This window comes from Mobula birostris, chromosome 24 (genome assembly GCF_030028105.1).
Source record: "Mobula birostris isolate sMobBir1 chromosome 24, sMobBir1.hap1, whole genome shotgun sequence".
Lineage (NCBI taxonomy): Eukaryota > Metazoa > Chordata > Chondrichthyes > Myliobatiformes > Myliobatidae > Mobula > Mobula birostris.
Window position 1 is genome coordinate 40,314,099 of NC_092393.1, and position 288,358 is coordinate 40,602,456.

Consider the following 288,358-nt stretch of genomic DNA (forward strand, 5'->3'; position numbering starts at 1 on the left):
GCAGGAGTTACAAGCTTCAGTGACCGAGATAGGAGAGACTGCACATACAATAACTGTTGCCCAGGTGCTTCACCAGTCCAGCTTTATGGGAGAATGGCAAAGAGAAAGCCACTGTTGGGAAATAAATCTCACATGACATCTCAGCTAGAGTTTGCCAGAAGGCAAGTGGGAGACTCTGAAGTCAGCTGGAAGAAGGTTCTGTGGTCTGATGAAACCAACATTGAGCTTTTGGCCATCAGACTAAACACTACACATCGTCAAACACACACCATCCCTACCATGAAGCATGGTGGTGGCTGCATCATGTTGTGGGGATGCTTCACTGCAGCAGGCCCTGGAAGGCTTGTGAAGGTAGAGGGTAAAATGAATGCAGCAAATTACAGGGAATCCCTGGAGGAAAACCTGATGCAGTCTGCAAGAGAACTGCATCTTGGGAGAAATTTGTTTTCCAGCAAGACAATGACCCCCAAGAATGCAGCCAAAGCTACATAGAACTGGCTTAGAAACAGCAAAGTCAATGTTCTGGAGTGGCCAAGTCAGAGTCCAGACCTCAATCCAATTGAGAATTTGTGGCTGAACTTGAAAAGGGCTGTTCACTCATGATCCCCATGCAATCTGACAGCTTGAGCAGTTTTGTAAAGAAAAATGGGAAAAAATTGCAGTGTCCAGATATGCAAAGCTGATAGAGACCTATCCACACAGACTCAAGGCTGTAATTGCTGCCAAAGATGCATGCATTAAATACTGACTTGGAGCAGGTGAATACTTATGTAATCAATTATTTTGTGTTTTTGTGTGTAATTAATTTAGATCACTTTGTCGAGATCCATTTTTACTTTGACAGGAAAGTGTATTTTTCTGTTGATCAGTGTCCAAAAAACCAAATTAAATCCACTGTGATTCAATGTTGTAAAACAAAACATGAAATCTTCCAAGGGGGGGCGAATACCTTTTGTAGGCACTGTACTTCTTTGAGTCTGCACTAAGTATGGGCTGCAATCCTCTGCAATTGATTGCTTCTGCAAATAGGTGCCAGGTGATTGACCAACAGCTATAAAAATGGGCTGCCTTAATTGGCAGACAGAGCTGCAGGTTTCTCTAACATCAGCAAAGTGCCCTCCTGCATTTTGCAGTCATGTGATTCCTGAATTTCCTGCTTCTTTCCTGAGATTAGTTTCCTGAAGTGGTTCTTCCACAGCCAGAGCTGATGTCCTTTTTGCTTTGCCCATTAGTTTTACACCTGCTCTTTATCATTCATTGTGAATGTGAATTAAAAAAAATAACAAATTTAATTAGCTCCTTTTGTATTTTAATTGATTCCCATTGCATTACTGTATATGAATTTTGTTGCACTCAGTGATTGTTCTGGTTTCCTGGTTGTAAATTCTCTGAGAAACAAGGAGAATTTCTATCAGTCAGAGTTGAATGGTTGAACTACATAGCTCCTGGACTAACCTTGAACAGGACAGGTATTTTGTCTTCGTTTCAGTAAATAGCTTGTCATCTGTATATCAACGAGTTTATTCAATACCCATTGCAGTAAAGCAAGAGATGACGTGTGCATATTCAGATATGGGCTTAATTAAATGTGTTTCTCTTTAAAATGATAAATGGGAATTGACAAACGGGAACTTTGTCAATTGATGCATGTGTTAAATTTAAATTTTACAAAAGTAATGAGAACTCACAATAAATCCATATCTTTCTACATTTTGTTCTCTGTGACAGGCCCTCTGTGCAAAAATAAACACACCAGGAAGGTAATATGTGTTAATTATCTCGCTGGGTTTTGCCCTGAAGGAACTGAATGCAAATTTTCACAGTAGGTATTACACAGTTGTACTGAATAGTGTTCTGTTTGATTTGTTGAAACATCAAATTGTATGATTGTCTTTACTACAAATGGTGCGGAGTACAGGAGTTAGGAAGTTTGAGATTAGGCGGCGCTTTGTTAGACTTTTCTCTGGAGTATCTGTGCAATGTTCATCTTTGTCCAAGATATTCTTGCCTTTGAATCAGTGATAGATCCCCTATATTTATTTCTGCATAGAGAAAAGAGTGAATAAAATTGACCTAAATTCACCAGATAAAATCTGGTACTTTTGAGACATACAGGATTATTAAGAGACCTAATAGATTGATAAATAAGAAGCAGTTTCCTCTAGTTGGAGAATCTAGAACCATATAAAATAATTTCTGTATAACAGTTCAGCCATTTTGGACTGAGATGAAGAACAAATTCTCTGGAGAGGGTTGTAAATTTTGTAATTTCTAGATAGCTGAAGTGTGCTTGAAGGTGATAGGGATGGGTATTTGGGCATTAGGGAATCAAGAAATTACTTACTGCCTGCAATGCCACTGGTTATTAAAGCAGCAATGAAGGTCTTTCATCACTGGTGATGTTCAGGGCTTCCTTCATCATGCCAGTAACTTCCTTTTGGTTTTCACTTCTGACAGTCATACAAGTCCCAAGCTGAGACTCAGGAATATCATCGAAATCAGCTGAAGGATTCATTGCTGTTTCCACAACTATTTTCTTTTACCAGTCAGGGTTGTTCGCCCTGAGCTGAACCCCGGATCCTGGAGGACCGGTGGACCACTCTTAGTCTGGCTTCTACCCTTTGACCTGGTTGGCATGGGTGACCCTACCAAGACTCAAAGCATAAAGCCTTGCCTCCAGCCAGCATAGCTCTCCAGGTCATTGAGGCACGTAAGCCTCCGAACCAAGGCAAGGTGTGGTCCTCTTGGAGGGAATCGAGCAATGCTGAGGAGAAAAGCTGGATGAAGCACAGGATCAACCACGACCTTATTGTAAAGTAAAAGTAAATTCAGTATCAACATATGTATACTGTATGTCAAAATATACTACATTGAGATTCATTTTCTTGCAGGCATTCACAGTGGAACAATGGAATACAACAGAATCAGTGAAACACTACACACAAAGACTGACAAACAACCAACATGCAAAAGACAAACAGTGCAAATACAAAAAAAAAAGTAATAAATAAATAATACTGAGAATATGAGTTACTGAGTACTTAAAAGTGAGCCCGTAGGTCGCACAATTATTTCGGAGTTGAATTGAGTGTGATTATCCACACTGGATCAGGAGCCATATGGTTGAAGGATAATAACTGTTCCTGGACCTGGTGTTGTGAAACCTAATGCTCCTGTACCTCTTGCCTGTGGAAACAGTGAGAAGAGAGCATAGCCTGGATGATGAGGGTCCTTGATGATGGATTACTGCTTTCTTGTGGAAGTGCTCCCTGCAGATGTGCTCAGAGAAGGTGTAGGCTTCAGTGGATGTATAATCCATGTTTACTTCTGTTTCTTCTGCCATCTGCTGGAAAATTAGATTATGAAGACACGTAGTCCCCTTTTATTGTCATTTAGTAATGCATGCATTAAGAAATGATACATTATTTCCTCCGGTGTGATATCACAAAACACAGGACAAACCAAGACTGAAAAAACTGACAAAACCACATAATTATACATATAGCTACAAACAGTGTAACAATACCATAACTTGATGAAGAAAGTCCGTGAGCACAGTAAAGTTCAAAGTTTTTCAAATGTCCCACATCTCACGCAGACGGGAGAAGGAAAAAAAACTCTCACTGCCACGCCGACCACAATCTGACTCTGAGTCATCCAAAAACTTCGAGCTCTGATCAGCTCTCTGACACCGGGTACTGAGCAGCATCTCTGCTGAACAATTCGACCTCCTTCTCGGTTGCCAAAAGCAGGCAAGACCGGGGATATTGAGGCCTACCTTCCAAAAGATTCCCGACCACACAGTAACAACAGCAGTGGACGGGCATTTCAGAAATTTCTCCAGATGTTCCTCTGTGCTTTCACGTCCATTCTCCATCAAATCAGAATTGTCCACGGCCCCTATTTAACAAATACGATATCATTTTTCACCGGAGAGCTGGCGGCACGCTGCTATCTTCTCCTCCCGTCATCTAATATTAAGGTCAAATATTTCAGATTATATGAGACAATGTAGGAAAGCTGTTGAATTTCAGGTAACATTAATTAAAAATTCTAAGAATGTAATAGAGACATCTTCTAAGTTCATGAGCAACACTCACAGATGCTCAAAGTTAATCACTGCTTCCACTTCATTAGTCAAGATACCACTTCAGGACAGCAGTGATGAACACGCGTTTCTTTGCTGGAAATGCTGTTCTTCAATTGATATGTCAAACTATAATACTATCTTGTTCATGTCAGGTTCCATGATATTTTAAATCAGGGAGCCCTCCCTCTTAGTGTTGTTTAAAATGAGAGCACAGGAGATTATTTGGCCTATTGTGTCCATGCCAACTGAGTAAGAGCAAACCTGTCTCATCCCACTGTAGAATTCTTGATCTGTTGATAGCAACACAGCACATCCTCCAACTTATGGTTCCTGCCATTCAGGCAAGGAGCTTCTGGGCAACAAAAAGTCCTGCTCAAACTTCTATTAATCGTTTCACTATTTAACTTTCAATCTAAAGCCATAAAAGGAAAGTGCTGCTTTATATCCACTCTATTGAAACTGGTATCTTTCTTCACCTCACCCTATTTTCAAAAATCAATCTATTTCCAAAAATAATTTGCAAAAGTAACTTTCTTCATTACTAAAAATTCCTTTAATTTGATTCATCTTGGGTAACTCTCTGCTTCCTCTGGTGTAGTCACATTCTCTCTGCTTTGTGATAATCATAACCATATCTATTCCTATAATTGAGACCAAATCAATGCTTTAAACTGTTTTAACATCACATTGCAATACAGCTGCAGTATTCTATACTCTGGTCATTAAAGGAGCCTATCCTGTGCCACAATAACCATCCGCCAGTTCAGCTATTTTAAGCCGTCTGTGGACTTATACTTAAATATATAAATGACTTCCATCCTGTAACTGAATTGGTTTCCAATCAAATTCAAACAAGAGAAAATCTGCAGATGTTGGAAATCCAAGTAAAACACACACAATGCTGGAGGAACTCAGCAGGTCAGGCAGGATCTATGGAAAAGTGTAAACAGTCGATGTTTCGGGCCGAGACCCTTCATTACGACATCATCAAAGTATTGCTTTTCTGAGCAGCCTGTTAATTGAGCATTGGCAAAAGTCCTGCTAATGTCCATGGAGATGCCATCAAATATCCTAGACTTCTGTTTGGGCACACAATGCACACCAGTTGGCACTGCTACCCAACCACTCAGGCAATGTTGGTGAAATCCTGATCCTAGGAGTCTGAGTGGAGTTTGCACGTTCTACCTGCAACTCTGTCTTTCCACCAGCCGCTCCAGTTCTGTCTCAAACCCCAAAAATATGCCAGTTGTTAAGTGACTGGTGTAAAAGACCCATTGGTATAGGTAAATCACCAAAAATAATCACGAGAGTTGATAGATCCGAGAGAAAGCAAGATACAGAGCTGCAGGAAATTAAGAAGGTGGTGATAGGATTGTTCATTTGGGAACAGGCATGGATCAGATGGACTAAATGGCCTCCTTTTGTGTTAAAAGAAAAAAATATTAATTGGATATGATCTTTCTAAATTGACTGTCTTTGTTTAATCTGTATTGCTCTAAACAATTAATAATATTGCTTAGAACTTTCTCCAATAGATTGACTGGTCTTTAATTACTTGATCTGATCCTTTCTCACTTCAAACAATTAAAATGTAGCCTTCAGGCATCGCAATTGCAGCCAGAAACAATCAGGAAATGTAGGTTGGGCTTCAGCTGTTTGATCATTTACTTCTCTTTCCAGCCTGCTGTACATTTGCTCTGTCATTTACCTATTTTCAAAGATATTAAATGCCTTATATATTCACAATGTTCTTTAATTCTCTTTGAGACCAGTCTTCCTGACCATCAGCTCTACTTTGTAAAAGCTTGTGAAGGTATGAATATAAAACCATAAGTACATTTGCTTCCATGCCCCATTTATTTTGTGATAATTTATTCACCTTACTGTCTTTAAATATTCATAGTCTTTGTCTTGTCCCATTTTAATGCTATTTTTTGCTTTTCACTTTAATCCCTGTGATTTTATCCCTGAAACTTACTGCAAAACTGAGATTTTTATATTCTTTGTTAACTACTTTTCTGCTCTCTTATACTTTGTATAGTCTTTGATATCATGATAATCCTGGATTCTGAAGTCCTGCCCCTGGAGCTATGCACGCAATGCTGGATGAACTCAGCAGGTCAGGCAGCATCCATGGAAGTGAATCAACAGTCGACGTTTCGGGCTGAGACTCTTCATCAGGATTGGGGAGAAAAGCAGGAAGATGAAAAAGTAAAGCTTGGGGGGGGGGAAGGGAAGGAGCACAAACTAGAAGGTGATAGGCAAAGCCGGGTAGATGGGGGAGGGGTGAAGGAGGAAGCTGGGAAGTAATAGGAGGAAAAGGCAACGGGCTAGAGAAGGAATCTGAAAGGAGAGAAGAGTGGACCATAGGAGAAAGGGAAAGTGAAGGGGCACAAGGTGGAGGTGATAGGCAGGTGAGAGAGTCAGAGTGGGGAAATAAAGAAGAGGGAAGGCAGAGAGGGGAAAAATATCAGAAGCTGGAGAAATCGATATTCATGTCATCAGGTTGGAGACTACCTTGACGTAATATAAGGTGTTGCTCCTCCAACATGAGAGTGGACTCATCATGGCTGAAGAGGTGGCCACAGACCGACATGTTGGAATGGGGATTGGAAATGGTTGGTCAACGGGAAGTCGTGCTTTTTGCAGATGGAGCTAAGATGCTCAACAAAGTAGTCCCTCAATCTACGTCAGATCTCACTGATATAGAGGAGGCCACATCAGGAGCCCTGGACACAGTAGACAACCCCAACAGATTTGCAGGTGAAATGTTGCCTCACTTGGAAGGACTTTTTGAGGCCTGAATAGAGGTGAGAGAGGAGGTGAATGGGCAAGCGTAGCACTTCTTGCACTTGCAGGGATAAGTGCCAGGAGGGAGATAAGTGAGGAGGGAAGAATGGACAAAGGAGTTGTGTAGGGAGTGACCTCTGCAGAAAGCAGAGAATGGGGGGAGAGGTAGAGATGTGGTTGGGTCCCATTGGATATGGCAGAAGTGCAGGGAATGATGTGTTGGACATGGAGACTCATGGGTGATAGGTGAGGACGAGTGGAACTATTTTCCTGTTAAGGTGGTGGAAAGAGTGAACGTGGATGTCCAGGGAATGGAGGACATCCCTGGATCTACCTTGTTTGGCCAAATTTGCTCTAGACCCTTATCATTTACTTCTGATTTCCTCCCCCACCCCCATCACTCCAGCAATGATTTACCTTCAAGAAGATGTTTGAAGTTCTGTCTCTACCCTTCAATAAACCATGTTAGCACTAACGCTATCATACTCGCAAGTGCACACTTGCACATCACACTAGATTCTTTAACCACTGCTAAATTCCTTTGCCATCTGCTTTCTGGTGAACACTCTGCATTCTTTCCAGTGCTATCATGTCTTTCCTATTATATGACAACCTATTATATTATAATATATATTATATGAATATAGAGTACACAATGCTCCCAGCTGAGGTCTGATCAATCTCTTATAAGTTTGAAATATAACCTCCCTTTAATTAGGGCACTAAATATTGCCCCAATTAATGAAGGCCAGTATCCCTTAATCTTACTTAGCCACCTTAACTTCCTGTGTTGCTCCCTTCAGAGATCTCCGGACTTGTACACCTAGGTTCCTCTGTTTGTTGATTCTCCCTTGGACCTTACCATTCAAGATGAGCCCTAGCCTCAATAGTACTCCCAAAATGAATTGCTCACATTTATCACAATCAAGCTATCTGCCATTTCTCAATCCATTTCACCAGTTCATCCATGTCACACTGCAGCCTATAACTACCCTCCCTACTGTCAACAACTCTACCAGTCAACTGATCATGCCACCAATATCCACAAGAAAATCATTCACACATATTAGGAATACAGGGGTCCCAGCGATGATCCCAACAGGCATCCAATCATGAAACCAACCCTCTATCATCGCCCTCTTATTGCAAATCGAATTTGCCAACTTAGACCAGAACCCATCAGCCCCAGGCTTTTGGACTAGTTTCCACGCGGGACCTTGTCAAAGGTCTTACTGAGCCTTTGCAACATCCAAAGCAGCAGAAACACTGCAGAGCTCTCTAAGTATTAATACCCTTTGACACTTACCTGGCATTACAGCTCTGAGCTGCTTATTGCATCCAGACAAGAGTCTCAAGCTCACCAGTATTCAGAGCACAGGTCCTGTTGGAGCACAAGATGCCTTTGGGGAAATCCTCCACTGGTTGTGTTCAACTGTCGTCTACTCCCCCTACCTGGCCATATAGCTCTTGTTTGCTAACCAAAAAGCTCTCGGGGTCATGGACACATGCTCAGCAATCCGGAGCTCGAGCTCCTCCAGGATATGAGCAGCATCTTGGAGTTCCCACAAGATCAATGGGAGTAAGGTGCCCTGCAATGCCTCCATTTAATATAGAGAAATAATTGAGACTTGGAGGCATAAAGAAGAAAGCACACATTAACAACTTGCCAATAGGCTCCTTGCTTTGTGCAATCATTGCTTTATGCAGTTTATGTTGTCCTTTCTTCCTGATTCCCACAGTGCCTACCACTGGCTTTCCTGAGCCAGAAAGCTTGGTTCATTTATCTCATCTGTTCACTGCAGAATCCTGCTGTAAACAAATTTGTGCCTGTTAATTGCCCATAGGAATGATCGCACTTCAAAAGTAATCAAGATATGTGTTGTTTTTAAGTGTGATGCAAGTTCTCCCTTCGCACACCATCTGCAGAGGGACTTTCCAGCTCTAATAACCATTGGAATGTATAGCGTTCTTCCCTTTGCTGGAGCGTAGCACTTGGACTAAACGCTATTACAGCGCTCGCGACCCGGGTTCAATTCCGCTGCTGTCTGTAAGGAGTACATATGTTCTCCCCGTGACCGCGAGGGTTTTCTCTGGATGCCCCAGTTTCCGTCCACGTTCCAAAGACGTACGGGTTGGTAGATTAATTAGTCATGTGAGTGTAATGGGCGGTGCACGCTCGTGCTCTATGCTATAAAAGAAAGTAAATAACTGAACACATGTTTATTCTTTCAACTGCTGAAAACAGTATGAAATCCAAAGCAGACAAATAAACTTTTCAGTTTGCCAAATGTAAAAGGTGCATGGGAGAAAATGCTTTCATGTAATAATGGCCACTTTCTTTTCTAGCCCAAACAATGAATTTACTGAATGGAACATGGAATCAAAGGTAGCTATCAAAAAATTTCAGTAATATCAGTTGGAGTTCCAATGGATTGCTTATTGTTGATACTCTAATCAGGTTTAATGTCTGAGTATTAATTTGTTATTACACTCAAACTCAGACAATCAACCTAGCAATGAAATATCTTTATAATTCAGAATTTTTAGCAAATATGAACTAGTCATGTTATTTTGGGAATCTTAATGGTGAAGTCCCAGTGACTAAATGCTCCTAATTGTAAACAGTACATAAAACTGAGAATGTATAGAGAGTAGATATATTAGCTGTTAAACTTGCACAATGGCATTTATTCTGTGCAAAAGTCAAGGACAAGAGCCAGCAGTTTCTTCAACCCTCGCAGACTTTCAGAGCATTTATCACTGTTTCTAATGTGCTTTATAATTAGGTCCCACTAGTTTTTAAATTTATTTTTCTATCTTAATTTGAAAACTTTAAATTCGCTTTCTAGTTTCAATCTAGTACAAATGTACCAATCCAATTATCTCAAGGACAGATCTCGCAACATAATTCAACTCTGTTAAATTACACCACAGTCATCCCAACTGAGAAATGCATTCTGTCTGTCGTACTGAATTTAAAATAAAAGATGGTAAAAGAGAATTGACAACAACCCTCAAATATCAATTGGAAACATGATGAGGAAGAATTTTATCTTTGTTTACTATTATTAAATTCATGTGAGCACAAGTCATAGGAGCAGAATTAGGCCATTTTGCCCATTGAGTCTGCTCTCATTGCTCTCAACCCCATGCTCTTGCCTTTTCCCCGCAACATTTTACGCTTTTACTAAACAAGAACCTATAAGCTTCCACTTTCAATTTTCACCAATGACTTGGCCTCCACAGCCATCTGTGGCAATGGAATCCACAGATTCACCACCCTCTGTTCTTTTTTTTAAAAAAAAAAGTCCCCTCCTTTCTGTTCTAAAGGGACATCCTTGTATTCTGAGGTTGTGAACTCTGGTCCTGGATTCTTCCCCCCCCCCCCCCCCACTACAGGAAACATCTATTACACTCTCTCTAGGCCTTTCAATATTCGATAGATTTCAATGAGATCCCTTTCATTATTCGAGACTGATGAGTTCATTAACCCTTCTATTCTCAGGATCATTTTCGTGAACCTCCTCAGGACGCTCTCCATTCAGTTCCTGTTCTACTCTGCTCCCTTCCATTCCACAACCAGCTCTCAAGTTCAGTACAACTGCCATTAAATACTTTTTCACATTCAATGCTACTATCCAATGCTGATTAATTTCCTCCACATGTTCAGAAAGGAATTGAGAAATGGGCAGAGGGATGAGGGGAAAATAACCAATCAAATTCAATACATCAGTGAAGTAATAATGTACAGACAACATATATGCAAATTTAGATGCTACAAAATTAAAGTACTGCTGTCAATAGAGATCCAAAATCAAACAGAAAATTCTGGAAACACATCAGCTCAGGCTGCATCTGGGGGAGAAAGAAACAGGAGTTAATGTCTTGAAATATTAACTTTTTTTTCAAATGTTGTCCCAACTTTTGAATGTTTCCGGGAATTGTTTTTAATTACAGTTTTATAAATGATTAATAACAAAAGCAGTGTCCGGTGTGAGGAAATCTGTGCTAGAGGTTGGAGAGAAACTACTTTTGAGAGAGAGCAAGTCTATTGGAGAAAATGCATTGAGTAAGGAGAGGCTTTGATTGTGATTTGAGACTGGAGCTTTGCAAGAAAGCTAACGATATTTTTTTTTAATCTTTCTCTCCGTCCTGACTGACAGGTGTGCTTATTGTGAGGATAGCTATTGAATCAGCCATGTGGATGAGATGGAGGACTCTTGCTCTTCTGTCCAAGGTTTAGTTCAGTTCAGTTCAGTTCATTTCAGCAGAGGGAATAAACAAGGATCTGAACTTTCCGCACATGCACTGTTTAGGACAGACTATTCGTCCTGTGCATTTAATAATGAATCCCTGTGTCTGAGAATCCCAATAGTAGACAGTTGCAGGAGGTAAAAGTTCTGGGGCAAGGAAGAGAGGAGAACAAAGCTTTCAAGTACAGTTCATTCCATGCTGTCTTGCTGCAGGAGCTGGCCTTTGAGAATAAGTTTTCATCGTTATGTGCCCGCCACTCTCTCCTACAATTTAAAGTGGTCCATAGAGCCCATATGACCAAGGATAAGTTGTCTTGTTTTTATTTAGATACATCTCCGTATTGTGATAAATGTAATAATGGAGAAGCCCTACTCATTCATATGTTTTGGACATTTCCAAGTCTTGGAAAATATTGGAAAGAAGTATTTCAAACTTTCTCTGTACTTTTCAAAGTAAACTTTAAGCCTAATCCTTCGACCGCTTTATTTGCTATTGTTGGAGGAAAGGATATTATTTTGGAGCCATCTGACTTGCACATTTTGGCTTTTATTTCTCTTATGGCCAGAAGGACGCTCTTGCTTAAATGGAAAGATGCGGCCCCTCCCATTTACACCCGATGGTTACGCGATGTGATGTCATGTTTAAATTTAGAGAAGATTCGATGTTCAATCTCTGAATCTAGTCAAGACTTCCAAACATTGTGGGGACCTTTTCTGAATTATTTTCAAAACCTTTGATTTATTGTTAAAGCACAGATGATGACTAATTTTTTTTCCTTTTTTTCCTTTACTAATCAGCTTCGGTCTTGGTAGTGGGTTAGATTTTTTCTGTTGGAATTCTTTGAAGAAAAAGACAAGTAGGATAGACGAAGGAGAATTGTTGGATGTTGTGAATTGGATTTTCAGAAGACCTTTGACAAGGTGCCAATCATGAAGCTGTTCATAAGAGACCATGGTATTACAGGAAAGATACTAGCATGGGTAGAGCATTGGCTGATTGGCAGGAGGCAAAGAGTGGGAATCGAGGGAGCTTTTCTGATTGTCTGGCACTGACCTAGTAGTGTTCCACAGGGGTCTTGTGTTATATGTCAATGATGTGGATGATGGATTTGATGGGTTTGTGGCCAAGTTTGCAAACGATACAAAGATAGGTGGAGGGATGTAGTTTTGAGGAAGTGGAGAGGCTACAGAAGGACTTAGATTAGGAAAAAGGGAAAAGAAGTGGCAGATGGAATATAGTATCAGGAAGTGTATGCTCATGCACTTTGATAGAGAAATAAAAGTGTAGACTATTTTCAAAATGGAGAGAAAATTAAAAAATCTGAGGTGCAAAAGGACTTGGGAGTACTCGTGCAGGATTCACTAAAAGTTAATTTGCAGGTTGAGACTGGTGAGGAAGGCAAATGGGATGTTAACATTCATTTCAGGAGGATATCAAAGCCATGATGTAATGTTGAGACTTTGTAAAGCAATGGTGAGGTCCGACTTGGAGTATTGAGTAGTTATGGGCCTTTGGGCCTGGAAAGATAGTGCTGACATTGGAGAGGGTGCAAAAGATGTTCATGGAAATTATTCTGGGATTGAAAGGCTTGTCACATGAGGAGCATATGGCTCTGGGCCTGTATTCACTTGAATTCAGAAGAATGAGGGGTGACCTCATTGAAACCTATCGATTGAAAGGCCTTGATAGAGTGGATGTGGAGAGGCTGTTTCCTCCTCTGGTGGGGGAGTCTAAAACCAGAGGGGACGGCCTCAGAATAGAGGGACATACTTTCAGAATGAAGATGAGGAAGAATTTTTTTAGCCAGAGAATGCGACTTCTTCCCACAGGTGGCTATGGAGGCCAATCATTACGTACATTTAAGGCAGAGATTCTCGATAAGTCAGAGCATGAAGGGATACAGGGAGAAGGCGAGAGGTTGGAGCTGAGAGGGAAAATAATCATCCGTGATGAAATGGTGGGGAAGACTCAATGTGCCAAATTGCCTAATTCTGCTCCTATATCTTATAGTTTTATAATCTATGGGAATCATTAGAAAAGTGCACCAGTAATTCATGTTGTATTGTGAATCCTGCTGCAGGGTCTAAATCTGAGTTTGAAATATGGCTTCTAACAATTTAAATAAAATGGAAATGATGTTTGTTAATTGCACCAATTTAGACAGAAGTTGCTCTCTTGCAGGAAACGAATATGCTCTATCAGTATCCTTCAGTCAGTAACCGAAAGACAAAACTCTACCAAGGCTACAAAGCTCTTGACAAGGTCATGTGCTTCAAGGTATATCTCATTATTTGATATGTAGGGTATGCACTCCCATTGACTGGATTCTGGCTGTTTGAAATTGGTATTGCTATTCATTTTACCCCTTGCTGGTACCTGCTCTTTGCTGGTGGAATTACCGACTGATCTGCTCCATTCAGAGATTCCCAAAGTTAAATACAAACTCTTGATGCATCTGCAATTCTACCTGTCTGAGGATCTGGGAAAATACTCAAAATGCTCTCAAGTAGCACTTGTCTTCTACCTTTATTCTAACTAACCATTCTTAATTACATGACTTTTGGGACATGCTGGTACTACAAGAGATTAATTACTGAGAGGAAAACAAAAGTTTTCTCATTTATTTTAAAATATGGTATATTTGAGTTCTTATTGCAATTTAGAAGTGAATATAATTCATTAATATTAGATTTAAAGACTGGTGCTAAGATAATCATAGAAAATAGTGCTGCTCAATTCAAAACATGCTTCCTCATTTCTCATATATTCTATTCCTTTAGTGCAGGGAGAAAGGCCACTATGCAAATAAATGCAGCAACCAAAATCAAGACAACAGACACTTGACACGTTAACCAGAGCAACTGTGAATAGAAATGAAACCCAACACTCACAGGAATAGAACTTCCTTCTTTAACCAATATTATAAAAGTTCAAAAAAAATTATCTACTGTGCTTGCATTGTTTGCATCTTTGAGCAAAAATAGATTAAAAGTATATTCAAAATAATTGCACTTGATCATTGTTTCCATGCAATTCCCTACCACAATTTTTATTTGCTACTACATGATAATCAAAGGAGTCATTTTTCATATATGAACTATGGCAAAGTTGCCAAGCCATGCAAAGAAATAGACACGAGCACATAGCATCTTGCTGATGCTGGTTGAATCAAAGGTGGTGGAAAAAATCAGCATATAGGATGGAGAAAGTCTGGTTGAGTGGTGCTATGGTAACAACCTCTCTCTCTACATCAGCAAAACAAAAGAACTGATTATTGGTTACAGGAGAAGAAAAGCTGGAGCTCCATCAGCCAGTCCTCACCGTGGTAACTGATGTGGAGAGGGTCAGTAGTTTTAAATTCATGGGTATAAACATATCAGAGGAGCTGTCAAGGGACCAGTACACAAGTAAGCAGAATGGCACTCTTACATTCATAGAACTTTGTGAACAAAAACTTTGGCAAACTTCTGTTTCTTTAAAAACAACAACAACATAGTGGGGAGTATGCTAACAGGTTGCATCATGGCCTGGTGTGGAGACATCAATGCCCAAAAATGGAAAAGTCAACAGACAGTAATGGATACAGCCAGACCTTCACAGGCAAAGCCCTCCCCACCATTGAGTACATTTCCATAGCACTGCCACAAGAAAGCAGCATCCATCATCAAAGCCCCCCACCATCCAGGTTAAGCCCTTTTCTCACTACTACCCTTGGGCGGGAGGTGCAGAAAGCTTGGATCCAACATCACCAGGTTCATGAACAGCTATTGCCCTACAACCATCCGGCTCCTGAGATGGTGTGGATAACTTCATTTGCTACTACTCTAAACCAGCGGTCCCCAACCACTGGGCCGCAAAGCATGTGCTACTGGGTCGCGAGGAAACGATATGATTTGGCGATATGAGTCAGCTGCACCTTTCCTCATTCCCTGTCACGCCCACTGTTGAGCTTGAACTCACGCGACGTCATTACCCACGCGTCATCCATGTCAGCGCGGGAAGAAGATCAACTCCTCGAGCTTGCAAATGACAGCGGGCTGAAAAGTATGTTTGACATAACATCTCTGATGGCATTCTGGATCAAAGTCAAGGATAAATATCCTGAGATAGCCACGAAAGCACTGAAAACGTTGCTTCTATTTCCAACGTATCTCTGCAATGAATGCAACGAAAACTAAATCGCGGAATAGACTGGACATAAGGAACCCCCTTCGAGTATCACTGTCTCCCATCACCGCTCGATAGGACCACCTTGTTGCAGGAAAACAAGTATTCAGCCCAGGGCTCCCACTGATTCAGCGATATCGGTGTGTTGCAATGATTTTATATGTTCATTCGGGGAAAATATGCACTGTGTGTTTAATATCCAAACTTTACTTAAAATGTTATGTTATTGACTTATAAGTGACTTATATAACCATATAACAATTACAGCACGGAAGCAGGCCCTCTCTGCCCTTCTAGTCTGTGCCGAACCCTATGCTCACCTAGTCCCACCGACCTGCACTCAGCCCATAACCCTCCATTCCTTTCCTGTCCATACACCTATCCAATTTTTCTTTAAATGATAATATCAAACCTGCCTCTACCACTTCTACTGGAAGTTCATTCAACACTTACTTCAAGCTCCCCTGGTAATTGACTTATCACTATATTCATGTGAGGAAAATATGCGCTGTGTGTTTAACATTAAATTCGTTAGATAAACCCTTTTAGCAACGAAATTGAGTATATTAGCTATATTCCGGTTGTGTTTAACAACCCACTCCTCTCCCACCCCCCCCCACAGAATCGCCAAAAACGATTTGTAGAAAAAAATCAGCGCACAGCACACACGCATGCGCACACAGGTGCCCGCGCAAGGCTTCATGGTCATTGTAGTCTTTCTCTGGGTAAACATAATGTATTTGACTGCTCCTCTTGTCCATTGGCAACCTTACAACGCACCCCCCCCCCCACCCCCGCTGGTCGGCCAGTCTGCAAGAATATTGTCAATAATAAACCGGTCCGCAGTATAAAAAAGGTTGGGGACCCTTGCGCTAAATTGATTCGACAACATGCAGACAGTTTTGGTCACTCTCTCCAACTCATATTCTCAATATTATTTTTATTTGCATTCTGCCATCTTTTGCATGTAGGTTCTCAGTCTTTGTTTGTGTGGATTTTCATAAAATTCTGTTGTTTCTATTTTCCTATGAATGCCTTCAAGAAAATGAATTTTAAAGTAGTATATGGTAAGATATACTTTTATTTCGAACATTATAATATAGTCAGACATGTGCATGGGATAAACCTGGAAACTACCAAGCTTATTATGAAATGCATTTTGAATCCAAAGTGTTTTGCAAAACCCTTGTAACAAAGAAAACAAAATCAGCTGAGAAATGTATCAACTGTAAATATTATAATTTGAAATATTAATTTGCACAATCTTTTGTAAAAATAACATGATTTGTGATATTTTACTTTTTTAAACCAATTCTTTCCTTCAGAACTTTATTTTCTTGACAATGCTTGTTTTTTCTTTAATTGTCAGATGTTCCAAATGGACATTTAAAAATTATCAGATCTGGAAAGATGTTAACAAAAGCCTGAAATAACCTTTTGAAATGTGTTAAAGATTTATAATAGCCCTTCACAATTTACTTAAACAACTCACATGATGGGGCAGTCAGGTGAACTCTTTTCTCCTTCTAGACAGTTGATTCCAGTGAATACACAGTAAACACGGAGTACGGTAAAATGTGATTGTAGTGCCATAATAGGAAGCCTTCGATTTCATGCATCTGCGGAATTTCTCGTGTTTATAATAAATAACGCTCGCTCCGAATTCAATTATAGCCAAGGTTTCAAATGTGGCAGTGTGGAAAATAGAACAAAGAAAGCTTTTCAGCTGGCAGATCAAAAGCTGATCTGAACCTGAAGTAGTTAAGAAAATGAAATGGCTTTTAGAGGCAGATAAATTAAGAGTTGCCACCACCAGTTGATCAATAATTGATGGTGATCGGTCTCAGAAGGCAGTTGAAATCATCCATCATATTAATCAGATGTCATTGTCATGTGCAGTCTCAGAAGGCATTTGCAGCCTATGGCCTGGTCAAACGCAATTTATAACATGTGTTCTCTTCACTATGCTCTGCCAATAACTTTTTAAATGGGACTACTGCATTTATTTCTAGACCAATGGTCTAATGATGAATCTGGCTTTGCTCCACGATCTTTGTGTTCATAGTTACCAAAGTTCTGTTTCTGAGAAACAAGGTGCATCGTAGGCTTAGCATATTGGGGGATTTCGGCCTGTCAGAAACCTTAGAGCAATATAAATTTAAGAAAAAATCAAATACACTTAATTAACCAAGAGGATTTTGAATGAAATCAGAAAATGCTAGAAAAACCTATTGGGTCAGCAACTGTGGAAAACATACAGAGTTGATGTAAATTCAGACAGGGACTTGAAACATTAACTCAGCATCTTTAGAAAGGGAAACTGTCTGGCCTGCTGAGTGTTCAGCACACTATGTTTTCAGTTGAGTCTTTCAGCATCTACTATTTTGATTTTTGTGAAGAATATTTGCTTCTTAGGCCAGGGGGGCCACATGAATTTGCCAGCTTGGCTAAACACAGCAGCTGCTACTTGTAAGATCAAACAGTGCAAGTTAAACTTCCAACTGTATCCTTTGTTTAGCTTCTGGTCATAAATGGGAGCCAGTCTTCAGTTCTTAAAATGTAAATGGAAAGCAGTAATCAATTTAAAGTTAAAACAAAGCACTGTCTATAGAGCAATTTTGCAAACAAGCTTGGTATATAGCAGAGGCATCGACTGTAGAAAGTAGGATGTTGATTACTGCACCTGGTTTATTGTTGCTCAAGAGGTGCAGTATAAGACAATGGGTTATTTAATTTGGCATGTTTCAAAATGAACAATGCTGGCTCAGTTGCTTAATTTAAAGCATCTTATGGACCAGATGGAAACAAACTTTAAGCATATTAATAACTGATCTATTAATATTGGACAGTTTATGTACTCAAGGAAAATAGCTTCATAGCATTGATTGTGGATAGCTAGGATGTCTCTAAAACCTTCTAGACCCTTTGTGTATAAAGGGTATCTGAGGAAATGTCATTTACACATGAAGTCACCTAAGTGGCAAAGAAGCTGTATAGATGTAGAGAGCAGTTCAGGTTTATTAAAAATGGGGTAAGGTACATCAAGAAGCATGAAAGAAACACGGGATGAACTAGAATCCATTTCTCTAGCTTCAATTTCTGCAAAAGACTATTTGTCGGTATGTCTTTAGTTTATAGGAATTGTACCTGTATTTTGGAAACCCTTTGTTTTAGAAATGGTTTGTAATTTAGAAATGTTTAAGATAGAAATCCTCTGAGTTTTAAGAATGGTGTTTCTATTTAAATATGCATCTCTGAAAGTAAAGAACAGTGTTTTAAACTACTTTGTTAGCTGGAAGTATCTTGTCCTTGGTAGAAAGGGGGTGACCTACCAGTCAAATAATAGGTATTGGCAGCTAAACTCGCTGTGAAGAATAAACCAGGAAGTAAGCTCTTCTTTCAAGATTGGGTTGTTACAGTATCGTCTCCCTTAGTGATAGCACTCATAGTTATTTCTGTCCAATAGGGCTTAGGGTCTTCATCTGAGTTTAGAACTTTGAAATCAGCAAACGTGATGTCACCACATTTTCATCTGAATCAGTACCTCCATTTTCGTGACAACTGGCACCAACAATTCAGTGTACTGTAATTTAAGTCTGATTAAATGTCTTAAGATTTTATAAGACACTGATAAAGATCCTCAGCCAAGTCCATGATAAATTTGCACATGCAGTGCCAGGTTATATTTTGATAGTATTTTTCTACGTCCAATTTCAATTACGTACCCAATATTATACCAAAACAGTGTCAAAAGGCTGATTTTCTAATGTCTGGAAATAAAAGACAACTCAAGCGTAATGTTATAGCAGCAAAAATCACAAAAGAAATGCAAATCCATCAGCAAACAGTCTAATGACTTCACTTTAACTTAATCATCTAGTGTGCATTTGATAAAAGCACAGATAATTTTCACCAGTATGTTTCATAACTAAATCATCTCCAAAGTGCTTCAGAAACAATTTTAAACCTTTTTACTGTTATGCAAATTTCCTATTCTCTGCAAAATGTTGATTTTTTTTTCCCAGCCGAAGTATAGGAAAGTGATGAGTTGTTGAAACCTAAAAAGCTTAGAAGATTGCCTGCTGCCATTTCTCTAGTTGACACTTGTATTCAACTTCACATTTATTTTTAAGTAATATTTTAAAAGGCTTTTGGTTGCAGGACAGAGAAATATATTTTCAAATTGCTTTATATGTACAACCAAAATTGCAATCTATGATGAAACTTTGATAAAATGTAACACTTACAATTAAAACATTTTATTCCAGTTTCAATTTTATCCATCGAAAATTGGTTTCATTCTGAAACAATACAACACTTATATTTTTCTGTCCACTCTACCTAGAGAGAGGAACATTAATGAAAATCCATTGGAAAATATGTTGGATTTTCTTTTTGAAGTAATTCCTCTTGTTTCTGACTTCCCAGTCAGAAACAGAAATTTGATTGTCTGAGTTCTCAGAGGTCTTTTCTCCAGTGTTCATGATCTGAAAACAAATTTTATTAAACTGGTTAAACACTAGTAGCTTTTAACAAGAACTTCCTTACCAGATTGTTTATGTATTCTTCTTTCGCTTTTCAAACAAACGATGGTTTGCAAATATTCACCCATGTCATGTTTTAAAAATTCTCTCAGCCCTTGAATTGTTCAGGAATGTAATTAGCATAAGAAAGTTGGGTATTCAAATTACAATAGTATGGGTTAATAGTACAAAATGTTACAAATTCTGACAATGTGTAACAATACTCACTGACAGAGTCATAATTCCAGATGTAGCTGTATGTTGTATATCCCACAAGTAAGGCGATCACACTTCTGGCTCTATGCTTTAGATGCATTTATTGAAATATTTACTGTAACCTGCAAGAATTAAGTTTAAATAAAATTCTCCTCTCAATTCTTGATATTTGCATCAGGTGCTTTTCGTTTGTCCCATCAATGACCTTTTAAATATGAAAGTAGAACATTTCTAATTTTGCAGTTCTCGTCATCAGTCGTTGACCTGGGCTCAATGCCAGAAATTTAACCAACCTGACCTAAATTAGAATATTATGGATTCAAGTGCTATTCCAGAAATTGAAGGATTTCTTTTGAGGTTTTATAAATGAAATATTAAACCAAGGTCCCATCTCCCTTTTTGTGTGGACCAAGAAATCCCTTCATACAATTATGGATCAGGGAGATCCGATCTGTAATCTTTCAAACATTTATTCCTCAAACACGTTAAATCAGATTATCCAATCCCAGTTTTGAGAGTTTCCTTTGAACTATCTGGCCACTGTTTTTAATTGTGGTTATAATTCAATTGATAAGTTGGCTGTAAACTATCTTGAAATCCACTTGTCTCTAAAATTTCAACATTTATTCATTCATGAGCATTTTAATACAAGATTTCAAGATCTCAACAAATCCACCAGCAGGATTATTTTGTTGGGGCTGAGAAAATCAAACCTAACATATTATAAGTTATTTAATCCACAAAGCTGTTTATCTATGTTTCTATTTCCTCACTCTAACATCAATAACAGCTATTGATGTTCTGCAGAAATTATCTTTTATGTGATGCCACACACTCGTTTTAATGCTGTTCTTTGAACTTTTTCACAAAATGTTCCTTCTGTGGCTTCATTCTGGTTAATATTATATGCTTTGTTTACCATGGAAGCCATAGTCTCTTGTCCTGTCCGCCAGAGAAAGCAGGATCTCCCAGTGGCCACGCATTTTAATTCCACATCCCATTCCCATTCTGCTATGTCTATCCACGGCCTCCTCTACTGTAAAGATGAAGCCACACTCAGGTTGGAGGAACAACACCTTATATTCTGTCTGGGTAGCCTCCAACCTGATGGTATGAACATTGACTTCTCTAACTTCTGCTAATGCCCCACCTCCCCCTTGTACCCCATCCGTTGTTTATTTATATACACACATTCTTTCTCTCTCTCTCTCTCTGTCCTTTCTCTCCCTCTGTCCCTCTGACTATACCCCTTGCCCATCCTCTGGGTTTTCCCCCCTCCCCCTTTTCCTTCTTCCTGGGCCTCCTGTCCCATGATCCTCTGGTATCCCTTTTGTCAATCACCTGTCCAGCTCTTGGCTCCATCCCTCCCCCTCCTGTCTTCTCCTATCATTTTGGATCTCCCCCTCCCCCACCCACTTTCAAATCTCTTACTAGCTCTTCCTTCAGTTAGTCCTGACGAAGGGTCTCGGCCTGAATCGTCGACTGTACCTCTTCCTAGAGATGCTGCCTGGCCTGCTGCATTTACCAGCAACTTTGATGTGCGTCTCTTGTCTTATGGACTTCAGTAAATTTGCTCTGACAGTAGTAGATGACTGAGGTACCATGAGATGCTTCTGCAAGTCCCACAGAGCTGGTTGCTTTACAACTGACTTCAGTTGAGGAGGAGATTTTTTTTCTGCACTTTCAAATTCACTTTGTGAACAATCCTCAATATTCTTTTGTACTTTGTTTACAAAGTTACTGTTTGTGATTCTATTAACACTTCTCTTTTTTTCTTGTCATTGCATTTTTGCCTTCTACTTTGTCTTGTTCTTGTTTGAAAGAATTATCAATTGACTCTATATTTTTACAGCTTTGATTTACACCTCTTTTGGCCAACCAGCTTGCTGCTGATATTTTTCTCATTGGCTCCCCCTTGTTCAGTTCTTCTGGATTTAATTGTGTTACGTCCTTACCTTTAATCCAAACAGAATGTTCATGAGCACATGATTCATTCCCCACATTTAAATTATTTGATTGTTTTGTTCATCCTTTTTGCTTTCTGCATTAATGCTTTTGGTTTAAACTTTTTCGTGTTAGACAGAGCTGCAGTTTCCACTAATTCTGGCTATTGAATTTCAATTAGTATTTCCGATTTTTAAAAATTTGATTTTTTTTTATTCATGCTTCTGATAAATTTACAATGAGGAAGATGAGTTTTTAACCACTGAAAGTGCTCACCACAAAGTGGACACTCTTGCATTCCTGGAAATGCATTCTCCATTTTTAGACTGAAGAGAGAAATAAGTCTTAAAGTTGTTATGTGCATGAAAGGATCTAAATAAAGAAATTGCTTTAATTTTGTTTCAATATTGTTGATCTCAGTGTCTGCCTCTTTACCTGCCGTTTTCATTAACATAGTTAGATAGATACTTAACTGATCCCAGTGGAAATTACTGTGTCACAGTGGCGGTACAAGTGCACAGATATACAAACATTAGCAGAGAAATAAGAAGGAATAACAAATTAGTGACCTCAAACAGTCTAACAGGAGAGGGTTATCACTTTCCGGGGCTATATGTTGACCCAGTAATGGCCAAGGGTAAGAATGACCTTTGAGCACACCCATTGGAGCAGCACTGTAGTCTTAGTCTATTCCTAATAGTGCTCCTCTGTTCAGCCAAGGTGGCATAGAGGGTAAGAAACATTGTCCAGTATTGCCAGGATTTTCCATGGGTTCCTTTGTTCAACCACAACCTTCACTGTGTCCAGTTTGTCTCCAAAAATAGAGCCAGCCTTTCTAATCAGTTTATGGAGCCTGTTGGCATCACCCGTGTTGGTGCCATTGCCCCAGTACACCACTGCATTGAAGATTGTACTGGTGACAACAGACTGGTAGAACATGTGGAGGACAGGCCTGTATACTCTGGCCCTTCTTGTAAACAGACTTCGTGTTGGTGCTCCACTCAAGTCTGTCATCCACGTGCACCCCCAGGTATTTGTAGGTCCTCACCACATCCACATGCTCGCTATCAATATTAACAGGAAGCAGTGCAGGTTTAGTCCATCACCGTCTCTTTCCTCTTACTGATGTTGAGCTGCAGATGAATCAGCTTGCACCATTTGACAAAGTCCTCCACCAAGGCCCTGCATTCTTCCTCCTGTCCTCCTTTTATACACCCAACTATTGCCGAATCACCAGAATTTCTGCAGATGACGTGTCTCAGTGTTGTATCTAAAGCCTGAGGTATACAGGGCGAACAGGACCTTCTTCAAAGTTCAGACCTTCTATTATTTCTTCATCACAATGTGCTAGTTTTTGGATCAGCACTATTATCCAGTAGCACTCATATCTACAGCAATGAAGTAATTTGAGGGGTTGGTCAGGGCTAGAATTAACTCCTGACTCAGCAGGAACCTGGACCCACTGCAATTTGCCTCATGCCACAATAAGTGGACAACAGACTTGATTTCATTGGCTCTTCATGCCGCCTTCAATCACCTAGACAAAACAAAAACCTACGTCAGGATGCTGTTTATGAGTATGGCTCAGCGCTTAATACAATCATTCCTATAGTTCTGATCAAAAAGCACCAGAACCTGGGCCTCTGTACCTCCCTCTGCAACTGGAACCTCAAATTCCTAACCAGAAGACCACAATCTGTGCAGATCTGAAATAACATCTCCACCTTGCTGACAATCAACTCTGGCACACCTCAGGGATGTGTGCTTAGGCCACTGCTCTACTCTCTCTACACCCATCACTCTGTGGCTAGACACAGCTCAAATGCCATCCATAAATTTGCTGAAGATATAACCATTGTTGGCAGAGTTTCAGGTGGTGACAAGAGGGCGTACAGGAGCAAAATATATCAGCTAGTTGAGTGGTGTCACAGCAATAACCTTGCACTCAACGTCAGTAAGACCAAAGAACAGATTGTGAACCTGATGCACCTTCAATTACTCCAAAAGGCTGGAAGTAGGGTAAAGACTGAAAGGCTTTTATTCGCAGTAAAACGTAACCTCCATGCTGAGTGTCTGCCCTTGGACTGAGGAGGAGGAGCAATAGAGAAATCGCCTTTATTCAGGGATCTGTGGGAGGAGCCACAGGGGCAGTCAGCAGAGGGGTGTGTCCAGACAGGTAACCCAGTTACAACATATATATATGGTTTACCACAGAACCAGAAAGGAAAAGATGAGAGAACACACACCACTTCTCAGTGAGGGATCAGAAGTGAAAAGAGACAGCAATTTCATGTTCCTGGGTGTCAATATCTCTGAGGATCTGCGCTAGACCAACATATTGGTGCATCTATAAAAAAGACATCACAGCAGCTATATTTCAATAGGAGTTTGGTGAGGTTTAGCATGTCACCATAAACACTCTTAAATTTCTACATTTGTGCCATGGAGAGCATTCTGACTGGCTGCATCACTGTCTGGTATGGGTGGGGGTGGGGCTACTGTACAGGATTGAATTAAGCTGCAGACTGTTGTAAATTTAGTCAGCCCCATCACAGGCACTAGCCAGGACACCTTCAAGGAGCAATGCCTCAAAAAGGTGCCGTCCATCAGAAGCAATTATAAAGCCTTTTACACAGACTGGTCTCTAAACAGCTCCATTCAGTCATTTCTTCTCTTACAGGTGGTATTTGCTAGTCCAGTTTTTGTCTTAAAACAATGTTCTGTGTATTAGAATTACCTTGATATTTTTTCTCAGAATGTAATTTCCTTTCTGCTTTCAAATGCTATATAAAATGGAACAATATTTTAACAATACAGAAGTCTCAAATAATCTAAAGCAATTATTTTCAGTTACATCAGCCAGGCTCATCTGGTAGTCACTTGGTTCAACATCCCCAGCTGGAAGGTTTAATCTCACTTTCGATTCCAAAGACTCGTGGAGTTATGGAATTCGTTGCCACATACAGCCGTGGAGGCCCGGTCACTGAGGGTGTTTAAGGAGGAGATTGATAGGTATCTAATTAGTCAGGGTATCAAGGGATATGGGGAAAAATCCGGAAATTGGAACTAGATGGAGAATAGTTTAGCTCATGGTGGAGTGGCGGAGCAGACTCGATGGGCCGAAGGGCCTACTTCTGCTCCTTTGTCTTGTGATCTTGTGAATAGAATGCAGAAGTCTAGGTGAACATTCCAGAGCTCTATCAGGGAAAAGCATCATCCTTGAGGAACCACCCTTCAAGCGAGACTTTCAAACGAGTTCCAGATTTGTTCTGATCCCCAAAGAGCACCATTAAGGAAAATGTTAGTGTCTTGTCCAATCCTTGAGATCACTGAGAAGAAAAAAAAAATTATTGGTCACTACACCCAGTGAACACTTTATTAGGTACAATATATCTGCTTGATAATGCAATTATCTAATCAGCCAGTGATGTGGCAGCAACTCATTGCATAAAAGCATGCAGACATGGTCAAGAGATTCAGTTGTTGCTCAGGCCAGACATTAGAATGGTGGAAGAAACGTGATTTTGACTGTGGAATGATGGTTGGTACCATACAGGTGGTTTGAGTAGCTCAAAATTAGCTGATCTTCTCGGATTTTCATGCACAACGAGAGTTTACAGAGAATGATGCAAAAAAACAAAAATAAAAATCCAGTGAACGGCGGTTCTGTGGGTGCAGTTGCCAAGAGAGGTCAGCAGAGAATGGCCAGACTAGCTCAAGCTCACAGGAAGATGTAGTTAACTTAAATGACCACGTGTTACAACAGCGGTGTGCAGAAGAGCATCTCTGAATGTGTCACACATTGAACCTTGAAGTGGACGGCCTACAGCAGCAGAAGACCACAAATATACCCTCAATGGCCACTTTATTAGGTATAGGTGGTACCAAGATAGATTGCAGCTAATAAATGAAGAACAAAGTCAGAGGATTGGAAAGATTTGGCTCTTTTGTGTTATTGAGTCATTTAGATATTTGCTAAAAAGCTGCTGGAATAAGGAAGCTAACCCTACAAATTAAACAATCGCTGTAGAAAAAGGATTAAATTAAGTGGAGCAAAGATAGAAAGATTACCAAATACATTTCTCTCGGCCAAATTTAATACTGAAGAGTGTGGCATTATGTTTTATAAGGAAGACTGAAATAAAAGAATGAAAACTTGGGAGCACAGCTCTGAAAGGAGGTAAAAGATGTATTTCAAGGCGTATGTGAATGTTTGATTTAAGGTGTCATGCCAAGTTGACAAAGTGCATAAAAATGTATTTTGGATCTGGGCAAGAGTACACAAGCTGGATACAAATGCTTGATTAATAATCAATTATTTTGTTAATTTGGTTTAAGCTGATTCTAGGTGTCTCATATCTGTGGTAATCATAAAATTCTAAAATAGCAGCACACTAGTGTAGTGGTTAGCATAATGCTTTACAGTGCCAGCGATTGAAAGATCAAGGTTCAATTCCTGCCACTATCTCCCCATTCTCCCCATTACCGTGTGGGTTTCTTCCAGGTTCTCTGGTTCCTTCCACATTCCAAAAGACATACTGGTTAGGTTTTTGTAAGTTGTGGGCATGCTATGTTGCCACTCAGAAGCTTGGTAACATTTGTGGGCTGCACAATATAATCCAACACATAATCCATTTATTTTAGAAATAATTCAAAACCAAATACACACTGCCTGGCCCCTTACATATTCCCAACATTTTGTGCATCATTCTAGAGCGAATACAGGTTTCCAAATCAAGAAACTGGGTGGAGACCATAATCAAATGAAAACGTGGCAAATACTTGGCAGATAAGGCAGCCTCTGAGGAGAGATTAAAGAAGTTTCATTTCAATGATCATCGGGTTCTGCTTCTTTCCGCAGATGCCCCACCAGCAGTTTTTATTTCCAACGTCTGCCCTATTTTTTGCTTTTGACTTAACAAAGTATTCCTGTATGGTGGAAGAACCCACTTTGCCAGGGCAACTATCGTCTAAAATTTACAAACATCTACTATTTAGAGTTAATTCCACTAGGTGATAGGCATCTCCTCTCTTTTCAGTCGCGCGGTGGCGCTTGAAAGCTTATTTTCAGTTTCACTTTTAACAACCACTGCAACTGTGCACTTTAATTTAAATATAAAATGTTTTTTTATTATGTTGCAATGAGCTATTCTGCTTGAGTTGCGGCGCCTGCAGCCCATCCAGCTGTTAAAACCTTAGAGGTAACAGCAGTATCTTTGTCGAAGGCGGAGCAGGTCTAGCCAGCCTAGATGTACATTGCTCCCAATCCCGTTTTGTGGAATGGCTCTTGGAGTAAATGAGTCAGTGAAGAGGCGAGTGGAGGAACAGAGTGATACCTGCCCCCCCCCCCCGCAGGAATGCTACCCAGCTGAGGGATGCGCGTGCGCAGTGGCGGGACGGCGATCACGTCACTATTATCGCGTCTGAAGCGCGGCCCCGCCTCTCAGCTGCGCGCCTCCGCCGCCCCGCCCCCTCAGGCCCGAGGGCAGCGCAGACGCAGCGAGCAGCAGCCGGGGTTAGATGTTATCAGACGGCAGGTGAGTACCGGCTCCGTCTCCGTCTCTCCGCAGACCCTGCCCGTAGTGGGCTGCGTGACCAGCTGGGCTGTGCAGCCGGGGGAATGGGCTGTCAGGGCCGAGCCCGATTTGGGGGCATGTCACTCGGCTGAGGAGGTGGAGGAGAAGGGTTGTCCGAGGTCCCGGGGCCTTGCTGTGCCTTGGGGAAGCGATCTGCTGGGGTATTGACGGATAGATGAGCTCGAGGCAGAACGGGGCTCCTCGGATCTGGGGAAGCTCCCGTTAGAAAGCGACAGGCTGCTGTGTGCGAGTGGCAGTCGCTGTGTCGAGGCCCAGTAGCGTAGGCGGCGGTAGAGCTTGTGTGGAAATACATGTCTTCAGGCGTTTCACTGAAGGATCTGCGCTGGTCTATGACCAGAGCTCGCCTGCTGGGCCATGTGGGATTTTGGAGTGGGTTGGTCTGGAATAAGGGAATAGAGTCACCTTTCAGGCACAGTCTGATTGTTCAGGGTTTTGTTGTCCCAAATAAGGTGGCAGCTCTTGAATTTTGGTTTGATTAACCTGCATGGGTACAGTTACTTCGACTGTTTGCTTTGGGTTGGTAGAAGTGACTCTTCAGTTGAGCTTTTAAATCGTGTAATTTTTAAATGAGCAGGTTCACAGCCACATTGCCAAGGATTTCCCCCTGCATTTACAGTATATTATCAGTAGTTCATTGTTTTTTTGTTGTTGGCTGAATAAACGACTTTATCCGGTGGTTTCCCTTTAAATAAATGCAAAGTGATCGAATGTGCAAATTAGCTAAATTAAAGCCATGAAGAAGGAAAATCCTGTATCAACACTTTTTCAACATTTTCATAGTTCATTGGCATATCCGTGATATCTTGGTGGTACATAATATTCAGTTTTCTTTTTAATCTTCTGAGTAATTTGTTACCTTGGTGCTTTGCAGTTTCTCCCATGCAGTAAGGGTTGAGTAATTTCCCACTGATGGTAAACTTGAGCAACTGTTAATCTTGGCAATGTGAACTGGTGTATTTGGTATTCTGATGTTTAATCTGGATTGACAGCAGTTTGTACATACCAAGCTCCTGCATAACCGTTTTCTGGAAACCAGTTAAACTGTTCAGGTGCTGCTGAGTAGGGATAAACGTTGGGCATAGCTTCCTTAGTTTTCAAAGTACTCCCATGGGATATTTAGCCACCTTTGAAAAAACAAGCTAAGTCTTGCTTTGACATCTCATCCAAAAAAGGCATCTCTAAAAGAGGCACAGCCCTGACACAGAACTTGAATGTAACCATATCTATTTGTGCTCAAGAGACTGCAATAGCATTTAACACTCAACCTTCTGTTCATTTTTACCAACTAACTTGAAACAACTGCTCTAAATTTAGCATGTGCGTTGAAATTTATAATGCCAAGATTATCTTTGTTTAACCACCTTAGCTTTTTTGCATTATGATTGGCATTAGGCTCAGTCAGAGCAAATATATTATCAGTTGGTGAGCTCCATTTTTACATTTTAAATACAAACTTGTCATACCTATCACTAAACAGTTTTCCAACAAGATCTGCCTTTATATTTCTTAAGTTTGCTATATTATCTCGTAAGTATTGAGCACTGATGGTTGAGTAATTCTTCACTAGAAAGCCACTCTCTTCTCCCCCCCCCCCCCACCGGACTAAGTTACCAAACCACAAATATTTGGTGAATTGGTTTATTATTGTCTCATGTACTGGGATACAGTACATAATGTCTTGCACACCATTCAAACATCAGTTCAATACAATAGTGCATTGAGGTTGTGCGATTTTTTGAAAAGTGCAAAATGGTAATTCTTAGTGACATGAATCTAGATTTAGGAGTAGAATGATTATGTTAAAAGTAATGAATAAGTTTTCTGAGAGTATCTCGCAGAGGCACTGCTCTCTGCCAACTTGCTATTCCTTTATTTTGCTTCAAGAAGTTCAAAGTAAATTTATTGTCAGAGTACATATTTATCACCATATACAATCCTGAGATTTATTTTCTTGCAAGCATGCTCAATAAATCCAATAACCATAATAGAATCAATGAAAGACAACCAATGTACAAAAAAGGATATTAATATTATTAAGGAAATAAGCAATAAATATCAACAACATGAGATGAAGAGTTCTTGAAAGTAAATCTTTAGGTTGTGGGAACAGTTCAGTGATGGGGCAAGTGAAGCTAAGTGAAATAATCTCCTCTGGTTTCAGAGCCTGGTGGTTGAGGGATAATAACTGTTCCTGAACTTAGTGGTGTGAGCCCTGAGACTCCTGTACCTTCTTCCTGATGGCAGCAGTGAGAAGAGAGCATGACCCGGGTGGTGGGACTTCCTGATGTTGGATGCTGCTTTCCTGCGATAGCGCTCTGTGTGGATGTGGTCAGTGGTGGGGAGGGCTTTACCTGTGATGGAGGTCTTGCAGTCCCTTGTTGCTTGTTAAGGAAACAAGTAAAGAGTCATGTTAAAAAGTATACATTTTCCTTAATGGCTGTACCAATTAAATTGTCACGTCGTGGCAGGAAAATGTGTTCTAATGTATTAAAAGTACTAAATCTCTGAATTAGTCCTCTTATTCGGTAGGATAAGTGGGTGGCATAGAGATAATGAACTCATTCTCGGAACTGGCTGCCTTTCAATCTGAAGTGAGAATCCAAAAGCAGTAGATGCTGAAAGTCTGAAATAAAAGAAAATGCTGGAACTATTCTGCAGGTCAGGCAGCACATGCAAAGAGGGAGGACTAGCATTTCAAGTCCAAGACCCTTCATATTTTTGAAAGCTTTGCTATACAGCATAGGCCATTAAGCAAACATTGTGCCATGGTACATCTCAGATGATTCTCTAAAAGGCAATTTTGCTATAATGTACGAGTGTTATCATCTCCACACATCCAGGGTAAAATACATTGGCAGTCAAACCTCCATTGTATAGCTTTAAGGGAACAATCAGCTTCTAAATGACTAGTGATGGGGTCTAATTGATCTGTGGCAGATGTAGAGCACAGTTCAACTTTGATGTTGTACCAGACAGAAAAATGTGGGGCTGTCAGATGCAACTGGAAAGGTCACTGATCTAGAGATTATTGTAGGATAAGTTATTGAGTGGAAAATGCACATTCAGTGATACATTTTGAGATGCATTTACGTCTATTGATGTGAGAATTTGTAAACATTGTGTGACCATACATCACAAGGCCTTCCCACTTTGTCTTCCTTACAGAACTCATACCTTCTGTATTAAGCAACATATAAATAGACTCTTCAGCCCTTTGATCCTGTTGTCATCCAGTTATATTATGACCAATCTATATCTTTCTCCTAATTGTAGAACTAGTTCCATAACCTTTCATTTATTTGTTTACCATGCAAAATAAGTATAAAATTTCCTTAATGGCTTTTGCCAATTAAATTGCCGTGTCATGGGGAGCCTCAACAGTATTTTTGTACAGTGGGCTTTGAGGTGGAGTGTAGAGGGCATCATCATTCATCAGAATCAAGTTTATATCAGTGGCATATGCCATGACATTTGTTGTTATGCGGCACCACTGCACTGCAATACATAATAAAAACTGAATTACAGGAAATATATATGTTACAGAAGTAGTGGAAAAAAAAAGTAGTGAGCAAGTGTTCATGGGTTCAATGTCCATTTAGAAATCTGATAGTAGAGGGGAAGAAGCTGCTGCTGAATTGTTGAGCATGTGCCTTCAGGCTCCTGTACCACCTTCCTGATGGTAACAATGAGAAGGAATGCCTTGGGTGGTGGGAGGCCTTGATGATGGATGGTCTTTTTGAGGCATTTCTTCTTGAAGATGTCTTGGATACTACGGAGGTCCATGATGGAGCCAACTGAGATCATAATTTTCTGCATCTTGCAAAATTTCGTTAATATTGCTGTGAAGAAAAGCTGCCTATCACCACCCTATGTGATCCAACTGTAGCTTTATCACTGCACATTTAATTTCATATATGCGAAAAATCCTGCTCAAGAGAATGTGATTTTGGGATCTGACAGTAAGACGCGATCATAGCTATTATTCAGTTTTGACAATAGGACAAAGAAGATAGTTAATAAAAACTGTAAAATAAAAATCATTGCCATGATCGAGCTTGTAATTTACCATCCTTATTCAGCGATTTTACTTGGATATAGTGGTTTTGCTAGTATCTAATTCCAACACTGAAGACACCTCTGATTAAATTAGTGGTATAACAGTGTTGAAGTTGGATGTGATAAGAGCATTGCAAAAGTGCATGCTGAATTAGAGTTTGGGCTGCTGTGTTTCGTTAACACCATTTTCAAAATACAATATAGTCTCAGAAGTTCCATCAACTTACTGCGCTTGGAATGGGCAGAATTGATTGACTGCATTTGATGAAAACATTAATTGAGAGCATTATTCTAATTATATCAGAAAATTTAAGTGTAGATTCTAACTGCGCTTGGAAAAACAGAAGAAAATGGTCATTTTAAATATGTTAGCTAACCAGAGTCAACTTTACAAATGCTGTACTTTCCAGATAGCTAAGCAACATACTCACTTGTTCCACTGAGAAAAATTGTTAAGTCATTAGATCAATTATGGTTAAAACATTCTGGAGATGCAAAATAACAGTAGACTGACTTCCATTTTTTTTTGCCACTTAGGAATTTTCTAAAATGCTTTACAGAAGAAGTACAGCAGTTGTCTACCTAGGGGTCACTGTTTTTAAAAAAAAGATATGACCTAATTTAGATAGATGCGGCGATGAGGTGACTTTTTGAACACTTCAGAGGGTAGTGGAAGTCAAGCCCTTGAATATTTTTGAGGCATGGTTAATAGGTTCTTGATTAGCAAGGCAAGAAGAGGGGGTGAAAAATCTCAAAGATTAGACAGGTTGAAATGACAAGCAAATGAGCTATGATATAAATTAGATAGCAAAGCAAGTTCAAAGAGCAGACTGTCTTGACTCCTAATTTGTATGCTCATAATAGATTGGATCCTGTTAGCTATGACCCATGCCTCATGTTTATCTTTTCAGGAAGTCTCTTGCATTTATTTTCTGTGCCAGCATGATCTTTAGCATCCTGCCAGCTTTGCTGTTGCTGAAGCTGCTTCTCGAGGCAGAGCACTGCAGGGGCAGCAGGCTGGAGGTGGTGGAAACACGGGCTCCAGCCATGGATCCAGCTGTCAAAATGCCTTTCCAAATGTCTCAAAAGATTGTAAGCATTTAAACAGTATAAATGAATATATTAAAACCACAATGAATTTAAAAAGAAAACTACTGATAATGAAAAGTCAGCAATTCCATTCGAGTGAATGTTGCGCTTCAGCTCTTCAATTTACTGAACATTCCCGGACAAGATGGCAAGTCCAGCAACAGGCAGCTGCATCTCGGCTCCAGTGCATTCCATGTTTTTGTTTGGAGTGCAGAAGAATAAGTGACCATAATGTATTGTGTTCATTGCAACTTGCTGTTTTTTTTTCCCCCCACAAGGTCACTGGCTAGCGGTCAGCAAAATCTGATCTGCTGTACAAAATGTAACGTTGACTTTGCACACAGTGAAATTAATACATTTTGATGGTGGTGTCAGTGGCCGCAATACTGGTTAAAAACAATCTCTTCTGCATTTAATAGTGGAAGCTTATAAACACTAGATAGGTCTCAACTTTAACATCTGAAAGCAGCAGTGTAGCATTTTTTCACCTGCCAGGGTGCGAGTCAGAATTATGTGCTCAAACCTCTAGAGAGTGAGAATACTACTGACTCTAGACATTTGAGTGATTGTGCTGATAAAGTCTAACCAGAGCTTAGTCAAATGGCTAGAGAAGGGCAACAGAACAAATTCCTCCATATTAACTGAATGGCATCCAATTAAGGTATGTTTCACCAGAAAGTACATTATTGAGCCACACTGGATAAGGATTATAGATTTCACAATGAATTAGATGAGTTTTCCTAAGAGGTCAATAACTTAATGACCACAGTGGCTGATGCTTTTATTTCAAATTGCGTAGTTAATTGAATAAATTCCCTAATTGCTGTCAAATGTTTCACCAACAGCAACCATATTGCCATCAATTTTTTAAATTGTAAAGTCTCATTGTAGCATTATAGCAAGTCAAAAATACTAATATATACTAGTATGTAAGGGAAAAAGAGTAACTAGAGGGAGAAAAGAGCCCCTCAAATACCAAAAGAGACATCTTTGTGTGGAACCAAAGGGAGATGGGCAAGTCTTTAATGACTATTTCTCCTCTGTTTTTACTGTGGAGAAAGACAAGAACTTTGGAACTAGGGAGTTTAAGTGTGGAAGTCTCAGGATAAACTGTTTTACGATAAAGGAGGTGCTAGATGTTGTAAAAAGAAAGAAGGTAAACAAGTCTCCAGGTCCTGACCACGTATCTCCAAGAACTCTGGGAGCCTAGAGAAGAAATTACAGGAGCCCTGGCTTAAATATCTATAGCATTAGCCATGGGTGAGATGCTGGTAAACTGGAGGGTGCCTTTATTGAAGATCATCAGCAAAGAAAGGCTTGGGAAGTCTACAATTTGTGGTAGGTAAATTACTGGAGCGGATTTTGAGGATAAGGTGTGCATACATCTGGAAAGGCAGGTGTTAATTAGGAGTAGTCAGCATGACTTTGTGCATAGATCTTGTGTTACAGACCTGATTGAGTTTTCTTCGTAATGTGACCGAGAAAGTTTGATGAGGATAGGATGGTCGATGTGTTTTTTTTATGGACTTTGATAAGGTTCTGGAGGTTTAGATTGCATGGAATCCAGGGAAAGCTGCTAATTGGACACACAGTGAAAATTGAGGCAAACAAGTCTCTCCCTCCCCACCCACCCCCATCCTAACCAATTTTATCAGGAATTGAGAGTGCATCACCATTTGTTATGGAAATTGCAAGGCATCTGACTCAAGACCCTGGAAAAGATTGCGAGGTCTGCTAAGAGGATCGTTGGGGTCTCTCTTACACCCATCCGAGAGATTTATCAGGAGAGTTACATACGTAGGGACTTTAGCATTGTCAAGGATCTGTCTCGTCCATCCCGCAGTCTCTTTGAAGCCCTACCATCAGGCAGAGGTACTTGATCTTCAGATATTTCTAGGTCATCCCTACTTAAAGCTTTACAACTTTAATTATTTATTTTTTTTTTTTTACCTTTTTTAGCCTCAAAGTGAGTGACCTTTGCCTAAATTGAAGTTCATTTCAACAATTTTGCCTATTCATTTAATATGTAAATATCTTTTTAATCCTTCCAACTACATAGCTCACAATGCTATTGTATCTTTGTCATTGATAAACTTTGATACATGCCTTTCTACACCATTATCAAAGTTATTTGCAAATGTGTTGAATTGTTGCTCCTACAATAACTTTTATTCTCCATATCTTTGTGGGATTTGTCTAGTAGCCATTTGGATACTGAAAATGAGTGACATTGAATGAGAGAAGTATAATGTATGAATTTTTTAAGAAATTGAATATTCCAAAATTATCATCTAATGAATGTTCAAAACTAGATGTACCTATTACTGTACAGGAAATAAAGAATGCTATTTTTTCAATGAATTCAGGTAAAGCACCTGGTCCAGATGGATTTACAGTAGAATTTTTAAAATTTTTCTCAACTACACTAACTCCTTGGCTATGTAGCTGTTTTTAGGGACGCAGTTTCAATAGGTAAATTACCACAATCTTTCTGTCGAGCTTCTATTTCCCTAATTCTTAAAAAAGTTAAGGATCCTACTGAATGTGCATCTTAAAGGCCTATATCTCTGCTGAATGTTGATTCTAAGATTTTTTCTAAAATATTGGCAACGAGATTGGAGAATGTATTACCCCAAATTATTTCTGCTGATCAAACTGGATTTATTAAAAATCGTTACTCTTTTTTTAATATTAGGAGATTAATGAATATCGTTTATACGCCTTCACCCAAAATTCCAGAATGTGTCATTTCATTGGATGCTGAAAAAGCTTTTGATAGAGTTGAATGGGTATATTTATTTAATACCCTTGAGAAATTTAATTTTAGTCCGATATTCATTTCCTGGATTAAACTGATATATTTTACCCCTTTGGCCTCGGTATTTACTAACAACCAAAGATCCCCTTTCTTTCATTTATTCCGTGGTACTAGGCAGGGTTGCCCTCTTAGTCCATTACTATTTGATATTGCTTTGGAACCGCTAGCTATTGCCATTCGTGACTCCCCTAATATATTTGGTATTACTCGTGGAAATGAGACTCGTAAATTATCACTATATGCAGATGATCTACTATTATATATTTCTAACCCAGGAAAATCTATTCTGGCAGTATTAACTCTGCTTGCTCAGTTTAGTAGCTTTTCTGGTTATAAACTGAACCTAAGTAAGAGTGAACTCTTTCCATTAAATATGCAGGTTCCTATTTATAGAAATTCTCCATTTAGATTGATTACTGATTATTTTACTTATTTGGGAGTTAAAATTACTAAGAGACATAAGGATCTATTCAATTTCAACCTTTTACCATTAATTAATCAGGTTAAACAACTGATTACTAAATGGTCCCCTTTGTCTCTATCATTGATTGGCCGTATTAATGCTTTTAAAATGATTATTTTACCCAAATTTTTATATTTATTTCAAGCGATACCGATTTTTATTCCTCAATCTTTTTTTGATATTATTGACTCTAAAATTTCTTCCTATATATGGCAAAATAGAAATCCCAGATTAAGTAAAAAATACTTACAGAAATCTAAGAAAGAAAGTGGTTTGGCATTGCCTGTCATAAGATTTTACTACTGGGCAATTAATATCCGATACTTAATATTTTGGACACAAGATTGGAATATAACTCCAAGCCCACATTGGGTAAACCTTGAAGGCCATTCTGTACAAGGGTTTTCTCTAGCTTCCATTTTAGGAACTTCATTGCCTTTTGCACTATCTAAGTTGAATAAACAAATTTTCAACCCTATAGTTAAACATACATTGTGAATATGGTTTCAATTTCGTAAATTTTTTGGCCTGAATGAATTTATGTTATCAAGTCCTATTATATCTAATTTTTTTTTCCCAACCTTCGGTAATGGACCAAGCCTTTTTGATATGGAAAACGAAAGGCATAATATGTTTTCGCGATTTATTTTTGGATAACTGCTTTATGGCTTTTGAGCAGCTATCTGAGAAATTTGATTTGCCTAGATCCCATTTTTTAGATACTTACAAATAAGGAATTTTTTAAATATTATGTTGCCTACCTTTCTGACTTACAATCCTTCTGGCACTCTTGATAAAATTTTTGGCTTTAATCCTTTGCAAAAGGGATTAATAGCAATAATTTATGATATAATTATGAAATTACAGCCAGATATATCTGACAAAATTAAAAATGAATGGGAAAGGGAACTTCAACTTTCCCTACCTACAGAGAAATGGGATAAAATTTTTCAATTAGTTACTACTTCTATATGTGCTAAACATACTTTAATACAATTTAAAGTAGTACACAGAGATATGTCCAAAGATAAACTAGCTCGTTTTTATTCCCATATAAACCCTACTTGTGATAAATGTCACTCTGAAGTGGCTTCTTTAACTCATATGTTTTGGTCCTGTCCAATTTTGGAAAAATATTGGAAAGACATTTTTGATATTATTTCAACAGTTCTATGCTTTGATTTAAAACCCCATCCTATTACGGCAATCTTTGGATTGCCAGTGGTAGAACATAGATCTTTGTCTTCTTCAGCCTGTCGAATGATAGCTTTTGTTACTTTAATGGTGAGAAGATCTATTTTGTTGAACTGGAAGGAAACTAATCCTCCAACTACATTCCAATGGTTTTCTCGAACCATATTAAGTTTAAGTTTAGAAAAAATTAGAAGTGATATTTTTGACCCTTTGGTTAAATTTGAAGAAACTTGGAAACCTCTTATGCAACATTTTCATATGATGTAATCTGACCTTTCCGAATCTTTTTTCTAAACTTAAATTATATGATGAGAGGAGCGGAGTTAACGACATTATTGAACATGCCCGATATAAGCTGTTGGTCTAGCCCTGTTTTGTTTTTTCTTTCTTTTCTTTTTTTCTTTTGGGGTTTTTTTTTGTTTTTTTTTCATTTTATTTCTTTTTTAATGTTTAATCTCATAATGAGTTTGGAAGTCTTTTATATCTATGTTACTTAAAATTCATTTTATATATGTTGATGAATATTTTTCCAATCTCTTTGTACCAACTTTGTTATTGAGTGTGTAATTTTGAAAAATTAATAAAAAGATTTAAAAGAATGAGATGTGGCTATGTCCTAAGTCTTGTTGGTTGAATTCAAAGTAAGATGGGGAGGTATAGAGGGAAGCAGTTGTTGTTATGTCATACTGCAATTCCCCTTACTGCTTCTCCAAAATAATCCGAGCAGATACCTGGCACAAGATTGAATGACTAGGATCCGAGGGTTTCCTCGGATTGTGGTTTTGTGTGACACTGCACTGAATTTTCATACATAGATAACTTCTATTCAAAGTTCTGGATTAGTTGTCTATCATTCAAGTACCTCTCTGGAAGATTTTGCTCCTGGTATAACTTCCTCTTTTTTTCTCTCTCCACGCAATCTTGTCCTTCCATATTTCAGGAAGCGAAGACGGAGCTGTAAAGATGAGGAAAGCCAGCCTGTCCCACCACCAAAACGTCTTAGCAACAATAATTTGTTGCAGGATCTACCAAGAGACAGCTGGGATTGCGAGGTTAGATATTAACTGCAAGTTGTTGTATTATGTAACCATAGAACAATGCTTTTCATCAACTGATGTACCAACAACCAGGTTAACATATTCTGGTATGAATTATCACCATTTGGGAAAAGGAGGAGGAGAGCAAAAATATAGAGATCCTCACCAGAAATGTGGATTTTACATCCTCTGCAGAGATTTACTTTCTAAATTTAAGTCAGTTTCTCATTTATTCTTTTACTTTTGTTTTATAAATATAGAGATGGCTTTATTAAGATCTGAAGGTCGCTAGTTCGAGCCTTAGCTCTGGCAGCGTGTTTGTGTCCTTGAGCAAGGCACTTAACCACAAATTGCTCGATTGTGTGAGGAGTGGCGCCCCACACAGATTTCCAATCTGCGCCTTGTAAGGCATGAAAATGCCCGACGCAGGCCTCTCATGGTCTGAGTCGACGTTCCCTTCCCTTCATTAACCTTCCTCAAAAATATTCTTTGGTGTGACACATCTTGTATGTCTTGTTTATTTTGACAAAAGTGTAGGTAAGAAGTATTAATTACAATAATAATGAGCTCAGGAGTTGTCTTAGATTAAGGAAAAAGTGGTGGCATTGGGAGGTGGAATGGATACCTTTATTTAAATTTCTCGTACAATAATTGTGAGAAAACAGTGACATAAGTTCCGAGTGGTGCTGTATATAACTGCCATTAGCTCTGAATTTGAGCAGGTGTGAAGTAAGACTGTGTCATAGTCCCAGTGCTCAATCCTCCCTAATGTGATGCTGTACCTTGCTTCCAAAATGCTTCTCAATGGAGTGTTACTAAACTACAGGACAAATGAAGAAACTCTTCAATGTATGGTACCTCCGAACTATGGGAATTGACAGTATCCCTTATGGTGCTGACACAGAAATTGAGTCAAGAGGTAGAAGGGTTGGGATTTCTGAGTGTGCAATAATGTACGGTTGCAAGAAAATGTTTGTAAACCCTTTACAATTACCTGTTTTTCTGCATTAAGTACTCACAAAATGTGGTCTGATCTTCATCTGAGTCATAATAATAGACAAACACAATCTGCCTAAGCTAATAACACACAAATAATTGTACTTTTCATGTCTTTATTGAACACATTGTTTAGTCATTCACTGTCCAGGCTGGAAAAAGTATGTAAACCCTTGTATTTAAGAATTGGTAGAATCTCCTTTAGCACCAAATGTTCCCTGTACCTGCTGATTAGACGTGCACAATGGCAAGGAGGAATTTTAGACCATTCCTCCATTCAAAACTTCCAGTTAGTCAATATTTCTGGGATACCTTGCATGAACAGCCCTCTTCAGATCATGCCACAACATCTCAATTGGGGTAAGGTCTGGACTCTGACTTGGCCATTCCATGACACAAATTTTCTTCTTTTTAACCCAATCTGTTGTTGATTTGCTCTTGTGTTTTGGATCATTGTCTTGTATCATCCAACTTCTTTTAAGCTTCAGGTGACTGACTGCTACCCTGACGTTCTCATGTAAGGTGTCTTGATACAGTTTTTAGTTAATTGTTCCCTCAGCGATGCAAGTTGTCTATTGTTCCTGAGGCAGCAAAGCAGTCCCAAACCACAATGCTCCTTTCACCATGCTTCACAGTTGGGTTGAGGTTTTGGTGTTGGTGTGCAGTGCCTATTTTCCTCCAAACTTAGCAGTGTGCATTTCTGCCAAAAAGTTAAACTTTTGTCTCATCTGTGTGCAGAACATTGTCACAGAAGTTTTACCAGACGTCACCTTTAGTACAAGATACCCATTAACTACAATACACTGATTTTCCTAATTTGTTTAACACATTGCTTTTTCCAATGTCATTTCACTTATTAGGATTCATTTAGTTAAATGTTTAACTGGTGAGATTAATATTTTTTGATTCTGATAATTGTTTATCCAACTTGGAATGAGCATTCAATTTCTTAATGTTGAACCATTTCTTGGGCCTGAATATACGCACTGTACTGTTAAGTTTGTATTTATGCAGCAATATGAAATGTTACAAATGTTGACTGATTGTATTTCTTCAAATACATGTAGCTTTTTAAAAATATGAAAGCTTGATGCAGATGTTAAACAGAAGGAAAAGTACTTTCTATAAATTAACTATAAACATAGTTTAGAGTTGTTACAACACAGCAGGTGATTCGGCCCCTTGACTGCTGCCTCTTCATAGACCAAAACTCAGTACCATTCCCTTAGTCCTCCTCCTGGAAAATGACTTTTAATCATGATTCTCTGCTTTCTATTTCTTTGCCTTTCTTTTCCAGGTCATTGCTGACTCTTCAATTTAGCCAGCATTTTTGTGTGCAAATTTAGTAAAAGTGAAGAAAATCTGAGTTGGGCCGGCTGGTGGTGCAATGACATCAGCGCCGGACCCGGGAGCGGAGGTTCCCGGGTTCGAAACCAGTCAGGTCTACTCCCGAGTATGCTTTCCATCCTTGCTGGGTTGAGCGTCGAGATTGTAACTCGACCTTGTAAAATAAAGGGGAAAATAAACTGCAAAAATGTCTGTGTGGGGAGTGGCAAGCCACGCAGTCTCTCCCTCTTGCTTCGCGCCTTGTAAAAGCCATGAAAAGACATCATCACGGATGCACGCACACACAAAAAAAGGAAAATCTGAGTAAACAGCATCCAAAAGGCATGTTTTAGAAAGACCAAGCTAATTATCCTTTAAATTCACACATCTTCAAGAGTCTGCTCATTTCTTTTCCGATTATTGTTTCTACAAACTTCCCCGCAATTAAAGTTAAACTTACCAACCTGTGGTTACTAGGTCTGTCCTTAACAGCACAATTTGAATAAAGTGTTACATTTGTATTCAGTTGTTTTGATAAGCAGAGATATGAATGAGAAATTGTAAAAAAAAAGTTAAAAGTTCCTCTGTGTATGCTATACCTTACAGTTGTAGCATTTGTTCTTACCAGTTAACTCAGTCTCTTTTGCTCTCTACAGTCCTCAAGCAGTGATAGCAGCAGTATTGTCAGCAGTCCTGACAGACTGAATGGACACTTACCGGCTGAAGCCAACTTGAACTGGACCAAGCCAGGCAACAGCTCAACTATGCTTCAATTTTCTGATTCCATTGAACAGTCTGCACAAGGTCCATACTTGCAAATCAATCAGATCCTGAAAGAGGCACACTTCTATAGCTTGCATCAGCGTGGACATCAAACGTGACCAGACTGGGACTGTGTGCCTTCAATGAAGGACGGGGACTGTAAATGTAACTTTTTTTGCAGTGGATGTTTGTATTTAGATGATTGAAATTGCACAATCTTTTTCCTTTTTGCTCCATTTGGTTTAAAATAATACCATCTCTTCACTCTTCAAATGCCGTTGGACATAAGTAATATCAAATTTGTGGGGACTATAACAGCACAACTGTAGCCTTGATTGCTTAATTTACCCCTGTGGCACAAATCTGACTCAGTAAATCTATTCTCTGAAGAATTAGTCAACAATTGAGCAAAGTCTTCCCAATAATATTGCAAAAATTTGTTGGAGTTGTTTTATAATGAGAAATAATGTGATGGTGTTTATATTTCGTACACAGTAAGTTCAACTTGGTCAAAGAAATGGTTTTGTATTTCCATTGTATTTAAAAAAAATATTAATCTGCTTTACAGCCAAATTGAAGGTGTTAAAAACAAATGTATATTTCCACTAGGATTGGAATGTTACTTTACAAGCAGATCTTTGAGAGACCATAAAGTGCATATAGTACATTTTTTAGTTTCCTGTTTAGGCTTGTACATGAGATTTGATCTGGGATCCTATGTAACAAAAAAAAATCAAAATGGGTTCTTTTAATCCATGGTTATATTATTCTTTCATTGAGATTGTATTTGGAAAGCACCCTAAACTGCATTAAAGCAGAACAAGTACCCTTGGTTACAGTTATAAGCCATTCCCAGAGAAGTGTATTTTAGCTTTAACATGCAAATGAAATTGATGGCTGTGAGAAAATTGAGAAATTAGTCTGCTGGTCTGGAGGTTTGAGGTTTGATTCCCTAGTTTTTGTTACTATTTGATCTTGGTTGCAAAGAGTCGAAGGCCTTTTTTTAACTGATTATCCATAGCAGATGTGTTCATGTAGCAAAGAATTGTGTGGTCAAAAACTGCTGACAGTTGGGTGGTATAAGAGAGGCAACCTATCAAGAGTCACAACTTGAGGGCAATAGGAAAATAAAATTAAATAGTTATCTTAAGTTATTTAACTGTTGTTTGAATAAAAGCATTTCTCAAGTATTAGTCAATGACACACTTAATGACATTCCTGTTTTTATATGAAAGCCTCAGGGTGTACCAGCCTGAATCTTAATTTAGAATGGAACTGCAAATTTGATTTTCGTCAGGGATTTTTTTTAATTCGTTGTAGAACTGAAACTTTATTTGTAAGACTAAAATTACCAAATTTATCCTTCAGAAAAAAACTGCAAAATTATTGTAACCATTTTTGCTCAATAAAATTTAATAAGATCATTTGAAATACAATCAAGAATACAGTGATGTGGAAGTCCAGAGTACGTGAATGTTAGTTTTGACACTAACTTGCCATGAGATCTGGTGTTGATGCACAGCACTCCGTGCAGTTTTTATTTATTATTTGCATCCTTTTTAACTTGCCACTGTATTAAAGATCAGGTTCAGCCTGGAACAATTCAGAATATTATAACATTAAGATTCTGGACAGCTTGCTCTTTAAAATGTTTTAAATAACTTTTACTTGTCAGTAAATTCATCAGTTTGTTCTTAAGTGTTCATGGGCTCTACAGTTTAATTGCACTCATATTTTTCAATAAATCACTGATCAATTTGAATTGGGAACAAGTGACTACATTTTAAAGTGAGAACATTTTAAATGAGTACATATGTTGATGTTAAGTAAGAAATTAGTCTTCTGGATGATAAAAAAAAATACTATATTGATACCAACTTTAGTTTGTTTAAGTTAGAATTTCTTATGGCAGAACTTGAGAGTATTACAGTTGATTTTCTTTATCATCTGGGGAAGTACTACAACAGGCATCTCATTGAGATCTACAATCACAGCAAATAATTTAAAGGATGAAATGCATCCTTTCTGAAGGATTTATTTGCACTTTGCCCAGGATAAAATGCAAATAATAATTTAAAGTATGTCGGTTTGGTCTCTGCTTGCAGTTACTCTACAATCATTTCACTGTGGCATTGAGATGATGCACATTAGGGAGGCAGCAAGTAAAAAAGATAATATGGACAAGGTTTTAAAATAAAGAGCCAGTACACTTTTTAAAAATGTTATTTTTTTCTTCATCAAGCAGCATGTTCAAAGTGGTAGATGTTACATTGCTAGTTAGGTCATCAATAAATCTCATTAGAGCAATATGTGGAGGGCCACAATGGAAAGGAAACAGAACACTGTACCTCAAATATGGTGTTTGCAACTTTTGACACCAGTTCCTGGTGAATAATAAAATACTTTACTGATCTAACTTGGCTTGCATTCAGTAACCATTTCAGGACTTAATTTTAACCAGTAAGTGTAATTTGAGGGTCTTTGTTTATCCTCATACATGCAACATACAAGTAAGTGGATTTGCACAGATTAGAGCTGTTTTAAATTTTAAAATAGGTATTTTGGACATTTAAGCTGTAACAAAATTCATGACTATTCAAGATCTCATATTGGCAAAGCCTATTGTAGAAACTTCATTTTTTAAGAGAAATCCATTTCTTGCTTTCAACAATTTTGAAATAAAATTTATTTTACTTAAATTTTTGATGCCTTGGTCTTTGATTTCAGAGTTATTGAAAGCACTGCCAGTTTCTTGATATTGGCCTTTCTTTAATATGTTTACCTTTGAAATTGCCTTTGTTCAATACATTGTGGAAACTTAGTTCCAGCTGATAGCAAATTGTGATGCTTTATTTTAGTCTAATAGCTCATTTGATTCTTCATATTTTAAGTGGTCTTATGGTAGTATTTGCATTTGATCTGAAATACATTCAGATTTGGGACATTGAGAAAGGTGAAGAATTTTAGCTATATTGATCTTCAATGTGATATTACTGAGAAATGGCTAATTAATTCATGTTATGAACTAAAGGTGTGGTTCTGGCTCAAAAGAAGAAAGAAAACCAAATTGGTGAATGTTGTGATGCCTTATGCTCTCTGATAGTTGGCCAAAGAACCGAGTAATGGATTTGGTAGCTGAGATGTCTGATAAGATTGAATTCCAGGTGTAAATTGGGTATGAATATTATATAAATGTTACTGAAGACATTTTGTAAATTAATTTGTGTTGTAATTTAGGTGTTCTCACCTATAAATTTGGATATACATCTCTGTGAATATAGGTTTTAAAACAGTGCTTTTTGTTTTGCTGTTGTATTCTATGGTTGTAAGGAAAGAAAGTGATATTCACTGTTCACCTAAAAATAACTTCTGCTGATACACTATTTTTTGTGTCCCACTAGGGTTCCATGGTATTTACATTTGGAAGAATAGTCACTAACTGAGGATCTACAATCTCCCACAAAAAATGTAGTAATACCAAGCTATCTAAGTGAAGTTGCGGGAATAATATAATGGATAGAACAGCAGGGACAGACATCCACACACTTAGCGGTACCATTATCAGGTCTATAGTGTATATATTAGAAAGCAGGCAGATTTAAATGTCTTGAGCAAAATCAGTTACCTCTGCTTCTGCAGCCACTCCCTCAGTACTATAGAGTCAATGGTTAACTTGGCTTTTTGTACTTGCATTTGTAAAGTGCAACTTTAACTCAACCTCACTTTGTTGAACATGAGTATAGGCTAATAAATGAGCCACAGCTGACATACAAGACAGATATTGAACAGCATGGAGGCAATATAGACCGCCAGTTTAGAAATCTTACTGATGCTGTAAGAAGTTCTCTGGTGCCGTTGGATTTAAGGTCTATTTATAGATCATAGATTTCTCCACAATTTTTATAAGATTAAAATAACTCATTCTTCCCCATGAGCTGTTCAAATAACATGCAGTGAAAAGTGAGACAAAATCTTCATGATACTAGCATTCTTTCTATTCTTAAGGAAAAGCAGAACAAAATGATCCCAATGTAGAAATGTACAGTGGATTCTGGTTAACTGGGCACAACAGGAGCGGTGCATTTTGGCCCAATTAAGCAGCTTCCCTAATTAGCCCAAGTTTCATGGAAATAGTTAAAAGTGTATTTAAAAAAGACAAACTACTGTTTAGCTGAGTAACAAATAGATCAAGTATAGAACAAATTAAAGCACTAACAATGCTTCCATGGTACTATAAAATTGTTAACCTTATAAAGAATTGTGGAGAAATCTATGATCTAGATAATAGATTGTCCTTAATACTATGCTTTTGATGATTGCATCCTCCAAACCTTCATTTTTCATTTGAACATTCAAGATTATTTGCGATACCCTCAAATTCTTTATGGTTCCTAACTTGAAGTGAAATCATTTCATTTTCACTCCTGGCCATGTCTGGTATCTCCAAGCCTGAATGCTTGAAACTGCAGTGAGCCAAACAATTCCAAATTGGCTTGCTGCTTATTTTACATCAACTATGTGACAAAAAATCACTGCTTTTTGAACACAAACACACACAGCTGATATTGTTTAAAAACTCACAAAATGCTGGAGGAACTTAGTAGGTCAGGCAGCATCTATGGAATTGAATAGATGGTCAACATTTCCAGCTGAAACCCTGCTTCAGGACCTGAAATATCGACTGACTGTTCATTTCCTGACCTGAATTCCTCCAGTATTTTGTGTGTGTTGCTTTGGATTTCAAGCATCTGCAGACTTCCTCATGTTTACGATTTGCTATTTAAAAACTGTTCATTCTAAGCATGGTGCAGTGTTTAATAGCCAAAAGTGCAGACAACTCACACTAGTTAGAAACTTCTCCAACAGTCCCCTGTCCCAAATAAATGAAGAGAACACTGCCTATTTTCCTGATTTTTTTTTGTTCTTTAAGAGTTGCCCCAAATAAGCAGCTACCCCAATTAACTGATGGCCCAGTTAACTAGAATCTACTATATTTTAAAATCCTAAGCAGATTGCTTTGAAAATGAAATGCAAAAAATACTAAAGAGAAATGTTTGGGAGGAGCTAACAGAGGAGTTGGTAGAGGCAGGTAACAGTTCTATTAGCAATAGATGACAACTTTATCATGTAGGTCCTAGATGTTCTTAAGTTGAAATCACACGTGATGGCAAATTAGTACCATCACTTCAGATAATTCACTCTCAGGAAGACTGGGCCATATGACTGGAGTCCCAAGAACTTGATAGATTACATGGGAACTTCCAAGGTTTACAGTCGTTTAAATGGCTGAACATTGCTCGTCTCAATTGAAATTGCTGGCAAAATCCACAGGTCTTGGCTACAAAGGCAATTGCTCTAGTTTTCGAGCCTTATTATTTTTGATTCCCGTGGCTGATGTTTCCCCACTCCAGTAAGAAAAAATATATCATGCAGGAATCTCTGCATAATAACATTTCCTTTTTACTAACTGGATAATGGCAGAGTTGGCAGAATAATTGTGCAAAACTGGTAGTGATCAGTACAGGTAATTGATACTTGCAGAAAAAAATGGGGAAAGAATAGCAAAGCAAATCAATCATATATTAGAATTTTTTTAAAATTTATATTGCTTAAGAACCTGTCTTCAGACATCTTCCTCATTCTTAATTCCACTGTATCCTTGGATTACACTGCACATGAAAATTTACAGATTTGATACACATGACAAAATTAAATGTCTACTTGTTGCTATTTATCACCAATAAATATTGTATCAGCTTTTGAAAACACACGGGTGTGTTTGTCTCAGATAAAATGTCAGCAAAGGAACTAAGCAAATTTAAGAACAGATGAAATCTAAAAGTTATTTTTCAGGATGTAGTCCTTTAAGAATATTTAGTTTTATTTTTGATTGTGACATACCTAGTGTAATCTACAGCTGCCATAAAGCAGGAAGTTAGGCTACCACAACTTGCAATACATCAAAACACACATATTTCAGCTGCACTCCCAATACAAAGAATCCATTCCTTCTCAAACTGAATAGGCAGACAGCTGTCAGAAACCATCTTCAAAATTGTAAACCATTTCATTCCATACTTGGCCATAACAGTTGGCAGCCCAACTAGATAAAAGAAATCTGCTCTTGTGCTTTTTTATATCTTTTATTTATCATATTCTTTTGGAGCATGCTTTTATTGTGATATGAAGCTACATAAATAATAAATATTTTTCAGTTTCATTTATATGGAGTCCAAGTATGCTGCAAAAGAATGTATGATGTGCAATTAAATGTTTTCACAAACAAATTTAATGTTAAAACAGCCACATTCAATAGTCACACTTAAATGTTCCATTGTAGTATTTTGAAGGCACAAAATTAATCACTTGGCTTCAAATCTGTCTCAATTTGAGCTACAAATGGTGACCTCAAATTTTCAGCTTGATGATATTCATAGCTCTGTGTCACCCAAGTGTACAAATACTGCATTCTGAAACCAAGGCTTCGATAAACAGGTAAGGCAAAGTTCTGTGTGTCTGAGCAGGAATAGAAATTAAGTATCTTGTGAGGGAAAGTGCAATATTAGTTTCACCTTAATTTATGGCCAAGTTGACACAAGAACTCATCCACTGCATGAAGGTGTATTAAGAAATGAGAATGCAGATGGTTGGTTAGATTCAGAGTCGGTCTGTCCAAGATTACTGCACACAAGCTTCACCTCTGTCTTACTGCACATTTTATTCTGTTCTGTTACACTCTGCATTTCACTTGAAAATCCTTGGTTGACACAGGCCTTCAGACATGGGCGAGGTGCTTCATGTGCCACAAGAACCATATCAGTAAACAGAGAGGGTCTATTGTCTGTCGTGTCCTCAGAGATTGTGCTCTGGCTCTCAGTTAGTCTGGTTTGCTGTTCATTATGGAAATTATGCTTGCCTGTTGGTGGCAGCGTACTGAGGTTTACAGGTGGGTTTCTATTCTCAGCACCCACTACAAAGGATGTATTTTGAGTCACGTTTGTATTTTGAGCTTTGCATTCTGATGGTGGAAATAATGAGTCTTTGTTTTCCTGCGTCTCTGCTCCTTGTGAAGATGAAGGTAAGCACAATAATGATACCTGTGTTTTCTCTGATGGGAAAATCTTTTCTGAGTCAATATGAAACTGAAGTGGCAGAACCATCATCTTCTCTTTCATCCCTGAGGTGAGTCCCATTAAAGGGGTTACAGTTACACGACAGTGTTTGCCACTGGAAACAGCTTGAGAGATTTCTGATGATGAAACCTGTGTTATTGATTTATTTCCATTCAAAGCCTGAAACTGCCTCAGTATCTTTAAAAGAAATGAAGAAAATGTTAATGTTTTCTGAATCCTCTAAAGCTTAGAGGTCTTCATTCCTGCAAGTAATGGACACATTAATAATATGAGAACATTTCCTGCCCACTTCCAACTTAACTTTCCTCCTCTGATTAACTTTTTTTGGCTGGAAAAGTTTCTATGGCAATGCTTTCTCAAAGTTAACCATTTGTAGCTGATTGTACACTCCTTGGATTAGTATTATGATGGCTACAGTAGAATTTGCGCCCAGTCCTGACCCGCATAGGGAGTGCAGAGTAGGCAGCATGGCAACACAGAAGCTAGAGCCAGCAAAACTTTGGTCCAATCTGTCCCATGTTCACATCGTTCTGGGTCTCAGAACCATTGTGGACAGAATTTGCCTGGGCTCTCCCAACAATGTTCCTATCAATTAATCCAGAAGTACCCTTCAGCAGGTTGGATCACATCAACAGTGAACTGGCTGTTACAAAAATACAGAACCACCATTAACTAACATCTTTGTTAAACAGTTTCTGTGGAATATTCTGGCAATCTTCCAGTGGTTATGCTGGAAATCCATGGAACCACAGGAGAGTTTTGTAGCTTTCCAACCAAGTGACTATCTCAGTTAAACCCAAACATCCAAAAGTGTGACTAGTAGAAGTCCCTGGATTATGCTTTGGAGCAAGAATCATATCCAAAACATTCTGAGACCAGAAGCTGTTCTAGTTTATGAGATCACATATTTTATATTGTAAGTTCATCAGACAGGAAGATGAATTGTGAAATGCTCTTTCACAACCACGCAAATTATTCTCATGGTGCCTTCCTCACTTTTCTATGCTCTGGCCATTCTCCTTTGACCTTTCTCATTAACAATGTGTTTATACCCACAGAACTGCTGCTCACTAGATGCTTTTGTTTTTCACACCATTCTCTGTAAACTCTAGAGACTGTTGTGCATAAAATTCCCAGGAGATCAGCAGTTTCTGAGATACCCATCTGGCACCACAATCATTCCATGGTCAACATCGCTTGGATCACATTTCTTCCCCATTCTGATATTTGGTCTGAATGATAACCGAACTTCTTTGACCATGTCTGCATGCTTTTATGCATTGAGTTGCTGCCACATGATTGGCTGATTAGATAATTGCATTAACAAGATGTACAGGTGTACCTAATAATGTTGGCAGTGAGTGTATGTCCAGAAAGAGCCTAAGTTTTTTCTGTGTTCTATTGAAAGCTCTTCTGTGCAGTACCAAGAACCTTTACCCTTGGTACAATTTTATTTGAAAAGGGAAAATTCTGCATGCATACTTCAATCACGGTCAAGGAAGAACATATATTAAGTGTATGCAAATCAGGCAATCAGTAATCTGGTTCCACTGCTGGTTTGGACATAATTTTTGCCAGCCTAATTTCAAATTTCCCCCGTCGCCACTGTTTTGCTAGTGCCATTAGTAGAAATAGCTGTTGACACGGTCACTAAAAGAAGCAAGTCATTCCTCTGTTATTCTGCATTTATTTTTATAACCTGTGCTTATCTAGCCACAGTCATGTCTTCATTGAATAAAGGAAGTGCTTCTCGTGGTGTAAAGTGTAAACACCATACGTTATCTATACAAGGTGGAAGTTCTGAAAAAACTCGACAGTGGTGTGTCTGTGGAAAGCATATGCAACTTGTATAACATTGGCTCTATCACAGTTTGTGATACAAAGAAACAAGAAGAAAATTTGCTCCAGTTTTTTTGCTGACAGTGAATCTAAAAAAAATGTGTGCATAAGGAAAACAATGAAAGATGGAAGATGTTCACAACTACATAAAGTGGTTTAAACTCCACATTAGTGAAGATGTAGAACTGTCAGGAGAGATAGTGAAGGAACAAGTGAAATTAGTTGATTAAGGATTAGGACTGGAATATGAGTGTGATTACAGGGAAGAGTGGCTTCAGTGTTTCAAGCAGCGACATGGCATAAAATTTCATCCAGAGCTTTCAAAGGTATTAAGTAGTTTCCAGTAAATAATGTGCCAGCAAAAAAGGATGGATTACAACTGACATTACATTGGAATGGTTCGAACATTATTCTGTTTCAGAAGAGAGAGCCTATTGTGACACTGGACAAAAATTGTAAGAAAATGCTGATTTTAAAAAAACTGCTCTGCGCATCCAAAATAAGAATCCTTGGTACTACTTACAGGGTACTTTAAAGGTAGAGTGAGGAGATCATCAAGTGGTTAGAGGTGTTTGTTTATTTAATCATAACCTAACCATCTGTGATTCGGCAAAATCATTAATCCATCATAGGTCCCAATCATTTTGGATTTGTGGGGTCAACCTGTATTAAGTCTCCAAACCGCATCAGGCAGGCCAGAGGTAATTCTGAAATACAGTCACTAATGTATGTGTAAGTAAATATGAAAGCAATCGAGTACACTACAGTCCCAAGCAATAAAAATTATAAATAATCTGGAGGATTGTTTCAGGTTGTGGTGGTGGAAGGAAGAATTTTAGCCATACGATTTCCTTGTTCTTACCGAAATTCTGCTACATTCACCTGAACAAGATCCTACCTCATTTTAGGGCACTATTCCATTGTGTTCTAAAGTGTGGGACTGTAATAATCAGCTAACAAGATTTATATCTTCATATGTCAAAGTATAATTTATAAAAATATTATAAATTCCAATTGACTGGGATGATATAGTTTAAGGTAAAATGACCAAACAACAGGTCAATAAGGAGAATAATTAAAAGAAAATAAAATTGAATAACAATATACAGTACAATTTTTAAGAGTGAAATATTAACATTGAATAACTACAGCATTGACTCTTAGGCTAGAACATGAACATTAGACTTGAATTACTCAAACTGTTATTAAAATTAAAGGCATATGGAGAACATTTTAAAATATTATAAATGCTCAAAAGTTTTAGGGAAATATTTTCTTAACCACAGTAAATGGCTGATACTGACAGAAAACTTACCTTTGTGGCTCGATTGGTCACAGGTCCTGGTTCACCTTCACTCAACTGTTGCAAGCATTTGTGGGTGATTGCAAATATTTGGTCAGTTGATAACAGATCAGAGCACATCAGGGTGGTAAGAATGCTCATTGATCGCTTCAGCAAACAGAATTAGCAGAAAAATTATATTAAAAGAGGGCAAGCAATGTCTCCAAACACACATTAAGAACTTAACAAGTACAGAAGTATAACTTGCTTGCAGTTGTTTTTAAACAGATGTGATTTAAAGAATCCAAGCTGTCTGTGGAGGTCTAGTTCTAGGACTATCAATTGCTGAGAAAGAACTTCAACATCCAAGGCAGCATCTCGTGAATTATTGGATGCAGTGGTTCTATATGATAAATACTCACTCAGAGAATCGCACTGGATGTCAAATTCCAGGCTTCGTGCACAAGATGGTGGTTTATTATTATTAGTCTAATGTATGTATTAGCAAGTTTTGAAAAAGAAAGACCTACATTCGCATTGCACCTTATCTATATGAACTGTGATATTTCTGAGACTTTCAAGGATAAAGTACAAAGAAACTTCTGTTAACAGAAAATAAAGTTCAAAATTTCACAGAAAATACCATGTTGACAATATCAGAGGGGTCCTTCAGTTTCTCGTTGAGAAGCTCTACAACCGCTTCACAGTTGAGTAATGCACACCTGAGGGTGGTCAGAAAAATACAGCGAGTTATTACAAAATGATTTTTGCAAAACAAAGTAATTTCCTAGAACAAAGTTTAAAATAGTTAAGTTGTTAAAATGGTTAATGCTGAAATACATTTTCTATATGAAATATCTTTGGTGATGTCCTTTTCTTTCTCTTAAATTAGACTAAGCTTTTTTCTGCTAGTCTTTTACCTTTTCTAGGAGAAACGGATTCATGATGAGCATGGGCTGCTTTAGGACGCAGTGCTTCCCAGCTGGTCTTTTATGATACCAATTTCTTATCTTATAAAGATTAGCTTTATCGTCACATGTACATCGAAACATATAGTCAAATCGAATCAGTGAGAACTGTGCTGGGCAGCCCCCAGGTGTTGCCACGTTTCCGATGCAAACGTAGCATACCCACAATTCATTAACCCTAAATCACACATCTTTCGAATGTGGGAGGAAACCCTTGCAGTCATGGGGAGAACGTTCAAACTCCTTACACCTTAAAGACAGTAGCAGGAATCGAACCCCAGTCTTGCAGATGGCATGCTACGCTACCATGCCGCCCACAAACAATGAGTTTGTTTGTTTGTGATTTCTGTCCATAAGCAGCCATTCATCAAGGTATAACTGATTTGATTTACTTCTCTGAAGCAGCTGGGCACTTAGGCCTCAGTGATTTGGATTCTCTAATTACCTGATGAAATGGTTTTGAAAATACCATTGGTTTTCAATATTGCGAAGGAAAGGAATGTTCCTAAAACATAAATCTAAGATCAGAAACCTGAACCCAGAAATAATGCTTCTGTTTGAATTTTAGAAGCCATTACTAAGGGCTACACTACCAAGAGACCAAAGACATTAACCCCGAGTTCCCCATCTCACAAAGCTACATGATCTACCCACATTTTCAACTTTTAGTTCAGATTTGCAATTTTGCTTGTAGATTGGCAGGAGACTAAAATCTGCATTCAATTCATAGGCAGAGAGAATTCAGCTTTGGCCCACTGAGTCTAACCTAATTTACACCAGCTTACATAATTCCACACTAATCCTATTCTATTCTTCCCACATTCCCATCAGTTCCCCACAGATTCCACCATTCATCAACACACTAGGAACGATTTCCAGCAACCAATTAACCCACCACTCCGCATGTCTCTAAGATGTGGTAAGAAACCGAAGCAGCTGATGGAAATGAACGCACTCACAGGAAACTGTGCAAGCTTCACCCACACAGCACCAGAAGCCAGATTCGAAGCCAGATTCAAAGCCAGGTCACTCAGACCATGAGGCCACTGTACCGTTCTTTTATTTAAAAAAAAGACCATTCTCAGAACTGAAGACAAACCTTAAACACTGTAAATTAATTGCCAAGAATTTCCTTATGATAACTGATTATAAACTTTCAATCAGAATTTAAACTATGAGAACCCCAAATTTATTAACAGGTCAGGATACCTAGATTTTAATCTTAAATGTATCAGGTTTCTACCATGAGTCCATTAAAGTGTACGTTAAATATGTAAAAATTTACTGATGGTTACTTAACCCATACTCATACATGTGACTTGTTTAAGTGGCTCATTAACTGAAACATACTCACTCTTTGATAAAATGCTGCATTTCATCCCTGGTCAGGAACACATTAGACCCTTGGGTCAGGTTGTTCACCAAACTTATTTCTTGCATGCAGTCATTCAAGTTGACTGATTCAACTCTAACAAACAAGAATCAGAGAGATTCATAAGACAGCTTAAACCTTCAAAAAAAATTCCAAATATAAATTAAATTTTGGCTTGTCTGTGAAATTTGCTAAGCTATATTAGGTCAAAATGTTTGTTGTCCTCCACTGCTATTAAGTAAATAGATAACAAAAGATGTATTCATTATATTATATTAGCCACTTTAAAAGAAAGAAGCTTGGAGAATAACAGAACTTGTTAGAAAAGCTATCTGCAGAATGTGATGATAGACTTGGAAAACTTCAGCATTGTCCATCACAGAGATCTTGGTGGGATATGGTGCCTCAGAAAGCTCTCTAGAAGCAGTGATTGCCTCCTGACCGGAGGTCATTATTCACCGTCACATTGTTCTCTGGAAGCAGGGATGCCTCCTTACCAGAGGTCACTAATTCACTGTCACATTATTAACAACATATCTCGTAACAGTGTGTCGCCATGAGGATCTCAATGAACAAGCATCCCTGCAGTAACTACTGGAGGAAGGATAATGTGGACTCAAACTGTGAGCGTGTTCTGGCTCCTACCCATTCTCCATCTGCCAGAATCCCTTTAAAAGGCAAGAAAAGCAATGAACTATTGCATACGTACTCCTATTTTGAGAAGGACCATTCCCTTGATGAACATTCTGTGCAGTATTGATAATGCCCAGTGTTTGATTTGTGGTTCTGGCATTTTTTCAGTCCTGAAGAAGGGTGTCAGCCCAAAACGTTGATGATCTATTCATTTCCACAGATGCTGCCTGACCTGCTGAGTTCCTCCAGCATTTTGTGTGTGTGCTGTGTGTGATTTATAGTGTCTGCAAATGTGGGGGATATGTCAGATGAGAGGGGATCACAACTAAAGTGACTGGCCCCATATTATGATTGGTACAGTTTCATCTGGAAATTACTACTGATTTGATTTCCAGAGGTAAAATTGAAACTGAATCTTTTTTCCCCATACTGTGCTTTGCAATTGTTTGGCAACTGCACTCCATCTGTCACCTGGGGGTCAACTGACTTTGCATGTTCTCATAGTTTACTTTTCTGCCTAACTTGAGTATACTTCAGCTGCTCCATTCACCCCAGTGATAACTGTGAGCTGAAGCCACACAGAAAAGAAAAACACAAATCCAGTTCGCTGTACGCAATCCTCCATGCAACAAGTCTTTTTCACCAGTTGTTTATGTTCCCAGACTTCCAACTGTTAACTTTTCTATTGTTTTCAAGTACGTTTGTTGATGCTCTGTGATCAGCGATAAGGCCCACATTTGTGCTTATATTAACTCCAACAAAGGCTGGCATTAAATTGTCATGTACCTTTCCATCAAGTCCCCACTCTCTCTGCTGCCTCCTGACTGGCTGTCTGTAGCTGCTTTGCCACTGCTGCCATCTGAAATATAATTAGTCTGTGACGAATTCTGGGAACTGTGCCCACTGTCACTTTCTTCCCAGCCTCCGCCTGGTTGACCAGGTTGACGACGAGACACTATAAAGGAATAGAAGTAATAATAATGGGACAAAATATAACTGTAGGACAAACATGGTAATCCCTCGATATTTGAGTGGCTAATACAAGGGGGCATAACTCTTAAAGGAAAATAGAGGGGGGGGGGATGTCAGAGGTACTTTTCTAACCACAGAGAGTGATAAGTGTGTGGAACATGCTATCAAGGGTGGTGGTAGAGGCTGATACTTTAGGAACATTTAAGGGAACCTCAGAAAGGCACATGAATGAAAGAACAATGGAGGGCTATGTGGGAGGGCAGGGTCATAGTGATCTTGAAGTAGGTTAACAGATTGGCACAACTTTGTGCATTGAAGGGCCTGTACTGTGTTGTAATGTTCACGTTCTTTTAGATTTCAAAAGTAAATCTCTGCTGTTGTATTTGTATAAAGATTACATTTTAAAGACAAGCTAAAGGCCAAGACAGGTTAATCTAAGTCATTGAGGGAGAAAGATGTTTTTAAAAATATAGTTCATTTCAGGTTAAGCATGTCAATCAGCTTGAAGCATACGGAAGAAATGAGAAGGGAGGATAAATTAAAGCTTCATTTGTCCATCAGTACACTGTTCAAGTGTGAGTTGATGTACAAATCGTTAGAGTAATTTTTGGGTTTAGGTCATTTACATTTAGCAAATGGCTTTGGCCACCAGGCTTCTGTTCCTTGACAATGTATTGTGGATTTAGTTTGTCACAATGCATTTTGTAAAAGCTGTGAATCCCAGTCCAGAGACGACACTGGTGTCTGTGGGATGGATGTGAACCAGAAGGTGTGAAGTTTGCATGTAGTTTCAAAGACAGCATTATCTATACCTTGTAAATATGGAATTGTCCTTTATGTTTAGCATATAAAATACCAAATAAATGTATTGTGGATTCAGTTTGGAACAATGGATTCCTAAAAGCCCAGTCCAGACGCTGCTGGCACCTGTGGGATGGATGCGAATCAGAAGGTGTGAAGTCTGTATGTAGCTTCAAAGGAAAGCATTGTCTATATTTGTAAATATGGAATTGTCCTTTGTATTTAGCAAATAAATATCGAGCCCCACATTGGGCCAGCAGACCTTTCCAACGAAAGCGTCTTGGTATGATGCCTACTGTACCTTGTTTTGTTGAATAAAGAAGCTGCTTTGTATTTACGAGTAACTCTGTCCAGTGATTTCATTCGTGCAACAACAAAATGAAAATTGTCTAGTGCCTGAAGATTAACTTACATTTTGCACTCTGTGCACTAACAGGATTTTTAGGTTTGATTTCTTTTGCTTCAGAGGAGTTTGACAGCACTGGTTGGTAGCCCTCGCCATTGCAACTGTTTCCATAGTTTCTGGGGCTTTCTTGAGGAAGTACAACGTTCACTACTGCTTCTGCTGCTTTCTGTATTTTATTAAGAATAGCATCGCTGGTAGAACCTAACAAAAACAACAACAATTTTAACTGCTGATTGTAAGAGCCAGACTAATGACAAGCATATGTAATTTGAAGCTACATGTTGAGGTGACACAGAATTGATAAGTCAACACATAGGAATGTAAGGAAAAAACATTTTAAACCATTCATGGGTCACTGCAGGTAAAGTCAGTTACTACCCATCGTGAAATGGGTGGAGCCACATTCATAATGATACAACTCATGTGATGAAGGTAGTCTCAAGCTACAATGGGAAGGAGTTCCACAATCCAGTAAAGAAGAAAGAAATCCAGTATAACTTCAGACCAGGAAAATTAATGACATGGAGGACGGTCTTTGATTTCTAGGCAATAGAGATCACAACTTTGGGAAGTGCCGTTCAAGAATTATTATAATTAACTGCAGGTCTTTTTGCAAATCATGCTGTATCGATGGTTGTGTTTGGAAATAAATATTTAAGATGATGGATAGAAAATTCAATTAAGCAACCTTCTGTGTCCTCAATGGTGTTGGGCTTTTTCTTAAATGTACAATGAACTACGCTTGTTCAGGCAAATGGAAAGAATTCTATTGGACTCCTGACTTGCACCTCAGAACAACAGGTACACAACCTTTGACCTGCTCTTGTAGCCATACAAATACTCTGGCTATATCAGTAAAGATCCTAATCAATAGTGACACCCAGGATGTTGATGATGGGAAATGTGTTGATTTTAACGCTGTTGAACTTTAGGTGAAGATGGTTAAACCCTTTTGTTGGCAGTCTTTGCCTGGCAGATGGTGTTCATTTTACATCCCACTCATTGGATCAAATTTCAATGTTCTCTGAATGTTGATGTACATAATGTTGTTTTCCTTTGTAAAATTAGTTTTTTTACGCTCCAAAGACAAGTCTACTCCAAGAACATTGCACCCTGCAGGGCTATTCCATCAGTGATAGCATCAGTGATTCCATCCTTCGTCAGGACTAACTGAAGGAAGAGTGAGTAAGGGATCCCTTACTCACTCTTCCTTCAGTTAGTCCTGACGAAGGGTCTTGGCCTGAAACGTCGACTGCACCTCTTCCTACAGATGCTGCCTGGCCTGCTGCGTTCACCAGCAACTTTGATGTGTGTTGCTTAAACTGCCTCTCTACTTGTTTATGCGACCAAAGCCTGAGTGCTCTGGATGCAGCAAAGGTTGAGGCCCTGGGCACAGCTGCTGAAGACTTGTGCTCCTGAACTAGTTGTACCTCTAGTTTAACTTATTGCAACACATAATAGTACCTGTGGGAAAATAAAGTCATAGAATACCTCTCAATAGAACAGAGATTAGGAGGAATTTCTTTAGCTAGTGGATAGTGAATCTATGGCACTGCACTGGGGAACAGCTGCATCAATGACTTTAGACCGAGATAACTGATCTCAGATTAACCTTGTTATAATGAATGTTTTCATGCCACTTTCAATCACATGTTGTTTAGAAGTTAAGAACAATCATACTCACCTCAGCCAGGGAATTTAACTCTTTTTTGCAAATATTACTTTTTGACCATTAGGCATATTGTAAGTGTAGAATTAGGCCATTTGGCCTTTCAAGTCTGCTCCACCATTCCATCATGGCTGATTTATTATCCCTCTCAACTCCATTCTTCTGCCTTCTCTCTGTAAGCTTTGATGCCCTAACTAATCAACCTCACTTTAAATATACCCAATGACTTGGCCACCATAGCTGTTTGTGGCAATGAATTCCACAGATTCACCAGCTTCTAGCCAAAGAAATTCCTCCTAATCTCTGTTCTAAAGGGAGGTATTCTACAGCAATTTATTTTCCACAGATACTAGTACTGTATGTGCTGCAATAAATTAAACTAGAGGTATAACTAGTTCAGGAACGCAAGTCTTCAGTACCTCTGCCCAGATTTTGTCAGGGCCTCAAGCCATAGTAATGAAGTCACCCCACACGTCATCAAATCATTGAGATTATCCACAAGAATAGGGTATTCAAATGATAATGATGGGGCGGAGTTTTAAAATGCCCAAAATAAATCTCAAAACACATAGGTGGAGGCTTTTTAAAATAACCAAACGTCAAAAATCAAATAAATGTCTGTGCTCAATAGCACAATCTGAGGAACAGTAATAAAATGTGGCGAAAGGAAGCCCTTTCCGGTCAATGCCTAACAATATGAACAAAGGTAAAGAAAGAAAGCTTCACGCTAAAGCAGTGAATGGATAGTTCATTACAGGGGTATATTCTACATTTCGTCAGGCAGTTTCAAGGAGAGAAGAGGCTGTGAATTAAGTGATAATTCAGAATACATACTACAGATGCTGAAAATCTGAAATGCAATAGAAAATGATGGAAATACTCAGAAGGTAAAGTAGTCTCTGCCAGCTCCATCTGGCTAATGGTGGGGCACTAGCCTCCCTACCATCAAGGACATCTTCAAATGATGGTGTCTCAAGAAGGCAATAAGAACCCTCACCATTCAGGACATGCCCTCTTCTCATTATTACAATCAGGGAGGAGGTACAGGAGCCTGCAAACACACAGCGTTTGAGGAACAATTTAATCCTCTCCTCCAGCAGATTTCTGAACTGCACATGAACCAATGAACCACACTATTTTGCACCATTAATTTATTTTTATTTTTCTTATTGTAACCTACTGTAAAGTTTTTTTTTGTATTGCACTGCACTGCTACCTCAAAATAACAAATTTCACAACATTTGGCAGTGGCAATAAACCTGATTCTGAATCTGAGGATTCGTTAATGATTATAAACAGTTAAAGGTCATCAATCTGAAATATCAACTCTACTTCACTCTCCAAAAGTGTGCCTGAATTCTTGAGTACTTATATCATGTCGAATTAAAACAATAAGCACTCTACCAATTTCAGAACTCACCTGAAGACATTTTCCTTGGTGTGCACCCAAAGCCTTGCATTATGGACCCGGATGAAGGGCTTGATCCCATTCCTATAAAAGTAGTAACTTTTTTTCCCAAATTAGTTCTAATAACCTTTACTTTTCATTATATTTATCAACGTATACTTATCTGCAGAACTGAACCAAAATTTGATCTCACAGTCTCTTGTGCTTAGTTTTAACATACATAGATCATTTACTTGGAATGCATCAGTCAACAACTGAACATTTTATTTATCTAATCACTGCGATCAACTAAACCTCAACAAACATTTTGGAAATTAAAAGAAATTGGTATGGAAACACCAATGCCCTTGAATGTAAATCCTACAAAAGTAGTGGAGATAGCCCAATCCCTTCTGGGTAAAACTCTCCCCACCATTGAGCACAGCTACACAAAATGCTGTCATAGGAAAGCAGCATCCATGATCAGAAACCCACCACCCAGGACATGCTCTCTTCTCACTGCTGCCATCAGGAATAAGGTACCAGAACCTCAGCACTCACACCATCAGGTTCATGAACAGTTATTGCCCCTCAACCATCAGGCTCTTCAACCAAAGGGGATAACTTCACTCCTTTTCACTTGCCCCATCATTGAAAAGTTCCACAAACTATGGACTCACTTTCAAGAACTCTTTATCTCATGTTCTCAATATTTATTGCTTATTTATTTATTTTTTATTATTATGTATTTCTTTTTGTATTTGCATTTTCTTGTTTTTTGCACACTGGATGAACACCCATTGATTCTGTTATGGTTATCATTCTAATATGGATTTATTAAGTATGTCCACAAGAAAATGGATGTCAGGGTTGTATATGGTGACATATATGTACTTTGGTAATAAATTTACTTTGAACTTCAATCATTGAATAAATGGTGTTCTTTCTTCAAAGAAGTTAGACAGTCCCAGTTGTTAACTTAACCAAGGGCTTTTCTCTTTGGAGCGAAGGAGAATGACAGGTGACTTGATAAAGATATTCAAAATGATAAGAGGCATACTGTAGATTGAGTGGATAGCCAGAGACCTTATACCCCCAATGCAGAAATGGCTAATAGGGAGGTCATAATTTTAAGGTATTTGGAGGACAATATAATGGAAATATCAGAGATATATATTTTTTAAACACAGAGTGTGATGAGTGCTTAGATCGTACTGCAATGGGTGGTGGTAGAGGCAAGTACATTAAGGGCATTTAAGAAACTCTTAGACTGAAATGTATGATCAAAAAATGCAGGGCTATGTAGGAGTGAAGGTTTAGATTGATCTTAGAGTACATTAAAATGTCAGTACAACATCATGGGCCAAAGGGCCTGAATTTAATAAATTTTCAGCTAAAGATCTCTTTGTGTTGCATATAAGGAGGTGCCTATCTCTTTCAAATTGACCTGGACCAGCTCTTTTCTGTCCAGGATTAATACTCTCATTTTATTTAATTATATTAACCTGATATTTTACATAGTTGCAGGCAATAATGTATTATCTATCGAACTGAAACCACTCTTACTAAACTCTATTCAACAGATGAAGGTATTTTCTTTCAATGTGTCTATAGAATACATTAAACCTATCAAATGTAACGTTCAGTGTTCTATGTTCAACTGATGCTATTCCTTTTACAAAACAACATTTAGAAGCAACACAAGTAATACATATAGCAAGCAGACATATATAATAAGCAACACATATAACAAGCAGACTGCACTACAAATAGAATCTGGTTCAATAAGTTCTTATGATTTTAATTCAATGGCAATTTAACATTTTTAATTAATTGCAGTGATATTGTGACTAATACATTTAAATCTTCAGCACAGTTAAATAATATCAACCTGGTTAACTAAAGTAGTTGCCCCAAAATCCAATAAACCAAATCATTATGAATAGATTTTGTTTTAAATATCTACAAAGTCACAGACAAGGGACTCAGAAAAATGGCAAAATATTATTATAGTCAGAATTTGAAAGTAAATCACAAAATTAATTGGTGCATTTCAAACCTTACCAGTTTATAAACAATAATCCTTACCTATCTGTGGACCCAGTCGGGAAGGGGATGAAATGTAAGATGACTGATATGGCAAAGCATCAGAGAATAACAAATTTGCTAATTCCTGCCAAAAGAAAAGACAACAGTAATCACTGGCCCAACAGATTCCATGACCTCAAAATATAAATTACAACATCTACAGAACTAATATTCCATAATTTCAAACATTATTAATTTGAAAGCCAACATAGGACTCAAAATACACTGATTTAACCAAGCTTTAGGAATGTAAATACCTCTGCAGTTTTTCGTACTCTTTGGTATAAAGCATTTCCATGAAGTAAATCTGGTGGCCCACTGAAAACTGGCAAAAGAGAACAACCCATTTACTAATTAGAAACTACAGGACTGTTAGAAGCATGACTTTGATTCCAAGAATGAGTACAGTCTTACAAATGACATGTCAGAGTTTTGTTTTTCAATAAAATTATCATTCAAATACACATTCCTTTTCTGTTTCAACTCATATCTGACTTTAAAAATTAGACGCAGCAACTAGTATGGTGTTCACTAAAGACTGACTTATACTTGTGCGTCAACTCGACACCGTAGAGCCCTACACAGAGCCTATGCGGATCCCTACGCCGTGGCCTGACGCACACCTCTCCCAAAATGTAACTGCGCATCGCAGCAACGCAGACTGCAACAACTGTGATTGGTCTGCTTGGTAGCATCGCATTTCCTCCTATGCTGCAATAGCTTCCCATTGGCCAACTGAAGGGCAGGGAAGGAACTCTGGCTGCAATGCTTTCCATAAAGCTTTACAAACCTCCGAAATTATGGAGGACACATTTCGCTTTTACAAAAAAAAGACGCTCGCTTTAAACTTGTTTACCCCGAGAAAGACTACCATGACCATGAAGCCTTGTGCGGGCAGGTGTGTGCGCATGAGTGACGTGCGCGAATTGCAGAGCGACGCAGACACACCAATTCACAAGCATAAATGCTCACAATGCATGTGGGTTATGGCGTCGAATTGACGCACAAGTATAAATCAGCCTTTAGAGTAACTGTAGACACAATGAACAAGCCAGGTAAGAGAATTGAAATTGTGGTGCAAGACTTAATATAATAGCTGAAAAAGTATTTCATTGCCAAAATACTGAAATCTTTGTCAAACAAACTCAGCAGGCCATTCTGAGACTATGAAGGCTAAATTCTGCAGCCCCTTTAAATGAGTTTGGGTTTAATTCACGGCTGTTGCTTCTAATGCAGGCTGTATGCCAACACTGGGCAGTCTGCTAACTACAATGACTGCAGTGCGCAGTTAGTATGAAGCACCCTGTTGAATTGTTGCATTCCGATGTGGGAGGAGGCGGGGGTAGAGAGATGATGTGCAAATCTGGCACCATTTAAAGCTAGTCTCCAGTACCAAAACCCAGCCTGTGCCTGTTAGAGAGGCTCCATTGTGGTTGCAGCAGATGACAGAATTCAGGGAAGATGTTCTTACTGAAACTGCAGACATCTGACAAACTCTTCCTTCCGAGCATTGAGAGTAGTTATGGCATACTCCAGATAACTCTTCGCCTCTCTCCGGCTCCCCACTTTCCCTGCACATGCTCTGCTATCCCGCCATGAAATACTTAGTGCATTCACTCCTGGGAGCAGCTGCTTTGTGCATCAGGCTTGACGGGAGAAAGCATGAGTCATTCTCAGCATGACTCCTTAGACCTGAGCAACTTTAGAAAGTGATGTACACACGTAGCATAGGCAATAGAAATCAGTCAGCAATTCGAAAGCAGGTGATGATTCCCCTGAATAGTATTAGAGGTTATGGGGCAGTGAAGATCTTTTTGAACTGAATACACTTTCAGCCATGCATGAATAACACAGGGCTTTAGCTGGAGTGTTCAGCTCCACATTGCCAACCCTGGCATCAAATCAATGCTGTACACTGTGAAGGACATCACAATCCATCACGATATTTCCAGCAGGCATTAGCTGCAGATGCACATGTCCCACAGAACTGAAATATTCAGTTAGATCTATAAATCAACAGCCAATTTCTTGCAATTCCTCTTGCCCTCTGGAAATAGACTTTAACATCACTATTTTCCAATTACGTTCCCAGCCTTTTTGAGAACTATTCAAGATCATTGCCTCAGTTAATCCCTTGTGAGAAATTTGGTAAAAATCCTGCATAAAATGGAGTTAATAGAAATAGGCCTCTAGTTATCAATATTCCATAGTACGAGCGGTTTGACAGGTAGTTAACTACTGTTAAATGTTATTTATCACTTTACCACAGAATAAAACTGTACAGGCAGTCCCCAGGTTACTGACATCCGACTTATGGACAACTTGTACTTACGAACAGACTGCCATAAAGCCTATTATATTAAAAATTTCAGTTAAATACAATGGTTCGTAATAACGAACGCACGCACTACTTGGTGACGCTCATGAAAACATTGCGTGGCTTCAGCGGTTCGTCGGCTCGAGGAAGGAGAACGCCGTCCACCACGGATCACGTTGCCATTAACACTGTGTTGAGTGTGTAACTTTGTACTTGGCTTAAATTTTTCTCTTATTTACCCTTGTAACCATGCCTCAAAGCGTAAATCCAATGCACGTGCTGGTGATGCAAAGGAAAACAATCACGATTGAAAATAAAGTGGAAATAATAAAGCGATCGGAAAGAGGTGAAACATCATCGGACATGGGAAAAGCGTTAGGCTACTGTCGGTCAACAATTGGCACAATTTTAAAGGATAAAGTGATGATAGCATTTGAGGAAGAAGACTGGGATCTAAAAACTCCAGAACTGAAAAAGTTTTTGATGAAAGAGTTAGCTGAAGCCTTTCCCCTCATTGAAGCAGGGATGGCAAAGTAAGAGGAGCAAGATCCTAATACAGAGAGGTTCACCAATGTTTACCGTTCAGTTACCAACGGCCTCAGCTGCTACAAGGCCATTTATGACGAGAAAAAGAAAAGCTCTGCATAGGAAGGTAAAATACATATTATATACTAAGACAAACATTTGACTAACTGACGCTAACATTATAACATTATAGTCGTCACATTATAAACCTCAAGACTACCCAGTCTTGTGTCATTCTCATCATTACTAGAATTTTAATCAACAGCACACAGATTAGTGCTGTTTTGAAACTGCAGCGTGACTTTTTATCTCTTTCTCTTCCCTGTGCAGTCCATTTATTTTTGTCTGTCCAACATGCTCTTTGAAGGCGAGGAGATGGCGGCGCGATGCAGCTCGCAGCGGCCACTCCGGTGGTGATGTCTGTTATTTGTCAAGTAAGGTGCTGTGCACAATCCTGATTTGATGGAGACGGACGTGAGAGCATGGAGGAACATCTGGTGAAACTTCTGGAATGCCTGCTTCACTGCCGCTGTTACTGTGTGGTCCAGAATCTCCGGAGGAGAAGGCCCCGAGTCCTTGGCTTTGCTTGTTGCTCGGCGGCCAGGGTGGAGTCAAAGCGCTTGGCAGAGGATGGTGCTCGAAGAGGCTGTGTCAGAGGGGCTGGTCGGAGGCTCGAAGTTTTCCGATAGACTCAGAGTCCGCTGCGGTCGGGTGCTTCCAATGGTGCTGCATCGGCGAGTTGGCAGTGCTTGGAGGTTCATGACAGGGAGAGTTTCTCCCTTCTGCCGCTTGCATGGGAGGATGAGTCTATCCGGACTTTGAGACTTTTTTTTTTACCGTGCCCATAGTCTGTTCTTTATCAAATTATGGTATTGCTTTGCATTGTTGTAACTATATGTTATAATTATGTGGTTTTGTCAGTTTTAGTCTTGGTTTGTCCTGTGTTTTTTTGTGATATCATTCTGGAGGAATGTCGCATCATTTATTAATGCATGCATTTCTAAATAACAATAAACAAAAACTGAACTGAACTAAATAAGAACCATATATACCTGTTCCGACTTACCTACAAATTCAACTTAAAGACAGATTTAGGAACGGATCTCGTTCGTAACCCGGGGACTGCCTGTACTAAAATCTCAATACCCATACCTGATCTCACTAAGTTTTAAACAATCCTGGCCAGCAGCTTATCCATTTAAAAAACCATCAAGAACTTCTACAACCTCAGCCACACAAACTAACAACTAATAAGTTCACACTATTCATTCTCAACATACATGAACCAAACTTTCTACACTTGCCAAGTTGTTACCGAACACAAATTATAAATTTCTTCTAAAATACGGACTAATAATGGTCAGACTAAATTAACTGGGATGCTCATTAAATGCTTCATTAATGCTCTTTTGTCTTAATTAAGCAACTGCATTTCTAAGTATTCGCTTTTACATTTAGCAAAACATTTTCTTGTCCACAAGTTGGAAAACTCTCTTCTCTTTAACTTCACACCTTTTTTTGAAAGGGTGTTATTGCTCTTCAAATCAATAAGCTGGAAATTTTTGACAGGGGTACAATACAGCATGATCAGCCTTTTAATTTTTTCTTAATATTGATACCTCTTGAAGCTGTGTGATGGACACTATTATAACCCACATTTCCCCTCCTCACTCTATCACGGGGCATTAGACACTGGCCAGAAGCACCTAGATTTGCCATACCAAAACTCAACTCTTTGTTATCTACACTTTTATTCTTGTCACTGTTTGTAGCCGTTTCATTCTTTTCAATATTCCCACCCAATGTCTTTCTCTTCTAGCACTGAAAACCTGCTCATAACCATCACACATGCAGATTTCTCAGATGTTTCTCTTGGATGCCAGTCATAAGATTAATATTCTTTCTTTGTTCATAGCTGAAATTCAAATTAATAACTTGTCTGTGTCCACTTCGGTATAAATAAATGAGGGTGTAGCTTTTTTTTAACCTATAGAACATCATTGGACTATTCAATAAGTTTTGAGTTAAAGATCTCTTTGTGTTGCATACAAGAAGGTGCCTATCCCTTTCAAATTGACCTAGACAGCTCTTTCCTGTCCACCATTAATACTCTCAATCTATTCAATTATATTGACCTGATATTTTACATAGGGGCAGGCAATAATGTATTATCTATCGATCTTATTACACTGCTTATACTAAACTCTATTCAACACATGAAGGTATTTCCTTACAAAGTGTTTATAGAATACATTAAACGCCATCAACTCATCAGTGCACTGTTCACAATATAACCCCCTGATAGAATACACAATCTTCATTTTTTTTAACAACACTAAGCAATGTCATTAGCCTTAAGACTCCAGAATGCTATTCCTTGTTGACCTTTTACAACTTAATATAGACCTGTAAAATTAATATCTAAAACTTCAGAATCTAAAATTTTTATATTGTTAATTAAAATATCAAAACTATCATTAGACTGGGATACTTTAAAAAAAAATTAAAATATCAAGATTAGTACCAAAGCATGTGACCATCACATTTAAATCCTCACCACACTTAATACCCTCAATACACACTAAGATGGAGGTACCAGAGGGAGCAAAAGATATATAAATAACATGCATCATCCTCAAAAGTAAACTCAAGCACCAACTGGGTTGAAAAGAGCCTGTCCACATCAGATGCATTTACCTCATGAAGTTCCTGTCGAGACCTCAGCAGGGAAACTGTTTCTCCCCAGGACCAACCACATCTACATCCGGATGCCCCATTTGGTCAACCTCAGCATCATTATTTTTAACCTACATACCCCATTCAGTGGATGAAGCTGCTGCTTGTATGCGCTTGCCAACTTGCTGATCGTCTTTTTTGTTTATTTTGTACCATTTGAACATTACACCTAGCTGAGGCTAAGATTGCTCAATACTTTCTTTCCTCTATAATCTGTCTTCATCACAGCTTCAACAATAATACACAAACATTTGAAGCATCAGTCTGGGCATGTTTAAGCTGTCAATTTAGCAGTTGACTTAGCCTCTCTTCCAAAAGAGCGGAGGGAGCAATTTAAAGAAACTTGTAAGACAGATACTAGCATATGACAATGAAACATGTATCATAAACCTGTGTTATTATCTACATTTCTTTTTTTAAGTTAGCTGTATTTACTCTGCCGATATTTGAAGCATAGCATTGATTGCCTATTCTTCTGCCTGCATTTTAATAATGATAAGTCTAACTATTTTATAGGTGGCAGGCACAATCTCTTCTCAAAGTTTATTCTTAACAATCCAAATGTTTGTAACTTTTTAAAATTCCTTCCACAACCTCCTTTTGCGCTATGATTCTCTTATTGCCACTTTTCAAATGGTCACAACCAAATATGGTCCTACTGCTGCTGAAGCACTTAAGTAAAGACAATATAAATGTGTTCAAATCTGCTTTCTATCTGTATTTTTCCACAACACTTTGGGCTCCTTGTTTAATCAGGAAATAGAGTTCTTTTGTTTTGTAATGAACAATCAGCGCAAGTGTAATTATGACCTCGTTTTCAAGTCATTGCCATAAAATGAACATGGGTACAAAAATCTTTCAGGCTTATACAAACACATGAAAACGTCAATCATCTTTAGAACCTCTGTGGTCCTAAGAAAGCCCTGGAGGTAGCCCTGGGATATTCTCTCTCAGAAATAGGTTAAGTTGATTTGACTGCTGAAATGTGATTAGCGCAATGTTTCATTTTTGGCAAAGTTACAGATGTTTTGAGTAGAAAGAGAAAAACATTTCTTAAGTCCATTTTCTTCCTCTAATAATTTCAATTAGCTTAATAATCAATAAAAGGCATTTTCTAATGTCTGAACAGGAAAGTCTGAATGTAGTTGGCTCATATTCACTGGATTTTAGTAAAGTGAGATGGGACCTCAATGAGGCTTACAGGATTCTAAGAGAAATTAAAGGATAGATGCCATGAGGCCGTTTGTTCAGGATACAGGATCTAAAACGAAGGATCATAGTCGCGAGATCAGGAATTAGTCAATTCACAGAGCAATGAGAAGAAATCTTGTTACACAGGCTACTTCATGGTGTGAGGATGTTATTTAAATTATGTGATTTTAACTGAAGATTTGTCTTTCAATAATGAAGGAAGATTATTGCTGAAACAGCTGAAGGCTGATGGATTCAGTACACTATCCTGAAGAACTCCTACACTGAGATCCTGATTAACTTCTTAAACGTCAGCCATCTCCCTTTGCCTGACATCCCCCTCCTGCTTAGTGGGGAGTTTATTCCTTAGTTCTCGTTACTAAATCTCCTTTCAGTCAAACTCAGTGGGTTGGGCAGAAGGAAGAAAAAAGCACGGGATGCAGGTTACGTTAAATTGGAAAATTCAGTGTTCGTGCCATCAATTTGTAGGTTATCCAGGTGGAATAGGAGACACTGAGTCAAATATTACTGGAATTCTTCAGCCCAGGCTTGGACCAAGGCTACAATGTGTCTAGAGCAGTGATAAAGTCCAAACTGAACATCTGTGAACACGTGCCGACAAGGTAAATACAGTTTCATACACCTTCTATCAGTAACTGACAAAAGCAGCAATTAACCTGTTTTTTGCTGACTGATCATTCATGGACAATTTTCCAGTTACATAGGTGTGAATATGATAACTGTACTGAAACAGCTTGGCTATGATTGCATTTAGTTTTCAGAAGAAGTCTTTGTACCATGCTGGGGTACTCAGAATCAGAATCAAGTTTATTATCACCGTCATATATGACGTGAGATTTGTTGTTCTGCAGTAGCAGTACAGTGCAAGACACAAAATTAACATAAATGTTTAAAAATTATGCAAAAATAATGAGGTAGTGTTCATAAGTTAATGGACTATTCAGACATTGCATAGGAGAAGAAGCTGTTACTGAACCATTAAGTTTTGGTCCTCAGGTTCTTGTATCTCCTTTCTGATGGTACTAACAAGAAGGGGTGAGTGCCCTTAAAGACGTCGTCAACGATTATAGCGGTGACGGAGCTGGTAAAGTCTACAATCCTCTGAAGCCTCTTGTGGTCCTGTGCATTGGAGCCTCCAAACCACACAGTGATGCAAACAGTCAAAATGTTCCCAATTGTAAAAACTTGCAAGAGTCTTTGGTAACATACCAAATCTCCTTAAGCTAAATGCATCACACTTCCAGGAATGGCAGGTGTGCAATAGTCCTAACCCCCCATCCATATATTACTAATTTTGGACTGCACTCCTGAGGTTTTAGAGTTTATTTTATGTATATATTCTTTGTCATGCTGCAAAACGTTGAGCTGCTAAACTGTGTTTCATTACTCCACAACAATGACAATAAAGATATTCTTCTTCTTCTTCCTCCTACAAAGTGGAGCTACTGACGTGTCTTTTGTTCGTGATTGCCATTCTATCCATACTCAATATAAGGAACGCAAACACGAGGAAATCTGCAGATGCTGGAGATTCAAGTAACACACACAAAATGCTGGCGGAACACAGCAGCACTTTGTGTGTCTTTCAATATAAGGAACCCGTGTTCTCATTTGAGTTCTATTTACAGGAGTGATGATCACTCCTACCAACACCATCAAGGGCAGATCCAATGGTTCCCTCTCCATGCATGGATCCAGTCTGATAACCGTGTACTTCTCCATTTGGCCAAATTAATCACTGGTTGTACTGTCAAGTCACCCCTGATGATGGACACTGAAGCCTGCCTCCCAGAGTGCATTCTGCTCCTGCTACCTTCAAGCTTCTTTCATCTATCGTTCAGTACAAAGATATGGTACACTTAACAACAGAGGGAGGTGGTAATCAACAGAAGTTTTTCATACCCTGGCTTCATGGCGTCTGGAGTCCCAGGGCAACTCCTTCCCAATTGTACAAGTGGTGGTTCTGTCATGACTGTGAACTTAATCTATAAAGGGACTGTGATGAAGGAGATTGGAATGTTGGCTGAAATACATAATTCCATGAGTTGGCTGTTATTTACTTAGTCTATGGGACAGCTCTGCAGTTTGGACAGTCCCCATCGTCTGTGAGGAATTTTTTTGCAAGTTTAACTGGGCTGGCAACAATAACATTACATCAGTGTTTATTAGTTCAATAAAGTAATAAGAAACATATTTTACTGATCATTTACAATCTTCCAATTGGGAAAATATTTAAATGCAGGTTCTTATTACCCATGATGAGGTGAGACACAATAATGGTGAAAAGTACTAAACACACAATCATCAGAAATTTAATTTAGAAATACGGAATAGAAATTTGTTGGGAACTGAAAACAAATGGAATTCGTTTACACTCTACGTTTTCACTCTGCTTAAAGTTCCTTGAAAATCCTCTGGGCCGTATCTGCCATCATTTTATATGCAGAAGCTGAAGGTGTCAATTTGTTACATCAAGAGAAACAGCATCTTTTAAAACTTGTATTCATTTTTTATATCTCTTACCTATTACCTCCTGAATAAGAGTGGCGTTTCTCCGAAGCTCCAATGTAAACTGAGGGGAACCATGGCTGCAGACATACTGCAATATCTTGAGAACCTAACAATTAACACAAAGATTGAGAAGACAGTTTTGTTGCACAGTGGTGTAGTCATTCAGAATGTTTGTTGTGTGTAGTTTTTCATTGATTCTAATGCAGGCTATTCTGGACTGGGTTTTGAGCAATGAGGAAGGGTTAATTAGCAATCTTGTCGTGAGAGGCCCCTTGGGTAAGAATGACCATAATACGGCGGAATTCTTCATTAAGATGGAGAGTGACATAGTTAATTCAGAAACAAAGGTTCTGAACTTAAAGAGAGGTAACTTTGAAGGTATGAGACATGAATTAGCTAAGATAGACTGGTAAATGACACTTAAAGGATTGATGGTGGATATGCAATGGCAAGCATTTAAAGGTTGCATGGATGAACTACAACAATTGTTCATCCCAGTTTGGCAAAAGAATAAATCAAGGAAGGTAGTGCACCCGTGGCTGACAAGAGAAATTAGGGATAGTATCAATTCCAAGGAAGAAGCATACAAATTAGCCAGAGAAAGTGGCTCACCTGAGGACTGGGAGAAATTCAGAGTTCAGCAGAGGAGGACAAAGAGCTTAATTAGGAAGGGGAAAAAAGATTATGAGAGAAAACTGGCAGGGAACATAAAAACGGACTATAAAAGCTTTTATAGATATGTAAAAAGGAAAAGACTGGTAAAGACAAATGTAGGTCCCCTGCAGACAGAAACGGGTGAATTGATTATGGGGAGCAAGGACATGGCAGACCAATTGAATAATTACTTTGGTTCTGTCTTCACTAAGGAGGACATAAATAATCTTCCAGAAATAGTAGGGGACAGAGGGTCCAGTGAGATGGAGGAACTGAGCGAAATACATGTTAGTAGGGAAGTGGTGTTAGGTAAATTGAAGGGATTGAAGGCAGATAAATCCCCAGGGCCAGATGGTCTGCATCCTAGAGTGCTTAAGGAAGTAGCCCAAGAAATAGTGGATGCATTAGTGATAATTTTTCAAAACTCGTTAGATTCTGGACTAGTTCCTGAGGATTGGAGGGTGGCTAATGTAACTCCACTTTTTAAAAAAGGAGGGAGAGAGAAACCGGGGAATTATAGACCGGTTAGCCTAACTTCGGTGGTGGGGAAACTGCTGGAGTCAGTTATCAAGGATGTGATAACAGCACATTTGGAAAGCGGTGAAATGATTGGACAAAGTCAGCATGGATTTGTGAAAGGAAAATCATGTCGGACGAATCTCATAGAATTTTTTGAGGATGTGACTAGTAGAGTGGATAGGGGAGAACCAGTGGATGTGGTATATTTGGATTTTCAAAAGGCTTTTGACAAGGTCCCACACAGGAGATTAGTGTGCAAACTTAAAGCACACGGTATTGGGGGTAAGGTATTGGTGTGGGTGGAGAATTGGTTAGCAGACAGGAAGCAAAGAGTGGGAATAAACGGGACCTTTTCAGAATGGCAGGCGGTGACTAGTGGGGTACCGCAAGGCTCAGTGCTGGGACCCCAGTTGTTTACAATATATATTAATGACTTGGATGAGGGAATTAAATGCAGCATCTCCAAGTTTGCGGATGACACGAAGCTGGGTGGCAGTGTTAGCTGTGAGGAGGATGCTAAGAGGATGCAGGGTGACTTGGATAGGTTGGGTGAGTGGGCAAGTTCATGGCAGATGCAATTTAATGTGGATAAATGTGAAGTTATCCAGTTTGGTGGCAAAAATAGGAAAACAGATTATTATCTGAATGGTGGCCGATTAGGAAAAGGGGAGGTGCAACAAGACCTGGGTGTCATTATACACCAGTCATTGAAAGTGGGCATGCAGGTACAGCAGGCGGTGAAAAAGGCGAATGGTATGCTGGCATTTATAGCGAGAGGATTCGAGTACAGGAGCAGGGAGGTACTACTGCAGTTGTACAAGGCCTTGGTGAGACCACACCTGGAGTATTGTGTGCAGTTTTGGTCCCCTAATCTGAGGAAAGACATCATTGCCATAGAGGGAGTACAAAGAAGGTTCACCAGATTGATTCCTGGGATGGCAGGACTTTCATATGAAGAAAGACTGGATGAACTGGGCTTGTACTCGTTGGAATTTAGAAGATTGAGGGGGGATCTGATTGAAACGTATAAGATCCTAAAGGGATTGGACAGGCTAGATGCAGGAAGATTATTCCCGATGTTGGGGAAGTCCAGAACGAGGGGCCACAGTTTGAGGATAGAGGGGAAGCCTTTTAGGACCGAGATTAGGAAAAACTTCTTCACACAGAGAGTGGTGAATCTGTGGAATTCTCTGCCACAGGAAACAGTTGAGGCCAGTTCATTGGCTATATTTAAGAGGGAGTTAGATATGGCCCTTGTGGCTACGGGGGTCAGGGGGTATGGAGGGAAGGCTGGGGCGGGGTTCTGAGTTGGATGATCAGCCATGATCATAATGAATGGCGGTGCAGGCTCGAAGGGCCGAATGGCCTACTCCTGCACCTATTTTCTATGTTTCTATGTTTCTACTGTGAAAGCCCGCAAGAAAATGAATCTTAGGGTAGTATATGGTAACAAATATGTACTTTGATAATAAATTTACTTTGAACTTCGGTCAATTTTTCTCTATCCATGGTTTGATACTCTTTCTGATCTTCATACAACCAGATAAATAATGAGATTTCTCAGATACAGTAGGTTGTAGGTGTTGAATCCTTACACAAGATGATTGGAAACAAAACCCTGACCATGTCAAAATATTGGGAATATAACTTCTGCAGTTCATTTATATATACGAGTTGTTCTTCTATTACATTGGCAAGGTAACCAAATCAAGGAAATTGCAGAGACTTGATTGGAAATCACAGACCTGAATTAACTTTGCATTTGTTGCAGTCATAAACATCCTGGGGTTCTACAGACCCCTTTGCTACTGGTAGGGGTCCATGGCATAAAAAAGGTTGGGAACCCCTGGCTTATTCCCTTTTTAGCCCAAAATTTAATCTCATATCTTTATAGGCAATGCTTTAATAAAAAGGCACCAACTTTTATGTCCCTTTTGTAAATTTCAAACTAAATTATAACTATTACAAGTAACTTATTGAAATTTTAGACTGCACTTAAGACATCCTTCTATGCTATCCAGGAGAGAAAAGAAAGTGTTACAACAGCTATATAAATTAAATGCTGGTTGGATTAAAACTATTTACCCATTGTATGGAATATCCTGAGGTAGACAATTTTAGATTAATTGGCCCAAGAACAATGTCAAGCATAGAACATTAACTCCCAATGTTCAAGGTTAATTAGGAATCACCAGCTCAAACAACTGCACAAATAAAAACAAATGAAATTCCCAATTTATCAAGTTTTGGGAAGGTCAACACCAACCTTCTCATCATTCCTGACCATCACAGCATCCTCTTGGATACATGGCAATATAAAAGCCAATGAAATTAACATTTCAAACTAAATTTATAAACCATAGTATGTCAACCACTCTACAGACTTTATCTAATTCTCTTAGATCCTTTATTGATCATGCTTTTATGTGTCCTAGTGCCCCTATCCAATTACTGTAGCTAACTGCTGGAAAGCTGTTCAGCTCTGTGGTTTTTTGAGCTGGTGAATCTCAGCAACATCTGGCTGGTGGTCAAAGAAACAAAGAAAACAACTAAATGTTTAATCACATTTTTTCTGGTAAACGATCATTGCAAACAATGGCATGTAATTTCCCTTTGGACTTGGAGGCAATTCGATGCAGCAGAACCGAGGCGAGGCAGCAGGCCCATCGCTGAGAGCAAGGAAGATCCAAGGTTCAATTGATTTAAGCGTGGGTGGGCCAAATGGGAAAGGTCAGGTACAGGGTGAATCGAAGCGGTGAGGTCCAGGCCTCAGAGCGTATTGAAGCGACAGAACCCAATTTTTGGACAATGATTTAAGTGCTGGGACAGACTGAAAAGGTCAGGGTGTCAGGGCCGGAGGTGAGGGATAGGCCAATTGAGCTCACTGCTCTGCAAGGTTGGCCCTGACCTGAAATAAGGCTCTGTAGATGGACTCTCTTTGTGGACTTCAGAACGTTATTTGCTTGCATTTATTGTTTGCATGATTTGCTTTTTTTTCCCCTCTGCACATTGGGTGTTTGACGTTTTTTTTTTAATGGGTTCTTTTGGGTTTCTTTGTTTTGTGGCTGCCTGTAAGGAAACGAATCTCAGGGTTGTATAATGTAGACAGTACATACTTTGATAACAAATGTACTTTCAACTTTTAAATGATCTCAAGCATGAGTGCAGTGGTCTGACTCTGTTTCTAACTATTCTATAAAATGAAAGGTGGCAATTGAGGGAACATGAAGGATGGCATTTTAAGACTGATGTACTCACGAGGCTCTACCCCAATGAACTAGGTTGTTGTGTCTGTGCACAACTACATATGTACTAAATAAAAGCACACACATGGGAGATGGTTTTAACTGGTGTATTCACATTGCAGCGCGAGAGAGAGAACAATGTGCATTTGTAAACAGCACATACGCAGACAACAGATCCATACATAGTGCTGGGGGGGGGAATTGATCATTGCTCAAAAAGAAATAGATCCATATATTACATAGGTGATCTCTTGCAGGACAAACTGACGCTGTGTTGTAACCATCATACATGTCACCATCCACATACTCCAGCCATTGGACTTAACATCACATTTTGTTGGCGTATTGTTGCAGTACACTTCCGCAAAACAGGAAAGCGTTTACAAAACAATGAAGACAAACAAGATTTTCAGAGAACTGAGGGCTTCAAAACTATGCTTGATTTGTAGTGGCAAAGAATACATGAAGCCAAAAGAAAAGACCACCAACCTTCAGTTTGACATTACAGGAGTTGCTTTGCAGTCGCTCCAGCAAGTACTCAAGCAGGCACAGGCAAGCTCCCACAGACTCGTGAGAAATCTCTGTAGTTCCATTCAGTTATGGGAAAAAAGCAAAAAAAACCTTGCACCATCCACATAAGGACATTTATTTCTCTCACACAATCAAAAACAATCTGCTAGATAAAAGAATAAATAGCACCAATGTCTCATACTTTTAATGCACAATATACATTTCAGAGTATCCTACACTGAAAAAGCAACAGAAACACCAAACCAGGTAAATAATGAAACTTGTGTAAAATGAGATATGAGAAGTAGAAATAATGGATTAAAGGGTTTAGGAAGCGAGTTCCAAGGAGTTAGACAAAGGCAAACAAAAGTTCTCCAACCCCGGGTGGCACAATAGCGTAGTGGTGAGCACAATGCTTTACAGTACCAGTGACTCTGATTCATTTACTGCCACTTGTTGTAAGGAGTTTGTACATTCTCCCCGTACTGTGTGGGTTTCCTCTGGTTGCTCCGGTTTCCTCCCACAGTCCAAATACATGCTGGTTGGTAGATTAATTGTCCCGTGATTAGTCTAGGTTAAATCAGGGGTTGCTGGACAGTGCGGCTCAAAGGGCTGTAAGGGCCTGTTCTGCGCTGTATCTCAAAAAATAAATAATGGAGTAAGAAAGGATGCACATAAGCATTAAAAATAACATCTTGGAGGAGGGCTGTAATGAACTGATGAAAAACAAAATAAAGATATTAAAATTTAATGAAGAGATTATGAGCTTCAATGTAACTAAAACAGGCAATGCTTTTAATTGTTATTCTGGGTATCATTGGCAGAAAGTCTGAAATGAGGGAGTGGCAAAAGAACAAAGTTGGTTGCTGAAGTAAGTGATGGTTGCAATGGAGATGATATAGCCGGTGCACCGCAGCTCATGGCTGACATAATTAATGTCAATGGCTTCACATAGCCCAAGGCTAAGAAATAAAATGAAATTAACTTCAACAGCACAGGCTTTGAGTTAAGGTCAGAAAATACCATCTTCGCAATGCATCAATGCACATGATCAGAAGAGGCTGCAGAGGATCGGAGGCTCATACAGCTCCATAGTGGCACAAAGCTCCCCACAATCAAGGACATCATCACAAGGCAGTGCCTCAAGAAGGTAATAGCTATCATTCAGGACCCTCACTATCTGGAACATGCTTTCTTATCACTACCATCAGGGAGGAGGGATTGGAGCCTGCAGACAAACACTCAACACTTTAGGAACAGCTTTTCCCCTCTGCCGTTAGTTTTCTGAATGTTCCATGAATTCATGAACACTGCCTTACTATTCCTCCTTTGTACTACATATTTATTTTATTCTTTATTGTAGTTTGGAGCAATTTTTTATGGCTTGCACTATACTGTTGCCACGCCACAACACAACAAATTTCATGACCTACAGTGTGTCAGTGATAATAAACGATTCTGATTCAACAGGAACCTGCAACTCATTGAAGATCTGATGTGCAACAAGCAGTCTGCCAATACAGAGACAATTTGGGATTTATGCAGGCATAAGACAAAAGATGAATCTATTAAAATAAAAATAAAAATGGATGCAAGGCTACAGACTTCGTCAGTAAGGATTAACAGAAAAAAAGACGACAGAAAAATGGGTATGTGAGACTGGAACACTGAAGGACCAGACATGAAGCTGAATAATGGAAGGGGCGGGTAAAAAAGAAATTATAATCAACTTATTAAACTTTCAATTGATTTGTTATAATGTACAAACTTACAGGCTGGTTTGCTGTTTTACAGCCTGCATGAACATGATGGATTGAAAGTTTCTGCCTGTTTCTACATTCATAGAGAACAATAAATACAGAAACAATGGTGTCACTGCCGTTTGTTTAGGCTGGCCAGATGCAATGATAGAAGGATCAGAATGTATAATTTGGGGGGATCTAGAAAAGGAGCTGGGGAGGGAAGGCATATTGAGGATTTCAGAGGAAATTCATTAAGAAGAATCAGTTTCATTCCTTTAGATTCTCCATTATGCAGGAACTTAACTACCTTTTGTAATGAAGTGAAACCAGAAAATGTTTATTACAATCATCATCAGTTTCATTTTTCCAGATAAACGCTGGGCAGTTGAAATTATTGTTCAAATAAATAAACAAATCTCTGTTCCTCCAAATAAGTTTAAATTTTTTGCTGCCTTTAGACTTCTTTGTAGCTTTTTATACATGTCCATGTGGTCTTTAAATACTTTTTCCACTGTTCTCCAACCTTAAAAAGCACATTCACTTTGCTATCTTACAAGCTATTCAGCCACAGAATCTTCTGCAATTTCTTTTCTTACATATGCATGACTGCTCCTGGACAACATCATCCAAAACCAAGGCCCATTTCTATCTGCATACTGACACCATTTAGTTCTGTCACGCCTCCACTGTCATTGTCAGATATTTAAAATTAATTGAGCAGGACATGCCCCCAATTAAATAATGAGATAATCAAATCCACTGCTCCATTCCACAAACATTAACTCTATATTTCTCCCTGGTAGTTACCTGAGAATGGCTGGAACTTCAATATCATATCTGCCCCGAGATTAACTATAAACTGACGAGTTAACATTTCTACCATTATTCTGATCTCTTTTTATCTTCTCAACTTTTCCTTCACATTAGCATTAGGGCATCTGCAGCCATATACCGCAATCATGTCTTTGGTAGCCCTAGACTTGACTATTCCAACACACTCCTGACCTGCCTCCCTTAGTCTAGAAACTCAGATCATTTAAAATATATACTGCCCATCTCCTAACTTGCACCTTACCTTATTTCCCATCATATTGGTCCTCAGTGACTTATGATGCCTCTCAGATTAAATACTTTGATTTTAAAACTCCTATTTTTCCCTCCCTTCAAAAATATTCTCCCATACATTAAATCATACATGAAATCTCTGTAATCTTTTCCAGTCTCTCAAACCTCCATAAAGAAATACAGAACTTCTTCAATTTTCTTTCCAAGCATTTGATTTTAATTGTTCCACCATCTAGAGGTCATTTCTTCATCTATCAAGGCCCTAAACCTGGCCATTTCTCTAGCTTCCATTACAATTACTCCTTCAAACCTATCTCATTGTCTAAGCAGTTTGTTTTGCAGTAATATTGTATATTGAAAACACTCCTTTTAAGTGCCTTAGAACACAAAAGGCACATTATAATCACATTTTGTTGTTGTACAGGAGATATATATGGTGTCTACATCAATAAGCAATGACTCTCTCAGGAAGTCAACAGAGAATCATTTTGCAAGACCTTGAAATAATTAGACCAAAATAGAAGTATATTTTCCATTGGAATTACATTTGGTGGCTCTTTATGATCATGGCCACGCTCAACGTATTGGATTTTCAGAACAATACAACTTTTAAAAGTGGGAATATATAGTCATTTTGTTTACTAGAAGAATTGGAATCAGGTTTAATATCACTGGCATATGTCGTGAAATTTAACTTTGTGGCAGCAGTACATGACAATAGAAAGAAAAAACTGTGCATAGTTAAATATGTAGTGCAAAAATATAGGAAAGAAAAAAGTAATGAGGTACTAGAAGAGTTTATCTTTAGAAAAGTTCAGTATAAATCCAGGATGATGAAATTATACAGATGGTGTTACACAAAATTCTAATAATTTACACGAAGATCATGACAATGAGTCAGAGCTGTTAAGTTGTTTAGCACAGAAACGGGTCCTTCAGCCCAACTTGCCGATGCTAACTATGATGCCTAACTACTTAATCTCAACTGTCCACATTAGGCCATTCACCTCCATTTGCTTCCTAGCCAGTGACCTGTCCAAATGTCTTTTAAACATTGTATCTATCTCTACCACCTCCTCTGGCAGCTTGTTCCATATAATATACACTATCAGCCCATGTCATCCTTCTCAGGGAATACGAACTTGCACTCCAAGCTCCTTCTGTACATCAACACTTCTGAGGTCGCTGTCATTTACTGAATATGCCCTGTTGAGTTGTGATTTGCTAAGGTCAGGCAACAGTGCAGTGCCAAGTCTCAAAAGCAGTTTTTGTTTCTTAAGTTTTGCGATTTAAGCTTTCTTATCAAGTATTTGCTATTTATGTAACGGTCCTCATAAAATACAAAATTTGGTGACCACTTTCCAAACATTTCCACTCTGTTAACAAACATGATAATACCCTTCCTGTCTCCTGCGACTACAGTTCATTCTCACTATTAAATACTGTATTTTTCTGTCTTTGGTTTATTTTCCAAAACCTCATGAAAACAGTCCACTTAAGTTAAATAGTGCCCTTTAGAACATTAATGTATAATAAAAGAAGCTAATTACTACATAAACTTCAAAAAAGAGAAAATCTGCAGATGCTGGAAATCCAAGTAACACACACAAAATGTAGGAGGAACTCAGCAGACCAGGCAGTATCTATGGAAAAGAGTACAGTCGACGTTTCAGGACCAGGCCCTTCATCAGGACTGGAAAAAAGATGAGGACTCTGGACTTCCCCAACATTGGGAACAATCTTCCTGAATCTAGCCTGTCCAATCCCTTTAGAATTTTATACGTTTCAATCAGATCCCCCCCTCAATCTTCTAAATTCCAGAGAGTATAAGCCTAGTCAATCCAGTCTTTCATCATATGAAAATCCTGCCATCCCAGGAATCAATCTAGTGAACCTTCTTTGTACTCCCTCTATGGCAAGAATGTCTTTTCTCAGATTAGAGGACCAAAACTGCACACAGTACTCCAGCTGTGGTCTCACCAAGGCCTTGTACAACTGCAGTAGTACCTCCCTGCTCCTGTACTTGTCACACAGACAGTGGTGAATCTGTGGAATTCTCTGCCACAGGAAACAGTTGAGGTCAGTTCATTGGCTATATTTAAGAGGGAGTTAGATATGGCCCTTGTGGTTAAAGGGATTGGGGGTATGGAGAGAAGGCAGGTACAGGGTTCTGAGTTGGATGATCAGCCATGATCATACTGAATGGTGGTGCAGGCTCGAAGGGCCGAAAGGCCTACTCCTGCACCTATTTTCTATGTTTCTATGACTCCAGCTTTTTGTGTGTGCGTGTGTTACCACATAAACCTAATTAGTTTTACAATTAATAAACATGTTCAGATCCAATTGCAAATGATTTTGGTTTATAATGTAAAATACCAGTACTTATACAATTACTGTATAATTAATTTGAGGATTCACTCATGTACATTGTTGCTTTACTTACTTATACATATATTATCATGCAAAATGACTGTCTCCCAAATTGTATTTCATAGACCTATACTTTAACGATTATTCATTCTTTGTAACATATTTTTACATAGTTCCTTCCTAATTATAAGCTGCAGACTTTAATAATCATAAAGATAACTCCAAATTTGTATTTCATAAATGCAATGTAAAACTTACATCAGTCAGTTTAAGTGTTCTGTTTCTCATAATTAACAATATTAGGATTAACATATCTTATATGAATCAAGTACAAGGATACTGACGATCTCTTCAAACAGATACCCAGGACATGGTATTTCATCATCCGACGTGGCTTTCATTAGCATAGGAAGCTGGAAAGGAACAGTGATATTAAAGAGGTGAATGGACCTTAAATACAGCAGCCAGCTTTTGCACAGAGACAAAGTTGCAGACAATGTCTGTTGTTTAGATGTGACATGTAGTTACTCTGCAAGACACAAACCCTAATGATCTACAAATGATTAAAGCTTTTATTCATTCTGCAAAGAGTACAACCTGCCCATTGTAGTTTGCTCTTATTATCACAACGAAAAGTGTAATTTGAATTTGTCACAGCAAGAAAGCAATGGGAAAGGTTTTGGAGGTGCCAAGAAGACAAAGAAGCTGAGCAATAGGAAGAATTCAGAAATTCAAGCAATTGGACAAACAAGAAAATCTGAACTTCTTAAATCCCAAATTTGCTGTTTGGTGAAAAGTGCTGGACTTTAGACGGAAAAACACAATCTACGATGATCGGGGGCCTCACATTTTAATTAGTCACCAATGAGGAGTTTCAACATAGAATAAATAAAATAGAATATGTACATAGAATTCTGTGCTCAATAACATAGAATAAATTTACCTATTAAAAGATTATGATGACTTTGTCCACAGACTGAATTAATATAATTTCAAATTTGTGTTTGTGTGTATGATTCCGTCTCAAATTTTAATAGAAAATTACCAAAGTACTTAGTCAGAAAGAAATTTTAAATAAAGCAATATGATAGTACTTTCTAAATTTCTTATTGTGTAAATGGACAAGGTTAGATAAGCCATTCAAATCATTTAGAAGTTACAATGTTTTATTGCTTCAAAGTTCAGACAAGAAAGGTTTTAACTAAAAGGTTTTATGGGAACCATAAAATTGACAGTAGTGTCGTTCTTTAAGAATAGTTATGTTATCTTCCTGCTTTTGCAGTGATATAAAAGTGGGAAAAAAACTCCAGATCTAGACATAATATATTTAAGCACTTGGACTGGTGGTTTATCAGCTGTATTCTTAAATACAGTAAATGATGAAAACCAGCCTTGGGTTGGTGTGTCAGAAATCAGTGGTTCAAACTTGTATCTGTGCACAAAGTGTATTATTTCAGAATAGTGCTGAGAAAAACTTCTTGCCAAAGAATGAACTTTTAAATGAGAATGAATTGCAGGGTCTCTGTTTTCTCAGATGATTGTATAATGATCCAATAACACTAAATGAAGAAAATCAATGGAGTTTAATGAACACACTGGCCAATAATCTGTCAAATATCAAATAGGTTATCAGGACATTTATTGTATTGCTTTTGGGAAACTTTCTTGTATTCAAGTCAACAGCCATATTTTTAAAATTTATTTTTGGGATGTATGTCTCCTCCTAATTGCAAAGGGGGAATTAAGGTCTATAATGGCTCTGGAGTCAATTGCTGGCCAATTTGCTAGGTACATCTGTACACCTGCTCGTTAATGCAAATATCTAATTAGCCAATCATGTGTCAGCCACACAATGACTAAATGTATACAGACACGGTCAAGAGGTTCAGTTGTTGTTTAGACCAAACATCAGAATGGGGGAATAAAAGTGACCTTGACTGGAGAATGAATGCTGGTGCCAGATGGGTTGATTTGAGTATCTCAGAAATTGCTGATCTCCAGGGATTTTCAAGCACAACTGTTTCTAGAGTTTATAGAGAATGGTGCGAAAAAAAGAAAAAAAAAAACATATAGTGAGTGGTAGTTCTGTGGGCGATTGAATGGTTGGATTAGTTCAAGCTGGGAGGACAATAACAATAGCTCAGCAAAGCATATGTTACAACAGTAGTGTGCAGAAGATCATCCCTGAATGCACAATCTTGGAAGTCCATGGGCTACAGCAGCATAAGGCCGCATCAGGTTCCACTCCTGTACCTAATAAACTGGCCACTTAGTGGATGCCCTTCATCAGAGAAGAACAGCAAATTCCCTTCTCCAACGAATATTAGTCAGCCACACAGGGTCTTACAACAACCAAGTAGTTTCGTTATTGTTGCTAGTGGGACTAGCCTTTATATGAATCTTAGAATTATTGAAATACTTAAATTTAAATTCCCCAGCTGCCACTGTTGCTTTCATAATCACACCTCTAGAACAATGACCTAGAACTCTGGTCACACAAAACTATGTAACTAACAAACTGATGGAGGACCTCAGCGGGCTGAGCAGCGTCTTCGGGAGGATAGGAAATGTTTACTTTTTCGATCGAAAACTTTTTAAAAGTTCGCAAATCTTGAAGAGTCGTCGCAGTGGTGACACAAGAGACCTCAAATGCTGTAATGTGGAGCAGATTTCTTTTCCTCCTACGGATGCTGCCTGGTTCACTTGGATGGTTTCGAGCTTCAGATTCCAGCACCTGTAGTCTGTTGTGTCTCCTCCGTTGGGTGTTAAGGGTGGTTTATTCAAGGATAATGAATACATTGACCTGGGATCTTGCTACTGGCTACAGTACCTGAATGATTGTGTGGCTACCGATGGAAACCAGGGCACTCGCCCCGGTCTCCGAGAGGCTGCACCTTCGCTCTTCCGTCTCTGAGAAGCAGCCAGGAGCCAGTTGTTTATAGCCCTGTGTGAATTGTGGCCGCGCCCGGACCCCACGCTACTCCAGACCCCCTCCAACTTCCATTATAATCGCGGCAGCATGATTTATAATGGAGTCCACCCTCACTCCCTCACTCCACAACACGCCGCCACCCGACATCACTCACTCTCTGCAGAAATCCCAGCTTCTCCCCGACCGATGCCATCACCTCGAGCACGTCACTCCGTAACTGGCATGTGGCTGGTCCAATCCGCTGACCGCAGAGCCCCGCCCGTTCCTCGCCGTGCCCCACCCGCCAATCAGTAGCCGGCGGAGGGCGGGAGTTGGGATGCCGTCATTCTACCGCGACGGGAGCAGGTATGGCTGCGCTCTAGGTATGGCTGGTTGCTGGCTGATTTTCCTTCCCGCTTTACTTCGGGACGATGCCAGGGAATGAGGTGTGGATCCGCACGAGGGAAAGACTCAGGAGGTTCCCGCAGATCATGGCAGCGTGCACGGAGGAAGTGAGTAAATATATTTACAATTTTGTGACATCCAGCTGTTGCACCAATGTTGTTCGCTCCTCTTTTCCAGAATAACTTGTATTTAGTATAAAGAAGCACCACAGATGTAAATACTGAGGCTGCAGCTGTTATTAAGGGGCAATATATGGTGAAAATGAAGAGGAATATTACTTTTTTTGGTTGAAACACAAGTGACAAGCAGATGCCAGAATCTGAAGCAATAAAAATCTGTTGGAAATACTCAGCAGGTCTAACAGCATCTGTGAGAGGGAAAGGAGTCTTCCAAGTTTTGGATCGAAACACTGCTTCAGGACTCTTTCTAATTATTTTCCAGGATCTGGTGGTCGCTAGGAAGTCCATTATTTATTGCCTTTCTCCAATTGCCCTTCAGTATATAGTGGTGAGCTGCCACTTTGAACTTTTGCACTCCTGGTGAAGATTCTCCCACAGTGCTGTAGGAGGGAGTTCTAGGATATAGACATAGTAGGAATGGTGATAGAGATTCCGGATAGTTGGGCCATTGGTTAATCAGAGCAGCTGTTTATTTGGGGCAACTCTTAAAGAACAAAAACTAAATCGAGAAAATAGCCGAGTTCCCTTTGTTTATTTGGGACACTAGGCCGCTTAATTGAGACAGGAGACTGTTGCCAAACAGTTTCTAACCAGCGTCAGTTGCGTACACTTGCATCGCCATTAGATACTACATGGTGCTTAGAGCAGTCAGATTTTTAAAGTAAGCAGTAAGACATTTCTAAACTGTTTTGTTCACTGCAGCTTCAAGCATTTAGGCCTGCAATAACAACTGGGAGTGAAAATGAAACAATTCAATTACTTCAAGTTAGGAGTTATGAAGGTATTTTGAATATTACAATGAAAATGAAGTGCGGTCATCTAAAATATTGTATGAAGACAGTCCATTATCTGCACTAATCTGCTGATTTTGTTCATTACAGTCAATCAAAAGAACTGGGCAGATAAATTCTTCCACCGATAACTATGAGGAATTAATAGACAGTTTTGTAGTACTGTAGATGTTTTGGTAGTCCAATGCTTTCTGTATTTCATTTAAGTATATAAATTGTTGCTCAGTTAAGTGATAGTTTGCTGGGTTTTTTTTTTACCTTTTAACTATTTCTATGAAACTTGGGCTAATTGGGGCAGCCACTTAATTGGGCCAAAATGTACTTGTCCTGATGTGCCCCAATTAATCGGAAACCACTATTTCCAAAGCAGGCTGGTGTTTGGAGAACAGAGATCTGGACAGCAGTTACTCACTGAGGCTACTGAGAGAGCGCCTCTCAAACTTATAAGTGTTGTGTATTTAATATTTTTGTAATATTCAAGTAATGTATATATATTCCCTCTGGGTAGCCTCCAACCAGATGGCGTGAACATCGATTTCTTGAACTTCCGGCAGTTGCCCCCTCCCTCTTCTTCACCATTCTCCATTCCTGTTTCCCTCTCTCACCTGATCTCCTTACCTGCCCGTCACCTCCTTCTGGTGCTCTTCCTCCAGCCCTTTATCTCTTTCACCAATCGACCTCCCAGTTCTTTACTTCACCCCTCCGCCTCTTCGGTTTCAGTGGAATCAAAAAGAAAGGGACTCCATTTCAGCGCACGTGGCTGAATTGAAGAAATTGTCTGAGCATTGTTAGTTTAGTGATGGGCTTAATGATGCACTAAGAGATTATTTAGTTCGTGGAATCTTACAAGAAAGCATTCAAAAACAGCTCCTAACTGAAGCCCAACTTATACTTAAAAGAGCAGCTGAAAATTCAGGGGAAACTGCAGACAGAGATGCAGTTGAGTTACTGTCAGGAATGAAAGTGAGCGGGAAGAAAATTGCAATGCTTAAACAAAAACCGCCTGGCTAAACAATTTGTGCTACCATTGTGGCAGGTGAAACTTGTAGAATATGTAACAAAGTAGGACATAATGCAAAAAGTATGTCAGGCAGGCAAAAATAAATGGACTGCACAGGGGAGAGAAAAAGTTTAGAAAGTCAAGTTGCATTTTCAAAAATAGCACAATTTTGCATTCTGTTGGAAAACTCTGATAATGAGAGTGATGCAGGACTAGGTAACCTTGAGAGTTACAGTGTGAAAGTTAATAATAGACTAGCAATATGGCTTACACCAGAAGTGAATGGCAAATTAATTAAAATGGAATTGGACACTGGCTCTGCTGTTTCAGTCATTCCACAAAGTGGGCTTGAATGGCATTTCAGAGATACTGAACTGAAGCCTTCAGATGTCCAACTAAGAACATATTCTGGAGGAAAGATATTTCCTGTGGGAATGACATTTGCAATATTGAAATACAACAACCAACAAGCCACATTGGGTTTGTATGTGTTCAAAACAGGAGGGCGAGCGTGGTGGGGACGTGACTGGCTGAGACAACTACAACTCGACTGGAGTTCCATCCACCATTTGTACGCCACAACTGTCTCCATGCTATACACCATGAACTGTTGCCCAACAGAGGGCAAACATGTTGGTGCCAATCTCTGTGCCTCTGGTTGGAAAGCATATTGGACTGAGGAATGACCATGCTGCTCAGAGAAATCATGCAAGTGGCAAAAGAGGTGATCGAACTACGATAGTTTCTTATAGGCATCATATCTGAGAAGCCGCTGATATGTTAATCAGGCAGTTACTTGCGAAACATGGCTTGGTTTTAAACTGCAAGAGAGCTCAAGTCGCTTCAGGAAAGTTGCAAGCATTTGGCATTTGTGATTACAAAGAAACAAAATCTACTCTACTTGCATTGAGGTTATTGCTTGAACTTCAAGTGGGAGACAAAAAGCTGCTTATAAAAGTAGAGGTAAAACCAAAGTTCAGCTGGATGAATGAAAGGCCAAAAAAATGGAGTCAATGGAGATATGAAAACAGTGGGTTTGTCAGATGATGTCCTGGATGAGGAAACCAAGAGGAGAGATCAGATTGTAATGGGAGCAATAGAAAGATTAATAAGAGAATATTTCAATGAACTAAATACACCTTCCCAATATCAAGATGCAGAAACTAGAAAGAACAAAAAGGAAAAGCAAGAGGAAGATAGCATGCATGCTATCAAAATGGAAGAGGATAAACAAGACCTAATTTCGCAAGAAATTTAGCAACTTCAGGGATGCTCACAAGAATTTAGAAGAAGAAAAAGAAGACAAAGTTGAGAAGGATCGACACAATAAAGCTGAGAAAAGGAGAGGAAGACATTCGAGTGGTTGCTGCCACTTCCTGCAACCACCATGGAAGAAGCCCCAGGGCCTGAGATTGTTTCACAGCCACAGGTCTCACCTGCCAAGCAGAGTGACCTCCCTTGTCAGAAAAGGCGTTATTCTGCAAAAGTAAGGAAGCCTCCGCGGCATTTAAATCTTTAGGACTGAATGGGATGGTTTAAAAATTGACCAGGCTGCGGATGTCGGTATAGTAATTGTATTATATAGTATACTGTGTATATAGTTAAAATGCATTCTATAGCTAAGCAAGGTATTGTGAATTTAATATTTCAGTAATATTTGAGTAATCTTGTAAATATGTTGATTAAGCATACTTTATTTGTTTAAATAATTCGTTATGGATTATGTAAAAATACGTGAATTGCATATGCCATGGCACTACCAAGTGATACGTACGTGTCTCGCTTAAAGTAAAAATGAATGTACATGATTTATCTCCTGGGCTCCCATCTTTTTATTCCAATTAGTTTTGATGTTTTGGAGTTCAAAAAGGTAACAGTAACCTCTATTGCCTTGAAGATCAAGGGTAGCAGCACGTGGGAATACTGCCACCTGCAGGCTCTCTTGCAAGTCATACAGCTAACTAGAAAATAGATTTTCTATCTATCTTCTCAAGGTCACAGGGATGGGCAATGAAAATTGGCATAGATCTCATGAATGGTAAAAAAAGAAAATTGATAACTCTAGTCTTTTGCAGTAATTACCTGGAGAAAAATAAAACACATTTGGACATGAATATTAAGGAAGTGACACAAAACCTGCAAATTTGCTAACCTTACTTCCCTAACATTCATATCCAAATGTTTTTTTATTTTTGTGGACTTGACAGCAAGTATGTCCACAAGGATATTGATCAGTTGTTAAAATGGACAAAACAGTGGCAGATAGAATTTAATCCTGGTATGTGCAAAATGATGTGTTTTGGAATGTGTAATGAAGGTAGAACATACACCATTCTGTTTGAGAGTAATGTACCCAAAGATCCCTGAAGGTGTCAGCACAGTAGTTAAGGAAGTGATGAAGGCATACAGTATAGTAACTTGTATTACTCAGGACACAAAATATAAGATCAGATAGGATGTAGAACAGCTTTACACAACATTTCTAAAGCCACATCGGGAATACTGTACTGTATGCAGTTCTGGTTACCACCCTATCAGAATGATGGGATTGGACTGGAGAAGTTCCATCAGAGATTGTCTGGGATAAAGTGCTTCACTTGTAAAGTGAAATTGGATAGGTTGAGTTTGTTTTTCCGTGGAGCATGTGTGGACAGTGGGGTGCTGTACAACATAGTTTTAGGGTTTTTTCAGTGGTGTGTTGTTATTGCCTAGCTATGATCTCTTCATTCTGAAGTTATTCAGCCCAATGATTCTGTGATTACCAGTCAATGTCAGGCCTGTATTATAATGGCCTGGGCTTTCATACCTGCTCTCCGTCCATCTTAGCTGGTGCTGGAGCTTGCCAACTGCCTGGCCCATCACAAACTCCAAAACTAGCTTGGTTTTGCAAAACCATCCATTGAACCAAACCAATCATGTCCCAAGAGTGCAGTATAATGAACAAAGGATGTGTTTTGGTGAGATGGGGGGGGGGGGTTGGAATCTCCAGGTATTTAAACAATTACAGCTTTAACTCATGCTATCAAATCATATTTGCAAAGTGTTTTATCTTGTATTCCTTCAGATATATTTTTGGCAACTGACCTTTACAAATTACTGCAATTAATTACTTCTTAATTTTATCTGCTTTGTCCACAACTTTTGGTGCTCATCCATAATTTTTTTTAGATTAGATTATGAGAACACTCAGTCCTCTTTTATTGTTATTTAGAAATGCATACATGCATTAAGAAATGATACAATGTTTCTCCGGCGTGATATCACAGAAAACAAGACAGACTAAAGACTAACACTGACAGAACCACATAGTTATACCATATAGTTACAGCAGTGCAAAGCAATACCCATAATTTGATGAAGAACAGTCCATAGGCACAGTAAAAAAAAGTCTCTAAGTTCCGAGTCCCCGATAGCAGCAGCAGAAGGGAGAAACTCCCTGCCATAAACCTCCAGGCACCATCAACTTGCCGATACCTTGGAAGCAGCCGACCCTGAGTCCATCCCTTCGAAAGCTCCGAGCTTCCGACCAGCCTCTCCGATACAGCCTCCCGAGTGTCATCCTCTGCTGAGCGCCTTCGACCTCTCTCCGGCCGCTGAAACACGCAAAGCCGAGGATTTCGAGGCCTTCAGCTCCAGAGATTCCGGTTATCACACAGTAGCAGCGGTAGCAAAGCAGACATTTCGGAAGTTTTCCAGATGTTCCTCCGTACTCTTATGTCCGTCTCCATCAAATCAGGATTGTGCACGGTCCCCTACTTGACAGATAACAGATATTCATCCCTGGAGAGGCCACGTGCGCTGTTGTCGCGCTGCCATCTTCTCCCGATATTTACATAAGCCTCGGTGATTATCTCCTCTTGCCTTTTGCTTCTTTCTTCCGCACTACTATGTTGCTTTTCCCTTCTGCCGTTCTACATCTAAATCATTAACCTGGTCGTTATAGATGTCGACTGACCTATCCTATGCATGTTCACAACTTTTAGTTTAATATTGGTGCAGTTTCATGAATAATGGCTTTTTTTCCACAGTAATTTAAAACTTTTTACAGTCTGTCTGCTCATTCCATCTCCCTTTTCTTGATTTAAAGGCATCAGCATATGGGAGATGTGTGGCTGCAAATGTTCAAGGGAATCAGGACCTCAGAAAGAACACGTGTGCCAAAGAGTTTCTGGCCTTAAAGAAATGCTTTACATTAAATGTAAGTTTTACTGGCACCTGCATGTTTGTTGGAAAATGAATACAGCATTGTTTTTTTAAGAATGTGAGAAATAAGTAATTTTTAAAATTATAAATATAACAACATTGATAAACAGAGAATGGGATTGCATTATTAATAACTAACATTTGCAAATATAAAATTGCTGATAGTACAAGTATGTTGGATCTCCCCAATTCTAAAAATAATTGAACATGGTAAAAGATAAATGGAAAAAAGATTTTAAAAATCCCCAAACTAGAAAAAAAACACTAAATTAAGCTAAGCAAAACTAGACTAAACTAAACAAAACTGGAAAAAAAAGAGAAATAAGAGCAGAGATTGTTCATCTGACCCTTCCATCATTCATCTGGGTAATGGCTGGTCTCTGCACTGGTGCCATTTTGCATACCCCTGGTTTCCCTAAATGCCTTGAAATTGATCACACTGTTTTTTGATTGAACATGATTGAGCTTCACAGCTATCTGAAGTGAAGAATTCTAATTCCTTACTCTCTTAGTGAAGAAATATCTCTTTCATTGCTGTCTTAAATGCCATCCCCTTATTCTCAACTGCACCCCTGGGTTTTAGACTCATGAGTCAAGGGAAACATCCTCCATACATCTACTTTATCAAGTGCTTTAGAATTTTGTAGGATTTCATTAAATCTCTTTTCCTGAGTTCAATCTGATTTTTCTTGAAAAAGATCTGTTAATTCTGATTCTGACTGCTACGTGATAACCAATCTTCAATCCTTACTGAACCATTTCCCCCTATACAACTGCCTCCTAAGAAGGTAAATGTATTAAAGCAACACGTTATCGTCTAATGTTACATGCTCGAAGAACAGTAACAGATTTGTCAAGCATGATTTACCCTTTACATGGGACTAATACAAATGGAGTAATGGACTAGTTTACTTGAGACTTGGGTGAACTAGGTCATCCTGTTACCTTTGCTACCAGTTTAGGCATTCCCTTTATGGCAAGTTTAAACTTCCAAACTTCCTGGTAAGGAGATCAAACCTGTATACAATAGTCCCCATGTGGTCTCACCAAGGCAATAAGACCTTCTTGCCCCTCTAATCAAACTCTTATACAGGCCGAAGTGCCAGCTGCTCTCTTCATCACTTGCTTCTCCTTTATATTGCCTATCAGTGATTTGTGATCCTTTTGAATATCAACCCTATATTCCACTGTCTAACAAACCTATTATATGTTCTATCCTTCTTATAACTGAAGAAATCTGAAATATTTTTTACAGTTGCAATGTCGTTATCTCCCAAGACTAAGGTATAAATTCTGTCCAGATTATTAATTTGAACTTTTTCACAGTTAATCATTTAAAAACCCATGTTATGGAAAATGGAGTGCTAAGATCTAAGTGAAACAGTGACCACGTTCCAACATTAGTCCTGGGTAAACGATACTTGACAGATCTGCTATAATTCTTCGAGAATGTATCAAGAGGAGTCATTAAAGGAGAATCTGTAGATTTAATTTGGATTTTTGGAAGGTATGTGCCAACCTGCCTTTGTGTAGAAGAGCACATGGTATTGGGGGAAGTGTTTAAGCATGGATTGAAAATTGGTTATCACATAGGAGAAAAATCAAAATATATCAGTCTTTTTCAAGAGTTCCCAAGGATCAGCTCTTGACCTTCAATTCTTTTATGATTTGTATTAATAACTTTGAGGATGAACAGTGTATAGTGAATCCAGAGAACAGATAACACAAAAGTAGCTAGGTAAGCATGGAACTAAGAGGACACTTAGACTCTAGCAAGATAAATAGAGAAAATCACAATCGGGTTCATTATCAATAGCTTCCTGTATGTTGAAGTTTGCTGTTATTTTTATAAGTTACAAAAATAAATAAGCAGAAGACAAATCGCAAGGTAGTGTTCATAAGTTTATGGACCATTCAGAAATCTCATGGCAGAGGATAAGCTGCTGTCTTAAAACATTGTGTAGCGTCAAGCTCCTGTATCTCCTTACCGATGGTACTAATGTGAGGAGGGCATATACTAGAGGCGGGTCTTTAATGATGAATGCCACCTTGAAGCTTGGAAAAACTTGGCAGAGCAAAGTTCAAAGTACATTTATGTCTCCATTGGTTTTCTTGCTGGTAGTTTAGGGATGGGCCATAAATGCTGGCTTAGCTGCCGACGCCCACTTCCCGTAAATGAGTAATTTTTTTTTAAATCGCAGTAAATACAAGAAACACAACAGAATCAATGAAAGACTGCACTCAACAGGACGGACAACAAGCAGTGTGCAAAATAAAGTTTAAAAACTCTGCAAAAACAAAAAGGAAGAAGGGAGAAAAAACAAGAAATAACAATAATAAATAAATAAGCAATAAATATCCAGAACATGAGATGAAGTCTTTGAAAGTGAGTCCATAGTTTGTGGGAACGGGTCTGTGATGGGGCTTTATGCTTTAAATGGAATTTAATATGGCAATGTTAAGGACCTTGTATTTATTAACAGGAATCAAAAAGCAGATTTTTATCTAAATGGAGAAATATTGCTGATGAGCAAAGAACAGAGGGATTGAGATGTTCTTGTGTGCAAATCATTAAAATCTCTGTGCCGGCCGTTGCAGGAAGTCTTCAGAAAAGATGGTAGCATATTAATTTGTATTGTAAGAAGGTTAGAATTTGGAAAGATGCAACTATTACAGTTGTTCAGGGTAATGGTGAGGTCACATACGAGGTATCATGCACAGTTCTGGTTTCATTATTTCAGAAAGGATATACTGTCATTGGAGGCAGTCCAAAATAAATTAATTCAGCTAATTCCTATTATGACTATTACAAAGAAATTTATATTCTTATTGAAACACTTAGGTGAAATGTACAGGGTAGAGATGAAGATGCTTCCACTACTGGGAGAATCTCAAGCGAGGAGGCATAGTTACAAGATTATGGACAGCCGATTAAAACTGGAGTACAGAAGAACTCACAGAGGGTGATGAATCTCAAGAACTCCCCACTCTGAAGGGTTGTGGAAGCTAATCACTGAAGATATTTAAAGAGGAAGAATATATACTTTTGGAAGATCATGGATTATGGGGACTGACACAGAAGGGAGATGGGACCCGAGGCATATATTGAATGACAGTGAAGGCCTGAAGGGCCGATTAGCCAACTTTGCTCCACTGCTCTTGTGTTTTTCTGTGTACTATGGTGTCCCATCTGTATTAATTTAACTCAACCCCCAATTTTTGTTAAATCCGTCGTTTGAGTAATTGATACAGAAATATTCTGCAGGTTAATTCATCCTGCTGTAAGATATCAAATCTTATGATCTGACTCTGTGCTGTGAAAAACTGTGTCATTGTTAAAAAATGATCTGTGAAGTTTATTTGTAAATTAATCATTTTGCCATACTTCGTTTTGTTCAAAGTTCCAAACGGGATAATGCTGAGACTCCAGAATAATCATTCTATAAAACAATTTTTATGAAGTCTAATTTTTCTTTCATGACTCTTTTGAAATAGAACAGCCGCTGTCAAGGTTCTTGACACTCGGAGACTTGGGCCTCCCACTAGTGGAAAGCTGGATATCCTGTCCTCTAAAGTCTCCATCCTTTTTCATCACTCATTGTACATTGTGCTTCCTGAGATTAGAGACGCAATGAGAGATGTTAACTCACTTCCTCAACACTGAACTGATTTCACAACCTACTGACTCACTTTCAAGGACTCTGCAACTCATGTTTTAAATATTATTTATTATTATTATTGTATTTGCAGTTTCTCCTATTTCGCATATTGGTTGTTTGTCCGTCTTTGTGTGTAGATTTTCATTGATTGCATCATATTTCTTTGTACTTACTGTGAATGCCCGCAAATATAGTTAAATCTCATGGTGGTATATGGTAACATATAGGTATATTGATAATAAATTTACTGTGAACTTTAAATTTATCACTGCTTTTCACATTATGTTTGATCAATGTTTTATTATTTTCTGTAACACTGATTTCATTTTTATTTCCCTCAGGCCAAGAAAGCATGGTAAGATAAAATCTGAGATCCGAAAAGAGGTCTTATGGACATTGCTGAATGAAAGGGATCTCCAGCCTGTCATCCAGTAGATCTGAACATTACCATTCATTGTAATTTAGCACTATCTTAAAGAAAAGAATGAACTCAAACACGCAATTCTTTCAATTTTTCTTGGCTTTATACATTTTAGGTTTTTATTTGAAAGATGGTAGAAAATTAACCACTTTGCATCTTATGTTTCTGGACTTAGAAGTGCTGGGCCCAAGATGCTGAACTAGTATAACTTTGGAGTTCCCACCACACTTCCTCATTTTAATCTTGAACAATGGTGGTCTAATTTGTTTAGAATAACGGGGTTTTGTTTGAGAATTAAATAGATTAAGACTTGATGTGTCTCATTGACAAATTGCTGCTGGACCTGGTTATCTGCCTATGTGATAAGTTGCCAATTAAATACAGTTTGTATATTAAAATAAATTTGTTTATTTTCAGAGCATTTCATGAAAGGAATATTCATTTAACTATAAAATACATCTGCAGAGCTGATCAGAGTCCCCAACTACAAACGATTGTAAATACTGCAGCAATGTTTCTGCACACAGCCTTACCTGTAAACATGATTTACCCTTATTCAGCTGTACATACACTCACTGGCCACTTTATTAGGAACTGTACACCTCATTAATGCAGATGTATAATCAGCCTATTATGTGGCAGCAACCCAGTGCATAAAAGCATGTAGACATGGTCAAGAGGTTCACTTGTTGTTCAGACCAAACATTAGAAAGGGGAAGAATGTGATCTAAGTGACCTTGACTGTGGAATACTTATTGATGCCAGATGGGGTAGTTTGAGTACCTCAGAAACAGCTGATCTGGGATTTTCACACAGATCAGTTTCTAGTTTACAGAGAATGTTGCAGGAGACCACACCAGGTTTCACTCCTGCACCTCATAAAGTAACCACTGAGTATATATCCTACAGCCTGACTGTTTTGATAACACCAAAGTAGTAACTGAAACAAATGTTAATTTCTACTGTAGTACACTACTCCCAAATAACTGCTGCTAAGTGTGGCCTATTTGGGTGCTAGAATGTTACCTCACACCAATCACAAGAAATCAGTTTGACCTTCCTGGAATACATCATCTTACAGCACATACATGCCTCATGAAGCCACACTGTAAAAGTGAGAACTTCACAAGGATTTGAAAGCAGCAGTCTTTGACACAAAGTTCAAAGTTTACAACCTTGAAATTCGTTGTCTTATAGACAGCCACAAAAACAAAGAAACCCAGTAGAACCCATTTAAACAAAAACCATAAAATACCCAATGTGTGAAGAAAGAACAAATCGTGCAAGCGATAAAAATCAATAAATGACACAAAGAGTTCACAAGAGCGAGCTCTTTGGCCAGGGCTTTGCAGCTTCAATTCAAACCCAAGTCCTTTCCAGCGATGGCCAGACATCAGCACTCTTGAGCGCATACCCAACCTTTTCAATATGGCCCAGCACTTAAATCGGCCGAACATCAGCTCATTCGTTGCTCTCAGGCCTGGAACCTGCTGCTTGATTCAGCCCCGAGTCTGCTCCCGGGCCTGGGCCCTGCCACCTCGATTCAGCCCATAGACATCACACTGCACCTTCAAGACCCCAGTTCACTGAATCCCCCAGAACACCACAAAAATGTCAGGTTGTACAAGCAGTTCAAAAGCCCAACTCCGAAAGGTAAGTTACAGGCTATTGAATGCAGTGAACATTGTCCAGAAAAAGTGTGATTAATAAAGTAGTGAGTAGATTCATTTGCTGCCAGTAAAGAGTCGCTGTATCTCACTAGTGTCATCTTAAACAGTTGTGCTATTCCATTTTTTTTTTAAAAATAACTTCTGAGAATGAGGGGACAGAAGATCCTGATCTCCTCACTTGGAGACCCCAGTCAGTTCCTCCACAGCTCCTGCACAATCTCCATCAGCACAGGTGCACCAAGGAATGCATGCCTACACCCCTGCTCTACTCGCGTTACACCTATGACTGTGTGGTTAATTACAGCTCCAACACCATATACAGGTTTGCTGATGTGGGCCATATCAAAGGGGGTGATGAATCAGCATACAGGAGGGAGATTGAAAACTTGGCTGTGTGGTGTCATAACAACAACCTCCCACTCAATGTCAGCAAGGCCAAGGAACTGATTGTAGACTTCAGTAAAGTAAAACCAGAGGTCCATGAGACAGTACTCAGAGGTGGAGAGGGTCAATGACTTTAAATCCCTGGGTGTCACTATCTCAGAGGATCTGTCCTGGGCACATCATATAAATGTAATGCAAAGAAAGCACAACAGTGCCTCTACTTCCTCAAGAGTCTGTGGAGATGTGGCATGTCATCTAAAACCTTGACAAACTTTTATAGATGTGTGGTGGACGGTGTGCTGTCTGACTACATTATGGCCTGGTGTGGGATCATCAATGCCTTTGAGCAGAAAATCTTACAAAAGGTAGTGGATTTGGCCCAGTACATCAGGAGTGAAGCTCTCCCAACCATTGAGCATATCTACATAAAGCGTTGCCGTAGAAAAGTAGCACCTCTCATCAAAGTTCTTCAGTAACCAGGCCACGCTCTTTTCGCACTGCCGCCATCAGGTAGAAGGAATCACACCACCAGCTTCAAGAATATTGCTTCCTCTCAACCAGCAGACTCTTGAAATTAAGGGGAATAACCAATGGTCTCATTTTAAGGCCACTCTATCTTGTTATTTCATGCTCTCGTTATTTATTCCTATTTATTTATATTGGCATTCGCACAGTTTGTTGTTCATTGATCCTGTTTGCAGTTACTGTTTTATAGATTTGCTAAGTATGCCTGCAGGAGAAAGAATCTCAGGGTTGTATGTGGTGACATGTATGTACTCTGATAATAAATTTTACTTTGAACTTCGAAGACAGGAGCAGGGAGTTGTAAACGTTCACCTGATTATGAATTTAGTGAATGTGAGTAGAGAAAGTAAGTGAAGTCTGAATACTGTACAGGAAAGTGCTTTCAAAGAATCACAACTATGTTGCAAGGTCTCGGAGGATGTGAGGCTGTGTCCACAGGAGTTTGATGCCACCTTAGGAGATCTGATCATACAGTCATAGGGAAGTACAGCACAGAAACAGACACTTTGACCCTTCTAGTCCAGGCCGAAAATTCATTTAAGCTACCTATTCCCAATGACCTGCACTGGGACCGTAGCCCTCCATATCCATACTATCCATGTACCTATCCAAGCCTCTCTTAAACACTGAAAACAAGCTCGCTTGGGACACTTATGCAGGCAGCTCATTCCAATCTCTCACAACCCTCTGAATGAAGAAGTTTCTCCTCATGTTCCCCTTAAACTACTCACCTTTCACCCTTAAGCTATGACCCTTGGCTGAGGTTCACCCAACCTCAATGGAAAAAGCCTGCTTGCATATACCCTATATCTCATCATCAACATCAGATGCCATGCCCAGTTTGAGCTTTGACTGCCATTGCCCACACACTCCTGTTTCGGGTCAAGTGGATCAATTCATTGGTATTCATTTTCAGTTCTCTGGCTGCTGTCTCCATCATCATTTGTCTTTGCCTTCCTCTTGCTTTCTTCCCTTCAATCTTTCCCATAATTACCGTGCATTCTAACTCCTCTTTCCTAATCACATGTCCAATGAAGTTACATTGCCTTTTCATGATCTCATACGTTATTTCTCTTTTTGTGCTTGCTCTGTTCATGACATCCTTGTTAGATATTCGTTTCATCCATGATATTCTTTGCATCCTCCTCAAAAACCACATCTCTGCTGCTTCAATTTGTTTCCTCATGTTACTAGATATTGTCCAACATTCTGATCCATATAACATAACTGGATAAACGTAACATTTCAGTTCTCTGAGGCGGGTTGTCATGCCTAGTTTAATGTTGGTCAGTATACTCTTCATTCTCATAAAGGTGTCTTTTGCCATCTCTATTCTTCTTTTGATGTCCATGTCGCACCTGCCATCTGATGTCACTCAGCTTCCTAAATAGCAAAAGTTCTGTACTCGTTTTATGTCTTCCCCATTTATTCTCAGCTTGCAGATAGGATTCTCCTTCTTTTTGGATATCACCATACATTCTGTCTTTTTGCGATTGATAGATAGACCCATTTTTGCACTTTCTTCAACAAGTATATCAATTAAGTTTTGTAGTTCTTCCTCCGTATTTGCAATTAACACAGTGTCATCTGCATATCTGAAATTATTGAAGTTTTCACCATCAACTTTGATTCCCAAGATGTCTCTTATTTTTTGTAATATTGTTTCACTGTACACATTAAATAAACCAGGGGAGAAAATACACCCTTGTCTATAACGCCTTCCTTGATTTTCATAAACTGACTCACTTCTCCATCTATTCTTACAGCGGCAGTTTGTTCCCAGTACAGATTTGTGGTGGCTTATCAGATGCTTTATGAGGTCTAGAGTGATGCGTTTGTTAAATAACTGGACAACTAACCTAGAGAGTTGCAGTAAAAATATGCCATGCCAGCTGTGGAATGTAAATGCAGCAACTAATCTGGAATCATAAACAAACTGGCCAAGCACACCAACGACATCCAGAAAAGTACTGACTTATTGTAAAAGCACCAACAGATTCACTAATGTTCAGGGAAAGAAATCCCACTGCCCTTATCTGGCCTGACCTCTGTATGACTTTAGACTCACATCATTGTGACTAACTTTGAAAGGGCCTAGCAGCCACTTCTCGTAACAACCAAGAACGGGCAACAAATGCTGGTTTTGCAAAGGGTGCCACAGTAGTACGAAGGTCAGCTTAATGCTTTACATCGCAAGCAATCAGATTTTAATTCCTGTCACTGTCAGTAGGGAGTTTATATGTTCTCCTCTGCGACTGTGTGGGTTTGTCTGGGTATTCTGGTTTCTTTCCACATTATAAAGATACAGGGGTGGTAAGTTGTAGGCATGCTATGTTGGCACCAGAAGCATGGTGGTACTTGTGGGCTACCCCAGCAAATCCTTGGGCTGTTTGTCCTTGATGGAAATGATACGCTTCACTGTATGTTTTGAAGTACAGTGCCTCAAAAAAGTATTCAGTTTCCACAAATATTTTCATATTTTACTGTCTCATTTTCTAAATTTAAAATATATAGAAGTTGGATTTTTTTCAGCTAATCAACAAACCATTGTGCTTCACATCAAATAAAAAGAAAAATTCCAAAACCCGTCAACCATTTACTAAAAATTAGAAACCAAAATTGTGAGGCTGAAAAAAGTATTCATCCCTTTTGTAATTACTATGCTAAATTTCCTCAGGTGCAATACTGTATATTACCTTAACAACTCACCCTGTAAAAAATTGGAGCATCACCTGATTTCAATGAACTCATAAGAAATACTTCTCTCTGTAAGGTCCAACTGTATGGGAGATCTGCAACAGACCAAACCAAAATGAAGACCAAACAGTATTCAAGACAAGTCAAGGAAATGATAATAGAGAAGCACAAATCTGGGGAAGGGTATAAGACTATCTCAAAGGCACTGAACATACCTCGGAGTTCGGAGCAGTCCATCATGAAAAAGTGGAAAAAAGATGAAGCCATAGCCACGTTGCCTAGTTCAGGCCGCCCTTTTAAACCTAGTCGCTGGAGAAGAATGGCACTTGTAATGGAAGTTACTGTGACGCCAACAGTTACCTTGAGTGAGCTGCAGAGATCAGTGGCTGCAACTGGAGATAAAGTTGATGGATCCATAATCTCAAAGGCCTTGCATTAAAAGGGTATTTATGGAAGAGTGGCAAGGAAGAAGCCCTGGATAAAAAAAAGCATATCCTTGCCCATAAAATCTTTACAAAACATCACTTAGATACTGTAAAGATGCGGAAGAAGGTCTTGTGGTTGGATGAGACTAAAGTGGAACATTTTGGCCTCAACACTAAGTGATACGTGTGGCGTAAATTTAATACTGTGCTTTAACCTGGTAACACCATTCCTACTATAAAGTATGGTAGAGGTAGTATCATGCTATGGAGGGGGGTGGTTTCAGCAGCAGGGACTGGAATTCTGGTCAGGACTGATGGGAAGATGAATGCTGCTAAATAGATTAGATTAGATTCAACTTTATTGTCATTGTGCCAAGTACAGATACAAAGCCAATGAAATGCAGTTAGCATCTAACCAGAAGTACAGAGAGATCCTGGATAAAAACCTGTTAGCCTCTGCCAGAAGGCTTAAACTGGGGAGGAAGTTCATCTTTCAGAAGAACAACGACCCAAAAACTCATTACTAGGGGAACCATGGAGCGGCATCAAATGAAGAAGATTGATGTCCTTGAGTGGCCCAGAGTCCTGAACTTAACCCAATCAATCAAGACCTCAAGATTGCCATCCACAGCCACTCCCCAACAAACCTGGCACAGTTTCCCAGTTTTTTTGGTTCTACTGTGAAATTCATTAACAAAATTTCTCAGTTAAATAGATCCAAATCTAAGTATGTTTAAATATTATTCTGACTTTCTCTATACAGTCACTTGTTCAGGGGGTCTTAAACTAAAAAGAACAGGTTTAAAGTAAGAGAAATGTTTAAAACAGATATGAGGGGTAAATTTTCCACACAAAGATGTTAGAGACAGGAATAGGTGTAACTTTTAAGAGGCATCTGGACAGATACTCGAATGCATTAGGCGTAAGACATTGGAGCAGAATTAGGCCATTCAGCCCATCAAGCCTTCCTTGCTATTCCTTCATGGCTGATTTATTATCTGCCAAACCCCTTTCTCCTGCTGTCCCTATAACCTCTGATGTCCTTACTAATCAAGAACCCATTAACCTCTACTTCAAATATACCCATTGACGGCCTCCACAGTCATCTGTGGCAATGAATTCCACAGATTCATCATCCTCTGGTTCAAGGAATTCTTCCTCATCTCTGTTCTAAAAGGACATACTTGTATACTGAGGCTGTGCCCTCTGGTCCTAGACTTATTGGAAACATCCTCTCTACCTAGGCCTTTCAATATTCAATAGGTTTCAATGAGGTCCATCTTCATTCTTCTAAACTCCATCTAATGCTCCTCACACATTAACCCATTCGTTCTTGGGATCTTTCTCATGAACCTCCTCTGGGCCATCCCAAATGTTAGCACATCCTTTCTTAAGTAAGGGGCCTAAAACTGCTCACAATACTCCATGTACCGTCTGACCAATGTCTTATAAAGCCTTAGCATTACATTCTCACATAGAAGAAGTAGAATTAACATGGGTAAGTAGGATTAGTATTGCATAAAGCATGATGGTCGGCATAGATGTGATAGGCCAATGCACCTGCTTCCTCACTATACATCTCTAAGTCTACGATTGTTCTTTCTGGAACTTTCCCAACCACTGATCAGATTGTTTATAGTCGCTGTGTTTATCCACAAATTGTAATTTTGAAAATGGTGCAACGTTTGTAATTTTCCTTGATTGGATCCTCAATTTCATCACTTGCAGAACCCAGTCAGTTCGAATTGGTAACAGCATCTCCTCCACAATCACCATTAGCAGAGGTGCACCACAAGCTGTGTGCTTAGCCCCCCGCTCTCCTCCCTTATACTTATGACTATGAGGCTAATTTGTCAAGTAGGGTGCCATGCACAATCCTGATTTGATGGAGATGGATGTGAGAGCACGGAGGAGCATCTGGTGAAACTTCTGAAATGCCTGCTTTGCTGCTGCTGCTACTGTGTGGTCCAGAATCTCCAGAGGGGAAGGCCCCGAGTCCTCGGCTTTGCTTGTTGCTCAGCGTCTGGAGTGGGGTCGAAGCGCTTGGCGGAGGATGGTGCTTTGAGGGGCTGCGTCGGAGGGGCTGGTCGGAGGTTCAAAGTTTTCAGACAGACTCAGAGTCCGCTGCAGTCGGGTGCTTCCAATGGTGCTGCATCGGCAAGTTTGCGGCGTTTGGAGGTTCATGGCAGGGAGAGTTTCTCCCTTCTGCCGCCTGCATGGGATGATGAGGCTATCAGGACTTTGAGACTTTTTTTTTACCGTGCCCATGGTCTGTTCTTTATCAAATTATGGTATTGCTTTGCGCTGTTGTAACTATATGTTATAATTATGTGGTTTTGTCAGTTTTAGTCTTGGTCTATCCTGTGTTTTTTTGTGATATCATTCTGGAGGAACGTTGTATCATTTTTTAATGCATGCATTTCTAAATGACAATAAACGAGGACTGAGTGTCCTCATAATCTAATCTAAGTACACATCCAGTGTCATATTTAAATTTGCTGACGACAGTACTGTTTCTGCCCAAATCAAAGGTGGCAGCGAATCAGCATATGAAAAGGAGATTGAAAATCTGTCTGAGAGGTGCCACAACAACCTCTCCCTCAAGAGCCGATTACTGACCACAGAAAGAGGAAACCGGAGGGTTGTAAGCCAGTTTGCAGCAGGGGATCTCCTCTGAGGTGGAGAGGGTCAGTAACTTTAAATTCCCTGGCATTATCATCTCAGAGGACCTGTCCTGGGTCCAGCAGGTAAGTGGCATTATAAAGAAGGCATGACAGTACCTGTACTTTCTTAGAAATTTTCAAAGTTTCAGCATGTCATCTAAAATGTTGACAGATTTCTATAGATGCATAGTAGAAAGTATAATGACTGGTTGCATCGTGACCTGGTATGGGAACATCAATGTCCTTGAACAGGATAGCCTACAAAAAGCAGTGGGTAAAGCCCTTGCTCCCATTGAGCACAGCTACAAGGAGCGCTGTTGCAGGAAAGTAATGTCCATAAACAAGGACCCCCACCACGCAGGCCATGTTCTCTTCTTACTGCTGCCATCAGGAAAAGGAGCCTTGGGCCTCACAACAGAAATAGTCATTACCCCTCAGCCATCATGTACTGGAACCAGTGTGGATAACTTCACTCACCCCAGCACTGAACAGATTCCACAGCCTATAAACTCATTTTCAAGGACCCTACAACTCATGTTCTCAATATTTATTTATTTATATAGTTTTTTTTTGTATTTGCACAATCTATTGCTTTTTGCACATTAGCTGTTTATCTGTCTTTGTTGTGTGTGGTTTTTGATTGATTCTATTGTGTTTCATTGTATTTACTGTGAATGTCCACAAGAAATTTATCTCAGGGTAGCATACAGTAACATGTATAGATTATTAGATTATGAGGACACGCAGTCCTCTTTTATTGTCATTTACTAATGTATGCATTAAGAAATGATACAATATACAATAGTAGCATGTATATATTTTGATAATAAATTTACTTTGACCTTTCCAGTCCTCAGGCACCAACTGAATCTATAATTGCTTGGAGGAAGATGGTTACAGGATCCACAATATTGTCCCATTCTTCCCTCAGCAACGTAGGATGCATCCCAGCTGGATCAGGTGGTTTATCCATTTTCAAATGTATTGGCTCTTTTGCAAAACTCCTCTTTGTCAATTATTAATGCAGTGGATGTCTCAAAGTGCTTCTCAATGACAAACAGATGGTCAATCAGATGGACGAGAAGAATTGAGGCTGATGAAAGGCAAGGATGAATATTAAACTTTTGACGCTATGCTGAGAAGAAGCAAAGCAGAAAAACTGATTAGGCTTTAAAGATAGAATAATATTTGGATAGGGTAAAAGGGTCAGAGAGAACAGAGCAAAGGACTACCAGAGCAGTAATGATTGGTGGAACAGGATTCTGTCTGCTTCAAGGGTGGGTTTGAAAGGCAGGAGAGTAACATCAGTGGGTCAAGGTAAAGTGGAAGTGAGGTTAAACTTGAATGGATGGAGAGAAAATGGAAATCTCTTCTTTAAGTATTTTTTACACTTGTTAATAAGAGTAGCTGAAACATGAGCTTTAAAGCTTAGCAGTATGTTGTACCCTAGTGAAAGCAGCAATATTTTTTAAAAAATCAGGCACAATAAAACAATGTTCTTTTCCTCAATTATCCCTCTGCAGTTCATTAAATTTTTCAGAATTGGCGCCATTGTGTCTGTTACTAGGCTAAACCTCAGAGTGAGAGAATGCCCAAATAGACCCATGGAATGTAAGAGGTTGGTAAGCCAAATGGAAGTGCAATAGCAGGATGAGTGGCCACTGTAAAGACCAAGTACATTCATCTGAAAATGAGACACATATAATAATGCCTTAGAATATGGCAAAATGCAGTTCTGTTAAAACATAATAAATGGTAGTTGTAACTGAGCATACAATGAGATTACACAGCTTCATGAGCTGAGTAACAGTGAAGTTTTTAAAAAATAAATCCCTAAGACATATGTGCAAGAAATAGGCCATTCAGCTCATCTGTCATTCCATCATGGCTGATTTATTATCCCTCTTAACCCCATTCTCTGATCCCTTAGTAATCAGGAACCTATCAACCTCACTTTAAATATACCCAATGGCTTCGCTTCCACAGTTGTCTGTGGCAAGGAATTCTACAGATTCACCACCTCTTGAAATCCCTGATTTCCATTCTAAAGGGATATCCTTCAGTTCTCAGGATGTGCCCTGTGAACCTTCTACTGGAAACATCCTCTCTGCCTAAACCTTTCAATATTTAATCTTCTTCTTTAGCTGTCCATCGATTTCGATGTTGACTGAGGCCTGGGCAATGTTGTATGGAAGACCGGCAGTTGCCCATGCTGCAAGTCTGCCCTCTCCACGCCACCGATGTTGTCCAAGGGAAGGGCACTAGGGCCGATACAGCTTGGCACCGGTGTCATTGCAGAGCAATGTGTGGTTAAGTGCCTTGCTCAAGGACAAAACACTCTGCCTCAGCTGAGACTCGAACTAGCAACCTTCAGGTCACTAGCCTTAATCACTTGGCCACGCGCCAACACACCAATATTCAAAACGTTTCAATTAAATCCACCCCCCCCATTCTGCTAAAATCCAGTGACTACAGGCCCAGAGCCATCAAATGCTTCTCATACACTAACCACATTTCTTGTGAACCTCCTCTGGAGCTTCTCCAATGCCAGCACATCCTTTCAGAGATAAAAACCTTCTTACAAGAAAACCCATATTTTTATTTCATAAATTAATACAATTCTATGTTTTATGCAGTTGGACAAACTATTTCTATCCCCAAAGTGAGGGATTAGGATATTTATATTTTTAATTACCCTGTTATCCATATATATCCCCATATCAAGTCAGCAGAAATTACATTCATTTGCGTACCTTCAAAGCAGTCTCATCTTAGTCTTAAAGCTTTAGAAAAGTCTTTTATTCTCCATTGTAGCTTAGAGAAAATCCTTGTTCTCAGATGAAAAATATCTCAATGGCTCATTTACTCAGATCTTTAATTCTCCTCGGCACTGACCTTTAGTATCTAAATATTATCATTTTTTTCTGGAATAGTAAATATTACTTCTGTTTTTAAATTTATACTTGCACCCAAGGTTAATATACTTCACACTGGTCTTGGAAATACATTTCATGATTCTGATTTTTAGACAGCACAGTTGGAAAGTAATTCTGCGACTCTTCATTCATGTCTTTTTGTACCAGGCAGAGTTCAGTTCCGATCAACTTTTCCATTTTGTATCTCAGAAATGAAAATGTGATTATGTAGAACTTTACAGCATAATACAGCCCCTTCAACCAATAATGTTGTGCTAATCTTTTAGCCTTCTCTGAGATCAAACTAGCCCTGCCATCTTACACAGCACTCAATTTTCTGACATCCAAGTGCCTGTCTAAGGATTTCTTAAATGGCACAAATGTATCTGCCTTTATCACCAACCCTAGCACAGCGTTCAACACCCACAACTCTCTGTGTAAAGAACTTCCCACAAGACCATCAGACTTTGTGCAGAATTTGGCCATTCAGCCCATTGAATCTGCTCTCCCACTTCAGCATGGCTGACCCATTTCCCTCTCAACCCCATTCTCCTACCTTCTCCTCATAACTTTTCATGTCCTGACTAATCAAGAGCCTATCAACCTCTGCCTAAATACACCCAGTGACCTAGCATCCACAGCCACCTGTGACAATGAATTCCACAGATTCACCACCCCCTGGCTTAAGAAATTCCTCATTTCAGTTCTTCTGTTCTGAGACTGTACCCTCTGGTCCTAGACTTCTCCACTCTCCCCTCATTCTTCTAAATTCCGGTGAGCACAGGCCCAGAGTCTTTAATCACTGTCACATGATAACCTTTTCATTCCAAAAATCATTCTTGTGAACCTCCTCTAAACCTTCTCCAATGTCAGCATATCCTTTCTTAAATACGTGGTCTGAAGCTGCTCACAATACTCTAAATGAGGCCTCACCAGTGCATTATAAAACCTTGGCATTACATCCTTGCTTTTATATTCTAGCTCCTCTTGAAATGAATACTAACATTACAGTCACCTTCCTCACCATTGATTCAACCTGCAAATTAACCTTTAGGGAATCTTGCTTAAATCCCCTTTAGCCACAGATTTTGAATTTTGTCCCCATTTAGAAAATAGTCTATGCTTTTATTCCTTCTCCCAAAGTGCATGACCATACACTTCCCAACACTGTTTCCATCTGTCACCTCTTTGCCCATTCTCCTAATCTGCATCTTCAACACTACCAGCCACTTCACCTACCTTCATATTGGTAGGTAGGTGACTTATTAACCTTCTGACCTTTCAGTTTCCCAAGTATCATCTCCCTTGTAATAACATCGGCGCTCACTACTGCCTCTTGACACTCATGAACTTCTTGCGTACTACTAGCGTCTTCCACAGTGAAGACTGATGCAAAATACTTACTCAGTTCATCCTCCATCTCGTCTGCCACCCACCCTTGTGATTTCTCCAGTGACATTTTCCAGCAGTCCAATATCTACACTCTCCTCACTTTACTTTTCATATACCTGAAGAAAACTTTTGGTATCCTCTTTAATATTATTGGTTATCATACTTTTGTACTCATCGTTCCTTTCTTAATGACTTTTTTAGTTGCCTAATTTTTTTTTAATTCTCAGTCCTCTAAATTCCCATTAATTTTTGCTCCATTATATGCCCTCCCATTTGCTTTTCATGTTGGCTTTGACTGTATGGTTGTGTCATCCTGCCTTCAGAAAACATCCTCTTCTTTGGGATATATCTAGCCTGTTCCTTCTGAATTGCTCCCAGAAATTCCAGCCATTGCTGTCCCGTCATCCTTGCTAGTGTCCCCTTCCAATTAACTTTGGCCAGCACCTCCCTCATGCCTCTGCAGTTCCCTTTACTCCACTGTAATATCAATACATCTGACTTCAGCTTCCCCTCTCAAATTGCAGGGTGAATTCAATCATATTATGAGTACTGTTTCCCAAGTGTTCCTCTAACTTAAGCTCCCTAATCTTATTTGGTTCATTGCACAACACCCAATCCAGAATAGCTGATTCCCCTAGCGGCCTCAACCACGAGCTGCTCCAAAAAGCCATCTCAGAGACATTCCACAAATTCTCTCTTGGTATCCAGCATACACTTGATTTTCCCCAATCTATCTGCATATTGAAATATTGTGATATTAAGCTCCCAACTACAATCATCTTTCAGCTATGAATATGATATCCACAACATCATACCTGCCAATCTCTAACTGCGCTACTAGATCATCTTATTTCATATACTGCGTGCATTCAAATATAGCACCTTTAGTCTAGTATTTGTCTCCCTTCTATATTCTACTCGCTGCAATTTTGTCCTATCATCTGCCTGACCTTCCCAACAGCCTCACTATACACTACCTCTGCTTGTAAACCAACATCGCTATCCTCAACCCTATCACTCTGGTTCCCATCCCCTCACTAAGTTAATTTAAACCCTCCCCAACAGCTCTGGCAAACCTGCCAGCAAGGATATTGGTTGCCCTTGGGTTCTAGTGTAGTCTGTCTTTTTTGTACAGGTCATAGATGAGCTCTCAATGTGAGATCTCAATGATCTATCTATGCCTTCTTATCATTTATGTGCTTCTATTTCTTAGTTATATTTGCATCTCATATAAAAGAGGTAGTTTGACAAGTGAGTTTTTAAGAAGTAGATGGATATAATGTAATGAGCACTGTATCTCTGTAGTGGACTAGTGCAGTTAGGTGTGTGGTCAGACCTGGGATCCAATGAGAGGGAACTTGATGATGGTGAGGACAATATGAATGAGGTTGATGTTCTGGAGCATGTTGATATTAAGGGAGGGGAAGTGTTGGAGTTGTTAAAATACATTAGGATGGATAAGTCCCCGGGGCCTGACGAAATATTCCCCAGGCTGCTCCACAAGGCAAGGGAAAAGATTGCTGAGCCTCTGGCTAGAATCTTTATGTCCTCATCGTCCACAGGAATGGTACCGGAGGATTGGAGGGAGGTGAATGTTGTCCCCTTGTTCAAAAAAGGTAGTTGGGATAGTCCGGGTAATTATAGACCAGTGAGCCTTACACCTGTGGTGGGAAAGCTGTTGGAAAAGATCCTTAGAGATAGGATCTCTAGGCATTTAGAGTATCATGGTCTGATCAGGGACAGTCAGCATGGCTTTGTGAAGGGCAGATCATGTCTAACAAGCCTGTTAGAGTTCTTTGAGGAGGTGACCAGGCATATAGATGAGGGTAGTGCAGTGGATGTGATCTATATGGATTTTAGTAAGGCATTTGACAAGGTTCCACGTGGTAGGCTTATTCACAAAGTCAGAAGGCATGGGATCCAGGGAAGTTTGGCCAGGTGGATTCAGAATTGGCTTGCCTGCAGAAGGCAGAGGGTTGTGGTGGAGGGAGTATATTCAGATTGGAAGATTGTGACTAGTGGTGTCCCACAAGCATCTCTTCTGGGACCTCTACTTTTCGTGATTTTTATTAACGACCTGGATGTGGGGGTAGAAGGGTGGGTTGGCAAGTTTGCAGAGGACACAAAGGTTGGTGGTGTTGTAGATAGTGTAGAGTATTGTCAAAGATTGCAGAGAGACATTGATAGGATGCAGAAGTGGGCTGAGAAGTGGCAGATGGAGTTCAACCCAGAGAAGTGTGAGGTGGTACACTTTGGAAGGACAAACTCCAAGGCAGAGTACAAAGTAAATGGCAGGATACTTGGTAGTGTGGAGGAGCAGAGGGACCTCGGGGTACATGTCCACAGAGCCCTGAAAGTTGCCTCACTGGTGGATAGGGTAGTTAAGAAAGTTTATGGGGTGTTAGCTTTCATAAGTTGAGGGATAGAGTTTAAGAGTCGCGATGTAATGATGTAGCTCTATAAAACTCTGGTTAGGCCACACTTGGAGTACTGTGTACAGTTCTGGTTGCCTCACTTAAGGAAGGATGTGGAAGCATTGGAAAGGGTACAGAGGAGATTTACCAGGATGCTGCCTAGTTTAGAGAGCATGCATTATGATCAGAAATTAAGGGAGCTAGGGCTTTACTCTTTGGAGAAGAGGAGGATGAGAGGAGACATGATAGAGGTGTACAAGATAAGAGGAATAGAGTGGATAGCCAGCGCCTCTTCCTCAGGGCACCACTGCTCAATACAAGAGGACATGGCTTTAAGATAAGAGTGGGAAGTTCAAGGGGGATATTAGAGGAAGGTTTCTTTTACTCAGGGAGTGGTTGGTGCGTGGAATGCATTGCCTGAGCCAGTGGTGGAGGCAGATACACTCATGAAGTTTAAGAGACTACTAGACAGGTATATGGAGGAATTTAAGGTGGGGGTTTATATGGGAGGCAGGGTTTGAGGGTTGGCACAACATCATGGGCTGAGGGGCCTGTACTGTGCTGTACTATTCTATGTTCAATGTGGTTGGAGCCAGATACCAGTGTGGTTAAATGTATCACTTGAGCTCAGGTCTGAGGTGTTTGAGCAGAGCATGGAATTGGGGACCCTTGTAGTTAAGTACATTGCTGGAGCCAGGGACTGGGAAATGGCCTGCAGCTGGGCAAGCTCTGAATAAGAAACCCAGGGAGAGGTAGGCACGGACACATGAAGCTTTATATACATTGTGCCTCTGGCGCAAGACCCAGCTTGGTGAAGCCCTTGTAGCAGCAGGTATATAATGACAATTGTGAAAATCTACAGTTCCAGATTGATCTGAAGAGCCACCTTAGAAGCCAAAAATCTGAAGCGGAATTGAGTTTTCCTTAATCGCAAGGAACTACCCAAGTAAAAGATTTTCCCCACATACCCGTACTGTTTTATTCTGCCTGTGTGAATAATCTGGCCAAACTAAGTTTACACTTCTAAATCTTCATGGAATTTCAAACTGGGAATCTCCAGGTAAAATTAATATGGTCTGTCTGATTTGCATTCTATTACAATAGTTGGCCCCATGTAAGGGAATCCCATTATGATAGAGTTAGTTATGAGGCAGAGAGAAGAGGCTTGTGATTCCCTTCACAATCACTGGCTACTGTTAACAAACTGGCCCATTATTCAGTCCTGTTTTAATGCTTATAGACACCGTTGTTACTTTAAAACTGCTAGAGAATTGTTAGAAAGACAGTTATCATGGAAAAGAACTTTTGCACTATTTATTTTAATTGTATCTGAATATTTTTCATGTCTTGCACTGTACTGCTGTCACTAAACAACAGATTTCACAACATGTCAATGATAAACCTAATCATGATCCAATGTCAGGACAAATAGGAGAATTATATTGGCTGTTGCCAATCTAACGACATAACTTGTTCAAAATTTGTGACAAATATTGTGGACCTACAAAGTTAGAATTGTAATATTTCATCATTTATGTGAACTACTCATATTAAAATGACAATGCTCATGACTCAGGTAAAGAACGTGTAAAGCAAAACATTGCTCAATCATCACTAATGCAAAATTACTAATGGGATTTACATAAATAATCAACTTTATGTAAGAGCGTACTGAAAAAACACTTGCTTTCAAAAATTTTGTCAAAAAAAATTAGTCCACCTCTTATCCCCATAACAGCATAAAAATTTAATGTCCAATATAAAGTTTAATTTGAATTAATTCTTCCATCTGGATATCAATTCAGATTGTTGCTGAATCACAACTAACAATAAAAAAAAATCTGATAAGTAAATGTGGAACTGAGAAGCGTAAGTATTAAATACATTTGGAATTGGATTTAGATCTCAGAATCAACTCTTCAGGAAATGACCACTAAATGAATTGTACTCATTAGACACTTTTACAGTTCATTATCTGTAAGCAATCGATTAATTAAAATGGAAACGGCTGACAGGGAAATAAATTTTTACTACTGCTGTACATTTAGTTGCAACATTTCCAGAAAATAAATGCAATTTTATACCAGTGTTTGTTAATTGCACTTTATTGATAAGCCAACCATTTACATTACAACAATGTATCTGTGTGTTCCATTTCCTTCTCCATCTGTAGTTAATATTCATTTGGAATGTTATCTTGGACTCTCATCAGTGAAATTTTCTGACTTGTCAATGGTTTAGTTCACTTTCACTTATGTTGCTTTTTGCACTTAAAACTTAATCCATCCTTTTTTCAAATGCAAAGGTGAACTGATGAAGGACATCCCGAATTAACTCAGCAATAGCACTTCAAACATTAGCAAAATGATGACAGGCTTACACAAGATCTGACCACAAGTATTAGGGAAGTATTAAATAACAGCACAATAAGTAATATTTTAAAACCTGCAATAGATGAAAATGTCAGAAAGATAGATACAATGTAAATAACTTCCAGGAGGAATGTGAAAAATTCACTTTCATCTCAACTTTATGAAACTCAGATGCAGTTAATGTACAGTAAATACTGACCCAAAGCATTAGCTTTTTTTTTTAAAAAAACTAGCTCAGTGTTTGCCATCTTTTTAACTCTGGACGGCAGTCAGATGAAAACAACCAAGGTAGAAAATGTGATAAACATTGATATTTAAATTTGGAAATTGGATTCAACTATTTCCAGCAAGAAAAATGTACTTGGTAAGAGCTACAGGAAGTAGTATGGTATTCACCTCCCATATATTGGTTCATAGACTAACAGCACCTCAAGAGAAGGCAACAAGTGGAACTCAGGCACTTATCTACAAGAAACAATGAATTCAGGTGGTAAGACAATAATCATTTCTGCTTGTTTCCCATAGGGAGCTTAAGGAACACTATCCAAGGTCTGAATACAGACCAACCATTTCTCTGAAATGTTGCAGAATGTATAACTAAACTAACAGAATATTATTTGTATAAAAATTGTAACATTTACAGCATTATAATGTTGCAAAAGGATACAGAAACTCATGCATCAAATGAAGACACATAGGAAATGAAACATTACTCATGGGACATGGATGATTTTAACTTTTGATTCCTTGTAGCATTGGTAATGAAAGACAGCAATTAATAAATGAGTAATAAATAGTTTAAGAAAAATTTACCTAACCATCATATGTTGACAGAATGGAAAGTTAAGTCATTGGAAGATTTTTGTGGCTTAAAAATATTTGCAAAAATAATTATATTTAGGCCACATTAACGTCAGCCATTATAAATAACCTGCTTCTCTTCCCTGATCAGTTTCCATAAATAAAACTGATATTCTAACAAGGATTTGGAAATTGAAAAAAATTACTGACTGTTCTGAACCCTATATAGAATCTATCATACCATCTGTTTTAATACTATTATTTACAAGTGTGCCGAGTTTATAAAACTTTGAACATAGATCTTTAAAGTAGACACATTCAGACAAAAAAAATACATCCGTGAAAAGCCTGTAAATGGGAACAATTATTGGTAGTGCTAACATGGCATTATTTGAATCATCCACCTAATTCACTGCAAATAATTCCAGACTTGCATTCATATAATTACATCAAAAATATGAATATTTAGATACCATCTCCTAGCCCCATGACAAAAAGGAAACTTGGTACTGTATCTACTTCGTCTTAAGGCAATTCTATGGAGTGAATACAGACATCTCATATTCCAATGCTGACTGACCCTTGAGATGATGCCCGTTGTGTATGGAAAATAGTCAAGAATTGAGAACTCAGTTCTTAAACTCTAAATAGAATTGGCAGCCAGAGAACAATTACATAATCAGTTTTCAAAAGTTAGTTCTTCAGAAAAGTATACAAAGAAAAGTGTTTCTTTATATAAATAATGCATTGTTCAGGAACTTATTCTGGATTATTATTTAAAATATACATTTCCTCCTTCTGGGCATAAAGGCTGACCTACATACCTTGCCTACAGGTGTGCTGAGAGAGTTAGATAAATGGCTACAATTAAATATTGCACCTTTCGCCCACCATAAAACACACAATTAATTCAAAACACTGGAAATAACTCTTGTAAAATAATTTATCAGCTTTTCAGAATGCCAAAGTTATGATAGGGTAGCAATTATAAAATTCAATGCACAATGGATTAATAGAGAACCGAGCACATTTTAAAGCATAAAATGTGATCTGAATTAGTTTATTTTAGCAGGAAAGGAAAGGTCGTAAATCAACTATTGATATTTCAGCCATAAAATTTGTATCTCAGAGTTTAGATGGTAACTTTCTCGTGCACACATGTAAAAAAATAGGCACTAATCACAAATTATTTTATATTAAAATATACAATCAATTGCCCTAATGAATATCCATTTAGAAACATCCAATAAGAAAAGCTTGCTGTTTACGTTGAACCAGCTTGCTGTCCCTGAGAGGAAACAGAAGACACTAGGAATTGGGTAGTTTAGTTGCATTTCAAAGATTTGGAAGTGGCCTTCATACAATCAATGGTACATTTAGTTGTCACAATTCCAATAAGCTGCACAGTATATTCTTTTACTCATTTTTGGTGGCTTCTAGTAATAGATGTACAGAACAACAGGACTTGAATTTTTCTATAATTCAGACACTTTTAGAATTCCTTAATTATCCACTCCCTTCCAATAATCAAATGATCCAGATGCAATCATTGATTAACCTCTTTGTTTACAATTCCTAATTAGCAGAGAACCAAATTCCAATAGCTGTTTTTTCTGAATTACTTTAAAATGCTTCTTAAAATCCTATTGTGATTTGTTGTACGTTGACTTCACTCACGCAATGCAATGCAGATGGGACACTATAAGCTGCAGGTGGCACACAAAGGAATCTTAGTATACCAACCAAGAAATATTTTGTCTGAACCCTAATAAGTTCTCTGGACTACAGACAAAAATCATGTGTCACTTTCAGTACTGGTCACTTGTTTCATCTTTCGAATCTGAACTATCTGGAATGACCCTTCGGCCACCTGTTTCAGCTGGTTTTCCAGTGCACCTCGGAGATTATCAGTTTTAAAGTTTGGCACTGGATCAAGGTTGATGATCAGTTTATTTCCATTATCCTGATGGCTTTCGTCCATTTGTGACCTCAGGTCCCTCTTTTTTCTGCGTAGATCACCATCTCCATCAACTTTCAGGTCTTTGAACGGTTCACCATTTTTATGGCCTAGATTCTTTTCCTTGTGTTGTGGCACAATGTTTGGGTCTGGCTGCATCTGATCATCTAAAGCTTTTCTGTGATTTTTCAAAGAATCCTCTTCAACTTTTATTTTGTCAAATTCCTGTGCTCTGACATTAAGATTTTCTTCTGGATTTTTTGGAATTTTAGCTGCTTTCACTGGATGCTCAATTTTGTCCTTCCCATCTTCCATGTTTCCAACTGGATGATCATCCTTTCTCTCATATACATTCTTAACTTCAACTTGCACTTTTTCATTCTTCTCATCTTGCCCTGGTTTTTCTATTAAAGAATTGGGCTCAATTTTCACTTCAATGCCATGAGCATCGTTTTTTGATTTTACTTCAACATTGAACCTTGTATCTTTATCTGGGATCTTCAGATTTTGAACCCCAGCTTCAGCTTCTTTCCATTGAGCTCTGACCCCATTTTCTAAGGGAATGATTGGATTTCTCAATTCATGCTTTTGGGCAGATTTAGCTGCTGCTTCAGGAACTCCAGCATCATTCTTAACTACCATCTTTTCACCAACATTTCTTTTCAGTAGTTCTGGGGCCCCAATGTTTCGGTCAATTTCTTTGATTCCATCTTTCAGTTTTGGGGCAGCCTTATGAGCTTCATTGTTAATTTCCGCATCCTGCTTAGAATTATGAACCTGATCCTGATCTTCTAGGGCACTGTGCTGAGCTTTGAGCTTTGGGTCAACATTATCCATTTTGTGATCAGCTGCCGGCAAATTTTGATCAAATTTAGGGGCGTCTCCCTTCAAACCAGCATTGATTACATGAGGTTTCTCTGCCTTTTGTTCATTGATAGCCTCGACATGTTTTACCCGATCTTCACTCCCTTGATCTATTTTCTCTTTCGCGAGTTTTTCATTGTCTACAGAAATTTAAACAAAAAAGGAAAAAGAGATGCAAGTGTATTATAAAAACACAATAAGTAAATACACCAGTTTCTTTAGTTACAGAACAACACCGGTCATAGTGATTTTATCCATTGTGTTAGTTGAAAAGAGTTACCCACTCTAATCCCACTTTCTGGAATAAGAGCTGTGGCTTGCAGGGTATGGCACTAAGTAAACGTACAAGTATTTATCAAAGGTAACAAGGCTTTCTCTCTCCACCACTATCCTAGAGAGTTCCAGAGCCTTTCTACCCTCTGCCTGAAAACTGTTTTCTGTACTTTCCTTCCTATTCTTCTACCTGTTTGTTAATGAAAATGGATCCTTCCTCTATATTCTGCATGGGTGTCTCACAATTTTATTTTTCACAAAGATAGGGAAACCTACAAGAATTATGACCGGAGATTAACTGGTTGTAGAATTATTGCTGCTAGCATATTGTTGCAAAAGAATCACAATGTAAGTTGGAAAGGACATTAGTTCAAACATACTTACTGTAGTTTAGAAACATCTAACAATTATTACCTGGTTTTTATTTTCACAAAAGGTCACTGATTGACTGGTACAATGTACAACTTGAACAAATTGTAGGCCCATGTGTTAGGTCAATACATTGGCTTCTTTATGGCTGTTCCACAAGTAGTTTTGCACAATTATTTACATAAATTATTTTAAAAAACATCTACATCAGAAAATACTGCAAGGATTCAATTTTCATTTGATTTCCATTTAGAGGAAATCACCATGTTCAGTTCCTCGCTGCAAAGTGAATGAAGCTGCTTTGCTGGTTATAGCTCACCATATTGAGTGGTTCTGATTAATCTTGTTGCTCATGTTTAATATCATAGAGGCAGATACATTAGGGACATTTAAGAAACTCTTAGATAGGCACATGACAACAGAAAAATGGAGAGCTGTTTGAGAGGAAAGGATTAGATTGATATGAGAGTAAGCTAAAAGTTCAGCACCACATTATGGGCCAAAGGGCCTGTACTGTGCTGTAATGTTCTATATCAGTAAAAAATGTCCGAAAGTGAAGAATGCTAAATGAATCTACCTTTTTTTTAAATATAATTTTTATTGAGTTTTCAAAGTGAATACATGAAAAGATAATGTCTACCCTCCCCCCTCCCCTTAACCCTTCTCCCCGATATATACTCCTACCTGAGAAAAAAAGAAAGAAAGAAGAAAAAAAAAGAACTGCCTGGATATTGGAAGGTTTCCACATGCTCCATGGGATTCAAAATAAATTTAGTATATTTATTTATTACTTTCCCCAAGGGACCAAGATCTTTATCATCGGAGCAACTAAATAGGCCATCCTAACTTTTGTAAATAAGGGCGCCAAATATTCAAAAATGTTTCATATTTATCTCTTAAATTATAAGTAATTTTTTTGAGTGGAATAGAACTAGCCATTTCATTGTTCCAACGATTCATACTTAAATACGAATCGGATTTCCAAGTAACTGCTACAGCCTTCTTAGCTACTGCCAATGCAATTTTTATGAATTCTTTCTGATATTTATTCAATTTAAGTTTCGGTTTTATCCCTTCAATATCACCTAATAGAAATAATACAGGGTTATGGGGAAGTTGAGTTCCAGTAATTTGTTCCAATAAGACTCTTAATTTTATCCAAAAAGGTTGAATTTTAAAACAAGACCAAGTAGAATGTAAGAAAGTACCAATTTCTTGATTACACCGAAAGCATTGATCAGATAAACTTGAATTTAATCTATTTATTTTCTGTGGTGTAATATATAATTGGTGTAAAAAATTATATTGTACTAATCTAAGTTGAACATTTATTGTATTTGTCATACTGTCAAGACATAATCTTGACCAATTTGTTTCACCAATATTAATATTCAGATCCGGTTCCCATTTTTGTTTTGACTTGTGGATTCCTTGTTTAATTGTCGGTTTTTGAATCAAATTATACATACAAGAAATAAAGTTTTTAATTTTTCCTTTTTGAATTAAAATTTCAATTTCATTGGGTTTTGGCAAAAACATTGTTTGACCCAGTTTGCCTTTTAAGTAAGCTTTTAAATGAAGGTAACAAAAGAAAGTGTTATTTGATATTTTATATTTATTCTTTAGTTGTTCAAATAACATCAATATACCTCGTTCATAACAGTCTCCTACAGATCTAATCCCTTTTTGGTACCAATTATATAAAAGTTGATTATCCATTGTAAAAGGAATAAGTCTGTTTTAGAACAAAGGTCTCCTTGCTAATAAAGATTTCTTTATTTCATTATCAGCATTTACCTTATTCCATAGATCAATCAAATGTTTTAATATAGGAGATTCTTTCTTTTCCCATATCCATTTAGATTCCCATTTATATATAAAATCTTCAGGTATATTTTCTCCTATCTTATCTAATTCTATTCTAATCCATGCCAGTTTTCGATCATCAAAGAAAGATGCAATAAATCTAAGTTGATTTGCTTTATAATAATTCTTAAAGTTTGGAAGTTGTAACCCTAACTCAAATTTACATGACAATTTTTCCAATGATATTCTTGACATCTTAGCTTTCCAAAAAAATTTTCTCACACATTTATTTAACTCTTGAAAAAATTTCTGTGGTAATTGTATTGGTAATGTTTGAAACAAATACTGTAATCTAGGAAATATATTCATTTTTACAACATTGACTCTACCCACTAATGTTATTGGTAGTATCATCCATTTGTCAAGATCTTCTTGAATTTTTTTCAATAGTGGTAAATAATTAAATTTATATAAATTCTTTACATCCGTATCAAGTCTTATACCTAAATACTTTATACCATTTACCGGCCATCTAAATTGGGTTGCTAATCAACATTGGCTATAGTCTCCTTTAGAAAGAGGTAAAATTTCACTTTTATCCCAATTTATTTTATACCCTGATACTTCCCCATATTCATCCAATCTAGAAGATAATTTATGTAACGAATGCTGTGGGTTCGTTAAGTAAATCAAAACATCATCAGCAAAAAGATTAATTTTATATTCCTCCTGATTAACTCTAAAACCCATAATATCTGGATCAATTCTAATTAGTTCTGCTAATGGCTCTATCGCCAGTACAAATAAAGCAGGTGATAATGGACAACCTTGTCTAGTTGACCTTTTTAACTGGAATGGTGTTGAAATTTGAGTATTTGTCACTACTTTAGCATTAGGGTTAGTATTAAAGTTTTAATCCAGTTTAACCCATATTTTTCTAATACTTTAAATAAAAAATCCCATTCCAATCTATCAAATGCTTTTTTTGCATCCAAGGCCACTACTATACTCTTCTCGTCCCTTTTTTTGTGCCAAATGAATTATACTGAGTAGCCAAGTTACCTTTTGTCTATTTTTAATAAAACCTGTTTGATCCATATGTATTAATTTTGGTAAATATTTATATAATCTATTCGATAAAATTTTTGCTATTATTTTATAATCCGTGTTCAACAAAGAAATAGGCCTGTATGATGCTGGTTTTAAAGGATCTCTGTCTTTTTTCGGCAATACTATTACAATCGCTGTTGAAAAAGATTCTGGAAGTTTATGTATTTTTTCTGCTTGACATATTAACTCCATAAAGGGAAGACATAATAAGTCTTTAAACTTTTTATAAAATTCAGGTGAAAAACCATCTTCTCCTGGAGATTTATTACTTTGGAGTGATTCTAAAGCTTCTTCAACCTCTTTTAATGTAAAAGGCATATCTAATCCCTTCTGTTCTTCCGAATTCAATTTTGGAAGAGTTACTTGTGGTAAAAACCTTTCTATCCCATTAATATCCTTTTGTGGTTCTGATTGATATAATTCAGAATAGAAACTTTTGAAGGTTTCATTAATTTCTAAAGGTTTATAAGTAATTTTATTTGCACTTGTTCTAATTGCATTTATCGTTTTGGAAGCTTGTTCTGTTTTCAACTGCCAAGCAAGAATTATGAATCTACCTCTTGAAGAGCTGTCACCCACATTAAAAGCACTGCTTAATTTCATTCTCTTCGCTATAAATGGCTCTACCCCTTACCTTGCAGTCCTTTGTCCTCCTCATCATTTTTTTGCTGGTGGATCTCCTTGTGCTGTTCCTGAATGACAGCCAGTAGTTTCTCCTGTTGGTCCAACAGTCGCTTCTGCTGTTCCTGCTGCTCTTTAATCACATTCAGTAAAGCTACATGGTCCATGTGTTTACCTTCACCTGTACCAGAAAAAAAAAGAAAAATAAACTTAATATTTTTTCGTGAAGCTACATTGATCTGAGTGTATAGACCAACACAATTACAATCTACGGATTCATTTTAAAGAAATTATCTCTTTCAAGTCAGTCATTCAATCCGAGCATAACTGATTATCAGGTAAGCCTCACTTGATCATCTTTCCATGATTTTTAACCAAACAAAAGATATTACCAACTCCAATCACTTTATCATTTATATTCTTTCCTGGAGGACAATCCTGGAATTCTTTTTACTACAAGTATGTGTAGAAAAATGCCCTGAATTTCATTCTACGTAACCTATTAGTAACGTAGCATACATGGCCTAGCTCCCAGTTCATGGCTCCATGTCCTCAGCTTCTCCCCACCCAACCTCATCTCCAGAAGAAATTATTTCCTTGTGTCTACTACATCCACTCCTTTTCACATTTTAAGTACCTTTATCAGTTCACTCAATGACCTTACACTCCAGAGAAGGTTACGTAATTTATCTTGATAATTAACCTCTAAGATCCAATATCATTATCAGCTTCTGGTGCCAAATGCACACCGATGTTTTCCTGACAGATAGTGCTTAAAATGAATGTGGTACTCCAGACAGGATTTGACCAAAACTCCAAATACTGTATGAAATACAAAAATTTCCATCTTATTTCCAAGTAACCTTCTTTTACAGGTTGCTAAAAAGGCACTTATGTTTTTTTCTTCAAAAGTGTTTGAGGTTTAATGAAGAAGCACCAACATATCAATGTAACAACCCAAATTTAACTCAAAGTTTATAAATATAGCAATACAGACTTCAAAATTTCTGAGTGGTAGAAGTGGGGCTATTTATAATTCCCCATTTTCATGATGTACAAACTATAGCTGTTCATCCACAAGGAAAAGACTAGTTTTCAATATTTTAAACTGGATGTTCAGGAGGGGAACTAAAACTGGAGAGATAAATGACATAATGCATAAAATAATTTAATTAAATATGTAAATTCTGCTGAGCGCAACTTTCAGACCACAGAGCTTTCCAGTTTTACTTTTGAATCTGAACAGTGAAGTTATGAATCATAATAGGAGTAAGCTATTGATTATCATGCATTCTGTTTACTGGGCAAGTAAAATCGTTAGAGACCAACATTTTTAAGCAATCACAACAACTTTTGCAATTAAGTTTTTCAACTTAAGCAATCTATGATGCTCTGGGAGACATGGAACAATAATGTTCTATAATTAATTCTAAAAAAGTTAAAAAGCAATTGGTGAATAGGAAGTCTGAAAGGGAAGAGGAGATAGTAATAAAGGCCAAGGACAACAGAATAATATAGAAAGGACAAATGAATTGCTTACAATTGTATTTGCTTTGAACCAAACACCTTCAGTCAGCTTTATAGATCAGAACACGTCTTGCCACCACTCACCCTCTGCTATTTCTCCATCTGGCTTTACTTCGGCAACTGCATTTTCACCATCTCTCTCATCTCTGATGCGTAGCTGTGGCTCTCCAGCTGCAACAACTTTTTCCAAAGATGGCAGATCTTTCTTGTTGTCTTTATGGGGAGTGGTAGGGTGAGAGGTGTGGAGAGAAAATAGAAAAATATATATTCAATTACTCCAAATGCCAGATAAAGTACTGCATGTATTATACTAGAACATTAATTACAAAATGTACAGAATTTCCTAACAGCCAGTTATCTATATTTGCTATGGACATACACAATTAACCTAGTTACCTTTGATAATGTAGTAGTGCTCTCCACCTCAGCCAAAACACCCTTCACCAATGTAATGAACACAGCATTGTGTGTGCAAGATGCTAAATTAAGAACAGCAATCAGACATCATCTCTGGAAAGAGACATGGTCAACATCTCAGGTCTATGACCCTTTGTCTGACCAACAACCAGATTTTCCAGCATTTCCTGTCTTTGTATGCAAAATACTACTGAACAGAGAATAGGGACCTAAAGCCCTTTAATTTGTTGGAAAAACAACCTTGACAAATGGCTACACCGAGTTTACTCAAGTACCTGGCTGAAAAACATGAAGACTTGGTACATTTAGAAACCTTTCTGATATTCCGAAGCACTTAAACATTTAACAATCAAAACTTACAAATATAAAGTGAAGTTAAAACACTTAAATGTACAAAAACATGAAAACAATCAAAACACTTAACTAACCTCAACATGTTCAAAAAAAATATTACCCAATAACACTCTCCGCTGCTCCTCTCTTTTGAAGTGAGAGGCACTGCTGTCCCTGTGCCAAGTATAATTTGGCAAGGGTTGAATCTATGGTTTCCCCAGTGCAATTTATGCTCCTTGCTAGATTCATGAAAAATTCAATTCACAAAGGTGAGGACGGAACCACCCGCAAATTTAGGGCTTTAAAATTCATTCATAGTCACATACTTTCTGGTATTTAAACAAGGAAATTTTGTCATTTCCATAAAACCATAGAGTTTTTTCTATTATTTGCTGTGTTGGTAATTGTAACAATGCAATAGCGACACTAGAGGGCTTCAACGGCCTTCATAAACTCAGTGAAATTCTGAGTAAACCCAAAAAGTACATTTTTCTAGTTTATTTTGATTAACCTGCAGTTCTAGTTTGTTGTCAGTAGATAGCCATTCAATAAATATTGGTGGCTCTCCTGCAGCGTATTCACAAAGAGTAAAGGTAGGTATTACTCTACCTATAAAAACAGGAAAGCTTTTTGCTGAAATACAATATTTAAAGTTACAATGGGGAGAAAATGGAAATACAGAAGGTTTCTGTTCTGTCTGACCAAAAAATTACTGAAGTACTAGTAAAACTTATAGATTGACGATGACCACAACAGATAACAGGCTCAAAATATACAAGTAATGCACAAATATCCTGAAGAAAAGCAAGAAGGCCTTGCTCCATTAAAACAGCAAAGACATTGCTGTGACACCTATTAACAGATTATCAGTATAGGTGCTGGTTAAACTGTATTATTATCCCCAACTTCACTTGTTTCTGCCCTGACCACAGGGAGATTAATCAGGCTTAAAAGGTGCAGTTCTGCTGATGTTAGCTGCATTGAAGAAATTTAAGTCAGCAAATTAAAATGCAAAACCATTTTTGCTAACACGCCAAATGATACTAAAATAGTTTTGGCCAAAATAAGCATCAGCAGTCATTGAGGAAATGTCCAATTTCTGCAGGAAACAATTAAATGAATGGATTAATTCATTTGAACCGTCCAAACAGGAAAACTGAAGTCCAGCAGATAGACTGCTGCAATTCTTTTTTTACATTACTCAGTCTCTCCTAGCTTTTCATAAATTGGCAAGTAAATGTGAGGGAAAGGAGGTGGAAATAGCAAAACTGTGCCAATTTCCTACAATGACATCTGGAATTTGGGATGAGTGGGTGGATAGGGTGAGAGGAGTGGAAGGTCACTGGTAATCAGAAGCCAACTCAATTAGACAAGCCATATCAATAACATAGCTAAAGCTACTGAGCAGATATTACACTCTTTGGGATGAATAGTTCACCATTTGACTCTCCCAAGTCTACTCAACATCTTTTCCAACAAATCTATATGGCTTGGAAGTGTGATGGCAAGCTCTATACTTCCATGCTGGTTGCAAACATAAGGAAAAAAAAATTGTTCAGGAACATTCCAGACAAAACAGAACACCTAATTAATGCCTCTACCAATGAACTTGATGTGTAGTCCATCTCTACCTTTGCGCTGTGTATATTGTCCACAGGAATTAATGCAGTAACCTGACAAATTTACATTGGATCTGACCAGTTGCATCTTACCATTTTTAAATTCTTGGTTGTTCATGTTTTCTACCATTCCTCCTTGATTATGAATCACTGAATCATCGTTTCCAGGAACTTGGCCATGATTGTCCATCTTTTGTGGGTGTTTTTCTACACCTGCTTGTGGCACTGCACCTTTCACATTCATTTCCACTTCCACCTTGGCTGGCTGCTCCTTCTGATCTGATTTAACTTCTGGTGCATCTCCGGGATTATTGATATCATTTCCAATTTTTTCACCTTGTTCTTTTCCTCCAGGATTAATCTTTCCTTCTTCTTTTGATTCTTTTATCTCCTTTTCTTTAGAATTTATTTTGGCACCTTCCTTTACATCATTTGCCTGCTCAGCTTTTATCATAGGTAGTTTCTTTTCGTTCGATTCATCACCATCCATACCTTCATCAACAATAACCTCATCGTGTGGATTAGGTGGTTCGTGTCGATGAGCCTCTCCAACAGGATGAGCAACACCTGCAAAGAAGAAGTTAAAAAGCTGCACATTTTTCAGAACTATACAATATCCCCTGGTAATTTTTCTTTTTTTTATATAAATAGCTGTTATTTTAAATTAAAAAAACATTTTGGATCGTATTCCAATATTTCCCGCTTCCTTTCACTATATTCTACTCATCCAACAACAATTGCTTTACAACACTATATTCAAGACTGAAGTGTTTTCAGTATGTTTCATCATTTCTGCTTCCTATCATAACCAACATGACTGCAGTTTATTTTTCAAAAGAAGCCATTTATTTAGTTGACTTGAAAGGAAGCGATCTAGCTACTTTTCAACGACGAAATATTTATCAGAGAGCTCAGATTAAACCTTCCCAGCACAGTTGTCTATCTTGAGCAGATCAATTCACAAAATCAACTGATCAAGTCTATTGCTTGTGGGCTGAAGGGCCTATACTGTGCTCTGATGTTCTATGTTCTAAATTAAAAGTCAGATAGCGGATGGGTAAAACTAATATCTCCCAAATTTTTGGTTGTATTTCACATTCGAAGAGAAAATAGTATGCTTCAGATTTTAAAACTGCAGACAATACTTTCTATGTAACAACCATACTTGTTTGATCTTGGTTTGCAGATGGATTTTTGTTTTACTTATTTTTGATCTGGTTAATGATAATAAACTCCAGTTCCTGCTACTATTTATTGGGTTAGCAAGGGCAAATAAAAGGCTTTCCCTCCTGAAAAGGTTCATTTCTGATTCTGTATGAACATTAAACCATTATATTCGAGGCATTCTCTTTTAGTAGATTACAAGCTGTTTTCCTGAAGCAATACCTTAAAGCTAGTCTAATTTCCAAAACAACTGTGGGATGGATGCAATATTGCAATCATTCCAGAGCTTCTGAAGTTTCCTCCTCCCTGCACTGAGGAGGAAATCTGGAAAGAAGATAAGCCTCTTTTTGCAAATTTCCAAGGGTTAACCTGTGCACTACAGAATGAGAACAGAAGCTGCCTTCCAAAAAAAGGCATAGAAATAACACCCCTCCACTTTTCCTCCTTGATGCAAGGAAATAAAATTTTTGCACAATGTTTGGAATAAGAGCAGAATAATGACGGCAGAGGTCAGACCTAAGCTATCAGCTCGCAACTAAAATCATCATCTTGCATCCAAAATGCATTTCCACAAAGGAACACCTTGCAGTACCTTGATCAGGGCGATCCAGCTGGACTTCCTCGCCTTTGTTGTTCCTATCTTCTTGTGGCTCTATTGGGACCTTTATCTGAGGTTGTTCTACAATATTTTTCTCCAATTTTGGACGGTCTCTATCATCGTTCGCTTCCTTAATCACAATGTTTTGAGCTAAAAGTACAGAAATCCAAAAATAACCCATTATTCCACACTCAAAAACTCAAAAATGAGTTCCTTGCTCAAAAATGAAAATTATTTCCAAAATGAGCAATACTTAGCAGGCATATTGTTAGCTGCCAAATTAAACAGATTCAGATAATGCTGAAATAACTTCAGTGACTTTACACTCAATTTAACTTTCTTTGTCTGCAGCAATATTCAATGTGGGTGAGGTTTTAACGTTCGAATTGCCATAACTGACCCCACAGAAATCATTCCTTTAAAATTTCAACACTGACTTTTCTTTCTAAACAGTTTGGGAGAATTATCTTTTTGCAAACCCAAATCAATATGCACACTAGAGAGTATGCTTTCCTTTCACATTTCTTTACAAAATAATTAGTCTATCCATAAAATGCTGTGTGCCACATTGGAACAACTTTCTTGACACTTGTCTAAGTTAGCACTCATTACTGAGTTGAGCACATTGATCCAAACGTCAAAACATTAAGGTACTAGGCCAAAACTGCTCAAACTAATATCTTTAAAAAAAAACCATCAGGATCATAAATGAATAAGGTGAAAAGCACATATGAAATGCACACAAATGAAAGCATGATGAAATGTTTTATTTTATAGTCAAAACATTTAATTAACACATGAATAACTAGAAAATTTTATCCAATCTGTCAAGTAACAGTCCCTAAAATGAACCATAGGTGGCATTGTATACCACTACAAGAATGGGTATGTAGAAACACTGAAATATAACGTCCGGAACTAACTCTATCATATTTAACTTTATTGTAATATTGATTGTTCTCTGCAGCTGAAAATATACTCAAAATATTTTCATGAATTTCTACAACTGAATATTTAAAACAGAATTAACCAGTATTAAAATTTAACAAGCAACGCATGCAAGTTGCTAGAGGAACTCAGCAGGCCAGGCAGCATTGTGTGTGTGTTGCTTGGAATTCCAGCATCTGCAGATTTTCTCTTGTTTTAAATCTAATAAACTTATTCTAAATTTATATTCTGTTTATTCCTAATGGAACAGATTATAGGTGCAAAAATCAAACTGTTTTTGTGCTAAATGGTTTTCCGAAACAAGTTCCAATTTCACTTTGATTAGTTAGCAATCTCAAATTGGAAGACAAATGGATTTCTATTTCCTGATAATTCATTCACCCATAAGCATTACAGACCACACGTGCAGTAGAAACCAGGCTAATGGACCATTGCACAACCTACCACAAGGGAGTTCATTCTACTTTTGACAGTTTCAGGCACAGGTTTTGTTTTTTGTTAAAGGTTTGCCTTTGCGCACGCAGCCAAGATTTTGGGACTAAGGATATACATTATCAAGACTTTATCTACCGTGACCATCCTACGACCTGTTGATGTTAGCACACTGAAGGAAATAAACAAGTTTCAGTTTATTCTCAAAACACCGCACTGCTGATTTCAAATGCACAAAATTGTTCTGCTCTGCAAGAAAATCACTTGTTATCAGGAGAACATTATGTTTTAACCAGCTGCCAGGAAGGAGGACTTTCCTGCTGCTCTCCTCTTGCTGACAAGATGATTTAATCACAGGAAGACACCACTTTTGAAGAATCATGGCAGAGACTTGCATCATTACTTGTGCACTGGCCAGTTATAACTCTACTAAGCAAATCCACTTTCCAAGTATTAGAAAATTACTTCGCTGATAGCTTTATATGAGCACTCAACAGAGTATTATATAGTACACTTCTTTAAAATAATGTCTATACTACCAATTTAAAGCTAAACTTCTAGTCCATTTTCTAATATTAAGGTTTTGTCTAGAAATATGCACAAAGACTCTGGTTTACTGTGAGATAAACTTTGCTTCTTTTAGAACAGCCAAATCCATAATTTCAGAAATATCAAGCATATTATAGTACTAAGCAAATTAAAATTAAATCTATACAGTAGTTAGAAATTTTGTCTTATACAATAATTATTTTCAAAATCTACTTCATATAGGTATTTAAGAGTCCATATATCACTAGAAGCTGTGAACAATTTAAATAAATATTTCTTTACATGTTTGATAAACAGGAATTTCTATCCTGGAACAAACGACCTCATGATGAAAGCTGTCAACAATTATGACTGTGCTTTCATCAGCTCTTTCAATTAGTTCTAGTGGAGAACATATATTAAAGTATACCACCCCACCAGCCTCCGCATCCAGCACGAAATTCTCCCTAACTTCTGCCATCTCCAACGGGATTCCACCACCAAGCACATCTTTCCCTCCTGCCCACTTTCTGCTTTCCGCAGGGATTGCTCCCTACACGAGACCTTTGTCCATTCATTCCTCCCCACTCATTTCCCTCCCGGCACTTATCCTTGAAAACAGAACAAGTGCTACACCTGCTCCTACACCTCCTCCTTCACTACCATTCAGAGCCCCAAACAGTCCTTCCAGGTGAGGCGACAGTCTGTTGGGGCCATCTACTGAATCTGGTGCTCCTGGTGTGGCCTTCTGTAGATCAGCGAGACCCAACATAGATTGGGAGACTGCTTTACCAAGCACCTACTCTCTGTCCACCAGAAAAAGCAGAATCTCCCAGTGGCCACCTATTTTAACTGCACTTCCTGTTTCAACATGCCAGTTCATGGCCTTCTCTGTTGTCGCAACGAGGCCACAGTTTGGAGGAGCAACACCTCATACTCCGTCTGGGTAGCCTACAACCTGATGGCATGGACATTGATTTCTTGAACTTGAACTGCCAGTAATGCACCCCCCCCCCACCATTCCCATTTCCCTCTCTCACCTTATCTCCTTACCTGCCTATCACCTCCCTCTGGTGCTCCCTCCTTTCTTTCTTCCATGGCTTTCTGTCCTCTCCTATCAGATGATTCTCTCCTTTCCAGCCCTGCATTTCTTTCACCAACTTCCCAGCTCTTTACTTCACACCACCACCCCCCCCCCAGTTTCTCCAACTACCTTGTGTTTCTTCATCCCTCTCCCCACCTTCTTACTCTGACTCATCTTTTTTTTCCTCCAGTCCTGATGATGGGTCTTGGCCCGAAACGTCGACTGTACTCTTTTCCATAGATGCCACTAGGTCTGCTGAGTTCCTCCAGCATTTTGTGTATGTTCCTAACTCACTGAAAGGCAAACACTTCTACTGCTGTAGGCTTGGCAAAGCTAACATCATTAGTGAATGAATCAATGGAGTGTGATGCAGATGATGTGTTATGGATATTGGGTGTCAAACCCCACACTGCTTATATACTGTAGACAATCAAAAAGCATCAAAAATCTGTACAGAAACTTTCTTATTTTACTATATTTCTATTAGATTGTTGCCTTACAATTTTACCATTAGGAATTAGAAAATGTAGTTGGCTGAAAGACAGAGTATTTGCTAAATTTGTGAAAGAATTCAACACCCATTCCACAATTGACAACTCCAATGCCGAATCAGAGTAGTGTGAAGATAGCTGAATCTGTAATCACATTCCATAAACACCAGAACAAAGTAGAACACGTTGCTTTGTACATAGGGAATTTATTTCATTTCAATCATTCTGGGCCGTGACCTGCAATCACTATAACACAAATTAATTATGATAGGATCCCCAACTCTCTCTACATAAATACTGAATGTATAGTACACATGCACTGCCTCTTGCTGCAGACTCAAACGAGTTTGTGCAATGAATACAATATATTTGTAACTTTTCAAAAGTAAGCCTGCCAAGTTAGACATTTGTGATTGGGAAAGTGCTACCAAATTGCTAACTAGTTATTAAAACTTTCCATGCAAGTCTACTGAATTACTGAATTATCAGTAGGCATCTAGGAGGACTACTATCAATTTTCACATTTGGTTAACAGCACTCCACAACTTTCCACATGAATGAGATGTATTTAATGCTTTTATTAAACCATTAAATTCAGACAAATAATCAAGCATGCTTAACAGTAAGGGAATTTTTTCTTAAAAATATACCTAGCACATGACCACAACCTGGCATTTTGAAGTACATCAGATGTGTCATTTGACCCATTACAAAAAAGTTACAAATATATTGTACTCATTGCATAAACTCATTTGAGTCTGCAGTACATATGTTCCACACATTTAGTGTTTATGTAGAGAGATTTGGGGATCCTATAATGATCCTACAAACAAGTCACCAACAACATGAATGAATTATATTAAGATGTTTAATGTATCAATGACCAAGCTTTGGCAATGGATGCTTTTGAGAGAAGAAGGGCAAGAAAAAGAAACTGCAGCCATTTATGAAGCTTATCATGTAGCCAACAAAAGCACTATATCCATAGCACCTTGGATAAGGCACATTGCATGCATGCTCCACATAAGAAAATGAAAATAGTTATTTAGCATTAAAAAAACAGAAGCTCAAGTCCCAAAGAAACATTTTATTGTAAAACTCTGATAATCCATTATCCCATTGTTTGGAAATGTCAATTATTCAGCATTTTGCTCACAGGTGTCGATTTGCAAACTGCATATATGGAAGTCCCATTTCCCTTTAAATACAAAGGCCTCTCAACTGCCCCACCTAATTTATACTATTGCACATAATGTAAAAAAAAGGTGAAAAAAAGAGCGCATCGGGTGTATTAATAGCAATAATATACAAGTTTGGTAGATCTGTCAGTTTGGCACTCAAGTCTTGAGCATGCCAGATTAACAGTTTTATTGTAATATATTGCAAACAATTCTAAAAAAAATTACAAATCGATTTTTCTTGACATTATTCATAAAAATGGGATTACTCTTAATTCAAATCCAACAAGAACTTTGATGCAGGCTCTTAAGAGTCAGAGCCCAGAAACAGGCCCAACTCATTCATGCTGAGCAAGATGCTTAACCATGCTTGTCCTATTTTCTTGCATGTCACCTATACCATCTTTCCTGTTCATGCACCTAAACAAATGCTTTTTAAATGCTATGACTGTACCTGTCTCCACATGTCCTGCAGCTTGCTCCACATACACCCCACTTGACCCTCACACCGCCTTCAAATACCTTCGCTCACTTTAATCTTGTATCCTCTAGTTTTAAACTCTCCTATATTTGGAAAAAGAACCATCTACTCTACCTATGGCTTTAATAATTTTATAAACCCCCCATAAGGTCACCTGTCAGCCTCCTAAAGCCAGTAAAAACTATTTCAGCCAATCCAATCTCTCCACCATTTCAGGCAACTTCCCGGTACATTTCTTCACTTTTTTTATACATATATATATATATACATATACATATACACATACATACATATACACATATATATATATATATACACACACACACACATATATATATATATATATACTATCACATCATTTCTACACTGTGGTGCCCAGAACGGCATACAATATTCCAAGCTGATCCAAACTGTTATACTCAATACCAATCTTTGAAAGCAAGCAAACCTAATGCCGCTCCTCTACCCAATCCATCCGTCACCATTTTAGGGAGCTATGAATATCCCAAGGTCCTTCTATAGATCCAAGGTCCCTGGCACCACTGTATATATCCTGCTAGTATTAGATGACCCATACTTGTGTGGATTAAATTTCACCTGCCACTGTTCCACTCAACTCTGCAGCTGATTTTAAAGAATGATTAGCTTTGTTTGATTCACTTTAATTATCCCATGCACATTGAATATCAAAACATATAGTGAAATGTGTCCTTTGCTTCAAAGACCAACACAGTCTGAGGATGTGCTAGAAGCAGTCTGCAGGTGTCACCATGTTTCCGATGCCAACACAGCATGCCCACACGGTCACGGCTGAATGTACAAACTTCTTACAGGCAGCAACCGGACTTGAACCCCAATCTCTGGCATTGTAAAGTGTTATGCTACCCACTATGCAGCAGTACCATTCATGGTTTTGTTCAAACTCGCCAAGGTCTTTTACTCTGTCAAATGCTCGTGTCTGCGGAATATCCTCAAATTCACTATCCCTATCATCACTTATGTTTGCATGATTCTAACCAATAGGCTTACAACAGAGGCAACCCAGTGACCTCTGTCAAACCTTCGCACTTCTTTTCTTGCAGCTATGTTGTACTTCATAGCCAATAAACACCCCTTTGGCATGTTTCAAAAATAATGGGAAACTTTTCAACCTACAGTAGCTACAGCCCAGAACCATGATCATCCTAACCTCAGTGGAAGTTGTAGTCAACAGATGATGCCTGTATGTCCTTGGAGGTCCAGGCTCTAGCCGATATGCACTCAGTTCAGTATAAACATTCAACATAAATGTTTACAGAATACATGTAAAGAGATGGGGTGAAACAAAAGTGTACAAAGAGCTCTATTTCATCTGAAAAAAATCTTAAGTGATATGGATTTTAATTAGCATGTAGTTTTGTACAGCATTTACTGAGCTGCAGGAATTTACTTACACTTCAAAGTAAATTTATTATCACAGTACATTTATGTCACCACATACAATCCTAAGATTAATTTTCTTGCGTGCATTCACAGTAAATACAAGAAAGACAATAGAATCAATGAAAGACCGCACACAACAGGACGGAGAAACAACCAATGTGCACAGGACAACAAGATGTGCACATACAAAAAGAAATAATAATGAATAAGCAATAAATATGTGCAACTGAGGACCAGTTGAGTGGCAAGTTGATTTTTAAAAATTTACTTTGGGCCAGCTGCTCAGCCTACTGTGGTGCAATACAAGTACCAACCACTTGCTTACAAATCAAATCTTTACTTTTGTGGTGGCATTTAGCACACTAACAGGTGTCCTGTAGTAACAATGAAACTCTTGATATGGCAGAGTCCAGTGTATAGTATAAGCATTTTAAAAACAGCAATTCTTCCAAGGGAATTTCAATTACCTTAAACAATTTTCTGCATTCCATTTTTATTCGGTATTTTCCAGACTTCCTTTTTATCTTCATTACTGCCTTTGGGAAAACATTGCCGCCAGACTCTTCTGATAATTTAATAACTTAAAACTTTGACAATCATGTTGCAGTATCTTTATTTTTCACAAACATAATATAGTGTTTGCTTAAGGTACCAGAAATCACATAGGCAATGCTGTTCTCAATCCAGCCATGGAGCACATAAAATGCTTCTTGGTAAAGAACATAGTGCATGAGGTAAACTAGTGCCTGTGCTTTGCCCTCATATTCCTGCTAGACATCTAATAACACGAGACTCAGAATGCTACAGAAGGCAGCCAATGGCACATGGTAATCTCGTTGGTTCCAGTTATCAGGTCCAGATTCATGTTCATTCTCCATTGCCCTGAAATTGTTTGCATTTATATCATTTTCCCTATTCCACACCCCCCACTCCCACATAGTGGGTCTTAGTTTAGAATTTGAGTCAGGATCTCAGAACAGTGCAACACTCCCTCAACTCTGCAAATGAACTGATAAAACACTCAAGTCAGAGCAAAACGTGAGCACATAATTTTGAGACTCAGTAAAAATTGCTACCACGGAACCAAGATAAATGTAAGCTGGTTTAAATACCACAGTCTGAAACACTGGATTTCCAAAACTTTGTTATTTCCAGTTTGTCTTCCCTGTGGAAGGAGGGAATCACACTAGGGAATGATGATTTTCTGCATTGCTAATGTGCAAAAAAGCTGTATGTGCACGCAGGACTTCAAATACACATAAAATTACAGGAGTATATTTGGGGATAGATGAAGGGGAATAACCTTCATCAATTAATGCAGAAATCACAGAAATTTCAGCCATCATGGTTTTTACTGTGTAACCCGCCCCCCCCCCACACACACACACACACTAATACATTTGTAAGAAATGCAGTTTTTAAATGGTTATTTTGTAGTTCCATGGCACATCACAGCCTCAATGTGAAAGGTAATCGGGATTATACTATTAACAACATTATTGTTTCTTGGCATGTTTATTAATGAAGGAATAGGAAATGATATGCTATTTCTTAGAACATAGTGCACATAGGGTTAAATGTTACCAGAAAACAAATTAAAATGCCAAGTCTTCAAATGAATTAACATGGACAGATTTCAGGGAACTTCAATATGTGCAAAGCTTAAAACAGTATGAACCACACACTGTTCTAAATCTTAGCCACACACAAAGAGGAACTTCCTGACCAGTCAACCTTTGGCCTTTTCATCAGTGACGTACATTCAGAATGACATATAGAGCTTTCATGTGCATTCTAACAAGGCCCCCACACTAAAAAAGGGCAGGAATCTACACAAAACCAGATCCCTTTATGCATTACAAAACAGAAAGGCTTATTAGAACCAGGAAAACCCTTCACTGTGGTGCATGGCTCAAGAGGTGAAGTCTCATAGCACATCTATGGACAAAAGGCTGCCAAGAATGGATAATCTGCTCTTATATGCTACAAAATGAAAGTTAGATTTTAATAAGCTTGAAGAAAACACACAGCATAGGGCTGCCTCCAACTCAAATATTCCAATACTCCCTTTATTGCTCCATATTGATAATGCAGCCATGTTTTCCAAAATGTAGTTTTATCAAGCAGCTTTAATCAAATTCATCTAACAATGATCTACATATACAGCAAAGTTTCCCAAGGATGGCTTTACTGAAATCATTTTCTCCTGCCTTGGACCAGAGATCAACTTTATTAGTGTGATGTAGGAATTCTTCCTGCCCTGCAGAAATCTCCAAGCCAGTCCATATTTATACTTCTCAGATTCTTGCATGTCCAAGCTGTGTCCTTTCAAGGCAGTTAGGTGTCAACATAAACCACTCATCAGACCCCATTTGCATCAAATTTAATCACAGGCCACACGTAGGTTAATTCTGCCCAAATTAAGCTTCAGATTAGTTGAACCTATATTCTATACTCAGCCAGAGCGCTTACATCAGTTATTTAGAAGTGGCCAGGTTTGTAATATTGTTTACAATTCTCTAAGTATGTGGTGCATGAATAGACCACAAAATATTGAAGGGCTGTTTAATCTGAAGGTTTGATTCCTTCAACAACATGCTTTAAAGTATTAATTAAGAGTTGCCTGATAGGTCAAGTGGTTCGGCATTTGACTCCCAACTGGCAGTGAAGAGCTCCTGTTCCAGGACACCCATTACCAAGCTCAGATAATCTGATAAGCAAGCACTGCAGGGAAGAGTTTCACCTGCAAGTGACGCTTAAACTTTGTACTCCTGCATCTTAATGATACAGAAGAGCCAACAGCCTACATCGTATCAATCTGATTGGAATGATATGTCAGCTGGCAAAGACCCTTCATGCTACAAGTTGTTAGTTCTGCTGTTACTCAGAGTTGAGAACTGTGATACCATACAAAATGTGATTGTTACTGAAACAGAACAAATGCCTGAGTAGAAAGCAAAATGGTTTAACAGGCACAACTGCACATAACACTGCAGAACGTCAATGTTTATTCCCACTTACAAGATGCCCATAACTTCTTATGATCAATTGTGATACTGAAATTATAAATTTCCTGCAAATTCGATCTATACAGTGCATTCTGGAGTAGTCTGTTCAAATCATGATGTATATTTTTTATACTGTAAGGATAGCAAGGTCCCACAGTAATGACTTTGCCACAACAGTGAAACCTAGGTGGCAATGTTTTTCTTAATGACTATTAATCTAGCTGATTCCACAGAATTCTGTTAAACATTATTCAGATCCAATGATCTGTAACCTAATTCACATGCTTAAAACAAACAAACAAAAACCCAAAGACAGCCTTAAAGATGGGGTTCTACCAACTGTGTAAATTGGCTAAAGATATCCTTATATAGCACCAGAAAACACGTAGGCAACACTGTAATAAAATCTGATTCAAGTAAAATTAATGATAGCTTTATCAATGTAGCATGAGGCTAACGGACAAGTCTTATTGCTGGATTTCAAACTTGTAGGCCATTACTAAGTGCATGTTTAAAATCCAACAGCAGTGAAAGTAAGATCTGCAGACCCTGCAGGTGAATTGGAATAAAAACAATAAATTAAATTCTAACCAAGCTGGACATAACCAAGTAATGGTAACGCTCTCTATAAACCATTCACTCTCCACCTCCACACTTTCTCATTGAATACAATTACAGAAAATGCTTTGCATCAAATGTGTATTTCAAACAACTAAACGTCACTCAAGCTTGTAACTCGGCATATTCTTACAATGTAACTATCAAACTTATAACCCTATGAGTACACTCAAGGATGTACGGAAACCTACAATAGCAGAGCAACTAAATGGTCAAAGGTTCCAAAAACCTCAACATTTGATAACAATTTTTCTTTGCAAAATTCTAGCAGAGCTGCAAAAATTTCCCGTTTAAAAGAGCTCAGCATAATCCTAATGCAGCCACGCTGTAAATAGTAAAAGCTGCATTGATATAAATGTTAAACACAAGAGATCCTGCAGATGCTGGAAATCCAGGGCAACACACACACAAGTGCAGGAGGAATTCAACAGATCAAGCAACATCTAAGGAGAGGAATGAACAGTCATTGTTTCAGGTTGAAGCACTTCATCAGGACTGGATGGGAAAGGGGAAAGAAGCCTCATTCTGCACCCATGCCAAGCTCACCAATTTAATCAATTTTGCCTCCAACATCCACCCTGCACTCTACTTCGCTCATCTTTTCCACCTCTCTCCCCTTTCTCTATTTCCATCTGTGGAAACAGACTAATTACTGTTATCTTTTATAAATCTACTGATTCTCACAGCTATCTTGACTATACCTTTTTCCACTCTTTCACTTGTAAAAATGACATTCCCTTTTCTCAGTTCCTTCATCTCCATGGATGTTGTTCTCAAGATGAGGTTATCCATCCAGAACATCTAAGATGTCCTCCTTCAAAGAATGGAGTTTCCCTTCCACTACCATCAATACTGCCTTTACTCTCATCTCCTCCATTTCCCTCCTAAATCTTCCCACCACCATAACAGGGTTAGGGTTCACATGTCTTTGCCTACCAGCCCACGAGCTTCTATATCCAGCATATCAACTTCTGCCATCTAAAACAGGATATTACCACTAAGCACATCTTTCCCACCATGCTCAGATTTTCACAGGGATTGCTCTCTACATACCTCACTTGTTCACTCATTCCTCCCCAATGATCTCCCCTCTGGCACATCCCTGCAAGTGGGACAAAAGCTACACTGTCCCTATACCACTTCCCTCATCACCATTCAGAGGTCCAACCAGCCCTTCCATGTGAGGCATTACTTCACCTGGGAGCCTGTCAGGGCCATCTACTATATTCATTGTGTTCCCCATGTGACTTCCTCTACATTGGTGAGACCTGACATCACTACACTCACCTATGAGATTTCTTCTTCTTCAGCCCTTTATCTCTTCCAACTATCATCTCCCAGCTACTCAGTTCATCCCTTCCCACACCCACCTTCTCCCTCACCTGGTTTCTCCTATCACCTGCCAGGCTGAATTCCTTCCCCTCCCATCATCATATTCTAGTCTAGACCATAAGACCATAAGATATAGGAGCAGAATTAGGCCATTTTGCCCATAGAATCTACTCTTCCATTTCATCATGGCTGATTCAATTTTCCTCTCAGCCCGTTTCCTGCCTTCTCCCTGTATCCTTCCATCTATCAACTTCTGCCTTAAATATGCATAAAGACGGCCCCCATCGCTGCCTGTGGCAAAGAATTCCACAAATTCACCACCTTCTGGCTAAAGAAATCCCTCCTTAGGCTTCTTCCCCCTTCCTTTCCAGTCCTGATGAAGGGTCTCGGCCCGAAACTTCAATTGCTTATTCCTCTCCATAGATATTGCTTGACTTGCTGAGTTCCTCAAGCATTTTGATATAAATACACCAATGTGCTTTGCAAAAGTATGGGTTTGGAGATGATTTGACTGACGTCTGAAATAATGAAAGAGATAGATGGCCTACTAGTTAACAAACCACCTCAATGAACTAAGTTGGCAGATCAGGGGTATACTACCCAACATATCAACATCATGCTATACTCATCACAAGCATAAACTTATGGCACAAGTTGAGGTTAATGCAGTATATACTGATTCATTGTTTATCTTCAAGGAAACTCCTGCCAGTTGCATACAAAGCAATCTTCAACCCAGGCAAAAAAATGATTACCATTTAAGTAAGTCATGGTCAACATAGTTTCATGGATTGGATTCAAATACCAAAGAAATTTTCCAGTTTTTGTACCGCTAATTGACCTTGGACTTTTTGCTTCTCCAAGAAACTACATAGTGTCTAAATAAAAGGGATTTTTGAAATGTTGCAGTAGGAGCCACAACTTCATTGGGAAAGCTGGATAGACCAGCTGATGTTTTCACACCTATAGTTTTCACATTTGGCATTCCAATGTGAATGCAAGAGACAAAATAGATGTAGTCTCCTTAAACATGAACTACAAAGACAACAACACAATGACAAAATAAAGGTGACAAAAATAAAAGATGCCAACATCAAGGCAGGCAAACATCTCTACTAAGCAACTACAGCATGTCTAAATTGTAGCTAAAACCAACTATCTTCTTTTACCAATCATTTCAGTGGAGGTAGGTCCCAACAAAGCTGTAAAAGAATTGTTCTAAATAAAGGAATACATTTTAGAAACTGAATCAGTTCCCTTATTACTGCATCATAATGGAAACTTGCAGCTGCACCTCACAGGAGGATTGTGGTATGGAAACATCAATGGCCAGGGAAGGAAAAGTATACAGAAAGTGGTGGATACAGCCCAGTCCATCACACGCAAAGCCAACCCCCACCATCACCAATGAGCACATTTACAAGGAGCGCTGCCACAAGAAAATGGCACTAATCATCAAGTAACCTCACCATCCAGGCTATGCTCTCTTGCTCTCTTCTCACTACCACCATTGTCTGGAGGTACAGGAGCATTTCATTTTCCTGTAAATGCCTACAAGAAAATGAATCTCAAGGTAGTATACGGTGACACACTTACTTGATAATAAATTTGCTTTGGAGGCACAAAGGTAAGTGATCCCCTAGGTCAGCGAGTCCCTGAGTCCAAGGTCGGTACAAGTCCTGGAGTCAATACTGGACACTGAAGCCCAAAATTCAAGGTTAAAGACAGCGAGTCCAGAGGTTCAGGTGCAAAGGTCAAAGGCCCCAGATCGGCATGCCTGGAATTCAGAGACCAGATACCTGCAAGACTGCGAGACCACTGGGGGCCAAGATGGGGCCTATACTGGGGTTGGAGATCTGTCTGTGTGTGCAAGAGTAGGTGGCTGGGTGAGAGGGACGAAAGAGGCTTGATTTGTTGCTGTTGCTTCCTTTCTGTTGTGCTATTCTACATGTCAGTCCTCCTTGAGGAGGATGCAACATTGTGTCAAATGTTATTTGAATGTCAAGGGTAGTCACACTTCTCACCACTGAAATGATGCGCTTTGCTCCATGCTTGGAAGTTTGAAGCAAAGTGATGCACAAAGCACCAGTGAGCAGATTAATAATGAAGTCTGTAACCCATCCAAAGGAACCGCACAAAATGTTAGCTCTTAATGCTATATAACATTAATGTGGAAAATGCCAGTAATGTTTAATAACCTTAATTTAAATTTTAGGCTGCAAGTAGACTTCTATTTCAAAGAAAATTGCTAAAGGTACTTCAAAGGCATTATTGTTATGCAAGGATATTAAACATTGCCTTACAATATTTTACAAATGTGTAAACTGCACCGCGACCTTTCTCTCAAGCTAGCCATTTCCACAGCAAGATATAGGATTAAAGGGAGCAAAAGGATGCAAGTTAACATATTCTTAGAGTTAAATGATCATCAAGGAGCTATATTCATCTCATAAGAAATATTCTAAGTTGGAATACATAATTATTACGGTAATCTAATAATCACCCTGGAGGTTGTTTTATATAATGCTGGCAAAATAGTGTGGCACTTAAGACTTTATGAGCGGTGTCTGCTTTTACAAGCTGACTGTGTTGGACTATAAAACCTGCTTTCTCCCGGAATTACAATCAACAAATTCTTACAGGCTAAGCAAATTCCTGGAGCAATATCTTGAAGGTTGCTCTAGTACTGCTTACCAGCTTAGCTGCAGATCTCATAAATTAATAATATGTGCTAACAAAATTTATATTTATTAGCAGGCTAATCATGAAATTCTGCTTTAGAATTTCCATTCCACAATATTTAATAGCAAGTATTAGTATTACCTATGTAAATATGGAACACGCATATTTAGAAAGCTATATTCCCTTCTGAATAATCTTCAAGATTCTTTTTGGGGTACACAACAGTAATAAAAGCTGGATTTAAAGTGGAACAACTACCAACGCTGGAGTTGTAGCAAAGCTGTAGAAGAACAGCGTTGTAGGATTAGTTACCTATCCTCCAGACCTCATCAAGAGGAGGAGGAGAAGATGGCAGTGTGACCAGCTTGCGCGGCCACTCCGGTGAATGATATCTGTAATCTGTCAAGTAGGGTGCCGTGCACAATCCTGATTTGATGGAGGCAGACGTCAGAGAACAGAGGAACATCTGGAGAAACTTCTGAAATGCCTTCTTCGTTGCCGCTGTTACTGTGTGATCCAGAGTCTTCGGAGGGGAAGGTCCCGAATCCTCGGCTTTGCTTGTTGCTCAGCGGCCGGGACAGGGGTCAAAGCGCTCTGCAGAGATGGTGCTCGGTGCTCAGTGTCGAAGGGCTGGTCAGAGGCTCGAAGCTTTCGGACGGACCCAGAGTCAGCTGTGGTCAGGTGCTTCCAATACATCGACAGTCGTTGGTGCCTGGAGGTTTATGGCAGAGAGAGTTTCTCCCCTCTGCCGCCTGCTATCAGGGACTATCGGGAGTCGATTGGAACTTTGAGACTTTTTTAACGTTCCCATGGTCTGCTCTTTATCAAATTACAGTATAGCTTTGCACTGCTATAACTATGTTATAATTATGTGGTCTTGTCAGTGTTAGTCTTTGGATTGTCTTGTTTTTTTTGAGATATCACTCTGAGGGAACAGTGGATCACTTCTTAATGCATGCATTTCTAAATGACAATAAACGAGGACTGAATGTCCTCATAATCTAAACAAAAAGTGACCACAGTCAGTGCAGATTGGAAGTATCTCCTTATTGACAATAAACACAGGCGTACCTCAAAGCTGCATACTTAACCGCTGCTCTATTCTTTCTACACTAATAACAGTGTGGCTTGGCACAGCATAAATGCCATTAACATACACATCAATGAAACTACTGTTACTGGCAGAGTCTCAGATGGCGACGAGGAGATGTACAGGAGTGAGATAGATCAGCTTGTTGAGCGGTGCTGAAACAATCCTGCACACAATGTCAGTAAGACCAAGGAATTGATCGTGGACTTCAGGAAGGGGAAGTTGGGAGAACACATGCCATATCTCATTAAGGGGTCAGCAGTGGAAATGGAGTATAGCTCCAAGCTCCCAGGTGCCAACATCTCTGAGAATCTATCCTGGGCCCAACATATTGATGCAATTATGAAGGTGGCATGCCGGCAACCATATTTCATTTGAAATTTGAAAAGATTGGGTAAGTCACCAAAGACTCTAGAAAATTTCCACACATATTGTGAACAGCATTTTGACTGGTTGCATCAAAATTTACAACTAATATTTGTCAAAATCTACAGCCAATTTTGAAAAAGCAATGTAGAAATGCCTTTAAAAAAAAAGGTGCTCTGTTAACAATAAAATTGGATTTGTACTCATTAACCTGTTAACATTTCATACAATTAAAAGAAATAACAGTAACGTGAGAAAAGATTTTTTTCAGTGATAATAATTGCAGATTACTTCTCCCTCTTCTAAATTGATTTTAAAATGCAGGTAACTTGAAGGATTTTGACCTTTACGTTTGCAATCAGACTTCATTGTCCATGTACCCACTCTACAGATACGAGTAAAATAATTAGCTATCAAGCTTGTCAGCATCAATTGGACTTGTTGAATTCAAGGGTATTAATCCTGGCTGTTTTGTTAATTATCTTCAATGGTTATGCAGTAGTTGGCACTGCCACCTCAAGTCCATAGACCCAGTTGCAAACCCAATCTTGGGTTCTTTCTGTGCAGTTTGTACATCCTCACTGTGATACCTGGTTTTCCTCTGTGTGTTGCAGTTTTGTCCCACATTGCAAAGATATACACGTGGGTTAATTAGCTACCCATTAGCACACATTCATGGCAAAAAGTATCAGAGTACTCATGGGTATATGCAAGACAGAGCAAGTTACACAGAATCAGAAATACAGAGGGAATGGGAATATTTGCTTAACTGGGAGCCAAAACGAAGCTGATGGTCTCATGTGTCATTATAAGACAACAAACTACAGGAATAAACTACTAAGAGTCCGTAATACACATAATGTGCTGGAGGAAGTCAGGCAGCATCTATGGATGGGAATAAACAGTCAACATTTCAGGCCAAGACCCTTCAACGGGAGCCAAGCTGATGAAGAATCCACAAGTTGATTACTAAGTATTATCACTTACAAATCTTTACTTAAATTAATTACAAAGTAGAATTTATATCTTTTTTAGATACCCTACACTAAAACCGGTGTATTTCCACCCCCTCCCTATTTCTTCTCCACTTCAAATTGCATTTTATTACATCTTGCATTACTAATAAACAAGCAACCTTCATAAATGCTAAATTAAAGTGGTACTTTGAATGCTTAAATCACTTAAGTAAAAAAAAGTAGCACATTCGTAATTTGACTGATTCACTCAAGAAATAAATAGGCCAGCAAACACATTAAAAAGTTAACTCTTTTGCTTATTACATAGTTACAATTCTCCCTGGTACAGAACTTTCAAAATACATTACGGCCACCCACAGTTATCGGAATCATCATTTTATCTTTCACTTTCTGAATGACCCTCTTTGTTTACACAAGCATCCCATTTTTGAGAAACCTGTCTTACAGACTGTTCAATGCCTTTTTTGTATTAGTGAGATATTTCAGGGTAGAGGATATTCGGGATTTATTAACTTACTCCTACATTTCTTGAATTAATTGGGACCGGAATGTTAGTAGTATTCAAACATGCAGAAAACTTCCATATTTTCCTCCTACAGAGAATAAGTAACAGGCTTCAAGGGACCAAGAGAGAATGTAATTGCTCTGCCAGGAGCTGCCATGGATACAATAGCCTCCTATGTTGTAAATAAACAAACAAATTTAAATTCAGACAGTATAAGAATGCAAATAACAAATTATGATACAAATTTGCTGCATGTTCCATGAAAAAGGTCACACTGTCCTGACAGTACAACTAGACTGGGCTAGCTCATCTGCTTCAACTTACAAAATGCTTCATGATACATTGATTTCTACTGGTTATACGTCATGCACTCATCATAATTTCTCACTGTGATGTTCTGCCATACTGAACATTACAAATGTAACCCACAGGATTAATTCAACAACAGTAAAACAATAAGGAAGTTGCCTCTTAATGTCTGTAGCATTGTTGGGTTCCAGCACATTGAGGGTTTCAAAGTTCAGTCCATGAGCCAGTTTGTCCATTCATACACTACATGTTCCTGTTAGCCATCAATAGATAATACATTGACAAGTACTTTTTTTAATTTTACCAGTAACTCTTATTATCTGATTGAGGATATAAACATCCACAAATTAATTACCATTTATATAAATCAGCTTGCAGGTTAAAAGTGAAAAAGGTAGGCATTTACAGCACTTTATGATTAACCACGAAAATATTCAGCTATGACAGAATAATTAATCTCCATCATACACACAGTATATGTATACATACATATACACTCACACACACAGTTGCAAGAAAATGTTTGTGAACCCTTTGCAATTACCTGGTTTTCTGCATTAATTACTCATAAAATGTGGTCTGATCTTCATCTGAGTCACAATAATAGACAAACAAAATCTGCCTAGAAGTATTACTCTAATAAAAAAATCAACCTTGATAAATAGATAATACCGCCATGTTTTTCTGTGTTTGCATCACTCAAGTATATAGATTATCCTCAAATTCATTTTGAAGTATGATTTGCATCTTTAACTCTTGGTACACCAGACAAAACTGGAACATCAAGGTGGAGTGAACATATGGCTACATTCTAAATGAAACCTCTTTTCGGGTATTTGTAACTAAAGTAACTTCCATTATTACAATAATGTACTGTATTTAGCCAACTGCTTTCTGCTCTGCCTTTCAGCTAAATATCATTTTACACCTCATGATGGAAAAGTGCCAAACTTGATGACCAAATCCCACAAACTAGTAAATACCTTTAGCTTAATCTTATTTCATTCACGTAGCTTAAACAAGTTTTTTTGAATACCTTGTGAAAGTATATACAGGACAGCACATTTCACAAAAACATGCAAGGAAACCTTTGATAAGTGTATTATAGCCATGGGTCTACCTGAATAAGCCAAAATCTGTCCAAATATTGCATTATTTCAACCAATGGTTCTTAAACTATAGGTTATAAATACTCAAACACGATGAGTTCTGCAGATGCTGGAAATTCAAGCAACACACATCAAAGTTGCTGGTGAACGCAGCAGGCCAGGCAGCATCTCTAGGAAGAGGTACAGTCGACGTTTCGGGCCAAGATCCTTCATCCTGACTGTAACCTGACTGTAACAGTCGAAACATCGACTGTACCTCTTCCTAGAGATGCTGCCTGGCCTGTTGCATTCACCAGCAACTTTGATGTGTGTAGGTTATAAATACTGTTTCTTTTTGATGGGTGATTGATTTGAAAGTAACTCATCCTCAGTCACTGTTCTCTTAACTTAGCTGTCCTCATTCTATAATGTGAATAGAATATAATGGGTGGGCCACCGTAGTGTAGCGGTTAGCATAACGTTATTACAGCATTATCAATAACCAATCCGAGTTCAATTCCTGCCATTGTCTGTAAGGAGTCTGTACTTTCTCCCTGTGGCGTGGGTTTCCTCCGTTTTTTCCAGTTTCTTCCCACATTCCAAAAACATACTGTTAAAATAGTGAGTTATGGGCTTGTAATATTGGCACGGGAGTGTGACCACACTTGTGGGCTACCTAGCACAATCCTCATTGATTTGATTTGATGCAAAAAGATGCATTTCACTATAACAAATAAAGCAATTTTTTTTATATACAAAAAGGATCCTGTAAAATGTAGCCTTCAGATACCAGATGGAGTTCATAAGGTGATTTTTCTGTTTGAAAACCTGGTGGCACAGATTTTGGGGAGTGGGGAGAGTTGGGGAGAAACCAACTGACCACAGGTCCAGACTGTTGTCAGAAGGGATGGAAGCTGCTGGTGGCATATAGCAGTATTGCCTCAAAAGAAAACAAGTGGGAGTTTAATAGGAGAGCAGAGGGCAGGAGACAGCAGGAGAGAAGGAACTGAAGACAGGACACCCAGGAAGAGGGTCGAAGAATGAGAACACTTTTGTAGTAGAGAACATCTGCATGTAGGAATGTGTATACTGCCACTGTGTATACTGAAATTGGAGTTTAAGGAATAGACTTTTTACCATAATTTTGCTAACCAAGGTTTCCTAATCCTGTTCCTGCTGGCCCATGATGTCTGCTCATATTATAAGTACAATCCTAAACAGAATTATTCCCAAATATAAAGCGCTAAACGCTTCAATTAATGGTAATTGAGTCACAAACTTTGGAAGACAATCAGTAGACAAAGCAAGTTGCCAGGAATAAAAGTGGGAAACACTAGCATATTCAAACACAAAACTGGTCTTGAAAAACTGAGCCATTGCTGAGTCTGACATCAGGAAGTTTAATATCGTTGATGCAGTGCTCTGATCAAAATCCATCATCAAGTAGTTTGCAGAAACACACCTTGGTGTTCTTGCAGTAGTCCATAAATTTCCTCCCTTAACTATAACAGTTGTTTTTTATTTCATGAACTCATCCCTATGACATTGAAAGCTATTCAGCCCATCAGGTCCATGCTTGCCCCAAGCAGAGCAAATTCCATTAGTTCCATTCCCCCGTAGACTTGCACCTTCTAATACCCATCAGCTGATGGAATGTTGTGTAAACTGTTAACTGACGTCATCGTATTATATTTGAACAGCTTCCTTTCACTACAAAGTTTTCCATTTTTGAAAAAATATAATTGGAAATAACACTTTGATGAGCTGTTCAGAAGCCCCAGATGTCTTGCTAAACCTTTCCCAACGACCTGTTACCTATATGCAAAATGAAGCTGACGTTTTCAGCAAGCACTGGTAATCTTCATTCAAGGCAATGGATAGAGTAATGCACAGACACAACCTTCTGCAAGGGATATTTGAACAGCATCAAATACCTCGATGACTTTCCCCTGCCTAATCCATAAATAACAAGTTCAACTGTAGATCCTTCATGTTCACTATGATTCAAAATATATTAGCTTTAAACCTGGACTTCTTAAACCTGAGACTTGCTGATTAAATTTACTGCGCCATTTTACTTTTACTTAAAGTATAAATATATTGGCAATATTATGATACATAATACAGACATTTAGCCTCAATAGAAACTTCTCAAACCAAGGTAGCAAGAACAGATTTGCAAAATACAGTATTTCAAATAAATCTTGATCAATGGAGAGATCTAAAAACTGCAGATGATGCAAATCTGAAACAAAAATGCTGAAAATACTTCATAGGTCAAGCTGTAAACGTAAGAGTCACTGTTCTATATGGCTCTTTCACCAAAATTGAATATTTAGTAAGCAGGAATAGTTAAGTTTCAGGGAATGATAAAGGGTAAAAACAACAAAGTAAGCTGCTGATTGTGGGGAGGAGACCAGGAGAAAAGGTTCTGTTAATGGTGGCAGACAATCTATCCTGAGGTACAAATAGAGGGAGAAGCAAAATCTGGAAATTTGAAACGAGGAGGGAAGAGAGCAAGTGCACATGAGCTACTGCATCAGATCAATGACACCCAACCATCATCCTGCTCTGCATCTGTCATTTATCACTGAGCATAGAGCTACACCCATCATTCAATTACATTTCACAGGCCATTAAGTACAGGAACAATGGTAGATAATGCCTATAACTGGGCTGATAAAATGTTAATACAAGTGGCATTTAACATAAGCAAAATGAAACCTGCACAAATAGCTTCACTAAAAATGGGAACTATGAAGTGAACCCAAATATAGTAGAGAAAATTGTGGGGTAGGCTTTCTGGTATGGCCTAGAGGCAGCAATTTAAAATTCTTGGGCAGCGGCAAAAAAAAAATGAAATCCTAAAACAGCACACAAACACACCAAAAATAGCAGCAGTATACTTACTCAAAATGAGATTTTTTTAAATTAAAAAACTTGTGGATAACTTCAATCATTTAATACTATATCTGGATTTAGTATTGTTATTGCCTCCAAAGTTAACTGAAATATACACAATGCTTGTAGTGGCTAGGTTCCACAAAATATCAAAAATCACAGCACTGACGTGCAGAGATTTTAATTTCACTCCATTAATCCAGTTGATGTTGATGGTAAGAAATAATTATCTTTAAGAAACCAAAAGGGAGAAGGAAAGAGCCATTATTACATTTTAGACAATTTCCACTAATAATGAGAAACTCGATCACTCAATTGGTTGCACTTTGCTGTGATATCAACAACTCAGCCTTTGTTTTCTTCAACCTTTGTTTTTGTTGGATAAACAGACCTGGGTTTAAAAGGTAAGGTATATTCATGTGCACACAAATGTACACTATTTATGAAATCTGGAACAGTACAGTACAAGAACAAGTCCTGGGCCATCACATCTGTGCCAATCATGACGCCAATCACAGACATCCCACCCTGCAAAATCTCATTTCAGGGAGGTAGCACCATCAATTTATGTGAGACTCCCGGAGCTTCCGGGAGAGGTGGGATGTCTGCAATAGAGTAGCTCCTTAGCAGCTAGCCAGCTAGCTTAAATAACGTTAGCTATGCTAATGAACGAATGACACCTGTTAAACTCACCTCAACATGTCTTTTACAGTCTTAACCCACCATGGGCAATAGAAAAGTCACTGTTGCAAACAGTGCAGCGAGGAACACTATCATTATTTTTGACCCCTATTGGGCAGGGGTACACTTTAGCGTAGTCTGGGGTGACGTACGTTTTATGTTTTCTTTTTTTGGAACAATCTGCCACTCTGACTTTTTTTGGAACTCTCTCGCTCTTGCTCTCTCTCTTGCGCGCGCACTCTCTTGCTCATGGTCACTCTCACTCGCTCTCTCGCGCTTGCTTTCTCACACTCTCGTGGTCGCTCTCACTCACGTTTGCTTTCTTGCACTCGCTCTCTCTCTCGCTCTCTCTTGCTCTCACGCTTGCTTTCTTGCTCTTGCGCTCACTCTCTTGTTCTTTCTCGCGCGTTCTCTCACCCTCGCTCTCAAAAAAAAAATCAATTTGTATATAATTTGCAGGCATCGGGGAGCCACTATTAATATGCGGGAGACTCCCGGAACTTCCGAGAGAGGTGGGATATCTGCAATCAAAACTAAGCCCATCTGCCTGCATGTGGTCTGTACTCTTCTATTACCTGCCTGTTCATGTGCCTGAATAAATGCCTCAAATATTTCTATTAAATCCACTTTTACCACTTCTCTGGCACTGCATTCAAAACAAAAAAAAAAGTTGTCTTACAAATCTTCTTTAAGCTTTCCCCTCTCACCTTAAGTCTGTGCCCTCTGAAATTTGACATTTCTACCCAGGAAAAAAAACTACTAAATCTATCCACGTTCTTCATAATTTTTAAACTTCTATCAATTTACCCCTCAACCTCTGACACAAAAACATTTGATCAGATTGTATCTTTTATTAATGTCCCTGATGTCAGATTAGTCCCCTCTACGTGCTCTCAGACTGACTTGTAGCTGAGGCGTATCAACTTTAATCCACAAATTACGTGTAATGGAAACTGCAAACAAAATGTTGCAGTGATATGCCCCTGCATGCAGCTAATATAAACAAAAAAAGATTTTAAAAGATGGAGGTACAGTTTGGAAGTTATTCTCTGCCTCCCCCATTTTTATTTACACTTTTCATAAAGCAGTGCCAAATAGTTTTGACCCAAAACGACTGCTTTCATTTTTACTCTTCACTAACAAAAACATTAACCAACTCCACCAGCCAGCCTATTAATTAAAAATCAATCTGCAGAGCAAAAACAATGTACTTGCTCAAAGTAAAACCATATGTTAAAATAAAACAAGCCTGTGTAAATTGAATGGGAAACAGATGCTTATTGATTAAGGAGAACAGGTGATGTAAAAGCTGAGTGGGTACATAGTGCACATGCTGTTAACCAGAAAGGAGATGTTTCCCAGATTCTTGAGCACATCAATAATAGCTGCTATTTCAAGGTTAGATCTGATTATGGCTTACTTCACCTGGGCTGTTAGCTACTTGAATACTTTTCCCTCAATAGATCATCAATACAGGGAGGAAGTACAATGCTCAAACAGTGACATTCAGAGCTTAATCAAGTTTTGAAAAATTTGCCTCGTGGAAAACAGTATTCTTCAATTTTTCAGTAAGAGTGCTTTTTAAAAATACTCATAACTCAGCTGTGCAAGTACAGTAAGTTCAATATTCTTCAATATCAATCCAAAGTTGTACCCTATAATGCAGCACTAATTCTTTTTCAACTCCTTCCACTAGGCACCCACGTAGCTTGTTGGAATTTAACAAGCTACACAGATTTAACACAATCTACACCACATTTCATATGACACATGGTACATAGCCATTGAACTGCTCAAACTCATTTTAATATGGATCTTTACTGCTATCACAGAAATTTCATACAATTTCTTCCTACTTGCTTCTACAGTGTCAACTCTTCAATTGTATTTTGCTAATTTTTTTCAGTTCATTTCAATTAATGGTTAAAGCCAAAGGAATTTAAACTCCAAATTTTAATAAACATCCTTTTATAAGTAGCTTATACACAATCATAAATCAAGATGAGTCTTTGATATAATTATTTTGTTTTGAGGCTGCATGCTTCAAGATTCATGACTTCCCCATACATATAAAAGTTAAACAAATCATCACACAGTACGCATGAAATTTGTCACTTTTTTCCCTTTGCAAAGACCAACATGTGGTAAAAATAGCATGCATTTTACATTCTGAAATTCTTTGAATCACTACACTGACAATATGAACAAGCAAACATATTTTACCAGAATTAAGCTCATTTCATTTGCCATCCAGAAAAAATTAAATATTATTCTGTGAAACAAAATTTCACAATTAAAATGCCCCTGTTGCATTCATCACTTTGATCAGACATTTTCATGCTGAATACAACCACACAAGTGTTATTCATTCCTGGTCAAGGTTTGCTAACTACAGCCCTGTTAAGTTGTCTTGCTGGGTACAATTAAATGCTAGTTATTAAATATGCTTGCAGATTCCTTTCTTTAATAAAGCCTTGGGATGTGATTTACAAGTGGACTTCAAATTTTTACTATCAGTCAGCACTTTCTCTTACCATAGCCGCACGCTAATGAACACAGAACATCACAGTATTTTTTATTTTATTTTTATTTAAGAGATACAGCATGAAACAAGCCTTTCCGGCCTAACAGACACCACCACCCAGCAACCCACTTATTTAACACTAGCCTAATCACAGGACAATTTACAATATCAATTAAACGACTGACCAGTATATCTTCAGACTGTAGGAGGAAACTGGATCACCCGGCTGAAATCCACACACTCACAGGGAGAACATACAAACTCCTTACAGGTGGCACTGGTACTGAACTCCAAAATGCCCCAAGCTGCAAATGTCATGCTAACTACTACTCACATTCCATGGATTTTATTACCTACCCTCAAGGTTGATTCAACTCAGACAATAGTTGCTTACCAAGTTTTTCTTTTACCATTGTGCCTTTTCTTATGTAAACTTCTCCACGATAATGTATGGAAAAACGCAGCTACTACAACACCAGTTGGAGAGTTGGATTGTATTCTGCTTTAGCTGGGTTATCTATGCTGTTCATATCATCTGACATTAGCACATAAGCATTGAAATACTGGCAATCTAACTTCCGATTCAGTGAATCCAACTGTGAAGCAACAGACTTTGAGCAACGGCCAAACATACTCCACATTCAGTTCCTAAAAGCAACATGACCTTCACTGTTTATTTAAGGTCAGCAACCCTTTTCAAAGGGACAAATGCAGGTAGATGAGTTTCCCATTTCATCTTCATTTTTAATTTCCATTTTATACCTTAAGTTGTTTTAATTTTTTCAATTATTTTTATTCACTTGAGCCGTATGAGTACATCTTTGCTAATTTAATGTAATTGTGATTATATGGGATTTAGCTACCTTAAAATAGATTGGGATTATTAAAAAAAATCATGATCAATTGGGATGCACACTAAAAATGTGTGTATGGCTTATAAAAAGTACTATACTAGATCTTGCCAAAAGTAACTTGAAGAGTGAAATATATAACCCTTCTAGATTCACAGTTAAAATGCAGGGGCAAAATAAATAAAGGTTCTGGAGTTGAGAAGAGCAAAAATAACTCCTCCTTTATCAATCCCTCGGGTGATTTGCCTCCAGCTTTTTTGGGCTTCGAGTTGACTGATGAGGCCAATGAGAATCACAGGCTTTTTCTGCAGATGGGGTAGGAGGTGCAGGTAGACAATTTAAGCGATGGTGTATTTTTCTTGCTGTTGACACAAGGTTTCTGTGCACTCTTTGATGCATGAACTCATGGTCCTCAGTATTGTCTCCAATGCTCTTATTCCACTCTGTTCTTGGGACATGGATTCCCAAGAATCAGTAGAGGTGCTTGCCCCAAGGAGATATTGAGGACTCCCTCGTACCTTTTCCTCCATTTTCCAGGCAAACATTTCCCAAGGCATAGCGTGGAATAAACTAATTGAAGTTACTTAGAGCAAACCAGCAGTGGGAGCTGCTTCAACAAAAAATGGATCAAGTACAGGTTAAATACAGGTACATCAAACAATAAAGATATATATGCCACAGGGCAGAGTTCCAAACAACAGTACAAAAGTAAATCTTTGTACGTGAAGGCATTATAAATGGGAATACAGAAGAATACTAAGAAAATTAGAAAGAGCAAATCAAAAGACAGGATAACAGGAGAGAAAAAAACCAAAAGGTGATGCAAGACCACAAAGATACTTGAAAGCAAGTAGATTGGAGAGCTAGTAGCCACGTACATGCCCGATCAAATATTGGAGACAAATTTTCCCAGAAAAAGGAGGTTGATATTTGAAAATGTGTATTAAGGCAATTAATTGGAGATGAAAATTAAGACATTTACTATTCAAGATATTGTTCTATGGAGTGTCATGATAGTGGACGAAAAGGAAGTTTTAATTAGATGTCTACTTTTCAGTGTGGATAGTCATATATACAGGCATTTGCTTTTGGTTCTATTAAAGATTCAAATATAGGCATGTTGAATTGTACTGAAACTAGGAACATTATGATCCATCAAGAATAAATAAGATTGCAAGAGGACATTGACAGGTTAATGGATTAGTTAGATAAATGGCAAATACAAATCAATGTATAAGAATTTAAAATAATGCACTAAAGGAAAAAATAGCAAAGATAGGTTTACCATAAATGGTAAAATTAGTTAGCAAAAAGGTGGACAATTCAAGGACTATCTATGCAAAGATCTTTAAAAGCTTATAATGAAACTAGAGACAGCTGCAAAAAAAAACCAGAATTATAGTTGCTTAATAATAGGGGCATTATAGGGTTTTAATAATAGGGACATTATAGGATTTTAATAATGAGGCACTTAATATTAAGTCAAAGAAGTGATGCTGAATTCGTAAAAGATAATACTTGGATAACATTCAGACCATTGTGTCTAGCTTCAGGCAGGATATTAGAGCCATGCAGTGGGTATAGTTAATAATTTACTTAAAAAATAACACCGGCGAAGAAATTATTAAAAAGAGCCTTTAGATAGAAAGCAATCTTTCACGTAAATATCAAAAGAATATAGGCCCAAATGAAAGCTTTTAAAGGGATAGGTAACAAATCAAAAAAGGGTGGGAGTTGCAAGCTCAGGATGTCATAAAAAGGGTCGTTAGAAGAGTTTTCCCACATATTGAAAGTTAAGATTCAGAACATGGTCACGCTAATTTATTTAAACAAAGTATCAATTTAAAGGCAATCTAAATATCTAAAGAAGTAACAATATGAAGAGTGATTGGGGCAGAAATATTTTATTAGCCATCAATCTAACAGTGTAAGTAACAAGTCATCATGCTGATTTTCCAGGTAGAGCTCAAACAGTTGAGTTTTATATAATTTGCAAAGCAAGCCATGGGAAGAGCTTGTTTTCAACAATGTCATTCATGTACATTTTCTTTAGCAATTCCATGTCTACACATCTCCTGAAAGAAGAGCTAGTTCTTGTATTTTCTGACCTATTGAACTTGGCGATTTTAAGCAAATTATCTAGATTTGCACGGAGTCTTACATAAAAGAAATAAGCAGCTTGGGATATGCCTGTCAAATATCATCCATTCAGACCTTTGTCAAGTGGTTGCATTTGGCAGATATTCAACATTCCAGATCCATCTTGTGCCATATTTTTAATCAAAATATGTAATTCTTTTGATCTTTATTCATCATTTACTGTTCAACACTGAGAATTCTCCAAAATTTAAATATTTCCATGCTGCTGTGCAATTACAACCAGCTTTCAGCCTTCTAAACACAATAGGTTCATTGTATTTATTGCAAAACATCTAAAAATTATGATATAAAAATAAAAGGAACATACCTACTTATTGAAAAATACTAAAGATATTCCAATTTAAAGGTATACTCTCCCCTGCCAACATTCTCACTGACATTTTAAGTACAGCTCTATTACGGTAGCATTGCAAGCTTGAATGAGCTTTGGTGTAGTGCCAACATTTCTGCCAGAGATCAATTCTAGATAACTAACAAATAAAGCCCAATTTCCAATCTCCAAATACAGAAACCACATCCAATGCTATACACTGACACAATGGGAAGAACGGAGCTGAGCATCGCACTAATTGCCTTGGTTAAGAAAAAGGTATCTTGGATGCAAACAACCGAGATTATGATGTGTTGGATATAAAAGCAGTTGAATAAATAGGATCCACTGAAAGTAACATGTAGTAATGACCTGCTTGACAGTTAATAGCAATTAAGGTTATTTAGTATGTCCAATGACCCAATAACAGATTTTGATACTAATGTTACTTGTGAATGTGCACATGGTTTTTAAGGTTGGATTGGTGCTGCTAATTCATTGGAAGGCTTTTACTGGCAAATTTCTGACAGATAACACAACAGAGGCCCATCTGATAAATTCTTAATATGCAAAAACAGTGACATCTGAACAGTTAATTGAACCTCACACACAGTTCCCAGAAGTATTTTAAACATAGCCCTGTACCAAACCCAGTGAAGGAAGCTAAAAGATAAAAAATCCCAAAACATCAGGAGTTACACAGAATGCAAAGTCATTTAACAAATGATGTATCCATATTATTAGTTCACTGCATTTCTCAGATATAATGGACAATAGTTTAAGACAATAAATTACGTTGAAGTGCACAGTCTTGGACAGGCAAGTGCAGTAACTATTTTGCATACGTTAAATTTCCAAATATAAAATACCACGAAACCCTAAAATTAATCAGTTGTTAGTGGAATTGTTGAAGGATTTAAAAGGATACATGGTTTATAATTGTATCATGTACTTTTAAGCTCCACTTGCGCCAGGGGAACAAAACACTGATTTAGTTTAATATTTCATTGCATTTGAAGGAGAATCCTACATTCAGTTTAATTAAAATATCAAAGGTAGCTGAAACTCAGACTTGAGAGCCCAAATGAGCGTTGCTGAGGAAAAAGAATCAAGAGTTTACCATGAAGGCTATGTACATTACTTTTTTAACAAGCCTCCTCCACACGTTTTAAAACTACATATATTTTTACAAAATTGACAAGCCACGAGTCTATATTCTATAAAGGCAATTATTTCTTCTCATAGAAACTTCTGAATTGGACATTCTGTAATAAATACAATTACAGTACAATACCCACAAAGAAATACTGGCCCAAGGTAACTGTAACGGAGTTAGTAGGTTTGTTTAACAACATACTTTCAATTAGGTTTATAAGGAATGCATAGGAAAAAATTGCTATTCAAACTTAAAGGACAAACTTGTTTTAAGTTTCAATAACAAATCTATAACAGACATTATGATATAAACTATCAGAACAATGCAGAACTAGAGGATTGTACCTCTGCCTCAACAGCCCAATGACCTGGATATAATCCCGATATGGCTGCAAAAAGTTTGCACATTCTCCCTGTGACTTCAGGACTTTCCCTATATGCACATTTACTCCCAATTATCAAAATTATGCTGCATGATAACTTGATTACTGTAAAATAATGTGGATGATAGAAGAATCAGATCAAGACTGCTCCCCATTGTGAGAGATAATTTACTGGGAAATAAGAAGGGGATGTGGGATTATTCAGAGCTGGCATATACTCAGCGCTCAATGTTCAAAGATTTTCTGTTCAAGGGCACTGGTGTTTCCGTACCAGGCCATGATGCCACCAGTTAATACAACTTTCCAATGCACATCTATAGAAATTTGTCAAAGTTTTAGATGACATGCAAATCGACGCAAACTTCTAAGAAAGTAAAGGTGCTGCCAAACTTCCTTTGTAGCACTTGCATGCTGGACCAAAGACAGATCCTCTGAAATGATAACGCTGAGGAATTTAATGTTAATACCACTCTCCATCTCTGATCCCCCGATGAGGACTGGCTCATGGGCCTCCAGTTTCCTCCTCCTGTAGTCAATAATCTGCTCCTTGGTCTTGCTAGAATTTTGAGAGATTGTTGTTGTGGAACCACTCAACCAGAGCTCCCTCTAATACACTGATTTGTCAACACCTTTGATTCAGCCAACAACAGTGATGTCATCAGCAAACAAATCTAGCATTAGAGCTATGCTTAGCTTCACGTAAGTATAAAGCAAGTCAAGTGGGGGGGGGAGGCGCAAAAGACACAGTCTTGTGGTGCACCTCTGCTGATGGTGATTATGAAGGAGATGTTGTCGTCAATCTGAATTGACTGGGGTCTGCAAGTGAGGAAATTGAGGATCCAGCTGCACAAGGTGTGAATGAGGCCTAGGTCTTGAAGATTATTGATTAGTTTTAATGGGATGATTGCAGTGAATGCTGAGCTGTAGTCAATGAAGAGCATCCTGATGTATGTCCAGATGTTCCAGGGAAGAACCAATGAAATGGCACCTGTTGTGATGAAAGGCAGATTGGAGTGGATCCAAGTTGCTTCACGGGCAGGAGTTGACATGTTTCAGCAGCAACCTCTCAAAGCACTTCATCACAGTGGATTCAAGTGCTGCTGGTCAACAGTCATTGAGGCAGGTTACCACATTCTTCTTAGGCACCGGTATAAAGCCTGCTTGAAGCAGCTGGGTACTTCAGACTGCTGAAGCAAGAGGCTAAAGACATCAGTGAGCACTCCAGCCAGTTGATTAGCACAGATCTTCAGTACTCAGCCAGGTACCTCGTCTGCACCAGATGCTTTCCAAGTCCTCCTGGACCAGATCCTCCTGAAGGGTGCTTTCATGTCAACATCTGAGACTGGGATCACAGGGTCAATGGGGGCTGTGGGAGTTCGTGAAGATGGTTCCATGTTTTGATGGCCAAAGCAAGCATAAAAGGCATTGAACCTATCTGGGAGTGAAAGCTTGTTGTCAGCAACATTGCTTGGTTTCACTTCGTGGGAAGTGATAGCATTCAAGTCCAGCCACAGCTGTCAAGCTCCTTCAGTAACTCAGGTTTGGTCCAGAAATGTCACTTCACTTCACGTGAGATGGCTTTCCAGAGGTTGTATCTGGACATCTTGTATTTTACTTGGTCATCAGACCTGAACACCACTGACCTGGCCCTCAGCAGGTATATATCTCATGATTCATCAAGGACTTCTAGTTGGGGAAAACTCTGATGAAAGATTTTGTGGGGACACACTCATCACCGACTGCTTCATGAAGTCCGTGACAACCGAGATGTAATCAGTCAGATCCCCTGATGAGTCCTTGGACACATCCCAGTCTACCAACTCAAAAAAATTGCTTCCCATGTCCTCCTCTTTGTTACCTGTACCCTGGAGTTTTGCTCTTTAGCATCTATCTGTATATATGTTGGAGGAGGACAGCCAAGTGATCATATTTCCAAAAATGCAGTCTCGGGATGGAACAGTAGGCATTCCAGATCGTAGTATAACAGTGGATAGTGTGTTGGGATCCCTTGTGCTGCAGGTGATCTTGATAACTGGGCAGAGATTTCTTCAAACAAGCCTGATTGAAGTTCCTGGCAATGACTTGAAAGGCATCCAGGAGCAGGCTGTTTCTTGTTTACTGATTGGGGAACTCCATTCACAACACTTCAAATGCAGTGGACTGAATCGTCACCTCTTACATGAGGAAATGAAAAATAGGAGGAAAAGGTTATTTAGCTTCTTAGAAACATAGAAAACTTCTTGTGCCTATTGCACCACTTAATAAGATCATAGCAGAATTTTAGAAGATGATAACTAGATCTTCTGTCTCGCCATAACATTTCTTATAAAACTCTGGGACGTACATCATTCAGTCCCTAAGATTTATTAGCCTGCGTGCTCATTTCTCGATAATAACACATATAGTATATAAGATATACCACCACTTTATATAATACTATTCAGCTCACTTTTAAAACGAGATTTTTTTTTAAAACCGAGCAATGCAGGCAAGAGTAAGTTATTTTTGGACTCTCAAAATTATGAGAAACAGTATCCCTAAAATTTGCATGTTTCAATCATTTGTGGTAGTTCAACACATACATTTTAAACTTGAGATCCTATTCACAGTTGCACGTGTTTTTTTTCTACAAGTTCATCGATAAATTCTGTTTTCACTATTTACGACATCAAAATGACAATCAAAAAACCATTTCAACAAACTCACAAGAATGACTGATTTTTGACACAGCATGGAAGTACTTATGGTTACTTATACTTATGGTTCAAAGCACCTTTGCCATCACATTATGAAGGGAACAAAGGTACACAGAATATTGAAAACTGGATACCACTGCAAGCTTCCATTCCCAAATAAGACACAATACAAGTACGTTCTTGCTCTTCAATTAGAAAAGCATGCAATCCCCATCCAAGAAAGTCGGGATAAGCCATGTGAAAGGATTTAGACAATTAACATAGTGACAATTACTGCCACAGCTCATACAATTATCACATTAAACATTACTATCATTACGCTAAAGATAATCAATATTTTGTCTCATCAGGACTAGTTAATTTGGTAATCAATTATTGTGACAGCCCCAATGTTAAGATAATCCCCAGGATACATGTTTTACATTTGCTCTTTTGAATGCAGAATTGGAGTATTTTTACATCAGGAAAAACAGGACACAGATGGTGAAGGTCAGGCCTGGGTCACATAGCACCTGCTTAAAAAGACCTTGCTGACAGGCTTTTGTTGAAGCAGGTGCCCTAAACCTAGGTCTATTTTGCAGACACTGTACTTTAGAGCAAATTTAGAATTACTAATATCTCCGAACCTCAAATATGATGGTGGTTCTAATTTGCAAAAGCTATTGGAATGTCTAAAGAATTGAGATGTTGATGTTTAGTATTAACTAAAATAAAAATCATGTTTCCTGAACATTTCAGAAACAAAATTCAGTGACTAAAAGCAGTATTTCAATGTGCCTTGACAGTGATAAATTGACAGAAAAATAGGAAGCCAGGCAGGATTTGAAATATCCAAACAAAACACTGGAATTCGTAATGATTTTGGGATGGGATATTCAAAATTTGATCATTCTGTGGTGATAGAATTAATAGGCTACAACTATTGTTGAAACTTCAAAACATGCACTGAGATGGATCAAACAGTACATGATGTGCAACTTTTATAAAATTAGTTTGATCGAAGATTTCAAATCAGCAGTCTTTTAGGATAATCATGAGTGTAAATTGTCACTTCAGCTCTGTATTCCTACCCTCTCCAATAATCTTTCACTCTCTCGTTTAGCTATTTTACTTCTGAAATACTCAGACTCCTCTTCCACTGCATTTTGAGCAAGAGTTCTAAAGACTCATAGCACTCAAGGGAAAAATACTCCATCCACTTTAAACAAGTGACCCTTTATTTCTGAGAGAGCAACTCCTAGTTCTAGACATCCAACAAAAGGTCAACATCTCTCCAGTCAGGACCTTCAGGATATTGTATGCTCCAATCAAAGTTGGGCTGAGCATGTATAAATCAATTTATGGATATTAAATTATTACAATGACAGATAGCTGAACAGCATGTTTCACACTATTGGCTTGGTTCATTTTGTTTAGAACAGTTTATCAGTGCACTCATGGAACAAATAACAATTGAAAACCACTAGCGGAAACTCTGAGTCACTGCTTCAACTCGAGGAAACAATTCCTATAAAAAGTAAAAGGCTTGCACAAAACTACCAAGAGCAGAATCTGCACATGACTTTCAAACACAATGGCTAAAGACAATTCCGTTTTCGAGTGGATCTTACACTCATTAATGCTCATGTTTAGAAAGGAATTTCCCTATCATTTGCCATCACAGTGTATTTACTTCACTGTTTGCTGAAGAAAATTAAAACTCAAATGCAAGAGAGTACGCAAAACAAAATTTAATGCATCCTATCCTTCACTGAAATCAATATCAAGGTCATCATACTATAAAACCAATGAAACAACACACACACACCACCCCCCCCCACCCACCTGGGAATAATAACTAGACAACCTTTAGGCAAGGAAGTAAAGGCAATCCAAAATATTCATTGTGTTCTTATCATTATCTCAAAACCATTGTTTGCATACTGATTAATTCATAGATGCTTAAAACTATGATAAATATTTCATTGATGCACAAATTATAACTAAACTACAATTAACAAATTATGCAGATTGCAGAAAACAAGTTTCACCTCAGATTTTACTTTCCAAATAAATAAAGATAAGCAATTACAATGCAAAATCAGGTGAATTGCAGCCTATATCACATCTTTTAAAGTTTACTCAATCTCAGGATTTCTAATTGAATGTTATACAGTGGCTTACTGATAACCTACAAATTACTGATTACTTTAAATCTCTTATATAATTTTACTTTGTTCCAATGAAACTCAATTTATATTGAGGAACAATGGCTTATCTTTCAGCAAATCACAATGCAACCTTTCAAGTTCTCAGTGTCATACAGCCCAGAAACAGGTTCTTCAGCTAATGAGCCAAAGTCTGCACAACCCATCAAATACCCATATACCCTCCCACATTTCCATCAATTCCTCCCACATTTAATACTCCAACATATTAAAGGCAATTTACAGTGGTGGGTTTACTTGCCAACCCGCACATGAATAGAGACGGGCTAACCCCTATTGACATCAATGGATCTGGGGTTGAGAGGGGAAACAGCTTTAAGATCCTCGGCATCCACATCACCGTGGACCTCCAGTGGTTTGTACACACCAGCCGTGTGGTGCAAAAGACAGATGAGGAAGTTTGTTATGGGTCCCCAAATCCTAAGGACTTTCTACAGGGGCACAACTGGTTGCATCACTGCCTGGTATGGAAACTGTACCTCTTTTAATTACAGGATTCTGCAGAGAGTGGTGCAGACAGCCCAGTGCATCCGTAGTTGTGAACTTCCCATGATTAAGTATGTTTACAAAGACAGATGTGAAAAAAAAGGGCCTGAAGAAGCACTGGGGACCTGAGACACCCCAACCACAGTCTATCCCAGCCGCTACCATTCAGGAAATGGTACCACAGCATAAAAGCCAGGACCAACAGGCTCCAGGACAGCTTCTTCCACCAGGCCATCGGACTACATAACTTAAGAACATAAAGAATAGGAGCAGGAGTAGGCCATCTGGCCCATTGAGCCTGCCCCACCATTCAATAAGATCATGGCTAATCTGTCTGTAAACTCAGCTCCATCTACCTGACTTTTCCCCATAACCCTCAATTCCCTTACTATGTAAAAACCTATCTAACTGTTCCTTAAATATATTTAGTGAGGAAGCCTCAACTGCTTTCCTGGGCAGAGGATTCCACAGATTCACCACTCTCTGGGAAAAACAGTTTCTCCTCATCTCTGTCCTAAATCTTCTCCCCTGAATCTTGAGGCAATGTCCCCTAGTTCTAGTCTCACCTACCAATGGAAATGACTTTCCTACTTCTATCTTATCTATCCCTTTCAAAATTTGGTATGTCTCTATAAGATACCCTCTCATTCTTCTGAACTCCAGAGAGTATAGTCCCAGGCGACTCAATCTCTCGTCATAGGTTAACCCCTTCATCCTTGGAATCAACCTGGTGAACCTCCTCTGCACTGCCTCCACAGCCAGTATATCCTGATTAACTCATGCTGATTTGAGTGTATTTCTATGTTAAATTGACTATTCTATTTATTATAAATTACTATGATTGCACATTGCATATTTAGACAGAGATGTAACGTAAAGTTATTTACTCAAGTATGTGAAGGATGTAAGAAATAAAGTCAGTTCAATTCATCGTTGGGACATGGGACAAAATCCATGTAGTCACAGGAAGCATATGCAAACTCCACAAAAACAGAAGTCACAATGGAACTTGAGTTGTGAAGCAGCAGCTCTACTAGCTGTGCACCAAACTTTCTGATGATATGGCTTTTCTTATTTATACCCCTTTCAATTTTTATTATCAGGGAAATTTGGTTATGTATTAGACAATCTGTGCCAAAGTAGAGCAGGGTGAGCTGCCTCAATGACTATGGCCCAGTTGCTCCCACATCTACTGTGATGAAGTGCTTTAAGAGGTTGGTCATGGCCAGAATCAACTCCTGCCTAAGCAAGGATCTTGGACCCACTGCAATTTGTCTAATTGCCACGATAGGTCTACAGTGGATCCAGTCTCACTGGCTCTCCTTTGGACCTTGGATCACCTAGACAATGGCATCATCTACATCAGGCTGCTGTTATTGATTACAGTTCAGTGCTCAAGATAATTGTACCTTCAGTTCAAATGATTCTGTTTATTATCAGAGAACATAAACAGTATACAACTTGAAATACTTAGTTTTTGCAGACATCCACAAAAAACAGAATCCCAAAAGAATGAATGACAAAAAACTTAACCCCAAAGCCCCCTCTTCCCCTCCCCCATGCAAGCAGCAGCAAAGCATCAACACATCAACATGACCCCAACCATTTCAGCAAAAATGTTTCAGTGCCCACCACACACCAAGCAATAGCAAAGCACAAAGAGAGACCATGATATACAGTCATTAAAAACAATTGTTTACCTGACAGTTCGACATGCTCCAAAAAGCTCCAAAACTTGGGCCTCTGTACCTCCCTCTGCAACTGGATCCTTGACATCCTCACCAGGAGACCACAGTCAGTGGGAAATATCTCCTCCTCCACCCTGACCATCAACCCTGGCACACCTCAAGAAACTGTGCTTAGTCCTCTGCTCTATTCTCTCTACATAAGACCATGTGGCTAATCAAATGCCATCAATAAATTTGCTGATGAGAACTATTACTGGCAGAATTTCAGATGGTGACGAGGTGGTGTACAGAGCTAGATAGATCAGCTGGTTGGGTGGTGTCACAACAACAATCTCGCATTCAATGTCAGTAAGACCAAGGAACTGATTGTGGACTTCAGGAAGGGGAAGTTGAGGGAACACACACCAGTCCTCACCAAGGGATCAGCAGTGGAAAGGTGAGCAGCTTCCAAGTTCCTGGGTGTCAACATTTCTGTAGATCTACCCGGGGCGCAACTTATTGATGCAATTACAAAGAAGGCAGAACAGTAGCTATATTTTGTTAGGAGCTTGAGAAGACTTGGTATGTCTCACAAATTTCTACAGATGTACAATGGAGAGCATTCTAATTGGTTGCATCACTGTCTGGCATGGAGGGGCCACTGCACAGGATTGGGAAAAGCTGCAGAAAGTTATAAACTCAGATAGCTCCATCATTGGCACTGGCCTCCCCAGTATCAAGGACACCTTCAAAAGATGATTACCAAAAAGGCAGTATCCATCATTAAGGACTCTCACCACCCAGATCATAACCTCCTCTCATTGCTACCATCAAGGTGCTACAGGAGCCTGAAGACACACACGTTTCAAGAACAGCTTCTTCCCCTCCATCGAATTTCTGAATGGACAGTGAACCCATGAAAACTACCTAATTCTTTTTGCATTACTATTTAATTCAAGTTTTAAGATATACTTATTATTGTAATTTATAGGTTTTTATTGTTATGCAAGGTACTGCTGCTGCAAAACTAATTTCACAACATAAGCCAGTAACCTGATTCTGAACTAGTTTATTTGATACTCTTGGGTATGAATGCTGGAAATCAGAATGCTGACATTTTCTCAATTATGCTCTCAACATGTGCCCAACAAATAGTTGTGTTAGACTAAAACTGTAGGTGTTGCTTGAGAAAGCCACGCCTCATTCCAGCTCCATTTAGCAGAGGGGAACTGCCACAGTGGAAAGAGCAACTATTAGATTTACCTCTTTTGACTTAAATTTAGTCAAATATTTTAGTTGCTCATAAGTGCACTAATTAATTTTAAAAGTCTTCATTTTTAATTATTGATTAGTTTGCCAGGGTCTGAACATTTTTTGAGTTTCTGAATGTCAGAAGGTGATGCCTCACCTACATTATTGAGTTTAGCAACTCATTAAGGACCTGTACACATTTGTCCAACAAATTCAAATCTAATGTAAATTAGGTTAACTTAGCTCTTGGCTTGTGGATTAGTTGCAAATTGGCTCTAGAAAATTTAGGCAATGAACTGGGTGAAAATTGGCAAATAAAAATATAAGCTTCTAATTAAACATGCAAATTTTACATTGTTTGCAATTTGTGTACACTTGCACACGTATTAATCCAGTATTGCCAATTTAAGGATGGAAAGTGTTCAAGTCTGTGAAGCTGACTTCAAGAATCAGGACATTTAAATCCATGCATCTAAAATTGTTCATGAATATTTTCCAACGTCCGAAATTGTCAAAGTACTCTATTGCTTTGTCCATTAAATACACACCATTTTGCTTCAAAGTAAAAACATTTTGACATTCTAGAATTTTCTTTCCGTAACTAAAAGCATTTTCAACTAATAAGTGATCCATAAAGCTTTTTTGTTCCCCTAAGCGTTTATGTTTATAACCTCGCCTGATATTGGTTTCACTTAAATTAACTAAAAACCAGAAAAAGTAATACTTATTACAGTGTAATATTCGCAAGTCCATAGTGCTGCAACATACCATGAAATTATATTTAATCCTGTATAATTCAAGTATGGAATAAGCAGATCATATTCAAAGTTTACAAGGTGAAAAATTTAAAGAAAAACTAGCAGTTTCAGACTATAATTGCCAATGACTATTTGAGAGAGAATAAAGCACATAAAATTGTAATGTCTTAATTGAATTGAAACACTGCTCAGTGCAAGTTGTTTAAAATGATAAAAATTCAGGGATTAATCCTGGAGGATTAGAAATTGATGCCAGAATACTTTATTAACTTTAACATGCTATACTAGCAATGTCAGGAAAACAAATTTTAGTTCAGTCAATATACTGATCAGCTATTTCATACTGCCTTTTCCCCATACTCACACAGCTATTTTTTTTTACTCTCACCTCAAAGATTACATAGTATTAACCAATTCTGGTTTGCAATGAAGTACAGAACTTCATTATCAACATCACTTCTTGTAGAGAGGGTGAGCTTTTGCGAGATGAAGCATGACTGCTGGTTTGTAAAAATATTCAATTATTATCAAAGATGATATCATTGTCAATAATGTTGCATTCAACAGTTTTCAATTTTCTCTCATTTCTTTTTAGGAAGTACGATTCATTCAGTTCGATCATAAACAGTGTGTCAGTTCCCATAAATAATCAATGAATCAAAATCCAACATACTGGTTTTGCCCACAAACTTTCTATACTAAATAGGTTATGTTCAAGTTAATAAGTTCCAAAACTGCTAAAATGCAACACCTATCCATATAGATTGCTCATTTTTCCCAATACTTGAATTGATCACAAAAGTTGGAACATTTCACAACTACCAAAGTCTCCCTCTCTCCTCTTACCTGAGATTTTCTGCTGTGCATTAATGTCATTTTGTAACTTCTCAGGGTTAATGTCTTGAAGTGGCTTTTCTGGTGTTACAAGCTTGTCATTTGTTGCAGACAGAGTGGAAAATGTGCTGATCACCAGAATAATGAGACCAGTCCAGAGAATAATCTGAAGAAATTCAAAGATAAAGCTATATAGTATTCAACTTTGAAAACTGAAGATGTAAAATATCTAGCAGCTACAGCTTAATCATTAATAATCAATGATGACCATCAACTATGCAGCTAGAGATTTTTTTTCCTAAAAATTCATTTAAATATCAGCAGAGAAACATGAGGAACATGAAAATTTGTCTAATACCCAACTTGATGTAAACCAATAACCAATTTACCACAGGAATTGATCCAAAAATATTATTTCAATTTCCAGTACAACTAGATCCCAGCCCTAGCTGTATGCCCACTTCTACTCTAAATCTTCATATTCTGGACTAATAAGTGAACCAGATTGAATTACCAGGATTTCAAATAAATTAGATGCTAAATAATCAAAATTTAATTGTATTTTATGTATTTATGGTGTTTTAACATGAGGCTACATACAGTATATTCTTTAGCTACCTCAATGACTGCCTTCTTCTGAATTAACCTCTTGAAATAAGCAAACCAATATTTTTAATAACCAAATGAAGATCAAATAAAAACTGCAGAGCTACAAAACTAAAAAAATAGAAATGCTGAAAATCCTGAGGTCAGGCTGCATCTGGTTCTGATAAAGGGTCTTCGACTTGAAATGTTAATTATTTCCCTCCCCATAGATGTGGCCTGACCGGCTGAGTATTTTCAGACTTTCCTATTTTTGCTTTAAGAACCACACAGAATTGTATCTCACTGTTTCAAACATAAAAAGCACAATATGGCTTCCAATATGGCATAAAAAGCACAATATGGCATCACGGTCCCAGATTCAACATCACTATCAGCTCTGGAGTTAGAGTATTATATTGGACTGAAACTAGTTGCAGGGAGACAGGAAAGAACAGGTTTCCTATTATTCCAAAATATAATAAACCACACTCTAATCACTTCTGAATAAATTGCATTTAAATCCACTTGGTAATCAAACTATATTTTGCATACTTACTTTTAAAGAAAACAAAAAAGCTAAGACAGATTATTATATTTATTATATTATATTATTATTATTATGCCTGGCATTTTTTAGCAACACGTGAAAAGCGCTGGAGGAACACAGCAAGCCAGGCAGCATCTATGAAGGGGTATGCACAGTTAATGTTTCAGGCAGAGACTATTCATTATCTAGCATTTTAATTAGTTTTATTTAAACTTTGGTAGATTTACATCAATAACAAAAAAAATTACTTCACTCATGCGCAAGTCTTGACAATGTGCTTGAAAATATATAGTTTGGCATTTATTACAGGTTTATCAAAAAGAACATCTATGTCAACTCGGTGGTGAATTCTTTGAGTTGGAAGTGTTTGCTGGTATAATGAGCTAAATCTTCCACATAAACAAATGTGCAAGAGAGATTACTAGAGAACAGAGACTCAACCACACTGATTGAGAAACAGCTGCAATATTCTCTCACCTTGGAGTCAGCAAGTTCAAATACAGTGGCATGCAAAAGTTTGGACACCCCGGTCAAAATTTCTGTTACTGTGAATACCTAAGCAAGTAAAAGAGGAACTGATTTCCAAAAGGCATAAAATTAAAGATGACACATTTCTTTAATATTTTAAGCAAGATTACTTTTTTATTTTCATCTTTCAGTTTCAAAATATCGAAAAAGGAAAAGGGCCCGAAGCAAAAGTTTGGGCACCCTGCATGGCAGTACTTAGTTACACCCCCTTTGGCAAGTATCACAGCTTGTAAACGCTTTCTGTAGCCAGCTAAGAGTCTTTCAATTCTTGTCTGGGGGAATTTCGCCCATTCTTCCTTGCAAAAGGCTTCTCAGTTCTGTGAGATGCTTGGGCCGTCTTGTATGCACTGCTCTTTTGAGGTCTATCCACAGATTTACGATGATGTTTAGGTCGGGGGACTGTGAGGGCCATGGCAAAACCTTCAGCTTGCGCCTCTTGAGGTAGTCCATTGTGGATTTTGAGGTGTGTTTAGGATCATTGTCCTGTAGTAGAAGCATCCTCTTTTCATCTTCAGCTTTTTTACAGATGGTGTGATGTTTGCTTCCAGGATTTGCTGGTATTTAATTGAATTCATTCTTCCCTCTGCCAGTGAAATGTTCCCCATGTCATTGGCTGCAACACAAGCCCAAAGCATGATCATCTACCTCCGTGCTTAACAGTTGGAAAGGTGTTTTTTTTCCAAGAAATTCTGCACCCTTTTTTCTCCAAACATACCTTTGCTCATTGCGGCCAAAACGTTCTATTTTAACTTCATCAGTCCACAGGACTTGTTTCCAAAATGCATCAGGCTTGTTTAGATGTTCCTTTGCAAACTTCTGACGCTGAATTTTGTGGTGAGGATGTAGGACAGGTTTTCTTCTGATGACTCTTCCATGAAGGTCGTATTTATGCAGGTGTTGCTACACAGTAGAACAGTGCACCACCACTCCAGAGTCTGCTAAATCTTCCTGAAGGTCTTTTGCAATCAAACAGGGGTTTTGATTTGCCTTTCCAGCAATCCTATGAGCAGTTCTCTCGGAAAGTTTTCTCAGTCTTCCAGACCTCAACTTGACCTCCACCGTTTCTGTTAACTGCCATCACTTAATTACATTACGAACTCAAGAAACGGCTACCTGAAAACGCTTTGCTACCTTCTTATAACCTTCTCCTGCTTTGTGGGCATCATTTATTTTAATTTTCAGAGTGCTAGACAGCTGCTTAGAGGAGCCCATGGCTGCTGATTGTTTGGACAAGGTTTGAGGAGTCAGGGTATTTATAAACCTTTGAAATTTGCATCACCTGGCCTTTCCTAATGATGACTGTGAACAAGTCATAGCCCTAATAAGCTATTTAAGGTCTGAGACCTTGGTAAAAGCTATCTGAGAGCTCAAATCTCCTGGGGTGCACAAACTTTTGCATGGTGTTCCTTTCCTTTATTTCACTCTAAAATTGTACAAAACAAAAATAATACACTAATCTTGCTTAAAATGTTGAAAAGAATGTTTCATCTTTAACTTTATGACTTTTGGAGATCAGTTCATCTTCTACTCACTTAACTATTCACAGTAACAGAAATTTTGACCAAGGGTGCCCAAACTTTTGCATGCCACTGTATATAACCTAGTCTGACACGGCAGTTTCGTACTAAACAGCATTGCACTGAGGAGAAGAAGATGGCGGCGCAACACAGCGCGCAGCAGCCACTCCGGTGAATATCTGTTATCTGTCAAGTGGGTGCTGTGCACAATCCTGATCTGATGGAGACAAGACATGAGAGCACGGAGGAACATCTGGAGAAACTTCTGAAATGCCTGCTTTGCTGCCGCTGCTACTGTGTGATCCAGAATCTCCGGAGGAGAAGGTCCCGAGTCCTCAGCTTTGCTTGTTGCTCGGTGGCCGGGGCAAGGTCGAAGCGCTCAGCAGAGGATGGTGCTCGGGAGGCTGTATCAGAGGGGCTGGTCGAAAGCTCCAAGTTTTCGGACGGATTCAGAGTCGGCTGTGGTCGGGTGCTTCCAATGCATCGGCAGTTGTCAGCGCCTGGAAGTTTATGGCAGGGAGAGTTTCTCCCTTTTGCTGCCTGCTATCGGGAGTTGATCAGAACTTTGAGACTAATTTTTACCGTGCCCATGGGCTGCCCTTTATCAAATTATGGTATTGCTTTGCACTGCTGTAACTATATGTTATAACTATATGGTTTTGTCAGTGTTAGTCTTTGGTTTGTCCTTTTTTTTGTGATATCACTCTGGAGGAACATTGTATCATTTCTTAATGCATGCATTTCTAATTGATAATAAACGAGGACTGAGTGTCCTCATAATCTAAAAAAGATCTAAATGTACTGCTCTTTCAAGAAGATGCTAATTGGAGGTTTCACCTACCATCTCAAGTGAACAAATGATCTAGGTTAAACAGATCCACATTTGCCAAAAACTAAGATGATAAAATTGAAATAGTAAGATAATGTTCTTCGCTAAGCAGAGCACTTTGCAAGCACCATTCAGGCCAGTGGATGCAAACCCACAGGAATGTATTATATCACATTGATTAATAAATTATAATTTATTAATTACAATTAATACATTTACTGTTAAATTTACTGAATTTACAATTGTAAAATTTGGTAATTTGTAAACTACAGACAGGAAAAGCACAAAATTAGTCCAATTCTTCATTAATGGCCAGCAGGTACTTGTGGAACTATCGATTTCTAGTTTTGTTAACTATGCAGAAGTCTGAGGCTCTAATCTAGTTAGACAGTGCAAAAACAAAGCCATTTATTTAATAGTACGTTTAATTTTCAATTTTTGTATGTATACCTATAGTACTGTGCATACGTCTTAGATATGCACGACAGAGACTCCAAGCAAGGTCATTTGATTGCAACAATTGGCTTATTAATCATTACAGAACGTTTCTCTGGTACTTCCCAACCCCTGCCTCTCATTTCCCCTTTTCCCAACCATGATTCCTCTTTCCCTGCCCTTTCCTACTCTCAGTCCATAATAGAGACCCATATCAGAATCAGGTTTATCATCATTCACATATGTCATGAAATTAGTTTTTTTGCTGCTGCAGTGCAGTGAGATTAAATAGATGGACAGATAGATAGATAATCTTCCTGCAGGTTCTTTTCTCCCCATTAGAGTTTGTTCTTTGCTTTTATTGAAGAATTTGCTAAGTGTTTTGCTCAACTGAAAGAGATCCCTAGTGGCCATCTTGCACACTAGATGGCCACATCGTCATCCAGCATTTCAAGGTTCTTTCTTTCTTTATTAATCTTTTTATTGATTTAAAAGGAACATAAATACAAACAAGAGGAGAATTATCTCAAATATATATATATCAATAACCGTACAGAGATTAAAATAAGACATTATCAAAATCATACATAGTGTTAAGCTAGTGTATAATATATAATAAAAAAGAAAACATCAATTCTCCTCTTATCAGTTCATAAAGAGGAAAGGAAAAAAAACTTTGAATTTTAAATGAGAAAAAAAACCCACTACACTATACTAAAAAAAGAAGACTGGGCAGTCTATTCTGAGGATATGACCAGAAAAGAAAAAGAAAGACTTTCTGATCAAATCTAAAACTTTGGGAAAAAAATGGAAGAGTAATAAATCAAATCAAATGAAAATATTGAATAAAAGGTCACCAGATTTGCTCAAATTTAAAGGATGTATCAAATGTCCGACCTTATTTTCTCTAAACTTAAACAGGACATAATGGAGGAAAGTCAATAAAAGACAGTAGGTAGATTAGAATCCTTCCTCTTCAGTAAAATGGCTCTCCTAGCCGATATAGTTAATAGGCTATCATATGTTGAGCAGAAACAGGAATATTTCCTGATTTCGATGGGGTAATCCCAGATATTGCCATAAGTAAATTAGATTGCAGGTCCAGATCCAAGACTCTTGAAGAGGTTCTTCATTCAGATGTCAGTAGTGGGTACATATTAGGCCTTTTCAAAGAGCTAGTTCTCTATACAAAAAAAGGACACGTGAGATGAACTAATTGAGTATTTTGTATCAGTATTCACTGTGGAAGACACTGGCACTGTACCAGATGTTGCAGGGTGTGAGGGAAGAGAAGTGAGTGCAGTTACTATTACAAGGGAGGTGGTGCTCAAAAAGCTGAAAGACCTAAGTCAACTGGACCAGATGAACTGCATCCTAGGGTTCTGAAAGAGGTAGTAGTAGAGATTGTGGAAGCATTAGCAATGATCTTTCAAAATCACTGGAGTATAGCATGGTGCCAAGACTGGAAAATTGCAAATTTAAGGAAGGATGAAGGCAGCAGAAAAGAAATTATAGACCAGTTAGTCTAATCTCAGTGGTTTAGAAGATGCTGGAATCAATTGGGATGAGGATATGGAGTACTTGGTGACACAGATCAAGATAGGACAAAGTCAGCATGGTTTCCTTCAGGAAAAATTTTGCCAGACGAACCTGTTGGAATTCTTTGAGGAGATTACAAGTAGGATAGATAAAGGGGATACAGTGGATGTTGTATATTTGAACTTTCAGAAGGCCTTTGACAAAGTGCCACACACGAGGCTGCTCACCAGGTTAAGAGCCCATGGTATTACAGGAAAGTTACTGGTATGGTTAGAGCATTGGCTGATTGGTAGGAGGCAGTGAGTGGAAATAAAAGGATCCTTTTCTGGTTGGCTGCCATGATAGTGGTGTTCCTCAGGGGTCAGTGTTGGGACCACTTCTTTTTATACTGTATATAAATGATTTAGATGATGGAATAGATGGCTTCGTTGCCAAGTTTGCAGATGATATGAAGATTGGTGGAGGGACAGGTAGTGTCGAGGAAACAGGAAGGCTGCAGAAGGAATTAGACAGATTAGGAGAATGGGCAAGAAAGTGGCAAATGAAATACAATGTTGGAAAATGCATGGCCACGCACTTTAGTAATAGAAATAAATGTGCCGACTATTTTCTAAATGGGGAGAAAATCCGAAAATCTGACATAGAAAGTGACTTGGGAGTCCTTATGCAGAACACCTTAAAGGTTAATTTGCAGGTAGAGTCGATGGTGAGGAAGGCAAATGCAATGTTAGTATTCATTTCAGGAGGTCGAGAATACAAGAGCAAGTTTGTGATGCTGAGGCTTTATAAGGCACTGGTGGAGCCTCACCTTGAGTATTGTGAAGAGATTTGGGCTCTTATCTCAGAAAAGTTGTGCTAGCATTGGAGGAGGTACAGAGGAGGTCCACAAGAATTAAAGGGTTATCATACGAGGAACATTTGATAGCTCTGGGTCTGTACTCACTGGAATTTAGAAGGATGAGGGGAGATCTCATTGAAATCTTTTGAATGTTGAAAGGCCTAAACAAAGTAGATGAGGAAAGGATGTTTCCCATAGTAGGGGAAGTCTATGATAAGAGGGCACAGCCTCAGGATAGAGAGGCATCCATTTAAAACAAAGATACTGAGAAATTTCTATAGCCAAAGGGAGGTGAGTTTGTGGAATTTGTTACCACAGGCAGCTGTGGAGGCCAGGTCATTGGGTGTATTTAAGGCAGAGCTTGATAGATCCTTGATTGGACATGGCAGCAAAGGTTATGGGAAGAAGGCTGGGGAGTGGGGCTGAGGAGGGGAAAAAAGGATCAGCTATGGTTGAATGGTGGAGCAGACTCAGTGGGCCAAATGGCCTAATTCTGCTCCTGTCTAATGGTCTTATAAAAACTTTGCCCAGAAGCCTCCACAGCACAGCTTGGGGCCTCACCAGATGTCAAACCCATTCTACGGACAATACTTGCCAATTACAATAGGAAAGGGTCACTGCTTAGCCTGAAGCCAGCATAACTGAGGCAGCAAACATCTTAAATATTACATACCTAAATGTTTCCGCTTTTTGAAACTGTCAAGTGAAAAGTCAAAGCTGTCAAGAAGAAATATGGCTATGACGCCATATACCTATGGCAAAATAATCTGGCAACATTTGCATCTAAGCTAGCAGGTAGAGTGCCGGCACACTGCTGATACACAAGAGATATACAAGCACCGTTTGGAATACCAAAAGAGAACACAGGGAAGAATTTTCCACTATAAAATGTAATAACATTTTCTTATTTTTAACTTTCACATTTATTGCAGAGAAAATCTCGCATTTTCTTTATACCTATTGTGATGGAGAACACTTAGTAAATGCACTATGTGTATATATATATATGTGTGTGTGTGTGTGTGTGTGTGTGTGTGTGTGTGAATATATCTGAATATAGCTGAATATTTCATTTATTTAGTAATGGGTATGTGCAAATGTGCATATATTATTTGTATGCTGTATTTAAGGGAGATTTTTGTTGATTTTGTAACATGATCATAACTACATTGTGGGCATCACATTCTAATTCATGTTAATTCTGTTGGTAATTAAAGATGTTATGTCTTGATGCCAAATACACGGGGCTTATTGCCCTGAATGGTAGTTTTTTGGGGGGTGGGGGGGAGGAGAGGAGGAGAAAGAAGAGTGGCTTCTAGGAGCTCACACTGGACAGGGAGCTACTACTGTATTTTCTGGTAGATACATTTTTGTAAATATTGGCAGGTTTCTTTTCACTGTTTTCACTAATTTTTGTTAAGTTTTTGAGTTTTGACACACCTAATAAACACCCTTGCACTAAAGTGCGAAGCGTCTCCAGCTATTTTTTCCCTTTGGACATCAGAATCAGGTTTATTATCACCGGCATGTGACGTGAAATTTGTTAACTTAGCAGCAGCAGTTCAATGCAATACATAATATAGAAGAGAAAAAATAATAATTAAAATAAAATAAATAATAACAAATAAATTACATCTATTGAATAGATTGAAATCATGCAAAAAACAGAAATACTGTATATTAAAAAAAGTGAGGTAGTGTCCAAGGATTCAATGTCCATTTAGGAATCAGACGGCAGAAAGAAAGAGACACCACTCCCTGAAGATGTCCTGGGTACTTTGTAGGCTAGTACCCAAGGAGCTGACTAGATTTACAACCCTCTGCAGTTTCTTTCAGTCCTGCGCAGTAGCCCCCTCCCCCCCACCATACCACATAGTGATGCGACCTGTCAGGATGCTCTCCATGGTACATCTACAGAAGTTTTTGAGTGTATTTGTTGACATGCCAAATCCCTTCAAACCCCTAATTAAGTATAGCTGCTGTTTTGCCTTCCTTATAACTACATCGATATGTTGGGACCAGGTTAGTTCCTCAGAGATTTTGACACCCAGGAACTTGAAATTGCACACTCTCTCCACTTCTGATCCCTCTATGAGGATTGGTATGTGTTCCTTTGTCTTACACTTCCTGAAGTCCACAATCAGCTCTTTCGTCTTACTTATGTTCATACAGTGGTATGCAAAAGTTTGGGCACCCCGGTCAAAATTTCTGTTACTGTGAATACCTAAGCAAGTAAAAGATGAACTGATTTCCAAAAGGCATAAAGTTAAAGATGACACATTTCTTTAATATTTTAAGCAAGAAAACTTTTTATTTCCATCTTTAACAGTTTCAAAGTAACAAAAAGGAAAAGGGCCCGAAGCAAAAGTTTGGGCATCCTGCATGGCAGTGCTTAGTAACACCCCCTCTGGCAAGTACCACAGCTTGTAAACGCTTTTTGTAGCCAGCTAAGAGTCTTTCAATTCTTATTTGGAGAATTTCCACCCACTCTTCCTTGCAAAAGGCTTCTAGTTCTGTGAGATTCTTCGGCCGTCTTGCATGCACTGCTCTTTTTGCTGCCAAAAAGTTCTATTCAAAAGGTTCAAAGGAACATCTAAACAAGCCAGATGTATTTTGGAAACAAGCCCTGTGGACTGATGAAGTCAAAATAGAACTTTTTGGCCGCAATGAGCAAAGGTATGTTTGGAGAAAAAAGGGTGCAGAATTTCATGAAAAGAACCTCTCTCCAACTGTTAAGCACGGGGGTGAATCGATCTTGCTTTGGGCTTGTGTTGCAGCCAGTGGCATGGGGAACATTTACTGGTAGAGGGAGGAATTAATTAAATACCAGCAAATTCAGGAAGCAAACATCACACCGTCTGTAAGAAAGCCGAAGATGAAAAGAGGATGGCTTCTACAACAGGATAATGAACCCAAACACACCTCAAAATCCACAGTGGACTACCTCAAGAGGCGCAAGCTGAAGGTTTTGCCATGGCCCTCACAGTCCCCTGACCTAAACATCATCGAGAATCTGTGGATAGACCTCAAAAGACCAGTGCATGCAAGATGGCCCAAGAATCTCACAGATCTAGAAGCCTTTTGCAAGGAAGAATGGGTGGAAATCCCCCAAACAAGAATTGAAAGACCCTTAGCTGGCTACAAAAAGCACTTACAAGCTGTGATACTTGTCAAAGGGGGTATTACTAAGTACTGACCATGCAGGGTGCCCAAACTTTTGCTTCGGGTCCTTTTTCTTTTTTGTTATTTTGAAACTGTAAAAGATGGAAATAAAAAGTTTTCTTGCTTAAAATATTAAAGAAATGTGTCATCTTTAACTTTATGCCTTTTGGAAATCAGTTCATCTTTTACTCGCTTAGCTATTCATAGTAACAGAAATTTTGACGAGGGGTGCCCAAACTTTGCATCCCACTGTATATCACTCCTGTACATAACCCTCATATTTAACATCTATACTCTTTCTATAATCCAAAGATCCTTCAGACATGAAAACTAAAGCTTAAAGCAATGTGTATCACAATAATTATTGCCTTGCAGGAAGTTTGTAACCATTCATAAAATAGGGCTACGTTGGTCTTATTGAAGGAGCCATATTAATGCCCCATTTGCCTCTGCAATGCTGATCTGAATTGGTTTACAGATCGGATCTCCTTACGCCTTTGCATGAGATGCATTTTCTTTTTTAATCCAAATTTTTTATTAAAACCTACAACTGCCATAATTTAAAATCCTTCTAGCTATTTAAATTTCCTTTGATCAAAATCATAATTTAAAATGGCAACTGTGGGTGTATTTAAGCTAAAATAAAAAAAATCTCATTACTTTAAGTGGACTCAGCAGTCCACTGGTTGGATTTCACCCCCCCCAACCCCCAAGCTATATCTTAATACATGTGTCAATGTATTTTGCAACAGTTTTCTGCATGGATGGCACTTCTGTGTAGGAAAATGAAACAAAAGCTGGAACTCAGCTGTCATAAAAACAGTTGACTGCTTTCTCACAAAAATACAGCAGTTGCGAAGTCAAGAGAAACATCTGGTTTTCAAAGCAAGAAACAGAAAATATCAGTAAATAATATGCCATAAAGCCATGGTTTTCTTTTAACAATTCCTTTATATATTGTAACATGATAGATTTCAATTTATAGTTTTAAGTATTGCCAATTTTCAAAAATATAATACAATTTAAATTCCCATAAATTTAATAGCCTGTTTCAGCCACACCCAAGATTGATTTAATGGATTATAAATGGCTTTGAGAAGTGCAGGTTAGGTGACATCCCAACCTAGATTCAATAAATCTTAACTGGCAATAAAAGCACACTTTCTCTTGAGGGTACTTATTTAAAAAGAATCACAGTAATTGAAGTTTTATAAAGATTGCTCCGTTAGCTGATTGTTACAGCTAACACAGGGCTGCTACATCGAAATTTCTGAAAGTCCCAGTGCTACTTGTCTCCCAAATCCACCTGCCAATTAGGAAATGTCTAATGAGAAAGTTATTAGAATTATGCCAAAATGGTTGATAAATTTGTATTGATGAAACTGAGTTTGTAATTGTATAACATTATTATAAAGGACATCTATATAACAATGTCATATTAATGTAGATAAGTGTTAATATTTGAGTATTAGCACTTTCCAAATACAAAAAAATCCCCATTTAAACCAGATGTGAAAATATCTGAATTTCACTGGTGGATCTGGCACTCTCAACTAACATTCTAAAAGCAATTCATCCTGAAACACCAGCTGCAATATCAATTGTCACAGCAGGGTTGAGTGATAAGTATTTCAATTTAACATTCATTGAGAATTAACTGTAATATGAGCAAGGTGTCACTAACAAGACTATTGATACAGACCGAAGAAAAACAAGTAAGAGTGGAAAGGAATATCTATACACAATGCATACCAGAAGATTAATACAATTTCTAACATATGCATAAAAATCCAATTGTAGAATTAGATTCTTGGAAGGAAGAATAAAATGTGAACCACTATTTAGTTGTTTCAGTAACAAGTTGTCCTGACCAGATAAAGGTACATCATTTATCGGTAATCAGACAATCCAAACTCTCAAAGCATTGTTCATAATATTAATGACAAGTATTTAAATGCAACACCATGACCACAGATCTTCAAACTGAGGAATCCAATTAAAGAGAGCCTCCATTTTCAAAAAAATATGCTTTTTGAATCAACATTTTAAAAATGTCTTCAAGCTGGCACAAGTGATACTCCTAGAATGCTAAAGATGTAATGGTCTCTAGCACACCATAATGTTAAGCCTCCTGTAAGCCCTCATTATCTTTTATTGGTGGATTATGTTGTAGCATTTGAAGATCAAATGTGCAAAAACATGTGGGATTATGGAACAAGACCATTGACTCAATTTTCCTCCAGAGTTCCATGAAACTACCTCCCTCATAAGTGGGCTGCATAATTGCTAAAGGATAAATTCCTCCAATTTTTCACTAAACATTCAACTTGAAGATCAACTAACCCTTCCAAAGATCTTACACCTTCAGATTCCCAGCCTGTTCATTAACTCATCTCTTGACATTTGATACTAAAATAACAAGATAACTCAAGACTGTAAACGCTAAGTGTCTTCCCAAATGTTTTAGATCACCATTAAAACTAAGTCAACAAAAATAATTTAAAAGCCAATGTACTGGTTTAGAAAGCCAGTTCAACCACCCCAAACAAGAGAAACAAATATGAAAGTCCCTACATTTCATTGGAACTGAATATAATGAGCTGAGAAAAACCAATTATTCCAAAATGATTTACTGTTCGCTAACTTCTTTTTAAATCCTCCTACTGATCTCTCACCTGAAGCCTGATTTTGATTTTAGGTCTACAGTGAGAAGCAAGCACAAACTTAAACCAACGTCATTGCAATACCAAGGAAAGGACTCACTTTTGGAGATGATTTCGTTCAAATGAAATTATCTCTGACAGGCTTGCTCTTGGTAAATAGATGGCATCCATAAGGCAATAGCTCCCTAAAAGTATTAAGAGCCAAGCATGGATCATGGGACTGTTGTCATTCATACACCACATCAGGGAGCAGTAATGTTCCCATCTATGGAGAAAATATACTGACCCACTTGAGCTACTACAAGAATCTACTGGTTTATTCATGTTAATCCTCAAATTTAATTACATACACTAACATGCTAGAATTTGAATTCAGGAATCTTGGGAGATATATCCAGTAGCAGATTTTCCCAGAAATTGCATTTGGCAGCTTGATTTCTGAAAATAATTTGGCATTGATATTTTAAAATTTTACCCATCTAAGCCTACACCTATAAAGAAGCAAGGATCTAGCCACTAATATTACAGTAAACTTTATAGTTTAATTGACCAAATCAAAGAATTTTTGTGTGTTCGCACAACACACTAATAGTCAAGGATTTCATTCAGTATAACATAGTGAAGGTTGATTTGGTCCACCAGTAAGAAAGTTCCTTTTTTTAAAAAATAATTTCAGCTTCACTAAAATGTTAATGGTGTGCAATTTGATGTCCACAAAAATTTAAGCATACCTTTGTAGTGTACAAGGTAAAATAAATATTGCATTCAACTGTGCAGAGTAGCACTGTTTGTCCCATTCCCATCAGGGAGGAGGCTATGTAACATCTACAGTAGTCAGGACCACCAGAGTCAAAAACAATTATTTTCCTCAAGCAGCAAGGATGATCATCACCTTCACCTATTAACTCCACCACTACTTTATTATTTCCTGTCAGTCACCTTACGTATAGCCTAGTATCACTTTATGGACACATTATCTATGTATATAAGCTATCTTAAGTATTTATATTTATTGCATTTATTATTATTTTCTTAATCTTTTGTATTTTTTGTGCTGCACTGGACCCAGAGTAACAACTATTTTGTTCTTCTTACACTTGTGAAGTCAGAGCCAAAGTAAAAGCAAAAGTGAGGACATACAAGGAAGCCAAAGCTAGTGGGAAGATAGCAGATTGGGAAGCTTTTAAAAACTTGCAGAAGGAAACTAAGACGGTCATTAGGAAGAAAAAGATGAATTATGAAAGGAAGCTGGCGACCAATATCAAAGAAGATACTAAAAGCTTTTTATAAAGGGTAAAGGAGAGTCGAGGGTAGATATAGGACCAAGAGAAAATGACGCTGGAGATATTGTAATGACAGACGCAGATATGGCAGAGGAACTGAATGCATATTTTGCATCAGTCTTCACAGTGGAATATACCGGACATTCAAGACTGTCAGGGAAGTGAAGTATGTGCAGCGAAAATTATGACTGAGAAGGTACTCAGGCAGTTTAATGGTCTGAGGGTGGATAAATCTCCTGGATCTGATGGAATGTACCCTTGGGTTCTGAAGGAAGTAACTGGAGAGATTGCAGAGGCATTAACAATGATCTTTCAAATATCAATAGATTGGCATTGTACCAGATGACTGGACAATTGCAAATGTTACTCTGCTATTTAAGAAGGGTGGGAGGCAGCAGAAAGGAAACTATAGACCTGTTAGCCTGACATCAGTGGTTGGGAAGCTGTTAGAATCGATTGTTAGGGATGAGTTACGGAGTACCTGGAGGTACATGACACGGTAGGACAAAGCCAGCATGGTTTCCTGAAAGGGAAATCCTGCCCGACTAACCTACTGCAATTCTGAGGAAATTACAAGCAGGGTAGACAAAGGAGATGCAGTAAATGTGGTGTATTTGGATTTTCAGAAGGCCTTTGAGCCTTTGACAAGGTGCCTCATATGAGGCTGCTGAGCAAGATAAGAGCCCATGGAATTATAAGGAAGTCGCTAGCATTGGTGGAGCATTGGCTGATCGGCAGAAAAGAGAGAGTGGGAATAAAGGAATCCCATTCTGGCTGGCTGCCAGTTACCAGTGCAGCTCCACAGGGGTTGGTGTTGGGAACGCTGCTTTTTACTATGTATGTCAATGATTTGGATGATGGGATTAACAGATTTGTGGCTAAATTTGCCGATGATACAAACGTAGGTGGAGGAGCGGGTAGTGTTGAGGAAACAGAGAGCCTGCAGAGAGAGACTTAGATAGTTTAGGGGATTGGGCAAAGAAGTGGCAAATTAAATACAATGTTGGAAAGTATATGGTCATGCACTTTGGTGGAAGAAGTAAACAGACAGACTATTATTTAGATGGAGAGAGAATTCAAATCGCAGAGATGCAAAGGGACTTGGAAATCCTTGTGCAGGATACCATAAAGGTTAACCCCCAGGTTGAGCCAGTGGTGAAGGCAGCCAATACAATGTGGGCATTCATTTCTACAGGTATAGAATATAAAAGCAGGGATGTGATGTGTATTGTGCGCAGTTTTGGGCTCCTTATTTTAGAAAAGATATACTGACATTAGAGAGGGTTCAGAGAAGATTCACAAGAATGATTTCAGGAATGAAAGGGTTACCATATGAGGAATGATTGGCAGCTCTTGGGCTGTATTTCCTGGAGTTCAGGAGAATGAGGGGGGGATTTCATGAAATATTCCGAATGTTAAAAGCCCTGAACAGATTAGATATGGCAAAGTTATTTCCCATGGCCGGGGATACTAGGACAAGAGGGCACGACTTCAGGATTGAAGGGCATCCATTTAGAACAGAGATGCGGATAAGTTACTTTAGTCAGAGGGTGGTAAATCTGAGAAATTTGTTGCCACGAGTGGCTGTGGAGGCCAAGTCATTGGGTACATTTAAGGCAGAGATAGATAGGTTCTTGCCAGGGCATCAAAGGGTATGAGGAGAACACAGGGGAGTGGGAATGACTGGAAGAATTGGATCAGCCCATGATTGAATGGTAGAAAGACTCGATGGGCCTAATGGCCTACTTCTGCTCCTATATCTTATGGTCTTATGTAGAAGAAATGACATTAAGCAATTCTGAATCTGCAGAGAAACAGGTGCAGAAGGATGCAAGTAAAAGCTAAATAAAATTGCAATAAGAAATATCAACCAAACTTTCATCAATTGAAAACTAGTGAAGCATGTTACTGAATGCTGCAAAATTTCAGTTGGCAGTCACATACTCTGATAACTTTAATTTTTAGTGTTTGCACTATGCGTAAGTACATTGAGTTGAATTTTAAATGCTCTAAACCCTACCTCAAAGGAGTGAGGAAAGAATTATTTTGTAATTGCAAATACTGCAGTTCATATTCTTCAATCCTACTTGACAATTTAATAAATTAAAAATACATACTTTTGTATGTTACATAGAAAATGCATGAATGTGCTCGAAAGCTGTAGGTCCTACTCAGTCCTTACAGTACTGTGACTCTGTCATTTGAGACAAAAAAACTAGCAGCTTGGGTGGAATTCTGGTTACAATTGCCAGAGGAAATTAAACTAGAAAAATTATGTAGGTATAAATTTACTGTGACACTGATATAATTCAGGTTATTGCAAATGGAATAAAAATGCCACCTTTCCTTAATTGTCATCCAGTCCTCTTGAATAGAATTGCCCCAAGCAACTACAATAGATTATAAAAATGCACTATTTTTGTACCTCAAAACTATTCATCTCCTGTTTTTTCTTCTCTCTCTCCCACTGTGAAAGTTGCTTAATTTTACACAGCCTCTCTCAGGAAGGGTGAAAAAGTAATCCAGATTATGCCATTACAAGATAAATAGACAAAAAGGGTATACTTTAAATGGAAGGATACACCTTCTGTTTCCTTTCTGCCACAGGGAACACTGCTTCGCTGCAGAATACTCTACATCATAGAACACTTAATTGTTCCAATAAGAGATAGTACTTTGAGAAATGAAATGTTTCCTCATCAGATTATCTAGTTAATGATTTACTATGTGTTTGCATCTGAAAATTAATGGGAACTGGGGTAACATGTTTTAGAATATAATTTTCATAGGAACAGCTAAAGAAAAATACTGACTGTGTAACAGGCTGCTATGTTACTCACAAGAGAGGTACTTTATTTTTCAAAACAATTTCCCATACCAACACAATTAATAGTTTTGAAAGGAATAATGGCAGCTGGCAGTACCGGCAGTATAGATGCACACAATTCAGAAGCACAGCCAAGATGAGGATTTAAAAACACAGCTGTTACATGACAAAACTTAATACTCACTAATATAACATTAGGAAATTGAACTCTGACACCAACAATCATGGGATGTTAAAATAGGAATTTACACAACTAAAATTAAAGGCATGGCATCAGCAGTTAACTCCGAAGGGGAGGATGCAGAGCAAAAGTAAACTCATTCCAGTTTCTACTCCGGAATAGGAAGAAACTAACCTGTGCAGAGAAACCATCTTTCTGAATTTTTCTGTAGATAAGGGCTGGACAAATAAAACAGATAAGACTCCCCATGGTAGCACCTGTCAATCCAAGGATAGTTTCCACTAGCAAAAGAATGGTACAAGATAAGTGAATTAATCTTTGTTTAATGAACAAGTATACTAACAAACTAAGATAATTTTGTATTCATACAGTTTATAACTGAAATAAATAACTTGGTAACTTTAACTGAAAAACATTATTGTCCAGAACAGCAGACCATACTCTGATTTTAGCTCGTTTTGATAAATATGCAAATTATTCTGAAAATAATCTAGCCACTATTGACAAGAGCCTGAAATGTCCTTTCAAATAAATATATCAGTTTTGCCAAAGCATCATGTTAATAAGAGTTTGACCAAGAATGAAGCAACTGATCAGTTGCTCAGTAGGTGGCATTTAAAGGCATCTTCTGAGCATTCAATACCACTAAATAGCTTTTCCAAAATAGCGATGCATCTTCCCTTAGCCATTTCTGCGTTGATGTAACAGTGAAAAATACACTGCCTCTGTATGAACATGGTACCACTGGTATCAAAGAACAGCTTATTCTTTAGCAAAAATTCATACAAATGCCGTTAAGATAATTGTATACACTTAAGAATACCTGTCAGACATCTACTTCCCACATCATCCATCTACACCAGTCTTGATCATCAAAATAATTTTTCTTTCATATAGAATCATTAATGACGGCAGGACATCTCTAATCACTTCACAGCTAATAAAGTTCATTTGATATGCTGACATGCCACAGAAGGAACCTGACAGCAATTCCAGTGCAACAAACTCACAGAAAAAGCAACACAACAATAACATAATTATTATATAATCTGTGGGATTTTTTTCAAGAGTGATTTTGATTAAACACTGCCAGTGCATCATCCAACTCAAAGGTGAGACTGCCTACACCAAGCTGTTCCTGGCTGAACTGTCAACAACCCAAGAACATTTCAGACGGTGAGAATTACTGTCTTAAAAGAGACAGGATAGGAAAGAATTTAAGGATCATGGAAAAACTGAGGTAATTGCAAGGTGATGAGTAAGCAGAATATGGTCAGCATAGGTTTAGTTGAGTTCATTTGGAAGCTGGCAGAGCAGCAGGGAGAGAAAGCAAGGCTTGATTGCTTCAAAAGGCATTGAAAAGGATTTCAGGAAGAAGATTGAAGACCAAGGTAAGGCAGAGTCAAGCTATATTACAGAATTAGAAACAGGCAATTTCTACATCAATGATGTTACGGGGTTGGAATTTCTGGTTAAAGTCAAATGAGAAAGGAGCTATCAAATGGCCCATTTCAACCGAATATAGCAATGAAGAAACCTATGGAGCCACTGGTTTGGTGACAGAAGAAAATGATGATCAGGATGGAATGAAAATAGTAAAATGATGGGAACAATCAGGTCAGGCAGCATCTGCAAAAAGAGAAACAGTTAATATTTCAGTTTGAATGTCTTTCATCAAAACAAAGCACAACAGCTGTAATCTTATAAACATCTAATTAGGAAATTATGGCTGTCCCAATCTGCTTGTGGAGGAGTAGAAGACCTAGGTGACATTGGCTCACACTTAGAAGCAGACTTCATGTCTCCAAGTAATGTAACTAGGGTGGAAATGCAAACATAGAAACAAGTATCGATTTTTTGAAATTTCATAGATAGCCAAACTCACACGCAACACAGCAGGGTGACTAATTAAGACAGACATTTCTTTTTTCTTCAATATTATTCCCTAGCTTTTGAAGATGGCATTTAATTTCAATCTTAAATAATAAACGAATTGGAAGCTAATCATTAAGATGATTCACAGACAGGTACTGGAAAGTACAACTCTCCTTATTGTGCTTTACTGCTAAAACATCCAAGATGTTATCAGTTATACTATACATTTTAAGTTACATTAGAATAAATCAAAAGGCATAGCAATTAAGTCAGGGAATTACTAGCTCTGCAAGAGTTTAGAGTACAATGTAACAATATATCATTCTAATGTTGTATCAATGTATGCATTCTGTTCTTTAACAGCTATAGGCAGGTACAATATATGAGCAATGCACACTAATACCATCAATGTTTAGGGCAGCTGGTTTGTATACTGGCAAGCACTTATAAATCACCATTTCAAGATTATTTGAATTGACATGCTTGTCGATCCTACGCTTCTCTAAAAAAATGTCAGGAAAACCCAGGAAATGATTGTTACAGCTAGAAATTATTCCACATCTGCAACATGTAATAAACTAGAAAGAATAGAGGACAAGAAAATGAGAAACAAGAGGCTAATTAAACCCTTGAGCCAGCTCCTTATTTAATTTCACAACTCATCCGATCTTTGCCTCAAAATCACTTTCTCCTGCTCTCGTAACATCTGACTCCCTTCTCGTTCAAATATCTGTCATTCTCAGTCTTGAATATATTTAAAAGTTTCATCTCCACAGCTTTGTAAATTCCAAAAATTCACCCTTGGAAGAATTCCTCATCTCCTGCTCAATTGGGCAATAACTCATTCTGAAACTTTCACCTAATTCTCAACATCTCCCGCAAGGATACTCATCCTCAAAGTATCTGTCAACCCCTATTAAAACCTGAAATGCTTCAAAAAAACCTTCCATTATACTAAACCCCAATGAATGTAAGATAAACCTTTCATATTTCAATCCCATTATCACTCAAATCAACTTGGTTAACTTTTACTCCATTATCTACAATGCCGGGATAATAATTCCTCAAATATGGAAACCCAATACAAGTACAGCACACCAGATGTAGATGCACCAGCAACCTGTAAACTTGCATCAAAATCTTTATCTTTCCAATAAAAAGCCAACATTCCATTAAACTACTGTTTCATATTCTAGGATACCTAGATTCCTTAGTACCACATTAAATTATAATTAGCTCACAACATACAACAAGTTAAAAATCCTTCCAAAGGCTACATATCCTTTATTAAAGTGATAAAATAGCTAAGCACACTAGTGTGACACAACATTTTTATCATCAGAGCTAGACTAATAAACATAATTAATTTTGAGGGGCATTTATATGAACAAAAAAAAAAGCAATGAAATCCCAGTAAAGATGCACACTGCTGAAATTCCAAATATAGTTAGACGTTGGACTCCTCATGGAGGAGCAGAAATTTTCTCCGATTTCCCCATAATTAAACTGCAAATCTGCCCACTGAAGGTTCAGTGACTCATTTTAATAGACAGGGACAGCTCCATGGGAGAAAGCCACATTCCAGGTAATTTACATTTTTAATTTAATTTTAAATGTCATTGTTTAAGTGTTTTCTGAAGATTTAATAATTTGTCAAAATCTAATTTAAATCTTTAAATGTTTCAATAACATGATTAATTTTTAACAGCAAATACTTTGCAATGTTTGTTAACGTCGCACATTGGTGAATATTCAGTCTTTTAACAGTTTAATCAACTCAAGTCAAGTCACTTTTTATTGCCATTTCGACCATAACTGCTGGTACAGTACACAGTAAAAACGAGACAACGTTTTTCAGGACCATGCTGCTACATGAACAATACAAAAACTATACTGAACTACGTAGAACAATACAAAATTACACTAGACTACAGACCTACCCAGGATTGCATAAAGTGCCCACAACAGTGCAGGTATTACAATAAATAATAAACAAGACATTATTCACAGTAGAGGGCAGTAAGTTGGTGTCAGTCCAGGCTCTGGGTATTGAGGAGTCTGATGGCTTGGGGGAAGAAACTGTTACATAGTCTGGTCGCCAGATCCCGAATACTTCGATGCCTTTTGCCAGATGACAGGAGGGAGAAAAGTTTGTATGAGAGGTGCGTGGGGTCCTTCATAATGCTGTTTGCTTTACGGATGCAGCGTGTGGTATAAATGTCTAATGGCGGGAAGAAAGACCCCGATGATCTTCTCAGCTGACCTCACTATTTCCGAACCAGGCAGTGAGGCAGCTGCTCTGGATGATCTCAATACAACCTCTGTAGAACGTGTTGAGGATGGGGGGGGGGGGGGGGGGTGGTGAGAGATGGACTTTTCTCAGCCTTCGCAGAAAGTAGAGACGCTTCTGGGCTTTCTTTGCTATGGAGTTGGTGTTGAGAGACCAGGTGAGATTCTCCGCCAGGTGAACACCAAGAAATCTGGTGCTCTTAACGATCTCTATGGAGGAGTCATCGATGTTCAGTGGAGAGTGATTGTTCCGTGTCCTCCTGAAGTCAAGAAGGGACTGGATTTGCTGATTACATTAAGAGGATATCTTTGGTGCCCAACATACTGCAGTTGGTAACTGCATATAGTGAAATAGTAAACAGCTCACTGAGGCAGGATGCCGAACAAAAATATCTCTTCATTGCTCCAAACAACTGAACAGAACTTCCTTTGTTATCATTTGTCACAAAAGTGAAATGCTTCCCTATTTCTGCAACATTTTTCCAACTGAAGAGGCCAGTAATTTTGACGTAATGTAATATTAAGGTTACATCACTACACACGCTCGCATTAAGTGGTAACTTCTGCCACAAACCCAAACAAGCAAATTCCTAGAAGGAAATTACCTAATGGTTAGGGAAAATGGTATTGGGACTTTAACTTATTGAGGCCATAGGTTAAAGTTTATGGATCACACAGAAAAACAAAATCATACATTGTAACAAGTCTGAGAAAAGCTGTCATGCCAAATCTCTACAAGAAATAAGAACTGTATGGAAACAAAATCACTTAGAGATGAGAGCTGTAGCAAGAGAATAGATCAGCTGACTGATGGAAGAACCTTTATTATTTTGCCTAGCCTCTGGGAGAAGCAAAAGCACTGTTGCAAAAACTGAAATTGTCCTGATGGATTTCTGCAAGAAAGCAAGACTATTACACCAGTTGAAGACTTTACAGGGTAGTTGCTGCAAGAAAGAACAGTATCACATCAACTACGTGTGACAAGCATTATAGCAAAGCATGCTGATCCAGGGTGTCCTCAGGAGATAGAATGCCCTGACTGCTATGGTAAACTATAGAATGAATCTGGGAACAAAGAAGGGAGTAACTGTGAAATTAAGACTAATGATGAAAGGAACTGGATGTGGCTCTGTATGCTAACCTACCTAAACATGATATGAATCATTTCTAAGAGATTTGGACACTGATGTGTCTCACTATGAGAAATGAATGCACCAGATTTATTTGTTAGGAGGTTTTTGTCCATCCTGAAGCAGCGTCAAGTAAGAGAACTGAATTCATAGCAAACATGAGAAATCCAAAGCAGGTCACAAACAATCACTGCTAATTAAGTTTTGGTGGCACCACGATATAAAATAACCTGTTTCCATCCATATGTCGTTTAATAGGTATCTGTAGGAGCTACTCACTCAGAAGCAAAATTAAGTTTTTGATTCTCAGTCTTAGGGGCAGATGGAAAGTAATATTTATTAGCTTAAAAATACTCCAGTTACCCAAGTAGAATATTTAAAATTGCTTTTTTTTAGAAGCTTGAACTCCAAAAAGGTTCGGGTAGATAGAGGTACAGATTATATTCATATGGATTTCATTGAGGTAGCTCAAGGAGGCCTGGAGCCATGGATTTAAATCGGGTAAGAATAACAACTAGGATTCCCCAGAGATCAAGTTTACAGTTATTGTCATTTCAATCATATACACATATACAGCGACATAAAACAATCTTCCTCTGGACCATGATGCACAACAGTACGTATTATTCACGCACAATACAAAGAAATATTACAACAAATAAATTCAGAATCAGGTTTGGTATCACCGGCATTTGTCGTGAAATTTGTTAACTTTGTGGCAGAAGTGCAATGTAATACATGTCAATATAGAAAAACTGAATTATAGTAAATATATATTAAATAGTTAAATTAAGTAAGTAGTAGAAAAATAGAAATAAAAAAGTAATGAGGTAGTGCTCATGGGTTCAATGTCCAGTCAAAAATCAGATGGCAGAGGGGAAGAAGCTGTTCCTGAATTGTTGAGTGTGCCTTCAGGCTCCTGTACCTCCTTCCTGATGGTAGCAATGAGAACAAGACATGACCTGGATGATGGTGGTCCTTAATAATGGATGCTGCCATTTTGAGGCATTGCTCCTTGAAGATATCCTAGATCAGGGGTCCCCAATCTTTTTCGCACTGCGGACCGGTTTCATATTGACAATATTGTTGCGGACCGGCCAACCAGGGACTGGGGGGGGGGGGGTGTGGCGGTAGGGTTGCCAATGGACAAGAGTAGCAGTCAAATACGCTGGGTTTACCCCGAGAAAGACTACAATGACCATGAAGCCTTGCGCGGGCACCAGTGCGCATACATGATTTGGCATGTGTGTACGATTTTTTTCTACAAATCGTTTTTGACGATTCCGTTGGGTGGGGAAGGGGGCTGTTAATCACGACAGAAATATCGGTGATAAGTGGCTAACACACTCAATTTCCTTTCTAAAAGGGTTTATCTAACAAATTTAATATTAAACACATAGCACATATTTTCCTCGCATGAATATAGTGATAAGTCAATTATCAGGGGAGGACAGGGGAGCTTGAAGTAAGTGTTGAACGAACTTCCAGTAGAAGTGGTAGAGGCAGGTTCGATATTATCAAAGAAAATTGGATAGGTATATGGACAGGAAAGAAATGGAGGGTTATGGGCTGAGTGCAGGTTGGTGGGACTAGATGAAAGTAGCGTTCGGCACAGACTAGAAGGAGAGATATGGCCTGTTTCCGTGCTGTAATTGTTATATGGTTATATAAGTCAATAGCATCGTAACGTTTGGATATTAAACAGGCAGCACGTGTTTTTCCCATATGAACATATAAAATCATTGCAACACACCAATATCGCTGAGTCAGTGGGAGCCCTGGGCTTGTTTTCCTGCAACAATATGGTCCTATCGAGGGTGATGGGAGACAGCGATAGTCGAATGGGGTTCCTTATGTCCAGTCTGTTCCGCAGTTTAGTTTTCATTGCATTCATTGCCGAGATATGTTGGAAATGGAAGCAACGTTTTCAGTGCTTTCGTGGCTACCTCAGGATTTTTAGCCCTGACTTTGATCCAGAATGCCGGCAGAGATGTTATGACAAACATACTTCCCAGCCCGCCGTCATTTGCAAACTCGAGGAGTTGATCTCCTTCCCGCGCTGACACGGATGACGCGCGGGTAATGACCTCGCGGGTGTAATGGCTCAACAATGGGCGTGACAGAGAATGAGGGAAGGTGCAGCTGACTCATATCGCCAAATCATATAGCTTCCTCGCGGCCCGGTAGCACATGCTTTGCAGCCTGGTGGTTGGGGACCACTGTCCTAGATACTACAGAGGATAGTGCCCATGATGGGGCTAAGTTTACAACTCTCTGCAGCTTACTTTGATCTTGTCCAGTAGTGCCCCCCCCCCCCCACCGACCATACCAGACAGGAGTTACATAATAAGGTGCATTTATGCCACAAGTTAAAAAATAAAACAGTGTAACGCTTCTGGCGCTTCATACATGGTGACACCTAGGTAGTGGCAGGGGGCTCAGTTCTCTCACGGCCTGAAGAAAGAAGCTATTTCCCATCCTAACAGTCCTTGTCCTAATGCTATGGTACCACCTGTCTGATTGTAGGGGATCAAAGATTGTTGGATGGATGAGAGAAATCATTAACAATGTTGAGGGCCCTATATACATAGTGCTTCTGGTAAGCATCTTGGATGGGTGGAAGAGAAACCCCAACGATCCTCTCAACAGTCCTCATAGGTCTTGGAGTTTGCTGATTAGTTTTGAGGGGATGATGGTGTTAAATGCTGAGCTGTAATCAATACAGCATCCTAATGTATGCATGTTTACTGTTGAGATATTCCAGGGTTGTGTGAAAGGCCAACAAGATAGCATCTGTTGTAGACCTGTTGCTTTGATGGTAAATTGAAGTGGATCCAAGTCGCCACTCAGACAGGTGCTGATGTGCTTCAACACCAGCCTCTCAAAACTCTTCACTGGGTGTAAGTGCCACTGGGCGATAGTCAGATATGACTACTGACAGGTATAGACAAGTTACCATGCTCTTCTTGGGCACTGGTATGATTGAAGCCTGCTTGAAGGAGGTGGGTACCACATGCTGCTGGAGTGAGAGACTGAAGATATCTGTGAATACACCAACAAGTTGGTCAGCACAGATCTTCAGTACTCGGCCAGGTACTCCGTCTGGACCAGATGCTTTTCTTGGATTCGGTCTCTTGAAGTCCGTCCGTGCGTCATCTTCAGATACTGAAGATACAGATTTTATTCTCAAATTCACTACAGAACATCAAAATAGGATTAACCCACTTTGTTGACGAAAATATTATAAATTCACAAGGACTTCAATGGACCAGGGCTGCTTTAGGCAAATTTGTGCTTGCAATATAGGTGAATAGCAGATGTAGGGAACTTACTGGTCACGGCAGATTCCATTTCACAAATGTGTGCAGATTCTGAGTTACTCTTTTGCAATTTTATTTGTTAGTTTTAATGATCTGTCATTTCACTTATCTGATGGGCACGTTCAATTCCATTTTTCTTCCCTACACCTTTGAAATATCTCGGGACTTTCAAACTCAAGGCACAATATAAACTTAAGAAGCCCATAATAAATAGCTCCAACATCATCACTGACCACCAAGACTATAGCCAAGAAGCAAATTAATTCAAGTTTTAAGTTTGTAGCCAGAAGCTTGCTGGCCTACCTTACATAGTGGTCTGCAAAAGTTGTCCGATGACTGCTACTGACCTAGATTGTCAAAATTGTGTAACAACACTTAATCTACAGGTAGACAATTTTACAATTTAGAATCACTGATAACGTGCCACTTCCATGAAAAGACATTGAATACAGATTCCAAATGTTGAGGGTTAAAAAAAAAAAAAAAAATCACATTTCAAAAATATAAAGACAATTTTTAGAGTTAATTCTTTTCAAAACATGTTTAATATCCAATTAACTTATTCCCATTAGCTTCTGCACAGTAGCTACAACTTAACATTCAGAAATTTCTGGATTCAATCCCCATTCCTGAAATGCCCAAATAACTAAGGTCAACTTATTAATTATGAATAAGTTCTGGACTATCAAAAGCGCCATTTATCAATAACATGTTCAAATAGATAACTTGCCCTTAGCAACTTAAACGGTGGAGCTTCCTGCCACCCTACCTCAGTTTGACCCAATATTGATCTCCTCAACCAATATCTTAATAGATTATCTGCTCAAGTCATATTATGGAACCTTTGTATAACACAAAGTAATTATCACATTCCCTTGCATTAAAACAGCAACTACACTTCAAGGTGGCGAATTAGTTATGAAACACTTTGGGATATTCTGAAATGCAATGTACCTGTTTAAGTATTTTCTTTTCAAAATATATTTTATTCACTACTGTTATTTTCATGTGCTTTATACCTCACAGCGGAATTCTCTTCATAAAATCTTATAGCATAGATGATCATTTCACCAACCGACTGCCAATTCTTTAAGGACATTGCAATTAGTCTCTATTCCCTATATTCATAAATTAAATTATTTATTATTCCCTATAGCCCTGTAAATTTATTCTTTATGTATATTTACAGATTCCTTCTGAAAGTTACTATTGAAATACCTCTCTGTACCCTTAGGGGAAAAAACGGTCCAAAATAAGTCCTCCCTTCAGCTTTTAGTTGTGTGTTTTTTTAAACTCTCTCTCAAAAGCACCAATATATCGACATTTCCATTACTCCAGGGTGTCCACTTAATTCCTGTCTGAAGATAATTCAGGGAGTATGTGAATTTGTTTATAATAAACTTATCATTGAAGCTGTATATTCACTGTGCAGCTAATGTAAAGCAACATGGGAACCATGATTCTACTATGACCATAACACATGCTCCTGCAGGAACACAAAATAAATCTTCAACTCTTTGTACCCTTAAGGCTTATCAAATGAGATGAATTAAGCCGTATAGAGGTGAAATCATGTTTGCTGGATGTACTGCCAAAACTTTATTAAACTTAGACAACATAATTGCTTCATTCAACAGTGCTAGACTATGAGGTGGTCACATGCAGCTCAGATAGGCAGAAAGCTGACTGCTTGCAATTAATTCACTGGGTACCATTTTACAAGGACCTTTAAGTAAACTATTTGTACAATAGATTCAATAACTAAATAGTTGGAAAATATAAAGCAAAAACTTAATTTTTTTCATGCAAGTATGTCAATCAGTCGATACATTACACAGGCTGAAAATCCAACAAGTGACGCACCCAAGAAACCACTATACACAACTATTCAGTCTATAACCAGTACAAGCTTAAGCAACCAGGATAAATCTCCCACAGTTCTTCATAAAACCTGCTACTAGGCAAGGCATTTATAATTTCTTGGATGTCTGCAGCAGATCAACTGAAAATACTGCCACGATTCATTGATTTTCAGAAACTTCACAACAAAACTTAGTACATACAAAATTTGCAACAATGGAAAACAAGATGAAAGACAGAGGTTACACATTACCAAATTCTGGTGGTGCAAAATTGCCACTGCTTTGAAAAAAAATCTAAATATAACTGTTGCTAGAACTACTGAATTGTCTGAACAGGCTATTTTTTTTCCCATTATTAAGTTGTCAGGAAGAAAGAACGAGAAAGGCATTCTATCACAGTCAGGAGCAAACAGAGATTTGCTGTAGTTATTTAAAGCACAACACTTCTGCACATACATTTAATAAACCGTTTAAGTAAAGCAATCTTACCATTAGGAATGAGAATTCCACCCAACATTGTGCCAAACACTATCGCTGCTGTAATGAGCTTAAACCGCAAAGGTGGCATGTAACCTCCTGCAGCAAAAGTGCCGTCTTTCTGCTGAAAGAAATGGAATGGTGGATTATTCCACAGCCTTCCAAGCAATAAGACCCCAAAATATAACCAAATGAATGTATAAAACCACATTTTGCAGTCAAAATCTGCTATCTTAAGATTTGAAATTAATAAAAGCATACTGTAAGTAAAGTCGCCCTGCTGAACAAAAAACATTGTTTGATCATTACACTGCACTATATGTGAATACAACTGAATTATACAGTTAGTCTATTGGCATTGGGAAAGAAATAAATCTCATTGAATTATGTCATGTGCAAAGGATCACATCTGTGATGAGATTCAAACAACAGGAGGGAGCACATTATTGGAAATTTTCTCATTTATGAAATAGCACAGTGCAGGAACAGGGATGACCATGATGCCAATTAAATTATTAGCTTCTGCCTGCATCTGATCTGTTCTATTTATTTTCTGCCTGTTCAGATGTGAATCTAAAACCTGCAAATATCACTAGCATTTTCTACCATCTACTGTATTCCAGGCGCCTACTATTCTCTTTTAAAAAAATTGCCTTGTAAGTTTCCTTTAAATTTTCTCTTTCACATTAGACCTATTCCCACTAGCATTTGACATTTACACCCTGGGCAAAAGCTTTGAACTATCTAACCCACTTTTGCTTCACATAATTTTATATTCTTCTATCAGGTTGTCCTCTGCACTCTCTCTATAGTATCCACATCCTTCCTGTAGTGAGGTGACCAGAACTAAACACCGAATTCCAAGTGGGGTTTAACTAAGGTCTTGTATAGCTGTTACATTACCCCATGGCTCTAGAGCTCAATCCCACTGTTGAAGGAGGTCAACACACTGTCAACCTGCGCAGCAGCTTTGAGTGTCCTATGGACATGGACCCCAAGATCTCTGTGATCCTCCACATTGCCAAAGGTCTTACTATTAATATCATATTCTGCCTTCAAATTTGACCTACCGAAATGAACCACTTCGCACTTATCTGGAACGAATTCCATCTGCCACTCTCAGTCCAGTTCTGCATCCTATCGATGTCCCACTGTAACCTCTGACAACACCCCCAACTTTTGTGTCATCAGCAAACTCACTAACCCACCCTTCTACTTCCTCATCCAGGTCATTTATAAAAGTAACAAAGAGGAGGGGTCCCAGAACAGATCCCTGCGGAACACCACGTCATTATCCTCCATGCAGAATATGAACCATCTACAACCATTCTTTGCCTTCTGTGGGCAAGCAGTTCTGGATCCACAAAGCAACATCTCCTTGGATCCCATGCTTTATTTTCTGAATGATCATTGCATGGGAAACCTTATCAAATGTCTTACCGAAATCCACATACACTACATCCACTGCTCTACCTTCAATGTGTTTTGTTACATCCTCAAAGAATTCAGTCAGGCTCATAAGGCACGACCTGCCCTTGACAAAGCCATGCTGATTATCCCTAATCAGATTATGTCTTTCCAAATGCTCATAAATCCTGCCTCTCAGGATCTTCTCCAACTTGCCCACTACTGAAGTAAGGCTTACTGGTCTATAATTTGATGGGTTATCGCTTCTCCCTCTCTCGAACAGGGGAGCAACATTTGCAACACTCCAGTCCTCTGGTACTTCTCCCATCCCTACTGATGATGATGCAAAGATCATCGCCAGAGGCTCAGCAATCTCCTCCCTCAATTTTCACAGTAGCCTGGGGTACATCTCGTCCAGACCCGGTGATTTATCTAACTTAATATTTTTCAAAAGCTCCAGCACATCCTTTCTCTTAATGTCTATATGCTCGAGCATTTCAGACCGCTTTAAGTCATTCCCACAATTGCCAAAGTCCTTTTCAGTGAATACTGAAGTATTCATTAAGTACCTCTGCTACCTCCTATGATTCCATGCACACGTTTCCACTATCGCACCTGATTGGTTCTACTCTCACACAGCTCATCCTTTTGCTCTTCACCTACTTGTAGAATACCTTGGGGTTATCCTTAATCCTGCTCACCAAGGCATTCTCATGGCCTCTTCTAGCTCTCCTAATTTTATTCTTAAGCTCCTTCCTGGCAACCCTGTAATCTTCTCCAGCTCGAACAGTAGTTTCTTGAACCTTTTGTATGCTTTTCTCTTCTTCTTAACTAGATTTTCAACATCCTTTGTACACCATGTTTCTTTTACCCTACCATCTTTTCCCTGCCTCAATGAAACACACTAATGCAGAATGCCATGCAAATGTTCCCTGAACATTTTCCACATACCTGCTGTGCATTTCCCTGAGAACATCTGCTCCCAAGTTTCTGCCTAATAGCATCATATTTCCCCTACCCCAATGAAATGTTTTCCCAAATTGTCTGCTCCTATCCTTCTTCAACGCTATGGCAAACGAGACAAGAGTTGTGATCACTACCTTCAAAATGCTCTCCCACCGAGCGATCTAACTCCTGACCAGACTCATTTCCCAAAGCCAGACCAGATCATGTCCAGCCTCTCTTCTAATTGGTTTATCTACATATTGCACCAGGAAACCTTCTTGAACACACCTAACAAACTTCATCCCATCCAAACCCCACCCCATCCAAACCCCTTGCTCTAAGGATATGCCAGTCAATACTAAGAAAGGTAAAATCACCCATCACAACAACCCTATTATTATTGCACCATTCCAGAATCTACCTCCATATCTGCTCCTTGATGTCTCTGTTATTATTGGGGGGGGGGGTGCATAAAAAACACCCAGTAGAGTTATTGGCCCCTTCCTGTTTCTGACCTCCACCCACGCTGACTCAGTAGACGATTCCTCCATGACTTCCTCCTGTTCTGCAGCCGAGATACTATTTCTGATTAGCAATGCTACACCCCCACCTTTTCTGCCTCTCTCCCTGTTCTTTTTGAAACATCTAAAGCCCAGCACAATCAGCAGCATTCAGTCAGCTGAGACATCCAAGTCTCTGTAATAGCCACAGCGTCAGAGTTCCACGTATTGATCAGCGTTCTAACTTCATCCATCTTGTTTATGATATTCCTTGCATTAAAATAAACACATCTCAAACCATCTGGCTGAGTGCATCTTTGCTCTATCATCTGCTTATCCTTCCTCACGAATTCCCTACTCTTGACTTGAGCATCAACCATACCATCCTCTGCCTCTTCACTGTGGTTCCCACCCTCCTGCAAATCTATTTTAAACCCTCCCCAATAGCATTGGCAAACCTCCCTCCCAGGGTATTGGTTCCCCACCAGTTCAGATGCAACCTGTCCCAGTTGTACAGGTGACTCCTTCCCCAGAAAAGGTTCCAATGATCCAAGAACTTGAAACCTTGCCCCCTGCACCATCATTCGTCCGCACTACCTTCTGTTCTGACCTTCCCTAGCTCTGCACTGGGTATAATCCAGAGATTACCACTTTGGAAGTCCTGCTCTTCAGCCTCCTTCCTAATTCCCTAAACTTACTGCACAGGACCTCTACCCATCTCTTGCCTATGCCATTGGTACCAATACGTACCACGACCTCTGGCTGCTCACCCTCCCCTTCAGGAATATTCTGCAACTGCTCAGAGACATCTTGGACCCTAGCACCCAGGAGGCAACACACTACCCTGACGTCTGTTTTGCTGCCGCAGATCTCCTATCTGTCCCCCTATCAAGTCCCCTATGACTATTGCTCCAACTGACTTCACCCTACCCTTCTGAGGCTCAGAGTGGACCACAGTGCTATTGGTCTGGTTGCTGCTGCCTTGCCCAGATAGGTTATCCCCCACATCAGTATCCAAAGGGGTATTCCTGTTGCTGAGGGGAATGGCCACAGGGGACCCTGCACTGACTTCTTTCTCCCTTTACCTCTCTTGGTGTTCGCCCATCCACTCCCTGAAGTTTGCACTCTGGGTGTAACCACCTGCTCAAACATCTTATCTATCAATTGCTCCACCTCCCGGATTACCCTTAGCTCATCCAACTCCTACTCCAGCTCCAGCTCCTTAATGTGATCTTTTAGGAGCTGGAGTTGGCTGCACTTCCCGCAGATATAGTCATCAAGGAGACCATCAAAAATAAGTTTCATGAAAATACATCTCAATGGCATGCAATAAAACAGAGTCAACATGTGAAGCAATGGGTTTCAAAATTAAAGTAGCTTAAAGCATGTACAATAATATTCTTCATCTTTTAATGTCACTCCATTTTGTGTACGTTTGAAATCTGCTATATTTATACTGTACATTTACCTGCAATTGTTCAAAGAGAAAAGTGTTCAGAGCTTGTCTACAAGGAAGAATCATCATAGGAAACCCCACAGCAACAGACATCATAAATCCTACACGAATCATCTCTGTGACTATGTTGGAGGGGAAGTTCATCATAACATTCCCAGCAATATTATCAGTATAGCTGATATAGCCAAAAGATCCAACCTGTAGGATAACAATATAATCACAGATATTACAACATCGTTACTTTTACTGATTAAAGCTGATTACATGATTAAATTTTATAATTCATTCAATACATATTTGTGTTTGCAATGTATAAAGGTGCACCCCATTCAAAAAATTGTAAGCATTGAAATAATAACAGTTGATTTATTAGAAGTATACAAATTTTGGTGATAACAAAATAAAGAACTATTCATTAGGAATACTACATTAAAGGAATAACTATGAGAGTACATTAAACCTATTACTAAGAAACACAAAAGTTGCCTTTAAAATTCGAAGTAAACATTCTGCTCAAGGTTATGATGAAATAGCAGCCATATAAAATAATTGCAAGCCATGCAGCATTTCAAAGCTTTAGTTAAACTTACACTAGCCTAAAATTTAAAGAGGAACTAATGTATAACCTCACTATCTGAATTCTCTGCACTTCAGATTCTGCAGATCACCCTACGTAACACTTAAGGCAAATGGTCACTGCTCACTACTAATGCACACCTTTCAAATAAGTCTGGGAGAAAAAAATGCAAATATCCACATTTGCTTTTATATAGAACAAAGTCAACACCACTAGCAACGTCAGCACTTATTGTCCATTCCTACATGCACTTTAAATCTATTTTGTTTGCTAGACCTTATAAGCCCTTACCAATTTTATCTATTGAAAATTTAAAGCAATCATTTTACATTACATCTGATGCTCTTCGATCTTTTTACTAGCCACAACACTAAAACACAGACAAATTTAGCCCAATTCTTGAATTGCAATTTGATTCAAAGACAACAAGAGCAGCTGTCGGAGGCCCTGCACTTGCTGATCGATTGCTCCCACTCTTTCTCGATGGTAAGAGAGAGCCAGGGAACTCAAAATAAAAAGCAATACTTCAGACAGTGACTGTAACATCGAAACAGCGACTGTTTGTCTCCCCTCTCGCTGTGGATGAAGCGATATCTGTCTCCTCCTTATCAGTGAGAGAGAGAAACCTGAGGGATGTCCAAATGTTGGAATGAATAGCTAGTTTTTGATGTACTGTAGTCCATGGTCTCTCTTTGAGGGCTCTGCTGTTGCTTGCACGGTAGGTATGCTGATGCTTTATGCTAGAATAAGTGGGGGAGGCCCGGGCTGATGCTGCTTGTGCGTGGTAGGGGAAAGGGGGCTTTGTGGCTCTTACATTTTTTTCGGCCATTCTTTGGGGGTTTCCTTCTGTTTCAAGGATGTCTGTGGAGAGTAGGAACCTCAGGTTGTATATTGCATACATTCTCTGATGTTAAATGGAACCACTGAACCATTCACTCATTATTTGAAAATCTAGCGATGCTATATTACACATGCTCTGTAATTCATTCCTAATAGGATTTATTTCTATTAAAATACTCAAGTTGCATTCAGTATATATAAATAAGACACTTACAGTCATGTAAAATGTATTAACAACATTGAGGGCTGATGAGAAGATAGTACTCATTCTTTTCACAGATGGTTCATCCAAACTGTCATATGTCGGCAACACTTGACTATAAAGAAATGGTGAAAATGAATTGATAATTCCTACCAACATATTCAATTTGTAGTCTCTCCAACATATAAACAAGAAACCAACTTGGATCACTAACACTTTCTCTTTAATATAGGTCACTGCATATCAATATTTGAATCAGATAAGTAGTTGGAACTATGGGTACTAACACCTACAAGCCTGCAAAATACCAATGTTTGAAAACCACCAGATAATGCAGAGATAACTCAAATGACAAGTTCAAAGAGAAGCTGGCAACTGAACAAAAAGTTAATTTTAGAAAAAAAATTAAGTTTCCATGAAACTGTGAGCTAAATTCCTAACCCATACTTATGTATTGGAAGAACATTTAGTGCTAGTCGATAAAAAGGAGCTCTCCCAGTATCATCCCAACCACACTTCCTTCCAAAAATTAATTAATTCTTCAAGGACTCTTAATCTCATATTCTCAATATGTATTGCTTATTTTTTATTAGTTTTTTTTTGTATTTAGACAGTTTGTTGTCTTTTGCACACTGACTAAACATCCAACTTGGTGTGGTCTTCCACTGACTCTATTATGGTTATTATTCTATTATAGATTTATTGAGTATGCCTGCAAGAAAATGAATCTCAGGGTTGGAAAGGGTGACATATATGGATGTGTTGGCACGTGGCCAAGTGGTTAAGGCGTCGGTCTAGTGATCTGAAGGTCGCTAGTTTGAGCCTCAGCTGAGGCAGCGTGTCATGTCCTTGAGCAAGGCACTTAACCACACATTGCTCTGCGACGACACCGGTGCCAAGCTGTATCAGCCCTAGTGCCCTTCTCTTGTACAACATCGGTGGCGTGGAGAGAGGAGACTTGCAGCATGGGCAACTGCCAGTCTTCCATATAACCTTACCCAGGCCTGAACCCTGGAAACCTTCCAAGGTGCAAATCCGTGGTCTCACGAGACTAACGGATGCCTACAACTTTGATAATAAATTTATTTTGAATTTTTTATACTTTCTTTTCAGGATTATAAATTCAGGATTGCAAATAACAAATTTATATTTGCCTATGAATGCAATTCAGAGTATAAAATATTAAGGTTTTTGAACAGTTTTTATAATGATCTAATTATTTTCTAGAGAAAATGTTGAATCTGAATATTCGCAAGCTTTTCAGGAAAGATTTTTATTTCTATAATGTCTGGCCCATTTTATTTCATTCCAATGAACTTTACAACAAATGAAGAAATGTAATGCAAGATAATCGACAGATGATTTGTAGACAGCACGTTCAAACAATTAGCAATGCAATCATCAGATAATTAGTTTGTGATGTTTATTCTGGTTTTAATATTGGCCACAACACTGGTTCTGCAATGAAATACTAGCTGTAGAAGCTTGCATCTCCAAGTCAGTAGACGGGATCTCAGCTTAACATCTTACGTGATGACAGTGCTCCTTCAACACTAGAGCTAGTCCCATATTTTTAGAGCGAGATCCAACACACCATCTTCCAGCTCAGATGGAGAATGACTGAGTGACCCTTAGCAAAAAGTTAACCATAAAGAATACTTCATCACAGATGATGAAGTATTAGGTTTATTTTGCAATTTCAACAAATTTGAGATAAAGTTGGCAAGGAACAGATTTAAAAAGCAATCTTATATTTAAAAATGTTTAAAGCAGCTAAGATTTTGGTTGGCTACAGCTACTGCAAAATTGACTCAGCCAGTTTGCTTAACTGTAGCAGAATAAATTTTTGTTGCTGAGGAAATGATACTTGATACATTTAAAGCACTACCTTTTATGAGGATACATCAAAACGTTATCAAACAAGCTTAATTCAGTCCTTATAAAAAATGCATAGATAAATGGATCTCCATTTTACACAAGCAAAAGATTTCACTTTAGTGGATAATGTGAATTCAGCAAAAACTATTGCTGTTTTGTATTATATCACTATGAAAGGTAGCCGCAAATGGAAGTCTTTCAATGCCTCCAATTTCAAATTCTTGTCCTCATTTAAATCCCTGTGATTTCAGCCCTATTTTTTTTCAGCTAACCTACTCCACCAACAAACTTCTCATATTCAACCTGAGCAATCCTCTCTTTTGTTCCATTATTGATAACCATGTTTTGAAACACCTAAAATGTAAGAATTTCCTCAATCCTATAAACCTCTAAGCTATCTACCTAATGATGCTCTCAAATTCTGCCTCTGATCAAGTTTTGGTCACAAAAAATGTGAAAACAAAGTACTTACGATTGACAGGCAAATGACATGCCATAGATGGGAATGCATCGAAATATTCCATCCCAGCGAATATAACCAACTCTTCTCAGCCACTCACCACTGAAGAGACCGTGTTTAAATGACGACAGCACAATCTGTGGGTGAGGAACACCAAAGGTAACAACTAATAAATAATGTTCAGTGCAGAATTTCATTGACAAATGCCATGAACTTAATCGTGAGCATAATATAAACAAAAATGTTTATTTGGCCCACTGTATCCATTCACAAAAATCTCTAAATGATTTTTTTATTAAAATGATTCCAGAGCTTTCACCCCATTCTGCTAGATGACTTCTTGACTATCATGACATTTCTCCTCCACCTGACTTTCAACAATTTTAGCCCAAAGCACATTGTTCTATCCTTGAGATTTAAAGCTATTTAAAAGGGAAATCTCTTACACTAGTTAAATTCTTCCTAAGGGCATCACTCGGATGCTTCTTTCTGAGGCTAAAAACTTAATTTCCCGTAATTAATAACCCAAATATCTCCTGGCTGGTCTCAACATTATGTCTATTCCTTACAACTTTATGTCCAGAACTTAATGTTACACAAGGCATAATTTTTATCATAGCACTTTAAAGTTTGAGAAGTGACCTTGCCACAGTTCAGCTGTATCCATTCATTCAAATTAAGAACCTGTAAACTAAACCACAAGTCACATACAAAACATTTAAAATCTAATGCAATTGTATCCCAACATTAGCAGGACGTATTTCATAAGTGCACTCCATCTCATTGTGGGATTTATAATTTGATGCATTATAATGACTCATTCCAAGTCAATGAAAGAGACCACTGATTACTGTAATGTATTAAATGCATTACAGATCAATGCAGCAATTTTTTGCAGTACAAGGCCATATATTGCACCAAGTTTCAAAGCCAAACCTCAGCCAGGCTAGAAGAACTTTAGGGCATCAAGGAAAACATCATGGGATTTCATATGGGAAGACTGGACTGAGCTGCTCATGAAAATCATTATTTTGCTCAAATGGGAAAACATTACAGAGAAATCTTATGCTGTATTAACAAACCTTTGGCTGAAAATGGGGAAGGTGGGTGGGGGAGGAGGGGTATGAAGTGAGAAGCTTGAAGTTGATGGTCAGGAAAGCAAAAGGACTGAAGGAGGAATCTGACAGGAATGGGAGAAAAGGGAGAAGCACAAGAGGGAGGAAATGGGCAGGGGAGAAGTGAAGGGGTGAAAGGGCATCCGGAATTGGGAACTGAAAAGGGAGAAGGGGGAGGGGAATAAATTACCAGAAGTTAGAGATACGACATGTTCATGCCTTCAGGCTGGAAGCTACCCGGACAGAATATGAAGTGTTACTCCTCCAACCTGAGCATGGCCTTACTGTGGCAGTAGAGAAGGGCATAGACCGACGTATCAAAATGGGAATGGGAAGTTGAGTTAAAATGGGTAGCTATTGGGAAATTCCACCTATTGCAGCAGATGGCATGAAGGTGCTCAATGAAGCAGTCACCCAATCTGTGTTTGGTCTCACCAATGTAGAGGAGGCTGCACCGGAGTACCGGATACAACCCCCACAGATTCACAAGTGAAGTGTTCCCTGACCATGAAGGACTGTTTGGGGCCCTGAACAGTGGTGAGGAAGGAAATGAAGTGTAGCATTCCCTCACTTGCAGGGATAAGTGGCAGGAGGGAGATTCAGTGGGGAAGGATGAATAGACAATGGAGTCATGGAGAGAGCAAAGCCTGTAGAGAGTGGACGGGGGCAGGGGGAGGGGTATTTAATGGTAGGTTGAAGATGGCAGACATTGAGGAGAATAATGTGCTGGATATGGAGCTTCATGGGGTTGTAGATAAGGCCAAGGGGAACTTCATCCTTGTTATAGCAATGGGAATTCAGCTCCCATTTGTTAAAAAGGAAAGGATATTAAAACGCTCAGCATAATGACCTAGGAATAAAATCTTATATGGTAAGCAAATACTGCATAATATATTTTTAAATACATTAATACATTGAATCTTTTCACTATACAGTAATATTTTAGGAATTAACTGCTCAATATTACCTTAGAAAGATCAAAGCCAACTCCAATTACAACTTGAGGCATAATCAGCTATGTTTAAAATCTGTTCACCGAATTGCTGTGATCAAACAGAAGAAAATTGAAAATATCCTAGATAACTAGACAGCAGGATACTTACCACAAACATGAAGAGCGTGTAGAATATTAAAGCCATAGCACTGAAGGATTGGATGGAAGCCATCATATTCCTCTGTAAACTCAATGGCAGCACTATAAATACAGAAACAGCAAACAGCAAGAACACACGGAATCCTTGCGTAACCTAAAGCAAAAAAAGGCAGTAAAGCTAAAAAGTCACACTTTTCTTACCCACAGACTAGACACAGTAGATTTTTCAGGAGACATTTTCCTATAGTAAATAGACGACAAGATCTAAAAGTACATTTAACATATAAAACTGGTTGACATAACTAAAATGTACTTCCAGTACGCAGATAAAATAACCAAAGTGAATCCTAAATGGTTTATGGTTGTGACTTGAAATCCAAGATTAAATTCTATTTATCATATTTTTATTACATAAAATTTCAATTATGTCAGTTAAATGCAGCATTAGAAGTATAAAACTTAAAACTCAAGGGCTTTTGTGTAGTTGGACCATTTGACCATAAAAAATTCAACCTAGCTAATCCCCTAGAGAGGAAACAAAAAATGGATTGCAGAAGTTACTCTGTTTGGAGTTATAGATGAGTTCATGGGGTATTCAGTGAACTCAGGTTCAGAATCAGGTTTAATATCACTGGCATATACATGTCATAAAAATCTGTTGTTCAACTTTTGATCACTTGAACCCCCAAAGAAATGGGAATTTTACATAACGTAAATCAATTGGCATATTTGCATGACTTTAACATCCTTTAATGAGAGTACATAATCTCTAGATGCTAATGAAACTGTAATGAACTAGGTTTGCAGTACCAATCAACTTTTAAAATACACAGTACAAACACTTTTCATCTGGTTGCAGGGACTTTGTTATGTAATTGTGGCCCTCTTTAACTTTTAAGTCATCCAGTACAACAGTCACTCCAGTAATGTGTTTATTTCTGGTTGCCTAGCTATAGGAAGGACGTCAATTAAGCAAGAAGAGGTGCAAGATACAGAGAAACTAGATAGGCTGTAGCTTTTCTCCCCCTGAAATTTAGAAAACCTTATGGAGATACATAAAGTAGTAGGGGGGATAAGGTGAATGGTTTAGCCTTTTCCCCCCATGGTAGGGGAGTGTAAAACTAGAGGGCATAGGTTTAAGGTAAGAGAGAAAAGATTTAAAATGGACCCAAAAGACAACTCCCTCAACACACACACAACAGTAGGTATGTATATGGAACAAGCTGCAAGAAGTGGCAGAGTACAATTACAATGCTTAAAAGTAATTTAGGCATGTAGCTGATAGGAAAGTTTAGATTGATGGGCCAAATGTAGGCAAATGGAACTACTTCAACGAGATAGCTTTGTCAGTACAAGTAAAATAGGCTGATGGTCCTGTGTCTGTACTATCTTAATCGACGTATAAGGGTTCCCAACCATTTTTATCCCAAGGACCAATATCACTAAGCAAGAAGCCTATAGACCCCAGCTTGAAAACCCCTGCTCTAAGTTATTCTATTCAGTTTGGTCCAACTGCCTGGGCACTTATGCACTGCCGTCAAAATGAGTTTTTCCCAGTTTGGTTATACACGACCAAAAAATAGCCTGCTTACCTGAAGTCCAAGCAACTGAGCAAAGAAATTTGATCCCAAATCAGCGATAACAACATAAAAAGCAATGCATGTCCCCAACATCAAGCCAATCAAGCTATAAAATAACAGAGCAAATTGCAATTAATGTCTTAACAATAAAAATCACTTCATGTCATGTAAGCTATTGTTACAGTTCAAGACCAGATCAAGTAATATGAAATCATAACCAACAAGGAAATCACTGCCTTAAGCTGCATTGTACTAAATAACATCTAGCTAGAATGGCAAAAGGCACCAATACTCCTTTGAGATTGCCATACAGAAACCTTTGGAGGAGAAATGCATTTGTGCAGATATTAGATAAAAATTAGATTATGTGGTTGCAACGTGACAACAAATCGAATAGCCTACTAAAGTCAACCATCGTGGTAGTTATTTCAAGATTGATGGTATCAACTGCAATGAAAGAACTGCCTTTGTAGAATACTTGTAAAACAAAATGTCTGTCATGAAAAAGGTATAGGATTCAGTGGTGTGCAGTACAACTAAATTGAAACGATGCAGCAGCTGAAGCCAACTATCCCAGGTGAGAGCAAATAAATGTTTAACAGCTCGTTTCTTTGTCTGGTTTTTAAGATTTCATTTCAGATATGATACAGGGTTTAAAGAAATACAAACCACAGACACAGAAAAACACCTTAAATATTTGTCAACTAAAAACATTAGCGATTTTAAAATTCCTCTAATTTAGGTGTATTCCCCTAATTGCCACAAAACCTCCTTATTATAACAAACAAGTGCACGGCACACATTCATCCCAATACAGCGAGCTTTTGTTAGAGAACAAGATGTGTCTTTACTGTATAAACTGGCACTTATTCATGTACTTTTCTGATTTTTCAGTTTCTAGCTCAAAGGAACAATTTAAAGTTTTAATGGTAATTTCAACATTCAAGCATTATCCATCACACTCTCTGGGCTGAATGTCATTTGGCATATTTGTGACCATCTGGGCAGTCATTAGTGTTTTCCTACAGCACAGATCCTCCTTCCTCTGTATCAATTTTGGTATGGTGGATTAGGTAAGACTGAAAAAAAGCAGAAGTAAGCAAGCAGAAACAGGTCAAGATGTTAATGTGGAAGAAGTCAGAACTTAAAACAAAATAACTGAGATGAGGAAGAAAAACAGGAAGAGAAATGTTAATTGAACGTAGGATCCTGATGAAGGGTCTTGGTCCGAAACATCGACTGTACTCTTTTCCATAGATGCTGCCTGGCCTGCTGAGCTCCTCCAGCATTTTGAGGGTGTTGTTTGAAGTGAAATGTTAAGATAAATTACCAATAAATTACCAAGTATTGCAGTGACAAATTTTGGCTAAGCAATTGGTCATAACTAGAATATCTAGATTTTATAATTAACATTGTGTGTTAAGGAACTAATTTGGGAAAAAAATGTTGTACAAAGTCAATCAGTTCAACACAAATATATATCAAACATAACTCCTACATGATGCAGCACTTCTTCTGCACACCTCTGGTGTACCATTAAACAATATGGCACAATTGTGGATCTGCCATGGAACCAATTGTTGCAAATGACACAAAAATTCATATGGTAAACTTTGACAAAATAGACAAGAAAATTCATTATCTAAAGACATCAGCTGTTATTGGCAAGGCTGATCAATTACACCATATACTAGAGTAAGAGTATAGTCATTCACTTCTGATGCAACCCATTTGGCAGGGACACTGGGAATCAAACTGGAAAGTATCGTAGATTAAAAAGACCATAAGACAAAGGAACAGAAGTAGGCCATTCGGCCCATCGAGTCTGCTCCGCCATTTTATCATGAGCCGATCCATTTTATCCTATTTAGTCCCACTGCCCCGCCTTCTCACCATAACCTTTGATGCCCTGGCTACTCAGATTCCTATCAATCTCTGCCTTAAAGACACCCAATGACTTGGCCTCCACTGCTGCCTGTGGCAACAAATTCCATAGATTCACCACCCTCTGACTAAAAAAATTTTTTCGCATTTCTGTTCTGAAAGGGCGCCCTTCAATCCTGAAGTCATGCCCTCTCGTACTAGACTCCCCCATCATGGGAAACAACTTTGCCATATCCACTCTGTCCATGCCTTTTAACATTCGAAATGTTTCTATGAGGTCTCCCCTCATTCAAAGGATATCTAACTTGAAGCATTCAGATACTAATGTCATAAACACTTTCCTTTTATAAACATAGATCATAATGCACACTTACAGGTCAATGTCCGCATGTCAATAAACCAGTCTGGCAAAATAGCGCACTGAACAGTTTGCTTTCTATACTCAGAAAAGTGTATCAGAATGAGCAAAAGTTGTCTGCCTTAGTTTGGAAAGATTCTAGATTGCCTAAACATCTTTTAACATATGTTCTTAACAGTGCTTAGTTATATTGAGCCAGTACAAAGCTAGATGGTGAAAGGTCACTCATTGGAAGTATTTTTTGAGGAAAAATACAGAAATCATGAATTTAAATTTCAAGTTCTACTACTTTATTTCCATAAAATTGTGGTAGAATAACAGTATCCTGAGACAATACTAAAACAAAAATTAAAAACACTTTTCTACGATTTCACAAAGCTTTATTTCAACTAAATATGTAAAAAAGATGTCAAGCAGTACAGACCTGTCCTTTCAGTCCAAGGCAATTACACTCTAATTACTGAAGAAAGGAAGTCTATAATTAGCAAAGAATAGTGTTCTACAATTATTCAGCTGCATAGATTAGATGTCAAGACTGAAATATTACATTTTAAATTGTAAATGACCTCTGGAGTAATGTGATCAGAGTTTTAATAGGATGCAAGCGTTAACAGTTATCAGTTGAAAATGAAAGCTTGTAGATTTCATGAGCATTTCTATCTTATATTTTCCTTTTCCTCTCTGAATATTTAAGATTTTAAAAGCTGTATAATACACTTTCTTGCTTTTCATTAAGTAGGCATATTTCACTTCTGCCAGAGTCTAACAAAACATATGAAAATATCATACAAACTAGTCCATGACGCGTACACCATAATAGCACTGAGGGCATTTATTGGATTTCCCATAAAAGATGAAATCAGCAAACAGCTTTGGCCAGCATTGAAAAAATAGTCTGAAGAATTTCTCTGCAATCCCCAGAGGCAGTTAAAACAAATTCATTGGTGACTGAGACACCCACCTCACCACTTCTTTGCACGCACAGTTCTGAGGAGACACCGGATTATGTAGAGGGAGAGTGAGTACAAACGAAGTGAGCAGGGGCAGTCGACATGCGTTGCACTCCACAGTCCCAAGGAGACACCAGATTGCATAGAGGGAAAGAGAGTTTAAAAGAAGCAAATGGGAACATTCAGCACATTTTGTGTGCCGCTTTCCAGAGGAGACACTGGATTGCGTAGAGGGAATGTTTAAAAGAAGCAAGCGGGGGCAGTCGGCACATTTTGCGCGCCACAATTCCCAGGCAGACAATGGATTGTGCATATTTAGGCACTTGGCAAGGACAAATAAAATGTTAGGTTTAAGTGGAGGGGCCATTGTGGGAGAGACCACAGTTGGAGTGGGGAGTTAAGATTTTAACTCATTGCGGCTTTGGCGAGTAAGAAGTTAGGCCGTAGGTAGATTTTTAAAAAATTATTCTTTATTTCTTTTTTATTGCACATTTAGAATAGTGGGCATGCCAGATAGGATACTGGGCTCCTCACGCAGAATATGGGAAGTCATGAAGCCCTCCAGTGTCCCTGATGACTACACCTGCAAGAAGTGCATCCAGCAGCAGTTTCTAACTGCGTGAAGGAGCTGAAGCTGGAACTGGATGAACTTCAGATCACTCAGGACGCCAAGGAGTTGATAGACAAGATATACAGGGAGTTAGTTACACCCAAGGTGCAAGACACGTGTAACTGGGTGACCATTAAGAAAGGGAAAGAGGTTAGACAGCCAGTGTTGAGTACCCCTGATGCTGTTCTCAACAACAGCTATACCACTTTGGGTACTGTTAGGTGGGGATGACTTAGCAGTGGAAAGCTATAGTGGTCTCGTCTCTAGCACCAAGCCTGGCTGTGACTGGTGTGACTGGGGGGGGGGGGGGGGCGGTGGGTAGAAGAGGAGGCAAGTTGCAGTGACAGGGAATTAATTGGTTCAGAGAATAGAAAGGAGGTTCTGTGGACGAGAATAAGATTCTCAGCTGGTTTGTTGCCTTCCAGGTGTCGGGGTCAGGTTCACCTTGGATCAAGTGCAGTATTCTTAAGTGGGAGGGTGAACAGCCAGAGGTCATGGGTCACGTCGGTACAATGATATGGATGGGGTGGGTGATGACGACAAGGTCCTGCAAAGCGAGTTCACAGAGCTAGGTGCTAAGTTAAAGGACAGGAACTCCAGGGTTGGATCTCAGGATTGTCACCCATGCCACGTGCTGATGAGGGCATGACTAGGAAGATTATACAGTTTAACACATGGCTAAGGAATTGGTGCAGGAGGGAGTGCCTCAGATTTTTTGATCACTGGACACACTTCCAGCAAAGATGGGACCTGTACAGAAGGGATGGTTTGCACCTGAAATGTTTGCAGTCTAGAGGCAAATTAAGGTGGACAAATCCCCAATGCCTGACAATGTGTTCCCTCAGACTCCGTGGGAGACTTGTGCAGAAATTTCAGGGGCCCTTGCAAACATCTAAAACATTCTTACACAAGGATGAGGTGTCAGTGGATTTGAGGATAGCTAATGTTGTACCATTGTTTCAGAAGGCTCGAAGAATAAGCCAGGAAATTATAGGCCAGTGAGTCTTCCCCGCTACTGACGTTAGTTAGTGGAAAATATTCCAAGGAACCAGATATATAATTATTTGGATAGATAGCGACTGATTAGGAATAGTCAATATAGCTTTGTGTGTGATTGTCGTGTCTAACCTACCTTAGTGTTTTGAGGAAGTTACCAGGAAAGCTGAGAAGAGCAAGGTAGTGGATGTTTTCTACATGAACTTTAGCAAGGCCTTTGACAAGGTCCCACGTGGCAGGTTGGTCAAAGACGTTTAATCCCTTGGAATTCGAGACTGCATTAAACATTGGCTTTAGGGAAGAAGCCAGAGTTAGTAAAAATGGTTGTCCTTCTGACTGGAGGCCTGTGACTAGGTGGTGTGCTGAAGGGACCAGTGCTGGATCTGTCGCCGTTTGTCACCTCTGACAATGATCTGGATGAAAATGTGGTAAACGGGATCAGCAAATTTGCAGATGACACCAAGATAAGGGGTATAGGGGACAGCAAGGAAGACCATCAAAGCCTGCAGTGGGATCTGGATCGGATGAAAAATGTCAGATAGAATTTAATGCAGACAAGTGTCTGGTGTTGCACTTTGGGAGGACAAACCAGGGCAGGACTTACATGATGAACAGTAGTACAACAGAACAGAGGGATCTGGGAATACAAACCCATAATTCCTTGAAAATACTGTCACAGGTAGGTAAGGGTCATAAAGAAAGCTTCTGGCACTTTGGCATTCATAAATCAATGTACTGAGTACAGGAGTTGGAATGTTATGTTGAAATTGTATATGATATTGGTGAGGCCAAATTTGGAGTATTATGCCTAGTTTTGGTCACTTCCTTACAGGAAAGATACAAATAAGATTGAAAGAATGCAGAGAAAATTTATAAGGATATTGCGGGCACTTGAGGACCTGAGTTATTGGGAAAGGTTGAAAAGTTAGGACCTTATTACATAGAACGTAGAAGATCGAGGAAAGATTTGATAGAGGTACCAAATTAGGAGGGGAATAGATCGAGGAATGGCAAGGAGGCTTTTTTCCAACTGAGGTTAGGTGAGACAAGAGGTCATGGGTCAAGGCCAAAAGGGGAAATTATTAAGGGGAGGCGCCAGAGGGTGGTGAAAGTGTGGAACCAGTTGTCAGTGCCAAGTGGTGGATGTGGGGTCGATTTCAACATTTGAACAGGTACAGTACACGGATGGGAGGAGTATGGAGGGTATGGTCCGGGTGCAAGTCAATGGAACTAGGCAGATAAATGGCTTGGCACAGATCTGATGCACTCAATGACCTGTTTCTGTGCTGCAGTTTTCTACAACTGACTCTATAACCAACCTACCTTGTGCAGTTTTGTTGGCTTCTCAAGAACTAATGACCTTCTTGCCAATCTGCTTAACTTTAATCTAAGTTGAAATTAATTCAAAAGTTTGCAAGTTATGCCATACTATCACCAAGGTCCACTTGCTCAGCAAACCTGTCCCTTGATCTGCATTGACTTCTGGTTCCTAAGAGCTACCAATTTAAAATTATTGTGCTTTAATCTCTTCATGGCTCTGCAGTTCCATCTATCTAACTTCCTCGAACCTGTATCAACCTGGAGGTAAGGGCAGGCCTTGTGTAGTATGCTATCTGACAAGGTGTGCCCATGAAGCAATAAAAATTCTGACAGCCAGCAAGAAGGATTTACAAGGCACTCGAATATCTGACATTCAAAACAATTCCTTAAACAGCAATTAACCAAATAAAGATCAACAAAAATTAAATCTGTGAAACCAGCTCCATTATAAACAGTAAACCATTTAAATTGTAGATTACGTGATATTTACCACTCTTTGCAGCTGCTTCTATCCATTCAAATATTCAAGCTCAGTCTTCCTGTGTCAATCCTAACATGGAGCAGATTCAGTGTGATTGCTGGGGAATTCAACGATTTTCTGGTCTACTTGTGCAATTCAAAATCAAAGCAGAGGTGGGAAATCTCCAGAACTATGCAAATATGTTGTCAATTGTGGGAAAATTAAAGCCAGTATTTTCCACCATCATGCTAATCATCAAACCGCCTTTAGAGATGCTTCCTACATTAGTCTTGCATTATACATTTATATACAATGAGACATCTCAAAGTCATTTTTTGCAGTTGCAATAGCCTTGTAAGATTGACCTCAGAGCTTTCAAGAACCAAATATTACAACAACTAGGTCAACTTCCAGATACATGGTTCTACCCTGAATGGTTACTTTTTCAATATCTCTGCCTAATTAATGTAGTGAACTGCTCACATTCACAACCTACCATTTCTGAGAATGCACCTAGTTCCATAGCCAATCCAAAATTTGCGCATTAATTCCACAGGGTTCTTTCTTCTTTACATCTATTTTACTGTAGATCATTCAATATGACTGGAACATAATACTAACATTCTATTAAGAATTTTAAACTATCCTTGAAGGATGAGATCTTAGCCAGAGCAGTGAATAAATTAGCCTTTTATTAAGCAGATTACAAATGTGCAAAATAACATCTACAGCAATGTATCAGAATTATACATTTTCAAACTAATATTACTTCAATGATCAGAAAATATCCATCTTTAACAGCAGCACAAAATAATAGCAAATTGCTCAGTGACGAAAAGCTAAACAAGACTCCGCCATTTTACAAAGAAATTAATTTTTGAGAGAACAGAAATAGCATATCCACTTAAGCGGAGAAAAATAACAGTGCATTTCAAATATTTAGTAAGAAATTTGAAACATTTAGCTAGCATTAACGCTTTAATAGTGCCACACTGAAGAATGTCTAATATTGCACATTTTTCAGCATGTATGAAAAATACTGAAAATCTGAGAAAAGGAGATGGAAGTGCAATTTTCCTAAACAATGATTCTTCCCTCAAAAACCTATAGAAAAGTTCTCCACTACAGAAGTAAAGTCAAAACTAAATATTGCCAACTTAGATATTGAAATGTGACATCTCCCCCAATACTTCCCAGCAGTTTGGCCCATCACAACAAAACATCAGGGTTAAACAAGTGGAACATTCCTTACAATTATGACAATCTTTATCATTTTCAATTAAGTGGCAAATTTTATGCTTAGCTTGAGCTGTGAGATTCATACAAAAAAAGTTATCCCTATTCATGTATTCACAAGGACCCTTGCTGTTAAGCATAAGTATTTCATTTTATCAGTCTTAGTTTGATTTTATCCAAGGTTCCAGTGGTTAAAGGCCAATGAGTTAATTCACAATGGCACTGGGTTCTACAGATGACAGTTTCTTTTACCAAGAACTACCAATTAGTCTTCACATATAAAGGGTAAAGTGCATAGCAAAACATGTTTCAGCTGATGCCTTTCCTCCAACATGAAATGCATTATTCAGATACTTCAGAATTGCAAGCTTTTTCTGTAATATGGATTTGAGTCCTCAATGATAGATATCATGTTGGTAATATCTTGTTTTAATCTGGAAAGCCTCATTTAAAAGAAAAACATTTTTGAAAGCTACAATGACTGTCATCTATTTGATTCATTTGAAACTACTGCACTGAAAATTTAAGAGCTTTTAACAGTAGTGCAAGCTACCTTAACAAAATATCATAACTTAAAAAAATAATTTTACCTTGTTTCAACCAGCATTTTGCCTGCTTTTCCATAGGCATGAAAAGCTATAAAGTTGAAAAGCAATTGGTTAGAAATCATTAGAGTGCCAAACACTTACATAGAATTTTAAGTTTTCATTGCATTTCATAAAACATTCGTGCATAGTAACTGCACTGAAGGAAAAATAATTTGAAAGCACATGCATCTGTGACATAGGATCAAGCTCTGCTACATTCTCCACTAGAATTGTAAAAGCAGTCTTTTAGTCATGAATCACAAATGCTAAATATTATTTAAACACAAGTCAATTCTGAAAATTGATTTGTATCCGCTTTGCTCGAATTTTGTGCGGGAGGAGAGATTTCTTTTGGGGGGGGGCGGTTGATGTGCCTAATCTGTTTTGCGCAGGAGGAATTTGGGGGTTGATATTGCTCCTTTTTTTTTTGCCGGGACGTGGGATTTGGGGGCTGAAGATTGTGCTGTCTTGGTTTCATGGCCACCCAGAGAATTGAAACATTTCAGAGTTGTACACTTTGATAATAAAATGAACCCCTGAAAGCAGCTAAAAAGGTTAACAAAAAAAGTACTAACAGGCACTTTACCAGTAACAAACCACTCCTATGTTACGGATTTTTGGGTAATAGAAATACACCCTGACAGAAATCACAAATTGCTACTCAAAATTTCAAGATACAGAATTTGCTGAAACAGAATTTATGCACAATACATAAATAAAAAATTTTGCTCTTTAAACTTGTGTTTCTTGATATGTGCAGATGATGCAGCTTTGTACTTGGAAAAACTACAAGATGGAAAACAAACCACTCTCCTGTAGCTGCATCTGATCCCCTATTCTATATTTTAAAATAATATTTTAAAAGGAAGAGGTGCATGGATGAATATCCTTAAGCTATAGTATTGCTCTGTGGAATACTCTTGTCTCCAATGAAACCGTAATAAATCCAAAACAATAAAATGCCCATTAAGCAGAATTAGATACAGTACTAGACACAAGTCAACTGAATTCTGGTAAAAATTTAATTTGCTGTATCAGCCATTTTAAGTACATTGACAAGAGGGAATGTTGCCATATCATATCAAGACACCCAATACCTTGGCAAACATATATTTAGCTTCATTCTGCTTTGTATCAGTAAGCAGCATAGTAAAAATCTGATAATCAGTCACATTCACTACTTTGGAGGTACTCGGTCAGCAGATTTTCCAATAATGAAATAATATTCCTATTAATACCTCAACACATTTAAGACACTTGAAAACAACAGTAATGTGAATGTTGCAGTGAAGCCAGTGAATTGAAAGAGAAAGTTGGATTGCTCTAGGTGCCGAGCTGATCTGAAGAGCTGGAGAGCAGCTTCGGGCTGGGTGACAGAATCTGTGCCCGAAGCAAGTTGCTGGGCGGCGTGGTCTAGGCCTGGTTCCTAGTGCAAGGTACGACACACTGCTTAGACAATTTAAGAGCCGGCCCAGATCAGAGGTGAGAGCTGATTTTGTTTGCTCTCCATATTTTTCACTCCTCTCTCCTGGGCACCAGAGCCTTCAGCTGCTCCGTAATTGGGTCAATTTAAACGTTGGTCCAGATAGACCGAAAAAACAGTGTGTTGGCTGGGATGAGAACCGATTTCACTCGCTCTTCGCGATGGTTAACTCTATGGTGCTGAGGCTGTGGAGACTGTCCCGAATGCTGTACTCTGTATCCCCAAATATGATGAACTGCTAAGTGAGGCTTTGGGCCTACTCTGGGCTGCTCCAGGGTTTTGGATCTGAGGACTCAATTTTAGTTCTGAATGCTGTTGTTGTTCACTTTAATGGTTTGCATTAATTTTTCCCTTTCTCTTGCGCATCGAGTGTTGGTCTTTTACTTTTATTTTTATTCTTTCTCTTTAATTGGGTTCTTTCAGGTTTGTTGCTTGGTGGCTACCTGTGAGCAAGCAAATCTCAAGGTTGTATAATTTATACATTCTTTGATAATACTGTAAATGAATCTTGAAATGAGCCCATAAGCAAGGGGAACCACTGGATTTCTGAACAGATACCAGATGACCTGAGGCGTGAAGACTCAGTAATACCACTTACTGTCACATGATTTTTATATTAAAGATACAGGTTCAAGAATAAGACAAGCAGCTCAGCCAACATAAGAATATACCATCAACAGTATTACCCAAATAATATAATTCTAAGTCATGTGCTGCAGCACAACTTATAAGAGCTTGAAAAGGAAATTACAAATATTAAGTTTATAGATAAATATTCATTAGTGACATATCCCCAGAGTTATCTTTTCATTAAGGATCTTTAGAGGCAGTGTTATGAATCAAAAAGTCAAAAGTAGCACATGGAATATAAGCTTACACGCAATAAAGAAACAGACTTAAAACACCTATACAAAACATTGGTCAGGTCATAATGAAATGTGTTAAGTTCTCCTCCCCACAACCTCCTTTAAAGTCAGCGGTTTCGCTTAACCCAATTGTAACTTCTTCACTAAGAATTATTTGTATTCTCTCTCTTGAATCTCTTAACTCAGCAACTTCCCATGCATTGTGATTTAATTCTTCACCTAAGCTTTGCTCCTTTCCATTTACTCAGGTTTTGGCTATTATCTTCACTTAACTTTGATGCACCTAAACTCCCCCGAGGACATGCCCTCAGTTTTGCCGTTCCCAAGTTCTGCTCTTTGAAGAGATTTTCTCTGATTACCAGATATCCAAGTCCGACACAATAGTGGTCCTGTAATTTTGACCCCATTTTTAAACTAGTTGTCCTTAATTAAACTATAGTTGGGTTTCATGACCTGTGACCACCCATAACCTCTTCTCTAATCATCACCTCCCCTTCCCTGCCAATTTTCCAAACAGATGCTACCTTTTTCTTGAGCCAGAGCCCATTATCACTCACTACAAACAAATGCTAGATCCCATTCTCTTCAAAGCAATTAACAAGCAGTCCTTGGCACAACATCATTTAACTCTACGTACTTCCTAACAGCCATCCAATATCAAACCTCCCTTTCATCTTTAAAGTTCTGAAATAAATTGGGTTGGATTGAATTGATTGTTCCACAGAAAAGCATCGGCAAACATTATGAGCTCCAGACTTGTGTGCCTACACACTGCAGAACAGAAGTATAAAACATATTGGAAGCAATTCCACTCCTGGATTCATCACTAAGTCCAGCTTTGGCCCTGAACCTTTTGATGATGTGTTTTCTCTGCTTTACATCAGGACTAGTTGCAGAATCTAGCCCAAACCTATTTGTTCAAATGAGAATCAAACTTCAATACAACTTTGTATTTTTCCCCTTTTAGTTAGTTTTTAAAATTTAGAAAAGGTGTAATTTCATTAAAACTACTATTAATACAATTTCATTTAAATACATTTAATTGCCTCTAAATGCCTTAGATTAGTAGAGGCTATTACAATAAAGAATGGAAACAGCACAATGAGGAGAAAATCTGCAGATGCTAGAATTAACAGAACAAGCTATCATTAGACTGATCCAGAAAAAAAGCGCCTCATTCTATGCCAGCTGAAGCTTAATCAGAGCATGGATTATTCTGGAGCACACCTAGCAGCAAGACCAACAGGGGAGTGAGAGTAGTATGGCCACTGGATGTACATGCAAATATGTGCATTACATGTAAAGCAAATGCAAGGTGCAAACAGGATTGCACATCAAGTGGTCCCAAGTCACCTCACCAACTGCTGGCTGAGATGGAGGTAGTGCAGAAACACAAGTATTCCACCTATGTAGTCTGGATGCTGTCCAATCCCAAAGCTTAGCTGTATCAAATTTGCAAAGCTGTTTCTTGATTTTAGCCAATTATCAAGTTACATTGAACAATACCGCCTGCAAAGGTAGTAACCTCAAAAGGAGTTGCAGAGAGAGTAAACTTTTGCTGCGCTAAGGATACAAGCATAACTTTTTGAAGAAAAACACTGAGGTTAGAAGAGGAAATGGCTTGACACTGAGGCTAGACGTTCTCCAAAACGGTCAGCGATTAATTCAAGCGCAAAGAAGTTCTAATGCAGATGATGAACCCCCCCCACCCCCACGCCTATCATACAGGTGAGAGAGTTTAATGGTGTAACTCACAACAAATAGTGGTAGTTAGGTTTACAACTTGCACTTGCAACTACTGGCCTGTTTCAGACAATGAGGATAAATAACATGGAAAGCTCTTGAAAAACCTGCCTGACAGCAAAATTAACCCAACACATTAAATAAAAAGACATTATCTGCACGTCAAGAAATGAGTCAAAAAAGTAAAAATAGACAAAAAATTGTTTTCACACATATTTTGTATTTAATGTTTACTCCCACATAAATTCCATAATAGTGAATTTTATTCCATAACTTGGATTTTTGGGTTGTCTTAGAGTCAAATTTAGACAGCACTAAATTGATCTTTCAGCCCAACTCACCCATGCCAAACTTTGCCTACCTAAGCTGGTCTTGTTTGGCTACATTTGGCCCAGTTCCCTTTAAACCATTTCTATCCACGTGCCTGTCCCAATACACAGTGCCTATAAAACTAATTCACCCACCTCCCCAAGAAGTTTTCATGTTTTATTGTTTTACAATACTGAATCACAGTGGATTTAATTTGACTTTTTTTTTGACACTGATCAACAGAAAAAGACTCTTTCCACAAAGTGATCCAAATTAATTACAAATATAAAACAATAATTGATTGCAGAAGTATTCACTCTCTTAAATATGACACACCAAATCATCACTGGTGCAGCCAATTGGTTAAGGTGTCCTAGCTATATATAAACCTGTGTGCAGTCAAGGTGTTTCAATTGATTGTAGTAAAAATACACCTGTATCTGAAAGTTCCAACTGTTGGTGAGTCAGTATCCTGGTAAAAACTACACCACAAAGACAAAAGAACACTCCAAGCAACTCTATGAAAAAGACATTGAAAGGCACAAATCAGGAGATGCATACAAGTAAATTTCCAAGCCAATGAATATCCCTTAAGAGTACAGTTAAGTCAATCCATAGAAAACCATAGAAACTACAGCACAGAAACAGGCCTTTTGGCCCTTCTTGGCCGTGCCGAACCATTTTCTGCCTAGTCTCACTGACCTGCACACGGACCATATCCCTCCATACATCTCCCATCCATGTATCTGTCCAATTTATTCTTAAATGTTAAAAAAGAACCCGCATTTACCACCTCATCTGGCAGCTCATTCCATACTCCCACCACTCTCTGTGTGAAGAAGCCCCCGCCTAATGTTCCCTTTAAACTTTTCCCCCCTCACCCTTAACCCACGTCCTCTGGTTTTTTTCTCCCCTTGCCTCAGTGGAAAAAGCCTGCTTGCATTCACTCTATCTATACCCATCATAATTTTATATACCTCTATCAAATCTCCCCTCATTCTTCTACACTCCAGGGAATAAGGTCCTAACCTATTCAACCTTTCTCTGTAACTGAGTTTCTCAAGTCCTGGCAACATCCTTGTAAACCTTCTCTGCACTCTTTCAACCTTATTTATATCCTTCCTGTAATTTGGTGACCAAAACTGAACACAATACTCCAGATTCAGCCTCACCAATGCCTTATACGACCTCATCATAACATTCCAGCTCTTATACTTAATACTTTGATTAATAAAGGCCAATGTACCAAAAACTCTCTGTACGACCCTAACTACCTGTGACGCCACTTTTAGGGAATTTTGTATCTGTATTCCTAGATCCCTCTGTTCTACTGCACTCCTCAGTGCCTTACCATTAACCCTGTATATTCGACCTTGGTTTGTCCTTCCAACATGTAATACCTCACACTTGTCTGTATTAAACTCTATCTGCCATTTTTCAGCCCATTATTCCAGCTGGTCCAAGTCCCTCTGCAGGCTCTGAAAATCTTCCTCACTGTCTACTACACCTCCAATCTTTGTATCATCAGCAAATTTGCTGATCCAATTTACATTATCATCCAGATCATTGATATAGATGACAAATAACAATGGACCCAGCACTGATCCCTGTGGTACACCACTAGTCACAAGCCTCCTCTCGGAGAAGCAATTCTCTACTACCACTCTTTGGCTTCTTCCATTGAGCCAATGTCTAATCCAATTTACCACCTCTCCATGTATACCTAGCGACTGAATTTTCCTAATTAACCTCCCATGTGGGACCTTGTCAAAGGCCTTACTGAAGTCCATGTAGACAACATCCACTGCCTTCCCTTCATCCACTTTCCTGGTAACCTCCTCGAAAAACTCCAACAGATTGGTCAAACATGACCTACCACGCACAAAGCCATGTTGACTCTCCCTAATAAGTCCCTGTCTATCCAAATGCTTGTAGATTCTGTCTCTTAGTACTCCCTCCAATAACTTACCTACTACTGACGTTAAACTTACCGGCCTATAATTTCCCGGATTACTCTTCGATCCTTTTTTAAACAACGGAACAACATGAGCCACTCTCCAATCCTCCGGCACCTCACCCGTAGACAGCGACATTTTAAATATTTCTGCCAGGGCCCCTGCAATTTCAACACTAGTCTCCTTCAAGGTCCGAGGGAACACCCTGTCAGGTCCCGGGGATTTATCCACTTTAATTTTCCTCAAGACAGCAAGCACCTCCTCCTTTTCGATCTGTACAGTTTCCATGATCTCACTACTTGTTTCCCTTAATTCCACAGACTTCATGCCAGTTTCCTTAGTAAATCATCAAGAAATGGAAAGAATACAGCACAGTTGTAAATCTGCTGAGAGCAGGCTGTCCTCAAAAACTGAGTGACTGAGGACCTGTGAGGGAGGCCACTAAGAGACCAATAACAACTCTCACAATTGTATATACCTCAAAAACAACACCCATCAGCCTTCAACACTCCAGAGAAAATGACCCCAGCCTATTGAGTCTCACCTCATAACTCAAGGCCTCCAGTCACAGTAATATCCCTGCATCATTCTCAGCTGGATGACATTCTTCCTATACCTAATGATTTGAGAATTCCAACAGCAAACTTCTATAACCATAATTCAGGCATTACCTGCATTTGAACTCAACACTACAGATTCCCATCTTTTCTTAATTTTCTGCATGTTACATCACAAAAAGGTGTAAAAGGGAAGTTATCAAAGCAAGAAGCAAATTGTTGGAAGAACTCAGAACAGCATCTGGGTGGGGGGGGGAGAAACTGTCAACATAGATTGGCATTGGTTTATTATGCTCACATTTTCTGGGATACAGTGAAAAGATTATCTTGCACACTGTTCATACAGATCAAACCATTACAAGGTTAAACAATAATAGTGTGCAGAATAAAGTGTAACAGCTACAGAGAAAAAGGATCTAGGGCTTCCCTGGTATATATGATGAATAAACTCTTCTTGGGCTTCCAGCTGGTCACAGGTATTTATTATAACCAATGTTTTGATGACAAGTTCTGCAATCTTCTTCAGGATGATGCCTGGGCATGTCTCGGCTAGTGGTAGCCTTTATTCTCATTATTTCCACAGTTTCTGGATGGATTGCCAGGATGCTAAAGAAATACCAAATTAATACCATCCACAAACCTGTAAGGAAGCTAAAATCACAGCTCCTGTGGTTCAAAGGTGACCTGGGACTCAGGACAGCTGGCGTTTACTGAATTCCCTATGAAAGCAGAGCAGTACGTATTGGCTATATAGGATGCACAGTGGGGACGCACATCAAGGAGCACAGGAGGTGTATCCGTTTAGGTTATCTGGAGAAATCGGCGGTAGGAGGACACTGCATTCGCAATGGCCACAGGATTGACTTTGACGGCAAACTACTGTGCCGTGCCAATGGCTTTTGGGACCGCCTGGTAAAGAAAACCACTGAAATAAAACTAGAAGATAAGAATTTTAACAAAGACGAAGGAGCGCTCTGTGTAAGAACTGAAATTCGACTGTAAGCAAGGTGGGAGAGCAGAAACCTGATTGGATGAGGACTAACCCATCAGGAGGGACGGACTACGGGGGTATAAATACCACCTGACTAGACATGCCCAGGCATCATCCCTGAAGAAGATGGCAGAGTTTGTCATCGAAACGTCGGTTATAATTGATATACAGCTGATATAATCAGCTGGAAGCCTGAGAAAAGTTTATTAGCTACAGAGAAAACACAAGTAGAAAATAAGGTACAAGATCATAACTCAATAGACTGCAAGGTCAAAAGTCCACTTTAATGTATGAAGGAATCATTCAATACACTTACAACAATGTGTACAAGCTGTCCTTGAGGCTGGTAAACCATGATTCAGTTTTTTGTATCTTCTACCCAATGGGAGAAGGGAGAGAAAAGGATGCCCAAAGTGGGTTGGTGGCATCTTTGACCATGTTGGCTGCTTTACATCCCACAGGTACTGCTAGACCCACTTGGCTACTCCAGCAAATTGTTTTTTTTGCTGTGGATTCCAGACTCTGCAGTCTCATGTCTCCAGGAAACAGCCGAAGTCGCTTTCACTACAAACACCACCAAATAATCCCATCCTCCTGTCTCCTTACACATTTTTAAACCTGTATGGAATCTGTTGACTTTAGAATGGTAATTCCTGAAGTTCACCTGAGCGCATGTCAACTGAATATGATTGTTTCAAAGTGCTTTGCAAAGTTGAGAACATTAATTTCACTCGTTCCAACAAAGATGCAATAGCTTAAGTTGCTGTGTAAAGATTGCGTTGTAGATTTAACAAATTACATCTCCTGGTACCACGTAAATGCGACTTACCAAGACCAGCATATGTCCTCCGCTTGCTCGTATTTGCTGCCTTCACCAGGAACATACAGGACTGGTGAGTCATCCAGGAGCAGAAGAGAAGCAGCACAACACCCAGTGCAATTCCACACTAAGGGTTAAAAAAAACAAGACATCAATTTTAATAGGAACACATCACCAGAGAGCTTATGAACCAAAGAAGAATTGATCCTACTGAGCATGCATTAACAATTTTAAATCAGTTATTAATAATTCAGTCCACTCTGAACTGTTTGCCTGTCTGCCTTGTGCTGAAAGCATTTTGAATGTGACCTAAACATCAGATAATTGTATGTAACTGAGCTGTAGTCCTTAGTCCACAGGACTATTAAAGATGGATTTCATTTTAATTCCCAAAAATCTGAAATCAAATAAAGACATTTGTTCTATTCATCTAAGTTATAGAGTCATAAAGAACAACAGCATAGAAACAGGCCCTTTGGACCATCTTATCTATGCTGAGCTATTAATCTGCCTAGCATTTTATTTACTTGAGTAATTTCTTATGTTCTATTATGAAAGCAGAGTTTTGAAATCTAGGAAGCTGATTTTCTTGGCCTTTAGTTAAGAATGCCTGTTCTTTAGACAGAAAGAAATAAAAGGAAAACCAATGATGAATTACAAATATTGCAGAGCAGCTGGAGATTAAAAGAGAGAAGAAAGAGTTAATGTTTCATTTTAATGAACTTCCACTGCAACAAATGCATGAACATAAAAACAGATAAAAATGAAGCAACAAAATTCACAAAACCCCAAAGTGCAAAATTTCAAGATGGGCATTCATAAAAATGGCAGTTCATTAAGCACTATGGATACAGCAATTCAAGGTTTCATTATATTTAGCAGATCAGTTATAGGACATCTCTACTACATCTACACCCACATTTTCCAGGGAATTGATAGAATGAAACATAGCAAAAACAAGTAATTACGGAGATACAAGGTAGGGATCGCAAGAGGCAGAGGGAGCACTTCTGTCCTGGACTTGCGGCTATAAGAAAAATATGCAGTAGTCAAAACACTGCTTTAGGCTTGCCCTGGAGCTGCCACTTCAGCCTTTTTTGCCTAAACAACAAAAATAAGCCAAAGAGCTGCTCATCTTTAAACCATCAAATCCTACAAGTTTCTGCGGCAGTCATGATATCTCAAGGTCAGTAACCAAAATATTCATGCAAATCTCACATCTAGTCAGAGCTATAGAGTACCTGACTATAGGCCCATCGAGTCCATGCTGAACTGTTATTCTGCCTAGTCCCATCAACTCGCTCATGGACCACAGCCCTCCATACGGCTCCCATCCATGTACTTGTGCAAATGTTACAATCAAACCCACATACAGCACTTCTGCTGGCAGTTCGTTCCACTCGCATCACTCTGTTGACGATGTTCCCCCCTCAGGTTCCCCCTAAATTCTTCCTTTGACCCCCTAACCTATGACCTCTAGTTCTAGTCTTACCCAACCTCAGTGGAAAAAGTCTGCTTGCATTTATCCTATCTATACCCTTGATGATTTTATGTATCTCTATCAAATCTCCCCTCATTCTCCTATGCTCTAGGGCAGCGGTCCCCAACTACCGGGCCGCGGGGAAGCGATATGATTCAGCTGCACCGTTCCTCATTCCCTGTCACGGCCACTGATCAGCCATTACGCACGCGAGGTCGTGACCCGCGCGTCATCCGTGTCAGGGTGGGAAGGAGATCAACTCCTCGAGCTTGTAAATGACGACGGGGTGAAAAGTATGTTTGACATAATATCTGTCGGCATTTTGGATCAAAGTCAAGGCTAAGTATCCTGAGATAGCTACGAAAGCACTGAAAACGTTGCTTTCATTTCCAACATTTTTCTGCGAAGCGGAGCTTTCTGCAATGAATGCAACGAAAACTAAATTGCGGAATAGACTGGACATAAGGAACCCCCTTCGAGTATCGCTGTCTTCCATCACCCCTCGATAGGATCGTGTTGTTGCAGGGAAACAAACCCAGGGCTCCCACTGATTCCGCGATATTGGTGTGTTGCAATGATTTTATATATTTATATGGGGAAAATATGTGCTGTGTGTTTAATATCCAAATGTTACTTAAAATGTTATGATGCTATTGACTTATAAGTGACCCTATAACAATTACAGCACGGAAACAGGCGATCTCGGCCCTTCTAGTCCTTGCCGAACGTTACTCTCACCTAGTCCCGCCGACCTGCACACAGCCCATAACCTTCCATTCCTTTCCTGTCCATATACCTATCCAATTTTTCTTTAAATGATAATATCGAACCTGCCTCTACCACTTCTACTGGAAGTTCGTTTAACACTTCAAGCTCCCCTGTCCTCCCTGATAATTGACTTATCACTGTATTCATGCGAGGAAAATATGCGCTGTGTGTTTAATATTAAATTCGTTAGATAAGCCCTTTTAGAAACAAAATTGAGTGTATTACCCACTTATCGCCTATATTCCAGTAGTGATTAACACCCATCCCCACGAACAGAATCGCCAAAAAGGATTTGCTCGCGGGGGCGGACGGGACGTGCATGTGCACTGGTGCCCGCGCAAGGCTTCATGGCCATTGTAAATAACCCTCCTCTTCTTCATGGACACCCCGTCTTCTGCCTGCTCTGGATCTCTTTATCGCAAATTGGCGACGGGACATCAACTGTCTCAACTTCACCGCACCTTGCCCCCATTCCAACCTCACTCCTTCCGAACGCTCTGCTCTCCACTCCCTCCGCACTAATCCTAACCTTATTATTAAACCCGCCGATAAGGGGGATGCTGTTGTAGTCTGGTGTACTGACCTCTACCTTGCCGAGGCACAGCGACAACTCGCGGATACCTCCTCTTATTTACCCCTCGATCGTGACCCCACTAAGGAGCACCAGGCCATTGTCTCCCACACCATCACCGACTTTATCCGCTCAGGGGATCTCCCATCCACTGCTACCAACCTTATAGTTCCCACACCTCGCACTTCCCGTTTCTACCTCCTACCCAAGATCCACGAACCTGCCTGTCTTGGCAGACCTATTGTCTCAGCTTGCTCCTGCCCCACCGAATTCGTTTCTGCATACCTCGACATGGTTTTATCCCCCCTTGTTCAATCCCTTCCGACTTATGTTCGTGACACTTGTCACGTTCTTAAACTTTTCGATGATTTTAAGTTCCCTGGCCCCCACCGCTTTATTTTCACCATGGATATCCAGTCCCTATATACTTCCATCCCCCATCAGGAAGGTCTCAAAGCTCTACGCTTCTTTTTGGATTCCAGACCTAATCAGTTCCCCTCTACCACCATTCTCCTCCATCTCGTGGAATTAGTCCTTACTCTTAATAATTTCTCCTTTGGCTCCTCCCACTTCCTCCAAACTAAAGATGTAGCTATGGGCACCCGTATGGGTCCTAGCTATGCCTGCCTTTTTGTTGGGTTTGTGGAACAATCTATGTTCCGTGCCTATTCTGGTATCTGTCCCCTACTTTTCCTTCGCTACATCGACGACTGCATTGGCGCTGCTTCCTGCACGCATGCAGAGCTCGTTGACTTTATTAACTTTGCCTCCAACTTTCAACCTGCCCTCAAGTTTACCTGGTCCATTTCCGACACCTCCCTCCCCTTTCTAGATCTTTCTGTCTCTGTCTCCGGAGACAGCTTATCCACTGATGTCTACTATAAGCCTACTGACTCTCACAGCTATCTGGACTATTCCTCTTCTCACCCTGTCTCTTGCAAAAACGCCATCCCCTTCTCACAATTCCTCCGTCTCTGCCGCATCTGCTCTCAGGACGAGGCTTTTCATTCTAGGACGAGGGAGATGTCTTCCTTTTTTAAAGAAAGGGGCTTCCCTTCCTCCACTATCAACTCTGCTCTTAAACACATCTCCCCCAGTTCACGTACATCTGCTCTCACTCCATCCTCCCGCCACCCCACTAGGAATAGGGTTCCCCTGGTCCTCACCTACCACCCCACCAGCCTCCGGTCCAACATATTATTCTCCGTAACTTCCGCCACCTCCAACGGGATCCCACCACTAAGCACATCTTTCCCTCCCCCCCCCCCGCTGCATTCCGCAGGGATCGCTCCATATGCAACTCCCTTGTCCATTCGTCCCCCCCATCCCTCCCCACTGATCTCCCTCCTGGCACTTATCCGTGTAAGCGGAACAAGTGCTACACATGCCCTTACACTTCCTCCCTTACCACCATTCAGGGCCCCAAACAGTCCTTCCAGGTGAGGCAACACTTCAACTGTGAGTCGGCTGGGGTGATATACTGCGTCCGGTGCTCCCGATGTGGCCTTTTATATATTGGCAAGACCCGACGCAGACTGGGAGACTGCTTTGCTGAACATCTACGCTCTGTCCGCCAGAGAAAGCAGGATCTCCCAGTGGCCACACATTTTAATTCCACATCCCATTCCCATTCTGACATGTCTATCCACGGCCTCCTCTACTGTAAAGATGAAGCCACACTCAGGTTGGAGGAACAACACCTTATATTCCGTCTGGGTAGCCTCCAACCTGATGGCATGAACATCGACTTCTCTAACTTCCGCTAATGCCCCACCTCCCCCTCGTACCCCATCTGTTACTTATTTTTATACACACATTCTTTCTCTCACTCTCCTTCTTCTCCCCCTGTCCCTCTGAATATACCCCTTGCCCATCCTCTGGGTCCCCCCCCCACCTCCTTGTCTTTCTTCCCGGACCTCCTGTCCCATGATCCTCTCGTATCCCTTTTGCCTATCACCTGTCCAGCTCTTGGCTCCATCCCTCCCCCTCCTGTCTTCTCCTATCATTTTGGATCTCCCCCTCCCCCTCCAACTTTCAAATCCCTTACTCACTCTTCCTTCAGTTAGTCCTGACGAAGGGTCTTGGCCTGAAACGTCGACTGCACCTCTTCCTAGAGATGCTGCCTGGCCTGCTGTGTTCACCAGCAACTTTTATGTGTGTTGCTTGAATTTCCAGCATCTGCAGAATTCCTGTTGTTCATGGCCATTGTAGTCTTTTTGGGTAAACAACGCATTTGACTGCTACTCTTGTCGGTTGGCAACCCCTGATGTAGGGAATGAAGTCTTAACTGATTCAACCTTTCCCTTTAACTTAAGTAGTCAAGTCCCAACAACATCCTTACAAATTTATGTTTTCTTCCAATCTTCTTGATACCTTTCTTGTGGGTAGAAGACTAGAACTGCACAGGAGAATGGGATTCATGCCATCAGGATGGAAGCTACCCAGCCAAGCACCTATGCTCTGTCTGCCAGAAAAAGAGGGAGCTCCCAATAGCCACCCATTTTAATTCTACCTCCCATTCTGACATTTCAGTCCATGGCCTCCTTTACTGCCACAGTGATGCCACACTCAAGATTGGAGGAGCAACATCTTATATTCTATGCCTCCAGCCTGATGGCATGAACATCGTTTTCTCAAACTTCCGGTGTCCCCTGCCTTCCCTCACTATTCCCCATTCTATTTCCCTTTCTCACCTTATCTCCTTTCCTACCCATCACCTCACTCTGGTACTCCTCCCCCTTCCCTTTCTTCCATGGCCTTCTGTCCTCTCTTATCAGACCATCTTTCTCCAGCCCTCTATCTGTTTCACCAATCGACTTCCCAGCTCTTTACTTCAACACTCCCCTTCTCCCGGTTTCACCTATCACCTACTACCTTGTATTTCTTCCTCCCCTCCCCCCAACTTACTCTGACCTCGTCTTTTTTCCCTGCAGTCCCGAGGAAAATTTTGAGCCCAAAACATCGATTGTTACTCTTTTCTATAGAGATGGTTCCTGGCCTGCTGAGTTCCTCCAGCATCTTATGTGTGCTGCTTAACAATTAAAGAGACAACTCCAGATTTGCCTAACACAGTGATGCCATTCGATGCAGCAATCAGAGAATTTTAAATTTGGTAAAAATCTTAGTCAGCTTTTGGGCAAACCTCTCATACTGAATTGACCAATCTTAAAAAACTTGATCAAAATAACCCCTGGTTTAAAAAAAACAAAAATCTACAATGATGCTTGTTGCTACTTCCTATCCAATATGACTTTACCCAGCAGCACAACCATAAAAGCTGGCCACTGACACTACAGCCTAACAGCTTTATGAATCTTTTAAAAGACACACAAACTACAGACATGGACAAATCCTGTATTGAATTTGGAGCTAAAAGGCAAATGGGAACTAAACTGGAATGGATTAGAAACAATAAAAATGCAATTCTCTCCAATACCAAGAATCTTATGTTTAACAAAACAGAAACTCATTAGTACCACACTCTTCAGTAAGAATTACCCTTTCAAAGGATACAAAGAACACAGATTACTTTTCAGTAAAATACTGTGTGTCATGTGAGCTGAAGCCAGATGGCAAGACAATGTCTGTGAAATACCAATGAGGGATCATACAACTCTTAATACCTACTACGCTAACAATAAAAAAAGATGTCTGAGAGAGATAGTGGAATGAAACATGACCCAAATCTACAAGACATGAAAGAAGTTAATGTTGCTACTGCACCTTGATTATATTTCCAGACCAGCTTTACTCTTAAAATATATAATAACATAGAAATTCTGTGTAAAGCAAATTTGGATTATTCAATAAATTTGTATGAGTGGATTACATTTTAATGCAATTTGGTATAAAAACATAAGACACACCTAGAACATAGTCAGTTTCAGCCATATGGGCAACATGAAAAGGGGATAAAACACCAAATGATGCCACATCTATGATAAACATTATACCAGAGAACAGATCCAAGGTTCCAATTCGGTCAAATTGTGAAAGATGCCATTCAGAACTAATGGAACCCTCGATTCCTTTCTTGAAAAGCTATATCAAATATACAATAAATACAAATTCTGTAGATACTGGAAATCCAAAGCAACACACACAAATTGCTGGAGATACTCAGCAGGTCAGGCAGCACTTATGGAAATGAAGAAACACAAGACATTTTAGGCCGAGACCCTTCTTTAGGGTTGGAAAGGAACAGGGAAGATGATGTAATAAAAAGGGTGGGGGAGGGGAAGGAGAATAGCTAGAAGGCGATAGGTGAAGCCAGGTGGGTAGAAAAAAGGTAAAGGGCTGGACAGGAAGGAATCTGATCAAAGTAAATTTTATTATCAAAGTACTTATACCCTACATTATCAAAGTACAAAGGGCTGGAGAGGAAGGGATCTGACTTCTTCTATTCCTCAGTCCAGCCTCTCACCTCTTCTCACCTGCCTATAACTCCCCTAAGACCCCTCCTCCTTCCTTTTCCCCTATGGTCCACTCTCATCTCTTATCTATTCCATAGATTTACTAAGTATGCCCACAGGAAAATGAATCTCAGGGTTGTATGCGGTGATATAAATGTACTTTGATAATAAAATTTACTTTTAACCTTCTGCTATCCTCCTTCCCCTCCCCCCACCTTTTTATTCTGCAACTTCCCACTTCCTTTCTAGTTCTGAAGGGTTGACTGTTTAATCATTTCCATAGATGCTGCTTGACCTGCTGAGCTCCTCCAGCATTTTGTGTGTGTTGCTTCAGGTTTTAATTTAATTACAGAAATCGGGAGATGGTTGGAAAGCAGCAAACTGGTCTCATGGTTAAACTACAAAAACAAAATGAGGCATGAATTTTTAGATAATAATTATGCCTCATAGACGGTTCGCATGTAAAGTTGCTGCACAAGGTGATAAGACTGCTGGTTGAGCACACCAATGCAAAATATTACTAAATAATGTGGTGCTTGCACAAGCAAGAATATTGTCCCAAACAGAACTTCCTCATTGAAACTACGACTCATTTGCATCAGCATTCATTTCTTCAACATTTCAATGAACTACAGAAGCAGGCAAACAGCAAATTTCAAGAGCAACACCTGAAGCCACACACTTTCAGTACCAAACAATAGATTTGCTGAGATTTTGTCGTCATCTATACATTCAGCAGTTCCATCATGGGCACAAGCTGCGGAGGACATCTTCCAAAAGCAGTGCCTAAAGGCAGCCGCATCCATCATAAAGGGCTCTTGCCATCCGGGACATGCCCTCTTCTCATTACTACCATTAGGGAGGAGGTACAGGAGCCTGAAGACCCTCATTCAATGTTTTAGGGACTGCTCTTCCCCTCTTCCACCAGATTTCTGAATGGTCAGCGAACCATGAACGGTTCATCACAATTCCTCTTTGGCACTGTATTTTTATTGTGGCTTATAGTAATTTGTTATCTCTGTACTGTGGTGCTGCTACAGAACAAACTTCATGACTTATTACAATAAGCCTGATCCTCGGCCCAAAACATGGACTATTTACTCTTTTCCATAGAAGCTGCATGTCCTGCTGAGTTCCCCCAGCACGTTTCGTGTGTTGCTTAGATTTCCAGCACCTGCACACTTTCTCACCTTTTTATGTGAATGTTGTTACCAAGTGCCTAGTTTGAACCAGGGCCTCCTTGCAATTTGTGGCAATTTACCTCAAAGCAGTATTCCACCTCCCGTCCTCCCCCAAAACACACACTATTTTCTGTCCTGTGTTGTCACTTCACAATTTCACCTTCCTTCTCTACAAAGCTCCATTCTTTCCTCTTCCCACCATATCAGGAGCAAGATTAGGAACAACACCTCCTTTGCTTCTTTGAGCTTGCTGCAAGCACAAACTAAGAGTACAAATAGCTTCAAAAACAAAGTTTGGATTTGAACCTTACTGGCATATAATTGCTATTCTTTTGCTACCTTATTGCTGCTCGGTACTTGGTTGTAAACTAATTACAGTGTTACATTCCCTCTTATGGTTCCTAATCACATTTCTTTCAATTCATTTCCAGAAAATTGTTTTTGAATATTTCTACATTTTAAAAGACTACGTACAAATAACACTTTTACATCACGCACAAGCAACATGTCGATCAACTTTAAAAAAATAGTAACTCATCACAATTTTGTAAGAGAAAGTCTGCAGATGCTGGAAATCCAAGCAACACACACAAAACGCTGGGGGACTTGGCAGGCCAGGCAGCATCTAGGGGCAAAGTACAGTTGGCATTTCAGGCTGAGGCTCTGGCAGGGTCTCAGTCCAAAAGGTTAACTGTACTCCCCCATCCCCCCGCCCAGTACATGCTGCCTGGCCTGCTGAGTTCTTCCAACATTTTATGTGTGTTTACAGAGTTTTATAGGAATGGATAAGAGGAGAAAAGTGTAACTATTGATAAAATATCAATGCAGTGACCTCCTTAAGGCCGATTTATACTTGTGCGCCAAATGGACACCGTAGCTTAACGCGAACCTCTCCCAAAATGTAACCATGCATTGCAGCGACACAGACCGCAACAACTGTGATTGGTCCACTTGGTAGCATCGCATTTCCTCCTACGCTGCAATAGCTTCCCACTGGGTGACTGAAGGGCAGGGAAGGAACTCTGGCTGCAATGCTTCCCATAAAGCTTTACAGATCTCCGAAATTACGGAGGACCCTGTGCTTGACACCAGTTTATAGCCAGCTGCTACAGCCTGTTGACTTCCACCTGAAGCTAAAACTCAAATGGTGATTGCCAGTCTCTGAGTAGACCGTGCGTATACTGATGCGATATTAATGGTTGGAGACGATGAACCAAATAGTCAAATCTACCTGCCGACATTCGAAAATATTTGAAATGCATTTCCTCATCCATGTCTCTCAGTGGCCGGACAAGCACAGAAAATTCACCCTCCTTCAGTTTCAGTCGCCACTGTTCGAAGTTTGAGTTTCTTCGTGTTGAGTTTCAACACGAAGAAACTCAACACAGTGGCATAGAAACCCCACCGCCAGCTAGCGTTTTGGCGGTGAATTGCAGCGTGACGCAGACACACCGACACATAAGTATAAATGCTCACAACAGCGTAGCCCACTTGCACAAGCTACGGCGCCAGCTATTACACACAAGTATAAATCAGCCTTTACTATAACTTACTTGCAACTTTGAAAACACCAAGTTATTCCCATTTAGTTCAAGCAGCTATTGTTGATAAATATAATACTGTTTATAGATACTAACATCACTACTAACAATAAACAGAGGATTTTTATTGCGTAACTTCAACAAATTTATTATTTCATAAAGTTACAGTAATAATGAAAAATGGAAAAAAATGGACAGCTTTTAATCTTGCAGGAGAAGGGGATGAGGTGGATGTTGGAGAAATGGATGAAGGTGGTGGGAGAGATAAATGGCAAAGATGGACAAAGCGAGGTATTGTTCATGGATCATTCAGAAATCTGAATTTCCTAAAACTTTGAGTGTGGGTCTTCAAGCTCCTAAACCTTCTCCACAAAGGAGTAATGGGAAGAGGAAATGTTCCATATGGTGTGGGCCTAGGTGATGGATGCTGCCTTCTTGAAGTACCACCTCTTGAAGATATCCACTATGGTGAGCAGAGTTGTGCCTGTGCTGGAGTTGGCTAAGTCTACAACCATCTGCATTGGAACCTCCATACCAGACAGTGATGCATCCAGTCAGAATGCTCTCCACCAAATAAAGACATATGCCTTTGGTGACGTACCAAATTCCCTCAAACTCTTAATGAAGTATGGCCACTGGTATGTCTTCATCGTGATTGCATGTGTTGGGCCCAAGATAAATGTTGACACTCTGTGCACACCATTGAGGTGCATTTTTCCAAGCAAAATTTGAGGAAATAATATTTTGCAATAAATATTGCAGAAATAATCCATTAACCTACTTCAATATTGTACGTTAAAGCCAAGACACTAAATTTACCTGCTCTTCTCCAAATATTGACTCTTAAGATTCTTACAGTGACCGGAGGAACCTTAAGAGTCAATATTTCACGATGAACAGGTAAATGACAACAACCAAACTGCATATTACTTCCATACTGCAGCAACCACAACTTCCTAGCTAAAACGTACAATCATGTAATTTAAATTGAGTCTTTCACACTTAACAAAATTGTTAATATACAAGATACTAAAAGTATGCCACAGCTAAGCAAATCACCACTCACCTGTTTAAAGCAGAATGGCATGGTGAGTACACTGACTCCCACGATACTGTTCACCACGTTCATGATGAGGCCCCAGTTCGAAGCAGTCATGTTTAATTATTTAGAGGAGGTAACGTACCTCAAAACTGGGGAAAAAAACTGACTTGTTTTGGTTTACTTTTCACTTTGCTGGGAAAATTATCAGTGTTGACCATCAGTAAATGTCAACGGGGAAGAGCTACCTATCAAGTCATGTCCATATTGGGGAAAAAAAACTAAATATAATTTTCCTCCAAGTTAAATTTTGACTCCTGTATTATAAACTGCACTAGTTGCAAATAGTACAGGTTCTCAAAAACTGTCGTCTCAAAAGGAAAAAAAGACTTAGCATAAAAGAAAAAGGATGGTACCCCACCCAAAATCCTCACTTAGAATAACACTGACACTGTAGCAACGACGCCTACAGCTTTGATCTACGACACTTAAAATTAAGTGGTCTTCTGGTTCAATAAGGTGTTAAATACTAGATAATTCGATTACAGGTAATGCTGTTCGCAAAATCGAAATATACACCCAGAAAAGATTCTTTAAGACCGTCTCAATATCTGGATGCCAAAAGAAAAATCAAAGTTACTTTTTTAAAAAACAAATTAGAAGGGGAAACATATGCAACGTAAAGGCAAATCTGGCGCAGGAAGAACGTGGAGAGCAGCGGCTGGCAGGACTTTCCGTGACGTGGCGAAACCTCGGTTCTATGTTTACAATCCGCTGGCCTGGCCCTGCCCGGTTTCTGCCGTGACACCGGCTGTCGCCGCCGCTCCTGCCACCTGGGCCAGTTTTCACCTGTTCCTGCCCCCCGAGGGAACACACCGACAGCTCTCAAAGGCGCCGCTTCCGCACTCGTTCAACGCCAGCAGCCCCCCTGCCCACGCCCACTGACACGCTCCAGTCCCCGCTTATCGCCGTCAAACCCAGCGAGTTTCCGCGTGTTCAAATCGCCTGACACCTCCACTCCCTTCCCGCCGTCTCCAGGAAGTCCCGACTGACAACAAGGGAGAGATGGGCCGCCACCAGCCCAGAGCCCCGACACCGGTGTCCGCAGCGCCGCCCCTCTGTTTGGGAGGACTCTGAAGATGACGGAAGCATTCAAAATTCACGGCACTCTGGTTATTTGGTGTTTTTTTTAAAATCCTTTGCTGATGTTTGGCTTTTTAACATCATTTCATTCTCAATAAAACAATATGTTATACATCTGCAGATTTCCTTGTGTTTGCGTTATATTTCTCTTTGTGCACGCAAAGATCTCCTCAAATTTCTTAACTTGTTCTCAATCTTTGCCATGGTTGAACTGCAGACATCCCACCCTGCATTTCAGGGAGGTAGCACCACCACCCCATATACCCCCACACACAAAAAATGCTGGTGAATACAGCAGGCCAGGCAGCATCTATAGGAAGAGGTACAGTTGATGTTTCGGGCTGAGTGTGTTGCTTGAATTTCCAGCATTTGCAGATTTCCTCGAGTTTGCCATATCCCATCACCCCCCCCAAGTCGACCTCTAAAGGGTGTATGATTATGAAAGAACACAACAATTTATTTGATCACATATTGAAACTATTTACACACACACACACACACACACACACACACACACACACACACACACACACACACATTCCTTGTTGAGTATTTTGTTGGCAGCCTCAATGCTAATGCAAATGGCTTTTCTATTTCTTTTTCAAACTTTCCTTGTACTGTAATGTGGCTTGCTTGGCAGATTTGAGCACTTTGCTGGAAGTCTCAACCTCATAGCAGTCTGTGTCAATTAATTTGTTAATTTTGCAGGACATCAGATTCACAAGTGTTTTGTGAGACAGCTATCATGGAGTCTTTTTTTATTCTATTACAACTTTAAGCAAGCCGACAGGGAGTTTGGCCTCATCAATAGAGTAGCTCCTTAGCAGCTAGCCAGCTAGTTTAATTAATGTTAGCTATGCTAATAAATGAATGACACCTGTTAAACTCAATTCAACATGTCTTTTACAGTCTTAAGCCACCATGGGCAATAGAAAAGTCACTGTTGCAAACAGTGCAGCGAGCAACACTGTCATTATTTGTGACCCCTATTAGGCAAGGGTAAACTTTAGTGTAGTCTGGGGTGAAGTACGTTTTATATTTTCTTTTTTTGGAACACTCTGCCATGGTGCTGCAGGACACTAAACTGAACTGATGGACAATGAAAGAGAGAGAGAGGTCAACTGTAAAGCCCACCCACAGAGAAAACTGATAGGTATCCTTAGCACAGACCAATCAGGTTGCTCTCTCTGTCACTCTCTCGCTACGTCTGTCACTCGTGCTCTCTCTCTCTCCCCCCCCCCCACTCGCTCGCTCTCAGAAAAATCTATTTCCAGGATATTGTGTATAATTTGCTAGCGTCAGGGAGCCGCTATCAATACCCCGAAGACTCCAGGAACTTCCGGGAGAGGTGGGATGTCTGGAACTGTGTTCGCAAAGGTCTCCTCAAATTCCTTAACTTGTAATCAAACCTTGCAACAGTTGAACTGTGGAATCCTGACCAAACACACCTCCAACATGGTTCTGCTGTATGAGAATACACACACTTGTTTCTGCATAGCCTATAATGGCTTTCCACCTGTGCCCGCTCTATAACATACAGCAGTTCCCAAGGTCTACTTTGGAAACTACCATTTGTCTACCTACCTTTGGCCTTCCATTTCTCACCCATGTTACCCTAATGACAACATTAAAGTCAAATTAAATTTATTACCAAAGAACATATATGTCACCGTATACTACCGTGAGATTCATTTCTTGCAGGCATTTACAGAAAGTAATGAAATATAACAGAATTTATGAAAAACTATGCACAAATAAAGATTGACAAACAACCTAAACAATAAGAAAATGTAAATAAATAATACTGAGAACATTGTTTATAGAGTACTTGAAAGTGACAACAGATTGTGGAATCAGTTCAATATTGAGAATTTATCCGCGCAGGTCAGGAGCCTGATAGTTGTAGGGTAATAACAGTTCTTGAACTTAGTGGTGCGGGACCCAAGGTTCCTTTACTTCCTGCCTGATGGTAATAATGAGAAGAAAGCATGGCTTGGATGGTGCTTTTCTGTGGCAGCGCTCCTTGTAAATGTGTCCAATGATGTCAAGGACTTTGCCTGGATGGACAATGTGATCAAGAAGCACAATGTCCAATTTCTCTGTGTTTGTTTACACAACATCCTTCCCTACTTCCGTACTACCATCTCTCATGACCTCTATGCAGCTGATGTGATGGTATTGGGTTTGCTGACCACGAAGTTCTAAACTCAAAAAAACACCTTAAGGCCTATCAGATATAAACAATCATGAGTACTCTCGCTAAAGGGAGATTATACTGTAACTACCCAATCTTCAAAGACTAGTTCACTTCCCTGTTTATTCTTCATGGTGAGTTTAGCTGCCAATACCCACTATTCAAGCAGTGGGTCCCCTCTCTTTATCAAGGAGAACATACTTCCAGCCAACTAAGTAGTTTAAGACACCATTCATTTACTTTCAGTAATACTGTACAAACATTCTTAAAACATATTAAAAACTCACAGAAGATTTTTATCTTAAACATTTAAGATACGTTTATCTTTTTCTAAAACTATTTCTAAAACATGAGTACAATTCCCACAAACTAAAAAGAGATACCAACAATGCAGACAAACAAATTGTCTGTTGTAGAAATCAAAGCCAGAGAAATGGTTTCTAATTCGTCCCCGTGTTTCTTTTATAGTTTCTTGATGCCCCATTCCTAGTAAGCCTGAAGTGCTCTCGACATTTATACACTTTTCTCCTCTTTGATGACTTCACACATGTATGATGTTTCCTCAGATACCCTTTTTACACAAATGGTCTAAAAGCTTTTTGAAGACAAAGTCCTCAGCTAACCACCATTAATGCCATGAAACTAATTTACCTGAGTACATAAAACTTCCAACATTAATGAATCAGTTATTTGATATGCTAAATGATATTATCCATCTGGTCTGTAAGCTTCTTTGAACTAATCAACTTAGAGTCAGTTTGTCTGTTTGAAACAAGTCAAATTAAACAACCCATCGTCTTTTACTGCATCTCTTGAGCAGTGACAAACCAGGTACAGCGAGCTACAACTGCTTCCTACAGTCTGAGTGTATACTATATACAGAGCTTGTTTGCACAGCTGTTCTATAGACATTTCTTTATTTTAACTTCAAGCTGATTACTGTTTGGCATTTACATTTTAACAACTGAAGACTGACTCCCTTTTACAACCAGTAGCTAAACAAAGAAATATTAGTTGTAAGTTTACTTACATCTGTTTGATCTTACAAGTGGCAGCTGCTGTGTTTAGAAACCGAGCTTAGCAAACATGAGGTCTCTTGGTCCATGAAGCAAATATCCATCAACAACACCAAATCTCCCCCCCCCCTCCCACCAACACCACTTTCTGAGCAAAGATTCTAACCCAGATTCTTCCTACAGGTATCAGCATTGAGATCAAGACTGCTCTTGAAAACTCCTCCAACCATTCCAGTAGGTTACCAGTGCTATAAAGGCTCTCTTTGATCCGATGCTCAGAATTCATTGAATACTTCCCAATTTAGGGGTTTCATTGTGATTTTCTCTTTAGAGTATTGACTTCCTAATCTCAACTGCACACATTTCTCAAAGCTCAAAGGAATGTTAGCACTATAATTTTCCATAAACAAGCAAAAACAATGCATCAATGTCCATATTGTAAGTCCATATTAGTCCATCTTTAAAATTTTCTTCCTCACGAACAGTTCTTGTCATTTCCTTGATGCAAGTTCGGATCATTGTCTCTGTCACCATCAAGTCCTCAAGTCAGCTGGCAATGTCTCTCAATAAACTGAAGATAGTTCATCCCTCTCACAGGGGTGTTGGCACTGCTTTCGACATGCTGTACGAGTTTACTTGGGTTTTCTAAAAATGCGTCTTGTAAGTTATTTAGAAGAAAGGTTCCTGAAGATGAGGTACAAGAATGGTCAGCTTTTAATTTCTCCACAATTGCAGATTGTGACTTCACATTTGGTGATGAACAAGTTAATGCCTTATGTCTAAAATATCATGATTTTCTCGCTGAAAATACTGTAATAGTTAGACAGTTTAATGATTTAAATTTTCCGTGCAAGAAAAAATTAAATCCAAACTGATTTCAAACTTTGCTCAAATGGTGGCATTTGTACTTCAAAATGAACAGTTTTGCGGCCTTGCACAGTTGATGGACATTGGGGGAACCTTTCTTGCATCTGGTGCGGACTTTGAGCGAGGTTTTAGCCTAATGAATCAACTCAAAAACAAGCTGAGAAATCATTTAGGTGAATGTCATTTGGATATGTTAATGAGAATCAAAAGCTATCAATTGGATGGAAGTCCTATTAGTCTAAATAGAGTTTACAAAGAATGGGTAAATGCCAAAGACAGGAGAGAGAAAAAAATAACTGAGTGACTTAAATATGTATGTTATTTTGTTGTTACCCTGCAGTTTTATGTCAAATATTTTGTAAAGCTACATAAACTGTGCCATGTGTGCATTCAGTGCGCACATACTTTTGTCACAGGAAAAAAATTGTACAACATAAGATTTTTGTGCACACTGATACTAAAAATTAGAGGGAACATTGCTTGTAACCAAGTTACTGATAGTGTACTGCTGTTTTCTTTCGCTCAAGGATTAGTAATCTCACACTTCTGCTGTTGTTCCTTTTCGCACCTTGTGGTGCACTTTTGCTGTTTCCACAGTATTAGACTATTCTTTACGAGGCCAAGTTGCTAGTTCAATGCTCAAACCAGCACGGATGGAAAGCGTGCAAGGAATTGGCCAGATTCAAACTCTGGAACATGTGCCTTGAAGACTGGGGCTGGTGCCACTGCACCACCAACCATCTAATCTCACATTTTATCAATAGAAAATTATATCCATCATCTACATTATGTCATAATATAATAATATGCATTAAAAATGAAACATTTGCAAAAGTAAGGAAGAGTACAGTTCTCCTGTTGAGGATTCTGTCTATACTTTTAATTCTAGGTTCCCAGAAAAAGATGGCAGAAGGGTTAATTATGTCCCTCCCATGGGAGTGAACACTCATTGGTATGCTGTAACTCAACATTCTGATAGCAACCATATCATCTGCTTAGGTTTCTTTCCATTTTAGGATTCTATATATAATTGTTCACTCATTTTGGGAAGATAAATCTTGCTGGGATAGTTTTGATGTTATCTATGGAGACAGTTTTACTTACAGTCTTGTTTCCTATCCCAGTCTCAATTACCACAGTCCTATCATTGATAACCTATATAATAACAAGAAGGTTTCCATTTAGGATGAAAACTAGGATCAGCATTATTTTTATGGAATTTCTTTTCATGGACCTTGTCCACCTCTTGTGGTTTCCAAGTTGTCTTGTCAGGTTCTTTTGTCTTTTCTTGAATTTTCATAAACTCCCTCAATGTCTTTAGGAGAGTTGTACTGTGTGTAGGCAATGGTTGGCCTGAGTTAATGATTAGGGGTGTATTTCGATGGATGTTGTCCATTAAGAAATAAGGGGTAATATTTTTGTGTACACCTGCTTTTGCAACTGGCACTTTGTTTACAGACTGTTGCACTTCAGGGACTGGTGTAGCCTACTTTGCCTCCAGAGTAGACCAATTTTGCCAGGCCTCCTTAATCTCTTGATCCCTTTGCTCAGCTATGCCACTCGATTGCAGCTGGAATGGAGTGTTGCTCTGCACTTGTATGCCTCTGTTTGTTCACACGTGGCTCAAAAGCCCTTACCACTGAGGGAAGACCCTCAGTCAGCATGTATGCAGGCAAGGGTGCTAGCATATGGGAATATGGAGTTTTGGAGTGTTGTGATGATTGTGGTCTCACTACAAGAAAAATCATGGAGGCTAACCACGTATATCCTGTACAATGATCAATTATCACAAGTATATACATTGGGTTTCCAATAAGGTGGTTTACCTTGGGATGACAGAAATAGTCCTACATAATCAATTTGCCACACCTGCATTGGTGCAGTTGGTTTTGCTTGTCTCTTAGGACTTGGTCTTATGACTGCTCCTTTATTATAGGCCAGACATTTGTACATTTTGTACCGAATCAGCTACAACATGGAAGTCCACCAGTATAATATACTGTAGCTAATTTTGCATGAGTGCCTTGTCCACCACCATGATTGTGCCTGAATCCTTGGTGGGCTTCTTGAATCAGTGCTTCCTGTTTGTGGGCAGGAGCTATTTTCTTCTTATCTTTTTTTAGAGTGGAATACCCAAATCTTACCTTCACCATCAGCTTCATATTTGCCTTTGGAATTGGGTTTAGTGGTATCTAGGAGAATTCTTAAAGCATCAAACTGGTTATTTTTATTTGTTAGTAACTAGTAAAATCTTGGCATCCCATGTTGTAGTAAGGTCATCCCAACAGCTTGTTTTACTTGTTTATTGCTTAGTGTGTTACCATAACTGTATAAGAGGCCTGCAGTGTGCCCCGTGATGCACAACACCTATATTAATGGTCAGGTCAATAATAATTCATGGACATTCTTCCATGTGGAGAAACAATTTACCTCTGTGTGTTCTCCATGCTGTAGGTGACCAGATGGGAAGGTCTCTTTCTGTCGCATTCTTAACATAATTAGAGTCAGTACATGTCAAGACTGGTTCTCTTGTAGTTACTTGTTTTAGACATAATTCTAGGGCTTTAGCCTTTGCAAATTGAATTGTATGATCCCCTAAAGGGTGTGTTTGCAATTCATGTGGCTCAAATTCAGTTTCTGATATAAAAAAATCTTCCGTTTATAATCAAGAGCGGGAATTATAATTGAATGGATCTATCTTTCTGGTTTTTCATCGCTGGTCCGTCATATTACCAAATTTGAGAATAGTGTTCTAAAGGATGTTGTGCTACATTAGATCATGGAGAAGATACTTCTACATCTTCCATGATAGGTAAGGATTGTAAATCATAGCTTTCAGGGATGTATTTGTGCTTTAAGGTGTCGTCTTACAAAAAGATTTGCCATTTCTTTTATCTAGTTATGGTAGCTCTCTGTTCATTTGTTGGTAATTTGCTATAATTTTTCTAAGCCACAAACTATCTGTATAATAATTGGTTTGTCCCCTTGCCGTTGCCTTCTGCAATAAGTGTCTGTAATACCACAGTAAGACGTTGTTCGAAAGCAATAAGTTTTTGTTTTGTTGGGGTGAAATTACATGATGGATAGTGTATAGGGGCTTGTGTGCCTTCTCCCTCATTATAGCAGATGGCCACAGCCGTTTTTGGAGAAACATATATTCACAGAACAAGAGATATTGTTAGGTTTCTTCTCTGGAGGTCTATTGCTTGCTGAACTGCATTCATCAATTTCTCTAACGTCTCATAATCTTCTGGGGTAAAAACAAAAGGTTTTGTATTTTTCCTGCTTACACCTGTCATACAATGTTTTTAAAAATTGAGCATAGTCATGTATGAAAGCATAATTCAATAGGTCTAGGGCTGATTGTAAGGCCTTTATGGTCATTGGACATCCTACTCGAGTGACTTTTTGTCAAGGGTTAAACCGTGTCCCTGATTGGTATTGTCATACCTAGGAAATTTACTTTTGTACAACTAAGTTGTGATTTTTAAAATATTAATTACATAGCCTCTGTCTGTCGCTTTCAAGGAGTGGGTGTGGCCAGAAGCCAATGGCCAGATCTATGCAAGATTTATGCTTTTACGAATCAATCCTTGCAGCATTTGTTGTACTGTCTGTTGTTATATCAAAATGGCAGGGTCAAATTTTACCAAAAATACAAGGTTTGGCTTCTGGAAAGGTAAGACTAGGTATACCCGTATCCTATTCATCAGCTGGAGCATTTTGATTAGATATGTTGCTGAAATTCTGTGCAGTGTTTATTACATTAACATTGGCTTTCCCTTCTTCACATTTTGTTTTCCCTGAGCTGCATGGGAAGGAGTTCACGTTTAGGATTGGCCCTGTCTCTTTGTATACTTAGAGGATGAAAGGTGAGACAGGCCTTGTGGCATGTTCTCAGTTTCATACTCCTCCACAATATCGATGGAGCCTCTGAATGTTTTCTCTCCAGGAAACAGTGTCTATGTCAAAGACTTTCTTATGCAAAGAATGAGGATAGGGCTAAACGCTGTGTCCTCTACCCTAGTATCTAGCCACATAGGCTGTGGTTGAGCCCCTCTTCCTAAGGCTGGCTGTCTCCAGGGAACTTGTTTAGTCTGTTGACTACATCTTCACTGCTGAGGGGCTGGTGAAGGACAGGACTGTGAGTGCAGCTGACGTAAGGAATGAGGTTGGTTTGATGACTTTGTTACTGACCCTACGTGCCCTTTAAGGGAAAAGTGGAGGACCCTGTTACCCTTATGTGGGAACCAGCGGTAATCCATGTGGGTGTGCAGGATCTCTTCAACAACTTGAAATTGTCCATGTAGTGGGTGTTGATTAAGGACTATTCCGCACATGGTGCAGAGGTTTTCACTAGGATAGAAGGGTAACATTATAGACTAAACTAGGTCCCAGTCTGCCCTTGCCATTTGTTCTCCAATCTTATAAGCTGGTATTGAGCCCTGGCTTTTAGATGATTTTAGTCAATACAGGAACAAGTCCTTTGTGTGCACCTGCACCATTTATTCGTTTATAATCCATGCACACATCTGATATCGATTTCCATACTCATGTAGGCATTAGGAAATGAAGTGAGTAAGAATTGCTGAATAAGTTGGGATCATGACTGGATCAGAAAACCTGTAACCTCCTGGCATTCTGAAGTAGCCACTTCAGCAGCAGCTGGAGGTGTAGTGCATACTGCCTGCAAACTCTGATTAGTCAAAGACTGAAAAAATTGATGGGAGGTTTGTACTAGGGAAGCTGCAGTGGCTCCCTGTACAGGAACCTATCCCTGTATTCTTCTTTTACTGGCTATAGTCAATCTTCTAGTAATTTAAGTGCACATTCTCAAACATCTGTCCTCCGGGCTTCATTAGTACATCTAGGGTTTAATGAAATGGAATTGTTTAGAGAGCTTAAGGTAAAATAACACTTAGGGGTAAAGTGATCATAATATGATTGGATTCACCCTGAAATTTGAGAAGGAGAAACTGAAGTCAGATGTATCACTATAACAGTGGAGTAAAGGGAATTACAGAGGCATGAGAGAGGAGTTGTTGAAAATTGAATGGAAAAGAACACTGGCGGGGAAAACAGCAGAGTGGCAATGGTTGGAATTTCTGGTAGCAATTTTGAAGGCACAGGATATATACATCCCAGAGAGGAAGAAGTATTCTAAAGGCAAGGTGACACAACCATGGCTAACAAGAGAAATCAAAGCCAACAAAAAAGTCAAAGGGAAGCATATAATAGAATAAAAATTAGTAGGAAGCTAGAAGGTGGAGCTGCTTTTAAAAACAACAGAAGGCAACTAAAAAGATCATTAAGAAGGTAAAGATGGAAGACAAAAGTAAGCCAGCCAATAATATTAAAGAGGATACCAAAAGTTTCTTCAGATACATAAAACGTAAAATAGAGGTGGGTGTGGGTATATCGGATCACTGGAAAATGATGCTGGAAAAAAAGAAATGGTGGAAGAACTGAATAAATATTTTGCATTGTATGGTGGAAGTTCCAGAGTACCAGGGGTCGGAAGTGTGTGAAGATGCCTTTACTAGGGAGAAGGTTCTTGAGCAACTGAACGGTCTGAAGGTAAATAGGTCACCTGGACTAAATGGTGTACACCACAGGGCTCTGAAAAGAATGGCTGAAGAGATTGTGGAGGCATTAGTAATGATCTTTCAAGAATCATTAAATTCTGGAATGGTTCCAAAAGACTGCAAACTGCGCTTGTCATTTCACTCTACAAAAAGGGAGAAGAAAGGATATTATAGGCCAGTTAGCCTGACCTCAGTGCTTGAGAAGGTGCTGGAGTCAATTATTAAGGATGTGGTTTCAGCGTACTTGGAGGCATATGATTAAATAGGCCATAGGCAGCATGGTTTTCTCAAGGGAAAATCTTGTCCGACAAATCTGTTGCAATTCTTTGAAAAATAATGAGCAGGATAGACAAAGGAGAATTGGTTGATGTTGTGTACTTAAATTTTCAGAAGGCCTTTGACAAGTTGCCACAACTGAGGCTGGGTAAGAGGTTAAAAGCCCATGGTATTACAGGAAAGATACAAGTATGGATAAAGCAATGGCTGATTAGCAGGAGGCAAAGAGTAGGGATAAAGAGGGACTTTTATGGCTGGCTGCCGGTGTTCTACAGTGGCATTCCACAGGGGTCTGCGCTGGGACCAGTTCTTTTCATGTTATATGTCACTGATTTGGATGATGGAATTGATGGCTTTGTTGCAAAGTTTGTGGATCATACGAAGATAGCTGGAAGGGTGGGTAGTTTTGAGGAAGTGGAGAGACTACAGAAAGACTTAGACAGATTAGAAGAATGGGCAATGAAGTGGCAGATGGAATACAGTGTCGTAAAGTGTATGGTCATACACTTTGGTCGAAGAAATAAAAGGGTGGACTATTTTCTAAATGGACAGAAAATCCTTGAGCAGGATTCCCTAAAAGTTAATTTGCAGGTTGAGTCAATGGTGAGGAGAGCAAATGCGATGTTGGCATTCATTTCAAGATGACTAGAATATAAAAGCAAGGATGTAATGTTGAGACTTCATAAAGCACTTGCGAAGCCTCACATGGAGTATTGTGAGCAGTTTTGGGCCTCATCCCAGGAAGGATATCATGAACCCGGAGAGGGTTCAAAGGTGGTTCACAGAAGTGATTCTAGGATTGAACGGCTTTCCATATGAAGAGTGTTTCATGACTCTGGGGCTGAATTCACTAGAATTCAGAAGAATGCAGGGTGGCCCAATTGAAACCTATTGAATGTTGAAAGGTCTCAAAAGAGTGGATGTGTAGAGAATGTTTCACATGGTGGCAGAGTCTAGGACCAGAAGACAGCCTCAGAATAAAGGGATGTTCTTTTAGAACGAAGATGAGGAGGAATTTCTTTAGCCAGAGATTAGTGAACCTGTTGAATTCATTACCACAGGCAGCCGTAGAGGCCATGTTTTTATGTATATTTAAGGCAGAGGTTGATAAATTTTTGATTGATCAGGGCCTGTAGAGAAGGTAGGAGATTGGGGATGAGAGGAAAATGGATCAGCCATGAATGGTGGAGCAGACTTGATTGGCTAAATAATGTCCTATATCTTTTGGTCTTATGGTTTACTGGCATGGACACCAGCTCATGTGTGTCTGAGAAAAAATACACAATATCCTCATGCATCAGGATTAAAATATGGGTCACAAATTATTGCTGCCTTGTTGGGATCTGGTATAAAGTGTGATGGTCTCAGTCTGTTAGGTCATAAAGCAGTGTTTGGTCTATCTAATCTGCATCTCACTCTATGTCCTATCCCTTTAGCATTGCAATCTCTGACTTGAAGAATAAAATATTCATCATGTTGAATGTGAGGAGCAGTGGGGGCATTATCCCTCAGTTCTGATATATTATTAACACGTTCATAATATCAACCAGCTTTTGTCTGCACAACAGCTGGAAACCAGGATGTCAGCCATTTTATAGTACTAGGTGGGGTGCATAGAATTTGTTGGCAGCTCTCTGGGTTAGACTAGTGCTAAATAATAACTCCTTCTAAAATAATACTTCGGTATAACATGACCACGTCAGGCGCCAGCTGTGATGGTATTCAGTTTGCTGACCACAAAGTTCTAAACTCAAATGAAGACATTAAGCCATATCATATATAAATAGCTACATGTACTCTCACTAAAGGGAGATTATACTGTAACTACCCAATCTTCAAGGATGAGTTCACTTCCCTGTTTAATCTCCATGTTGGGTTGTGGGTCCCCTCTCCTTACCAAGGGAGAAGAAACTGCCAACTCACAAAGTAGTTTAAAACACAGTTCATGTATTTTCAGTGATACATGTTTAAATTCAAACAACATTCTTAAAACTCACAGAGGAGTCCTATCTTAAACATTTCCAAATTATAAATCATTTTTAAAACACAAAGTATTCCTGCAACACAAAGGATTTCCGAGATGCAAGTACAATACCTATAAACTAAAAAGCCATCAAAGATACAAACGAACAATTTGTCTGTTGCAGAAATCAAAGCCAGTGGAATGGATTCTAATTCACCCCATGTTTCTTTCATAGCTTCTTGATGTTCTTTACCCAATCCCTAAGCCTAAGCTGCTCTCAACATTTATACCCTTTTCTCTGCTTGGGTGAACTCACACATGCTATTTCCTCAGATACCCTTTTCACACAAATGACCTAAAAGCACTTTGGAGACAGACAGTAGTTCTCAGTTATCTACCATTAATGATATGAAGCTAACTTCCCTGAGTACATAAAACTTCCAACATTAATAATCAGTTATTTAATATGCTAAATGATATTATTTATCTTGTCAGCTTAGTTCTTTGAATTAAGCAACTTATAGCTAGTTTGTCTATTTGAAATAAGCCAAATTAAATAACCCATCATCTTAACTGCATCTCTTGAGCAACAATAAACCAGGTGCAATGAACATCTGCTTCCTACAGACAGATTTTCTGCTATATACAGAGCTTGTTTGTAATGCTGTACAATGCACCTTACTTTGCTTTAACTTCATGCTGATTATTGCTTGCCAAATATATTTTAACAACTGAATCCTGATTCCTTTTTAGGTCCAGAAGCTAAACAAAGAAATATTAGTTGGAAGTTTACTTACATCTGTTAGATCTTACAAGTGGCAAGCTTAGCAAACATGAGGCTTCTGGGCCAAGGAAGCAAATACCCATCACACCTCTAACTCATCGCAATGATTTTCTGATGTGAATTATTGGAGGGATATAAAATACCTTAGGAGAAGGGCATGGAGAATAGTGAGATCAGCAGATCACGGGGCATGCTGATATTAAGAAGGAGCTGCTGGTTCTCTGGAAGAATAGGAATTCCTCAGGGTCTGATGGGATCTTGTAGAAAATTAAGTCATCAGGACCTGATGATAACTATTCCATGTTATTTAGAGAAATGAGAGAGGAGTGTGCTGGGGTCTTAACAGACATCTTTGTATCCTCTTTGGCGCAGGTTAGGTTTCAGATGACTAGAGAATAACCATCATTGTTCCTTTATTTAAGACGCAAAATAGGGACAAATCAGGATATTATAGGCCAGTGAGTCATATATAAGTAGTAGAAAAAGTAGTGAAGAAAATTCATAGGGATAGGAAAAACTTACTGTACATCCGGAAAAATATAGACTTATTAGGGATAGTCAGGGTGACTTTGTGGAGGGAGCTAAAGGATTATTGGGGAATTTTAGATTAGACATTTCATTGCTTTTTACTGTTGATTAATCTTTCTGAAGAATTGACTCAAGTTTATATAAATATCTATCAATGTTGACTCTAATTGATTTAATTCTAAACAAGTCCCAGTGTTCACAACAAGTAAATAAAAATGTATAATTTTATCATTTAAATGTTTCACTTTCAAAGCCAGCTCTTTCAAAGATCTAGCCAACAATTTCTGAAAAGCCCATGAGAATGGTGAATATTTAGAGAATCAATAAGTACATTAACACAATGACAAATTACCCTACTAATCAGCTTTTCCCAATATTCTGGAATACACATAAATAAAGTATAATAAATACTGATTACCTTTGCCTATTAAAGCTGTGTAATATTTGTAAGTGGAGTATATTGCAGCCGAACAAATAATATTAAATTACATGGCTGAGTATGACCAATCATGATTTTCTGGTCCATCAGTTAGATAGCCAACTTCTAGAAGAATTGTCTCATACTGGACCACTTAATATATCTCACAACTTGTTTCTTCAATGTGGTGCTACAATTGGAAATAATAATTCAACAGAATTCAGAATGCTTCAACTGGTGTGTAGTCAGTAAAAGAAATCACATTCTTTGATAATATTTGCATAGTTGTAATGTGTCTCCAATAATCACTTGGATGATCTCTTAACTCCGTTGAGTCATTGTTCCTTTCTTAAACAACTTGCTACTCTAAGTTCCAAAAATAATATTATTTGACTCTAAATTCCAAAAATAATATTATTTGTGGGCACTAGTTTTGACAAAAGATCATAATTCTCACCTTTTTGTTTAGACTCTATTAAACAAGCTACTCCATAATGCAGAGGCCCGACCAGCAGTGGGAGTAGAGCACTGCAAACTAAGTAAAAGTACTGGAGGGACAAGCGGAACAGCCATTGTTGGGAGTAGGCCAGTGGCGAGAGTAGAAGCGTCAGGCTTTAGCTCAAAGGAGGCTTCGGCTCAGAGGAGGCATTGGCTCTGGGTCGGCTTTTGTTAGGGTTTCTATTTGTTTTTACTGTACCTGGTATAGTAAATGGCGGTGTGTGTTCTTCATGCCGGATGTTGGAGTCTCCCGGGGGACTACATCTGCATGGTGCATCCAGCTGCAGCTCCTTGAAGACCGTGTTAGGGATCTGGAGCAGCAGCTTGATGGCCTTTGGCTTGTACGGGAGAGTGTGGAGATAATTGATCAGAGTTACAGGGAAGCAGTCTCCCCAAAGTTGCAGGAGGCAAGTAGCTAGGTGACAGTCAGGAAGAATGGAAATGTAATAGGCAGTTAGAACAGAGCACACGTGTGGCCATTCCCCTCAAAAATAAGTATACCACTTTGGATACTTCTGTGGGGGATGACCTCCCAGGGGAATGCCATGGCAACTGGGTCACAGGCACTGGACATGGGTCTGCGGTGCAGAAGGGAAAGAGAGAGAAGAAGGGAGTGGTAGTGATAGGAGACTAAATAGTGAGGGGAACAGTCAGCAGGTTCTGTGGACATGAATGGGACACCCGGATGGTATGTTGCCTCTCAGGTGCCAGGGTCAGGGATGTCTCAGATCGCGCCCACGACATTTTGGAAAGGGAGGGAGAGCAGCCAGATGTCTTGGTACACATTGGTACCAATGGCATATGAAAGAAAAGCAATGGGGTCCTGAAAAGACAACTTAGAGAGCTAGGTAGAAATCTGAGAAGCAGGACCTCCAGTAGTAGTAATTTCTGGATTGCTGCCTGTGCCACGCACCAGTGAGAGGAGGGTGGAAACAGGATGATTTAGCAGATAAATGTGTGGCTGAGAAGCTGGTGCAGGGGGCAGAGTTTCAGGTTCTTGGATAATTGGGATCTCTTCTGGGGGAGGTATGACCTGTTCAAAAGTGACGGGTTGCACCTAAACCCAAGGGGGACTAATATTCTTGTGGGTAGGCTTGTTACAGCTGTTGGGGAGGGTTTAAACTAATTTGGCAGGGGGATGGGAACTGGAGTGAAGGGACTCAGGATAGGATGGATGGTAAAAAAGTAAAGGTAGCGTGCAGTCAGACTGTCAGGAAGGGCAGGCAGGTGATGGGACATAGTCACAGCCAACAGGGTGAGTAGCAGTACATTAGGGATGCAAAATCAAAAAGGACGGCAAATACGGTACTCAAGGTGCTGTATCTCAATGCACGGAGTATAAGAAATAAGGTGGATGATCTTGTTGCACTATTACAGATTGCCAGGTATGATGTTGTGGCCATCACTGAATTGTGGCTGAAGGGTGGTTGTAACTGGGAGCTACATGTTGTATTGGAGGGATAGGAAGGTAGGCAGAGAGGGAGGCGAGGCTCTGCTAGTAAAGAAAGGCATCAAATCAGTAGAAAGATGTGACATCGGATCGTAAGATGTTGAATCCTTGTGGGTTGAGTTAAGAAACTACAAGGGTAAAAGGACCCTGATGGCAGTTACATACAGGCCTCCCAACAATAGCTGGGATGTGGACCGCAGATTACAATGGTCAATAGAAAAGGTGTGCCAAAAGGACAATGTTATGAAAGTTATGGGAGATTTTAACATGCAGAGCGATTGGGAAAATCAGGTTGGTTTGTTGAACGCCTAAGAGATGGCTTTTGTCATTGAGCCGACTAGGGTATCAGCTATACTGGATTGAGTGTTATGTAATGAACTGGAGGCGATTAGGGAGCTTACAGTAAAAGAACCCTTAGGAACCAGTGATCACAATTTGATTGAGTTCAACTTGAAATTTGATAGGGAGAAAGTAAAGTCTGATGCAGGAGTATTTCAGTGGAGTAAGGGAAATTACTGTGGTATGAGAGAGGATTTGGCCAAAGTAAATTGGAAGGAGCTGCTGACAGGGATGTCAGCAGAGCAGCAATGGCTTGTATTTCTGGGAAAAATGAGGAAGGTGCAGGATATGCGTATTCCAAAAATGAAGAAATACTCAAATGGCAAAATAGTATAACTGTAGCTGACAAGGGAAGTCAAAGCTAATGTAAAAACAAAAGAGAGGGCATATAGCAAAGCAAAAGTTAGTGGAAAGATAGAAGATTGGGAAGTTTTTAAAAACCTACAGAGAGCATCTAAAAGAATCATTAGAAGGGAAAAGGAGAAATATTAAAGCAAGCTAGCAAATAATATCAAAGTGTATAGTAAAAGCTTTTTCAAGTATATAAAAAATAAAAGAGAGATGAGAGTGGATATAGGACCACTAGAAAATGAGGCAGGAGAAAAAATAATGGGGTCAAGGAGAGGGCAGATGAACTAAATGATTATTTTGCATCAGTCTTCACAGTGGAACACACTAGCGGTGTGCCAGATGTTGTAGTGTGTGAAGGAAGAGAAGTGGGTACAATTACTATTACAAGGGAGAAGATGCTCAAAAAGCTGAAAGACCTAAAAGTATGTAAGCCACCCGGACCAGATAAACTGCACCCTCGTGTTCTGAAAGAGGAAGCGTTGGAGATTGTGGCAGCATTTGAAATGACCTTTCAAAAATCATTGGACTCTGGCATGGTGCCAGATGACTAGAAAACCGCAAATGTCACTCCACTCTTTAAGAAAGGAGGAAGGCAGCAGAAAGGAAATTATGGACTAGTTAGTCTGACCTTAGTAGTTGGGAAGATGTTAGAATTAATTGTTAAGGATGAGATGATGGTGTATTTGGTGATAGAGGACAAGATAAGACAAAGTCAACATGGTTTCCTTCAAAGAAAATCCTGCCTGACAAACATGTTGGAATTCTTTGAGGAGATTACAAGTAGGATAGATAAAGGGGATGCAGTGGATGTTGTATATTTGGACTTTCAGAAGACCTTTGACAAGGTGTCACACATGAGGCTGCTTACCAAGTTAAGAGTCTGTGGTATTAAAGGAAAATTACTGGCATGGTTAAAGCATTGGCTGATTGGAAGAAAGCAGTGAGTGGGAATAAAAGCATCCTTGTCTGGTTGGCTGCCAGTTGCTAGTGGTGTTCCGCAGGGGTTGGTGTTGAGACCTCTTCTTTTGATGCTGTATATAAATGATTTAGATGATGAAATTTCCAAGTTTGTTTTGTTTCCAAGTTTGCAGATGATATGAAGTTTGGTGGAGGGGCAGGTAGTGTTGAGGAAATAGGCAGAATGCAGAAGAACTTAAACAGATTAGGACAATGGACAAGAAAGTTGCAAATGAAATATAATGTTGGAAAATATATGGTCATGCACTTTGATAGTAGAAATAAATGTGCAGACTATTTTCTAAATGGGGAGAAAAAACCAAGAATCTGAGATGTAAAGGAACTAGGGAGTCCTTGTGCAGAACACCCTAAAGGTTAACTTGCAGGTTGAGTCGGTGGTGAAGAAGGCAAATGCAATGTTAGCATTCATTTCAAGAGGTCTAGAATACAGGAGCAGGGGTGTGATGCTGAGGCTTTATAAGGCACCTTGAGTATTGTGTACAGTTTTGGGCTCCTCATCTTAGAAGAGATGTGCTAGCATTGGAGAGGGTCCAGAGGAGGTTCACAAGAATGATTCCAGGAATTAAAGAACTATCATATGAGGAACATTTGATGGCTCTGGGTCAGTACTTGCTGGAATTTAGAAGGATGAGAGGGGATCTCATTGAAACCTTTCAAATGTTGAAAGACCTAGACAAAGTAGATGTGGAAAAGATGTTTCCCATGGTGGGAAAGTCTTGGACAAAAGGACACAGCTTCAGGATAGAGGGGCATCCATCCAAAACAGAGATATGCAAAAATTTCTTTAGCCAGAGGGTGGTGAATTTGTGGAATTTGTTGCCACATGTACTTGTGGAGGTCAAGTCGTTGGGTGCATTTAAGGCAGAGATTGATAGATTCTTGATTAGACATGGCATCAAAAGTTACAGGGAGAAGGCCAGGAAATGGGTTTGAGGAGGAGAAAAAAAAAAGGATCAGCCATGATTGAATGGCGGAGCTGTTTTGTTGGGCCAAATGGCCTAATTCTGCTCCTATGTCTTATGGTCTTATAATAAAGGTATGAATTAAAGGGCAAAATGAGTCTTGTCCTCAGCTTATTTATCTCAGCCTTACAATTTCTTGGCCTCAACATTCTTTATGTAAAAAAATGTCGCCACAATACTTTACTCAGATGGCTGCATTCCCATTCCCAAGGCCACCATTACCTACCACAGCTCTCCCATGTAAGAAAGGAATGCTTAAAACATCTGTTGCACAGTTACTATTTTTTTTAGTAGCTGGAAAATAATAATGACAGGGGTTTTGAGATAGCTTCAAACAGGCTGCAGGCAATTGAAATGAATGGAAAAATAACTTGCATCATTTTGTGAACATTTGTAATAAGGATTGAGTTTAAAACATCATGATCTTGATTAGTACTTTGGAAAGCAATATTTATTAGAACATGTGTACATGGCTGTGTATGCAATTTCCCATACATAAAGGTGTTCCTCTGAAAGAATAGATTGGATCAAAGATGCAATCCAGGGGGATGAAGTGATAAAACACAACAAGGCTTGCATTTATATAGTGTCTTTCATGGCCTCAGGTCATTCCACAGCACATCAGAGCTAATGGAGAGTTTTCTGAAGTATAGTCTGTGCTGCATGTTTAAAAACTAGTCCAGACCATAGATCTAGCCCTAAAGGCAAAAGAAGCTATAAGGTATTAAAATTTTCATCAGGCACATAATCAATACAGGCCTAACAAATTCCCTTATCTATTTGGTGTGGACGCAAACATAGGTATGTTTCTGGGTTCATTTCAGTGCGCAGTGAGAAATTATGTGTCACTGAGGTAATGAAGGAAGCAAATGTAGGTTGAGGCACTTTGAAAACAAGATCAAAAAAGGGCAACAAGTTCTATTAAGCAGTGCATATTTAACAGTCTGCTAGTACATTAAGATAGACGCTTGACCTTACAATTAATCTCATTATGGCCTTGTACTTTACTGTCTGCCTGCACTACACTTTCTCTATATCTGCAACATTTCATTCTCATTTTGTTATTGTTTTCCCTTGTAATAATACAATGGATTGATTGGATGAAATAATCTGTGTGGACAGCTTGCAAAACTAAGTTTTTCACTAATCATTGGTGCATATGACAACAATAAACCAAGTTACCAGTGTTTTTTAATACTACTCGACATATCTGAATGTGGCTGGCACTTCTGCATCACAGTTCTCCATGTGTGTGACATGGTTACTATGTGCAACCATGCTCAAGCTCTGGAACCGTGATACCTAAAAACACAACCCTTTGTACACTGTATAACCAGGAAGATCCATCCTCATGGCTCCAAAAGGAAAAGTCATTGATTGGTTGTGCATAGCAATTTTAATGTACAGTATGTACTTCCATGTATTTTAGAATTTCTAAGCCCTTTCTATTGCATAGTGATATAAAAATACATATACAATTGTCTTCTTCAAATGGCTGGTATTATTATCATCCCCATCTCAGCTGGGTATCCTGCGCCCAGATACCCAGCCTCTTCACCCTGCTCCAACAACGCTGTCTCCGCTGGCTGGGCCACGTACACCGCATGTCAGACGGGAGGATCCCGGAAGACCTGCTGTACGGGGAACTGGCCTCCAGCAAGAGAGCACAAGGGCGGCCCCATCTTCGTTTCAAAGACGTCTGCAAGAGAGACATGAAGTCACTGAAAATGAACGTCGAGAGGTGGGAGGACATCGCAAGCGATCGCTCTCGCTGGAGGCTGGAACTAAGCAGAGGTCTAAAAAGAGGAGAAGAGAAGCTGAGGCTTGCTGCTGAAGAAAAGCACACTTGTCGGAAAAACAGCACCAAGACAACACTGGAGGACAGCGCCTTCAAGTGCAGTCGCTGCAGCCGAGACTGTCACTCCCGTGTGGGACTCTACAGCCACAACAGACGTTGCTCCAACACAGACTGAAGCAAGACTTTCCAGGCGCAGATCCATGGTCTCGTGAGACTAAAGGATGCCACCATCTCAGCTTTGATACCATACAGTGTATCCATTCTACGACATACATATTCACCAAACATTATATCTACAAGAGCAGCTTGTATGTAAATGAAACTCAGTGATCAGTAAAGCTATGGGGAAGCACTGAAATACACAAAACAATATCAACTCTTCTATTCTCCAGAGAACGTATTGCTTCCTACCTCGATTCTTTTCTTTCTTCTCTTGTCCATTTGTCCCACATACATCCATAAAATCTCTGACGTCCTCTGCCATTTTAACAATTCCCAGTTCTTTGAGCCTAACTGGGTTAATTTTCACCAATAACGTCCAATTCTTCTACACTCCCATCCCATGCTAGGATGGTCTGAGGATCTGAAGATTTATTTTTTATTATTATTATTATTTTGGATTTGCACAGATTGTCTTCCTTTCCACATTGGTTGCTTGTCCGTCTTTATGTGTAGTTTTACGTTGATGCCACACACATAAAAGTTGCTGGTGAACGCAGCAGGCCAGGCAGCATCTCTAGGAAGAGGTGCAGTCGACGCGTTTCAGGCCGAGACCCTTCGTCAGGACTAACTGAAGGAAGAGTGAGTAAGGGATTTGAAAGTTGGAGGGGGAGGGGGAGATCCAAAATGATAGGAGAAGACAGGAGGGGGAGGGATGGAGCCAAGAGCTGGACAGGTGATTGGCAAAGGGGATATGAGAGGATCATGGGACAGGAGGCCTAGAGAGAAGGAAAAGGGGGAGGGGGGGAAAAACCCAGAGGATGGGCAAGGGGTATAGTCAGAGGGAGAAAAAGGAGAGAGGGAAAAAGGAATGTATGTATATAAATAAATAACGGATGGGGTACGAGGGGGAGGTGGGGCATTAGCGGAAGTTAGAGAAGTCGATGTTCATGCCATCAGGTTGGAGGCTACCCAGACGGAATATAAGGTGTTGTTCCTCCAACCTGAGTGTGGCTTCATCTTTACAGTAGAGGAGGCCGTGGATAGACATGTCAGAATGGGAATGTTGTTTGCGTTATTCTAGAGTCTTTAAGTTTTGGAACAGAGACTGTGTCGGGTCAGCACTGGGAGACCGCTTTGCTGAACATCTACGCTCTGTCCGCCAGAGAAAGCAGGATCTCCCAGTGGCCACACATTTTAATTCCACGTCCCATTCCCATTCTGACATGTCTATCCACGGCCTCCTCTACTGTAAAGATGAAGCCACACTCAGGCTGGAGGAACAACACCTTATATTCCGTCTGGGTAGCCTCCAACCTGATGGCATGAACATCGACTTCTCTAACTTCCGCTAATGCCCCACCTCCCCCTTGTACCCCATCTGTTACTTATTTTTATACACACATTCTTTCTCTCACTCTCCTTTTTCTCCCTCTGTCCCTCTGAATATACCCCTTGCCCATCCTCTGGGTTCCCCCTCGCCCCTTGTCTTTCTTCCTGGACCTCCTGTCCCATGATCCTTTCGTATCCCTTTTGCCTATCACCTGTCCAGCTCTTGGCTCCATCCCTCCCCCTCCTGTCTTCTCCTATCATTTTGGATCTCCCCCTCCCCCTCCAACTTTCAAATCCCTTACTCACTCTTCCTTCAGTTAGTCCTGACGAAGGGTCTCGGCCTGAAACGTCGACTGCACCTCTTCCTAGAGATGCTGCCCGGCCTGCTGCGTTCACCAGCAACTTTTATGTGTGTTGCTTGAATTTCCAGCATCTGCAGAATTCCTGTTGTTTACATTGATGCCATTGTATTTCTTCGTTCTACTGTGATTGTCTGCAAGAAATTGAATCTCTGGGTAGTATTTAGTGACATATACATGCTTTGACAATAAAATGACGTTGAACTCATCGAACAGAAGTTCAACAATTTCTCTCATTCACTTGGCTGAACATGTCCTCACATTGAGAATCTCCTCCTTCAATTCCATTTATTTCTTCCAAAGGTCTGGTGGGTATGAGTCCGAGCAATGCCTATCTCTTTGTGGGATAAGTACAGCTTATGTAAAACTTCCCTCAGTCTGACTCTTTTCATAGTACGGTTATGACCACATCAGGTGTGACTCCTTGTGCTTTTGAATGTTTTGTCGCATATTCTGCCTACCTTCACCCACTTTCACTTGGTCAATTTTTAACTCTCTCCCTTCCTTCCTCTCTAGCTGAGACAAGTTAGTGGCCTGTCCCCATTATAAATGAGAGTCTCTCACAGCTCTTTCAATTCTGCTTCTTCCGAGCCTGCAGACTGTAACGACTCTATTTCATTCTCCAATTTCTCCAGCTCACCCAATGCTCCTCAACATAACTTTTTTTCCCTTATCCTTGACTTCTTTTCCACTACTGTTAATAGTACTCCTAAATGCATCTGTTCTATTTTTTACACTTCTACTCTCGAGCCTCTCCTCCATTGTAAAACAAGGACAAGTTAATCCCTGTCCCCGGCTTGCACCTACTAACCTCCACATTAAATTAATCATCCTCTGTAATTTCTGCTACCTTCAGTGTGCCTGACATAGCTTTCCCTCCCCCACCATTTCTGTGATCTGAACAAACAGAACCTTCTGAAACTCCATGATTGATAGATTGTAGAGCGCAGATTTTCAGCTCACCATGGCTTTGGTGACAATTGGGTGCCATCCTATATTAATCCCATTTGCTGCTACTTGGTATGTGGTCTTATACTGTATGCCTACCAAAATACTTAAATGTGAGCGTACTTGCCTCCATCACCTACTCACACAGTACTTTCCAGATTCACTGATGCTGCAGCAAGTAAGTTTTTCATTGTGTACATAACAATAAACTCGACTTTGATTCCAGCCTCCCTTTTCCTCAGATCTTGCTTGAACCAACTTCCTCTAAATTTATGTGCTTTAGTTAGGCATGTCTGCTATGGTGAAAAGTTTATTCTATTGTAAAAAAGCCCTTCGACCCACTATGTCTGTGCTGACCATTTGAAACTAAACTATTTCTTGTTTGTTCAAGTGCCTGTCTAAATGCCTCTTAAATTTTGCTGTCATAGATAATTTTACCAACTCTTCTAGCAGCTCTTTCCATTCATTTATCACCCTCTGTGTTAAATAACTTGACTTGCACACCTCCTTTAAACTTCCCCCTTCCCACCTCAAAGCAACGCTGTCTCGTATTTGACATTTCAAACCTGGAAAAAGACTACTTACCTGATCTTAATTATATAATTCTATCCAGTTGCCTAACACTCCAGAAATAACAATGCAAGTCTGCCAACCTCACTTATAGCTAATATCCTTTAATCCAGGCAACATCTCTCTTAAAATCCTCTTCTACACTTTCTGCAAAGCCTCCGCAGCTATGCATAAAGACTTTGCAAAGTGTCACTTTGAAGATATTTTAAAAATGTGGAAGAAGGTTTTGTGGTCAGAAGAGTCTAAAGAGGAACCTTTTGGCCTCAACACTAAGTGGTACATGTGGCGTAAACCTAATACTGTGCATCAGCCTGGTAACATCATCCCTACTGTAAAAGTATGGTGGAGGTAACATCATGCTGCGGGCATGCTTTTCAACAGCAGAGACTGGAAATCTGGTTAGGATTGATGGGAAGATGAATGCTGCTAAATACAGAGAGATCCCGGATAAAAACCCTGCTAGCCTCTTCCAGAAAGCTTAAACTTGGGAGGAAGTTTGTCTTTCAGCAGGAGAACAACCCAAAGTACACTGCCAGAGCAAGCATGGAGTGGCTTCAAATGAAGAAAATTGATGTCCTTGAGTGACCCAGTCAGAGTCCCGACCTTAATCTGAAAAAAATCTCTGGCAAGACCTCGAAATTGTTTTCCACCACCACTCCCCAACTAACCTGGCACAGCTTGAGCAATTTTACACGGAGAAATGGGAAAATCTTGTTCCATCATGTTGTGCAAAGCTAATAGAGACTTATCCAAAAAGATTACTGGCTGTAATAGCTGCGAAGGGTGGTTCAACTAAGTACTAAGCAAAGGAGGATGAATACTTTTGAACTGCTGACACTTCATTTTTTGAATTTTAAATTTTTCATGTTTTACAATTTTCCTTGTTTTTTGGGCTCTACTGGGGGAAAAAAAGGAGCAGGTGATTAACAAATAAAAATTCTCAATTAAATTGATCAAATTCCCTGGTTGTAATATTCATTTATGTGAACAAAGAGTAGGGGACTGAATACCTTTTCAAGGCACTGTAAGGGGCCCAAATCTGCTCACAATACTCCAAGAGCAGCCCGACCAATGCCTTATAAAGCCTTATCTCGATCAATGCCCTCTCTCTTTTTCCACTTCCCAAACATCTGCCCTTACAGTATACTTCTCCAGCCCTACCCTCTAGGGATCTAAATTATTTTAATTTCATTCTGGTGAAGCAGCAATTGACTTGCACTTCTTCCAGTTTAGTTTACTGCATTCCATGCTCACAATGTAGTCTCATCTGCATTGGAGAAACCAAATTCAGATTGGGTGAATACTTTGTGGAATATTTCTGTTCAGTCATGAAGGCAGAAAATTGTAATTGCGCTTCCTGAATTTTGCAAAAGGTTCTGTTTTTTATCCCAGCTGGAAGCACATAAATTATTTTGATATACAATGATCAAACTGCATCCAGCAAGGTCAGCTTGTCACATCAGTTGTGTGAGTATGATCTTGCTCACGGTGATCCTGCAACCATTTACTCTGTGATTGTGAAATCAGCCGCTATATAAAGTAAGATAAAAGAAACCTCCAAAATGTCTTCTATTGCCGTTCTAATTGCTGCTCAAAAAAAGACGCATATCTTTGTACGATGAATAGATGAACATACCACTCTGATTGATATCAGGCTGCTATTTATTTCAAAATTTGATTTTAATTAACCTGCCTAAGGCTATTTAGTATTACCAAATCCACAACTAGTAAAGCAACCAGGTCACGAACTGCTGCTGTGCTTACAAAATCTCCATCCTTAACTATCTGCCTGCTTGCAAAGAATAGATGACGACTTTAAAGTATGCAGTGCTTGTTACTGCCAAACTTTTCAAACATAATAAGATAATTTAACATGCTATGATGCTAGATTTCCAAAATAAAACAAGGGTGCTGCGCTGCAGTGACATTTTAGATGGAAAATGGAACAACCTGGGACTGAATCTTGTTCGAATAATCTTTGCCATCACAATGAAATTAAGTTGTTTATGTTGAGGCTATTTTTGAAAGCCTTCTAGATTTGTTCATTTTTCTCAAGCATTATGTTTGTCCAAATGTAAAACAGTTTTCTGGCAAGATATAGTTCTGTTCAGAAAAAAATATGCTGTAGAACAGTCATCTTTGTTATTTAAATCTTTTAAGCAATACTGTATGTACATTCTTGAATGAAAATAATATATGATGTTTCAGCATTGTGATGACCTACTGCATCTCTCTTCTCAAGGAATGTAGCATTTTTAGAAATGCCCATTCATATTTATATTTTATGAAGAATATTGACATTTTGATTGTACCATGCTGATGGGAGGATGAATTCAAGTTTCTTGGCATGACAGGTTGCATCTGGGGTAATGTGAGTCAAAGAACTGTGATAATTTGCTTTGTCTTGAATTCTTGGTATTATTTTGAGTTGAGAACAGGGGAAAGTATGAAAGTGATTGCAGAGTAGATGCAGAGAGAAAAGATGATGAAAGTTTTAAATTATTTATGACAGCAGAAATCAACATCAATATGCTGTTCCCTCACCCACCCACATTCCTCTTTGCCTTGTTCATCTATTACCTGCTCACTTCTACGGCCTTCCTCTCCACCTTCCCCCCAATCTTCTTACACAAGCTTCTGCCCCCTTCCTTTCCAATCCTGATGAAGAGTTTCAGCCTGAAATGTCAACTGTTTTCCCCCTCCACCGATGCTGCCTGACTTGCTGAGTTCCTCCAGCATTTTGTGTGTGATGCTGAAGATCACCAGTGTCTGCAGAATCGCTTATGTTTCTCAATACGGTCTTCATGATACTGAAATCAAAAGGATGAGTGAGAGGTCTTGAGCAGAACTGAAACACAGACTGTTCCACTTATTCCACAAAGAGATAGGCATGGCTTGGACTCCAGCTGGCCAGACCCCTCATTTGGAGGAGTGAATGGAATTAAAGGAGAAGTTATTCAAAGTGAGAACTTGTTCGGCCTGGCAGATGAGTGGCCAAAATTTTGGTGATGTTGCCAGAAGGAAGTGGGTGCCCCCTGAGGTGGGAGGAGGATTGATCAGAAAACTATCCAAAGAAAGACAGAAAGAAAGAAAGAGATTGGTACTTCATTAGTTCCTGATAGAAGTTAAACTTTACTTATCCTGATTGGCAATTTTTTAATCACATAAATTTCAGCCACCTGCTGAAAGTCACCAAAGCAAATGGATGCAGAGCACTCACATTGTTGTAAGTAAAATGTTGAAATTTGACAGCCGCAATGAGGCTATGTCACATTGTTATGGAAGGAATCTCTGAAGATCTGCAATCTGATTATTAAACTCTTTTTTTCACTTTTCCATCTAATAGTCTTTGTGGATGATAGTTCTCAATGACCATAATCCAGGAGCACTTACATCCACAGTGATGAAGTGTTTTGAGAGGTTGCTGACAAAACACATCAACTCCTGCCTGAGAAGTGACATGGAGCTGCACCAGTTGGGTTACCAGAGCAACAGGTCCACAGCAGATGACATCTCATTGGCTCTTCACTCAACCCTGGAACATCTGGACAGCAAAGATGCATACATCAGGATGCTCTTTATCGAATACAGCTCGGCATTCAATACCATCGTCTCCTCAAATCTAGCCACTAAGTTTCAAGACCTTGGCCTCAATACCCCCTTATGCAATTGGAACTCGATCTCCTCACTCGTAGACCACAGTCAGTTCAGTTTGGCAACAACTTTTCCTCCACAATCTCCATCAGCACAGGTGCACGACAGTTCTGTGTGCTCAGACCCCTGCTCTACTTGCTTTACACTTATGACTGTGAGGCTAAGCACAGCTCCATTGCCATATTCAAATTTGCTGATGACACCAATGTTATAGGCCGACTCAAAGGGGGTGATGAGTCAGCATATAGGAAGTAGGTTGAAAATCCGGCCGAGTGGTGCCATAACGACAACTCTTACTCAATGTCTGCAAGTCCAAGGAGATGACTATTGACTTCAGGAGGAGGAAACCAGAGGTCCATGAGCCTGTCCTCATCGGAAGATCAGAGATGGGGAGGGTCAGCAACTTTAAAGTCCTTGCTGTTATCATTTTGTAGGCCTGTCCTAGGCCAGCATGTAAGTGCAATTATGAAGAAAGCATGGTGGTGCCACTTCTTCCTTTGAAGTTTGCAAAGATTCAGCATGACATCTAAAATTTTGAACTTCTATAGATGTGTAGTGGAGAATATATTGACTGGTTGCATCACAGCCCAGTATAAAAACACCTATACCCTTGAAAGGAAAATCCTGCAAAAAGTCATGGGTTCAGCCCAGTTCATTGCGGGTAAAGGCCTCCCCACCACTGAGCCCATCTACATGAAGTGTTGTCGCAGGAAAACATTGTCCATCATTAGGGACTCCCACTACTCAGGTCACGCTCTCTCCTTTCTGCTGCCATCGAGAGGAAGGTACAGGAGTCTCAGGGCTCACACCACCCCTCAACCATCAGGCTCTTGAACCAAAGGGGATAACTTCACTCAACTTTCTTACATCATCATTGAAATGTTCCCCCAACTTATAGACTCCCTTTCAAGGATCCTTCATCTCATGTTCTTGATGCTTATTACTTATTTAGTTTTTATTATGATTTCTTTCTTTTTGTATTTGCACAGTTTGTTGTTGTTTGCTCACTGGTTGTCCGCCCTGTTGGTGCAGTCTTTCATTGCTTCTATTATGGTTATTATTCTATTATGGTTTTATTGAGTATGCCCACAAGAAAAACGGAGCCTGGGGTTATATATGGCGACATACAGTACATGTACTTTGATATAAAAATACTTTGAATTTTGATCTATTTAGAATGTTGCGGCCTTTATTCGTTCCAGGATGCTGCATGTTACTCAGCAATATAGTGGATTTTTGGTGGAAAAGGTCCCCATGCAGAATTGTTATGACGTGCACTAAACAGAAAATTGGAATGAAAGCAGATTAATGATATTTCATTGTTAGCACTAATCTTCACAACAAGAAGTTCGATGTTAATCCTTTGATCTTTTCTTCAGTAATGTTTGCAGCTGTGACCTTATCAGGCATTTTGTGCTTATCATAACTTGGTTCCTCCTTCCTCATCAAGCAGCTAATCACCTTATCCCAATAACAGCAATTTGCACCCGCAGCTCACTGTTAATGTAAGGATTATCTAAAGTTTCTCACAGGGGCATTGGGCTGGATTATTTTTCAGAGGTGATTTCATAAGGGAACTGCCATCTCTCTTTTTGCCTCCACTTTAGCTTGTCTCTCACTTCCTTGTCTGTGTACTGAGACATGCAGGTGGGAGGGACAAGCTGGAGGTCGGATGCTGGCGTATCTGACCACTGCTCCATTGCTACACTGAGCACTAGGTCAGGTGGGGAGCACTGTTGTCCTGGCCTGCGAGTCTGAGTGCATATCACATCCAGCCCTTTGGCCTAATGCAGGGATGGCTGGTATAAGAAGTCTAAATGGGTTTGCTAACCCTGAGGAAAAACGAGAGTGCAGGCAAGTGAAACGTTAATTTGTTTTAATTAATGTTTTTAACTCATTTCCAATACTCTGTGGTATTTTCAAATTATTTTAATTTCTAATAGTTTTTGAATGTCTCTGACAGGGTGAGTGACAGGAAAAGACATCAGGACATTTTGGGGCAAAGCTTCAGGACATGCCAGGAGAGGGCCTGTTGCAATATATCAAATGCCCTTGAGCTATGGAAGGGCAGCTCAGTCAAACCTCCACATCATTTCCAGGTTAGTGTGAGCAGACAAACTCTGCAGGCAGTTAAGTTCGGGCAATAGGCAGATCCAACAAAATCTGATCAAAACAATCGTACATATTTTATACTCAGCAACATGCCAGTAGAGGTGAACAAGAAACACACATAAAAGTTGCTGGTGGATGCAGCAGGCCAGGCAGCATCTCTAGGAAGAGGTGCAGTCGACGTTTCAGGCCGAGACCCTTCGCCAGGACCAACTGAAAGAAGAGCTAGTAAGAGATTTGAAAGTGGGAGGGAGAGGGGGAGATCCGAAATGATAGGAGAAAACAGGAGGGGGAGGGATGGAGCCAAGAGCCAGACAGGTGATTGGCAAAAGGGATATGAGAGGATCATGGGACAGGAGGCCTATGGAGAAAGAAAGGGGGGGGAAGCCCAGAGGATGGGCAAGGAGTATAGTGAGAGGGACAGGGGGGGAAAAAGGAGAGAGAGAAAAGGAATGTGTGTATATAAATAAATAAATAATGGATGGGGTATGAGGGGGAGGTGGGGTATTAGCAGAAGTTTGAGAAGTCAATATTCATGCCATCAGGTTGGAGGCAACCCAGACGGAATATAAGGTGTTGTTCCTCCAACCTGAGTCTGGCTTCATCTTTACAGTAGAGGAGGCCGTGGATAGACATATCAGAATGAGAATGGGACATGGAATTAAAATGTGTGGCCACTGGGAGGTCCTGCTTTCTCTGGCAGACAGAGTGTGTTTCCTCGTGTTTGCGAGGTGAACAAGAATTTGACCAAAGAGCTGGGTGCATCTTAAGTATTATTTCAAGGGAAAGGTGTGAAGGAGAGAGTTATTGAAGGAAAAATTTGAAGGTGCAATCTGCAGTGGTGACATGGTTAAAGCCAGGATGGTACAAGAGGTCAAAACTTGAGAGGCACAGAGAAAGGAAGGGCAAAGTGTTGGTTTTATTGGCAAACAACCTTGGAAGTTCTAAAATTGTGATGGTGCCAGACCAGAGAAGGTGTGCAAGTTGAAGGCAGCGGTGAGCAAGTTTGGGAACAAGCTGTAGAGTTTTGAATGAGTTTAAATTATTGCAGTCTGGATGGTGGATGTCTAGTTAGAAAAGATTAACAATAGGATTCTAACATTAGATGAATATTCCCCGGTGATGGGTGAAAGCAGAAGTGCAAACAGTTACAGTGGTGAACCAACTATGCAGTTAGACATTCATCCCAGAATCAAAAATCACAAGCCAGTGGAAGGAATATGGTATATCTGAAGGGGACATGGCATGTACCCATGAGCACATGAATGACCGGAAGATGGAATCAGTCAGAATGTTACAGTAAATGAAAATTTAAAAAAAAACAACTGCAGATACTGGAAACCTAAAATAAAGAGTATGGTCTGAGGGAGGGATTGGGGTGTTGTCATGATGAGGAAATATAAATATAGGCAGTGGGTGTGGAGGAGGTATGGAGGGCACAGGGATGTAAAAAAGACATTGTCTGTCTCATGTTTCATCAGCCATGGGGCATTCGATATGGAGCTTAATGACTGGAACAATGATGCTTTAGAGTGAGTACTAACACATGGTTATGTCACAAAGAGTAGCATTATGACAAGAAATGTTATGGAGCCAAGGATAAATCCTTCAAGTCTACAAAGATGATAATGCTGGATTAGAAAGAGGAAACACATTGGATGATTTTTTGACTGCAACTGAAGAAGATGGATGGAATTGGGAAATAACAATTCTGTCTAGATGTTGATGGAATTAAGCCATTGGTATGATAAAAAAGCAAGTAGATCACAACAAATAAGATGGTATAGATTACTATAGTCATAGTCAAATCATTGGTATCATAAAAATATTTGAATGTACCTTTTAATCAATAAAAGAAGCAATGAAAAATTTAACGCCAGAAATGCTCATAATGGACCGAAATGCTTGCCCATCTTTCTCTTTCTACTTGCTGGGTTCTGACACTCTCTGCTTTTATTTCAGATTTCTTGTAATCAACCCTTTCCTTTTTAGTTCACAGACAACATGTAAATTGATCACTGTTGTGATTCTGAATATTATTATAATTACGTTCTAAATGGTAGCACTTAATAGCATAATCCCTTTCTTGTTTTATTGCACTCTCTGTTATCCTGCTGAAATCCCAGCAGCTTTCAGGCTAAGCTAATGTCCTGAGATCGAGGCTATGCCAAATCCACTTATTGTGGAATCTTGACATGAATCAAATTGTACTATTTTTACTATTTAGTACTGAGCCAAAGTTAAAAGCTACCAGATTGTGGTGGATTTTCTGGAACAATTTACTTAGTCCCATATGACAGCTTTGAATGTTAAAACAGCAGAAACCCATTGATGTTAAAATCTTGAACATAACTTTAAAAAAAAATTTCCCATGGTTTTGTTTCTATCTGAGTAAAAAATAATCCTTATATACAATGTAGATCATAGACAGAAATGAAGCTCTTGGTTTTTTTTCAAGAGGGAGTTACATTGATGATGGTTAAAATTCAAACAACCTTCATTTCAAATCATGCGATTAAAACAATTCTTATCTTCAATAATCAAATACATTTAATTTATATTTAACATTGGGAAGTGAGTCTCTGTTTCAAAGTAAAAAAAATAATAAACAGATATATGTAATTTGATCTAGTTATGGACAGAGAAGCGTGAAGGTTTGTTCATTTTTCAGCTTGCTTCTTCAGTAAGGGTGGTTGGTAACAACTTCTGAGATACCCCTACATCTTCAATTTTAAAAAATATTCTGGCTAGACTTGTTGGCTTCCCTAGATGTGGTAGCTGACACTACTACCAGTGCCTGAACAAACTGAAGCCTCCTTCCATTAATTATGTTTGGTCAAAAAGGCCCAGTGGTTGATGCTGTTCCTTACAGTGAAATACAGTGAAAACCAGGCCCATTGTATTTCTAGATGAGAGAAACTATGTACGTTACTATTCAGGGAGTAACATTTTCTTGGCCACTGGGTGGAGTCTGGAGGTTCTTTATGAAGATCTTACCCGGTTGCAAACAGTGAGGACACCTCTTTTTTCATTACTGCAAACGGATTTGTCACCTTTCTTGAAGATGGTGCAACTGAATTATTTCTGAGATCTTCTTGCATGATCTCCTCTGCTTGTATAGGGAAGTTAAGGCTGTGATACTTGTACTTGTGGTTTTCTCTGCCATGTCCTAGAGCTTTAGCAGCAAACCTTCTTTTTGTTTCTCAGTTGCAATATGGCCTTTCCAACTTCTGGTTCTTCTGTGGTAACAACAAATGTGGATCAAAATGATTGCAATGCGGAGTCAAGGACATTCACATCTAGAACTGAGTCATGAAGAGGAGTTTTGAAAAATACTCTTCCCTGCAGACTGTGATTACATTTGCAACATTGATAGGTTCTCCTATATTCTTGGATTCTTCGTAAACCTGTCACCCATACTGGGGCGTAGGCCGCTGACAGCAGCTTGTCAGGGTCCTCTGACCTGGGCCAGACTTTCAAGTCCAAGCATAGCCCACCTAGTGTCTTCTAGGTGAAGATTCTTCCTCCCCCAGGAATGAGGCCTATGGAGCTTCTGCCGGTATTTTGCTAGTCCCATGCCCAACCCTTCTCCTTCTGCAGCTGGGCTCGGGACTGTTTATGGTGGAGTTACATTCTTGGACACTTGGACCAAAAATGATCTTGACAGAATTCAAGAATTTATGCATGCTGTTGGTTCCACTGTATTGTTGGGTCTCCTGAGCTCTGTCCGCATATTCTTCAAATTAGAAGGTTTTCTGCAGGACCTCAGCCTTCAAACATCTATAGAGCTATTTTCCCCTTGAAGATTAGTGTAATTATCAATTAAGAATACATTGTATTTCTGGTTAATTAGCTCCTTCGTCACCTGGTCATACCTGACAAACTAATCCCGATGCTTTTTGGTGGATACGTTAAGAGCTTTGTGCAGTTATACATAATAAGGACTTCAGAGATGTCCAGACACTGGGCACTCTGTGGCTCCTGCAGTTTGTCTGTGAGGTTTTGTCTGAAAAGAGTTATGATTGCAAAGTCCCTGAGATTATTAACAATGATTTCCTTATAGCAGTGTTTCTGTTGCTGTTTTCGCATTGGGACCAGACATAAGTGATGAGATGATGGTCAGTCCAACAGATAATGGTACGATTAACGCAAATGTACTTGTGATCTCTTATTCAGATAACAATATAATCTAACAGGTGTCAAAGCTGGATCTGGGGTGCAGCCACATAGCTTGAGCGTGTCTCTCTTATGAAACACTGTAATGGTTATGACATAACAATGTCCAAAGTATTTTGGCACATTTAAGGTGAGGTGGTCACTGGAATATCTTTTCAAATTTGGCTGTCCTCAGGATTTCATCTCTTTCCCACATCAATGAAGTGACAGCATGCAATCCATGATTTTAAGCATTGAGTCCATGCGCTCATTCTCCTTTCTTTCTTTACAAATCTTTTTATTATTATTATTATTATCCAAAATTAACACGAGTACTTTGAAGTAAGCAACCCTTACAATGTCTCAAGAAAAAAAAACATTATTTTAAAGATTAAAAAATGTTTGGTGTTAATAAAAAAAACTTACTAAGCAAGAAAAAGTGGGAAGAAAAACCCCATTAGGTGTTCAACCCCAGAGCCTTGTGTCATACAAAAATCTTCTAAATTTAAACATCAAACTGCCAGCAAGAAAAAAATGTACCAAAAATTTACAATTAGATCGTGGAGGAAATCTATCAATTAACTCAAATTATAATAACGAGCAAATGAACCCCATCTTTTCTCAAAATCAAATATAGGTTCAAAGGTTCGACTTCTAATTTTCTCCAAACTAAGACATAGCATCACTTGAGAGAACCATTGTGACAAAGTGGGAGCCAATGTATCCTTCCACTTTAACAAAATGGCCCTCCTTTCATAAACAATATACGTCTAGGGTCGGTATGATTTGGGGTTTGGCCAAACAGGAATATCGTGATGTTCCAATCAAAGAAACCTCGATTTGAGCCAATGCTGTGTAAATACTGCCCATACACAATTGTTGGTCGGCAAGAAATAACAGATCAAACATCGCATAAAGTTATAAAGGAAGTATATTTCAGCTTTATGGAACAGCTAGTAGGGAAATAAAGGAAAAAAAATAAAAGGGCCCATTTCAGTTAACCCAGTCCAAATGATTAGATTAGATTAGATTATGAGGACAGGCAGTCCTCTTTTATTGTCATTTAGTCGTGCATGCATTAAGAAGTGATACAATGTTCCTCCAGTGCGATATCACAGAACACAAGACAGACCAAGACTGAAAAACTGACAAAAACCACATAATTATAACATATACTTACAACAGTGCAAGCAATACCATAATTTGATAGAAGAACAGACCATGGGCACGGTAAAAAAAAAGTCTCAAGGTCTCTTGAAAGTCCCAACATCTCATGCAGACGGTAGAAGGAAGAAAACTCTCCCTGCCATGAGCTTCCAGCGCCGCAAACTTGCCGATGCAGCATCCTGGAAGCACTCGACCACAGTCTGACTCTCAGTCCGTCGGAAAATTTTGAGCCTCTAACCAGCCCTCCGACACTGAGCACCAAGCACCATCTCTGCTGAGCGCTTTGACCCCGGCCCTGGCCGCCAGCAACAGGTAAAGCCGAGGATTTGGGGCCTTCCGCTCCGGAGATTCTCGGTCGCACAGTAGCAGCAGCAGCAAAGTGGGCGTTTCAGAAGTTTCTCCAGATGTTCCTCCATGCTTCTCACATCCATCTCCATCAAATCAGGATTGTGCACGGCCCCTATTTAACAAATACAATATCATTTCACCGGAGAGGCCGCACGCGCTGTGTTGCGCTGCCACCTTCTCCTCCCGCCATGAGCACATGAAGTTGGAATTCATCTTGAAGTTGCCCTTTCCGCTCATGCTCTGGACCCACGGTCTGCATGAAAGCACACACCACGTTCTAAATTTCACTCAAAATCCATCTTGAACAAATGGGCTCCCCCACGGGAGTACTAGCTCATCTGCCTTGGAGCCATTCATCTGCACAAAGCTCTTTGTGTAACAGGGATGATCCTTCCCATAGCATTCTCAGCTACTTTCCCCTCTGTCCACTCTGCAGCTCCCGTCAAAGAGAACCGCGAGCCCACTGGTATCCCTCAGAAAACTCGCCGTGCAGATCCCTCTAGAACCTTCTCCCAACTCCACCATCCTGATTGGCTGGCACAACATTCCTAAGTTGAACATCATAGCCCCTTATCTTCAGCCGAAACTAAAACATTCACACACACTGCTTTTACAGAAAGCTACTAAATATAGTACCCTACAGCAATAACAGTAAAAATCTTAACCAAATCTTAACACATGTATAACGCAACTCTCATATTTGTCTTCTCCAGATAGCAATTAAATACAGAAAGACCAGGGGTGTTGATGAAAGAAAAGACATCAATTCCTCCCCTCCACTGGCATGAAAAAGAAAAGAAACAGAACTCACAGGCCCCAAAATCGCCCCCTCGCCCACAGAAAAAAGCAGCCACAATAACAATCAACGAACCCCTATACATAATCCCCAACCTCCTCACTCACAGAAAAGAACTGCAACAGTAGCACTAAACCCCCAACACCCCTCTTACGCACAAAAAAATGAACAGATCACCCACCCGCCAATCATCCACAAGAGAGACAACACCGAAAAACTGGAGGAAACCAATATGAATTACAGTTCAATAATCACATAAATCTGAGAATACGGGAAACTTTTTTTTCCATCTGCATGTGAGGAGAGCAGCTGCACGAACTCAGTGCTTACATCAAGAGTGACCACCCAGCTGGGTCCAAACGCACCAATCCAGCTGCTGACTGTCTCTGTTGGAGGCCATCACTGACCCACTCCATATTTACCTCGATTCTTCAATCTTCCCCGCCGCTTCAAGATGCAGTTCCTCCAGCATTTTGTGTGTGTTGCTTTGAATATCCAGCATCTGCAGACTTTCTTGTGTTTATGAGTGTATTAGAACCTTGATGCTGGGATGTTGGCTGTCATTAATTCACTTATCATATCAATGGATTTAGAAACTTTACCAGTGGAGTTGGGTGCACTTACGTATGTATATGTTATGAGACTGAATACCAAGTCACTGTTAAATTATTCACTAAATTTACCAACGCTTTCTGTGTGGCAGCAGAGTGTTTGGCCATCTGATGAAAAAGAGTATTTGAAGATCAAACATGAGGAAATCCGCAGATGCACAGGACTGGTCAAACAGAAATCAGTGATCTTGTGTATTTTTGAAAATAGACCTCCTGCAACATTTCAAAACATTGTAAAGGTAAAGTTTCAAAATCCATTGATACGATAGCCAACATCCCAGGATCGAGGTTCTAATTACACTCCTAACAGGAGAAAGTCTGCAGATGCTGGAAATCCAAAGCAACACACACAAAATGCTGGAGGAACATAGAACATAGAATAGTACAGCACAGTACAGGCCCTTTGGCCCACAATGTTGTGCTGACCCTTAAACCCTGCCTCCCATATATCCCCCCACCTTAAATTCCTCCATATACCTGTCTAGTAGTCTCTTAAATTTCATTAGTGTATCTGTCTCCACCACTGACTCAGGCACTGCATTCCACGCACCAACTACTCTCTGAGTAAAAAACCTTCCTCTAATATCCCCCTTGAACTTCCCACCCCTTACCTTAAAGCCATGTCCTCCTGTATTGAGCAGTGGTGCCCTGGGGAAGAGGCGCTGGCTGTCCACTCTATCTATTCCTCTTAATATCTTATATACCTCTATCATGTCTCCTCTCATCCTCCCGAGCACAGCAGGTCAGGCAGCATCTATGGAAATGAATGAACGGTCAATATTTCAGGCCTCATTTGGCTCCAATAGACATACAGTATATTGGGTTGGAGGGAATGCACTCTCTCTGTCATTTACATTTAACTTCACTGTGCTCCCAGTGAATAGACCCAAAATTCTCAATGCTATTCCACGTGCTCCTTCTCCATTTTGTGTATTCATAGGCCAGTGATTCCCATGTATTAGTTGGGACGCTACAATTTTTTTTGTAGGGTTTCTTTAAGAACATACTTGAATCCTTTTTTCTCGCCTGCCTGATAATCTCCTGTCGCAATGGAGCTGGACTGAAATGCATATTTTAAGAATCTGGGGTTGTGCATGCAAACAATATGGCTTGCACCCTAGAGCTGACTGAGCATAATTAGAGATGTTGGCACACAAGAGAATGCAGACTTGGTGGTTTTGGTGCATGCTGTCAGTAATCCATGGGTTGGAGGCCTAAGGAGGCTAGGGTTCACTGCTGCCTAGTAGACCATGAATGTTGTGTCAGGTTTGAAGACTTGGTCTTGGCACGCTCTCTTCAGATGGCAAAAGGCTGTGCCAGTGCAATTAAGGCGATGGTGAACTCAGATCACCATCACCTCATAGATCTTTGGAGCCTGTACACATACAATTATTATAAATGTATCCTTCAAATGTCAAGACAACAGATTCCTCTCTTCTATAAGCCCTCAGTATAAAAGTTCATTTATTTACTTGTTATCAGATTATCTATTACTATGGAGTTTTCTGATTAGGTCTGATACTACTGGCTCCAGACTGACTGGAAGGATAAATACAGGTTGGCAGATCTCCTGAATACAGAGGTGTATGTCAATGGAAATATTAAGAATTGTACACTAGGCATCTTATGGATCTGACTCCAACCTCACCTTTTGTGTAGTAACAATTAAAACTAGTAGTTTTAAAATATCCCCAGGGAATCAACCTTGGTATTGAAGTAAAACCCCCTCTGAGAAACTATTGATCAGTTCTAGCCCTTTGATCAACCTGCGAATACAAGAAATTTGTATAGATATGGCTGAATAATAATGACTCCCGAGTCAACAGGCACTGACATATTTAACTACCATTCATCCCATGAGAATATCCTACATGTGCAGAAAAATATTTTTTACTTTGCATTCTCGAGCATAATGATCTTTCCATACCTTATACTGTGTTAGTAATGTGCGCTTTGATCAGCAAGAAGAATGCATTAAATTATACAAATACTTCATTTGTTTCACATTTTGTCAAGTCCACTCATTATTTTAAATGTTTTAACAAGCTGGTTGATTTTTCTTAAACCCCCTTCACCATTTCTGCAACAGGCGCCTCTTTTCAAAATTAGTTCTGATCATGTTTTACGTGATTGATAAACTTCCCTGCTTGATTTTCCTTGCGCTGAAGCCCATGAAGTTTCTGGCACCTGTGAGCTAGCTTTCAATCGTGCATGCATGCACCTGGACTCCCAACCTCCCCAGTTGCTTCCCTACTTAGAATACATGAAATCTGCACTGTAACTTTATTGCATTAAAATGTATCAGTCAAAAGAATCGCCTACATGAGTAAAGTGATATCCTTTGGTAATTTTCTGCTCACTTTACAATTTGCTTTGAACTTCCACACCACTAAGCAAATATCAGCAAATCTGAATAATTGCTGCTTTCTGGCAAGTCCAATTCATTTAAGTAATAAATAAAATGTTGGGATACATCATCTGGTGCTGGGTGAATGTACTTACGTATCACTGCCAACTAACATTTATACACAGTATATCTGATTTCTATCACCTAATCAATTTCTGATCAATATCTGTTTGACACAAGATCATCAACCCCAGGTCAACTCTTTTTCTTCCTTCCATGGACGCTGCCTTCCTTGCTGAACATTCCCAGTTCTTTCTGCTTTTAAGCCAATTCACTGTGCAGTCAGGAGATGGCGTCTAGTTCTATGAGAATGTTCATTACTCCACACATAAAATGGCAATGGTGCCAAAGCACACTGAATATCATGGACACAAGAGATTCTGCAGATGTTGGAAAGCCAAGGCAATAAACACACCCAGAAAATGCTGGAGGAACTCAGCAGGTCGGGCAAAATCTATGGAAGTGAATAAACAGTTGGCGCTTTAGGCTGAGATCCTTCTTCAGGACTGAGAAGATGCCAGTCCTGTAGAAGGGTCTCTGCCCAAAACATTGAATATTTATTAATTTCAATAGATGCTGCATGACTTGCTGAGTTCTTACCGCATTTTGTGTGTGTTGCCCTGAATACCATGGGACTGATCTCTACCCACTCCTAATTTAACTTTCACATTCCTCCTGGGATGTGGCACCCTGTTATGTCTGTTCTTAAAAAGACAAACTTCGTGTGGCTAAAGTCTAGATGTTTTTATTTAAAGGACACTCCAGTAACGATGGCTTCAGCTCCACCTTAGTGTGTGCGACCAGCTCGCCGCGCCTCTTCTGGTTCCGGGATGAACTGCCTGCATTGCACACTGGGAAATGAAGTTCCTTATTATGTACACACCTAATAACACAACAGCCACTTGCTTTAGATAGAATCAAATGCTGTGATGGCGATAGGACATGGATGCCACTCCCGAGGAATGAATAGTCAAAGTAAGTATTGTGCACGATCATGGTAAAATCCAACAGGCCCATTTGTTAAGTTTAAGGAAAGGGGATGAGCTGCAGCAACCAATATTCCCATCAAAGACATTATGTGACAATCCAACCTGCAAACTGCTTACATAAGTTACTGAAACTATTAGATTTCTTAGTAGTAGTGAATTAATATTCAGATATTGGTTGGACTTCTGTAGTTAGTGGAGAACCCTCAATGCTCAGTACTGATCAAATTGTCCCAATGGCTAAGCAATTACTGGGAAATGAATAGCACATTTCCTAATACAGGTTACTAGTAGACATAACTTCTCGGGTACCCTGTTATCAAATCACAAGGGTATACTCTATATCGAGATGAATAGAAAAATTCTCACAAACATTACAACAGGGCAAAAAAAATCAATTACCCTCAATCTACTTTAAAAATATTTTACAGAAATTGAAATGAAGACAATGGAAGGTTAATGTCATAAAGGCAATGCAAAATACAGAATAATAAATAACTTTAAAATAGTTTCATTATCATCTTAAACAGGTGTAAAATTTTGAAGATATTATAAGCAAGTAATAATTCACATATAAAAATCAGTTTTTATGGCCGTAGGAGTTGATATGCTTCTTACATCGTTCTGTCCCCCTTCCTTTTCCTTTTTAACTTCCATCTCTCACCTGGATCTACCTATCACCCGCTAGCTCTCACTCTATCCCCTTCTCCCACCCTCATTTTCTGGCTCTCTCCCCCCTATTTTGAATCCTTAAGAAGGGTCTTGATCTGAAACATCAACTGTCCATTTCCCCCATTAGGTGCTGCCTGACCCACTGAGTTCCTGCCGTGTTTTGTGTGCTGCTCCAGATTTCCAGCATCTGCAGTCTCTCTTACGTCTGAACCATACAGTTCTTCTAATATATGATGTTTCTCTTAAAATTCCATGAGCAGTACGATAATATCTGAGAAAGATCAGCTCGACTCACTGGACTTCAGAAAAATGAGAGATGATTCAACTGAGAAAAATAAGATCTTGAGAAGGTTTGAAGTTCAAAGTTCAAAGTAGATTTATTATCAAAGTATTACTGTAAATGTTACCATATAAGACCTTGAGATTAATTTTCTTGCTGGAACTTACTGGAAAAAAAGAAATATAATCGAACTTTACGAAAATATACATTTACAAATCAGAATCAGAATCCTTTATTATCGCCAAGTATGTGGACACATACAGGGAATTTGATGCCGGTTTCCCTGAGCTCTTGCTGTACAGAATCAAAAAGCAAACAAAACAATAGTGCAAATAATCATGAACTATATACAATGAGGTATACCAGTGTATGTACAGGTGGACTTGGTTTATAATAGACTAAAATTCAAGTGTTCGTAAGACTGATGGCATATGGAAAGACACTGTTCTTGTACGTGTTTGTCCTGGCGTACAGTGATCTAAAGCACCTACCAGAAGGAAGGAGTTGGAACAGGTGATGTCCAGGGTGTGATGGGTCTACAATGATGCTGCTTGCTCGCTTCCTGACTCTAGATGCATATAAGTCCTGGATCGAGGGCAGCTTCACACCAATAATCCTTTCCTCAGCCCTGACGGTTCTTTGGAGTCTATTCTTGTCTTGCAAAGACTGATAAACAACCACTGTGCAAATAAAAATAATATTGAGAACATAAGTTGTAAAGAGTCTTAGAAAGAGAGTGGTAGGACCAGTTCAGAGCAGTGATGGAAATTATCCAGGTTGCTTCAGGACCCTGGTGGTTGTAGAGTAATAAATGTTATTGAACTTGGTGGCATGGGGCCTAAACCCTTTAAACCTTTTGGCCAATGGTGGTTGTGAGAAGCGGAATATGAACTGGATAGTGGGAGTCTTTGATGATGGATGCTGCTTCCTTGTGGCAGCGTTCCGTGTAAATGTACTTAATGGTGGAGTGGGCTTTGCCTGTGATGGACTGGGCTGTATCCATCACTCTCTGTAGATTTGTCTGTTCCAGGGAAGAGTTAGTTCTTGTAGTCTTACTTCAAGCGCCTGCTCTTATTTCTTATGTTGATGTGTGCTTTGAAAGTTCTCTCCAAGGAGAAATCTCAGTTAAGAATAAATTTCAAGATTCCTCAATTATTACAAGAAGATTAGACATATCTTAATCTGGGAACACAGTGACCTATGTTAGTGGGCAAACCTGGAGGTCTTTTGATCTCTCTTCACTACTAAAAGAGATCTGGATTCTGACTTGGAAAACAGAGAATAAAAATTGAATTTGTCAGCACCTGATTTTTTCTGCACTAATTGCCTATAAATTAATGTAAAATAGGATGAAACTGCACTCAGTGTGAAAGTGAATCACCATATATGTTTTTTCATCTGATATTTATCAGACATCTGGTGTGAACCTCCTGTTGTCCTCACTCTTCACATGAAACCCACCCTTACCAAGCAACACACACAACGTACTGGAGGAAATCAGCAGGCCAGGCAGTGTCTATGGAAAAGAGTAAACAGTCAATGTTTTGGGTCAAGACCCTGGCCTGCTGAGTTCCTCCAGCACTTTGTGTGTGTTACTTGGATTTCCAGCACCTGCAGATTTTCTTGAGTCTGTCCCACCCTTACCAACATTAATTTAAGCTCAAAGGTGCAACCTATATCCTCTGTGGACACATCACAATATGAAAAATGGCACATCTTGCTATTATTATTGTTGTTATTGCTACTTAAAGGATCTCTCCAGTGATATTGGTAAGCCTGGTTGAGCTGCTTCTGAACTGACTTAACGCTATGAAACAGCTTCCACACAGCATCCTAAAGCTAACAGGGAATTCTCTCTCCAGATTTAACAACTGAGAATACTCGAACAAGTGTTGCCACAATGGAGACACTGCCTTGGGAATAACTGGTTCAAGGAACAGCAAATAGATGCAGAGCCTGGGACAATGAGATCCAGTCCGAAGAAGAACAGAATCGAAAGAATCAGGAGAGGAAAAAACCCTTCTCAACACACACAATTCTTCTTCTGCCTGAACGGGGAGGATGGGGATGGATAGAGGTGCGTCCACATCGGATATAGGGGATTCCCTGAGTCCTTTTCATCAAAATGCAAAATTGTCATCTCCAAAGCAGAACCAGTAATCCTTTCTGCATGTCAATAGTCACTAAACAACATCAGCAATAATCAGGCAGAGAGCTCAAGTGAAACTGTATAACACCCCCCCCCCCCCCGCGCCACACAAGATGTTTTGCAGATCTGCATTCACTGATTACATGTAAAACATAGAAAACAAAAGCAGGAATGGGACATTTCACCCTTGAGCTGCTACTGCATTAATAATGCTCACTCCCAAATTCAGTACCCTGTTCGAATTTTCTACCGTATCTCAATCCCAAAGAGCAATCTCAAACATTTTGAATATGATCAGTAACTTTGGTTTCAAACTGTTTTCTGTGGTCGAGAAATATAAGACGTCATTAAATGAATTTCCCAGTCCAATAACCGAATGGTTGTATAAAGTAATACTGTTCAGTAATGTCACAACAATACGTAGTTACTGACACTGGACCCCAAAATCTTCTCTTGGTTGGAATACTGCCACATTATTTGATCCCCGATTCAATTTTGAGAGAAGGTGGGGCTCTTTTGCCAAATATTATCATTTAGTTTGAATTAATTTATATGGTTTTCTTCCAATTTTATGTTATATAAATGTGATTTGGTGGTTATTGTTTTCTTTTTCTTCTTTTATATATATAAATGGTCATGAGATGTATTGCTCTGGGAGTTGGTTCCTAATGGGTTTTCTTCTTTTGTTTTTGTTTTGTAGTTAGTGGGGGGGGGGGTTTCAGTTAGTTGGGGTTCTCTTTTTTCCTTCTTTTTCTTATATAAAAATTTCTTTTTCATTAGTGTATGTAAGTTTTTTCTTCAGCTTTATTAATTATATATATACTAATTTGCTGAACTGTATTTTATAGCTGTAGAAGATTATATATCAATAAAATGATTTTAAAAATGAGAGTACTGCCACATCAGTGCAAAAGAATTATGCAGACATGTGATTTGGGAACATGTCCACTACATGCGTGTGTGCCTGTGTAGGGTAATGTGATCCACGGCAATATATGTAATTCACAACCATAGATATTGAGTTGGGGTTCACTTTGAGAGGCTGGTCTGATGTGATGATGTAATTACATAAAGGACTTTAGCATGCTTTTGTGTTCAGGTTGTAGAGTTCAATAAATGTGTTATGGTTTTCTTAAATTTAAAATGCCTCAGTGTTGTTTTATTTGTTGAGATATTGCGTAGGAGAGAAATCCCAGCTTCCCTGAACTTAGCGACAGCCAACCGCAGGCCTGTGACTGCTATTTGGTAAGTCAGTAACTTGGTCAGCTGCCATGCCAGCATAGTCAACACCAATGTGTACAGCCTCAAGGGCTGGCCGTGAGAGGAAATCAGCCATGGTATTATTTTTCCCCTTGATATGTTGCATATCAGTTGTGAAATTGGACATGCAGGGCAGGTGGCATTGCTGCTGTGCAGACCGAGGGTCTGGTATTTTGGCCTTTGTGTGCTGAGAGGTTTGTGGTCAATGAACGCAGTGAAATGGCGACCCTCTAGAAGAAAACAAAAATGGTGGACAGCCAGATAGAGACGGAGAAGCTCACGGTCAAACGTGCTGTACCTCCTCTCGTGGGGGACTGATCTGCCGGCTGAAGAAGGCGAGCAGCTGCCACACACCTCTGACCAACAGTTTGTGCACAGCACCCAGAGCATTGTCTGAAGCATCAGCAGTAAAGGCTGTGGATGCATTGGGGAGCGCTGCACCAGTGGGGTCATGTTGGAAAGAGCTTGTTTGGTATCATCAAATGCACTGGTCATGTCAGCTGACCACTCAAGCACCTGATCAGGAGTATTCTCTTTAAGCACACTAACAGGGGGAGCATAAGTTTAGCAGCTCGTGGAATGAAGTGGTGATAGAAATTCACCATACCTAAAAACTCCAGCAGTGGGAAATTGATAATAGCGACTACTTTTGATGGGAGGGGCTTCGCACCTTCTGTGGAGATGCGATGGCCGAGAAGGTCAATGGATGACAACCCAAACTGGCATTCAGCAAGGTTAATAACCAACGCATGTTGGCTTAAGCACTTGAAAAGTATGCGGAGGTGAGATAGGTGTTTGGATTTGGACACGCTGGTGACAAGTATGTCATCTAAGAAAACAAAAGGAAATTCTAAATCTTTTAATACAGAATCCATCAGCCGTTGGAAAGTCTGTGCTGCATTTTTCAGCCCAAATGGCACACGCAGAAACTCAAATAGGCCAAATGGTGTTATCACAGCCATTTTGGGAATGTTCTTCCAGCACACAGGCACCTTAACTAGATCAACTTTGGAAAAAATTAAATTTCCTGCTAAATGTGCCGAAAAGTCTTGGATGTGTGGGACCAGGTAATGATCTGGGGTGGTGGCCTCATTAAGGCGTAAGTAATCGTCACATGGGTGGCAACCACCATTGGACTTAGGGACCATATAGAGGGGCAAAGCCCAGGAGCTATTCGACCAGCCTTTCCATGTTGGCAAACTCAGCCTTTGTGACTGCCAGCTTTTCTGGGTCTATTCTACGCACAGGCATGGACTGGCAGTGCTCAACCCCATGTTTTGTCACTGTGGTGGAGAATGTGGGCTTGGGGACGTCTGGTAATCACCCAGCAGTTGAGTAAACTCACATGCGGTGGTGCATGTGCTTGAGAGAGTCGTTGGGGGGAACCTACCGGAGGAGCAGGGTAACAACCTAAAGTCCTTGACATCCACAAGCAGGCAGTTGGAATGCAAGAAATCTGCACTGAGAAGAGATCTAGTCACTTCAGCCAGGATGAAGCCCCATAAATAATATTGCCCACTGAAGCAGAGAATCACCCGTTGTGTCCCGCATGTCTGGATCCTGCTGCCGTTGGCGGCCACCAGTGAGGTTTCACTGCTCTTTGCCCTCTCATCAATAGACAATGCCGACAGCACCCTCACTGTATCTCACAGTAAACGTCCCTCTGAAAGGGCACCTGTAATGAGCAGTACCCGACCCTGGCAGCTGGAACCCACAGTGTTCACAGACCTATGATGTCCCAACGCACTGGCACTGTCAAAGCTGCAGGGCAGTCAGCACTTCCTAGCGCTCATATCGAAGCGAGCATGGTAAAAACACAGGCCTGGCACTGTCTCTTTCACAGTTGTGGGCATCCTTAACGTCGGGGGCCTTGCTGACCGGGCTTATTGAGGTAGAGAAAGCAGGAGGAATTATGCATCTCTGCCTAGCTGAGTGTAGTTGATCAGCTATTTTAGTCCTTCACAGGCGCCTTAGCAAGGGCTATGCGAACTTGATCAGGTACTCGCTGTATAAAGAGTTCTTTAAAAATAAATCCAGGATGGTGATTTCCCAGGAGGGACAGCATGTGGTCCATTAGCTCCAACGGCTTAGCATCGCCGAGGCTGGGCAAGGAGAACAACTGTCTGGCGTGCTCAGACTCCGATAGTCCAAAAGTCTGTCGAAGGTGAGTTTTCAGCCGTTGGTATTTATCGCGTTTAGGCAGGTGTTCTAGTAGACTCACCACACTCGCAGCTGTGGGGTTTCCAAGCAACGCTACCAGATATTAGAACTGAGCCTCAGCTTGTACAAACCAAGCAAAGGCATTTTGTTCCCAAAAATCCCACAATTTCAAAGCGACTGCATTGGCCGACCTGTTCAATAACTCTGGAATCATCCTAGAGCATCGAGGTTACCCTTGCCCCATAGCGACTGCAAAATGGAGGCAAACTGTTTTTGACTCCATGCATAGTGTCTCTCGTCTGGGCAAGAAGGCTTCACAGAAGCTGGTTGCACTAAACTTTGTGGGGCACAGCCTCAGCAAGGCTGAGTGTGATTGCACTGCAGCTCGTGTGGAGTGCCAGCAGGCAAAAATTAACCATCATGTTCAGGTGTCATTGTCACCTTTTGAGGTCCCTGAGCAATGGTTTGACCATGTCAATGTGGACCTTGTTGGACCTCTCCCCTACTCCCATGGTTTCAAGCACATCCTTAGCATGGTAGACTGTACCACCAGATGGCCACGGTCATCCCTCTAGTATCGACAACGGCTGCAGAAGTGGCTCGGGCGTTCATCAGCACCTGGGTTGCTCGGTTTGGCACCCCACCTGATATTTCCTCTGACCGCTGTCCCCAGTTCATTTCAGACCTCTGGGCTGTGATGGCCTAGAACCTTGGTGTTAGGCTACAACACACCACAGCATGTCACCCACCATCCAGTGGCCCATGAGATCTCTTTCACTGCTCTGAGGGCTTCCCTGAGGGATGAGTGTTGACATAATCATCCGCCCGTGCTGGGGCTCAGAACAGCTCCAAAAGGGGACCTGCAGAAGTCGGCGACTGAGTTCGTATATGGCCATTACGAGTGCCTGATGCCACGACTGCCTGGTTGGCCTCGTAACAGAGTTCCACCCTCTTCAGTGAATTCAATCCCTTTGTGCCTTTTCCTCCCTCCCATCCTGGCTTACGACACTCTTAGGTTGCTGTTGATCTACATCTTGCCTTGTTTGTTTTTGTCCAGCATGATGCATGCCAACATTCCCTTAGGTCCCCTTATGATAACCCATTTCACATTTTGGAATGGAGAGAAAAAACTTTTATCGTTGATAAGAGGAGTAAGCCTGGATGTGTTTCAGTAGATCACCTTAAACGGGCCCGCCAAAATTTGGAGGATTTTGCTACCATGCCCCTGCCATCATGACATGACCACGAGTGTGTCAACAAACCTCTGGATGAGCCAGAGTCACCTGCTGTTCTTCCACCCATGGAACAAAGGGTCCGAGACAGGCAGCATGTCTGAGATCCAGACGGGCTCATGATGCTGGTTTCAGTGAATTCTTGGCAAAGGCTGCTTAGGGTAATGTAATTGGTGCAAATGTACATGATTCACAACCACCGACATTGAGTTGGGGTTCACTTTACAAGGCTGATCTGACGCGAAGGCATAATTATGATTACATAATTATGAAGGGTCTCAGCCCGAAATGTCGGCTGTTTATTCCTTTCCATAGATGCCGCCTGGCCTGCTGAGTTCCTCCAGCATTTTGTGCATGTTGTGTGTTTTGTATATGTAAATATGTGAAGTACTTACAGTGTGCTTTTGTGTTCAGGTTCTGGAGTTTAATAAATGTGTTATGGTTTTCTTCAACTTAAAATACCTCAAAGTCATTTTATTTGCGAAAACGTACATATGAAGTTTGACTATCCAGACTGACGGCAACCAATATCTTGGCTACCTTTCTCTGAGTAAAACATAGTACGGTCCCAATGTTGAGAAAACATTCAACTGATTTCATGATTGGATCCAAATTTACTTTCCACATTTCTGGAGGCGCCAAAGCCATTTGTTTCATTTGTTTCATTTCATGGCATCAACATTACATTCCAATTAGCATTCAGACAATGATGCAAAGTGAGGAACAGTAACATAACTTGAAAGAAACCCCTATAGTTTTCACTGCTACTGCTAATTGTTTTCAAGTATTTTTGGCACAAAAAACTAAACAATTTGTACAGCATTATTTTGGTCTTCCCACTACTTATGGCAGCTTTGTGAAAATTTATACAATCACTGGCTTCATTTGGTGGAAGATATGCAAAAATCTTAGTTGGCACAATTTCAAACCAAACACATCATTTAGATTTTTATGTAAACACAGAGGTTTAAATTAAATTGAGCTCCAAAAATGAAAAGACCTGAGATCGTTACTCTCTCACCATATACTGGAACAGTTTGAAAAGAAATTATACCTCAGATATTATGGCTAGTTATGCTTTCACGATTATTTATTGTCTTTCTCTTCTGTACACGAGTGTAAAGAAAAATGAAATGATTGTTATCCAAGTTCTGATGTAACACAAAAAAACACAACAAGCATAAAGAACACAATTTAAAAAACAACAAAACACAGTAAATATAAATATAGAAGTAATCCTATAAAACACAACATACAATTGTTTGAGTGTGGCCATCTAAACATAAGGTTAGCGTATATGTATACACTGATTGTATGTACATGAAGTGATGCCAAGTGCAGGAGTATCTGTACATAAGGTGACTGTGACAGGAAATGATGAAGTAACAAAGTGCCTATTGGCAAGAAGAACTTTTCTCTAGGTAGTAGCAGGGTCTATGAAAACACAGAACAGTGTAGGTATGAGGTGTGGAATATATGTTAAGTGACAGTACATGGGGGTGGGGGGGAATGTGTGGAGGATTGGAGGATGTGTATGTGGTGGTGGTGGAGCCCCACAAGTCAGCCCTGACCATCAAGCATCCATTTCATTAGTCGCTTTTTATTGCCTCATATTCCTATCAATTTCCTCTCCATTCTACCATTCACCTACACACGGGAGGCAACTTAGAGCAGCTAATGAGAGGACTGAGGTGTGCAATGCTCCCTGCCCCCACTCTAACATTTTTCTACAGGAGCACCATCGAGTGCATCCTGTCTGGCTGCATCATTGTGTGGTGCGGAAGCTGCAAGGCTTCGGATCTCAGGACCCGACAGAGGATAGTAAAAACCACCGAGAGGTACAGGAGCATCAAGATCAGGACTGCCAGACTGGGTAACAGTTTCTTCCCTCAGGCTGTGAGACTAACGAATATCCTGCCACCACCAACATCTCATCACTAGGACAGCAAGCTGTTTACTATTTACCTGTGCACTTTGAATTATATTTTATTAAATTATTTATGGTAATATCTTGTCTTGTGTGCTGTGTGTGATATATGTTTTGTGGGTGCACCGCAGTCCAGAGGAATGTTGTATATATGGATAGTCAGATGATAGTGAACTTGACTTGACTTGACTAATTTACTTACCAATTTGCCTGTCCCTGGGACGTGGGAGGAAACAGAAGCAGGTGAAGTCTCAGTGACAGTACGCAAATTTCATGGATACAATGTGGGAATGAAATCACTTTGTTTAAACGTGCCTCTGTTTTTGAGTGTGTGATTCCACTGCTCGCTTGATCTCGCCACGTCAGATCTTAGTAATACAAGAACAAACTCAACTCCTTAAATCTACTGCATTCAGTCCCAAAATGAGCACTTGCACAAAATATGACGTTTTTCAAGGCCTAGGAGCCGTTATCAAGTTCATTTTGGTTCTAATCTTTCTGCACTAGATTCAAGTAATGAACTAGAATATGACTGAGATGTGCCTGACATTATAGAGGTATATAATTTCATGAGAGGCATAAATAAACTGACTTCACACAGTTTTGTTTCCTCCTGAGGAAAGGGAACCAACAACTAAAGGATGTGGCTTTAAGGAGGGAGATCGAAAATGGACGTGAATTTCAAGGTAGTGTATGATACTTTAATAATAAATTTACTTTGAACTTTTGACAAGGAGCAACTTTCCACACAGACTGTGCTGTGTATATGGAGGAGCTGCCAATAACAACATTTAAAAGACAATGGATGAGTACAGGGATGGGAAACTTTCGAGAGACAGAGGCCAAAATGCGGGCAAATGGGAAGGCCACCTTAGTCGGCACTAAGTTGGACCTAAATGGCCAGTTTCTGTGCTGTGTTACTCTTATGCCCAGCGTTAGGACTATTGCAAGGATCCCCCTCCACTCATCAACAAGAGAAAGTCTGCAGATGCTGGAAATCCAAGCAGCACCCACCAAATGCTGGAGGAACCCAGCAGGTCAGGCAGCATCCATGGAAAAGAGTAAACAGTTGACGTTTCGGGACGAGACCCTTCATCAGGGTCTCTCCGCTCACGTCATATTGATGGTTAAGGTCTATTTGAGAAAACCTACAGCCGTTCGTTTCAAAATTAATGTAACATGCTCCCTCCTGGCACTTATCCTTTGTAAGAGGAACAAGTGCTACACCTGCCCTTACACTTCCTCCCTCACCACCATTCAGGGCCCCAGACAGTCCTTCCAGGTGAGGCGATACTTCACCTGTGAGTCAGCTGGTGTGATATACTGCGTCCGGTTCTCCCCATGTGGCCTTCTATATATTGGTGAGACCCGACGCAGATTGGAAGACTGCTTCGCTGAACACCTACGCTCTGTCCACCAGTGGAAGCAGGATCTCCCAGTGTCCACACGTTTTAATTCCATGTCCCATTCCCATTCCGACATGTCAATCTATGGCCTCCTCTGCTGCCGAGATGAAGCCACACTCAGTTTGGAGGATCAACACCTTATGTTCTGTCTGGGTAGTCTCCAACCTGATGGCATGAACATTGATTTCTCTAACTTCTGTTAATACCCCTCCTCCTCTTCTTACCTCATCCCTTATTTATTTATTTATTTATTTCCTCTCTTTCCCTCTCACAATAACTCCTTGCCTGTTCTCCATCTTCCTCTGGTACTCCCCTCCCCCTTTCTTTCTTCCAAGGCCTTCCGTCCCATGATCCTCTCCCTTCTCCAGCCTTGTATCCCTTTTGCCAATCAACTTCCCAGCTCTTGGCTCCATCCCTCCCCCTCCTGTCTTCTCCTATCATTTCGGGTCTCCCCCTCCCCCTCCCACTTTCAAATCTCTTACTATCTTTTTTTTCCGTTAGTCCTGACGAAAGGTCTCAGGCCGAAACATCGACTGTGCTTCTTCCTATAGATGCTGCCTGGCCTGCTGTGTTCAACCAGCATTTTATGTGTGTTGCTTGAATTTCCAGCATCTACAAATTTTCTTGTGTTTGTATTTTAGACTTGTTTTTTTTTCCCCTGTATGCTAGAAATATTGTGGCGGGAAATCCGTCACTGGTGACAAATGCCTTTACCCTCTGCAGGAATTCGTCCACAGGGCCCAAAGAAAGACCCCTCTCCTCCCATCCCCTTCACCAGTCTGAGAGAAAGTGCCTGGTGGGTGAAGATCCAGCAAGGTTAAGACAGGGCTGGGGAATCCGCTGGGGAGGCTTAGCCCATGGCCAGACGTCCGCTAGAGCTGATCGAGTCATGGTCTTTTAACCTAGGTAAGGTGAGTACTTGGGTGGTCAGAGAAGAGGAAAAATATCTACAGTGTGACAGGCTAGCGCCCTGTGGATCCCGTCAGCTGACTGGAATTCCTGAAGCGTAAATGTCATCGGTCTTCTCGCCGAGTACCGGGGTCCAGGTTCCGAGGAGCACTGAGCATCAGACTGAACCGAACTCTGTGAGGGTGAAAACGAATCAGCTCAGGAAAGGGAAGAGGCTCCTTCTCACATCACTTCAGCACCGCTTCCTGGATGAAACCCACCTGTGTACCGCGAATAAAATGCTGGGAGAAAGTTGGTCAGCGAGAAGGTATGATTGCAGCTCCAGTGCCCATTTCCAACTGGAGTTAATGGTGGGGGGTGGACGCCAATGATGTAATGGAACTGGTACAGCATGTTTCCAGGTAGTTAATTCTTAATTCTAAAGAAAAGAATTCTAAGTTTTGTGAACTGTTTATTACAGCCACATTTTTTCTCAATGAAAATTGGTTCATGAGGAATTGCTCGGAATTGTCCTTGATTTATCAAGCGCTTACATTAAATACTCCCAAATCAAAGTGAATACTTTTTTAACAAATATATAGCCAACCACCTTTACCTCAGAATTTCTAAAAACTCTGCATAAGAACAACTCAAGGGACCCACTCCACAGATCTATTGAACTTCTGTGCACCAATGGGTATATACACATTGCAATCCACCACCACCCCCTGAAAAGTAGTCCCAGTTTTTCACACTTGCTGTCTGGTCACCCTGAATTCATTCCTTTGAATGATGGGGAAAAATTGTGCTGTATAGGCCTTTTACGTGTATTGTGTACTTAATTGATTTCTATTATTTTTAATTGATAAAGTGTTTTAATTGTTTTTGGTGTCTAAGCTTTTAACAACCTGACAATCAGAAATAATTAAAGATGTTCAATAAATGCTAAGTAAAATATTAGAAATAATCAAAATGTTGGGCAATTTTGATGGCTTGCTGAGACAGGAGACATAGCCCATCTGGCTGTCAGCATTTTTTTACAACTATTTTGTAAAACCAAGACGCCCCGAGTGATGCACTTTGAACCTTTTGCTGCTTGGAGCTTCGCCATCAATGATCAGGATACCTTCATCCTTCAGGTTCAATGTACTGAATGCAAGGTATTTAAGAGCTTCCTTAGTAATGTTGTTCAGTGATAAGTGCAGTTTGGTTTGCTGCAGACCAGATAATCAGGGCTATTACATTCTAGAAAATTGAACAGTCTCCTGTAAACCTAATGTGACATTTCACAACAATTTCATATCCTCTCAGGTGTTTTGGACTTAACAATTAATTTATTTACAACACTTCTGCAGAACATGATTTAGAGAATAAAACAAAGTCTGTTTTCTGCAGAAATAGATTTTAAGATATTTATTTTTAACCTTTGGGACATTCCAAGCACTTAACTGAAATCTACCAACATCTGATTGCATTATAATTTGGACATGAAACCCCACTTGTTTTCCATTGGTCCTGGTACACTGAGTTCATCACTATTATTAACTTACACAAAGTGCAGGACCTGACCGTACATCTCATCAGAAGTGATGGTGAACAGCACAGAATGCTGTGCGGATGGTAGAAACGTGAGCAAATCTCTTACTAGCTCTTCTTTCAGATAGTCCTGACAAAGGGTCTCGGCCCAAAACGTCGACTGTTCCTCTTCCTAGAGATGCTGCCTGGCCTGCTGCATTCACCAGCAACTTTTATGTGTGTTGCTAAGTTGGTTTTCACTGTAATTAATTGAATGTCATTGCAATTCTTTGGTTTCTTGTTTTTAAGATATTTTTGTGCTTGTTGAGTCCTCTAGGCTTGGTTTCATACCCTATAACTAAATCCAATCAATATTCGGTGTGATCACCCTTTAAAACTGTCTGATTTGTAACAAGTCCAATTTCAAGCACATGCTTTTTCACACTGGATCCTGATTTGATTACAGCATGTGTCTTCTGATGTTGGAATAAACGTCCTATAGACTTTGTGACTGCTTACAAGCTGCCAAGCAAATTTGTTAAACATCATCTGAGCATGTTAGCAATATATTGTTGTAGCGATGCACTGTAGTGATCAGTACCTTAACTGTCCATTCTTCAAAACTAAAGGTATTAAGCAGTCATTCGTGCTTAACAAAACATAAATGAGATTGTGACCCAGCAAAACGCTGTGAAGTTCAGAGACATGGGGCCCAGTTAATAACCCTAATCAGTTAATAAGCTTCAAGTCCTAGGCCTCAATGTGCAACTGGATCCTCAACTTCTTCATTTGCAGACCCCAGTCTGGATTGGCAAAACCCCCTCCACAATTACCATCAAGGTGCACCACAAGACTGTGTGCTTAGTCCCCTGCTCTACTCACTTTATACTTAAGA

The 288,358-nt window shown here is 39.3% G+C and overlaps 5 protein-coding genes across 6 annotated transcripts in view; 3 read left to right on the forward strand and 2 right to left on the reverse strand.

Annotated features, from left to right (window-relative positions):
- LOC140187258 (putative cleavage and polyadenylation specificity factor subunit 4-like protein) overlaps positions 1–1,826 on the forward strand; it is a 9,682-nt gene extending 7,856 nt beyond the window's left edge. Inside the window, exon 5 of the mRNA XM_072242391.1 lies at positions 1,729–1,826. Coding sequence (XP_072098492.1) covers positions 1,729–1,826 — 98 coding nt within the window. The remainder of the gene's footprint in view (positions 1–1,728) is intronic.
- A 25,611-nt stretch (positions 1,827–27,437) lies between these two features.
- LOC140187059 (protein VCF1) lies at positions 27,438–42,515 on the forward strand. The gene is made up of 3 exons (XM_072241975.1): positions 27,438–27,521; positions 38,142–38,253; positions 41,217–42,515. The coding sequence occupies exons 1-3, from the start codon at positions 27,505–27,507 to the stop codon at positions 41,439–41,441; spliced, it is 354 nt and encodes a 117-aa protein (XP_072098076.1). The 5' UTR covers positions 27,438–27,504; the 3' UTR covers positions 41,442–42,515.
- Positions 42,516–46,984: 4,469 nt separating this feature from the next.
- Positions 46,985–84,412, reverse strand: tepsin (TEPSIN adaptor related protein complex 4 accessory protein). Its single transcript, XM_072241974.1, has 13 exons — positions 84,365–84,412; positions 81,619–81,691; positions 76,081–76,172; positions 71,186–71,279; positions 62,130–62,197; positions 61,873–61,957; positions 59,818–59,889; positions 56,735–56,929; positions 55,336–55,504; positions 53,899–54,012; positions 52,220–52,298; positions 51,610–51,744; positions 46,985–48,632 (listed from the first exon to the last, which is right to left on the reverse strand). Exons 1-13 carry the CDS (start codon positions 84,401–84,403, stop codon positions 47,925–47,927), a joined length of 1,923 nt encoding a protein of 640 aa, XP_072098075.1. The 5' UTR covers positions 84,404–84,412; the 3' UTR covers positions 46,985–47,924.
- A 124-nt stretch (positions 84,413–84,536) lies between these two features.
- ndufaf8 (NADH:ubiquinone oxidoreductase complex assembly factor 8) lies at positions 84,537–95,268 on the forward strand. The gene is made up of 3 exons (XM_072242002.1): positions 84,537–84,701; positions 90,652–90,762; positions 94,768–95,268. The coding sequence occupies exons 1-3, from the start codon at positions 84,621–84,623 to the stop codon at positions 94,783–94,785; spliced, it is 210 nt and encodes a 69-aa protein (XP_072098103.1). The 5' UTR covers positions 84,537–84,620; the 3' UTR covers positions 94,786–95,268.
- Positions 95,269–112,021: 16,753 nt separating this feature from the next.
- On the reverse strand, positions 112,022–234,301 carry slc38a10 (solute carrier family 38 member 10). 2 transcript variants are annotated; one of them, XM_072242045.1, is made up of 16 exons: positions 233,251–234,301; positions 222,241–222,358; positions 213,511–213,556; positions 205,119–205,212; positions 203,537–203,680; positions 201,331–201,455; positions 198,993–199,095; positions 197,374–197,559; positions 193,066–193,174; positions 182,275–182,381; positions 165,179–165,332; positions 125,758–125,913; positions 124,095–124,568; positions 121,717–121,845; positions 120,119–120,286; positions 112,022–116,066 (listed from the first exon to the last, which is right to left on the reverse strand). In XM_072242045.1, exons 1-16 carry the CDS (start codon positions 233,338–233,340, stop codon positions 114,901–114,903), a joined length of 3,369 nt encoding a protein of 1,122 aa, XP_072098146.1. In that variant the 5' UTR covers positions 233,341–234,301; the 3' UTR covers positions 112,022–114,900. The 2 variants fall into 2 exon arrangements, with proteins under 2 accessions (XP_072098146.1, XP_072098145.1); XM_072242044.1 differs by having other exon boundaries at positions 193,066–193,177.
- Positions 234,302–288,358: the final 54,057 nt, after the last annotated feature.

Bases quoted from the DNA above. Each gene is read 5' to 3' on its own strand.
- tepsin (XM_072241974.1), bottom strand. From the start codon at position 84,403: ATGGCATCGGTCGGGGAGAAGCTGGGATTTCTGCAGAGA. The intron at 59,890-61,872 runs GTAAGGATTATT...CTACTTTTATAG, and splicing joins CCGACTGGGTCCACAGATAG to GAATGGGATCAAGCCCTTCA. The intron at 48,633-51,609 runs GTAAGTTTTCTG...TTTCTTTTAAAG, and splicing joins TGACCAATCGAGCCACAAAG to ATACTGAGGCAGTTTCAGGC.
- LOC140187059 (XM_072241975.1), top strand. The intron at 38,254-41,216 runs GTTAGATATTAA...TGCTCTCTACAG, and splicing joins GAGACAGCTGGGATTGCGAG to TCCTCAAGCAGTGATAGCAG.
- slc38a10 (XM_072242044.1), bottom strand. From the start codon at position 233,340: ATGACTGCTTCGAACTGGGGCCTCATCATGAACGTGGTGAACAGTATC. The intron at 193,178-197,373 runs GTAAATGTACAG...CATTTCTTTCAG, and splicing joins TTCTCTTTGAACAATTGCAG to CAGAAAGACGGCACTTTTGC. The intron at 121,846-124,094 runs GTAAGATGCAAC...CTCCCCATAAAG, and splicing joins CAACCAAGAATTTAAAAATG to ACAACAAGAAAGATCTGCCA.
- ndufaf8 (XM_072242002.1), top strand. From the start codon at position 84,621: ATGCCAGGGAATGAGGTGTGGATCCGCACGAGGGAAAGACTCAGGAGG. The intron at 84,702-90,651 runs GTGAGTAAATAT...CTTGATTTAAAG, and splicing joins TGGCAGCGTGCACGGAGGAA to GCATCAGCATATGGGAGATG.